Below are 246,973 nucleotides of genomic sequence, written 5' to 3'. Positions count from 1 at the left end.
TTAGTTTTATGGATCATGTGTTTCCTACAACCTTTGGAAATACCTGGGTTGAGAAAGGTCTTGTGGTGTGTAATGTCAGTGAGAAATGTTGTGAGACCCCAGAGAATAAATGTGGTCCTACTTAAAGCTAAACACTGCTCCCTGGTGTCTCCTTCCAATACAACAGCATCTTATTCTATATGGAACGAAACAGAGACTGGATCGTTGTATCCAGTTTGTGTTGGCACATATTCCATTTGAGTTAATATGTACAGTAAAATATATTTATTTTGTTAAATATGGACAAAGAAGTAACTAATGCACATTGATTGCATATTGAGGCACTTAACCCTAATATGGTTCAGGGGCGCTGTACTATTTGGGCTGACCCTGTAAAACAACACATTTCACTGCACCTATCCTGTGAATGTGACAATAAAAAATAAAACAATTGTGTGTGTGTGTGTGGGGGGGGGGTCCCCAACTTTGAACATTTCACTTGAAACTACAGGTAACTGTCAAAATAAAGGAAACACTAACATAAAGTGTCTTAATAGGACGTTGGACCACCACGAGCTGTTAAAGCCGCCAGAACAGCTTCAATGTGCCTAGGCATAGGTTCTACAAGTGTCTGAAACTCTGCTGGAGGGATGCCACACCATTCTTCCACAAGAAATTCCGTCATTTGGTGTTTTGTTCATGGTGGTGGAAAACGCTTTCTCAGGCGCTGCTCCAGAATCTCCATAAGTGTTCAATTGGATTGAGATCTGGTGACTGAGACACACACACACGCACACACACACGCACACACACACACACACACACACACACACACACACACACACACACACACACACACACACACACACACACACACACACACACACACACACACACACACACACACACACACACACACACACTTTAAACCCCCATATGCACTTTGAGACCCCTCTTTCAAAGTCATTGTGATCTCTTTGTCTAGCCAGGGTAGCCAAAATACTGGGCAACTGAACATTTTTATACATGACCCTAAGCATGATGGGATGTTTTAATTACTTACCTAACTCAGGAACCACCTGTGTGGAAGCACCTGCTTTCAATATGTTGTATCCCTCATTTACTCAAGTGTTTCCTTTATTTTGTCAGTTACCTATACATGCCATGATGAATGTGTTCCACACTGTTAGATATATATGTGAGTATCATTTCACAGTTGGGTTGCAGGATTTCATATGCTCTCTCCAGAAACATTGTCACGCGAACTATGAATTCTGGATAATCACATTTGTATGTTTCAATATCATTTTCCATTGACTGGGAGAGACAGAGCATTAGAAAGAAAGAGCGTTAGAAAGAAAAAAGAGAGAGCGATAGAAAGAGAGAGAGAAAGAGAGAGAGATAAGAGCAAATAAACATTTTGAGGAAACTGTCATGATGACGTCTTAGTGCGTGGAAATAAGAAGCAGAGGCAACACGGACTGCATCCGTACTGAAACGCACACAAAACACTCTCTCTCTTGTGTGGACTTGCCCATACCTCCTGTCTTTAACCTCACATCTGGCAGTGGAAAGTCATCACATTAAGAAACGTGGTCTAGGCTTCTTCATGAAACCTCTCCAAGGAGTGGGTGGACGCTAGTCTCTGATCTCTGTTTAAGTGGGACAGCATTCTGGATAAACTCAGAGTGTAATCGGAATCTGTGGTTTTAACAGCTAATGTTACAATGATTAGAAAGATGTGAGGTTATTATTGAAATGGAGAAAAAAAATGTAAAAAATAAAACCCCAATGACTGGAAAAAATGTGTGTTGTGTCTGGGTTGTGATGAGTCATGCTGTGCTACACAACACTTTCTCTCCCTCCTGCAAGGATAGAAGTAGATAATATCACTGATTTGATGTGTGATACCTCTGTGACAGTTTACAATATAAGATCTTCTTTACTTAGCTCTCAGCCTCTAGAGGGTCTGTTCCTCGACAGCATAGTTAAAGGGAGGACCCTTGAATGTATTATTCAACCAATGTGTGGGGGACACACTGTAAGGACCTCCTACTTTCACTTGATCTCTGGGGTCTCATGGTTCAGTAAGTCACACAACTATACAGATGTAGGATCTTAATTTTAGCCAGTTAGTTACAGCAGGAAAATAATCCCTTAGCACCAGGAAATGTGAATTATTATGTGTATTATAATTAATGGACATTTTTGTAGGGGTACAGTGCATTCGGAAAGTATTCAGACCACTTGACTTTTTTCACATTTTGTTACGTTACAACCTTATTCTAAAATTGATTAAATCAAATGTTTTTCTCATCAATCTACACACAATACCCCATAATGACAAAGCGAAAACAGGTTTTTAGAAATTTCAGCAAATGTATTAATAATATAGAAATACCTTATTTACATAAATATTCAGACCCTTTGCTATGAGACTCTCATCATTCTTCAATGGAAGAAGATTGGAACCACCAAGCCTCTTCCTAGAGCTAGCCACCCGACCATACTGAGCAATCGGGGGAGAAGGGCCTTCTTCAGGGAGGTGACCAAGAACCCGATGGTCACCCTGACAGAGCTCCAGAGTTCCACTGTGGAGATGGTGAGAACCTTCCAGAAGGACAACCATCTCTGCAGCACTCCACCAATCAGGCCTTTAAGGTAGAGTGGCCAGACGGAAGCCAATCCTCAGTAAAAGGCTCATGACAGCCCACTTGGAGTTTGCCAAAAGGCACCTAAAGACTCTTAGACCATGAGAAACAAGAGTGTCTGGTCTGATGAAACCAAGATTGAACTATTTGGCCTGAATGCCAAGCGTTACGTCTGGAGGAAACCTGGCACCATCCCTACGGTGAAGCATGGTGGTGGCAGCATCATGCTGTGGGGATGTTTTTCAGCGGCAGGCACTGGGAAACTAGTCAGGATCGAGGGAAAGATGAACAGAGCAAAGTACAGAGAGATTCCTGATGAAAACCTGCTCAGGACCTCAGACTGGGACGAAGGTTCACCTTCCAACAGGACAATGACCCTAAGCACACAGCCAAGACAACGCAGGAGTGGCTTCGGACAAGTCTCTGAATGTCCTTGAGTCTGAATACTTTCTGAATGCACTGTAGATACATTTTTCTTAATGGAAATCAAGTCTGAAATTTCAGTGTAGAAATTACAAACTTTAGAAGCCTTTTTAAACCTCAAATACACTACAAGTTATTCTGCAACAGGGGGATCAAATGATGATCCTACATCTGTAGTTCGATATGACCCTTATTTCACTGTGTTGGTAATGATTCACATCTGGTGGTTTCACATCTGTTTATAATAGCTCTCACCCCCTACAGCGTTGGTATGACACCATTAGACTTAAATCTATTTGTGCTTTATTTTCATATAATTTCACAACATGTCTGAATTGGTCCTAATTTCTGTAATTATGGCTTCAACAAACAATATTTGAAGGTGAAATAAAAGCCATATACAAGTCAAATACTGTACTTCATTTATTTGTTTGGAGAAGAAAAAAAATCCAGTGCTTTCTTAATATAGTAGATTACATTCATGTTTCCCAGCGGGAACTTCAGTTGTGGAATTCGTAACAACGTACATTTTATCCTAGTTTATTTGGCGCTATAAAGTCGGTTTCCATCCAATTTGCGATAGATTTTCATGCTAATATTCTAAAATCTGCTAAAATGATATGTGCATTCCCCCGCCAGGGATGTTTCCATCAAACATACTTTGTATGGGTAAAAGGCTGTGCTTGAGGACGTAGTGCAGATAAAAATAACTTCTGCCGTTAAATTCCCATGTAGCCTACCGAATGAAAAATGGGTTTCCATCGCATTTTCAGCTCTACTGATGGAGTAGGAAGTGTGTACTCTGATCTTGGAACATGCGCTCTAGCCAACAGCTCGCAGATACAGTGCGGTAGGCTACCAACATTATGCGATTATTGGATAAGAGCAATATTATTTGTATTTGTCAAAAGGCAGCCAATAATCGATCATCATCACCAGAAGAAGACCCTCGATATGTATTGGAAAGGAGCATCACCTTGCACATTCACCCCTCTGTGAAGTTCATCATAATGTATTTAATCTGTAGCCTGTCGTAGTGGGAGAACCACACAATTTATCATGGCGTGACTCCAAGTTTACTTCGATATGATGGTTATTACATCAATATTTGCGCATAAAGGTATTTCCACTGCCATTTCTCGCATAACTAATTTTACCGACACAAAAAGATCCCACCTTATATAGCGTATTTTACTTTGTCTACATTTGGAAGGTTTACCGAAACATAAAACGATTGAATGGAAACCTGGTTAGTGACATACATTCATTGATTATCTCTACATCTCATCCTACAACATACTCAACATGTCCTTCAAAATAGATATAGAAAATAAATAAGAAGAAAATAATAATAAGATAATATTGTAATAAGACATAAATAGGTTAAAAAACGAAAATTTTAAATACAAAGCAATATGCAAATATTAAAGTAAACATTAAAGATAAGTTGATACTGTGCATTCTCTCAACAACCCTGTGCACATGACTTGATAAGACAATCCCCTCATTTATAGCTTAAAAAACAATATCTACTGGAAAAACATACTAACTATAATCCTGAGCGATAAAAACAGTGCTATTTCATCCAAGAGAGAAAAATGCTAAAGTAACAGTACAACCCATAACCCATGATGACCAATACTTTTAAACATATTTTTCCAACATTACAAGACACATTATTATTTTACATTTTTAATCCCCCTTCCCTGCAGGAGGCCTTTTGCATTTTGGTAGGCCCTCATTGTAAATAAGAATTTGTTCTTAACTGAGTATAAAGGAGTGGAATAATCTTCTGTGATGAGCAGGGAGTCGGACTGAATCAGTTTCAGTCAAATATACGGTGTCTCCCACATGGTCTTCCCCACTACTCCATCTCTCTGACACGTGGTGGGATGATGGGTTGGTCCCAGTTAACTCCAGATCCCCAGGATCTATTCAATCAACCCCTAGCAAATGACTCCCAGATCTAGCCCCCAGCATGTGTCTATGAAGACAGGAGTGTCTATATCCAATAGAATCTACAGGTATAATTTTGGACCTATGATGCCCAGGTATGTGGCAGTGTAGGTGGTGTTGATCCTGGCAATAGGGGAGACAGTGACTGTGAGGTTGTCAGAGGCTGCTAGATCCACAGCCCTGCCAAGGAACCCTGTGCTGAGGGAGGTGTTGGTCATCCTTACTTCCAGCAGGACTCTGTTGGTCTTGTTCACTCTCACTATATGCTGTCCAGACACCTCTGGTGTCTCCAGAGTCACCTGAAGATACAGGAAGTAACAACCATCCTGGTTGATGGTCAGGGATCCGTCCTTTAGGGAGACAAAATGATTCGCCTTGGACTGCGTCTTCCACTTGATCACACTTCTCACCACCGAGACATCATTATCTGTGGATGATAAATTGAAAACTGGCATCAGTAATGTGGCTAGAATTGGAATATTAATTAATTGTGACTATATCTAAAAATTCAAAGAGACTGAACTTTCTAAGAACTCTCACCGCCTATACTTGTGGGTTCAAAGGTGAGCATTTGCCATGGCACTCTTTGTGGCTCCAGGGGTATGCTCTGCGGAGACAGAGATAACTCATCATTAGTCACTGATCTCTCTACTCATTGAAGTAATGGTGGGCATCCAAGCAACACAACTCAAATCCTAACAGTAAAACAAAGAAGGGTTGTGGTCAATTCCATTTCAATTCCAGTCAATTCAAAAAGTAATTTTCCTCATTGAAAAGCACTGAACATAATTGGAACTGGAATTTGAATTTCAGTGTACTTCCTGAATTGACTGGAATTGAAATATAATGATCCCCAACCCTGGAACAAAGTATGATCTTCAAACTATCCTTTTTATCTGTGACAGGGTACAAACTACAGCTGTTGTCTGTTTCCTTGGGGACCCTATTTAGGGAAGCACAGGCAGGAAGGTATAAAAGCACCCCTCAGTATCTGCAGAGACGGAAGAGGAAGTGAAACACCCAACTTGTTAGGGGAGGGGGGGTCAATAGTAAATGGCTTGAGTGGAGGGCATGGCGACTGTGCTTGAATCTGTAAATATGGCAAGTGAAGTGCGTGACAATGAATGGTGGGGATCATTCTCCGGACTTCCTTGAGTGCCCTGTTAGGGTGAAAGAGGTCGAGGTGTCAAGAATCAGGGCTGGCAGCAGATCTCTTATGTGGAGGCGGTGAAGAGAGTTGAAGGAGCAAGAGGCAACTGTGTTGAAGATATGGCGGTGGATGCATTCCAACCAGTTGCTAGTGTTTTAAGTCAATTGAGTGATCTGGATACACTCATTGTGTAGAAAGTTGATTTTGTGGCATTTATAGCCACAGTGACTAAGTGTCTAAGAAGTCCAAGAAGCTGGACATCATTATATCTGCAGCCGAGAAGTTTTTGGGGCTCCAAGACATCATGGCAGAAGCACTGCAAGGACTATGGTCGCTAGTAAATGTCCCGCCCTCACAGGACTCTTTATAGCCTGTGTAGGGACCTGATTAGAATTGAGTTTTTTACAAAAAAGCAGGTTGATTTTGTTTAGTTAATTTCTTTTTTGATAGACTGTAAGATATTTGATTTATTTTTACCCACATTATTTCCTTTTTGGGGATCCTTATTATTCACCTGCACAGTAGCTGGCGGAATGCACATCACATCAAATTGTTGCGATCGCCATTATACCATAAGAAGAAGAAGAAGAAGAAGAAGAATGGCCTGAGTGAACAATCTTAATTTATCCACCATTTTTGGTATTTGTTCAAGAGAGCTTTTTGTCCCTGAAGAGAATTTGGAGATGTTGTACTGTATTGGTTCTGAGCAAGATTAAGGTTTGAGGGCAACCATTTTGAGAACCATGCTGACTTTTTGAAGAAGAGTTTGGGGTGAGGTCAAATGTGCTCTGAAGGTATGTTTGTTACATTATCTGTATCAATGCTGATATACAGTACCAGTCAAAAGTTTGGACACACCTACTCATTCAAGGGTTGACTATTTTCTACATAGTAGAATAATTGTGAAGACATCAACACTATAATATATGGAATATGTGGAATCATGTAGTAATCAAAAAAGTGTTAAACATATCAACATATATTTTAGATTTGAGATTCTTCAAAGTAGCCACCCTTTGCCTTGATGACAGCTTTGCACACTCTTGGCATTCTCTCAACCAGCTTCACCTGGAATGCTTTTCCAAGGAGTTCCCACATATGCTGAGCACTGCTTTTCCTTCACTCTGTGGTCCAACTCATCCCAAACCATCTCAATTGGGTTGAGGTCGGGTGATTGTGGAGGCCAGGTCATCTGATGCAGCACTCCATCACTCTCCTTCTTGGTCAAATGGTTCTTACACAGCCTGGAGGTGTGCTGGGTCATTGTCCTGTTGAAAAACAAATGATAGTCCCACTAAGCGCAAACCAGATGCGATGGCGTATTGCTGCAGAATGATGTGGTAGCCATGCAGGTTAAGTGTGCCTTGAATTCAAAATAAATCACTGACAGTGTCACCAGCAAAGCACCCCAACACCATCACATGCTGAGATCATCCTTTCACCTTCTCTGCATCTCACAAATACACGGCAGTTGGAACCAAAAATCTAAAATTTGGAGTCATCAGACCGAAGGGCAGATTTCCACCGGTCTAATGTCCATTGCTCGTGTTTCTTGGCCCAAGCAAGTCTCTTCTTATTATTGGTGTCTTTTAGTAGTGGTTTCTTTGCAGCAATTAGAAAAATGAAGGCATGATTCACACAATCTCCTCTGAAGAGTTGATTTGTCTGTTATTTGTACTCTGTGAAGCATTTATTTGGGCTGCAATTTCTGAGGCCGGTAACTCTAATGAACTTATCCTCTGCAGCAGAGGTAACTCTGGGTGTTCCTTTCCTATGGCGGTCCTCATGAGAGCCAGTTTCATCATAGCGCTTGATGGTTTTTGCAACTGCACTTTAAGAAACGCTTAAAGTTCTTGAAATGTTCCACATTGACTGACCTTTATGTCCTAAAGTAATGATGGACTGTCATTTCTCTTTGCTTATTTGAAATGTTCTTGCCATAATATGGACTTGGTCTTTTACCAAATAGCACTATCTTCTGTATATCTTCTATACCTTGTCACAACACAACTGATTGGCTCAAATGCATCAAGAAGGAAAGAAATTCCACAAATTCACATTTAACAAGGCACACCTGTTAATTGAATTGCATTCCAGGTGACTACCTTATGAAGCTGGTTGAGAGAATGCCAAGAGTGTGCAAAGCTGTCGACAAGGCAAAGGGTGGCTACTTTGAAGAATCTAAAATCTTTGTTTAACACTTTTCTGGTTACTACATGATTCCATATGTGTTATTTCATAGTTTTGATGTCTTCACTATTATTCTACAATGTAGAAAATAGGCAAAATAAACAAAAACCCTGGAATGAGTAGATGTGTCCAAACCTTTGACTGGTACTGTATGTGTGACAATATAAAACATGTTCTATTGTTCTGTGCTGCCACTGCAATAGTGGATTTATTTTTTAGTTGGCTGCAGACTATTTTGTGTTTGGAGAGGCATTGGTAGTGGAACCAGTAGTGACTCAGACCTCCATTAAGGTGATTGTTTATTATGTTGTGCGTTTTATATTTCAGTGAAATATTTACTCTTTATTTATAGTGTCCAACAAGCAAACCTAAACCTCTAAGCTTAATAACTTAAAAAAAAAATGATATCTGCCTTTCTACTGTTTCCCTTCAATGGGCATAGTAGAACCTGTCATTATTATATTACTTATGTCTAGATGTTACATATCCCTACAAAGTTTGCTGTCACTTATACAGATATAACAGTAGGTACAGTTATTCTAACAGTAATGTTCCATATAGGGCAGGGATGTGCAACTTTGATGGGGAAGGGGGCCACACACTTTCTGAACTCATCATGAGGGGCTACAATCACTTGCAGGTCTGCATACCCACATCCATATCCACACATGCAGTCAGAGCTGGCCCTACCCCTTTGGGGGCCTTAAGTTAAATTTTATTGTCTGATTGCTGACATTCTGTTTACCTGTCTAGAAGCGAGAGTGTGCCATGTGAGTGCTCAGTTGGGGAATCCATCTTTTAATTAAATTGGAGGGGATGGGGTTAGCATCAAACGATTGGATTTAATACTTTCTTGTGCACTGCTCAGCGACGCAAACAATAACGTTTCCATCAGAAACGATTACGGATACCATCCAACACGGGACACATGCTGCTAAAACATGTACAACAACGGGTAGGGCATTTCTCGCAAGCTCTATGGAATGCCCTTAGATCCGGCTTATTGATAAATTAAATCATAATAAAGGTGTCTAGATATGGGCTAGATGTTGCATGCCTATCACATTTAGGAATGAATTTGAACTAGTTGCCTCATTTAACACTTACTGATGGAGTATGCCACACTTTCATGATCGTAAAACAGAGATTGAAATCTGATTTCAGAGAAGGAGAATCTGCACAGTGGCATTTCCCTGCATGTGGATATGATGTTATGACATATCACCTTTCCCAGCAGTGCGGTGAGGCTGGTGGTTGAGCCCTCTACTGTCTGAGAGCCTGGAGGATGATACGTCAGACAGAGAAAGCGGGACTGGCGAGGTATGGCCTAGCCTAGGCTCAGGTCCCTTCCAAGATACATTCAAGTGTTTGGATTCTATTCAAAATGATCTATTGCCGGGTTTCCCAAAACTCAGTCCTGGGGTCTCCCTGGGGTACACGTTTTGGTTTTTGCCCTATCACCACAGCGTATCAAAATAATCAAGCCTTGATTATTTGAATCAGCTGTGTAGTACTAGGGCAAAAACCAAAACGTGTACCCCAGGGAGACCCCAGGACTGAGTTTTGGAAAACCCTGGTCTATTGTATATCCTATTGGCAGGCCATGTATATCATGATGATGATGATGTTATGACTACTCTCTGTCTTGGAGGGGGCAAAAATGAACAAAACGTTTGCATGGGACATGTTAAAACATGTTTTGAGGTTGGAAACATGTTTAAACCCGTCTTGTGGTTAGCTTACCGGAGATGTGTCTGCTGTGGGTTTTGGAGCTGAAACTATTTCTGGCAGAGGCTGGGGGAGGGAGATAGGACAATCGTCATGATATTTCCGCTCAGTAACTATGTTGTAAGTAACAACATTTGCCTGAGAAAAACATTTGTATTCTACTCTTGGCTATATGAAACAGTATTAATATGATACACACAGTGATCATTCAGTAGCACACACCCAGCCCTTTCATATTGGAGAACAGGGTTCTGCTGTCACCAGTACTAAACCACACATAGTGATGCGTTTCCCCCACCAGCTGTGATGCTACTGAAACCACTTCAGAGGCTTGTACTCAACAGGTGCAACAGGCAGGTGTTACCACAGCTACAATACACCGCTCTATTGACACACATTGATCCAACTTCAAGATCTCATCTTATTTTTACACAAAGTGAGCTACAATACATATGTCAGATTTAATTCAACTTGATTTCACTAACTATGTCCCTCCCTAAGTCGTGATGGTCAGGGGCTCTTTTTCAATAAAAAACTAGCAACAGCATTGCATAGTTAACACACCAGAGAGTGTGTAAGTGTGTGTCTATGCAGGTTAGCAGTCTTACCAGTGCGTGTGGCCTGGTGATGACGAGGAGGGTGATGGAGACCACGTGGCTGACGGTGAGGAGACCGACCCAGAGAAGGAGTCCACTGACCAGGCGCCGCTGGCTCCCCTGGGCCCCCGGGCTAAGATGGTGGCAGTTCTCTGAAACCTCACAGCGATCCATCGACTGCTGCGGCATCATCAATCTGCAGCGTCCGGCCGTGGGGGGGAGAGAGGCTCGGGTAGAGCAACCTCAGTCCCCTGAGATGCAGCAGAGGGAGTGCAGGAAGAGAGAGAGATGGAGCCGCTGTGTGTGTTTGTCCTCTTGGCTTCCTCTGCCGTGAAACCTCAGAACACTGCTGTGTGTGTTGCGTTTGTATCCGACGAGGACGTCTTTATGTCTGTGTTCTGCTCTGTGTTCCTCTGTAGCTGTCCAGGACAGGAGGCGGGTCGGGCTGGTACTTTCCTGAGTGACTGAAGGAAAACAAAGAGACTAGATAACTCTTCACGTACGGGACTGGCCCTCCTACTATTCACACTACTCTCATAGAGAAAGAGGAACACCACTCACAACCAATGAGAAAACGAGGGCGTGATAAACATTGACCTTTAAGTGAGAATGAGTCATTCACATCCTTCCCCTAAATAGATTTTACAATGTGATTTGTCAGCTACTACTATAAATCGAACCAATAGATTTTGATAGTGTTTTGGCACTGTTCAATGTGAGTCCATTCACTTTTCTGATGTGTCAGTACGTAATTTGTTTTCTTTTTCTATTCTCTTCCTCTTTCTCTTTCTATGCAAAAGTACTGTAGTAAAATACAGGTCAAGTCAACATATTCAAACCCCACTCTACAGCACATTAATATGATAACATGTCACAAGGTTGTGTTTCAAATGTTTGCATCTCTAAAATCTCCCAGTCTCAGCTGCATGCCAGGCTGTGCTGTGCACCTCTTATGGTTTCACTTTGGTTACTTGTGGCTGACCTGGGGAAAGTCTCCGGACCGCACAACAGGGTTAAGGTGTCAATCTTGGTATTTGAGTATACTGACCTGGTTAGTGATGACAAAGGCCAAAACAACACCTACACATATGATGATTAGATGGACATTATGGAACAAAACACTTCCCTAAGTGAAAGTTGGATACTACTATCAGTTTCTAATGTTGTTTAGGTTGTAATGGAAATAACTGACCTTTCCTTTCTTATGGCATTTGAGCAATAGGCTTTGTAATATACTAGTACACAGGAATGCGGGTAAAATAACCATGTTCATCTGATGTAATGGGTCAAGTGTAAAGTACAGATGACGACATGTAGTAATTAGTAATTAGATGCGCCCTCAGGCACTACAGGTAAGTATGTGCATGTCATCTCCCTTTCTTTGGATCATTTGTTTCTCAAAACAATGTTCTTTCAACTCAGTGTTTCACATTGCAAACAATATGCAAACAAACGTTGCTTTTTTTCTTGGTAATATAGACATCACAATAGTGATTGTCACATTGTTATTATTAATGTCTTGTCAATGTCTTTATTTTTTCTTCTATTTTTCGTTTTTGTTTGTTTTTCAACAGTCTCTGTTTGAACTATAAACACTGACAGAATTGGCATTCTGATAGGTCTTCCATAACGAGTTGAATTCACTGGTGTGTCAGTGTTTACATTGTTGCTTTACATTGTTTGCTTTGGTGTTGTTGGTGCTGGAGAACACACAGGTGAGTCATTTTCTTCCAGGCTGACACTTGTTTCAGGTTCTCTTTCTACTGGATAAGGTAAGTCCATTATGGTTTCTGAGTGTTTCTCTGGGTGTGTTGTTTCATGTGTTTTTTAACAGGTGTCTCCGGTTCCTTCAGTTGATTCTCTCATTTTGTGTTTGTACTATGTATGACCTTGGCTGGTCATGTTTTCCAATTAAAATTGCTGGTTGCCATTTGTTGTCTTGTCTGTTCCTGACTCGTTCTCCTTCCTTCATGACCAAAAGCTTACCTGTGCTTTGGTCAATGTAGTGTTTTGTCTCTGTTGTCTGCTTGTGAGCCTGCTCCTGATATGCTGATAGAGTCCTGGATTGAACAATCTCTCTGACTTCAAAATCTTTGTCTGCAGCCTCCTTCCCATCAGTAGGTGTGCAGGTGAGAGACATACTCCATCCAGGGGTGTTTCTTTACTCAATGAGAGCTAAGTATTCACTATGTAACAGCCTTATTCTAAAATTGATTAAATAGTTTTTCCTCATCAATCTACACACAATACCCCATAATGACAAAGAAAATCAAATCAAATCTTTTTGGAAATCAAATGAAAAACTGAAATCACATTTACTTAAGTATTCAGACCATTTACTCAGTACTTTGTTGAAGCACCTTTGGCAGCGATTACAGCCTTGAGTCTTCTTGGGTATGATGCTACAAGCTTGGCACACCTGTATTTTGGGAGTTTCACCCATTCTTCTCTGCAGAACATCTCAAGCTCTGTCAGGTTGGATCGGGAGCGTCGCTGCACAGCTATTTTCAGGTCTCTGCAGAGACGTTCAATCGGATTCAAGTACAGGCTCTGGCTGGGCCACTCAAGGACATTCCGAGACTTTTCCCGAAGCCACTCCTGCGTTGTCTTGGCTGTGTGCTTAGTGTATTTGTCCTTTTGGAAGGTGAACCTTCGCCCCAGTCTGAGGTCCTGAGCGCTCCGGAGCAGGTTTTCATCAAGGATCTCTCTCTACTTTGCTCCGTTCATCTTTTCCTCAACCTTGACTAGTCTCCCAGTCCCTGCTGCTGAAAATCATCCCCACAGCATGATGCTGCCACCACCATGCTTCACCGTAGAGATGGTGGCAGGTTTCCTCCAGTGAGGAGGATACCTTCGCTCCGTGACACTTGGCATTCAGGCCAAAGAGTTCCATCTTGGTTTCATCAGACCAGAGAATCTTGTTTCTCATGGTCTGAGTCATTTAGTTGCCTTTTGGCAAACACCAAGTGGGCTGTCGTGTGCCTTTTACTGAGGAGTGGCTTCCGTCTGGCCACTCTACCATAAATGCCTGATTAGTGGAGTGCTGAAGAGATGGTTGTCCTTCTGGAAGGTTCTCCCATCTCCAGAGAGGAACTCTGGAGCTCATTCAGAGTGACCATCAGGTTCTTTGTCACCTCCCTGACCAAGGCCCTCCTCCCCCGATTGCTCAGTCTGGCCAGGCGGCCAGGTCTAGGAAGAGTCTTGGTGGTTCCAAACTTCTTCCATTTAAGAATGGAGGCTACTGTGTTCTTGAGGACCTTCGATGCTGCAGAATTGTTTTGGTACCCTTCCCCAGACCTGTGCCTCGACACAATCCTGTCTCTGAGTTCTACAGAAAATTCCTTCGACCTCATTGCTTGGTTTTTGCTTTGACATGCACTGTCAACCTTGAGACCATATATAGGCAGGTGTGCCATTTCCAAATCATGTCCAATCAATTGAATTTACCACAGGTGGACTTGAATCCAGTTGTAGAAACATCTCAAGGATGATCAATGGAAACAGGATGCACCTGAGATCAATTTCGTTTGTTATGTAAATAAGGTATTTCTGTTTTAGTTTTTTTATACATTTGCAAGAATTTCTAAAAACATGTTTTCGATTTGTCATTATGGGGTATTGTGTCTAGATAAAACTAATACAATTTAGAATAAGGCTGTAACGTAACAAAATGTGGAAAATGTCAAGGGGTCTGAATATTTTCCAAATGCACTGTATGTGGGGCGGCAGGTAGCCTAGTGGTTAGAGCGTTGGGCCAGTAACGAAAGGTTGCTAGATCGAATCCCCGAGCTGACAAGGTAAAAATGTGTTGTTCTGCCCCTGAACAAGGCAGTTAACCCACTGTTCCTAGGCTGTCATTGTAAATAAGAATTTGTTCTTAACTGACTTGCCTAGTTAAAGGTTGTTTTTTTTTGTTGCTTTTTATAACAGGTTCTTCAGTCTGAACTACTCTCTCAGCTTGGCCGTTTGACTGTGGAAATCTAGGGCTCGACATGACATGTCTGAACTCTCAGCTGGTAGAAAACTCTTGACTCACAAGACATTTCTTGACTCGCAAGCTGTCTTCCATTGTTGGGGCACAAAATGTTGAGCACCCCATGCCTTGCAAAGATCGACTGTAGTGCTGTAATTGTGTGTTTACTTGCTGTGCCCCTAAACTTGGAGATTTCTGGGTATTTTGTAGTAATTCACACATAGTAGAAATTCTGTGTCATTGTAATGGAAGAGGTCCACTCTAACTTTGGCCCAAGCTCTCTCTTATATTGGATGGGACATGAGCGGCTGTTTGGTTGTTGTTTTTGTGTTTGTTGCAGACTGCACATTTTGTTACATCTTCAATCTGTTTTGCCATGCCTGGCCAGAACAGAACTTCCCTTCCTCTTTCCTTACATTTTACAATTGCCATGTGTGCTTCATGGATTTTTCAGATTTCTTCTCATTTTCTGTGGGACAACACATTTTAACTTTTGAACAGCAGTCCATCTGAGTATTTCAAGTCCTCTCTGAAAGTGCAGTGGTGCTGTATTTTCTTTGCAACTTTCCCTCTTGTGTCTGGCCATCATTTTTTAACTGTTTCTGTGACCAGTTTTTACTCTCCATCTTCTGCTGTTGCTGTTTTGAATTGCTGCAGTTTCTCCTCTGAAACAGGAGGTTTTTGATCGATGTAGTTTACATCCAGCTCACCATCGAGCAATTTCTCTCTCTAATCCTTCAGGTATGCTCGGCTCAGTGCATCAGCGACGTGTATCTCCTTTCCTGGTTTGTCTGTCACATGTAGACTGTATCTCTGTAGTCTCATCAGCATTCTCTGCAGTCTGGCTGGTACTTTCTGGAGCGACTTCTTTGAAGATTGTTTCCAAGGGTTTGTGGTCTGACTCCACCTGGATCTGATTTTCATACAGGTGTCATGACGTTGCCCTCTTTGGACACTGCGAGCACCATCCCCCGACCTCTATACTTCTGACACCAGGCTCTGTAAGAGCGGTCGTAAATTCCTACGAGGAGACCCTCTCCTCATGGCCCCAGTATAGAGAGAACAAAGGAGTTCTTCCACCTCACAGAACTGGAGAACCGAACGACATTTATGTTCTGGAGAAGGTATAAAAGATCGGCAAAGAATCCAGCAAACGAACTGGTCCGTTTGGTACAATTTTGTGAAACTCATGAGAGCCAATACGGCCACATTACCATAATCATGTTTATAGAAGAGTCTCAGGTATGAGACTTACATCTAAATGGTTGTATAAAATGAATGAATAAGGATGGAACTGTTTGTGAAATTGTGAAATGTGATTTTGGACTGTTTAATGAAGGAAACTCCAATTCCCTTTGGAGTCTTAACTAAATCAGAGGACTGCCCATGAGCACAGTTATGGTCTGGCGTCATGGGACAGGCCCTTTTCTGCTCTTCTGAATAAAACCCCCACCGAGGTTTTCTATCACCAGACCGAGCTTACCTCAATTACGAGGTGGCTAAAGGTTGGAGACCATGCATTTCTCTTGATGAACTTTTAACCATACCACGTGGTTAAACTCTTAGACTATCGATACCGACAGAATAAGAACAAGTCTTTGATATTAATTACTAGTCTGCAGCTAGGAATTCGGTATCATTGAACGCGAAGACCGACAACCGCCGAAACATCTCTCCTATAATGACATTAATGAATGTCACTCTGAACTACCCATTCTAACCACGACAGAGAGCGAGAGAGGGCGGACAAACTCCAACAGAAACAAACTTTTCAACAGAGATCCCGACGACACACTGAGCGTAAATATGTATATATTTTGATTGCAATTGTTCCCGAATGAGCGAGCGTTCATGTGCAAAGGATTAGTATTTCAATTGTTATAATTATCAACTCTGTAGTGCCTTCTCAGCTGACCCCACTCCCCTTTTGTCTAACAAGCCGTCATGTCGGTTTAGCCCACTAGGGCACATTCTCCTATCATTTCCTTATAAACATATCTACTGTTTGTTATGCATTTCTGTGAATGACTTAGTTAGTAAATAAATTATTTTAAGACAATTGATGTATGGATGACTCATAGTGAAGACTGGGTTCGTGCAGATAACCAACAATTTATGACATTTGGAATGAGACTGGCGTGAGGTAAATAATAATTCATTAATTCGAAGACTAATAGATGAGATATTAAAATATCTGAAAGTTATATTAGGAAAATTATAACTTTGTAATCTGAATATTTTCCTTGGTGCCTCGACTTCGTAGTTAATTACAGTTACATGATTAATCAGGTTAATCGCGTAATAATAATAACAGAGTTATTTGATAAATATGTCTTCAGTTTTAATGATGCCAACGACACGACACAGGTTTTGTTGAAATTTCTTGCAGCCATACACTATCGCCGTTAGCTCTTTTTCAATTTGAGTGTATCTCTTTTGACAGTCTGTGAGTGATCTTGACCTGTATGCGATTGGCTGACCATCTTGCAGGATCACAGCTCCCAAGCCTTCTGAGCTTGCATCCACAGATAGTCCGTTTTTTTTACATCATAGTACTTTAACACTGGCGCATTGCTGACAAGCTAATCAAATGGCTATTTGCATTGGCCCCCCCCCCCCCCCATTTACGCTGCTGCTACTCTGTTTATTATATATGCATAGTCACTTTAACTCTACCTACATGTACATATTACCTCGACTAACTGGTGCCCCCGCACAGTGACTCTGTACCGGTACCCTCTGAATATAGCCTCGCTACTGGTGCATCTTGTTCTATCACTTGAAATTCCAGTTCAAACACTTTCTCTTTGTACTTGAATTTATTAGGGATCCCCATAAGCTGCTGTCAAGGGAGCAGCTACTCTTCCTGGGGTCCAAACACATTAAGGTACTTAAATCACACATAAAACAAAAGATAAAACAGTACATCATATAACATTATTACACCACTACATATCTACAATACAAAATGTATAAAACCACCGTACAACAACATTACAATGTACGTGTGTGTATTGTGCATGCGTCTTCACAGTCCCCGCTGTTCCATAAGATGATTTTTATCTTTTTTTGTTATCTTATTCTACTGCTTGCATCAGTTACCTGACGTGGAATAGAGTTCCATGTACTTTAGTCATGGCTCTATGTAGTACTATGCGCCTCCCATAGTTTGGGCTTGACTAGGGGATTGGGAAGAAACTTGTGGGGTATGCATGGATGTCCGAGCTGTGTGTAAGTAATTTAAACAGACACCTCGGTGCATTCAGCATGTCAACACTTCCAAAAACAAGTAGTGATAAAAAATCTGTTCTCCACTTTTGAGCCATGGGAGATTTACATGCACATTATTAATGTTAGCGCTCCGCGTACATGTAATGGCCACCCATGCTGCCCTGTTCTGAGCCATTTGTAATTTTCCAAGGTCCCTCTTTGTGGCACCTGACTACATGACTGAACTGTAGTCCAGGTGTAACAAAACTAGAACCTTCCTTGTTGATAGTGAATGCAGAGTAGCGCTCTATTATTGACAGACGTCTCCCCATCTTAGCTACTGTTGTTTTGACCATGACCGTTTACAATCCAGGGTTACTCCAAGAAGTTTAGTCACCAACTTTGTTCAATTTCCACATTATTTATTACGAGATTTTGTGAATTATTTGTCCCAAATATAATGCTTTTAGTTTTTGAAATATGAGTAAGAGTAAGAAGGGTAAGGGGCCTAGACAGCTGCCCAGGGGAATTCCTGATTTTACCTGGATTATGTTGGAGAGGCTTCCATTAAAGAACACCCTCTGTGTTCTGTTAGACAGGTAACTCTTTATCCACAATATAGCAGGGGGAGTAAAGCCATAATACAAGTTTTTCCAGCAGCAGACTGTCAACAGCCGCAGTGAAATCTAACAAAATAGCTCCTACAATCTTTTTATTATCAATTTCTCTGAGCCAATCATCAGTCATCTGTGTAAGTGCTGTGCTTGTTGAATGCCTTCCTTATAGGCATGTTGAAAGTCTGTTAGTTTGTTTACAGTAAAAAGCATCGTATCTGGTCAAACAGGCTGATTGGTCGGCTATTTGAGCCATTAAAGGGGGCTTTACTATTCTTGGGTAGACCACAATTTCTTCACCTCTTCCACACTAACTTTATGGATTTCAAAATTACAATGCTTGTCTTTCATAATTTGATCAGTTATACTTGGATGTATAGTATCAGTGTTTGTTTCTGGCATGTCATGCCTAAATTTGCTAATCTTGCCAATGAAAAAGATCATTAAAGTAATTGGCAATATCACTGGGTTTTGTGATGAATGAGCCATCTGATTCAATGAATGATGGAGCTGAGTTTGCCTTTTTCACCAAAATGTAATTTAAGATGCTCCAAAGTGTTTTGTCATTGTTTATATAATTAATCTTTGTTTAATAGTATAGTTTCTTCAATCCAAGCGCGGCCCACGCTTGGATTGCGTCCTACCTGACAGGTCGCTCCTACCAGGTGGCGTGGCGAGAATCTGTCTCCGCACCACGTGCTCTCACCACTGGTGTCCCCCAGGGCTCTGTTCTAGGCCCTCTCCTCTTCTCGCTATACACCAAGTCACTTGGCTCTGTCATATCCTCACATGGCCTCTCCTATCATTGCTATGCAGACGAGACACAATTAATCTTCTCCTTTCCCCCTTCTGATAACCAGGTGGCGAATCGCATCTCTGCATGTCTGGCAGACATATCAGTGTGGATGACGGATCACCACCTCAAGCTGAACCTCGGCAAGACGGAGCTGCTCTTCCTCCCGGGGAAGGACTGCCCTTTCCATGATCTCGCCATCACGGTTGACAACTCCATTGTGTCCTCCTCCCAGAGTGCTAAGAACCTTGGCGTGACCCTGGACAACACCCTGTCGTTCTCCACTAACATCAAGGCGGTGACCCGATCCTGTAGGTCCATGCTCTACAACATTCGCAGAGTACGACCCTGCCTCACACAGGAAGCGGCACAGGTCCTAATCCAGGCACTTGTCATCTCCCGTCTGGATTACTGCAACTCGCTGTTGGCTGGGCTCCCTGCCTGTGCCATTAAACCCCTACAACTCATCCAGAACGCCGCAGCCCGTCTGGTGTTCAACCTTCCCAAGTTCTCTCACGTCACCCCGCTCCTCCGCTCTCTCCACTGGCTTCCAGTTGAAGCTCGCTTCCGCTACAAGACCATGGTGCTTGCCTACGGAGCTGTGAGGGGAACATTGTAGAATAATAGTGAAGACATCAAAACTATGAAATAACACATATGGAATCATGTAGTAACCAAAAATGTGTTATAAAATACCCTTTGCCTTGATGACAGTTTGCGCGCTGTTGGAATTCTCTCAACCAGCTTCACCTGGAATAGTTTTCCAACAGTCTTGAAGGAGTTCCCACATATGCTGAGCACTTGTTGGCTGCTTTTCCTTCACACTGCGGTCCGACTCATCCCAAACCATCTCAATTGGGTTGAGGTCAGGTGATTATGGAGGCCAGGTCATCTGATGCAGCACTCCATCATCCGTTCACCTACTCTGCATCTCACAAAGACACAGCGGTTGGAACCAAAAATCAAACATTTGAACTCATCAGACCAAAGGGCAGATTTCCACCGGTCTAATGTCCACTGCCAGTGTTTCTTGGCCAAAACAAGTCTCTTCGTCTTATTGGTATCCTTCAGTAGTGGTTTCTTTGCAGCAATTCGACTATGAAGGCCTGATTCACTCAGTCTCCTCTGAACAGTTGATGTTGAAATGTGTCTGTTACTTGAACTCTGTGAAGCATTTATTTGGGCTGCATTTTCTGAGGCTGGTAACTGTAATTAACTTATCCTCTGCAGCAGAGGTAACTAGGTCTTCCTTTCCTGTGGCGGTCCTCAAGAGAGCCAGTTTCATCATAGCGCTTGATGATTTGTGCGACTGCAATTTTCCGTATTGACTGACCTTCATGTCTTAAAGTAATGATGGACTGTCATTACTCTTTGCTTATTTGAGCTGTTCTTGCCATACTATGGACATGGTATTTTTTTACCAAATAGGGCTATCTTCTGTATACCACCCCTACCTTGTCACAACACAACTGATTGGCTCAAACGCATTATGAAGAAAATAAATTCCACAAATTAACTTTTAACAATGAACACCTGTTAATTGAAATGCATTCCAGGTGACTACCTCATGAAGCTGGTTGATTGAATGCCAAGAGTGTGCAAAGCTATCAAGGCAAAGGGTGACTACTTTGAAGAATCTCAAATGTTAAACAAATTCAAATATATTTAACACTTTTTTTGGTTACTACATGATTCCATATGTGTTATTTCATAGTTTTGATGTCTTCATTATTATTCTACAATATAGAAAATAGTAAAAAGTAGTAGGTGTAGATGTATCCAAACTTTTGACTTGTACTGTATGTTTTTGCAAACATCTTTTATGTATTTAAAGGTAATCCAAGTAGCAATCATCTCTAGTTCTTCAAAAGTATCTGTAATCTGATCACAATATTTTTGCTGCTAATGTAACTGATTCAATTTTTTTGTAATCAGATTACATGTAATAAGTTACTCCCTAACTCTGGCTGTACTGAGTAGCCTACAATAGATAGGTGTTAGGTGTGTAGTGGTTATCACTAGGGAGTGTCACTGGATGCAATTACAAAACTTTTCGGGGGGGGGGAAACTAATTTCCCCCGCACATTGTGTAGGCTATATCTTTAGTTTTGTTCTCAAACATGTAAGCCTGGTTAGTGAGCTTAACTTTAATCACTGCTAAAGCAGTGGAGGCTGGTGGGAGGAGCTGTAGGAGGACAGGCTCATTGTAATGTCTGGAATGGAATAAATGGAATGGTATCAAACACATCTAACATATGGAAACCACAAATTTGACTCTGTTCCATGTATTCCATTCCAGCCATTCGAATGAGCCTGTCCTCCTATAGCTCCTCACACCAGCCTCCACTGTGTTGCAGGCTTCTCATCGCTCCTGGCCCACCTATCACACAGTAAATTACTTTCTACAGCCATCTAGTGGCCATCAAAATTACTGCTAACTGCTTTAGGCTCTTCTATTGAAGACAGACCGTGGATTTATAACCTTTCTATCTAGTCCACTTGCTGGGGTCCGGAATCATCCCATGACCTTTGAGTCTGACATTTGAACAGAAAAAGTGAAGTAAAGGTAGACCTGCAGGGGCGGATTAACCATCTGGCATTTTGGGCAAATGCCAGATGAGCTGGTAATCTTTTTTGCCTATTGGTCCTGTCTAACATAACTTTTTTTCTTCACCTCTACAGATCAATGGTTGAGGGTTTGAAGCTCTATTCAATAAGACAAGGAGGTAATGACACAGACCTGTCAGCCTAAATAATTTGCTGTTAGTTCCTTATTTTATTTTCATTTCTTTTCTCACTTTTGTTTGATCATCTTTTCCTCTCTCATAATACATGATTGGTCTACAACTGCTTGCACAGGAAACATCAAACTAGGCAGCTATGTTCATGAATCAAACACATTTACTCACATGTAGGCCAATATGTTTCTCAAGTCCCTCACCAGTTGTGGGAAAGGAGTCTGGCGTGCAAGGTCACTTCTTCTCACGTAACATTCACAGCAATGCTACAGTCAGCCGTGGCTAGGAGCCTGATAGCACGCAAGGGTACTTCCTCTCACATAACAGAGAATGTTACGTGATAGGAAGTACCCTTGCACGCCAGGCTCCTTTCCCACAACTGGTGAGGGACTTGAGAAACATATTGGCCTACATGTGAGTAAATGTGTTTGATTCATGAACATAGCTGCCTAGTTTGATGTTTCCTGTGCAAGCAGTTGTAGACCAATCATGTAAAACTACTGCACGAATTTGCAGTTATTTTAACTTGTGTAGTCTGTCTCTAATAAACCTTAATATACAGTTCTGAAAAGAAAGAGGTGACAATTTCTGTACTTCTCACCAGGTGGTGGCACTCTCCTACCTCTTGTACCTGCAACTCCATACTGTGTAAGTAAAAATCTGAGACTGATCAGAGAGTATACATTTGAAGGAATTCTCATCTACAAGACAGTCATAAGATATATGCTAATAACTGTGTTGGGCCTATACAAACCATTTTAGCAGAGACATTCAGGGTTGGAGATGTCCATTGAATAGACGGGTAGGCATAGGGTCTACTGCATGGTCTCCCATTAGGTCTTCACTGACCAGGAAAGTAACTGATGCTAGAGATAAATCCATTTATTTGATCAAAGGAAGGATTAGATATTGTTGGGCAAACGATGACATTTGAAGTGTAAGGCAAAGGGCAACATTTTCTCTCGTTTTAAATTTTTCTAATTTAAGTAGGCCTGGGAAACATAATGGAATCTCTCATTACACACATCTACTCACACATATTTACACTGACACCACAACACAAACTGCATACATCCACACCCACATAGCATGCACCTGCATACTGACACTATACACACAGACGCGCACACACACACACTGCTGCTACTGTCTAATCTAGCTTGTTGTCCAGTCACTTTACCCCTACCTTTATGTACAGTACATACAGTAGCTACATCAATTACCTCGTACCCCCTGCATATATATATATATGTATGTATGTGTGTTCTACTCCCTAAATATAGCCATGCTATTTTTATTTGTTATTCACTGTGTATTTATTCCTCGTGTCACTGTTTCTATTTTCTTTTCTTTAACTCCGCATTGTTGGAAAAGGACCCTTAAGTAAACCCTGGGGCGGCAGGGTAGCCTAGTGGTTAGAGCGTTGGGCTAGTAACCGAAAGGTTGCAAATTCGAATCCCCGAGCTGACAAGGTACAAATCTGTCGTTCTGCCCCTGAACAAGGCAGTTAACCCACTGTTCCTAGGCCGTCATTGAAAATAAGAATTTGTTCTAAACTGAATTGCCTAGTTAAATAAAGTTTTTTAAAAAAAAAAGAAGATAATAATTCACTGTCAGTCTATACCCGTTGTCTAAGAAGCATGTGCCAAATACAATTAATTAATTGTATTGTATTAATTAACTAACCTAATTTAATACACATACCACAGTTCATCAAAGCACACTGAAATAAAAATGTATGCAATTAAATAAACATTTATATATTTCTCTATATTCTTAATTCTCTCTCAATTCTCTCTCAAATATAGTATTGATTCTAGCATAACATAGCTGTTAACAAATAAAACAAACAAACAAAGCTATTAGTGTAAAACAAACAAAAAAGTAAGATAATCAAATCAAATTTTATTCGTCACATGCTTCGTAAACAACAGGTGAGAAGTAACAGTGAAATGCTTATTTACGGACCCTTCCCAACAATGCAGAGAGAAAGAAAATAGTGAAATAATAGAAAAGTAAAACACATAATAACAGATACGCAATGAGTAACGATAATTTGGCAATATACAGTACCGAGTCGATGTGCAGGGTACTCGTGCGAGGTAATTGAGGAAGATATGTACTGTACATACAGTGACAGATAGTAAACAGTAGCAGCAGTGTATGAGTTGAGTCAAAGTTAGTGCAAAAAGGGTCAATACAGATAGTCCGGGTAGCTATTTGGTTAACTACTGTATTTAACTAACAAGTGGGGGTGGGTTGTCAGAACTGGAGCAAAGGAGATATAAACATTTTGCAAAACAAACTCCTGGGGGTCTGCCTAGTTTTGGGGAGGGACAAAATGCGAGGGAACAGGAGGACTGAACAGAAAAGAGTCCAACACATGGAGAGGGCATTTGGAATAGTTGAATGAATGACATATGGGCAAGTTTGAAAGTTGAGAGACGTATTGAGCAATGCGTGTTTTGTAAGTTATTCTTTTAAAATATTGATTTAGTTGGTTTTAGGGTAACGTATCATGATGTAACGTGGCTAGCCAGCTACAGTAGTTGAAGACTTTGAACGGAGAACACGATACAGTGGGACAGTGAGCGCTTTAGCTCGCAACACCTCAGTGAACTGAAGCAAGAACACTTCTCTTTCAGTTTATCTTTACTCTTCTTTACGCTGTCGTCGAACTTGTCTTACATTTCACAGATAAGCTTGTTGCTAACGGTTTGATACCTGTCAAGTTTAACTTTTGTGGTCATTGGACATGGTTTTCAATAACAGTTAGCTAGCTAAAGTTAGTCAGCCATCATTAATTTGTATTTTTCAACGTTGGACGGACTGAATGTTCACCTTTGGGATACTTAACGTTACTGTCAGTAAACAGCAACAAGACAACATCAACGTTGTATTTTAAACAAGAGACAATATGCAAAAGTTCAACTCGACACACACGAGTACTCTTCCTCGGGACGATGAGCTTCAGCAGCGTTTAGCCGACAACGGGGGGAGCCGGGGAGGCGATGAAGGAAAACGGCGCTGGGAAGAAACACATCCTTGCAGAACCTGCAGACAGTTCACTCTGTACCAAGAGAAAGATGCTGGTCGGCTTGGATGTTTTCTGTCTGTTTGTAGGTAAGAATTATGGTGAACACCCTTTGCACATTATTTCACCCTTTTACCCTTTTTTATTTGACTGAATCTCAACGTAGCAGCATGACATGATTGTCTGCTTTGCATTAATTTAATTCTTAGCCTGTCTCAGTATTTCCATCTTATTTCCGAGGAAATATGCAGAGGTCAATATTATTAACATGAATATAATTAATAGTATGTATGCCACAGGATGGGCAATTATTGCACATAAATCTAGGACGGCTCTCTCACATGTTGTCCAAGTGATGATAGACGACCATTTAATTAAACCCATTACATTTATTAACACAAGTAGTTAAGGAGAAGAACCAACGGCAAAGTGCAACAGGTCTAGCAGTTCAACAGGTCACAATACAAGAATAAGTCCTTTCAAAAGCCAATTCAGCACTTAACCAAAAGGGCAAAAAGGAGTCTGTCTGTATTCCAAGCTAAGCACTGAAGAAAAGCTGGCAGGAGAGTTGTCCCGGGAATTTTTGAGTTCCCATGACAACCATCCATGAGGTTCTCGAGAAAATAATATTAGAATAAAACATGTTGCTACCCCTTCCCTGCTTGTGTTCTAATGCCAAAATTACATTTGTTCATTGTTTGCCTTGCTTCACTACAGCATTATCCCTTGCCAAGTACTGAGTTGAGCACATTCTAGAGCTTTTGAATTGAACCTCCAACTCCTAGTCGCTATACCTCGATACTTACCTTGTAGGCCTACCTATGTTTGTCCTTTGTTGCGTGCATTTCTTTGCTGAAATCCATACCTTTTTTATAAAACGTTAATCAAATACAACCCCAGATGTTTTCCTTGTTGAGATTCAATTGGCATTCGCGGCTGAGTTGCCATCTTAGAGCACCAGCAATGAGGAAACAGTCAGTGGTTGTATTTGATTAACGTTTAATAAAAAAAAAAACGGATTTCAGCAAACAAAGAAAGGCACGGAACAACAGAGGACAAACATAGGTACATGATAAGGGTTTAAGAATGTTTTTTTTTTTAAGTATCGACATATCGCGAGTCAGAGGTTCATTTAAGGAACTCTAGTCTGCACTCAGTTGAGGTACTTGGCAACAATATCTGTAATGTGTGCAGCAAAGTTATTCTGCCAAATTAGGAGGCTATTATATAATTCAATAAAGCATTGGATAATGGCCCTACAGTTTGAATGCTGATAGGGTTAGCAGTGTTAAGCCATAATGTGGAACATGAGGCAATCTGACAATCACACACAAACACAGAGGGACTATTGGGTTGCTACTTTGTGGTAGTTATCATTGGTTACTCCTCAACTAACATGAGTGAAACACAATTGTGTGCCTAACTACACCCCTGAACTGAAATGGGGTGTCGATCAGCCTCTCTGGTGCTGGCACTATGTGAAAGCAGGGAAGAGTGGTTTGTTTTGAAGTCGTTAACATGACACAAACAGGACTATAAGGCGGAACCCGTCCAGGCAGACAGACAGGTCTGCCAGGCGCACCGTTGGCGGTTACGAGCTGCCTGTTGCTTCCCAGACAAACACTGACAGACAGGTTCACTCTCACCGTACAGCCTGTTATTCCTCCTTGCCTGCAGGTATGCTATTGCCTCCTCCTCTGCTAGGTAGCATGCTTGACACTCACCTAAGTGTTTAGGAAGTGGCTGGAAAGTGCCAGACAGAGACTGACTGGCCCAGAGTCAGAAGATGGGAAGGAAATATACTTCTTCAGTTCTTCTTAGCTCCGCCTAATGAGAACACGTGGGCTGGTGTTGACTTTCCTTATCCCTGACTGCTGGTTGCATTTCAACACTAGGATTGACTCAATCACCGGGTTGCATGCTTGAAAGAACATGAGTGAGAGGAAGTGAGAGATTTAGAAAGTGTCTTTTTAAAGTCTCTCAAGACAAAGGGCAGCATGGCATGCTTGCCATTATCTTCCACAATTCACTACCATCATCTCTGGTATCATCCTCTTCCCCCATTCACCACCATCACCTCTGGTATCATCCTCTTCCCCCATTCACCACCATCACCTCTATCGTCATCTTCCCCCATTCAACACCATCATCTCTGGTATCGTCATCTTCCCCCATTCACCACCATCATCTCTGGTATCGTCATCTTCCCCCATTCACCACCATCATCTCTGGTATCGTCATCTTCCCCCATTCACCACCATCATCTCTGGTATCATCCTCTTCCCCCATTCACCACCATCACCTCTGGTATCATCCTCTTCCCCCATTCACCACCATCACCTCTGGTATCATCCTCTTCCCCCATTCACCACCATCACCTCTGGTATCATCCTCTTCCCCATTCACCACCATCACCTCTGGTATCATCCCCTTCCCCCATTCACCACCATCACCTCTGGTATCATCATCTTCCCCCATTCACCACCATCACCTCTGGTATCATCATCTTCCCCATTCACCACCATCACCTCTGGTATCATCATCTTCCCCCATTCACCACCATCACCTCTGGTATCACCCTCTTCTGGCATCAGCCTTGTTAATTTAGTAGGAAGTAGGCAGTAGGAAGTTCTCTCATCCATTTATATGCAGATAATACAGTCTTATACTCAGCTGGCCCCTCCCCGGATTTTGTGTTAAATGCTCTACAACAAAGCTTTCTTAGTGTCCAACAAGCTTTCTCTACCCTTACCTTGTTCTGAACACCTCCAAAACAAAGGTAATGTGGTTGGGGAAGAGGAATGCCCCTCTTCCCACAGGGGTTATGACTACCTCTGAGGGTTTAGAGCTTGAGGTAGTCACCTCATACAAGTACTTGGGAGTATGGCTAGACAGTACACTGTCCTTCTCTCAGCACATATCAAATCTGCAGGTTAAAGTTAAGTCTAGACTTGGTTTCCTCTATCGTAATCGCTCCTCTTTCACCCCAGCTGCCAAACTAACCCTGATTCAAATGACCACTACCCATACTAGATTACGGATACATAGTTTATAGATCAGCAGGTAAGGGTGCTCTCGAGCGGCTAGATGTTCTTTACCATTCGGCTTTGCCACCAATGCTCCTTATAGGACACATCACTGCCACTCTATACTCTAAACTGTTCATCTATGTATACCCGATGCAAGACCCACTGGTTGATGCTTATTTATAAAACCCTCTGAGGCCTCACTCCCCCCTATCTGAGATATCTACAGCAGCCCTCATCCTCCACATACAACACCCGTTCTGCCAGTCACATTCTGTTAAAGGTCCCCAAAGCACACACATCCCTGGGTCGCTCCTCTTTTGAGTTCGCTGCAGCTAGCGGCTGGAACGAGCTGCAACAAACACTCAAACTGGACCGTTTTATCTCAATCTCTTCATTCAAAGACTCAATCATGGACAATCTTACTGACAGTTGTGACTGCTTTGTGTGATGTATTGTTGTTTCTACCTTCTTTCCCTTTGTGCTGTTGTCTGTGCCCAATAATGTTTGTACCATGTTTTGTGCTGCTACCATGTTGTGTTGCTACCATGCTGTGTTGTCATGTGTTGCTGCCTTGCTATGTTGTTGTCTTAGGTCTCTCTTTATGTAGTTTTGTGTTGTCTCTCTTGTCGTAATGTTTGTCTTATATTCATATGTTATTTATTTTTATTTCTTTATTTAAAAAATCCCAGCCCCCGTCCCTGTAGGAGGTGTTTTGCCTTTTCGTAGGCCGTCATTGTAAATAAGAATTTGTTCTTAAATGACTTGCCTAGTTAAATAAAGGTTAAATTAAATAAATGAAAATTATAATGTACTTTTGGTTCTTTCCTGATAGATATGATTGGCATCACTATCATCAGCTATATTGTGAATTAACAGTATGCCTTGTGTCTAGTTGTCTCTGTCTCAACTCCAACAGTATGTCGTGTCTCTAGTTGTCTCTGTCTCAACTCCAACAGTATGTCGTGTCTCTAGTTGTCTCTGTCTCAACTCCAACAGTATGTCGTGTCTCTAGTTGTCTCTGTCTCAACTCCAACAGTATGCCTTGTCTCTAGTTGTCTCTGTCTCAACTCCAACAGTATGCCGTGTCTCTAGTTGTCTCTGTCTCAACTCCAACAGTATGTCGTGTCTCTAGTTGTCTCTGTCTCAACTCCAACAGTATGTCGTGTCTCTAGTTGTCTCTGTCTCAACTCCAACAGTATTCCTTGTCTCTAGTTGTCTCTGTCTCAACTCCAACAGTATGCCTTGTCTCTAGTTGTCTCTGTCTCAACTCCAACAGTATGTCGTGTCTCTAGTTGTCTCCTCTCCAACAGTATGCCTTGTCTCTAGTTGTCTCTGTCTCAACTCCAACAGTATGTCGTGTCTCTAGTTGTCTCCTCTCCAACAGTATGGCTTGTCTCTAGTTGTCTCTGTCTCAACTCCAACAGTATGTCGTGTCTCTAGTTGTCTCCTCTCCAACAGTATGCCTTGTCTCTAGTTGTCTCTGTCTCAACTCCAACAGTATGTCGTGTCTCTAGTTGTCTCCTCTCCAACAGTATGCCTTGTCTCTAGTTGTCTCCTCTCCAACAGTATGCCTTGTCTCTAGTTGTCTCTGTCTCAACTCCAACAGTATGTCGTGTCTCTAGTTGTCTCCTCTCCAACAGTATGCCTTGTCTCTAGTTGTCTCCTCTCCAACAGTATGCCTTGTCTCTAGTTGTCTCCTCTCCAACAGTATGTCGTGTCTCTAGTTGTCTCCTCTCCAACAGTATGTCGTGTCTCTAGTTGTCTCCTCTCCAACAGTATGCCTTGTCTCTAGTTGTCTCAACTCCAACAGTATGCCTTGTCTCTAGTTGTCTCCTCTCCAACAGTATGTCGTGTCTCTAGTTGTCTCCTCTCCAACAGTATGTCGTGTCTCTAGTTGTCTCCTCTCCAACAGTATGCCTTGTCTCTAGTTGTCTCAACTCCAACAGTATGCCTTGTCTCTAGTTGTCTCCTCTCCAACAGTATGTCGTGTCTCTAGTTGTCTCCTCTCCAACAGTATGCCTTGTCTCTAGTTGTCTCCTCTCCAACAGTATGCCTTGTCTCTAGTTGTCTCCTCTCCAACAGTATGTCGTGTCTCTAGTTGTCTCCTCTCCAACAGTATGCCTTGTCTCTAGTTGTCTCCTCTCCAACAGTATGTCGTGTCTCTAGTTGTCTCCTCTCCAACAGTATGCCTTGTCTCTAGTTGTCTCCTCTCCAACAGTATGCCTTGTCTCTAGTTGTCTCCTTTCCAACAGTATGCCGTGTCTCTAGTTGTCTCCTCTCCAACAGTATGCCTTGTCTCTAGTTGTCTCCTCTCCAACAGTATGCCTTGTCTCTAGTTGTCTCCTCTCCAACAGTATGTCGTGTCTCTAGTTGTCTCCTCTCCAACAGTATGCCTTGTCTCTAGTTGTCTCCTCTCCAACAGTATGCCTTGTCTCTAGTTGTCTCCTCTCCAACAGTATGTCGTATCTCTAGTTGTCTCCTCTCCAACAGTATGCCTTGTCTCAGGGAGTTCCATCCTAATTTTCCCTAAATGTCAGCAGCAGATTCCTCAGGCTGTTGACCCCTCGTTATCTGCCCCGTCAAGGGACTCATTTATTACTGTCACTCTGGAATTCCCCCAAGGCATCGCATTCTAATGGCCTTATAAGTTAGGAGTGAATCCACTTCTTTGCTCAGTGTGGTCCCTTCTGTCTCAGACAGTACTTTCCTTCTAAGTGTTTACTGCAGTGAAGTAAACACGTTAACACTGTGGTATGGCATTATGAATGACTGTTATTAACACAGTGGTATGGCATTATGAATGACTGTTATTAACACGGTGGTATGGCATTATGAATGACTGTTATTAACACGGTGGTATGGCATTATGAATGACTGTTATTAACACGGTGGTATGGCATTATGAATGACTGTTATTAACACGGTGGTATGGCATTATGAATGACTGTTATTAACACGGTGGTATGGCATTATGAATGACTATTATAAACACGGTGGTATGGCATTATGAATGACTGTTATAAACACGGTGGTATGGTGTTATGAATGACTGTTATTAACAGGGTGGTATGGCATTATGAATGACTGTTATTAACACGGTGGTATGGCATTATGAATGACTGTTATTAACACGGTGGTATGACATTATGAATGACTGTTATTAACACGGTGGTATGGCGTTATGAATGACTGTTATTAACACGGTGGTATGGCATTATGAATGACTGTTATTAACATGGTGGTATGGCATTATGAATGACTGTTATTAACACGGTGGTATGGTGTTATGAATGACTGTTATTAACATGGTGGTTGGCATTATGAATGACTGTTATTAACATGGTGGTATGGCATTATGAATGACTGTTATTAACACGGTGGTATGGTGTTATGAATGACTGTTATTAACACGGTGGTTGGCATTATGAATGACTGTTATTAACACGGTGGTATGGTGTTATGAATGACTGTTAATCAGAGCCTAAAACCAGGATCACTTCATAATTTGACTTAAATACGTGTGTGTGTGTGTGTGTGTGTGTGTGTGTGTGTGTGTGTGTGTGTGTGTGTGTGTGTGTGTGTGTGTGTGTGTGTGTGTGTGTGTGTGTGTGTGTGTGTGTGTGTGTGTGTGTGTGTGTGTGTGTGTGTGTGTGAGTGAGACCAGGTAATACTGTCCCCAGATCAAAAATAAGTCTAAGTGGGATGATTGATGTTTCACAGAGAGATCATTTTTCTACTGTGTCAGTATGTCTCTCAAGCATACGGATGTCTCAATCTGTGTGTGTGCATTCCTCCTGCACACATTATTGAGATTTCAAAAGAAGAGCTCAGGTCTGAACAGAATCCATGTCCTGAGGCCATGCTATGCTAGAGACACGGCGTCCAGCAGCATAGGCAGGGTCAGAGGTGAGGGGTCAGTCATTGACCTACCTGTGGGCAGGCTGAGACCAGCTTGCCTGCCTCCTATACAGCTGAGACCAGCTTGCCTGGCTGCCTGTCTCTCTCTCCAGCACAGGTGGTCCTCACTCTGTCATCACAGTTATTTGGGCCCTTAAAAGTAATTGGAAGGTGATCTGAAGTCTTGAGTAGTTTGTGAAAACCATCAATTACAGTGACCACACAGTCATTCATATTTGCTCAGGATAAAGATTCATAGATGAAATTAGACCCAAATCAATAGCAAAATTAGAGCATGGATTTGGCTGCCTCGAGTAAGCTGGGTCAAATGTTTTTGAATAGCACTTAAAACTTCTTACGGATCATTGGGACGCTAGCGTCTCACCTCGACAACATCCGGTGAAATTGCAGAGCGCGAAATTCAAATTACAAAAATCGTAATATTAAACATTCTTGAAAATACAAGTGTCATACATCATTTAAAAGCTTAACTTCTTGTTAATCCAGCCGCTTCATCAGATTTCAAAAAGGCTTTACGGCGAAAGCACACCATGCGATTATCTGAGGACAGCACACAAAAGCATTACTTACATTTCCAACCAAGCAGAGGCGTCACGAAAGTCAGAAAAAGCGATAAAATAAATCACTTACCTTTGAAGATTTCATCTGGTTGCAATCAGAAGGGTCCCAGCTACATAACAAATGGTCTTTTTGTTCAATAAAGTCCTTCTTTATATCCCAAAAGAGTCAGTTTCATTGGTGTGCTTGACTCAGTAATCCACCGGTTTCCCTCGTTCAAAATGCATACAAATGAATCCCGTAAATTACCAATAAACTTCTTCCAAACATATCAAACAACATTCCTAATCAATCCTCAGGTACCCTAATATGTAAATAAACGATCAAATTTAAGACGGGGAATACCGGAGACCATTACCGGAGATAAATAACGAAGTACGCGCCCTCACCGGAACGCGCAACAAACACTACAGCCAAAATGGGAGCCACTTACTAAAACTACAAATTCTAGCTCATTTTTCAAAAAACAAGCCTGAAACTCTTTCTAAAGACTGTTGACATCTAGTGGAAGCCCTAGGAACTGCAATCTGGAAGGTATTCCTTTTATATTCCCATTGACAGCCATAGTAATCAGGGGTGAGCTGAAAAAAAGAAAATTCTGGATGGATTGTCCTTGGGTTTTCGCCTGCCATATCAGTTCTGTTATACTCACAGACATTATTTTAACCTCTATGGGCTATGTGGGACGCAAGCGTCCCACCCCTGGTACACCCTATCAACAACAGGTGAAATATCAAGAGCGCCAAATTTGAAAACAATTAAATGTCATAATTCAAATTTCTCAAACATACAACTATCTTACACCCTTTGAAAGATTAACATCTCCTTAATCTAACCACGTTGTCCGATTTCAAAAAGGCTTTACGGCGAAAGCATAAAGTTAGATTATGTTAGGAGAGTACATTGACAATAGCTGTGTGTAATGTTTTGTCAATTCAAAGACAGGCGTCACCAAAAGCAGAAAACCAGCTAAAATTATGCACTAACCTTTGACAATCTCCATCAGATGACACTCCTAGGACATTATGTTAGACAATACATGCATTTTTTGTTCTATCAAGTTCATATTTATATCCAAAAACAGCGTTTTACTATGGCGTTGATGTTGAGGAAATCGTTTCCCTCCAATAACCGCCAGTCAATCAACACAACAAATTAAATAATTACTATTCGAAAACATTGGTAAAATATTATATTGTCATTCAAAGAATTATAGATTTACATCTCTTGAACGCAACCGAATTGCCAGATTTAAAAATAACCTTACTGGGAAATCACACTTTGCAATAATCTGAGCACTGCGCCCAGAAAAACGAACTAACCGCCATGTTGGAGAGATCTAAAATCGAAAATACTATGTAAATAATCCATTACCTTTGATTCTCTTCATCAGATGTCACTTCCAGGAATCCCAGGTCCATAACAAATGTAGTTTTGTTCGAAAAAGCTCATAATTTATGTCCAAAAAGCTCTGTGTTGTTAGCACATGATCTATGCCCCCCGGACTTCTCTTCATGAACGAGGGGGGAAAAAATATTTACGTTCGTTCAAACATGTCAAACGTTGTATAGCATAAATCATTAGTGCCTTTTTTAACCAGAACATGAATAATATTCAAGGCGGACGATTGCATTCTCTTTTAAAACGTATTGGAACGAGAGTACCCAACATGAACTCGCGCGCCAGAGTCTAATCGGCCACCACCGTTCCAAGGCTCTTGTTCGGTCAGATCTCACAGTATAAGACTCAAAACACTTTGTAAAGACTGGTGACATCTAGTGGAAGCCATAGGAAGTGCTCAACAATTAATAAGCCCCTGTGTGTTTCAATGGCATAGGCTTAAAGGTAATTCAACACATCAGGTATCCACTTCCTGTCAGAATTTGTCTCAGGGTTTTGACTGCCATATGAGTTCTGTTATACTTACAGACACCATTCAAACAGTTTTAGAAAATTCAGAGTGTTTTCTATCCAAACCTGAACAATAATATGTATATTCTAGCTTCTGAGTTGGTGTAGGAGGCAGTTAAAAATGGGCACATATTCTTTTCAAAATTCTCAATACTGCTCCCTAGACCCAACAGGTTAACAGTTTTGGAAACTTTAGAGTGTTTTCTATCCAATACTACACATATGCATATCCTAACTTCTGGGCTTGAGTAACAGGCAGTTTACTTTGGCCACCTCACTCATCCAAACTTCCGAATACTGCCCCCTAGCCCAAATAAGTTTTTAAGCTCTCTCTGAGAGACAGTGACCGGTAGAGACCACAGAGACGATTGATTACTAGTTGTGTGTTGGACTGAGTGTGTGTGTGTGTAGGACTGAGTGAGTGTGTGTGTGTGTGTGTGTGTGTGTGTGTGTGTGTGTGTGTGTGTGTGTGTGTTTGTGTGTGTGTGTGTGTGTGTGTGTGTGTGTGTGTGTGTGTGCGACTGAGTGTGTGTGTGTGTGTCTGTTTGTAGGAGGGTAAGAAGACGTGAGGTAGCTCGCCAGAGAGGAAGGCCTATTTCTCCCGGAGTGATCAGAGAAATGGTCCTTGCTATCTGGGATCCTTGGGACGTCCCTACCCCATTGACGTTTACATTTAAAAGGGTTAGGGTTAGGTAAGGGTTATGGTTAGGGTTAGATTAAGGATAGGGGATAGGGTTTAGGGTAGGGATAGCATTAACCTCAGAGTGAGTTCAAAGGTCCACTTCCTTCCTGCTTATCTCCGCTCGCTTTCCCGCTGTTTCTTCTCCTTGCTTCAACCATTTTGGGATGGAAGGTGTCCCAGAAGAGGGCAGGACGCGTGGTGAAGTGTGCATCTGTGTGCGTGTGTGTGTGTTTTCTTGGGCATACAGTATGTTTGTGTAAATGGGCTTGTGTTTCTGTTCAGCTGGCAGGGAAAGCTGTCAAGTGAGACAGTGAGAGGGCCAGCATGCTGCAGCATGCCACTGCGTCAGGAATATTTTAAGCAGTCCTCTCGCTCTGGGCCTGTGTTTGTAACCGTGCGTGTGAGTTTGTCTCTGTGTTTTTAGTGCTCTTGCATGGTCATGTTGAACAGTATGCGCTTGCGTGCATGTGCCTCTGTTTACAAATTCACTGATGCATTTTCACTCAATGTTTTTAGCCCTAATGGAATACATGATGAAGTCATTACATGGGAACATGGCAATATTCTGACGTTGACAGATGCAGCTTCCAATAAAATAAACCTGATCAAACGATTAGCTGAAGGAAAAAGTGATACTGCTCTTTACCCAGTTGCTGTAGGGCATTTCCATCTAAAAGGAGCCATGAGCACCAACATGTTAAGTTCATAGGAGCATGTCAAATCAAAACTAAGAGTCTATATTTTTGAGAAATTAAGCCATATATACATTTTCCAATTATTTTCCATCCTAAAAATTGATTTGTGGTCAAACAGATGGAGAAAGGATCTTAGACAACATCTAGCAGGAAAAATCTGACAAGGTATTAGAAATGCATCAGTATTGAAGTAAAGACCCCTGCCAACTAATATCAGCACTTATAATTCGTTTTGGAGAAATTATTTGCCTCCAGTAAGTTTAAGAAACATTGCCTTGTGCCTTGTAATTCCGTTATAAAAAACACACATTATCTTTCAGATATTTTCAAATTTCTCTCCCTAATGAGGAGTGAGGATAATGAAAGTTCACAGAAGTAATAGGTAAAGGTAGACCTACCAGTTAGTTATAGTGTTTTTACTAGAGGTCGACTGATTAATCGGAATGGCCGATTAATTAGGGCCGATTTCATGTTTTCATAACAATTGGTAATCGGTATTTTTGGACACCGATTTGCCGATTTATTTTTTAGAATTATTTTAGTTATTTATTTTTTAATTTTTAAATTTTTTTAAATTAACTATTTTTTTGTATTTAATTTTTGTATTTTTATTTAACTAGGCAAGTCAGTTAAGAACACATTCTTATTTTCAATGACGGCCTAGGAACGGTGGGTTAACTGCCTTGTTCAGGGGCAGAACGACAGATTTTTACCTTGTCAGCTCGGGGATTCGTTTTTGCAACCTTTCGGTTACTAGTCCAACGCTCTAACCACCTGCCTTACATTGCACTCCACGAGGAGCCTGCATGGCAGGCTGACTACCTGTTACGCGAGGGCAGCAAGAAGCCAAGGTAAGTTGCTAGCTAGCATTAAACTTATCTTATAAAAAACAATCAATCTTAACATAATCACTAGTTAACTACACATGGTTGATGATATTACTAGTTTATCTACCGTGTCCTGCGTTGCATATAATCGATGCGGTGCCTGTTAATTACTCATTGAATCACAGCCTACTTCGACAAATGGGTGATGATTTAACATGCGCATTTGCGAAAAAAAGCACTGTCGTTGCACCAATGTACCTAACCATAAACATCAATGCCTTTCTTTAAAATCAATACACAAGTATATATTTTTAAACCTGCATATTTAGTTAATATTGCCTGCTAACATGAATTTCTTATAACTAGGGAAATTGTGTCACTTCTCTTGCGTTCCGTGCAAGCAGTCAAGGTATATGCAGCAGTTTGGGCCGCCTGGCTCATTGCGAACTGTGTGAAGTCCATTTATTCCTAACAAAGGCCGTAATTAATTTGCCAGAATTGTGCATATTTATGACATAACATTGAAGGTTGTACAATGTAACAGCAATATTTAGACTTAGGGATGCCATCCGTTAGATAAAATACGGAACGGTTCCGTATTTCACTGAAAGAATAAACGTTTTGTTTTCGAAATGATAGTTTCCGGATTCGACCATTTTAACGACCAAAGGCTCGTATTTCTGTGTGTTATTATGTTATAATTAAGTCTATGATTTGATAGAGCAGTCTGACTGAGCGATGGTAGGCACCAGCAGGCTCGTAAGCATTCATTCAAACAGCACTTTCGTGTGTTTTCCAGCAGCTCTTCGCAATGCTTCAAGCATTGTGCTGTTTATGACTTCAAGCCTATCAACTCCCGAGATTAGTCTGGTGTAACCGATGTGAAATGGCTAGCTAGTTAGCGGGGTGCGCGCTAATAGCGTTTCAGTCGGTGACATCACTCGCTCTGAGACTTGGAGTAGTTGTTCCCCTTGCTCTGCAATGGCCGCGGCTTTTATGGAGCGATGGGTAACGATGCTTCGAGGATGGCTGTTGATGATGTGTTCCTGGTTCAAGCCCAGGTAGGAGCAAGGAGAGGGACGGAAGCTATACTGTTACACTGGCAATACTAAAGTGCCTATAAGAATATCCAATAGTCAAAGGTATATGAAATACAAATGGTATAGAGAGAAATAGTCCTATAATTCCTGTAATAACTACAACCTAAAACTTCTTACCTGGGAATATTGAAGACTCATGTTAAAAGGAACCACCAGCTTTCACATGTTCTCATGTTCTGAGCAAGGAACTTAAATGTTAGCTTTTTTACATGGCACATATTGCACTTTTACTTTCTTCTCCAACACTTTGTTTTTGCATTATTTAAACCAAATTGAACATGTTTCATTATTTATTTGAGGCTAAATTGATTTTATTGATGTATTATATTAAGTTAAAATAAGTGTTCATTCAGTATTATTGTAATTGTCATTATTACAAAAAAAAAAAAATTGGCCGATTAATCGGTAGCGGCTTTTTTTGGTCCTCCAATAATCGTTATCGGCATCGGCGTTGACAAATCATAATCGGTCGACCTCTAGTTTGTACTGATAAAGTTTATTAATTATTAAGTGATTAAAACTCATAATTCTGTTACCAAATTGGAATTACTGGAAAATCGGTACTAAAATTTCTGCAATTGAATTGACTACAATGGGAAATCATAGTCGTCACAAACCACAGATGGGTCACCTACTACAGATGGGTCCCTTCAACTGACATACTGTTATGTTCAGCTCATAACTGTTCTTTTCCTCTTTCTCTCGTCTGGGGGGGCCGCATAAGTGCTTTTTCGGTCCAAATAGTGTAAATAAAAAATAATAATTATCTGGTTGGAAAAACCCTTTCAGTGTAAACTTAAATGACTAAAGCCACATATAAAGTAGAAAAGACAATGGATGTATATATTTTTAAATACCGTAAAACGTATTAGAGAGAGGCTTCTATTTGAGTCAGGTGTCTATTTCTGTAATTGCACACAGCTTTTGCTATTTTGCATAGTTAATTGTTTAATTCCAGTATTTACTTCCAGAATTGTAATCATTTTCTTAATTTCCGACACAAATATGTTATCAGTTACACACTGTCACATTTCTTTTATCATAGTATGCCTCTCTCTCTCTCTCTCTCTCACTCTCTCTCTCTCTCTCAAAACGTGGCTATTTGAGACTGCTTTTAATTGAAGTTTTACGGTACTGTAATTTTTGAGAACTAACAATCACCAAAATGAAAGGTAGACAGTCATGGAGAATAGAAAATTCCCAAAACATGAATATGTCAGTATTGGTTTTGCTATTATGTTTAAGCAAAAGAACACGGAATTAGCTATGGCAAAATGCCTAGAATTGCAGGAAATTACATTTAAAACTACAAACAATTCTCTACACCGCCTAGATAGGAGCCTCTAAATAAAATTCAGAAATTCAGCCTCACTGATGGGTTGATCACGCCCATTGGCCTGAAACAGCCCCCGGCTGGGTGAGGCAGGGTGGGGAGTGGGAGCAGTGGCTTTCTCCTCTGTAGGTAAGGATCCACTGTAGGGGTCAGAGGTCAGCTTGGGGTATCTCCCACACCCAAATTGCTACAAATTCCTTTGGTGAAGTGAGTTTTTCCATATAATCGGTGTTAAGAGTGAAGGGTAAAGCCTAGTCCCATTGTGTGTTGGTCTGCAGTCTCTGGTTCCCCCCCAACCCCCCATTCCCTGTCTGTCAAAACAAATGAGTCCTCCTTCTACCCCCTGCTCCTCCATGTTGGCTTTCAGACAGCCCCCCTCCTAGTGCCCTCCCAGCATGGCCCCCTATCTACCCCATCATCCTATCCTCCTGACACATCTTACCTGCCAGATCCCCCTTTATCCACCTCAGCCCCAACCCTCTTCTGTCTGGCTGTCTGAAGCTCTTCCAACCACAGACAAACCACTAAACCAAACAGTCTGACAGCCCAGTCCTCACTGCACATATCATATACCACAGACAAGCAGACAGAGCACTCCCCCCACCCTTACTGTCACACTGCAGACTGACAGCCGCCTCTCCAGCCACCCAGCCTGAACCACACACACCCTTACCTTCACGCTAAGCCACAGACCACCAAACCCCTTTACATACATACCACCGAGACCGGCAGGCAGGCCCCTTTATGTTCCCCTACTCTCAGTCAGCCATCCCTCGCCACACATACCCTTAGCTCCAGAGCACGGCTGCAGTGCTGCAGGAAGAAGTCAGTGGAGTGTGGTTAGAACAGAGAGGCTAGGGGGGAAGCGTGTCTGGACCTGACGACAGCTACAGTGACAGTTACACAGCCTGGAAACTAGAGACAGCACTACCGATAGTGGGTGGGAGGGAGGGGGGTTCAGAGGCTTGGAAATTAGCTGCAGTCTTTCATCTCTTCCTCCTGACTTGTTTTTTGAGTTAGCTCTGTTGTTTCGTGGGAACTATGGACAGATAGTGTTGCTGCCTATGGACAGATAGACCGTGTATGGAGTGATTATGTTAGTGATTATGTGTACAGTAAATAACATTCTGGTTGTGTGTGTATGTGAGTCCAGCTGCAGCAGATGCTGCTGATATCAGATAGTCAGTGAGATGCCATGGGCTGTTTTTTTTCCCCAGGCTTTGTCCCTTGATGATCAGTCTTTTTGTGTAGGCATCATGGCAGACAAAACAGTGAGCAGTGCACCCAGTTAGAACAATCCAGACAATTTAGGAGAGGGGACAGCAACGTCCCCCCCCCCCCATCCTGTACCACCTGGATCAGCCCAACAAGTAAAAGCTGGGAGAAAGGACACCGTAGTGCTCATCCACACACACACACACACACACACACACACACACACACACACACACACACACACACACACACACACACACACACACACACACACACACACACACACACACAGTCGCTCTAATCAGGAGGATGGTGGTTTACTAGTCATAATCACAGCCCAGGTGCCAATGACTTCAGCTCCTGTCTTGAGACTTACCTGGCTCACCCCTGTATAGTGGGTGTGTGTCCGTGTGTGTGTCCGTGTGTGTTGCACACCCAACTACTATTTTATACAAAGACTCTTTGTCCTTAAATGTCAGGTGAAACACAAAAGACGTCTGGTCCTGCTCTGTGACTCTCACTGACACAACCCAGATAGAGATCACATACACACTATGCTGTGGCCAGGACACATTGTCTAAGATCAGTCTTCAGGGAATAGAAGTCCAGCTCTGTGTAGTAGACACATCTACCAGTTACAGTGCTATTATTAGGGATTACAGCAGGGTTTACTAAAGTTAGAGTAACAGCACCTCTGTATGTAATGATTCACTACACCAGTAGCAGTAGATTGACTTCTGGATAAACGAGCAGCTTAGACCTGAAGTTGAGGACCAGAGGCCCTGGCACTGGCCCTAGAGGCCTGCCTGGCTGAAGAGAGACGGACCACCCCTGGAGGGTAGTAGGGGAGCGTTCTCCTCTCCGCCCCAGTGACTGTCCCCTCCCCTGCCCAGGACAGCAGGCCAAGTGGGTGGTTGGTTGGGGTCACCCCTCAAGAGATCCAGTGGTCACTGGTCACTCAGCACCCATGGTATCCTATATAGTGACTGTCACCTAAAATGTTGGTTGATGCCTTGTTGAGTAGTAGGCTATGTTACAGTCTAGTATTGATATTCATGTGTTAATAATATACTAGTACTGTTTAGTGAAGCTGTTAGTTTGGGTCTGTCTGTGTGTTTGTTCAGTGCCTGTCTATGGGTTGTTTAGTTTGCTGTGGTTTCTTTTGTTACCCAGGGTGGTTTATTTGGTTAGCTATGGTTGGTTGAGGTTTTTGTGGGTAGTTTGAGTTTTTATGTGGCTTGTTTGGTTGCGTGTTAGTCCATGTGGTGTTTTGTGGGTTGTTTGTGTGTGTTCTGGGGGTATTCTGCTGGACGAGGCGAGGTCCTGTTTACAGAGCAGGTCCCAACAGAGCCCAGTTCTCTGACCCTCACATTCCAGAACCACCGCTAATCGTCTCCGTCTGTGAAACACTTCACCACATCTCTCAATTCTCAATCTCTCTCTCCCTCTCTAGAGCCCCCCAACCCCTTATCCATCCCCCTCTCTCTCCCTTTCTCTGTTTGTCCATTTTCCGTACCCCCTCTAACCATGTTTTCCAGTCTTTTGAGTTTGACACTGTTTTATTGACTGGTACACATTATGAGCACTATGCCCTCAAAGCATCCCCATAAATAACACACATAATAACTAACATGTAACATCTGCCCCCTCCTCCACCCTCCTGCTCTCTCTCTCTCTCTCTCTCTCTCTTTCTGTCTTTATTCTCTTTCTCCATGGCTGTTCTGTTTTTCCTCTGTGTTGTTGTTCTCTCCTCACAGTGAGCTCATTCTGGGCTGTGGTCATAGAAGTGTAAATTAGAACCAGAAGAGTTTCTTAAGAGTGAGGCACATATCCCCTCTCCTCTCATTCCCTCGCCCTCTCTCTCTTCCTGTTTCTCCTCCCTCTCTCGGTCTCTCCCTTTGACTATTTGAAAGCATTCCCACTTTGAGAACTCTGTCCAACAGCACATTTGGCCCGTGTGTGTGTGGGTCTATGTTTGTGTTTTTCTCTCTCCTCTCTGTTTCTCTCTCTCCCTCCCTCTCTCTCTGCTCCACTCTGCTCTGCTGCTGTGTCCTCTGAGGCTGCTCTTGGCCAGGTGCAGCGGTTTGCTCACAGCTGCCTGACAGATGAGGTGAGGGGCTCTGGAGTGTCTTTTGCGTCTTCTTGTGAAAGCGTTTAGAGCCGGTGTATTCCCCAGTGTAAAGACTGGAACTGTACTGGGACTGGCTGAGACCTCTCAGACCTCTGTTGTATAGGCTAGGTGCCGGCTCGGTTGACAGTGTGTGTTCTGCTGCAAAACATATCACATATGTGTTCTGTGTGTTCTCCATGGTTTCACAGTGGTGTGTGTTTGGGAAGTTTGTATAAGATGTGTTTTGTGGATTGAGGTTGGTATGTGGCAAACTGGCGGCCTCTTTTTGTGTGGACTGTGTTGTTTGAGAGTAGCATTTTGAGGAGCTCTGTAAGCGAGCGTTGTTGGGTCCCGGCCATGTGAGCCCAGGCTGTCAAATCAAATCAAATTTTATTGGTCACATACACGTGTTTAGTAGATGTTATTGTGGGTGTAGCGAAATGCTTGTATTTCTAGCTCTGACAGTGCAGTAATATCTAACAAGTAATATCTACTGATTTCAATACACACATCTATGTAAAGGAATGGAATTAAGAATATATAAATATATGGATGAGCAATGTCAGAGCGGCATAGACTAAGATACAGTAGATAGAATGCAGTATATATCAATGAGATGAGTAATGCAACATATATAAACATTATTAAAGTGACTAGTGTTCCATTTATTAAAGTGGCTGGTGATTTCAAGTCTATGTATATAGGCAGCAGCTCTAATGTGCTGCTTATGGACTTTAACACACAAATGTGGAAATGACAACACACATATTTATGGAGCGGTCAATACATCATTGACAGGGTCGCGGTCATAGTTTGCCTACTGAGTGGTTGATGGCTCCCATTACTGTGAGAAACACACTAGAGGATCCAGCGGTAACGGCTCAACCAGCCAGCCCCACACTTTTATTATGGCAGTAATGGAGACACTGTCCATTAGCAGACTGACAAACCAGAATAACATTGATTATAACCGTAACTCTGGCCCAGATACAGAGAGAGAGAGAAAGAGAGAGAGAGAGAGAGAGAGAGATAATTGTGGTAAAAAAGTAGCCTATTGTGGTGGATGGCCCAAGCGTAGACACCACCATGACATGTGTTTTCAGAGTAAAGCTATAAAACCTACACCGGGTTTCAGACCCTGACCTTGTCAGTGTGTGCTTGAGTCAAGAGAACCACAGCTTTCTTCTGGGCCGGTCCATATGATTTCAGTCCCTTTCTGGCTGCTCCCCTTTTGATTTGAACCAAACCTTTCATACATGTTTGCCCATGTTGGAAGTGGTCAGAAAGGGACTTTTTTGGACCTGAATGCCAAAACATTCAGGAGATGGAGGTTCTCAAAGTTGACCCATTTTTCATACCCCACACTACCATGAGACATTCATGTCTTCATCACTGAAAAATATAACGGTTGTGTTTATCATTTCAAAGCTTACAAACAGGGTTGTCAAACTGTTTTATAATTTATATATTTGTTTTTGTTGTTAATTATCTAAAATCGTGTCAACTCAGATTTTTTTCATGTTCATATATGTTGTAGCTTAGACCCTATTTTACATCATCTTGTGCCTGCCATTGGTTGACACACAGCATAGTCTTAAATGCAGGGTGGGTGTCATGTTTTGGCTGATAAATGTACTAAAATGTGAATAAAGTTGAGTTTTCAGCTTTGAAACGGTGCCACAAAGATTGTGGGAGGTCCACACGTCAAAGAATGTTGACTTGAGTGGGATTGTCCATTGTTATAAATTAAACTGTCAATCTTCCATAGGAAACCTATTGAAATCATAGAAATATAGATAATAGAATATACATTCCAATTCAAGTTGACATTTAATGGTGGGTGGACTGGCGGCCTTCTTTCTGGTAGTAATTAAAGTTTCAATTCAGTTTAAATGTCAATAGTGTACCAGCTAAATTGCAGGGGTCTGAAGGGATAGGTCCATTCTATGAATTATATTTCTGTGATTGAAATGACACCCAGCCTGTATTCAAGAGTATGCTGTCAACCAATGATGGGCACAACACAAAAACATCAGATGTAAAATAGGGTCAAAGCTACAACATTTGTGAGATTATTATATTTTTGATAATCAATGTTAATGCTTAGAAAATTACCGTTTTTAAATTAAAAACTTGTTTTCAAGAAAGCATAGAATAGTTTGAGCTTTAAAATTATATCAAACTCAACTGTTTCTATTTTTCAGTGATGAAGACATGAATGTCTCATGGTAGTGTGGGGTATGAAAAATGGGTCAACTTTGAGAACCTCCATCTCCTGAATGTTTTGGCATTCAGGTCCAAATAAGTCCCCTTTTGACCACTTCCAACATGGGCAAACATGTATGAAAGGTTTGGTTCAAATCAAAAGGGGAGCAGCCAGAAAGGGACTGAAATCATATGGACCGACCCTTCTGTGAGAAGTCTGTGTTAAACGAATAAAATGAAAACCACATCTTTCTCTTTAAGTGGACTGTATTGAAATATATTAGCTCCGGTCACTAGTCCTTGACCTGCTTGACCCAGACGATTTGGTTTTAAGGAGCGTGGTACAGTACGTGCCTGTGTAAGTACCATGGGTGGGTTGGTTGGCCCTGCCAGACTGTCACATTGACAGAAGGCAGCTGCTGCACACTAATATTAACATCTGGGTCAAAGGTGACTTCCTGTCACAGTGTGGGTCAATGGGCCATTGGATCAGACCACCCTGTTTGGGCACAGTCATTTGGTTAATTCTGGATCTTAACAGGTGTGATGGGTTCATTCTTCAGCCAGGGTTAAGATGAGCTTAGGCAGAGAGGAAGCGGTGAAGTGAGAGACATAACTGGGCCCAAAATGTGTCTTCTGCAGCAGGTGGCTTTTTGAAATGGCCCTTTAAATTAAAACCAAAAATCCAATTTTTGTTTTCATGAATTTTTACGACATAGACCATTTTGACTTTGTGGCTGTGGTAGCTAGTGGAAACCGTTGTGCCTGATGTTCACATGCATATCTGGCCTCTCATTAGCTACATTTACATTTACAGCTAGAATGGTCCCACCTGATCTTGCCCCCATTCCGACTCTTTTCCATCTTTTAAGAAATGTCTTTTCATTGTTAGAGCGGCCACTGGAGTATTTTGTCAAGTATTTGTATTTATTTATTTAACTAGGCAAGTCAGTTAAGAACACATTCTTATTTATGATGGCCTACCCCGGCCAAACCCTAACCTGGATGACGCTGGGCCAATTGTGCGCCGCCTTATGGGACTCCCAATCACGGCCAATTGTGATACAGCCTGGAATCAAAGCACGGTCTGTAGTGACGCCTCTAGCACTAACTTGCAGTGCCATGGTTTAGGGCATATCTCACTCTTGAGTCTCTTCACTCTATTTCCCAGCTCAGGCATAAATACACACCTAGATTGTTAAGAGGATTAAGGTTAGAGAGAGATTCTGATTGAAATGGGTTTGGGACCAGCAACCCCTCATCCTGCGTGTACAGGGTGTTCACCAGGGGGTATGTCTGGGGAACTGAATACCACAGTGATGCTCCGTGCTGATTTCTACAGGACTAACCCAAAGCAGGGGGTTCATGTTCCAAATGTTTTTGTGTTGTGAATGATCTAGGGTACCTCACACTTTTGGAGTTTTCTCATGACCCAGAACTAGAGGTTGACCGATTAATCGGAATGGCCGATTTAATTAGGGCCGATTTCAAGTTTTCATAACAATCGGAAATCGGTATTTTTGGACACCGATTTGGCCGATTTAAAAATATATATATATTTTTACACCTTTATTTAACTAGGCAAGTCAGTTAAGAACACATTCTTATTTTCAATGACGACCTAGGAACGGTGGTTAACTGCCTTGTTCAGGGGCAGAACGACAGATTTTTACCTTGTCAGCTCGGGGACAGATGGTTGATGATATTACTAGTTTATCTTGCGTGTCCTGCGTTGCATATAATCGATGCAGTGCCTGTTAATTTCGCATCGAATCACAGCCTACTTCGCCAAACGGGTGATGATTTAGCACTGTCGTTGCACCAAACCTTACCATAAACATCAATGCCTTTCTTTAAAATCAATACACAAGTATATATTTTTAAACCTGCATATTTAGTTAATATTGCCTGCTAACATTAATTTCTTATAATTAGGGAAATTGTGTCACTTCTCTTGCGTTCCGTGCAAGCAGTCAAGGTATATGCAGCAGTTTAGGCCGCCTGGCTCATTGCGAACTGTGTGAAGTCCATTTATTCCTAGCAAAGACCATAATTAATTTGCCAGAATTATACATAATTATGACATAACATTGAAGGTTGTACAATGTAACAGCAATATTTAGACTTAGGGATGCCACCCGTTAGATAAAATACGGAACGGTTCCGTATTTCACTGAAAGAATAAACGTTTTGTTTTCTAAATGATACTTTCCGGATTCGACCATATTAATGACCAACAGCTCGTATTTCTGTGTGTTATTATGTTATAATTAAGTCTATGATTTGATATTTGATAGAGCAGTCTGACTGAACGGTGGTAGGCAGCAGCATGCTCGTAAGCATTCATTCAAACAGCACTTTTGTGCGTTTTCCAGCAGCTCTTCGCAATGCTTCAAGCATTGTGCTGTTTATGACTTCAAGCCTATCAACTCCTGAGATTTGGCTGGTGTAACCGATGTGAAATGGCTAGCTAGTTAGCGGGGTGCGCGCTAATAGCGTTTCAGTCGGTGATGTCACTCGCTCTGAGACTTGGAGTAGTTGTTCCCCTTGCTCTGCAATGGCCGCGGCTTTTATGGAGCGATGGGTAACGATGCTTCGAGGATGGCTGTTGATGATGTGTTCCTGGTTCGAGCCCAGGTAGGGGCGAGGAGAGGGACGGAAGCTATACTGTTACACTGGCAATACTAAAGTGCCTATAAGAACATCCAATAGTCAAAGGTATATGAAATACAAATGGTATAGAGAGAAATAGTCCTATAATTCCTATAATAACTACAACCTAAAACTTCTTACCTGGGAATATTGAAGACTCATGTTAAAAGGAACCACCAGCTTTCATATGTTCTCATGTTCTGAGCAAGGAACTTAAACGTTAGCTTTTTTACATGGCACATATTGCACTTTTACTTTCTTCTCCAACACTTTGTTTTTGCATTATTTAAACCAAATTGAACATGTTTCATTATTTATTTGAGGCTAAATTGATTGTATTGATGTATTATATTAAGTTAAAATAAGTGTTCATTCAGTATTGTTGTAATTGTCATTATTACAAATACATGGGGGAAAAAAATCGTCCGATTAATCGGTAGCGGGGTTTTTGGGCCCCAATAATCGGTATCGGCGATGAAAAATCACAATCGCTCAACCTCTACCCAGAACCACCAAGTAAACAAAATCAGGGTTTCTAGCCAGGCCAACCCATATCATCAACCCATATCATCTGTGACCCACAGTCTATTCAGTAAACACATTTCTTAGACGATTCTCCTCCTCCAGAATATTTAACCTGATTAGACCTCAGTAATCATGTCTTTATTATATTCACCTGACTGAACCCAGCGGGGGGGGGGGGGGGGGGTCAGTTCATCAAAGGAAGCTGGAAGGCCTTCAAAGACACTTAAAGGGATAGAGGCCCGTTATCTACTTCCCCAGAGTGGAAGGAACTTGTGGATTGCATTTGTATGTATCTGTGTCCAGTATGAAGGAACTTAGAGGTAGTTTCACAAGCTGCTAATGCCATTTAACAACTTTCTTCAAACTGCATGCAGATACACATAAACTATATCCACAAGTTCATCTGTCTCTGGGAAAGTAGATAAAGGGCCTCATTGCCAAAATCCTTGTCTACCCCTTTAAGTACCTAAGTAAGGCCTCCTGATGCATATACAACATATTTACCTTCATCTCTGTCTTTGTACTGAGTCATGGTATTGGGTCCTTACCAACTCAAGACAGCCACTCTCTCTCACTTCTCTGGGAGAGATCTGGCTTTTCTACGGTGGTCTGGAGTTAGGCCCTTGCGTGATGTCAGAGGCTCTGTAGAGGGCTGCAGCTTGGAGTCGCACGCCATGCTGTGTTTATGTACGTGCCGTGTGTGTATCTCGTGTGTGTGTGTGTGTGTGTGTGTGTGTGTGTGTGTGTGTGTGTGTGTGTGTGTGTGTGTGTGTGTGTGTGTGTGGTCTAAATGCGTCTGAAATGAGGAGCATGTGATTCTGGCAGGAGAAGTAGATCAGGCAGAGATCAGGGTCAGGTGAGATGTTTGCACTATCTCTCTCGCTCTCTCCCCTCCGTCTAGCTTTTTTCTCGCTCTCCCTGCGTCTATCTCTTCTCTCTCTCTGCTGTCGTCAGAGCCTCTGCTATCTGCCTGCAACGTGTTTCTCTCCTCTCCTCTCCTCTCCTCTCCTCTCCTCTCCTCTCCTCTCCTCTCCTCTCCTCTCCTCTCCTCTCCTCTCCTCTCCTCTCCTCTCCTCTCCTCTCCTCTCCTCTCCTCTCCTCTTCTGTCTTTCTGGCCCTCCCGTGCCTTCTCTTAACCAGAGGATATGTCGTTATCTGTGTTTGGTCTTTCTCTCTGACAAACACATACTTCCAGTATTAGCAAAGGTCACAAGCAGACATTTGCTGTATACTACAGTAACTTTACCCTGCTTATAAGCCAATGACGCTACACTACTTCCTCGTTTTTTCATTCCTAAATTGTATTGGCCCTTAGGTACATTGATATGTGTGTAGGTTCTTAACTGTATGTCTTGGGGTGAAAGGGTGGCTGTATGGATCTGTTTTTGTAGTATTTATGATTGACTGACTGGTACTGTGGGTGAGATATATCTGCAGAGTATTCGTGGTTATATAGTGCAGGTAGACTGAAACCTGTTGAACTCTGTAGAGCCACAGAAAGTCACACTGAAGGTCAGTGAGCCATGTCCTATTCCCGTCTGCTACTGTTGATCTACAGTCTCTAATGGCCTGTGAGTTGTCCTATCCTCCTGTCACGTAGTCTCTCTGAGATTTCCTGGCTGCAGCAGTGTTTGCCTGGGCCCGTTCCAGTTCCAGGCTCTATAGTGAGGGAGAGGTTAATTATTAGTCCCATGCTCTCCCTGTTCCATGGGGGAGAGGGCTATGGGGGCATGGGATAGGGGACTACATGATGGGCTAGAGGGGCTGTGGGGAGCAGAGAGAGGAACTACAAGGGTAGTTTGGAAGTTCAGAGTGAGTATAGTGGTGTAGATTTAATTTCAGATCTAGCCTTGAATTTGATTTCATGCTCCCTGCTGTGTGACTGGTGCCAGTATCATAACGAGGTTGCACAATCTTTACCCAATGAACTTTCACCAGCGGCAGGGCAGGCTGCAGCGAGGTTTGTTTGCTTAAGAAAGCAAGACCTTGACCACCCTCCTTTACGCCTTCCTTACACACAAACTTTTAATTGGTTAGCCAACCAGGAAATTAACTTGATACAGTATTAACAAACCTTAAAATAAGAAGGTAATGTGTTACTGCATTGATTTAATAAATATTCTGCCAATACAGTGGTAGTTAATGGTTAATGTTGTACGCTCCTTGTGCGTCTCTGTGCCACACTACACTATTTCTATGCCCTTATTATTGGACACAAAAGACTACTCTATTCCCTCGCTATTGGAAGTCTCTACTGTCACGGTGTAGTCTATACTGTAGCCTGGCTATTAGTTTACTGTAAAACCCTTTGGCTTTCACCACTTTGTCATTTTCTGTGTAATAGACTCTCTGTCTCCTCTGTTCTCCTTTCCTCCTGAATAATCCTTCATTCTGCACTGTCATCTCTGTCTCTCTCTCTTGTCTCCCCCTCCTCCAGCCTCTCTGGTGGAGCTCCAGTATGTAAGGAATGCCAGATACTTTTGGAGATCTTGAATCCAGTCAGTGGATGACTAACAGGCCTAAGACCTGCCCCCTCCTCAGATTGCACACAGGCCAACAGTGGGCTCCATAATTACTGGCACCCCTGACTGGCAATGCACAAACAATACTTAAAAAAATATAATCAATATAATTAGAGAGATAAACTCAAAATACCAACATGTGAGAAATACTGTACTTTATTAATGTTTCAATGGAACCAACCAAAATCATACAATTATTTAATGCAAAATAAATGTAACCAAAATCAAGGTTTCATAATTATTGACACTCCTCATTTGGTACTTAGTGCAACCACCTCTGGCAAGGATAACAGCATGGAGTCTTTTCCTGTAATGTATGACAAGGTTATGGAACACATTTGGAGGGATTTTGGACCATTCCTCTATGCAGATCCTTTCAAGATCCTTCACATTCTTGGGTTTGCGCTTATCAACTGCCCTCTTCAACTCAGCCCACAGGTTTTCGATTGGATTGAGGTCCGGAGACTGAGATGGCCATGGCAGAACATTGATTTTGTTGTCACAGAACCATTTCTGTGTGGATCTGAGGTATGTTTCAGGTCATTGTCTTGTTGGAAAGTCCACCTATGGCCAAGTCCCAGACTTCTAGCAGAGGCAACCAGATTGTCAGCCAAAATTGCCTGATACATGGTGGAATTCATTATGCCATCAATCTTAACCAGTGCCCCTGGACCTCTGGAATTAAAACAGCCCCAAAACATCACTGACCCCCCTCCATATTTCACCGTGGGTATGAGGTGCCTTTCCTTGTATGCATCTGTTTCGACGTCAAACATGCCAATGCTGTATCTGACCAAAACGTTCCATTTTGGTCTCATCTGACCAGAGCACCTTCTTCCAGTCGTAATTTAAATGACGTTTGGCAAACTCCAAGCGCTTGTGTCTGTGTCTTGGGGTCAGAAAGGGCTTTCTTCTGGAAACCCTTCCTTCCAAAGAGCCTGTGGTTGTGGAGGTGGCATCTGATGGAGATTTTTTAAACCTGGTGACCCTAAGACGCCACCAAGGCCTGCAATTCTTTCACAGTGATTCTTGGGGATTCTGTTGCTTCTCTCACCATCCTCTTTCCTATCCTGGGGGGCAAAATGCATTTGCGTCCTCTACCCGTGAGGTTTTCAACTGTTCCATATCTTTTTATTTTTTAATAATTGCCCTGACAGTGCTCAGTGGTATATTCAATCGTTTGTGGATCTTCTTGTAGCCATTACCAGATTAATGAAGGTCTACGACCATCTGTCTCTTTTCAACTGCCAGTTCTTTTGATTTCTTCATGGTGTTGGATGACAGTGGGATATTGCATGTGTGTTACCTCATTTTTATACCCTAGTGAAACAGGAAATGATGTAATGGCTCAATATAGTTCCTTAAGACTTAGATAAACTTAAATAAGTGGAATTTAATTTGTGGTTTAATTTTGGTAAATGTTATTCACAATAATCTTTAAGGGTGCCATTAATTGTGAAACCTTGATTTGGAGGACACTGCTTTTTAATTAAATCAATAAATAATTTTGGTTGGTTCCATTGAAACATTAATAAAGTACAGTATTTCTCACAGGTTGGTATTTTGAGTTTATCTCTATAATTATATTGTTTATATTTGTTTAAGCATTGTTTGTGCATTGCCAGTCAGGGGTGCCAGTAATTTTGGAGCCCACTGTATATCCTGTCTCCTAAACCCTTCTCATATAAAACAGGATCAAGGATCAATGACACCTCTTTGTCTTGGCTCGCTGTGCGATGTGTCACTCTTACTCTTTTCTCATATAACACACACACACACACACACACACACACACACACACACACACACACACACACACACACACACACACACACACACACATCTCATATCTTTTCCTCTCTTTACCTCTTCCTATTCTGTTTCTTCATCTCCCTCATAACTGTGTCTAAACCCCCCTCTCTCTCTCTGTCTCTCCAGCCTCCATCCCATTCTTTGCGTGTGAGTTGAAGGCGGTGACTCCGTACCAGAGGGGTTTCTTCTGTGGGGACCAGAGCATCACCTACCCCTACCTGGAGAGAGAGGCCATCCCTGACGCACTGCTCATCGCTGGGGGCATCGTCATCACTGGCCTCACGGTGAGGCACACAACACACCACTTACACACTGTAGGATCTTACTGAGTATATACACATGACATAGTATCACCTCTTACACACTCACTGTTAGTAGACAACAGGTTCACCTGGAAGTAGATGTATTTATGAGCCATTCAATATTTACCCTTTATTTAGTCAGGCCATTGAGAAAACCTTCTCTTTTACAATACGCCGTGAAAGTGTTGCGTCGTTTCTCTACCTGAATCTAGCTCAGCTTTTTTACGAAGAGGACTGATTCTAACTCTTGCTCCTCCTCTTCTTCCCCGGCCAGATTGCGCTGGGCGAGTGTTACCGGGTTCGATTCCGTGAGGTGCAATCTCGCGCCTTCGTGCGCAACCACTACGTGTCCTGCCTCTATAAGGAGCTGGGCAGCTTCCTGTTCGGCTGCTGCGTGGGCCAATCATTGACCAACATGGCCAAGCTGAGCGTGGGGCGCCTGCGACCTAACTTCCTGTCGGTGTGCAACGTGACATACGCCTCGCTCAACTGCGTCCCCGGCTCCTACGTGGCCCAGGTCACCTGCAGGCAGCCCAAACACAAGATGGTGGAGGAGGCCAGGTCAGTACCGAGAGAGACGTCTTCCCTATTCACACTATAGGGCCAAGCCAGGCCTGGCCAAACTGAGCTGGCCTGGTTACACACCCACCATAGTGGCTGGAACCGTGCTGGAAAGGACAATGTGAAAATACATATCAGAACTAGCACAGTGCAGTTGTGGTTGGTCCTGTAATGTGAATCAAGCTTCAGTGTATCAGAGTTGGGCTCAATTCGAGCTCAGTTCCTGTCAGTTGGATTGGATATGAGATTTTTCTATTGTTATGCAATCCTGAAAAGTCATGCACAGACTGAAATTGAGATAGAATAGACCCAAACGCCGTTAGTCTTGTCAAAGTGAAAGTCTGTCTTTGTGAGAAACTATTTGTATGAATGTTAGTTACCATAGATTGAGATGGAGCAATATTGACACTAGATAACTGGGTTAATGATTGACATCCCTGTTATCCCTTTATCTTTCAGGAAGTCCTTTTTCTCTGGCCATTCCTCTTTTGCCATGTACACCATGCTCTACCTGGCGGTAAGTGTCACTGGCAAATGGACACACACACACACACACACACACACACACACACACACACACACACACACACACTTGCACGTGCCTGTGGCGACAAAGAACAGCACACCTGCCAAGTAACGTTTATACACTTGAAGTCACCTGCTTTAGCTGGGATTACTACAGATTAGTTGAAGGAAGGAAAGAATGATCTTTGACAGTTTTAACTTTCACTGTAATTATGAAAGAAAATATTGGACGCTTTGTCCCTGTAGAGATGGAGTGCACACTCACACACACACTCACAAACACTCAGACATTCAAACACACTCAGATATACACATTGTACATGCAAACTCTGAGAAAAGCAAGTTTTCAAAAGCCGTCCTGCCTGAAATGAAAAGGGAGAGGGAGGAAGTTTTCCACAGGGAACCTGAATAGAGGGAGAGATGGAGAGCAGACAGAGCACTCCTTGTTTGGGGTTTGGGGGGGGGGGGCCTGCTGAGAGATCGACAGGCTTCTTTCAACAAGAGAACCCCACTCCCCTCCTCCCTCTCTCTCTCTCTCTCTCTCTCTCTCTCTCTACTGGACCATTGGTGAGGAACACATTGTGGGGTGAGAAATGACAGAGGAAGACAAAAGCCCATCATGGCTCAAGCATTTGTTCCCATAATGTATTCATTCACATTCTAAATGGAATTCCTCCACTTCATTAAGTCTCCAATGGTCCGGAATATGACTGGAATAATCACAAAACTATTTATGGGAAATATATATGAAACTCATTAAATTTCAATCGGGATAAAAGGAGAGGATTCACCATTCAAAAACATTGTTCATAGATTTCTCAGGTCCTCCCCTCCTCACCCCTCCCCTCCTCACCCCCACTTATCAGAAAGGGACAGAGAGAAAGAGGGAGAGAGAGTGAGGCATTGAGAGCAGTTGAGTGGCCTGAGAAAAACAGGGGGCCTCATTCTTCATTCTGTCTCCTCTTCTCCCTCTCTCTTCTCCCTCTATCTTCCCTCCATCCCATCTGTGGCTTCCTGGCGTATAGCTAGTACTACTACTTCAGACTGACTGTATCCTTTAGAATCCATGGGACCTGCAGCGATATGCAGCCAGGGCCCTGGGCCAGCTGCTGGGGTTGGAGGGCAAGAAGACTGACACCTGCTTCCAGTCAGAGTGAGCCAACCCCCCTAACCAGCTTCCCTCCCCTCCGGAGGAATACCTCCGAAACAGCGCCATGCATCTCTACAGTTAACCCCTGACCCCCCTGTCAGTCTCTGTCTGGTCCCTGACTGACACTCCTCCTCTACTGTAGTAATGATGGGGCCTGGAGGGCAAGATGAGATGGAGGACAGGTTTATTAGGGTGCTGAGCCCAGTGTGGATGGACTAATGCCAGGTCCTCTTCCTTACTCTCTGGACGTGTGTGTGTTAACTGTGTTTAATGTACCATGTGACCAGATCACTGTGGAAAGAACGAACTACATTGCAGTTTATGCACACACACAGACGCATGCAAAAATGCATGAGAGTGCCTGCACACACACACACACACACACACTTCTCATATTTGAAGGCTCTGATCATGTGACGCTGCTCTCCTTCTCCAGTTCTACCTGCAGGCGCGGTTGTCATGGCGAGGGGCTCGTCTGCTGCGCCCGCTGCTGCAGTTCCTGCTGGTGATGATAGCCGTGTACACCGGGCTGAGCCGCATCTCCGACTACCGCCACCACCCCACCGACGTGATCACCGGCTTCATCCAGGGAGGCCTCACCGCCTACTGGGTGGTAAGTGTCTGTCTCTCCCCTCCCTCTGGCTCTATGGAGCTGTGGGATTGGGAACAAATGTGTTGATATATGATCTCCTATGTCAGTCAGGCTTACAGGATGAAATAATGTCAACCATGCCTGCCTAAACAATGACAGGGCATCACATGTCTTTATTTGTCTCATTCAGTCCCTATATGGTGGGATCTCATCTGGGTCAGGCTGAGCAGTATAACCCGTCTCTCTGGCGGTTGGGATATCTGTCTTATGTTTGACGGATTCTCTTAGTTGTCTTTGTGTGTTTGACGGATAGTGTTCCATCTTAATGTATCTGTGTTTGACAGACAGTGTTCCATCTCCATGTATCTGTGTTTGACGGACAGTGTTCCATCTCCATGTATCTGTGTTTGACGGACAGTGTTCCATCTCTATGTATCTGTGTTTGACGGACAGTGTTCCATCTCTATGTATCTGTGTTTGACGGACAGTGTTCCATCTCCATGTATCTGTGTTTGACGGACAGTGTTCCATCTCCATGTATCTGTGTTTGACGGACAGTGTTCCATCTCCATGTATCTGTGTTTGACGGACAGTGTTCCATCTCTATGTATCTGTGTTTGACGGGCAGTGTTCCATCTCCATGTATCTGTGTTTGACGGACAGTGTTCCATCTCTATGTATCTGTGTTTGACGGACAGTGTTATATCTGTGTCTCTCTCCAGGCCTTCTATATTTCCTCCATGTTTAAGAACAACCGTCCAGACCTGTCTCCCACCAGCATGTCTCTGGAGAGTCCCCTGTCCAGCCAACAGACCGTCTGCTAGCACCACCTGCCCCAACACACCCCTCCTCACCTACCTGGACAGATGGGGGATGGGAGAAAAGACAGAAAGAGAGAGGGAGAGAGAGACAGTCAGATAGCAGAGGTGAGCAGCACATGGAGGGACAGGGAGGGAGAGAAGGTGTGTGAAAGGGAAGGGGGATGAGATAAGAGGTAGAGCAGGTAAAGAGCGTTCTAGCAAGTACACACATGCTCTGATGAATACGTCAAGACACGCACGCACACGCAGTGCCACCTCTCTCTCTCTCTCACTAACACCCACTACCATTTAACACACACACACACAAACACACACACCAAATCACTGTAGAGTACAACCCGTCCACATGGAGATATGCATAGTAATTTTACAGATATTTTTGTATATGAAAAACGACAAATGTTTCTATTTTTCAAATGAGAGTCGTAGATGAAGCTGCTAATGATAATGATTTTTTCCTGTTCTAAGTAGAATATGTTTTATATGTGATGGTGGTTAGTGGGCAGTGCATTAGGTTAGCTCTCACAAACACACGGTCAGTCAGTGTCTCTAAATTATCTTCATTGGTCGTCACTTCGTTGGTCATCCTCTGACCAGCCTGGATGATGACATCATCAGCTGGACTCCACTTCTTCAGCTTGACGTCCCCTGACTATAATTCTGTGGATGTCTCGTTGACGTCCCCTGACTATAATTCTGTGGATGTCTCATTGACGTCCCCTGACTATAATTCTGTGGATGTCTCATTGACGTCCCCTGACTATAATTCTGTGGATGTCTCATTGACGTCCCCTGACTATAATTCTGTGGATGTCTCATTGACGTCCCCTGACTATAATTCTGTGGATGTCTCATTGACGTCCCCTGACTATAATTCTGTGGATGTCTCATTGACGTCCCCTGACTATAATTCTGTGGATGTCTCATTGACGTCCCCGGACTATAATTCTGTGGATGTCTCATTGACGTCCCCTGACTATAATTCTGTGGATGTCTCATTGACGTCCCCTGACTATAATTCTGTGGATGTCTCATTGACGTCCCCTGACTATAATTCTGTGGATGTCTCATTGACGTCCCCTGACTATAATTCTGTGGATGTCTCATTGACGTCCCCTGACTATAATTCTGTGGATGTCTCATTGACGTCCCCTGACTATAATTCTGTGGATGTCTCATTGACGTCCCCTGACTATAATTCTGTGGATGTCTCATTGACGTCCCCTGACTATAATTCTGTGGATGTCTCATTGACGTCCCCTGACTATAATTCTGTGGATGTCTCATTGACGTCCCCTGACTATAATTCTGTGGATGTCTCGTTGACGTCCCCTGACTATAATTCTGTGGCTGTCTCATTGACGTCCCCTGACTATAATTCTGTGGATGTCTCGTTGACGTCCCCTGACTATAATTCTGTGGATGTCTCATTGACGTCCCCTGACTATAATTCTGTGGATGTCTCGTTGACGTCCCCTGACTATAATTCTGTTGATGTCTCATTGTGTGAAAGGAGACAGTCAGAACTGAACTGTTATTTCAGACCTCTACATGGAACAACAGCGCTGCATGGAGTGACAAAACCTGGCAACCAATAAGGAACAAGCACTGGCCTCGTGTGCCCTCTTTACCAGTACCCTCTCCATCCTTCACCCTCTAACTACACAGCAACTAGTAGAGGATGTCATGGACAAAGACAAAAGAGAACACTTTGTATTAAACCAAGTATCTTATCTTAACTTAAGTTACCCAGGAGTGATAGGGTGGAATTCTGCTTTGCCCAGGTTACGTCCCCTCCCCTTCACTCCCACGCTTTTCCATGTCTGTACTCTCTACTAACCACTTATTACTGTGTCTCAGAGGCGGAGCTATGACTGAACCCTGTAACCTTTGACCTATTACCCTGACCTCTGAGCTGCACCTTGAGTTATGCCACTCTCACAGGGGAGCCAAAATGACTGCCTCGTGTTGCCTATGGCAGAGGTCCCCTGTATATTCCTATTAATAGCACTTGAACTACATAATGGAACCTACTCTGATAGTATAATTGATATTATATATATTTTATCTCAAGTTTGAATAATCAGTGTTTTATTTCTCTTAATATGTCACTCTCATACGGTATATGTTTTAGTTTTTTTCCAAATGATAATTATTCAAATTGAATGTAAATAGATATGTCCTTTTATAAACCACACAGAATTTCAAAAGTATTATTAGTGCCATTTTTGGACAGTTTTTTTTCACGTTTATGTGTTATGTGTCTGTGTTGTTGATCAGGTACACAGAGTTGTTGTTATTGTCATAACGACTAGACTGAGCCAGAGCTATTATCAGAAAGCTATTTCTTGTTTCCAGTTTTGTGTTTTTTGTATTCTCTGTGAATGCCAGAATGGCTGAAAATAACCACTGTACTCAAAAAACCAAACCAATAAAATGAATGTTGAATCTTTTGACCTCCTATTGTCCACTGATATTCTTTAAAATGTCTCACACACTTTTTTTTCTTTCTACACAGAGACAATGTTTGTCATCTGACTGTTTATATGCTCAACAGAGTAAAGAATCAGTTGTTTGTCACACACACATGGCCAGTAATTAAGTTCAAGCTTAGTTCAGGAGAAGTTAGAGGTGAAACCGAGAGCAACAAAAAATATTGAATTCTAAAGTCACAAGTGACTTCACCTCTAGTTTCTGACTGGGAAAGAACACACCTACTTTCTCCCTCCACCACCCCTCTCTCCTTTCTCCCTCCCTCTCTCTTTCAATCCTTTTGGAGTGCAGCAGAGCGTGCTGGGCTTTTTGGGGATCATGCTGCCATGGCGATGCCTGGCTAGATAGTGGGCTGGGGAGGTGGAGGCCTTTTTTATTTATTCTCTTTCTTTTCCAATCCACTTCCTGGCTGAGTGAGGAGAATAAAAGGCAGCTGAGATCAGAGTGAGAGAAAGGGAAGGCTGCAGTAATGGGTGTGTATGGAGGTGAGGAAAGGGGAGGGCTGGCATGCAGCAGGAGAACGGGATGAAGGGAGAAGCTGGGGTTCAGTAATGAAGGGAAGGAGTAATGGAGCAGTTGGCAGTGGGGAAGGGGTGACGGGGGAGAGAGGGAGGAGGGATTTGGGTGTGGGGCTTCGGGCTGGGAAGGAATGTGACGGTGGTTGTCAGGCCTGTTTTGTGTCAATACTGTTGCTAAGAGACACATTTAATTCCTTAGCACTGTAAATGCCTGCGCTTGTGAAGATGTTGTTGTCTATCTGTTTTTATCTAGGTCATCATTGTGTGTGTGTGTTTTCTTTTTGGGTGAGCAGGAGAGAAGAGTAGGTGCTCTACTAAGCTTACAACACAGCCTCTCAAACATGACATCTTGATTGCTCCGTGGATGTCTTCCTTGGTGACCCTTTGACCTTGTTCAAATTTTTGTACATTTTTTACATTTTAGTCATTAAGCAGACACTCTTATCCAGAGTGACTTACAGTAGTGAACGGATACATTTCATACCATTTCATGCATTTTAAATGTTTTTTTGTACTGGCCCCCCGTGGGAATCGAACCCACAACCCTGGCGTTGCACACACCCTGCAGGTGTTGCAAACACCATGCTCTACCAACTGAGCCACAGGGAAGACTAACAAATGAATGGGATTGACAAGAGGAGGCCGATTCTCCCTCCAGTCCATAGAGCAGAGAGGCCAGACTAACTGAGGTGTGTGTCCTGTCTATCTGAAAGGTCTCACTAGTTCCAGCCCTCTCCACTGTGTGAGTTGTGGCTGTAGTTTAGTATACACATACATCAGTAGCCCCAGCCGGCCTGTGGTCATTTAGATGAGGCTGATTGAGCCCTAATCTCAGCCTGTAAAACACATTACCGTCTCCACGCTCCATTCTGAAAGAAAATAAAGCACACTTTCTCCCTCTTCCACATACTTAGGGCTGGGGAATTCATTTGATAAGACATTTGTTTTTCAGATAAAATACAGGTCTAAAAACAGAATAGTTCCATGGGCGGATGTTACGGCGGGCGATCAGAATCAATGGTGTGGCGGTAGGGAACCCTGTGATGGGTTGTTACTGCAGGCAGGCTGGCAGGCAGACAGACGGGCACGTAGCTCACCTGCATACCTGTCTAGTGGAGGTGGAGAGGACACCTGTATCATACCTGCTGTCTGCCTATCATACTATCAGATGGGATAACATCACCCAGGCATTTAAAACTCCCCCACCAGGCTTCCTTTGAGGTCTTCTTTCTGGTAATGTAATGACCAAGAAACTTCTATAGTCCGCCAAATACTACTCATAATAAGGCACAGTTTCAAGCAGCTTAATGTTGTACAGTGGAGAAAGAGGAGTTATTTCTTCTTTGCATATAATCTTTTCTCCCAGGGTCGGTCTCCATGGCATTACAGACAGTCTCTGGATTGGAACTTAGTGGGGTTCTTATCCCTCTGCAGCTCAATTCTTGATAGAATTAGAAGGGATTAATGGGCTCTTTAGTATGCTTGAGTTGAGACCTGCTGCTGCTCAGCTCCATTAGACTGCATATTCCTCCATATACTCCATCTATCCCAGTAATGACAGTTTGGGAATGCATTGGCTGCAGCAATTAAGACCTGAGACTTGAGAGCAGAGCAGAGCGGGCACATTGTGTCCTGACTCCTGATACAGGCCTGTGAAAGGCATTAGTCTCTCTCTATGCTCCAGCAACGCAGTGCTAGATAAATCTGCCTTCATCATGCTGCACCGAGGGGATTAGACCAGGCCAGATCATTTGGTATGCAGAAAGAGAAGAGAACACCCCAAACGGTGCCAGAAATAGCTTTTTGAGCCTTGCGGGTGGACGTACGTCAGGTCTGCGATGGCAATTAGTGTGACGTGGAAACTCTGCAGATGGTGTGTGTGTAGTCTCAGACACGTAGCATCACACACCCCACCTGCGTACTCAACCCACTGGACGACCACGTGCCTCAGAGTCCACACCTGTATAACTAGGATATATCTGATGGGGATAGTATCATAGCGTGGGCATTTGGGCACGGCCACACCGCCTCCAGGATAGCCGTTTTGGCAAGGATGGACCCAAGGCGGGGTGGAGGGGGAGCTTTTGTAATCGTTGAATATTGATGAGTGAAGTTGCAGGTTTTTTGCATATTTGGATCCCACCGTTGAATGTTTCATTTGTGCGTGAGACAGACTGGTAAAAAATATCCAATCTCAAAATAATCAATTTAGCAGCTTCTCAAAACAGATTTTTGGACATGGCTGCTGTGTCAGTCCAAACAATACTAAAGTATGCAGCAGGAAAGATGGACTATATTATTGCCTTTCCTGTTCGCTGCCAAGACTTTAAACTTAAGAAGGATTGTAACCTTTATCTAGCATTTCAGTATTTGAAATGTAAATCATCTCTATTTCAAATGTTGTTGCATGGCAGCAGTTGTGGCTGTAGCAGCAGTTGTGGCCCTTGGGGCCTGGGATGTCTAATAAACACAGCCTAACACTGAGGATGGTGAATAACACCACAGGCCCCTATTTACCTACCTGGAAGTCATTCTGTCGGATGTATATGGCTGCTCAATGTGTGGATGTTATTTTACAGTGTCTGACGGTGTGAAACAGAACGTTGCCGGATACATTACCCTGAGGGTGGTATGCTATCAAGTGCTACCACTATCTATGTCAAGGTTATCGGGGCCACTTTGACCCCTCAGTACGCACATGAACATAAACAGCTAGATTAGTCCAACAGGTAAGGTCTAAAGGTTCCTAAGGAATGTGTTGGACTATGACAAAACATGGAGCTAAAAAACAATGTTATCTGTAGGACAGAGACAAGACACCATGTTGATAGAGATATCAAGCAACATGTTTATACTGTACGGTCTGAAGGATGAGAGACTACATGCCTGGTGTGTGTGTGTGTGTGTGTGTGTGTGTGTGTGTGTGTGTGTGTGTGTGTGTGTGTGTGTGTGTGTGTGTGTGTGTGTGTGTGTGTGTGTGTGTGTGTGTGTGTGTGTGTGTGTGTGTGTGTGTGTGTGTGTTTGTGTGTGTATGTGTCTGCATGCTTGTGGGTGTGTGTTTGTGTTTACATACTCAAGTGCATGCATGCTTGTGTGTATATACTATACGCCAGACATTGTGGGTCGTTAAGGACAGATTGGAATGTGAAAACAAGGGCTGGAGAGTGAAAGCATGGTAAGGAATAGTGAGGTGTCAGGGACGAGGGAGGAGAGACAAACCAACCATCTGGGTCCCAGGGTCAGGGTCAGTCCACAGAGCCTCACACTCCCTCACACTCTGACATGTTATCATGACATGACACTCAGTGCCTGTATCTCAAATGGCACCCCATTCCCCAAGGCCCAGGCCAAAAGTAGTGCACTAGGTAGGGAATAGGGTGCATTTGAGACACATCCAGGGTCTGTTTATAGAGGCTGAAGAGCCATGTAGAATAACACGTATCTGCTCTGCAGTTCTCCATTTCTCTGCATTTATTCATCTGCAGTCTGCCAGCGATGAGCTGACACTAAACCAGTCCATTTTAGAGAATGTTGCGGTCTGCAAACAATTATGTAGTTGACATTGACATAGTGGCTTACCGGTATTGCTGTTGTTGCGTGGTGCTGTGAGATGTTTTTTTGGGTCATACAGTATGTCAACTATTACAAAGAATTGTAGTACAATGTGTGTGTGGTGTGTTTGAGAGTGCGCGTGTGTACAGTATGTGTGTGGTGTCAGTGATGGGGAGGAAGGTGGTATCAGTGCAGTGGTAGTACCAGTAATTCCTCTCCCGTGTTCACAGCTGAAACAACAAGGAGGACTGGACAACCTAGTGGGGTTGAGGCCACAGGGACCAATGTGTGTATGTGTGTGCGTGTGTATGTGAGAGAGTGTGCATGTGTGGCGTGTGTGTGTGTGTGTCTTGGCAATGAGTTAAGCCAAGATGTAGGATTGGCTTTGAAATCACAAGGTGTTGTCATGCTGAGTGCTGATCCTCTGGCCATAGATACAAGACAAAGACAGTAATCGGTGTTAAAATGGGGTGACATCCACACGTATGAACCACTTATATTATCCCTGTCCTTATTAGATCAGTGGCAAACATGTCGCTCAACCACTTAGTTTCTATACTTCTCTCAAACTGTACAGCCTGCTTATAACACCCTATTATAAAGTAGGTGTACAGGCACACTAGGCCAACGGTCATAAGACGAGGGGAGTTTTAACAGCTATTGTAGTAATTGGCCCAATGACAGAATGACACGGTTTCACAGCGATCCGTCTGCCTGCTGTTACCATGGTTATTAGTGTGACCCGAGGGTGTTGAGTTGTAATTACTGTTCCTCTTCCCTTTGGTGGCCAGTGATGGATGGGAATCCTCTGGAGCCCTCCGCAATCACCGGAAATGATGAGGAATGATGAGGAATGATGAGGAATGATGACAGCCGTATGGAAGCATTCCAGGCACCAGTAGGAGCCTGCCTGTCTGTACAGCACCACCAGCCACCCTCGCTCCCGCTCTTGGCCTAGTGTTCCAACTTCCATCCGTGACATGTGCTGACCTGTCCCCCCTCCATTCAGGTGAGTACCTGAGCACCTCACTGATCCCACGGGACAATATAGGATAGACAATGGTTTATCCCAACAAAGCCCTTGTTTATTTAACAGCATGGCTCACCCAAATGTGGACAGCTTAAGAGCTGGGTTCCTTCCATACATAAACAAGGAAGTGACAGAGAAGAAGGACATTCCCATTCCAGGTCATTTATACCACTGTTACTTCTGCTCCCCTTTCCCAATCTCTGGTGTCCGTCAGTCATCGGTGGTGAGGTAGCTAGCTGGCTTTAATGGGGGAAAGAGAGGAAGCAGTGCACACCAGGGTAAGGCAATTATACAAAGGAAGGAAAACAACCTGTAGAGAGAGTTTGTAACCTGATGTTGAGTTTTGTCCTGACATTTACTTCCACCACAGGAGTGCAGTGCACAGTAATAATACACTCTCTGACTTGGAGTGTTGTGTGTTTGAGCGATTGTACGCTACGTATGTTTGGCTGTATGGGAGTGTGTGTGTGAATGTTCTTGGTGTGTTAATATTTGTGTTTAGGGACTGCAGAAATACACACGGTGCTGTCTGTGTGAAATCCTGATTGTTTCTGAGGATTATCCTTCACAATACTGGGCTTTATCAGAAGGGCCAGTACTGGTGTAACAAGACACTCTTTACCCTGGGTTCACTGAGCGAAGGAACAGAACTAGAGCCCACGCCAACAAGGCTCAACAAGGGAAGAGGGAGAAAGGAGAAGGGAGAGGAAGAAGAGGGGTAGCGAGAGGGAGAAGAGAGTGGTAGAGAGAGAGTAAAAGGGAGAAAAGAGAGGAGAAGAGAATGATAGAGAGAGGGGAGAATAAAGATAAGAACAGAGAGAAAGGGAGAGAGAGAAGTGTAGATGAGATGAGAGAGAAAGAAGAGGTGGAGAGAGAGGGAGAGAGTGTAAAAGGGAGACAATAGAGGAGGAGAATGGGAGAGGAACGATGAGAACAGAGAGAAAGAGAAGGGGAGAAGAGAGAGGGGGAAAACAACACAAAAAGAGAGAGTTTAACAAGTTTACCACAAGGCAGCAGTTCAGAAAGAGAGTGATTTGTTTGTTTGACAGAGATCCCTCTCAGGAGATTCTTCTCTGGATAACAGATTCATAGGGGCTGTCCAAGTGACTTGCTACGGTTGTGCAATACGTGACCTAACTGTACGTGAGTAAGCAGTGCATCACTGTGACATAGTACAGGAAATGACGGTGACATGAGTAGCCTATACTACATTCAGTTCCTGTAATCTATGCACGTGAGGATAGGCCCCTGGGCACAGAAAGCATGCACAAACACACACACACACACACACACACACACACACACACACACACACACACACACACACACACACACACACACACACACACACACACACACACACACACACACACACACACACACACACACAGGTTGTCTTAGATGTCTCAGATCAGGGTGTGAGGGAGAGGTGGTCAATGTGCTTGATGTGATTGTTTTATTCCCTCCCTTTTATAAGACTTTCTCAGAGAGCTCAGGTTGCTCTGCTTCATCGCTGCAGAGAGAGAGAGAGAGAGAGAGAGATGTGGTTTTTGGACGAGGAGGGGGTTTGGCTCGGTCTACAAGAGGCTGAGATATGGGAAGGGGGGATGAGGTATGGGGATTTGTGGGTTAGCATATTCCCATGCCACCGCTACTCGTAGTACCCTTAAATAACTCTCTATGACTATGTAATGAACTTTATTTTGTGAGTCTTACATTAATCTAGACATGTAAGCTACATACTAACTACATGGTGTGTGTATGAAAGTACATTTAGCGTGTTTATGTGTATTACAGTGTGATTACTGTTGGCCACAGCACAGACAAGGTTAGAGCTCTACAACACAGACCTGGTTAGAGCTCCACAGCACAGACCTGGTTAGAGCTCCACAACACAGACCTGGTTAGATCTCCACAGCACAGACCTGGTTAGATCTCCACAGCACAGACCTGGTTAGAGCTCCACAACACAGACAAGGTTAGAGCTCCAATGCACAGACCCGGTTAGAGCTCTACAACACAGACCCGGTTAGAGCTCCAAAGTACAGACCTGGTTAGAGCTCTACAACACAGACCTGGTTAGAGGTCTACAACACAGACCTGGTTAGAGCTCCAAAGTACAGACCTGGTTAGAGCTCTACAACACAGACCTGGTTAGAGCTCCACAACACAGACCTGGTTAGAGGTCCACAACACAGACCTGGTTAGAGCTCTACAACACAGACCTGGTTAGAGCTCTACAACACAGACCTGGTTAGAGCTCTACAACACAGACCTGGTTAGAGGTCTACAACACAGACCCGGTTAGAGCTCCAAAGCACAGACCTGATTAGAGGTCTACAACACAGACCTGGTTAGATCTCCACAGCACAGACCTGGTTAGAGCTCTACAACACAGACCTGGTTAGAGCTCTACAGCACAGACCTGGTTAGAGCTCCACAGCACAGACCTGGTTAGAGCTCTACAACACAGACCTGGTTAGAGCTCCACAGCACAGACCTGGTTAGAGCTCTACAACACAGACCTGGTTAGAGCTCCACAACACAGACCTGGTTAGAGGTCCACAACACAGACCTGGTTAGAGCTCTACAACACAGACCTGGTTAGAGCTCTACAACACAGACCTGGTTAGAGTTCTACAACACAGACCTGGTTAGAGTTCTACCACACAGACCTGGTTAGAGCTCTACAACACAGACCTGGTTAGAGCTCTATAACACAGACCTGGTTAGAGCTCTACAACAAAGGAACTCCATTGTGTGGAGATGGCCTTTCAGATGTCCTAGCCGTGGTCACACACACACCGACACACACAGACAAACGAACGCGGGCACGCACACACTACAGATCCCTGGATATTCCACCCCTGGTCGACCCTAGGACCAAAGCACATCAGAGGGCCGTGGTGTGTCTGCAGCCGGCCTGCCCTTCCTCTGGAGATGGTGCTCATCTTTGATCCCACACCATGAGAATAGGGATTATGCTGAAGACTGTTTTAGTTGAATGGAGTCCTATAACACTTTTAGGATTTTCTTAGCCTGAGTTCACAGTCTTCACACAGATCTAGGATGGTACTTTGGGGACTGTGACATCTACAGACCTATGTATCAGCTGATGTACGAAGGGCTATATAAATACATTTGATTTGATTTGATTTGATGTTATGTTCCTCATTCTCTGTATCTGTCTTTCAGTCTCTGTCTTTCTGTCTCTCTGTCTTTCTGTCTTTCTGTCTCTCTGTCTCTCTGTCTGTCAGGCGCTGACCAACTGGCAAGTGTCTTCACTGACATTTTCAACTTCTCCCTGTCCGAGTCTGTAATACCAACATGTTTCAAGCAGACCACCATAGTCCCTGTGCCCAAGAACACTAAGGTAACCTGCCTAAACGACTACCGAGCCTTAGCACTCACGCCTGTAGCCACGAAGTGCCTTGAAAGGCTGGTCATGGCTCACATCAACACCATCATCCCAGAAACCCTAGACCCACTCCAATTTGCATACCACCCTAACAGATCCACAGATTATGTAATCTCTATTGCACTCCACACTGCCCTTTCCCACCTGGACAAAAGGAACACCTATGTGAGAATGCTGTTCATTGACTACAGCTCAGCGTTCAACACGATAGTGCCCTCAAAGCTCATCACTAAGCTAAGGACCCTGGGACTAAACACCTCCCTCTGCAACTGGATCCTGGACTTCCTAACGGGCTGCTCCCAGGTGGTAAGGGTAGGTAACAACACATCCGCCACGCTGATCCTCAACACAGAGGACCCTCAGAGGTGCGTGCTTAGTCCCCTCCTGTACTCCCTGTTCACTCATGGCTGCATGGCCAAACACGACTCCAACACCATCATTAAGTTTGCCGACGACACAACAGTGGTAGGCCTGATCACCGACAACAACGAGACAGCCTATAGGGAGGAAGTCAGAGACAACCTCTCCCTCAACACGATCAAGACGAAGGAGATGATTGTGGACTACAGGAAAAAGTGGACCAAGCACACCCCATTCTCATCGACGGGTCTGTAGTGGAGCAGGTTGAGAGCTTCAAGTTCCTTGGTGTCCACATCACCAACAAACTAACAGACAGTCGTGAAGAGGGCACGACAAAACCTATTCCCCCTCAGGAGACTGAAATGATTTGGCTTGGGTCCTCAGATCCTCAAAAGGTTCTACAGCTGCACCATTGAGAGCCTCCTGACTGGTTGCATCACTGCTTGGTATGGCAACTGCTCGGCCTCCGACCGCAAGGTACTACAGAGGGTGGTGCGTACGGCCCAGTACATCACTGGGGCCAAACTTCCTGCCATCCAGGACCTCTATACCAGGCGGTGTCAGAGGAAGGCGCTAAAAATGGTCAAAGACTTCAGCCACCTTAGTCATAGACAGTTCTCTCTGCTACCGCATGGCAAGCGGTACCGGAGCGCCAAGTCTAGGTCCAAGAGGCTTCTAAACAGCTTCTACCCCCAAGCCATAAGACTCCTGAAAATCGAATCAAATGGCTACCCAGACTATTTGCATTGCCCCCCTCTTTTACATCGCTGCTACTCTCTGTTGTTATCGATAACTCTAGCTACATGTACATATTACCTTGACTAACCTTGACTAATTACCTTGACTAACCGGTGCCCCCGCACATTGACTCTGTACCAGTACCCCCCTGTATATAGTCTCGCTATTGTTATTTCACTGCTGCTCTTTAATTACTTGTTACTTTTATTTTTTATTCTTATTTGTATATATTTTTTTTAACTGCAATGTTGGTTAGGTGCTAGTAAGTAAGCATTTCTCTCTCTCTCTCTCTGCCCTAGAGGCTGACAGTCAGTGGGGTTCAAGCTGTGTCCATTCACAGCTGCCTCTCTGGAAGTACATAATACCTTATTGGGCTGTTAACGTGATATTGTTTTCAGAAATGGAACCCATCCAGGCCTGCTGTGTGTTTTCATTGTGGTTGTTTTTCCACACGGTGTATTTTAAAACTGTGCTTCTGAGCCATGTAAACACTGGCCAAGTAGGGCTCCTACTCCCAGTGTAGGGTAATGCTATTGTTATCACTAAGTATTCAGGCAGGGTAAGGCAATACTGCCTCAGCACTAGTCAACTCTCACTCCCAGGTGGGATTGGTGTTATTTTAATTGAACCTTTAGTCAACCAGGAAGTGGTCAGAGTATCTCTCCCTAGGGATACCTGAATAGAGGTACAAGGCTTTATATTAGTTAGACTGTGGAAGATAAGAGGACAGGGTTAACCTGTTAGCCAAGTATAATGTAGTGTAGCTTAATCATGAACACAGAAAGGTGTGGGGCAGCAGAACTATCCACACAGACCCCCCATACACCCCTCCATCCCTCCCACTCCTCTCCACCAACCCCCATTATTCAAAATCCTTCTGAATTCCAGAAGTGAAACCTGTGACCCTCTGGGGAGGAAAACTATGTATCTCTCATCACTACCCTGATGGTAGGAGGGAAGAGGGAGGGAGAGAGGTGGCAGGATGAAATAGAGGAAGAGAAACAGAGTGGTTTTGGTCGACAGATATTTATTGACATCCCTTCACCTGGCCTGTATTAGTATGTTTATTGCAATGGAGCATTCAGCTGGGTGGAGCCCCATAGAGCCAAAGCCAGGGCTGTTCTAGGCTGGTTGTTAGCCTGGGCCTGGAGAGAGAGAGACATGCAGCTAGCAGCTCCTTGATGTGTGTTTATAGGCAGACCTGCTTCACTCTCCTCTATGTTCCTCTCCGCTCTCTGTTTATAATGCCGGTCCTGTCCCCCAGCAGAGGGGCTCTGTCTCTATCTCCATCTGTCTGTCCCTCTCTCTCGCTCTCTCTGTTTATGCTGCCTGTCCCCAGCAGAGGGGCTCTGTCTCTCTCTCTCTGTCTCTCTTTCTCGGTCTGTCTCTCTCTGTCCCTCTCTCTCTCTCTCTCTCTCTCTGTTTATGCTGCCTGTCACCCAGCAGAGGGGCTCTGTCTCTCTCTCTGTCTCTCTCTCTCTTTCTGGAACACAGCCTGGGCAGGATGTGAATACCTCCTACTGTCATATGATATCTATGGAAAATTGATTAAATGATTGTATGGAGCACCTTCCTCTCTCCCCCCTCTCTTCCCCCCAGTCCCTTCACCTCTGGTAACTCAGGCCAACTCAATCAGGTAGTAGGTCTCTAGTATGTTTCGGAACTGAGAACATGTCATGTTCACTTGGAGTGTAATTCAACATTACTTAGCTTTTATTTTCCTCCAACTCTATGGATGGGCCTTTGGTATGGACATGCCTGAAATAGAGTGAGGGCAAGAGAGAGAGAGGGAGTTTGGGAGAGAGAGAGAGAGACAGAGGGAGGAAGGGAAAGAGACAGAAAGAGAGAGAAAGCGATCGGCCCAGATTGAGTGGCACAGACTCCTGTCTGTGTTTTCTCGCTGGACCAGTGAATCTGTAAATTAAGCATGCTGCTTCTGGCAGCCCCTGCTTTATCTGTTGGTGTGCGTGTGTGTGAGAGAGAAAGAGAGAGTGAGTGTGAAGGGGCAGATGACAGAGGGCCCTTTGAGCGCCTGCTCTCCTGCTCTCACGGACACAATCTGATGGGAGGGTTGTCACACATGGACCAGCTCCCAAAGACAACAGGAGGATGCCCTGTGCTATCACACACACGCAAACACATTATCTCTCTCTCACACACACACACACACACACACACACACACACACACACACACACACACACACACACACACACACACACACACACACACACACACACACACACACACACACACACACACACACGTGTACACACACACACAGTGACCTATGTGCCACGCATTAATGCTCCTGGTTTCTACAGTAGCTACTGTAGACCCTCACAGATGTGATCATGTACACAGACAGTACTGAGTCTAAAGCACTGTATGTCTGTCTTTGTGGGATGTCTGATGTGTGTTCACCCTATAGACAGTAATGGAATGAATGGATGATGAGGTTATTGATGTTTTCCCATGTCTTCCCACTCTGAAATAAACCACAAGTGATCACAATAATTATATTATTTTCAATATCCACAATAGCCACACACCCTCCCCTCACTGAGGGTCAATTGTCACAGTCAACCTGGAGTGTTCATCATCTTTATAAACATGTTATGCACCACTTGTGATCATTTTACCTATTGCATCATTCAAACAGTTATATACCTTGAGGTAAAGTTCAACATGACTCGAATCAGACGAAGGCTTCTGTTTCATTTATTCAACAAGAGCCCCTTCTAGTGGTCAGAATGATGTAGCCCTGAGTGTTTACTGGCCATGTCACTTAACTAGGTACAACTCTGAACTCTGGTTCTCTGAGTTTGTCCTGGTCCTACAGAAACCACCTACAGTGCACTGAATCATGACACTATTATCAGACTGCTCCACTAGTAGGAATCAGGTCCATGGAAATTGTGAAGGACCAGTGTTTATACTACACAATTACTTGCAGGTTTTTAATATCAGTGCTAGAGCTGAAACTGATTTGCATAATAGTGATGCAAGACTTCCCCAATGAGTCAGACGTCACTGTTAACTCTAACTCTTCCATGTATCATAACTTTCACTATGAGTTACACCTATCTCTTCCGCGTTTGCACCTCACGGCGGCAGGCACACAGTTGTTTGCAATACTACCATGTCTGTTGGATATCTTTTAACTTTTTTGCTGATCCTCTTGTCAAGTCAAGGTAAGTAGATAGTGTTAGCATTTTAGTCTGTGTTGCTGATGTTTGAATAGCCAGAGGCCATGCTTTGGGTTAAAGCCGTCTCTGCCAGAGTTCTGTAGACAAACATTAAGTCTAGTCGTATTGCTTTTTCGATAATATGAGCATTTGTTTATCTATTTTCTATTTGCCATTATGTTGAGGAAGTTACATATTATTTATGGAAAGCGATAGCATTGCAAAATAAAAACTGCGCCATGTGTTTGCAGAATTCTTCAAAATGGCGGCGACTCATTCATTGTGGGGCACGTACAGTTCCAGCAGAATATTAGTTGTTGTGAAATGTCTCTCCTGTACTCCCACTTCCTTTTTATCAGTATCAAGATCTGAAATCTTGAACTGTTATTTTTCATTCAAAGCATTGTTTGTGACCTTGTAAGTTTAAAATTCCCCGTGAAAGAAAAAACGTACAGTGGGGGAAAAAAGTATTTGATCCCCTGCTGATTTTGTACATTTGCCCACTTACAAAGAAATGATCAGTCTATAATTTTAACGGTAGGTTTATATGAACAGTGAGAGACAGAATAACAACAAATAAATCCAGAAAAACGCATGTCAAAAATGTTATAAAATGATTAGCATTTTAATGAGGGAAATAAGTATTTGACCCCTCTGCAAAACATGACTTAGTACTTGGTGGCAAAACCCTTGTTGGCAATCACAGAGGTCAGACGTTTCTTGTAGTTGGCCACCAGGTTTGCACACATCTCAGGAGGGATTTTGTCCCACTCCTCTTTGCAGATCTTCTCCAAGTCATTAAGGTTTGGAGGCTGACGTTTGGCAACTTGAACCTTCAGCTCCCTCCACAGATTTTCTATGGGATTAAGGTCTGGAGACTGGCTAGGCCACTCCAGGACCTTAATGTGCTTCTTCTTGAGCCACTCCTTTGTTGCCTTGGCCGTGTGTTTTGGGTCATTGTCATGCTGGAATACTCATCCACGACCCATTTTCAATGCCCTGGCTGAGGGAAAGAGGTTCTCACCCAAGATTTGACGGTACATGGCCCCGTCCATCGTCCCTTTGATGCGGTGAAGTTGTCTTGTCCCCTTAGCAGAAAAACACCCCCAAAGCATAATGTTTCCACCTCCATGTTTGACGGTGGAGATGGTGTTCTTGGGGTCATAGGCAGCATTCCTCCTCCTCCAAACACGGCGAGTTGAGTTGATGCCAAAGAGCTCCATTTTGGTCTCATCTGACCACAACACTTTCACCAGTTGTCCTCTTAGTCATTCAGATGTTAATTGGCAAGCTTCAGATGGGCATGTATATGTATTCTTGAGCAGGGGGACCTTGCGGGCACTGCAGGATTTCAGTCCTTCACGGCGTAGTGTGTTACCAATTGTTTTCTTGGTGACTATGGTCCCAGCTGCCATGAGATCATTGACAAGATCCTCCCGTGTAGTTCTGGGCTGATTCCTCACCGTTCTTATGATCATTGCAACTCCACGAGGTGAGATCTTGCATGGAGCCCCAGGCCCCAGGCCGAGGGATATTGTATTGACAGTTCTTTTGTGTTTCTTCCATTTGCGAATAATCGCACCAAATGTCGTCACCTTCTCACCAAGCTGCTTGGCGATGGTCTTGTAGCCCATTCCAGCCTTGTGTAGGTCTACAATCTTGTCCCTGACATCCTTGGAGAGCTCTTTGGTCTTGGCCATGGTGGAGAGTTTGGAATCTGATTGATTGATTGCTTCTGTGGACAGGTGTCTCTTTTACAGGTAACAAGCTGCGGTTAAGAACACTCCCTTTAAGAGTGTGCTCCTAATCTCAGCTCGTTACCTGTATAAAAGACACCTGGGAGCCAGAAATCTTTCTGATTGAGAGGGGGTCAAATACTTATTTCCCTCATTAAAATGCAAATCAATTTATAACATTTTTCACATGTGTTTTTCTGGATATTTTTGTTGTTATTCTGTCTCTCACTGTTCAAATAAACCTACCATTAAAATTACAGACGGATCCTTTCTTTGCCAGTGGGCAGACGTACAAAATCAGCAGGGGATCAAATACTTTTTTCCTCCACTGTACCTACCGAGATTGTTTCCTACATCTAGTGATGCAGACTATATCAATCTTGTTGATATGCTATTGTGCTTACTAGCAGTTCCTTCCGGACATTCTAATCTCTTCAACATCAGTAAAGATTTGCACTGTAGACGACTGTGGTAATTGTCTTCCTCCTTCCTCTACAGCCTGTTGGGGCGGAGAGAAAACCAAGAATATTGCTTGTGCAAACCTCAGAACAGGATATGCTTACAGATACTGTGTAGATGTGAAAGAGGAATCTACAAGGATCTTATGCGTGGAGTGGACATCCATGATCCCCAATGGGGTGACTTCAACCACAGATGATGTATGACTTGATGATACAAATGGGGGGTTCCATATCCTTCACCCAGAATGTATCTACTGTAGAATCAGAAATATGACTGTCTTTCACACTTCAATATAGACAGTAGATACAGTTTAATGACAAATGATTTCAAACATGTAGAATATTGTTTTTGAGTGGTAGATGTCTAATTTTTTGTATTTTGTATTTTTTCTTCCACAGACGTCTATGTGGCTTGCTGAACTTTGCCAACACAAAAACACTACACATGCACCCAATGTGATTGATGTCAGCTACTCCTGCATCACCCTCCTGGAGTGTGTCAACGTAGACCACACTGCCATAAGCAATGTGACTGTGAGTATGGCTATTTATCACTGCAGTTTAGGCAATGTACCTTGCAAACTACAACACCAGACCAAACATTCCAAATGTAAACTATTTTATTATAAATATATTGATGTTATCATATTTCTGAATCAGGAGCATTGGACCCGTATCATTGTCTCTGGTGCATCAGGTGAGATGTGTATATTGCTTTTCAAGTTTGAGGACACTTGTCTTCTTGTTAATGAATTTTTTCTTCACATATACAGTGCCTTCGGAAAGTATTCAGACTCCTTGACTTTTTCCACATTTTGTTATGTTTCATCCTTATTCTAAAATGTATTAAATAGTTTTTTTTCGCTCATCAGCCTACACACAATACCCCATAATGACAAAGCAAAAACAGCTGTTTAGATATTTTTGCAAATGTATTAAAAATCTTAAACTGAAAAATCACATTTACATAATCAAATCAAATCAAATGTATTTATATAACCCTTCTTACATCAGCTGATATATCAAAGTGCTGTACAGAAACCCAGCCTAAAACCCCAAACAGCAAGCAATGCAGGTGTAGAAGCATGGTGGCTAAGAAAAACTCCCTATAAAGGCAAAAACCTAGGAAGAAACCTAGAGTGGAACCAGGCTATGAGGGGTGGCCAGTCCTCTTCTGGCTGTGCCGGGTGGAGATTATAACAGAACATGGCCAAGATGTTCAAATGTTCATAAATGACCAGCATGGTCAAATAATAGTAATCACAGTGAACAGGTCAGGGTTCCATAGCCGCAGGCAGAACAGTTGAAACTGGAGCAGCAGCACGGCCAGGTGGACTGGGGACAACAAGGAGTCATCATGCTAGGTAGTCCTGAGGCATGGTCCTAGGGCTCAGGTCCTCCGAGAGAGAGAAAGAAAGAGAGAAAGAGAGAATTATAGAGAGCATACTTAAATTCACACAGGACACCGGATAAGACAGGAGAAATACTCCAGATATAACAGACTGACCCTAGCCCCCTGACACATAAACTACTGCAGCATAAATACTGGAGGCTGAGACAGGAGGGGTCAGGAGACACTGTGGCCCCATCCAATGATACCCCCAGACAGGGCCAAACAGGCAGGATATACCCCCACCCACTTTGCCAAAGCACAGCCCCCACACCACTAGAGGGATATCTTCAACCACCAACTTACCATCCTGAGACAAGGCCGAGTATAGCCCACAAAGATCTCCGGCACGGCACAACCAAGGGGGGGCTCCAACCCAGACAGGAAGACCACGTCAGTGACTCAACCCACTCAAGTGACACACCCCTCCTAGGGACGGCATTGAAGAGCACCAGTAAGCCAGTGACTCAGCCCCTGTAATAGGGTTAGAGGCAGAGAATCCCAGTGGAGAGAGGGGAACCGGCCAGGCAGAGACAGCAAGGGCGGTTCGTTGCTCCAGTGCCTTTCCGTTCACCTTCACACTCCTGGGCCAGACTACATTCAATCATAGGACCTACTGAAGAGATGAGTCTTCAATAAAGACTTAAAGGTTGAGACCGAGTCTGCGTCTCTCACATGGGTAGGCAGACCATTCCATAAAAATGGAGCTCTATAGGAGAAAGCCCTGTCTCCAGCTGTTTGCTTAGAAATTCTAGGGACAATTAGGAGGCCTGCGTCTTGTGACCGTAGAGTACGTGTAGGTAGGTACGGCAGGACCAAATCGGAAAGAAAGGTAGGAGCAAGCCCATGTAATGCTTTGTAGGTTAGCAGTAAAACCTTGAAATCAGCCCTTGCCTTAACAGGAAGCCAGTGTAGGGAGGCTAGCACTGGAGTAATATGATCAAATTTTGGGGTTCTAGTCAGGATTCTAGCAGCCGTATTTAGTACTAACTGAAGTTTATTTAGTGCTTTATCCGGGTAGCCAGAAAGTAGAGCATTGCAGTTGTCTAACCTATAAGTAACAAAAGCATAGATTAATGTTTCTGCATCATTTTTGGACAGAAAGTTTCTGATTTTTGCAATGTTACGTAGATGGAAAAAAGCTGTCCTTGAAACAGTCTTGATATGTTTGTCAAAAGAGAGATCAGGGTCCAGAGTAACGCCGAGGTCCTTCACAGTTTTATTTGAGATGACTGTACAACCATCAAGATGAATTGTCAGATTCAACAGAAGATCTCTTTGTTTCTTGGGACCTAGAACAAGCATCTCTGTTTTGTCCACTTCCTTATGTCTGAAACACAGGCTTCCAGCGAGGGCAATTTTGGGGTTTCACCATGTTTCATTGAAATGTACAGCTGTGTGTCATCCGCATAGCAGTGTAAGTTAACATTATGTTTTCGAATGACATCCCCAAGAGGTCAAATATATAGTGAAAACAATAGTGGTCCTAAAACGGAACCTTGAGGAACACCGAAATTTACAGTTGATTTGTCAGAGGACAAACCATTCACAGAGACAAACTGATATCTTTCCGACAGATAAGATCTAAACCAGGCCAGAACTTGTCCATGTAGACCAATTTGGGTTTCCAATCTCTCCAAAAGAATGTGGTGATCGATGGTATCAAAAGCAGCACTAAGGTCTAGGAGCACGAGGACAGATGCAGAGCCTCGGTCTGATGCCATTAAAAGGTAATTTACCACCTTCACAAGTGCAGTCTCAGTGCTATGATGGGGTCTAAAATCAGACTGAAGCATTTCGTATACATTGTTTGTCTTCAGGAAGGCAGTGAGTTGCTGTGCAACAGCTTTTTCAAAACATTTGAGAGGAATGGAAGATTCGATATAGGCTGATAGTTTTTGATATTTTCTGGGTCAAGGTTTGGCTTTTTCAAGAGAGGCTTTATTACTGCCACTTTTAGTGAGTTTGGTACACATCCGGTGGATAGAGAGCCGTTTATTATGTTCAACATAGGAGGGCCAAGCACAGGAAGCAGCTTTTTCAGTAGTTTAGTTGGAATAGGGTCCAGTATGCAGCTTGAAGGTTTAGAGGCCATGATTATTTTCATCATTGTGTCAAGAGATATAGTACTAAACACTTGAGTGTCTCCCTTGATCCTAGGTCCTGGCAGAGTTGTGCAGACTCAGGACAACTGAGCTTTGGAGGAATACGCAGATTTAAAGAGGAGTCCGTAATTTGCTTTCTAATGATCATGATCTTTTCCTCAAAGAATTTCATAAATGTATTACTGCTGAAGTGAAAGGGAATGCTCTTGGGGAATGCTCTTGGGGAATGCTGCTTTTTAGTTCGCTTTGCGACAGCATCAAAAAGAAATTTCGGATTGTTCTTATTTTCCTCAATTAAGTTGGAAAAATAGGATGATCGAGCAGCAGTGAGGGCTCTGCGATACTGCACGGTACTGTCTTTCCAAGCTTGTCGGAAGACTTCCAGTTTGGTGTGGCACCATTTCCGTTCCAATTTTCTGGAAGCTTGCTTCAGAGCTCGGGTATTTTCTGTATACCAGGGAGCTAGTTTCTTATGACAAATGTTTTTAGTTTTTAGGGGTGCAACTGCATCTAGGGTATTGCGCAAGTTTAAATTGAGTTCCTCAGTTAGGGGGTGAACTGATTTTTGTCCTCTGACGTCCTTGGGTAGGCACAGGGAGTCTGGAAGGGCATCAAGGAATCTTTCGGTTGTCTGAGAATTTATAGCACGACTTTTGATGCTCCTTGGTTGGGGTCTGAGCAGATTATTTGTTTCGATTGCAAACATAATAAAATGGTGGTCCGATAGTCCAGGATTATGAGGAAAAACATTAAGATCCACAACATTTATTCCATGGGACAAAACTAGGTCCAGAGTATGACTGTGGCAGTCAGTAGGTCCGGAGACATGTTGGACAAAACCCACTGAGTCGATGATGGCTCCGAAAGCCTTTTGGAGTGGGTCTGTGAACTTTTCCATGTGAATATTAAAGTCACCAAAAATGTGAATATTATCTGCTATGACTACAAGGTCTGATAGGAAATCAGGGAACTCAGTGAGGAACGCTGTACATGGCCCAGGAGGCCTGTAAACAGTAGCTATAAAAAGTGATTGAGTAGGCTGCATAGATTTCATGACTAGAAGCTCAAAAGACGAAATGTATTTTTTTTTTTTTTTTTTATTGAAATTTGCTATCGTAAATGTTAGCAACACCTCCGCCTTTGTGGGATGCGCGGGGGATATGGTCACTAGTGTAACCAGGAGGTGAGGCCTCATTTAACACAGTAAATTCATCAGGCTTAAGCCATGTTTCAGTCAGGCCAATCACATAAAGATTATAATCAGTGATTAGTTCATTGACTATAACTGCCTTTGAAGTGAGGGATCTAACATTAAGTAGCCCTATTTTGAGATGTGAGGTATCACGATCTCTTTCAATAATGGCAGGAATGGAGGAGGTCTTTATTCTAGTGCGATTGCCGCATAAATACTGGAGGCTGAGACAGGAGGGGTCGGGAAACACTGTGGCCCCATCCGACGATACCCCAGACAGGGCCAACCAGGCAGGATTTAACCCCACACACTTTGCCAAAGCACAGCCCCCACACCACTAGAGGGATATCTTCAAACCACCAACTTACTACCCTGAGACAAGGCTGAGTATTGTCCATGAAGATCTCCTCCACGGCACGAACCCGAGGGGGCGCCAACCAGGACAGGAAGATCACGTCAGTGACTCAACCCACTCAAGTGACGCACCCCTCCTAGGGATGGCATGGAAGAGTACTAGTAAGCCAGTGACTCAGCCCCTGTAATAGGGTCAGATGCAGAGAATCCCAGTGGAGAGAGGGGAACTGGCCAGGCAGAGACAGCAATCGGAACCAAATAAAACAAAACGGAGGATAATAAGGGTCCCTGAAGACAGTGCAACTCTCTGGGGAATACAAAAGAAGGCAGCCAAACATCAATGTTGGCCTTCATTAAAACAATCCGGAACCAACAAACACCCAAGTGGCCCAGAGTACCAAGCTGCAGAAAAGAAGGCTGATATGGAGGATGTAATTCAGGGAGAAGTGGAGAAAAGTCCCCCTAATGAGCCATACAGACAAAAATCATTGATGAAAGGTGAAACATGAATGAATGAAATCATCTAGGTGTGAGTAGTTTATATTACCGGTTTCAGAGAAGGACATTCTGTGTATGTGAGTATAACCTCTGTCACTGACATGGCTTTTCAAGAGAATGTGCAATCTGCAGATAATCTCACCTTAGTTCAAACTCTTGATACATGTCACAAACAAAACCCGCCTTCAAGACAGAAACTCAGTTCCCTTAACCCAGTGATTAGAAAACATCGTACCGTGAACCTTTGTCGAACCGTTAATCAATGTTTTTGGACCCTCGTGCCAAGCCTACAGAAAGACAATATTAAGTCATCTAAATATTCCTAGCATTATTTCTAAGAGGGAAAAGATGGAATATTTATTGACTGACTCTAATCTTGATTTAATATTTTTCTCTGAGACATGGCTAAAGAAATGTTCTCCTATTTCTGCCTTTAATCTCCCTGGATACCCCATAGTCAGGAGATACAGGTGAGAGGGCAGACGGGGTGTGTATTTACATGAAAGATAACATTAAATGTAATCGTATTGAATGGAAACATGCCAATGACAAGCGCCTTGAGAGACCAATGTCAATCCCTTGAGAATTTGTTTTTTTATGTTTTATTTTCTGAACGCCTGCCTGGAAATTAAACTAAGGAAAAGACTGCATAACACATTATTCTGTGTTGCACAGTATTTCGATTGATTATGTCATGGAAATGACTTTATTCTCTCTAATCATCCATTATAGATGGAGACAATCCTGATTCAAACCGTGGTGACACTGATTTGATCTGGAAAATCATTGGTGAGTGTTTAAGCAAATCTATCACCACAGCTTCCTCTGTATGAGAAAATAACAATTAAATCTGACCTCAAAATGGTGCTACCAAGATCAACTACTGTTAGAAGGTTATTTTAAAACCTTTTCTTTTGTGTGAATATGTCATCATCTGATGACTACATTCTGTTTTTCAGTTGGTATTGTAGCTGTTGTGGTGGTCATTGCTGCTCTGCTCTGTGTGTTTAAACCTTGGAGAGACAAACAGTGGTGAGTATCCTATATAATTGTTTTTGTGTTTGTGAAGGGAGCTCTTTAAGTCAATTAGAATTGTTGCAGAGGGTGTATGTTAGTTATGAGACTAGTTCTCTCTGTCTTACTACTAGGGTTTAAAGTCAGACCAATGGGGTCCTAGCAGGTCACAAACAGGATGAGGACAGCCTGGAACTTGCAGGCCACTTACAAACTATAGACTTGTTGGCCATTTTGTCAAGTTACTGTTGTTTATCAAACATTATCCTTAATTTCTTATTAATGTAATAATCTCATCTTTAGCCACCAAGGCCACAGAGATGTGGAAGAGGGTCAGGGCAATCCAGAACCAAACCCCTTTCCTCTGATGCAGAATGAGCAACGTGATTCCAGGTAAACTTTTCCACATCACTTTATTGATCTGTAATCAACCACTGAATGATAGTCTCTCTTATCTTCAGCTGTTGCTATTTGTCATATTAGTTTATGTTTCTATATAACAGGGCTCTCCAACCCTGTTCCTGGAGAGCTACTGTCCTGTAGGATTCCCTTCAACATGAATCTACTGTAGCACATCTGATTCTAATAATTAGCTCAGGGATGGGCAACTGGCGGTCCGCGGACCCCTTTTTTACTGGTGAGATCTAGAATAGTGGAATACACAAGGTGCAATTTTGAAATTTGGTTGTATATTAGCAGTTTTCCTCTTGTCATGTTAGTCACTGACAATCACTCAATTACCCTATGTCAGCTAACCATTTTTCAGATTGGTACATTTATTTAACCAGCTACCTAAGCTTGTAGTAATCATCGTCACTGCAGACCCTGATAATGAGTTCATATTTTTGTGGCCCCCATCAAAGTTGCCCATCCCTGAAAGCTGCATCAGTTTAGTTACAACTGGGATTGGAGATAGAACCTACAGGAAGGTAGCTCTCCAGGAACAGGGTTGGAGACAACCTACAGGAGGGTAGCTCTCCAGGAACAGGGTTGGAAAGCCCTGCTATAGAAGGTGAAGGAAGAATTACTCAATAGATCCGCATGGCATTTCTAAATACCAGTAATGTCTATTGGCAAGCAACAACTTTCAGCAAAGACCCTGCCTTTTGAGCCCTGCCCAGGCAAGACATAACATATTCAAGCCAGAAGGGCAACTGGTGTATTTTTGACTGTGGTGTAATGTACCGTAGATGATTCCAGTTGTACCTGTGGGTATCTGACTGAACCTTTGGTACATGTTTTATCACAGAGACATCAGAAAGCCTGATGACGGTGAGACTGTTGAGGCTGTGGTTGTTCCCAGGTTAGTTAAAATACCTCTATTACATCTTTATACTCTACTCTGTCCTGGATCAGTTTGCCTTGCTTATCCTTACAGTCATGGTCATCATGATCTCACTTTTAGTGACCAAGGAGGTGAGCCAGGAGAGGAGAACAGGCAGCCCATGGACAATGAAGAGACAGGCGCTGACACCCCTCTGCTGAATGGAGATGCCAGGTAAACTGTACCACATGACTAATCACCTGTCAGTCCTCTGTAATGTAGGCTATGGATATGGAGAACATTTGTATCCTTCCCAATCGAGATCCTTAAATCCTTACCAATTTAATAATCTCCCCTTTAGCGACCAAGGAGAGGAAGGGGTTCTAGGAATGGAGGATGGAAAACCGTCAGACAATGACAGAGCAGACACTGAAACCTGTCAGAAGACACATGCTGATTCCCCTCCACTGAATGTACCCAAGGTTGTCAGGTAAATTCTCCACATGAGGACTCCTTAAGTAAATCTACATTATCTGTTGAATGAAATCTCATTTATCTCTTCAGAGTTGATCCCATGTATCATGTTAGTCTCTGCCTCTTGTGCTGGATCAAGAGTTTTAATCCTGATGATAGCCCTGTTATTGCTCCCACAGGGTTAACAGCCAGACTGATGACCCACAGCTTCTGGGTCAACCTCAGAGCAATGGACGCGTGCCCTATAGAAGGTGAGAATGTGTGTTTGTGTCACGGCTGTCAAAAGGAGCAGACCAAAGTGCAGCGTGGTTGTAGTTCCACATTTTATTAAATCCGTGAAACTTTGCAAAACATAAATAACTGAATTTACAAAACAACAAACTGTGACACAGAGAGAAACAAACACTACTCAAAATATAATAACCCACAAAAATCCAGGAAGAAAAACCCCTACTTAAATATGATCTCCAATCAGAGGTAACGAGGACCAGCTGCCTCCAATTGGAGATCAACCAAACAACCCCAACATAGAAATAGAAAAACTAGAACTTAAACGTAGAAATAGAAAACATAGAAAAACACAAAACACCCCCTGACCTACTCCACTATAGAAAATGACATCTTACTAGGGTCAGGACGTGACAATTTGTCTGTGTGTAAAGTTGTATGGGATGGTTGAGGAGGTTAAGTAACTGGTTGAGGTCATGTTTCCTGATCCAGTCTGTATCTTACTCCACAGGGAATCACACCTGACTGATGGGGCTCCAGGTCAGGGTGCTGGTGAGACTTCACCCCTCCTCTGCAGGTGAGTCACTCCTCTGTCATTTAGGTCATGAACATGTCGACCATGTGTACCCCTCTCCAACAGATCCTTCAATTCTTACCCATGTAATAATCACCCTTAGAAGCCCAGGAGAGGAAGGCGTGCTAGAAGGGCAGGACAGGAAGTCAGCAGACAGTGGGGGAACAGACCCTGAATCCTGTCAGAAGACACATGCTGAACCCCCTCTAGTGAATGGACACCCTGATGTCAGGTAAACTTGATTACATATTGATACATCCACAACTCATTGGGTAATAATGTCACCAACCCCATTTTCCCAGGGTTCATTTTAGCCTCTGTCTCTTTAGGGGACAGTATTATGGTGGATCATGAATGTGAATGTTGATGTCTTATTTCTGCAACAGGGTTAATGATGAGACTAAGGAACCAACTCCTGGTGCACAGAGTCCAGGACCTCCTCAGATGAATGGAGGACCTCCCATGTCTAACAGAGCTGCAGAGGAGACAAATGCTCTATTGGACCAACAGGCCTTGGACAAGGACCAAGTCACCAAACCTCCTGAGTTAATAGTAAGTACTGTTTATGTCCTCTGACAACTGGTGAACTGTTTGGCTTGGTATCTAAAATGATGGGACTGGTTGACTTTTAGCTCCAGCATATTTGTAACTCTTGTGTTTTTCCCAAGGACAAAGGACCTAATGACATGGAGTCAAGAGGAGAACTGTAACAAGCGGTGGACGTTTGAATAACAAAAGAGAACCTAACGCCATATAATAAGATACAGTAATACTGTATATAATATACATATTATAAGATACACATTTGTGACTTGCTTCATCATAATCAGTCATGTCAACCCCAAAACACATTCTGAAAAGTCTTTCAATGATTTTCTAAAATCTAAGCAGTTTATTAAGTTAATTCTCTATGCGACAGCTGTAAATTGGATAAGTTAGGAAATGTGTTCTAGTGAAATCAGTTGAAATTACAAAACAGCCCAAAACCTTTAGATAACTTATCTAAATTATTATTATCTAGATGTTTAATTACTATTATCTGAAAATGAGTGTGCGACATGACTGATTATGATACAACACGTCACATATTAGCTATACAACATTATATATGAAATTATATGAAAGTATGATAAGATCATACACTAGTATTGTATACTAAACATACAAGCAATTATATATATAACACACACGTGAAAAGATGCTTAAAACATGAACCTCTCTAGTATTGACATATCCAAGATCATGAGGTCTCAATGTCTTGTGGACATGTCAAATAGCTAAACAGTGACTAGGCGTTATTTAGAGTAAGCCTCATTATCACAGGGCCCAGTCTAAGAAGCTCTATTTTACTGAAGCAATTATTCATTATTTCTGAATTGAGAGTTAGCATGTCAGTTAAAATAACTTGCATAATTTGTCCCATTTAAAACACACCTGTAATCCTACTTTCAGTAAAGAAAGTTCATGTTCCATTTTAGACTCTAGATGATATTACATCAGACTTTATTTAAACCACTGTTTTCATAGGAAATCATGATTGGTCAGTTAAAACAGGTAACACTTCATATGGATGTTGTCTTTATAATGCAATATAGGAGCGTTAATAACACCTTCTATGCATAATGCATCAGGATGCACAACATAGGTGCTAATAACTGCTCATGGACATCTATAACTGCATGAAGCATTATCACCAGGATGTGTAATGCCTTATGAAGCAAAGTATTACTATGCCAGATGCCATATTTGAAAAGCACATTAGGATCGTTATATTATACATTATGTGCTCATTAAGTGATTGGCCATATTGTAATTTCACTGCACACCCTCTTACACCTATGTAACTCCACCCAAGTTGCAAAATGACACAGTTGTTCTTACCCTGTAAGCAGTCTATGGACAAGATAAGAAAGTAATCCATGCTTTGGTTTTGTTTACTGTACTTGGTCACAGAAATGCTAATGTTTTAGCATTTGTGGCACATATCCAAGTCAATAACCCTGATATAAGCATTTTTGCATTTCATATCCAAATCATCCTAAAGCAGGGATCCTCAACTAGATTCAGCCGCAGGCCGTTTTTTCTTTTTTTCTTTGAGTGGATGGTCAGGGTGCTGGAACCTAATTACAAATCATTTGTAGACTGCACATTAACTGCAAGAAGCCCAAACATATATAATATTTCACCAAAACATGATCATTTCAAACCCTGCTTATATTTGTTTATGATCACATATATCTATCAATTATGCGTGGGATTTCTTTCCAAAATGAAAATCATTTGGAGCCGATTTGCTGGTGTTTTATTTTTATTTTTTTAAATCTCCCCTCCAACCTGGACTCATGGGTAGTAACATAGTAAAAATACATCCGGGACTCTCCAGTTAGTATGATACTGTATTAATTAGTGGATGTCTATCCATTTCGGATGATATGTTACGAATTGCAATTTTTATATGTTACGAATTTGCAAAATGTATGATATGTTACAAATTCAAATATCTTGTGGTTAACGTTAGCTAAGTGGCTAGGTGGCTAACGCTAGCTAGGTGGCTAGCGTTAGATAGGCTAGGGCTTAGGGTTACGGTTACATTTAAGGTTAGGTTAGGTTGAAGGATTAAGGTTAGGGGAAGGGTTTGCTAACATGCAAAGTAGCTAAAAAGTAGTAAGTAATTGCAAAATTGCTAATTAGCGAAAATGCTAAAGTATCTCGTGATGATATTCAAACACGCAACCTTTGGGTTGTTAGACGTTCGCGTTATAAGTCCACCCATCCGAAACCAAAGCATGGATTGCTGTCTGTCTGAGCTTGTCCATAGACTGCTTACAGCTTAAAGAAAGCAAATAATATTTTGTAATTTGGGTGAACTATCCCTTTAACAGGAGTGCGGAACTCCTACGTGAAGTCGTTACAGTATAGCCCTCTGACACAATTTCCTAAAGAGTATTTCGTGTAGGTCATACCACTTAGCTTCATAACCCATTGAGGCACACACTGGTTGAAGTAACATTGTTTCCACATAATTTCAATGAAATTACGTTAAACCAATGTGGAGTAGACATTGAATTGACGTCTGTGCCCAGTCGGAAGGCATTATGCTGCCAACTTATAATTACATTTATTAGCAGCCATTAGAGCCTATGTCGTGCATTATAATGCATATTGCGCAGATAAGGTGTTATAAATGCACTTATAACACATTATGAAGAGGTTATTCATAGGAAGTGTTACCTGCAGTTCTTGCGGAAGGAACTGTACCCAAGTCCCCAGCTACTAGTGACATTGTGAAAAATATCACACCTTTAGACAGGAATTGTGTAGCTATGTTAACATTTGTGTTCACCGTTTCATTAAAATGTTTAGCACATTGAGAGTATCTGTCAGGTCAAATGACTTAGGCGAATGACATACCCACCTACTTTGAGACCTTATAACCTTCGTGTCAGAAAAGGTTCATTTTCTTCCTCTTTTGATTATGTTAATTTGACTTACTTGTAATGTATTTGATGTCATGTATGTTGGTTGGTCCCATACTTTCATGAATGGTTTTCGCCTATTGCTTTTATGGTTAGTTACCTTCCACATGTATTTTGAATTATTTCCTTATTACATTTTTATGACCAATTTACACTGAGTGTACAAAACATTAAGAACATGACAGACTGACCAGGTGAATTCAGGTGAAAGCTATTATCTCTAATTGATGTCACTTGTTAAATCCACTTCAATCAGTGCAGATGAAGGGAAGGAGACAGGTTAAAGAAGTTTTTTTAAGCCTTGAGACATGGATTGTGTGTGGGTGCCATTCAGAGGGTGAATGGGCAAGACAAAAGCTTTAAGTGCCTTTGAACGGGCTGTGGTAGTATGTGCCAGGCTCACTGGTTTTAGTGTGTCAAGAACTGCAACGCTGCTGGACTTATCACTGACAAACAGTTTCCCGTGTGTATCAAGAATGGTCCACCACCCAAAGGACATCCAGCCAACTTGACATAACTCTGGAAAGCATTGGAGTCAACATGGGCCAGCATCCCTGTGGAAAGCTTTCGACACCTTGTAGAGTCCATCCCTTGATGACTTGAGGCTGTCCTGAGGGCAAAAGTGGGTGTAACTCAATATTAGGAAGGTGTTCCTAATGTTTGTACACTCAGTGTATAGCACTATGCATTTTGACTGTTGGATTGATATGATCTGCTCATACATTGCCAATACAAGTGAGTGAGTTAAGACTATTGTTTAATGAACAACTCAGGTCTGATGGATACAATTGTCCCTCATACTCTCATGTATTATTTTTTAACAAACGTTTTGCATGTATTTGTATGAACAAACCTCCACATTATTGTCATATCTACTTTTTATGAAGGCTATTCTGTAGAGTTTTGTGTATGGTCACAACTTGTTTCATATAATACGTTAACATTTTAGTAATTTAGCAGATGTTCTTATGCAGAGTGATTTACAGGAGCAATTCAAGTTTAGTGCCTTGCTCAAAGGTACCTCGACAGACCTAGTCGGCTCGGGGATTCAAACCAGTGACTTTTCAGACTTTTCAGAGTTGCTTTCCTTTTAACATTAAAACATTCCTTTCCAGCTTGTGGTCGTGTTTTCTTCAAATGAGACACTGGTGGAGAGGGAAAGATCAAACTGATTTATTTAGTCTTCTGTCACTCGTTTTCAGTTTTTCAAGTTTATGCAGACACACACACACGTGCCACGCTAATGCTACTGGTTTCTACAGTAGCTACTCATGTGATCATGTACACAGACTGTATGTCTGTCTTTGTGGGATGTCTGATGTGTTCACCAGTAACATACAGGAGCCAATTATGGTATGGTACGGTATGTATGGTACAGTATGGTATGGATGATGAGTTTCTGATGTTTTCCTATTTCCTCCCACTCTGAAATGTACCAGGTGATTGTAATAATGATATTCCCTTCACACCCTCCACTCACTGAGGGTCAGATGTCACAGTCAACCTAGAGTGTTCACCATCTTTATAAACATTTTAAAAACGCTAACTACTAGTGATCACTTTACCCGCTGAATCATTTGAACAGTTATCTACCATGAGGTAAAGTGATCTAACATGCGGTAAAGTGATCTAACATGAGGTAAAGTTATCTACCATGAGGTAAAGTTATCTAACATGAGGTAAATGGGGCAGCAGGTAGCCTAGTGGAGCGTTGGGCCAGTAACCGAAAGGTTGCTGGATCAAATCCCCGAGCTGACAAGGTAAAAATCTGTCATTCTGCCCCTGAGCAAGGCAGTTAACCCACTGTTCCCCGGGCGCGGAAGATGTGGATGTCGATTAAGGCAGCCCCCCCCCACCTCTCTGATTCAGAGGGGTTGGGTTAAATGCGGAATACACATTTCAGTTGAAGGCATCAGTTGTACAACTGACGAGGTATCCCCTGGAACTGGAACTCAACACGCAGCACACAGTTGTTTGTAATAAGGGCCCACCATGTCTATTTCTTATCTGTTTGGTTTATTATTGACAATCCTGTTAATTCAAGGTAAGAAGATTGTGTTTTAAATTTGTATTTTTTCTGGGTGAAGCTGACATTTCATGTCTTAGTCTCCCCAATTCCTGACACATATTTACAGTAGTGTAGTTGGTTTAGCTTTTTCGATGTCTTGAGTGTTTGCTTATCTCTCAGCTATTTGCCGTTCTCTTGAAAAAGTTACAATTCTCAGGAAAGAGAGATTGCAAAATATAAATTCTCCCTCAACTAGTTTTTCTCCAAAATGGCGTTGACAGTAAAGCAAGTTTTGGGCGTTGGCTACAGTACCAGCACTGTTACAGTATTTCTTTGGTTGTGAGATGTCTCTCCTGCACTCCTATAAACTATATCACTACATGTTAATGTTATCAGGGTCTGTCAATTTAAACTGTTTTTATCTATTCAAAACACATCTGGTGTGTGTCATACGTTTCAGATCTACTCCTAGCCCCCCCCCCATACACAGCAGGTGATACCTACAACCAGAGTCATATCTTAATATATGGCTACAAATAGTGATGCAAACATGATCATATGCTATTGTCTTTATAAAGCAGGCTGCTTCTTCTGGACATTTGTATCTCTTCAACAGCAGTAAATAAAGATATGTGCTGTAGAAGGCTGTGGTAATTGTTTTTCAACATACATTACCTCTTCCTCCTTTTTTCTGCAGGCTGTTGGGGTGGAGAAGAAACCAAGAATGTTAGTTGTGCAAGCCTCCGAACTGGAAATGCTTACAAATACTGTGTAAAGGACAAGGAAAAACCTAAATGTGTGGAGTGGCAATCAGTGGATTCCAATAAGGTAAGATATCTGTTTATTGTATCTCACAAAACTCTCGTGACTACAACTACAGATGATGTACTACTTTCAAACTGGGGATTCAATATGATTCACAGGCTTCACTATCAGACTACTGTAGAATCAGAAATATGACTGTCTTTCACACTTCAGGGGAGGCAGGTAGCCTAGTGGTTAGTGCGTTGTGCCAGTAACCTAAAGGTTGCTGGATTGAATCCCCAAGCTGACAAGATAAAAATCTGTTGTTCTGCCCCTGAACAAGGCAGTTAACCACTGTTCCCCGGTAGGCTGTCATTGTAAAAAAGAATGTGTTCTTAACTGACTTGCATTGTTAAATAAATAAAAAATATAGACAGTAGATACAGTTTAATGACAAATGTATTCAAACATGTAGCATATTGTTTTTGAGTGGTAGATGTCTAACTTTTTTGTATTTTGTATTTTTTCTTCCACAGACGTCTATGTGGCTTGCTGAACTTTGCCAACACAAAAACACTACACATGCACCCAATGTGATTGATGTCAGCTACTCCTGTATCAGCCTCCTGGAGTGTGTCAACGTAGACCACACTGCCATAAGCAATGTGACTGTGAGTATGGCTATTTATCACTGCAGTTTAGGCAATGTACAGATAGTTACCTTGTAAAGTACAATACCAGACCAAACATTCCAGTTGCATGTTAATAATTTGATATTGATGTTATCATATTTCAGGAGCATTTGACCCATTTCGTTGTGTTTGGTGCATCAGGTGAGATGTGTATATTGCTTTTCAAGTTTGAGGAGCCTCCTTGTTTAATAGTTTTTTTCTCGTATGTTTGGGGTCACTTAGAAATGTCCTTGTTTTTGAAAGAAAAGCAATTTTTTTTCTCCATTAAAAAAACATCAAATTGATCAGAAATACAGTATAGACATTGTTAATGTTGTAAATTACAATTGTAGCTGGAAACAGCTGGCCTTCTAGGCAGAGTTGCAAAGAAAAAGCCATATCTCAGACTGGCCAATAAAAATAAAGATCAAGATGGGCAAAAGAACACAGATACTGGACAGAGGAACCCTGTCTAGAAGGCCAGCATCCCGGAGTCGCCTCTTCACTGTTGACGTTGGGACTGGTGTTTTGCGGGTACTATTTAATGAAGCTGCCAGTTGAGGACTTGTGAGGCATCTGTTTCTCAAACTAGACACTAATGTACTTGTCCTCTTGCTCAGCACCGGGGCCTCCCACTCCTCTTTGTATTCTGTTTAGAGCCAGTTTGCGCTGTTCTGTGAAGGGAGTAGTACACAGCGTTGTACGAGATCTTCAGTTTCTTGGCAATTTCTCACATGGAATAGCCTTCATTTCTCAGATCAAGAATAGACTGACAAGTTTCAGAAGAAAGTTATTTGTTTCTGGCCATTTTGAGCCTGTAATCGTGCTGATGCTCCAGATACTCAACTAGACTAAAGAATGCCAGTTTTATTACTACCGTAATTTCCGGACTATTCAGCGCACCTGAATATAAGCCACACCCACTAAATTAAAAAATATATATATTTTGAACATAAATAAGCCGCACACGTCTATAAGCCGCAGGTGCCTACCGGTACATTGAAACAAATTAACTTTACACAGGCTTTAACGAAACACAGCTTGTAACAAAAATAAATAGGCTTTAACGAAACACGGCTTGTAACAAAAAATAAATAGGCTTTAACGAAACACGGCTTGTAACAAAAATAAATAGGCTTTAACGAAACACGGCTTGTAACAAAAAATAAAACATTTGCAGTAAGCTTTAGTTGTCTTTTTGCACTGAGTCAATTCCTCACGCTGCTGTTTCCAACGTCTTATCATCGACTCATTAAGACCAAGCTCCCGTGCAGCAGCTCTATTTCCTTTTCCAACAGCCAGATCAATCGCCTTCAACTTGAAAGCTGCATCATATGCATTTCTCCGTGTCTTTGCCATGATGAGGGTGACAAAATGACTACCGTAATCAGAATGATGGGAAGTTTGAGCGCTCGATTTAATCTAAACAGTAAACAAAAAAGTTGTTTGACCTTAACCCGTTCGGCAATTTCATTGGTCTAATGAAAGCTTCATGCCGCCAAAAAACTGAGCACGTCACAGAATGTGTTTTTTTGGGAAAAAAATCCATATATTAGCTGCGTCATTGTTTAAGCCGCGATGTTCAAAGCGTGGGAAAAAAGTTGCGGCTTATAGTCCGGAAATTACGGTACTATAAAAAAATTGCAAAAGGGTTTTCTAATGATCAAATAGCTTTTCAAAATGATAAACTTGGATTAGCTAACCCAACGTGCCATTGGAACACAGGAGTGATGGTTGCTGATAATGGGCCTCTGTATATGCCTATGTAGATATTCCATAAAAATGTGTCACTTCCAGCTACAATAGTCATTTACAACATTAGCAATGTCTACACTGTATTTCTGATCAATTTGATGTTATTTTAAATGGACAAAAAAATGTGCTTTTCTTTCAAAAACAAGGACATATCTAAGTGACCCCAACATTTTGAAAGAATACAACTGCAGGTGAGTGTTCCTCTGTAACAACAGAGCAGAGCATATTGAAGGAGAGCTGTTGTTTCCACTGGCACTCTGTTGGGTTGTCATCAAATGATTCTCTGTTATAAATGTCATTAACTAGGTCTTTCATTTTATTTTCTCTTTCTCTTCCCAGGTGAGTGAGTCCACGTGATCATTGTGTGGTACAGTAACACTCTCTTATTAAGCTTAAAAACATGAAACAATATCATAGTCATTGTCAATGGGCAAAACTGTGTTCAACCATTTAAAATATTATTGCATCTCTGACAAGTGATTGTTGCAGTCAAATTCCACTTGACTGTAGATTCACGGTAACTGGACTTCTCCAAAACTGCCCTCTGATGCCGCTGATGGTCATTAGTAGCCTACCAAACTTACTAACGGACAGTTGCTAATGGTGTGTTCCCTCTAATCACTCTGACAGAACCCTGGCATTCAGAGTTTGAGTGGAATAGGATCACCTGTTGCGCAGTGAGAGCCAGCTCCTCATAACTGGTTGATGCAGCATCAACTCATAACTGGTTGATACATGGAATAAAACATGTGTTCCTATAAGCCCATGTTGCACAACATTTTTCTATAGGCTATGCTATGTATTTGCATGAGAAAACAGTTTTGATGGCCTATATTAAAAAGAGGAGGATCCCATCAGCTTTCTACAGGCTAGGCCTACTATATTTATTTCTCAACTTTGCTCATATTAAGCACATTGCTTCGCTTTACAACCGGAGTAACCTACCTGGCTGGGCTGAAAATGAACCGCTGGAAAGGTGTCCTCCATTTGCTATTCAAGTGCATAGTCTTTTTTCCCCCTGCCCCTGTTCCGACAGAGGCAAGATAATGGCCTATTCTAAATTAAAACTAATTTAACACATATATTATTTAGTATATGTAAAGACAAGATTAAATTGAGAATAGTCTGATGGGTGAGAACATTATCCCTTGTGAATGATGCTCAGCGTGTGCAGTCTATAAGGAAAGAAACAGCGCATGCATTCTTTTGTGACTTTTTAACATGGTAGTCACATGCATCATTTAGCCTATAGCCCATAGGCCTGTATGTTTTGCTAAGATTTTATTTTCTGGATTTCTTTTATTTTCTGGATTTATGGGCCTGTATGGTCCGGAAAGATATATCCATTTGTTTTGTTATGTTTTGACAACTCTTTTTGTCTAGAATTCAGCCCAACTAAAAATATTAAACTTCCGGAGAACACAGAATCCAGCAAATACAGTATATATACAAAAGTATGTGGACACCCCTTCAAATTACTGGATTGGGCTATTTCAGTCACACCCGTTTCTGACAGGTGTGTAAAATTGAGCACACAGCCATCCAATCTCCATAGACAAACATTGTCAGTACAATGGCCTTACTGAAGAGCTCAGTGAATTTCAATGCAGCACAGTCATAGGATGCCACCTTTCCAACAAGTCAGTTCATCACATTTCTGCCCTGCTAGAGCTACCTCGGTCAACTGTGTCAGGAACCGGCTCAAAGCCCGTAACAAAAAGAGAAACAACATGGAGATAAGGAATAACAAAAATAGATTTATTAACTGAGGTAACCTATATACAATTAATAATGGTGTATGTGTAGTCAGTAGTGTAAGTGAGTGGTTGTGTGTATAGATGTGTTGAAAGATGCCAAAGCAAACAAACTGGCCACAAAAATGGCACAACCAAACTCAAACAATGTGTCTGCATGGAGAGAGTCTCCTCAATGAATGGGGAAAGGGTGTATATATCCCGGGACACACCCGGGTCCAGGTGTGTCCCATTTCACTGACGACCCTCCCGGCTCTGCCCACCGACATCCTAATTAGGAAAAAGAATTTGGCAGACAGAGTGGGAGGGTCGTCACAAGTGTAAGTGCTGTTATTGTGAAGCTCACAGAACGGGACGGCCGAGTGCTGAAGCGCAAAGCGCCTAAAAATCGTCTGTCCTCGGTTGCAACACTCACTATTGAGCAGTGTAAAGCACTTAAGTAAAGATACTTTAACGTTTTTGGGGAATCTGTACTTTACTTCACTATTTATATTTTTGCCAACTTTTACTTCACTACATTCCTAAAGAAATTAATGTACTTTTTACTCCATACATTTTCCCTGACACCCAAAAGTACTTGTTACATTTTGACAGGAAAATGGTCCAATTCACACACTTATCAAGAGAACATCCCTGGTCATCCCTACTGCCTCTGATCTTGGGGACTCATTAAACACAAATACTTCATTTGTGAATTATGTCTGAGTGTTGGAGTGTGGCCATGGCTATCCGTACATTTTTTTAAAAATAATAATTGTACCATCTGGTTTGCTTAATATAAGGAATTTGAAATGGTTTATTCTTGTACTTATACTTTTGATACTTAAGGACGTTTCAGCAATTCCATTTACTTTTGATACTTTTTAAACCAAATATATCTATTTAAAACCAAATACTTTTAGACTTTTACTCAAGTAGTATTTTACTGGGTGACTGTCACTTTTACTTGAGTCATTTTCTAGTAAGGTATCTTTTACTTTTAATCAAGTATGACAATTGAGTACTTTTTCCACCACTGCTACTGAGTTCCAAACTTCCTCTGGAAGCAACGTCAGCACAAGAACTCTTCGTCGGGAGCTTCATGAAATTGGTTTCCAATGGCCGAGCCAAAGATCACCATGCACAATGTCAAGCGTTGGCTGGAATGGTGTAAAGTTCGCCGCCATTGGACTCTGAGGCAGTGGAAATGTGCTCTCTGGAGTGAAGAATCATGCTTCACCATCTTGCAGTCTGACGGATAAAACTGGGTTTGGCGAATGCCAGGAGAACGGCAGGAGAACGGCAGGAGAATGCCCCTGTAATAGGGTCAGATGCAGAGAATCTCAGTGTAGAGAGGGGAACTGGCCAGGCAGAAACAGCAATCGGAACCAAATAAAACAAAACGGAGGATAATAAGGGTCCCTGAAGACAGTGCAACTCTCTGGGGAATACAAAAGAAGGCAGCCAAACATCAATGTTGGCCTTCATTAAAACAATCCGGAACCAACAAACACCCAAGTGGCCCAGAGTACCAAGCTCCTCATCAGACTGGAGGTAGGACACCTGCAGAAAAGAAGGCTGATATGGAGGATGTAATTCAGGGAGAAGTGGAGAAAAGTCCCCGTAATGAGCCATCCAGACAAAAATCATTGATGAAAGGTGAAACATGAATGAATGAAATCATCTAGGTGTGAGTAGTTTATATTACCGGTTTCAGAGAAGGACATTCTGTGTATGTGAGTATAACCTCTGTCACTGACATGGCTTTTCAAGAGAATGTGCAATCTGCAGATAATCTCACCTTAGTTCAAACTCTTGATACATGTCACAAACAAAACCCGCCTTCAAGACAGAAACTCAGTTCCCTTAACCCAGGGATTAGAAAACATCGTACCGTGAACCTTTTTTGAACCGTTAATCAATGTTTTGGGACCCTCGTGCCAAGCCTACAGAAAGACAATATTAAGTCATCTAAATATTCCTAGCATTATTTCTAAGAGGGAATAGATGGAACATTTATTGACTGACTCTAATCTTAATTTAATATTTTTCTCTGAGACATGGCTAAAGAAATGTTCTCCTATTTCTGCCTTTAATCTCCCTGGATACCCCATAGTCAGGAGATACAGGTGAGAGGGCAGACGGGGTGTGTATTTACGTGAAAGATAACATTAAATGCAATCGTATTGAATGGAAACATGCCAATGACAAGCGCCTTGAGAGACCAATGTCAATCCCTTGAGAATTTGTTTTTTTATGTTTTATTTTCTGAACGCCTGCCTGGAAATTAAACTAAGGAAAAGACTGCATAACACATTATTCTGTGTTGCACAGTATTTCGATTGATTATGTCATGGAAATGACTTTATTCTCTCTAATCGTCCATTATAGATGGAGACAATCCGGATTCAAACCGTGGTGACACTGATTTGATCTGGAAAATCATTGGTGAGTGTTTAAGCAAATCTATCACCACAGCTTCCTCTGTATGAGAAAATAACAATTAAATCTGACCTCAAAATGGTGCTACCAAGATCAACTACTGTTAGAAGGTTATTTTAAAACCTTTTCTTTTGTGTGAACATGTCATCATCTGATGACTACATTCTGTTTTTCAGTTGGTATTGTTGTTGCTGTAGTGCCAGTCATTGCTGTTCTGCTCTGTGTGTTTAAACCTTGGAGAGACAAACAGTGGTGAGTATCCTATATAATTGTTTTTGTGTTTGTGAAGGGAGCTCTTTAAGTCAATTAGAATTGTTGCAGAGGGTGTATGTTAGTTATGAGACTAGTTCTCTCTGTCTTACTACTAGGGTGTAAAGTCAGACCAATGGGGTCCTAGCAGGTCACAAACAGGATGAGAACAACCTGGAACTTGCAGGCCACTTACAAACTATAGACTTGTTGGCCATTTTGTCAAGTTACTGTTGTTTATCAAACATTATCCTTAATTTGTTATTAATGTAATAATCTCATCTTTAGCCACCAAGGCCACAGAGATGTGGAAGAGGGTCAGGGCAATCCAGAACCAAACCCCTTTCCTCTGATGCAGAATGAGCAACGTGATTCCAGGTAAACTTTTCCACATCACTTTATTGATCTGTAATCAACCACAGAATGATAGTCTCTCTTATCTTCAGCTGTTGCTATGGGTCATATTAGTTTCTGTCTCTATATAACAGGGCTCTCCAACCCTGTTCCCGGAGAGCTACTGTCCTGTAGGATTTCCCTTCAACATGAATCTACTGTAGCACATCTGATTCTAATAATTAGCTCAGGGATGGGCAACTGGCGGTCCACAGACCCCTTTTTTACTGGTGAGATCTAGAATAGTGGAATACACAAGGTGCAATTTTGAAATTTGGTTGTATATTAGCAGTTTTCCTCTTGTCATGTTAGTCACTGACAATCACTCAATTACCCTATGTCAGCTAACCATTTTTCAGATTGGTAAATTTATTTAACCAGCTACCTAAGCTTGTAGTAATCATCGTCACTGCAGACCCTGATAATGAGTTCGGATTTTTGTGGCCCCCATCAAAGTTGCCCATCCCTGAAAGCTGCATCAGGTTAGTTACAACTGGGATTGGAGATAGAACCTACAGGAGGGTAGCTCTCCAGGAACAGGGTTGGAGACAGAACCTACAGGAGGGTAGCTCTCCAGGAACAGGGTTGGAAAGCCCTGCTATAGAAGGTGAAGGAAGAATTACTCAATAGATCCGCATGGCATTTCTAAATACCAGTAATGTCTATTGGCAAGCAACAACTTTCAGCAAAGACCCTGCCTTTTGAGCCCTGCCCAGGCAAGACATAACATATTCAAGCCAGAAGGGCAACTGGTGTATTTTTGACTGTGGTGTAATGTACCGTAGATGATTCCAGTTGTACCTGTGGGTATCTGACTGAACCTTTGGTACATGTTTTATCACAGAGACATCAGAAAGCCTGATGACGGTGAGACTGTTGAGGCTGTGGTTGTTCCCAGGTTAGTTAAAATACCTCTATTACATCTTTATACTCTACTCTGTCCTGGATCAGTTTGCCTTGCTTATCCTTTCAGTCATGGTCATCATGATCTCACTTTTAGTGACCAAGGAGGTGAGCCAGGAGAGGAGAACAGGCAGCCCATGGACAATGAAGAGACAGGCACTGACACCCCTCTGCTGAATGGAGATGCCAGGTAAACTGTACCACATGACTAATCACCTGTCAGTCCTCTGTAATGTAGGCTATGGATATGGAGAACATTTGTATCCTTCCCAATCGAGATCCTTAAATCCTTATCAATGTAATAATCTCCCCTTTAGCGACCAAGGAGAGGAAGGCGTTCTAGGAATGGAGGATGGAAAACCGTCAGACAATGACAGAGCAGACACTGAAACCTGTCAGAAGACACATGCTGATTCCCCTCCACTGAATGTACCCAAGGTTGTCAGGTAAATTCTCCACATGAGGACTCCTTAAGTAAATCTTCATTATCTGTTGAATGAAATCTCATTTATCTCTTCAGAATTGATCCCATGTATCATGTTAGTCTCTGCCTCTATGGAGGACAGTGTTGTTTGTGCTGGATCAAGAGTTTTAATCCTGATGATAGCCCTGTTATTGCTCCCACAGGGTTAACAGCCAGACTGATGACCCACAGCTTCTGGGTCAACCTCAGAGCAATGGACGCGTGCCCTATAGAAGGTGAGAATGTGTGTTTGTGTCACGGCTGTCAAAAGGAGCAGACCAAAGTGCAGCGTGGTTGTAGTTCCACATTTTATTAAATCCGTGAAACTTTGCAAAACATAAATAACTGAATTTACAAAACAACAAACTGTGACGCAGAGAGAAACAAACACTACTCAAAATATAATAACCCACAAAAACCCAGGAAGAAAAACCCCTACTTAAATATGATCTCCAATCAGAGGTAACGAGGACCAGCTGCCTCCAATTGGAGATCAACCAAACAACCCCAACATAGAAATAGAAAAACTAGAACTTAAACGTAGAAATAGAAAACATAGAAAAACACAAAACACCCCCTGACCTACTCCACTATAGAAAATGACATCTTACTAGGATCAGGACGTGACAATTTGTCTGTGTGTAAAGTTGTATGGGATGGTAGAGGAGGTTAAATAACTGATTGAGGTCATGTTTCCTGATCCAGTCTGTATCTTACTCCACAGCGAATCACACCTGACTGATGGGGCTCCAGGTCAGGGTGCTGGTGAGACTTCACCCCTCCTCTGCAGGTGACTTACTCCTTTGTCATTTAGGTCATGAACATGTCGACCATGTGTACCCCTCTCCAACAGATCCTTCAATTCTTACCCATGTAATAATCACCCTTAGAAGCCCAGGAGAGGAAGGCGTTCTAGAAGTGCAGGACAGGAAGTCAGCAGACAGTGGGGGAACAGACCCTGAATCCTGTCAGAAGACACATGCTGAACCCCCTCTAGTGAATGGACACCCTGATGTCAGGTAAACTTGATTACATATTGATACATCCACAACTCATTGGGTAATAATGTCACCAACCCCATCTTCCCAGGGTTCATGTTAGCCCAGTGTTTCCCAAACTCGGTCCTGGGGGCCCCAAGTTTTGTTTTTTGCCCTAGCACTACACAGCTGTTTCAAATAATCAAAGCTTAATTATGAGTTGATTATTTCAATCAGCTGTTGATTATTTCAATCTCTATAGGTGGCAGTATTATGGTGAATCATGAATGTTGATGTTTTATTTCTCCCACAGGGTTAACAATGAGACTAAGGAAGTGACTCCTGGTGCACAGAGTCCAGGACCTCCTCAGATGAATGGAGGACCTCCCATGTCTAACAGAGCTGCAGAGGAGACCACTGCTCTATTGGACCAACAGGCCTTTGACAAGGACCAAGTCACCAAACCTCCTGAGTTAATAGTAAGTACTGTTTATGTCCTCTGACAACTGGTGAACTGTTTGGCTTGGTATGTAAAATGATGGGACTGGTTGACTTTTAGCTCCAGCATATTAGTAACTCTTGTGTTTTTCCCAAGGACAAAGGACATAATGACATGGAGTCAAGAAGAGGAGAACTGTAACAAGCGGTGGACGTTTGTATAACAAAAGAAAATCTAATAAGATATTATAAGATACAGTAATATATGATATCCAGTACTTATTATAAGATACACATATGTGACTAGCTTCATCATAATCAGTCATGTCAACCCCAAGACACATTCTGAGCAGTGTGTTTTACTGCACAATGCTTTTCAGAAAGCTCAACAGTTTATTAATTTCATTCTCTATGTGACAGGTGTAATCTGGATAGGTTAGGAAACGTGTTTAAGTGAAATCAGTTGAAATTCCAAAACAGCCCATTACTTGTAGATAACTAAAATTACAAAATTATTGTTATCTGAAAATGAGTGTGACTTATGACTGATTATGATACAGCATGTCACATATTAGCTATACAACATTATAATGATATGAAAGGATAGCAAGATCATACTTACGCTAGTATTGTATACTATACATACAAGCAAATATAAATTACATACACATGAGAAGATGCATAAAACATAAACCTCTTTAGTATAGACATTTCCAAGATCATGAGGTCTCAATGTCTTGTGGACATGTCAAATAGCTAAACTAGGCGTTATTTACACTATGTATACACAAAAGTATGTGGACACCCCTTCAAATGAATGGTTTCGGCTATTTCAGCCACACCCGCAGCTGACAGGTGTATAAAAAAGAGTACACCGCCATGCAATCTCAATAGACAAACATTGGCAGTACAATGGCCTTACTGAAGAGCTCAGTGACTTTCAATGTGGTACCGTCATAGGATGCTACCTTTCCAACAAGTCAGTTCATAGAATTTCTGCCCTGCTAGAGCTGCCAAGGGTCAACTGTAAGTGCTGTTATTGTGGAGCAACAATGGCTCAGCCGCGATGTGGTAGGCCACACAAGCTCACAGAACAGGGCCGCCCATGTGCTGAAAATTGTCTGTCCTCTAGGTTTGGCGGATGCCAGAAAAATGGTACCTGCCCCAATGCATAGTGCCAACTGTAAAGTTTTTGGGAGAAGCAATAATGGTATGGGGCTGTTTTTCATGGTTCTGGCTAGGCCCCTTAGTTCCAGTGAAGGGAAATCTTAACGCTACAGCATACAATGATATTCTAGATTATTCTGTGCTTCCAACTTTGTGGCAACAGTTTGGGGAGGCCCTTTCCTGTTTCAGCATGACAATGCCCCTGTGCACAAAGCGAGGTCCATACAGAAATGATTTGTCGAGATCGGTGTGGAAGAACTTGACTGGCCTGCACAGAGCCCTGACCTCAACCCCATCAAATACCTTTGGAACGCTGACTGCGAGCCAGGCCTAATCACCCAACATCAGTGCCCGACCTCTCTAATGCTCTTGTGGCTGAATGGAAGCAAGTCCCCGCAGCAATGTTCCAACATTTAGTGGAAAGCCTTCCCAGAAGAGTGGAGGCTGTTATAGCAGCAAAGGGGGGACCAACTCCATAATAATGCCCATGATTTTGGATTGAGACGTTCAACGAGCAGGTGTCCACATACTTTTGGTCATGTAGTGTAGAAGAGACATCATTATCACAGGGCCCGGTCTAAAAAGCTCTATTTTACTGAAGAAATTATTCATTATTTCTGAATTGAGAGTTACAGCATGTTAGTGTTAAAATAACTTGCATAATTTGTCCCAACTTCAGCAAAAATGTTCACAGACATTTAACTTAAACCGACACCTGTAATCCTACTTTCAGTAAAGAAAGTTCATGTTCCATTTTCCTTTAGAGACTAGAGCCCTCAAACTCAACTCTGGACCTCAAAACAAGTTCCACTGCATTTTGTCATTCTTCCCCTCTAATCAGGGACTGATTTAGACCTGTGACACCAGGTGTGTGCAATTAATTATGAGGTATTACAGAAAACCAGCAGGCTCCAGACCTCGTAGGGTAAGAGTTGAGTACCCCTGCTCTAGAAGATACTACATCAGACTTTATTTAAGCCACCGTTTTCATAGGAAATCATGATTGGTCAGTTTAACCTGTTGGGGCTACAGGTTAGCAATGAACCCCGAGCCGGGATTGCTAACAAGGCTGGAAATTCAAAACATCAAAAATCTAATAATTTCAATTTCTCAAACAATCAACTATTTTACACAATTTAAATGATAAACATCTCCTTAATCTAACCACATTGTTTGATTTTCAAAGAGGCTTTACGGCAAAAGCATAAAGTTAGATTATGTTAGGACAGTACATAGCCACAAAAGTACAAACATCCATTTTCAATTCAAGGTCAGGCGTCACCAAAAGCAGAAACCAGCTTGAATTATGCACTAACTTTTGTCAATCTCCATCAGATGACACTCCTAGGACATTATGTTATACAATACATGCATTTTTTGTTCCATCAAGTTCATATTTATATCCAAAAACAGCATTTTACAGTAGCGTGAAATTCAGATTTTTTTCTTCTCTGAAATGCTTCCGGTGAACATAACAAAATTACTATTCGAAAACATTGGTAAATTATAATATTGTCATTCAAAGAATAATATATTATCATCTCGTAATTGCTACCGAATGGCCAGATCTCAAAATAACTTTACTGGGAAATCACATTTTGCAATAAACGGGGTGCTATGCTAAGAACAACAGGCTATGCTATACAGTTAGCATCATCTAAAATCGATAATAACATTGTAAATACCCCCTTACCTTTGATTATCTCCATCAGAAGGCAGGATCCCAGGTCCGGAAGGCATTCCAGGTCCGGAACAAATGTGGTTTCTTTTGACAAAGTTCATAATTTATGTCCAAATAACACCAAGTACTTAGCGTTCATTATGCTCCCACAAAACGTGGTGTGGGGCTGGTAAAATCACGCCGAAAAGCTAAAAAAAACTAGTAAATAATCTATTTATGTTCGTTCAAACATGTCAAATGTTGTTTAGCATTAATCTTTTGGTCCATTTTTAACGTTAAACATCAGTAATATTTTCACACAACCTATCCTATGTCTAGATAAAAAATGATGACAAACTCACGTTTCTCAGATTTATGCGCAGGCGCAAAAAAATGAAGTGATGACATGTCAACTTCCTTGGATTCTAATTTGCTCTCTGTTTATCATAGACGCTTCAAACAACTTTATAAAGATCGTTGACATCTAGTGGAAGCCGTAGGTGTTGCGAAATGAATCCTTTCTCACTATGGTATCTATAAAACAATGACACTAAATAGTACAGTCACAAAATTCACATTTTTTGGGATCTATTTTTCACAGGTTTTTGCCTGCAATATGAGTTTTGTTATACTTACAGACACCATTCAAACTGTTTTAGAAAATTCAGAGTGTTTTCTATCCGAATGTGTTAATAATATGCATATCCTAGCTTCTGAGTTGGTGTAGGAGGCAGTTAAAAATGGGCACATATTTTTTTCAAAATGTCTCAATACTGCCCCCGAGCCCCAACAGGTTTTAAACAGGTAACACTTCATATGGATGTTCTCTTTATAATGCGTTATAGGAGCATTAATAACACCTTCTATTCATAATGCATCAGGATGCACAACATAGGTGCTAATAACTGCTCATGGACATCTATAACTGCATAAAGCATTATCACCAGATGCCATATTTGAAAAGCACATTAGGATCGTTATATTATACATTCTGTGCTCATTAAATGATTGGCCATATTCTAATTTCACTGCACACCCTCTTACACCTATGTAACTCTGTCTTGCGCGCATAAAGGGATAGTTCACCCAAATTACAAAACTACATGTTGTTGTTGTTACCCTGTAAGCAATCTATGGACAAGATAAGAAAGCAAACCATGCTTTGGTTTTGTGTTATGTACTTGGTTAGGGAAATGCATTTTAGCATTTGTGGCACAAATCCAACTCAATAACCCTGTTAAAAGCATTTTTCACAAATCATCCTAAAGTGTCAACATTTGATTGTGTACCACAACTCAGTTATTTTAAGAGATTTGGACATGAAGCATGAAAACAATGCAAGAAAGGGGATATTGGCTTCACATTACCTGACATTGGATTTGATCTAAAAAGTTAGCATTTGAAGACAGTGGTCAGGTAAACAAAACCAAAGCATGGATTGCTGTCTGAGCTTGTCCATAGACTGCTTACAGGGTAAGGAAACCAAATGTAATTTAGTAATTTGGGTGAAGTCGTTACAGCATAGCCCTCTGACGCAATTTCCTAAAGAGCATTTCATGTAGGTCATACCACTTAGCTTCATAATCAAAGGCATTATGCTGCCTGCTTAAAATGCTGTAGGAATATATAGACATGTATTAGCAGCCATTAGTGCCTATGTCATGCAATATGATGTATAATGCATAGATTATAAGGTGTCATAAATACACTTATAACACGTTATGAAGAGGGTATTCATAGGAAGTGTTACCCGCAGTTCTTGCGGAAGGAACTGTACCCAAGTCCCCACCTACTAGTGACATTGTGAAAAATATCACACCTTTAGACAGGAATTGTGTAGCTATGTTGATATTTGTGTTCACCGTTTCATTAGAATGTTTATTTCAATCAGAGTGTCTGTCAGGTCAAATGACATACCCACATACATTGAGACCTTATAACCTTAGTGTCAGAAAATGTTTATTGTTTTCATATTTTGATGTTGGTAATATGACTTAGAATAATGTATTTGATATGTCATGTCTGTGGGTTGGTCCCATACATGTATGAATGGCTTTTGCTTGATGCTTTTTATAGTTAGTTACCTTACACATATATTTTGTTTGATTTCCTTATTACATTTTCATTACCATTTTATAGTACTATGCATTTTGACTGTTGGATTGATATGATCTACTCATACATTGCCAATACAAGTGAGTGAGTTAAGACTATTGTTTAATGAACGACTCAGGCCTGATGGATACAATTGTCCCTCATACTCTCATGTATTATTTATTACAATCTTTCCGCATGTATCTGTATGAGGAAAACTCCATTATTGTCATTGTCATATCTATTTTTTAGCCTGCAAGTTTAGGAAGGCTATTCTGCAGAGTTTTGTGTATGGTCACAACTTGTTTTATTTAATACATTAACATTTTAGTAATTTAGCTGATTATCCAGAGCGACTTACAGGAGCAATTACGGGTATGTGCCTTGCTCAAGTGTACATCGCCATATTTTTCACCTAGTCGACTCAGGGATTCGAACCAGAGACATTTCAGTTACTGGTCCAACGCTTCTTAGTATTTGTAATATGCGTTTAATTCCTTTCTGTCACGTCCTGACCAGTATAGCGGATTATTTGTATTATTTGGTCAGGGCGTGGCAGAGGTATGTTTGTTTTGTATGGTGTTTTTTTTTGTGTATAGCTTAGAGGGGTGTGTTATTTATGTGTTCCAGGGTTTTGTGGTGTATGTTTTTGTATGAGTAGGTTCTAGGTTAAGTTTTCTATGTGCAGGTTTGGTTGCTAGACTCTCAATTGGAGGCAGGTGTTTCTAGTTGCCTCTGATTGGGAGTCCTATAAGTAGGTATGTGTTTTGTTTGTCACTTGTGGGTAGTTGTATGTTAGCACTGCTTTTGTTTAGCCTGCTACACTGTTCCTGTCGTGAGTTTTTGTTTATTGTTTTTTCCTCGTGGTCACATTTAAAATAAATGATGATGATGAGCACGCAATCCACCGCATATTGGTCCACTTTGTCCGCCAGCGATTTCAACATATCTTCTGACGAAGAGGAATGTGACAGAACTACCCACCACAACAGGACCAAGCAGCGGAGAAAGGAGCGGCACGAGGAATATATGGACTATACTGAGAGATGGACTTGGGAACAGATTCTGGCCGGAGAGGGCCCGTGGAAGAAGGCCGGGGTGGACCAGGAACGCTACCGAGGGACACGTCTGGCGAGGAAGCCGGATAGGCACCCCTAAGGATTTTTTTTGGGGGGGCACACGGGTAGTTTGGCAAGGCCTAGGAAGAGCCATAAGCCAGCTACCCGTGAGAGTATGGAGGAGCGTATGAGGTAGAGAGTGCCGTGTTTCGCTGAGGTGCGAACTATCTCGCCCATACGCACGCACAGTCTGGTGCGCGCCATTCCAGCCCCTCGCAGATGCCGTGCTAGAGTGGGCATCCAGCCTGGTAGGAGGATGCCTGCGCAGCGCGTCTGGTCGCCGGTACGCCTCCTAGGACCAGGCTACCCTACACCCGCTCTACGTACGGCAACCATCAGGCCCCTGCACAGCCCAGTTCGCCCTGTACCAGCACCCCGCTCGTGCAGGGCTGCTAGTTCCATCCAGCCAGGACGGGTTGTGCAGGTGGTGCGGTCAAGGCCACCTGTGCGCCTCCATTGCCCAGTCTTTCCGGTTCCCACCTCTCATGCTAACCCGGAAGTGGGTACCTCCAGTCCGGCACGACCAGTACCAGCAACCCGGACCAAGCTTCCCATGAGCCCGCCTAGTCCTATTCGGCCTGTTCCCGCTCCCCGCACTAGCCCTGAGGTGCGTATCTCCAGACTGGCACATCCAGTACCAGTACCACGCATCAGGCTTCCAGTGCTTCCAGCCTCAAGAGCCCGTCACCAGCGTGCAGTCCGGAGTATCCGGCACCAGCGTGCAGTCCAGAGTATCCGGCACCAGCGTGCAGTCCAGAGTATCCGGCACCAGTGTGCAGTCTAGAGTATCCGGCACCAGCGTGCAGTCCAGAGTATCCGGCACCAGTGTGCAGTCTAGCCTCTCCAGCGTCTCATCCCGTCAGCGGGATCAAAATCCAGCGAAAAATCATATCGCCAATTAGCATTAAAAAAAAATCATAATTAAAAATACAAAAATAAAATATATATATATTTTTTTTAGAGATACACCTCTCCTGAATCGACCCACGTCGTCCGATTTCAAAAAGGTTTTACAGGAAAAGCAAATCATTAGATTATGTTAGATGAGTCCATCGTAAAAAGCAGCTTCATAGCCATTTTCCGACCAACCACTTGCATCACATATAATCAAAAAACAGCTAAATGCAGCACTAACCTTTTACAAACTTCATCAGATGGCACCCCTAGGACATCATGTTATACAATGCATGCATTCTTTTGTTCAATAAAGGTCATATTTATATATAAAAACAGCATTTTACATCGGCGTCTGACGTTGACTAAATAATTTCCCCTCAAATGCGTCCCGGTAAACAATGCTACAATTCCCTAAATTACTATCCGATAACGATTTTTTAAATTTATATTGTCAATCTAACATTTATAGATGAATATCTCGAGAACACCTGTCATACCAGATTTTAAATTAACTTTACTGGGTAATCACACTTTGCGATAAAAGGAGATGCGATACTCAGAAAATGAGCTAATATACAGAGCTCGGCGCCATCTTGGAAACAATCGCATGTCACATCTCATCTTGTATAATATTGTCAATAATCGCCTACCTTTAGTTGTCTTCATCAGAAAGCATCCCAGGTCCACAACAGATGTATTTTCGGTCGAAAAAGTCCATACTTCACGTTCCATTAGCCTGCTGTTGGTAGCGCGTCCTAGGGCTCTCTCCAAGCGCAGGGCTGAAGTTCCGGATAAAATGAGATTCTCCCGCCTGTAGGTTCGTTCAAACATGTCAAACGTTGTAAAACATTAATCTTCAGGGCCTGGAACACCAAGAGAGCCAATAAGATTCGAGGGGGATGATTTCATTGCCTTTAAAACCGTTTCCAAAGGTGGGGGTAGACATGGCCGCCGGCGTCATAATGGTGATGGCCCATCCCCTGTGACCAATTTCCAACGCGTCTCATTCACTGAGTTTCGACTGTATAAGGCTCAAACCACTGTGAAAAGACTGGCGACATCTAGTGGAAGCAATAGGAAGTGCTCACTGAACCATGGTTAACGGTGTGATTTATAGGGAAAGATGAGAAGTCGAGTCCACAATTCTGAATTCCACTTCCTGTTTCAATCGGTCTCGGGGTTTTGACTGCCATTTGAGTTCTGTTATACTCACAGACACCATTCAAACAGTTTTAGAAACTTTAGGGTGTTTTCTATCCATATATAATAAGTATATGCATGCCCTAGCTTCTGAGTTTGATTAGTAGGCCGTTGAAAATGGGAACGATTTTCTTTCAAAATGCGCTGTGGCGCCCCCTATCCTAGGGTATCCTCAAGAGGCTAGAGTATCCGGCAACAGTGTCTAGTCCGGAACCGAGGGAGACTGCCTGCGACCCGGAACCGAGGGACACTGCCTGCGACCCGGAACCGAGGGAGACTGCCTGCGACCCGGAACCAAAGGGGTCTGCACTTTGTCCGACAGCGATTTCAACATATCTTCTGACGACGAGGAATGTGACACTTTCATCATTAAAATATTCCTTTCCAGTTTGTGGTTGTGTTTTCTTCAAATGAGACACTGGAGGAGAGGCAAAGATCAAACTCTGATTTATTTAGTCTTCTGTCACTCTTGTTTTCAGCTTTTCAAGTTTATGCAGACACACACACACACACACACACATACACACATTCAGGCACTCACACATACACATACACATGCACACACAAGTCCAGGCTCATGATCATTCAAGTAAAATGTGTAGGATTTGTGTGATGTCTGTAACTCAACATGAATGTATTCTCTGAACTGCCTAAGTGTTCTATTGTCATGAAGCTTCAGGTAACATTTGATATAGATGTCTTGTCTGTACATCCCAGTCACATGGCAAGGATGTCCTCTGAGACATATTACATTACAGTACATAAGTGACAGAGGCTGGGGGTTGTTCTAATTGCTCCTCCCAGATGAAATGCCTGTAATCCACGTTAGTGACCGAGAGGTGGCCGAGAGGTGATCCAGGGAAAATAAATGAACCATGTTTGAAACCCTGTTTCCTGATCCAGCCTATATCTTACTCCCTAGGTATCCAAGCCAGAACAATGGGGCTTCAGGTTATATTGCTATTGATATAGAAACTCCACCATTCTTCGACAGGCGAGTCAGTCATCTGCAAGATATGAAGATGGAGAACATTTGTACCCAACACAAACAACATCCTTTCATTCTTATCCATGTAATAATTTCACTTTAAGCGGCCAAGGAGGGAAAGGCTTGCTAAAAGAGAGGAACAAGAAGCCAATAGTCCATGGGGGAACAGAGACTGAATCCTGGCAGAAAAGACTTGCTGAACCCCCTCTGGTGAATGGCACCATGATGCCAGGTCAACTTTACCAGATGATGAAGCCCTTGACAGATCCTCTTTATTTTTGGGGTGATAATCTAACTAACTTCATAACTGATATCTTAGGTCGGGTTAGCCTCTGTCTCGAATCTGTAGGTCAGTGGTTTCCAACCTTTTTCGGTTACTGTACCACCAAATGAATTTTGATCTTTCTTTTCTCAAATACAGTACACCCTGTGGATAGGCCAGGTACCTCCAGCGTTCCTAGTACCAATGGTTGGGAACCACAGCTGTAGGTGACAGTGCTGGGGTAGGGGAGGGTGTTGTGAATCTGAACCCTGATGATATCTGTCATTGCTCCCACAGCACTAATGGCCATAATGATGACCTGAGTCCCAATACTGTGATTCAGAATAAACCTCAAGAGTAATGGCCTGTCTGACAGGTGAGATTGTGTCTGTTTCTCCGTCTATTGCTAACTGTGTGCTCTTTACAGTGAAATGGGAAAGATTGTAGGAGAGCCTTATGGAAAATAATAGGCATACCATGTTTGAGGTCATGTTTACTGATCCAGTCTGTGTCCTCTTGCTAGAAGCATTCATCACCTTGGGTCAGCAGAAGAGACCACTGCTCTGGTGGATAAGCAGGCCTTGGACAAGGACCAAGTCACCAAATGCCTTTAGTTAATAGGTAGTACTGTGAGTGGTCATTCAGTTTTCCATTATTTGCTGGTGAACTGGTAACTTGCTAACTGAATTATGGGTTTGGTTGTTTTCATGCTCAGCATTTTTTTTCACCAAAAGACAAAGGACCTAATGACATGGAGTCAAGGAGATGCAAACTTATAAAACGTGATAAGATATTATTAAGTATAAGATATCTTGTTAAAGAATATTACATGAGTGCCTCCCGAGTGGTGCAGCGGTCTAAGGCACTAAGGGTTCAATCCCGGACTGTGTCGCAGCCGGCCGCGACCGGGAGTCCCATGAGGCGGCGCACAATTGGCCCAGCGTCGTCCGGGTTAGGGGAGCGTTTGGTCGGCTGGGATGCCCTTGTCCCATGTCCTTGTCCCAATGAACGCTTGGCAGGACGTGTTTCAGAGAACGTATGGCTCTCGACCTTCGCCTCTCCTGAGTCTGTACGGGAGTTGCAGCGATGGGACAAGACTGTAACTACCAATTGGTATCCCGAAAATTGGGGAGAAAAAGGGGTAATTAAAAAAAATATATATATATTACATGAAACAATGTTATAATACTGTATAATATGATAAGACATGACAGGAAATATATGATATGATATAATGTATATAATATATTTTTATAAATATAAAAGTACAATTGTGACTAGCTCCATCATAATGAGTCAAATCAACTTCAAGACACATTTTGAGCTTTAGTAACTGTTGAACAGAGGACCTCCTGCTTACTATACCAACTTTATTTCTCAACTCCCAATATCGAGTGATTAGCAGTCATACAATTGGAGTATCACTTCACAGTGATGATTTTGGGGAAAAATCACAGAAAGTCTGCCTTATGTTTTCAAAGTTCAAACCTCAAGATACGACTTCTGTATTCCGACACACGGACATGGCACGATTGCTACTGGTCAGCATTTTCTTGTTTCTTATGTAGCAAATTAGTACATTGATACATGGAAGAAAGAAGTTGATGTGTAACACTTGCGTCATAACATCTGTTTACAGTTTCATACCAACAACTAGCAGCATGCTTGGTTACAGTTGATGTTTTAGGGAAGTAGACCTCTTACTCATCATGACTGATTATGATAAAGGACACTCATTTAAAGAGGGCCCTGTGAAAACAGATGTTATAATTGTGGTAACATATGTTATAATTGATTGTTAATTAGATTGTGAAAGTATGTGCAGTCCCACCTTGATGATGTCATAGGTATGTGGTCAATCATTTCTCAGAGCGCGAGTTATATATTATGTGAAATATCAAACTGCTTATTTTGTTTTCTGTCACTCTTATTTTCAGTTTGTTTTCAGCAGCTTTTCAAGTTCATGCAGGCAGCACACACACACACACACACACACACACACACACACACACACACACACACACACACACACACACACACACACACACACACACACACACACACACACACACACACACACACACACACAAGTCCAGGCTCATAATCGTTCAGGTAAAATGTGTATGATTTGCGTGATGTCTGTAACTCAACATGAATGTATTCTCTGAACTGCCTAAGTGTTCTATTGTCATGAAGCTTCAGGTAACATTTGATATAGATGTCTTGTCTATACATCCCAGTCACATGGCAAGGATGTCCTCTGGTTTTAGACTTACAGTATTATATTACAGTACATAAGAGACAGGGGTTGGAGGTCGTTCTAATACCACACTGGTTGGAGTTCAAGCAGTTCATTAGGCTGTTGTTGCTTGTGGATGTGTAAAGTCAACCGTCAACATTTGAATGATATGACACAACTTCTAACCAAGTCATTTCAAACCTTTTCTATGTTTCCATTGCCAACTGAACAGAATGCATGTTCCTTGCTGTTAAACAGTGTTCATCTAGCTCCCCATCTTTATAAATTACAACTTTGAAGAATCAAAGGCCCCAAATAATACACATAATGTTTATTCTGTGCGTCATATTGTACGTACCATAGCTCCTCCTCTGCTTATATAAACAACCAGGAAATCAGGAAATGGCAATCCATTTCACTGAGCGTGGAGGTGGATGTGTCATCTCAGAACTGAAAATGTTTTTGTTTGAAGTGGGTTTTTTGGTTGCTGTTTTGCAAGTCTATCCAACCTACGCTGTCGAGAATCAAGGTAAAATACCACATTATTGTAGAATTAATTTAAAAGTTTCCCTATTTCTCCCTAAAGACGGATACTTCTGCTAAATAAACTGCTTCAGGGCTGGGCCCTCAGAGAAGTCAGACCTGTTTGAGCGCTAGTCCTCTTCTTACACAAACTTTATCTATTCTTCTTATTTATTGTATTGCGATCTCAAACCTAGTCTCTTTCTATATTCCATTTTGTTTTTGTCTAAAGGAATTTGGAAGTGATTTTAGTAATAATACACAGAAATGTGTCCTAAATTAAACTTCCTTGACATCCTTAGCATGTACTTCGGTGGAAATTGATTGTGGAAATTTGAAGACCAGGGATGGTAGATACATGTATCTATACGACATTCCAGGTGTATCTGAGATTGCGGGGCTCAACATGAACGGGGTAAGTTCAAATCTGTGTTTTAGTTAAGCTATACAGGAAGTAACAACTGCAGGAGAGCAGTGGATGCAATCCACACAGAATTACTTGAATTAAAATAATACCACTACATACAGTGCATTCAGAAAGTATTCAGACCCCTTGACTTTTTCCACATTTTGATACGTTACAGCCTCATTCTAAAATTAATTACATTGTTTTTTAGCCCTCATCAATCTACACACAATACCCCATAGTGACAAAGCAAAAAATCGTTTTTAGAAATAGAAAATGGAAATATCACATTTACATAAGTATTCAGACCCCTTGACTTTTTAATTGTGTGTAGATTGATGAGGGGGGAAAAAAACAATTTAATCCATTTTAGAATAAGGCTGTAATGTAACAAAATGTGGAAAAAGTGAAGGGGTCTGAATACTTTCCGAACGCACTGTACATTCCGTACTGATCATTTGACTTGCCTTTTTCCAACTTGAAATAGTTTTTTGTCTTTCTTTCCCACAGACTGCCATTGCTAACAGTGGAGGGGACAAGCCAATGGAATTTGATAAGAATGAGGTGGTAACAATGAACAACAGTTCAATCACCCTCTATAAATGCCAAAATCTGACAATGAACTTCATTTACAGTGATGCTACACAGGTGAGCCCAGTAATTTCACATTTTTTAGAGGTTGATTATAACAACTTACACATTTGTCTTTTTATTTCTGGGTTTAATCCCGTATTATTAGGATGCAACTGATGAAACAATATCCCTCCTCATTCCCTCTTAGCAGAAGGCTGGAACTGAGTCTAATGGTAAACAACCCCCAGTTAAGGAGAGATGTTCCCATTACATTGTCACAGGTAGACAGTTGACATTCCTCTTTTCCATCAATTTCAAGTATCTTTCAAGGACACGTAGAGAAAAGCACTAAATCATATTCATTCATTTTGAATACTGTACACCTTTTAACCTCTGTCTGGCCTTTGTAGAGATGAGGAATGAGGTTGTGACAACTGCACCTTTGAATTCAACTATCATCAAAGGTGAGTACTGAGATGGCTAATATTCATGATGAACATTGAGAGACCAATGTAAATCCCTTGAGAATTAGTTTTTATGTTTTCTTTTCTGAAAGCCTGCCTGAAAATTAAACTAAGGAAAATACTGCATAGCACATTATTCTGTGTTGTTCAGTATTTTGATTGATTATGTCATGGAAATGACTTTATTCTCTCTAATCATCCATTATAGATGGAGACAATCCTGATTCAAACCGTGGTGACACTGATTTGATCTGGAAAATCATTGGTGAGTGTTTAAGCAAATCTATCACCACAGCTTCCTCTGTATGAGAAAATAACAAGTAAATCTGACCTCAAAATGGTGCTACCAAGATCAACTACTGTTAGGTTATTTTAAAACCTTTTCATTTGTGTGAATATGTCATCATCTGATGACTACATTTTGTTTTTCAGTTGGTATTGTAGCTGTTGTGGTGGTCATTGCTGCTCTGCTCTGTGTGTTTAAACCTTGGAGAGACAAACAGTGGTGAGTATCCTATATAATTGTTTTTGTGTTTGTGAAGGGAGCTCTTTAAGTCAATTAGAATTGTTGCAGAGGGTGTATGTTAGTTATGAGACTAGTTCTCTCTGTCTTACTACTAGGGTTTAAAGTCAGACCAATGGGGTCCTAGCAGGTCACAAACAGGATGAGAACAGCCTGGAACTTGCAGGCCACTTACAAACTATAGACTTGTTGGCCATTTTGTCAAGTTACTGTTGTTTATCAAACATTATCCTTAATTTCTTATTAATGTAATAATCTAATCTTTAGCCACCAAGGCCACAGAGACGTGGAAGAGGGTCAGGGCAATCCAGAACCAAACTCCATTCCTCTGATGCAGAATGAGCGACGTGATGCCAGGTAAACCTTTCCACATCCCTTTATTGATCTGTAATCAACCACAGAATGATAGTCTCTCTTATCTTCAGCTGTTGCTATGGGTCATATTAGTTTCTGTCTCTATAGAACAGTAGCTCTCCAACCCTGTTTCTGGAGAACTACTGTCCTGTAGGTTTTCAGTCCAAACCTAATCTAGCACACCTGATTCTAATAATTAGCTCAGGGATGGGAAACTGGCAGCCTGCAGACCCCCGTTGTACTGTTGACAGCTAGAATAGTAGAATACACAAGGTGCAATTTCGAAATTTGGTTGTTCATCAGCAATTGTCCTCTTGTTATGTCAGTCACTGACAGTCGCTCAATTAGTCCATGTCAGCTAACAATTTTTTAGATTGGTAAATTAATCTAGCCAGCTATCGAAACTTGTGGTAATCATCGTCAAATTGCTAACTGGGGGGGACCCATTGACTTTGTAAGTCACTCTCTTTTAGATATCATATTGACATGCTAGCATTTCTCTCCACCCTATGGCAAAATGTGTAGAATTGCAGTAAATTAGCTGTAAAACTGCTGTTTATTGATTCCACGAATGGCAAAATGAATAGAATAGCATGAAATGACGGCTTTGGGCCGGCACCGACTGCATGTGTGGGTATGAATGTGGGTACACAGACCCACTAGCCACTACAACCCCTCATAATGAGTTCGGATTTTTGTGGCCCCCATCAAAGTTGCCCATCCCCGAAAGCTGCATCAGGTTAGTTACAACTGGGATTGGAGACAGAACCTACAGGATGGTAGCTCTCCAGGAACAGGGTTGGAGACAGAACCTACAGGAGGGTAGCTCTCCAGGAACAGGGTTGGAGAGCCCTGCTATAGAAGGTAAAGGAAGAAATACTCAATAGATCCGCATGGCATTTCTAAATACCAGTAATGTCTATTGGCAAGCAACAACTTTCAGCAAAGACCCTGCCTTTTGAGCCCTGCCCAGGCAAGACATAACATATTCAAGCCAGAAGGGCAACTGGTGTATTTTTGACTGTGGTGTAATGTACCGTAGATGATTCCAGTTGTACCTGTGGGTATCTGACTGAACCTTTGGTACATGTTTTATCACAGAGACATCAGAAAGCCTGATGACGGTGAGACTGTTGAGGCTGTGGTTGTTCCCAGGTTAGTTAAAATACCTCTATTACATCTTTATACTCTACTCTGTCCTGGATCAGTTTGCCTTGCTTATCCTTACAGTCATGGTCATCATGATCTCAATTTTAGTGACCAAGGAGGTGAGCCAGGAGAGGAGAACAGGCAGCCCATGGACAATGAAGAGACAGGCGCTGACACCCCTCTGCTGAATGGAGATGCCAGGTAAACTGTACCACATGACTAATCACCTGTCAGTCCTCTGTAATGTAGGCTATGGATATGGAGAACATTTGTATCCTTCCCAATCGAGATCCTTAAATCCTTATCAATGTAATAATCTCCCCTTTAGCGACCAAGGAGAGGAAGGCGTTCTAGGAATGGAGGATGGAAAACCGTCAGACAATGACAGAGCAGACACTGAAACCTGTCAGAAGACACATGCTGAACCCCCTCTAGTGAATGGACACCATGATGTCAGGTAAACTTGATTACATATTGATACATCCACAACTCATTGGGTATAATGTCACCAACCCCATTTTCCCAGGGTTCATTTTAGCCTCTGTCTCTTTAGGGGACAGTATTATGGTGGATCATGAATGTGAATGTTGATGTCTTATTTCTCCCACAGGGTTAACAATGAGACTAAGGAAGTGACTCCTGGTGCACAGAGTCCAGGACCTCCTCAGATGAATGGAGGACCTCCCATGTTTAACAGAGCTGCAGAGGAGACCACTGCTCTATTGGACAAACAGGCCTTGGACAAGGACCAAGTCACCAAACCTCCTGAGTTAATAGTAAGTACTGTTTATGTCCTCTGACAACTGGTGAACTGTTTGGCTTGGTATCTAAAATGATGGGACTGGTTGACTTTTAGCTCCAGCATATTAGTAAGTCTTGTGTTTTTCCCAAGGACAAAGGACATAATGACATGGAGTCAAGAAGAGGAGAACTGTAACAAGCGGTGGACGTTTGTATAACAAAAGAGAACCTAACGCCATATAATAAGATACAGTAATACTGTATATAATATACATATTATAAGATACACATTTGTGACTTGCTTCATCATAATCAGTCATGTCAACCCAAAACACATTCTGAAAAGTCTTTCAATGATTTTCTAAAATCTAAGCAGTTTATTAAGTTAATTCTCTATGAGACAGCTGTAACTTGGATAAGTTAGGAAATGTGTTCTAGTATATCAGTTGAAATTACAAAACGGCCCAAAACTTTTAGATAACTTATCTAAATTATTATTATCTACATGTTTAATTACTATTATCTGAAAATGAGTGTGCGACATGACTGATTATGATACAACACGTCACATATTAGCTATACAACATTATATATCAAATTATATGAAAGTATGATAAGATCATACACTAGTATTGTATAGTATACATACAAGCAATTATATATATAACACACACGTGAAAAGATGCTTAAAACATGAACCTCTCTAGTATTGACATATCCAAGATCATGAGGTCTCAATGTCTTGTGGACATGTCAAATAGCTAAACATTGACTAGGCGTTATTTAGAGTAGGCCTCATTATCACAGGGCCCAGTCTAAGAAGCTCTGTTTTACTGAAGCAATTATTCATTACTTCTGAAATGAGAGTTAGCATGTCAGTTAAAATAACTTGCATAATTTGTCCCATTTAACACACACCTGTAATCCTACTTTCAGTAAAGAAAGTTCATGTTCCATTTTAGACTCTAGATGATATTACACCAGACTTTATTTAAACCACTGTTTTCATAGGAAATCATGATTGGTCAGTTAAAACAGGTAACACTTCATATGGATGTTGTCTTTATAATGCAATATAGGAGCGTTAATAACACCTTCTATGCATAATGCATCAGGATGCACAACATAGGTGCTAATAACTGCTCATGGACATCTATAACTGAATGAAGCATTATCACCAGGATGTGTAATGCCTTATGAAGCAAAGTATTACTATGCCAGATGCCATATTTGAAAAGCACATTAGGATCGTTATATTATACATTATGTGCTCGATAAGTGATTGGCCATATTGTAATTTCACTGCACACCCTCTTACACCTATGTAACTCCACCCAAGTTGCAAAATGACACAGTTGTTCTTACCCTGTAAGCAGTCTATGGACAAGATAAGAAAGCAATCCATGCTTTGGTTTTGTTTACTGTACTTGGTCACAGAAATGCTCATGTTTTAGCATTTGTGGCACATATCCAAGTCAATAACCCTGATATAAGCATTTTTGCATTTCATATCCAAATCATCCTAAAGCAGGGATCCTCAACTAGATTCAGCCGCAGGCCGTTTTTTCTTTTTTTCTTTGAGTGGATGGTCAGGGTGCTGGAACCTAATTACAAATCATTTGTAGACTGCACATTAACTGCAAGAAGCCCAAACATATATAATATTTCACCAAAACATGATCATTTCAAACCCTGCTTACATTTGTTTATAATCACATATATCTATCTATTAAGCGTGGGATTTCTTTCCAAAATTACAATCACTTGGAGCTGATTTGCTGGTGTTTAAAAAAAAAAAATTCAGGGGAGATTAAAAAAATGTAAAAAAAATTGCCAACCTGGACTCAGGGGTAGTAACATAGTAAAAATACATCCGGGACTCTCCAGTTAGTATGATACTGTATTAATTAGTGGATGTCCATCCATTTCGGATGATATGTTACGAATTGCAATTTTTATATGTTACGAATTTGCAAAATGTATGATATGTTACAAATTCAAATATCTTGTGGTTAACGTTAGCTAAGTGGCTAGGTGGCTAACGCTAGCTAGGTGGCTAGCGTTAGATAGGCTAGGGCTTAGGGTTACGGTTACATTTAAGGTTAGGTTAGGTTGAAGGATTAAGGTTAGGGGAAGGGTTTGCTAACATGCAAAGTAGCTAAAAAGTAGTAAGTAATTGCAAAATTGCTAATTAGCGAAAATGCTAAAGTATCTCGTGATGATATTCAAACACGCAACCTTTGGGTTGTTAGACGTTCGCGTTATAAGTCCACCCATCCGAAACCAAAGCATGGATTGCTGTCTGTCTGAGCTTGTCCATAGACTGCTTACAGCTTAAAGAAAGCAAATAATATTTTGTAATTTGGGTGAACTATCCCTGTAACAGGAGTGCGGAACTCCTACGTGAAGTCGTTACAGTATAGCCCTCTGACACAATTTCCTAAAGAGTATTTCGTGTAGGTCATACCACTTAGCTTCATAATCCATTGAGGCACACACTGGTTGAAGTAACATTGTATCCACATAATTTCAATGAAATTACGTTAAACCAATGTGGAGTAGACATTGAATTGACGTCTGTGCCCAGTCGGAAGGCATTATGCTGCCAACTTATAATTACATTTATTAGCAGCCATTAGAGCCTATGTCGTGCATTATAATGCATATTGCGCAGATAAGGTGTTATAAATGCACTTATAACACATTATGAAGAGGGTATTCATAGGAAGTGTTACCCGCAGCTCTTGCGGAAGGAACTGTACCCAAGTCCCCAGCTACTAGTGACATTGTGAAAAATATCACACCTTTAGACAGGAATTGTGTAGCTATGTTAACATTTGTGTTCACCGTTTCATAAAAATGTTTAACACATTGAGAGTATCTGTCAGGTCAAATGACTTAGGCGAATGACATACCCACCTACTTTGAGACCTTATAACCTTAGTGTCAGAAAAGGTTCATTTTCTTCCTCTTTTGATTATGTTAATTTGACTTACTTGTAATGTATTTGATGTCATGTATGTTGGTTGGTCCCATACTTTCATGAATGGTTTTCGCCTATTGCTTTTATGGTTAGTTACCTTCCACATGTATTTTGAATTATTTCCTTATTACATTTTTATGACCAATTTACACTGAGTGTACAAAACATTAAGAACATGACAGACTGACCAGGTGAATTCAGGTGAAAGCTATTATCTCTAATTGATGTCACTTGTTAAATCCACTTCAATCAGTGCAGATGAAGGGAAGGAGACAGGTTAAAGAAGTTTTTTTAAGCCTTGAGACATGGATTGTGTGTGGGTGCCATTCAGAGGGTGAATGGGCAAGACAAAAGCTTTAAGTGCCTTTGAACGGGCTGTGGTAGTATGTGCCAGGCTCACTGGTTTGAGTGTGTCAAGAACTGCAACGCTGCTGGACTTATCACTGACAAACAGTTTCCCGTGTGTATCAAGAATGGTCCACCACCCAAAGGACATCCAGCCAACTTGACACAACTCTGGAAAGCATTGGAGTCAACATGGGCCAGCATCCCTGTGGAAAGCTTTCGACACCTTGTAGAGTCCATCCCTTGATGAATTGAGGCTGTCCTGAGGGCAAAAGCGGGTGTAACTCAATATTAGGAAGGTGTTCCTAATGTTTGTACACTCAGTGTATAGCACTATGCATTTTGACTGTTGGATTGATATGATCTGCTCATACATTGCCAATACAAGTGAGTGAGTTAAGACTATTGTTTAATGAACGACTCAGGTCTGATGGATACAATTGTCCCTCATACTCTCATGTATTATTTGTAACAAACTTTTTGCATGTATTTGTATGAACAAACCTCCACATTATTGTCATATCTACTTTTTAGGAAGGCTATTCTGTAGAGTTTTGTGTATGGTCACAACTTGTTTCATTTAATACGTTAACATTTTAGTAATTTAGCAGATGTTCTCATGCAGAGTGATTTACAGGAGCAATTCAAGTATAGTGCCTTGCTCAAAGGTACCTCGACAGACCTAATCGGCTCGGGGATTCAAACCAGTGACTTTTCAGACTTTTCAGAGTTGCTTTCCTTTTAACATTAAAACATTCCTTTCCAGTTTGTGGTCGTGTTTTCTTCAAATTAGACACTGGTGGAGAGGGAAAGATCAAACTCGTTTTCAGTTTTTCAAGTTTATGCAGACACACACACACACACACACACACACACACACACACACACACACACAATCACACACACACACACATACACGTGCCACGCTAATGCTCCGGGTTTCTACAGTAGCTGCTCATGTGATCATGTACACAGACTGTATGTCTGTCTTTGTGGGATGTCTGATGTGTTCACCAGTAACATACAGGAGCCAATGATGGTATGGCATGGTATGTATGGTACAGTATGGTATGGATGATGAGTTTCTGATGTTTTCCTATTTCCTCCCACTCTGAAATGTACCATGTGATTGTAATAATGATATTCCCTTCACACCCTCCACTCACTGAGGGTCAGATGTCACAGTCAACCTAGAGTGTTCACCATCTTTATAAACATGTTAAAAACGCTAACTACTAGTGATCACTTTACCCGCTGAATCATTCGAACAGTTATCTACCATGAGGTAAAGTGATCTAACATGCGGTAAAGTGATCTAACATGAGGTAAATGGGGCAGCAGGTAGCCTAGTGGAGCGTTGGGCCAGTAACCGAAAGGTTGCTGGATCAAATCCCCAAGCTGACAAGGTAAAAATCTGTCGTTCTGCCCCTGAGCAAGGCAGTTAACCCACTGTTCCCCGGGCGCGGAAGATGTGGATGTCGATTAAGGCAGCCCCCCCCGCACCTCTCTGATTCAGAGGGGTTGGGTTAAATGCGGAATACACATTTCAGTTGAAGGCATCAGTTGTACAACTGACAAGGTATCCCCCTTTTCCCTTCAGTTCAACAAAACCATGTTCTTCATTCCTACAGTACAACAACAGCCCCTTCTAGTGGTCAGAAGTGTTGTGTGCAGGACCCTGAGTTTTTACTGATCTTGTGACCTTCTAGACAGGTCATGTGGGCAGGAGACAGGTAATATGGACCTAGTAATTAGTTCTGCACTTCAGACACATTGCAGTGCACCACCTACAGTGCAATAAAGCATAACACTATTATCAGACTGCCCCACCAGTAGGAATCAGGTCAAGTTGTCATCCTACTGGAGGCTTTACATGGCGGAAAGGAACACTTATTGAAAATATTATAACTTTAATATCAATGCATTAAGTTGTATACAAAATAATCTAGTTTAATTGTCACAAAACGTTAATATATTTATTCAAAAACCAGATGTGTTTATTGTTGCTCCTCCTTATGATGTAACTTCCGCTCAATAAGAGAAAGTGTGTCTTTACCGCCTTGATTTGCTTTGCACCGACAGACTGGAACTCAACACGCAGCACACAGTTGTTTGTAATAAGGGCCCACCATGTCTATTTCTTATCTGTTTGGTTTATTATTGACAATCCTGTTAATTCAAGGTAAGAAGATTGTGTTTTAAATTTGTATTTTTTCTGGGTGAAGCTGACATTTCATGTCTTAGTCTCCCCAATTCCTGACACATATTTACAGTAGTGTAGTTGGTTTAGCTTTTTCGACGTCTTGAGTGTTTGCTTATCTCTCAGATATTTGCCGTTCTCTTGAAAAAGTTACAATTCTCAGGAAAGAGAGATTGCAAAATATAAATTCTCCCTCAACGAGTTTTTCTCCAAAATGGCGTTGACAGTAGAGCAAGTTTTGGGCGTTGGCTACAGTACCAGCACTGTTACAGTATTTCTTTGGTTGTGAGATGTCTCTCCTGCACTCCTATAAACTATATCACTACATGTTAATGTTATCAGGGTCTGTCAGTTTAAACTGTTTTTATCAAACATGATCATATGCTATTGTCTTTATAAAGCAGGCTGCTTCTTCTGGACATTTGTATCTCTTCAACAGCAGTAAATAAAGATATGTGCTGTAGAAGGCTGTGGTAATTGTTTTTCAACATACATTACCTCTTCCTCCTTTTTTCTGCAGGCTGTTGGGGTGGAGAAGAAACCAAGAATGTTAGTTGTGCAAGCCTCCGAACTGGAAATGCTTACAAATACTGTGTAAAGGACAAGGAAAAACCTAAATGTGTGGAGTGGCAATCAGTGGATTCCAATAAGGTAAGATATCTGTTTATTGTATCTCACAAAAACTCTCGTGACTACAACTACAGATGATGTACAACTTTCAAACTGGGGATTCAATATGATTCACAGGCTTCACTATCAGACTACTGTAGAATCAGAAATATGACTGTCTTTCACACTTCAGGGGAGGCAGGTAGCCTAGTGGTTAGTGCGTTGTGCCAGTAACCTAAAGGTTGCTGGATTGAATCCCCAAGCTGACAAGATAAAAATCTGTTGTTCTGCCCCTGAACAAGGCAGTTAACCACTGTTCCCCGGTAGGCTGTCATTGTAAAAAAAAAATTGTTCTTAACTGACTTGCATTGTTAAATAAATAAAAAATATAGACAGTAGATACAGTTTAATGACAAATGTATTCAAACATGTAGCATATTGTTTTTGAGTGGTAGATGTCTAACTTTTTTGTATTTTGTATTTTTTCTTCCACAGACGTCTATGTGGCTTGCTGAACTTTGCCAACACAAAAACACTACACATGCACCCAATGTGATTGATGTCAGCTACTCCTGTATCAGCCTCCTGGAGTGTGTCAACGTAGACCACACTGCCATAAGCAATGTGACTGTGAGTATGGCTATTTATCACTGCAGTTTAGGCAATGTACAGATAGTTACCTTGTAAACTACAATACCAGACCAAACATTCCAGTTGCATGTTAATAATTTGATATTGATGTTATCATATTTCAGGAGCATTTGACCCATTTCGTTGTGTTTGGTGCATCAGGTGAGATGTGTATATTGCTTTTCAAGTTTGAGGAGCCTCCTTGTTTAATAGTTTTTTTCTCGTATGTTTGGGGTCACTTAGAAATGTCCTTGTTTTTGAAAGAAAAGCCAAAAATGTGTCCATTAAAAAAACATCAAATTGATCAGAAATACAGTATAGACATTGTTAATGTTGTAAATTACAATTGTAGCTGGAAACAGCTGGCCTTCTAGGCAGAGTTGCAAAGAAAAAGCCATATCTCAGACTGGCCAATAAAAATAAAGATCAAGATGGGCAAAAGAACACAGATACTGGACAGAGGAACCCTGTAGAAGGCCAGCATCCCGGAGTCGCCTCTTCACTGTTGACGTTGGGACTGGTGTTTTTGCGGGTACTATTTAATGAAGCTGCCAGTTGAGTGAGGCAACTGTTTCTCAAACTAGACACTAATGTACTTGTCCTCTTGCTCAGCACCGGGGCCTCCCACTCCTCTTTGTATTCTGTTTAGAGCCAGTTTGCGCTGTTCTGTGAAGGGAGTAGTACACAGCGTTGTACGAGATCTTCAGTTTCTTGGCAATTTCTCACATGGAATAGCCTTCATTTCTCAGATCAAGAATAGACTGACAAGTTTCAGAAGAAAGTTATTTGTTTCTGGCCATTTTGAGCCTGTAATCTTGCTGATGCTCCAGATACTCAACTAGACTAAAGAATGCCAGTTTTATTACTACCGTAATTTCCGGACTATTGAGCGCACCTGAATATAAGCCGCACCCACTGAATTAAAAAATATATATATTTTGAACATAAATAAGCCGCACATGTCTATAAGCCGCAGCTGCCTACCGGTACATTGAAACAAATTAACTTTACACAGGCTTTAACGAAACACAGCTTGTAACAAAAAAATAAATAGGCTTTAACGAAACACGGCTTGTAACAAAAAAATAAATAGGCTTTAACGAAACACGGCTTGTAACAAAAAAATAAAAAATTTGCAGTAAGCTTTAGTTGTCTTTTTGCACTGAGTCAATTCCTCACGCTGCTGTTTCCAACGTCTTATCATCGACTCATTAAGACCAAACTCCCGTGCAGCAGCTCTATTTCCTTTTCCAACAGCCAGATCAGTCGCCTTCAACTTGAAAGCTGCATCATATGCATTTCTCCGTGTCTTTGCCATGATGAGGGTGACAAAATGACTACCGTAATCAGAATGATGGGAAGTTTGAGCGCTCGATTTAATCTAAACAGTAAACAAAAAAGTTGTTTGACCTTAACCCGTTCGGCAATTTCATTGGTCTAATGAAAGCTTCATGCCGCCAAAAAACTGAGCACGTCACAGAATGTGTTTTTTTGGGATAAATCCATATATTAGCTGCGTCATTGTTTAAGCCGCGATGTTCAAAGCGTGGGAAAAAAGTTGCGGCTTATAGTCCGGAAATTACGGTACTATAAAAAAATTGCAAAAGGTTTTTCTAATGATCAATTAGCTTTTCAAAATGATAAACTTGGATTAGCTAACCCAACGTGCCATTGGAACACAGGAGTGATGGTTGCTGATAATGGGCCTCTGTATATGCCTATGTAGATATTCCATAAAAATGTGTCACTTCCAGCTACAATAGTCATTTACAACATTAGCAATGTCTACACTGTATTTCTGATCAATTTGATGTTATTTTAAATGGACAAAAAATGTGCTTTTCTTTCAAAAACAAGGACATTTCTAAGTGACCCCAACATTTTGAAAGAATACAACTGCAGGTGAGTGTTCCTCTGTAACAACAGAGCAGAGCATATTGAAGGACAACTGTTGTTTCCACTGGCACTCTGTTGGGTTGTCATCAAATGATTCTCTGTTATAAATGTCATTAACTAGGTCTTTCATTTTATTTTCTCTTTCACTTCCCAGGTGAGTGAGTCCACGTGATCATTGTGTGGTACAGTAACACTCTCTTATTAAGCTTAAAAACATGAAACAATATCATAGTCATTGTCAATGGGCAAAACTGTGTTCAACCATTTAAAATATTATTGCATCTCTGACAAGTGATTGTTGCAGTCAAATTCCACTTGACTGTAGATTCACGGTAACTGGACTTCTCCAAAACTGCCCTCTGATGCCGCTGATGGTCATTAGTAGCCTACCAAACTTACTAACGGACAGTTGCTAATGGTGTGTTCCCTCTAATCACTCTGACAGAACCCTGGCATTCAGAGTTTGAGTGGAATAGGATCACCTGTTGCGCAGTGAGAGCCAGCTCCTCATAACTGGTTGATGCAGCATCAACTCATAACTGGTTGATACATGGAATAAAACATGTGTTCCTATAAGCCCATGTTGCACAACATTTTTCTATAGGCTATGCTATGTATTTGCATGAGAAAACAGTTTTGATGGCCTATATTAAAAAGAGGAGGATCCCATCAGCTTTCTACAGGCTAGGCCTACTATATTTATTTCTCAACTTTGCTCATATTAAGCACATTGCTTCGCTTTACAACCGGAGTAACCTACCTGGCTGGGCTGAAAATGAACCGCTGGAAAGGTGTCCTCCATTTGCTATTCAAGTGCATAGTCTTTTTTTCCCCCCTGCCCCTGTTCCGACAGAGGCAAGATAATGGCCTATTCTAAATTAAAACTAATTTAACACATATATTATTTAGTATATGTAAAGACAAGATTAAATTGAGAATAGTCTGATGGGTGAGAACATTATCCCTTGTGAATGATGCTCAGCGTGTGCAGTCTATAAGGAAAGAAACAGCGCATGCATTCATTTGTGACTTTTTAACATGGTAGTCACATGCATCATTTAGCCTATAGCCCATAGGCCTGTATGTTTTGCTAAGATTTTATTTTCTGGATTTCTTTTATTTTCTGGATTTATGGGCCTGTATGGTCCGGAAAGATATATCCATTTGTTTTGTTATGTTTTGACAACTCTTTTTGTCTAGAATTCAGCCCAAATAAAAATATTAAACTTCTGGAGAACACAGAATCCAGCAAATACAGTATATATACAAAAGTATGTGGACACCCCTTCAAATTACTGGATTGGGCTATTTCAGTCACACTCGTTTCTGACAGGTGTGTAAAATTGAGCACACAGCCATCCAATCTCCATAGACAAACATTGTCAGTACAATGGCCTTACTGAAGAGCTCAGTGAATTTCAATGCAGCACAGTCATAGGATGCCACCTTTCCAACAAGTCAGTTCATCACATTTCTGCCCTGCTAGAGCTACCTCGGTCAACTGTGTCAGGAACCGGCTCAAAGCCCGTAACAAAAAGAGAAACAACATGGAGATAAGGAATAACAAAAATAGATTTATTAACTGAGGTAACCTATATACAATTAATAATGGTGTATGTGTAGTCAGTAGTGTAAGTGAGTGGTTGTGTGTATAGATGTGTTGAGAAAAAAAATGGCACAACCAAACTCAAACAGTGTGTCTGCATGGAGAGAGTCTCCTCAATGAATGGGGAAAGGGTGTATTTATCCCGGGACACACCCGGGTCCAGGTGTGTCCCATTTCACTGACGACCCTCCCGGCTCTGCCCACCGACATCCTAATTAGGAAAAAGAATTTGGCAGACAGAGTGGGAGGGTCGTCACAAGTGTAAGTGCTGTTATTGTGAAGCTCACAGAACGGGACGGCCGAGTGCTGAAGCGCAAAGCGCCTAAAAATCGTCTGTCCTCGGTTGCAACACTCACTATTGAGCAGTGTAAAGCACTTAAGTAAAGATACTTTAACGTTTTTGGGGAATCTGTACTTTACTTCACTATTTATATTTTTGCCAACTTTTACTTCACTACATTCCTAAAGAAATTAATGTACTTTTTTACTCCATACATTTTCCCTGACACCCAAAAGTACTTGTTACATTTTGACAGGAAAATGGTCCAATTCACACACTTATCAAGAGAACATCCCTGGTCATCCCTACTGCCTCTGATCTTGGGGACTCATTAAACACAAATACTTCATTTGTGAATTATGTCTGAGTGTTGGAGTGTGGCCATGGCTATCAGTACATTTTTTTAAAATAATAATTGTACCATCTGTTTCGCTTAATATAAGGAATTTGAAATGGTTTATACTTGTACTTATACTTTTGATACTTAAGGACGTTTCAGCAATTCCATTTACTTTTGATACTTTTTAAACCAAATATATCTATTTAAAACCAAATACTTTTAGACTTTTACTCAAGTAGTATTTTACTGGGTGACTGTCACTTTTACTTGAGTCGTTTTCTAGTAAGGTATCCTTTTACTCAAGTATGACAATTGAGTACTTTTTCCACCACTGCTACTGAGTTCCAAACTTCCTCTGGAAGCAACGTCAGCACAAGAACTCTTCGTCGGGAGCTTCATGAAATTGGTTTCCAATGGCCGAGCCAAAGATCACCATGCACAATGTCAAGCGTTGGCTGGAATGGTGTAAAGTTCGCCGCCATTGGACTCTGAGGCAGTGGAAATGTGCTCTCTGGAGTGAAGAATCATGCTTCACCATCTTGCAGTCTGACGGATAAAACTGGGTTTGGCGAATGCCAGGAGAACGGCAGGAGAACGGCAGGAGAATGCCCCTGTAATAGGGTCAGATGCAGAGAATCCCAGTGTAGAGAGGGGAACTGGCCAGGCAGAAACAGCAATCGGAACCAAATAAAACAAAACGGAGGATAATAAGGGTCCCTGAAGACAGTGCAACTCTCTGGGGAATACAAAAGAAGGCAGCCAAACATCAATGTTGGCCTTCATTAAAACAATCCGGAACCAACAAACACCCAAGTGGCCCAGAGTACCAAGCTCCTCATCAGACTGGAGGTAGGACACCTGCAGAAAAGAAGGCTGATATGGAGGATGTAATTCAGGGAGAAGTGGAGAAAAGTCCCCTAATGAGCCATCCAGACAAAAATCATTGATGAAAGGTGAAACATGAATGAATGAAATCATCTAGGTGTGAGTAGTTTATATTACCGGTTTCAGAGAAGGACATTCTGTGTATGTGAGTATAACCTCTGTCACTGACATGGCTTTTCAAGAGAATGTGCAATCTGCAGATAATCTCACCTTAGTTCAAACTCTTGATACATGTCACAAACAAAACTCGCCTTCAAGACAGAAACTCAGTTCCCTTAACCCAGTGATTAGAAAACATCGTACCGTGAACCTTTTTTGAACCGTTAATCAATGTTTTGGGAACCTCGTGCCAAGCCTACAGAAAGACAGTATTAAGTCACTGATTATTCCTAGCATTATTTCTAAGAGGGAATAGATGGAACATTTATTGACTGACTCTAATCTTAATTTAATATTTTTCTCTGAGACATGGCTAAAGAAATGTTCTCCTATTTCTGCCTTTAATCTCCCTGGATACCCCATAGTCAGGAGATACAGGTGAGAGGGCAGACGGGGTGTGTATTTACATGAAAGATAACATTAAATGCAATCGTATTGAATGGAAACATGCCAATGACAAGCGCCTTGAGAGACCAATGTCAATCCCTTGAGAATTTGTTTTTTTATGTTTTATTTTCTGAACGCCTGCCTGGAAATTAAACTAAGGAAAAGACTGCATAACACATTATTCTGTGTTGCACAGTATTTCGATTGATTATGTCATGGAAATGACTTTATTCTCTCTAATCGTCCATTATAGATGGAGACAATCCTGATTCAAACCGTGGTGACACTGATTTGATCTGGAAAATCATTGGTGAGTGTTTAAGCAAATCTATCACCACAGCTTCCTCTGTATGAGAAAATAACAATTAAATCTGACCTCAAAATGGTGCTACCAAGATCAACTACTGTTAGAAGGTTATTTTAAAACTTTTTCTTTTGTGTGAATATGTCATCATCTGATGACTACATTTTGTTTTTCAGTTGGTATTGTTGTTGCTGTAGTGCCAGTCATTGCTGCTCTGCTCTGTGTGTTTAAACCTTGGAGAGACAAACAGTGGTGAGTATCCTATATAATTGTTTTTGTGTTTGTGAAGGGAGCTCTTTAAGTCAATTAGAATTGTTGCAGAGGGTGTATGTTAGTTATGAGACTAGTTCTCTCTGTCTTACTACTAGGGTTTAAAGTCAGACCAATGGGGTCCTAGCAGGTCACAAACAGGATGAGAACAGCCTGGAACTTGCAGGCCACTTACAAACTATAGACTTGTTGGCCATTTTGTCAAGTTACTGTTGTTTATCAAACATTATCCTTAATTTCTTATTAATGTAATAATCTCATATTTAGCCACCAAGGCCACAGAGATGTGGAAGAGGGTCAGGGCAATCCAGAACCAAACTCCATTCCTCTGATGCAGAATGAGCAACGTGATTCCAGGTAAACTTTTCCACATCACTTTATTGATCTGTAATCAACCACTGAATGATAGTCTCTCTTATCTTCAGCTGTTGCTATGGGTCATATTAGTTTCTGTCTCTATATAACAGGGCTCTCCAACCCTGTTCCTGGAGAGCTACTGTCCTGTAGGATTTCCCTTCAACATGAATCTACTGTAGCACATCTGATTCTAATAATTAGCTCAGGGATGGGCAACTGGCGGTCCACAGACCCCTTTTTTACTGGTGAGATCTAGAATAGTGGAATACACAAGGTGCAATTTTGAAATTTGGTTGTATATTAGCAGTTTTCCTCTTGTCATGTTAGTCACTGACAATCACTCAATTACCCTATGTCAGCTAACCATTTTTCAGATTGGTAAATTTATTTAACCAGCTACCTAAGCTTGTAGTAATCATCGTCACTGCAGACCCTGATAATGAGTTCGGATTTTTGTGGCCCCCATCAAAGTTGCCCATCCCTGAAAGCTGCATCAGGTTAGTTACAACTGGGATTGGAGATAGAACCTACAGGAGGGTAGCTCTCCAGGAACAGGGTTGGAGACAGAACCTACAGGAGGGTAGCTCTCCAGGAACAGGGTTGGAGAGCCCTGCTATAGAAGGTGAAGGAAGAATTACTCAATAGATCCGCATGGCATTTCTAAATACCAGTAATGTCTATTGGCAAGCAACAACTTTCAGCAAAGACCCTGCCTTTTGAGCCCTGCCCAGGCAAGACATAACATATTCAAGCCAGAAGGGCAACTGGTGTATTTTTGACTGTGGTGTAATGTACCGTAGATGATTCCAGTTGTACCTGTGGGTATCTGACTGAACCTTTGGTACATGTTTTATCACAGAGACATCAGAAAGCCTGATGACGGTGAGACTGTTGAGGCTGTGGTTGTTCCCAGGTTAGTTAAAATACCTCTATTACATCTTTATACTCTACTCTGTCCTGGATCAGTTTGCCTTGCTTATCCTTTCAGTCATGGTCATCATGATCTCACTTTTAGTGACCAAGGAGGTGAGCCAGGAGAGGAGAACAGGCAGCCCATGGACAATGAAGAGACAGGCGCTGACACCCCTCTGCTGAATGGAGATGCCAGGTAAACTGTACCACATGACTAATCACCTGTCAGTCCTCTGTAATGTAGGCTATGGATATGGAGAACATTTGTATCCTTCCCAATCGAGATCCTTAAATCCTTATCAATGTAATAATCTCCCCTTTAGCGACCAAGGAGAGGAAGGCGTTCTAGGAATGGAGGATGGAAAACCGTCAGACAATGACAGAGCAGACACTGAAACCTGTCAGAAGACACATGCTGATTCCCCTCCACTGAATGTACCCAAGGTTGTCAGGTAAATTCTCCACATGAGGACTCCTTAAGTAAATCTTCATTATCTGTTGAATGAAATCTCATTTATCTCTTCAGAATTGATCCCATGTATCATGTTAGTCTCTGCCTCTATGGAGGACAGTGTTGTTTGTGCTGGATCAAGAGTTTTAATCCTGATGATAGCCCTGTTATTGCTCCCACAGGGTTAACAGCCAGACTGATGACCCACAGCTTCTGGGTCAACCTCAGAGCAATGGACGCGTGCCCTATAGAAGGTGAGAATGTGTGTTTGTGTCACGGCTGTCAAAAGGAGCAGACCAAAGTGCAGCGTGGTTGTAGTTCCACATTTTATTAAATCCGTGATACTTTGCATAACATAAATAACTGAATTTACAAAACAACAAACTGTGACGCAGAGAGAAACAAACACTACTCAAAATATAATAACCCACAAAAACCCAGGAAGAAAAACCCCTACTTAAATATGATCTCCAATCAGAGGTAACGAGGACCAGCTGCCTCAAATTGGAGATCAACCAAACAACCCCAACATAGAAATAGAAAAACTAGAACTTAAACGTAGAAATAGAAAACATAGAAAAACACAAAACACCCCTTGACCTACTCCACTATAGAAAAGGACATCTTACTAGGATCAGGACGTGACAATTTGTCTGTGTGTAAAGTTGTATGGGATGGTAGAGGAGGTTAAATAACTGGTTGAGGTCATGTTTCCTGATCCAGTCTGTATCTTACTCCACAGCGAATCACACCTGACTGATGGGGCTCCAGGTCAGGGTGCTGGTGAGACTTCACCCCTCCTCTGCAGGTGACTTACTCCTTTGTCACTTAGGTCATGAACATGTAGACCATGTGTACCCCTCTCCAACAGATCCTTCAATTCTTACCCATGTAATAATCACCCTTAGAAGCCCAGGAGAGGAAGGCGTGCTAGAAGGGCAGGACAGGAAGTCAGCAGACAGTGGGGGAACAGACCCTGAATCCTGTCAGAAGACACATGCTGAACCCCCTCTAGTGAATGGACACCCTGATGTCAGGTAAACTTGATTACATATTGATACATCCACAACTCATTGGGTAATAATGTCACCAACCCCATTTTCCCAGGGTTCATGTTAGCCCAGTGTTTCCCAAACTCGGTCCTGGGGGCCCCAAGTTTTGTTTTTTGCCCTAGCACTACACAGCTGATTCAAATAATCAAAGCTTATTTATGAGTTGATTATTTCAATCAGCTGTTGATTATTTCAATCTCTATAGGTGGCAGTATTATGGTGAATCATGAATGTTGATGTTTTATTTCTCCCACAGGGTTAACAATGAGACTAAGGAAGTGACTCCTGGTGCACAGAGTCCAGGACCTCCTCAGATGAATGGAGGACCTCCCATGTCTAACAGAGCTGCAGAGGAGACCACTGCTCTATTGGACCAACAGGCCTTTGACAAGGACCAAGTCACCAAACCTCCTGAGTTAATAGTAAGTACTGTTTATGTCCTCTGACAACTGGTGAACTGTTTGGCTTGGTATGTAAAATGATGGGACTGGTTGACTTTTAGCTCCAGCATATTAGTAACTCTTGTGTTTTTCCCAAGGACAAAGGACATAATGACATGGAGTCAAGAAGAGGAGAACTGTAACAAGCGGTGGACGTTTGTATAACAAAAGAAAATCTAATAAGATATTATAAGATACAGTAATATATGATATACAGTACTTATTATAAGATACACATATGTGACTAGCTTCATCATAATCAGTCATGTCAACCCCAAGACACATTCTGAGCAGTGTGTATTACTGCACAATGCTTTTCAGAAAGCTCAACAGTTTATTAATTTCATTCTCTATGTGACAGGTGTAATCTGGATAGGTTAGGAAACGTGTTTAAGTGAAATCAGTTGAAATTCCAAAACAGCCCATTACTTGTAGATAACTAAAATTACAAAATTATTGTTATCTGAAAATGAGTGTGACTTATGACTGATTATGATACAGCATGTCACATATTAGCTATACAACATTATAATGATATGAAAGGACAGCAAGATCATACTTACGCTAGTATTGTATACTTTACATACAAGCAAATATAAATTACATACACATGAGAAGATGCATAAAACATAAACCTCTTTAGTATAGACATTTCCAAGATCATGAGGTCTCAATTTCTTGTGGACATGTCAAATAGCTAAACTAGGCGTTATTTACACTATGTATACACAAAAGTATGTGGACACCCCTTCAAATGAATGGTTTCGGCTATTTCAGCCACACCCGCAGCTGACAGGTGTATAAAAAAAGAGTACACCGCCATGCAATCTCAATAGACAAACATTGGCAGTACAATGGCCTTACTGAAGAGCTCAGTGACTTTCAATGTGGTACCGTCATAGGATGCTACATTTCCAACAAGTCAGTTCATAGAATTTCTGCCCTGCTAGAGCTGCCAAGGGTCAACTGTAAGTGCTGTTATTGTGGAGCAACAATGGCTCAGCCGCGATGTGGTAGGCCACACAAGCTCACAGAACAGGGCCGCCCATGTGCTGAAAATTGTCTGTCCTCTAGGTTTGGCGGATGCCAGAAAAATGGTACCTGCCCCAATGCATAGTGCCAACTGTAAAGTTTTTTGGAGAAGCAATAATGGTATGGGGCTGTTTTTCATGGTTCTGGCTAGGCCCCTTAGTTCCAGTGAAGGGAAATCTTAACGCTACAGCATACAATGATATTCTAGATTATTCTGTGCTTCCAACTTTGTGGCAACAGTTTGGGGAGGCCCTTTCCTGTTTCAGCATGACAATGTCCCCATGCACAAAGCGAGGTCCATACAGAAATGATTTGTCGAGATCGGTGTGGAAGAACTTGACTGGCCTGCACAGAGCCCTGACCTCAACCCCATCAAATACCTTTGGAACGCTGACTGCGAGCCAGGCCTAATCACCCAACATCAGTGCCCGACCTCTCTAATGCTCTTGTGGCTGAATGGAAGCAAGTCCCCGCAGCAATGTTCCAACATTTAGTGGAAAGCCTTCCCAGAAGAGTGGAGGCTGTTATAGCAGCAAAGGGGGGACCAACTCCATAATAATGCCCATGATTTTGGATTGAGACGTTCAACGAGCAGGTGTCCACATACTTTTGGTCATGTAGTGTAGAAGAGACATCATTATCACAGGGCCCGGTCTAAAAAGCTCTATTTTACTGAAGAAATGATTAATTATTTCTGAATTGAGAGTTACAGCATGTTAGTGTTAAAATAACTTGCATAATTTGTCCCAACTTCAGCAAAAATGTTCACAGACATTTAACTTAAACCGACACCTGTAATCCTACTTTCAGTAAAGAAAGTTCATGTTCCATTTTCCTTTAGAGACTAGAGCCCTCAAACTCAACTCTGGACCTCAAAACAAGTTCCACTGCATTTTGTCATTCTTCTCCTCTAATCAGGGACTGATTTAGACCTGTGACACCAGGTGTGTGCAATTAATTATGAGGTATTACAGAAAACCAGCAGGCTCCGGACCTCGTAGGGTAAGAGTTGAGTACCCCTGCTCTAGAAGATACTACATCAGACTTTATTTAAGCCACCGTTTTCATAGGAAATCATGATTGGTCAGTTTAAACAGGTAACACTTCATATGGATGTTCTCTTTATAATGCGTTATAGGAGCATTAATAACACCTTCTATTCATAATGCATCAGGATGCACAACATAGGTGCTAATAACTGCTCATGGACATCTATAACTGCATAAAGCATTATCACCAGATGCCATATTTGAAAAGCACATTAGGATCGTTATATTATACATTCTGTGCTCATTAAATGATTGGCCATATTCTAATTTCACTGCACACCCTCTTACACCTATGTAACTCTGTCTTGCGGGCATAAAGGGATAGTTCACCCAAATTACAAAACTACATGTTGTTGTTGTTACCCTGTAAGCAATCTATGGACAAGATAAGAAAGCAAACCATGCTTTGGTTTTGTTTACTGTACTTGGTTAGGGAAATGCATTTTAGCATTTGTGGCACAAATCCAACTCAATAACCCTGTTAAAAGCATTTTTCACAAATCATCCTAAAGTGTCAACATTTGATTGTGTACCACAACTCAGTTATTTTAAGAGATTTGGACATGAAGCATGAAAACAATGCAAGAAAGGGGATATTGGCTTCACATTACCTGACATTGGATTTGATCTAAAAAGTTAGCATTTGAAGACAGTGGTCAGGTAAACAAAACCAAAGCATGGATTGCTGTCTGAGCTTGTCCATAGACTGCTTACAGGGTAAGGAAACCAAATGTAATTTAGTAATTTGGGTGAAGTCGTTACAGTATAGCCCTCTGACGCAATTTCCTAAAGAGCATTTCATGTAGGTCATACCACTTAGCTTCATAATCAAAGGCATTATGCTGCCTGCTTAAAATGCTGTAGGAATATATAGACATGTATTAGCAGCCATTAGTGCCTATGTCATGCAATATGATGTATAATGCATAGATTATAAGGTGTCATAAATACACTTATAACACGTTATGAAGAGGGTATTCATAGGAAGTGTTACCCGCAGTTCTTGCGGAAGGAACTGTACCCAAGTCCCCACCTACTAGTGACATTGTGAAAAATATCACACCTTTAGACAGGAATTGTGTAGCTATGTTGATATTTGTGTTCACCGTTTCATTAGAATGTTTATTTCAATCAGAGTGTCTGTCAGGTCAAATGACATACCCACATACATTGAGACCTTATAACCTTAGTGTCAGAAAATGTTTATTGTTTTCATATTTTGATGTTGGTAATATGACTTAGAATAATGTATTTGATATGTCATGTCTGTGGGTTGGTCCCATACATGTATGAATGGCTTTTGCTTGATGCTTTTTATAGTTAGTTACCTTACACATATATTTTGTTTGATTTCCTTATTACATTTTCATTACCATTTTATAGTACTATGCATTTTGACTGTTGGATTGATATGATCTACTCATACATTGCCAATACAAGTGAGTGAGTTAAGACTATTGTTTAATGAACGACTCAGGTCTGATGGATACAATTGTCCCTCATACTCTCATGTATTATTTATTACAATCTTTCCGCATGTATCTGTATGAGGAAAACTCCATTATTGTCATATCTATTTTTTAGCCTGCAAGTTTAGGAAGGCTATTCTGCAGAGTTTTGTGTATGGTCACAACTTGTTTTATTTAATACATTAACATTTTAGTAATTTAGCTGATTATCCAGAGCGACTTACAGGAGCAATTACGGGTATGTGCCTTGCTCAAGTGTACATCGCCATATTTTTCACCTAGTCGACTCAGGGATTCGAACCAGAGACATTTCAGTTACTGGTCCAACGCTTCTTAGTATTTGTAATATGGGTTTAATTCCTTTCTGTCACGTCCTGACCAGTATAGAGGATTATTTGTATTATTTGGTCAGGGCGTGGCAGAGGTATGTTTGTTTTGTATGGTGTTTTTTTTTGTGTATAGCTTAGAGGGGTGTGTTATTTATGTGTTCCAGGGTTTTGTGGTGTATGTTTTTGTATGAGTAGGTTCTAGGTTAAGTTTTCTATGTGCAGGTTTGGTTGCTAGACTCTCAATTGGAGGCAGGTGTTTCTAGTTGCCTCTGATTGGGAGTCCTATAAGTAGGTATGTGTTTTGTTTGTCACTTGTGGGTAGTTGTATGTTAGCACTGCTTTTGTTTAGCCTGCTACACTGTTCCTGTCGTGAGTTTTTGTTTATTGTTTTTTCCTCGTGGTCACATTTAAAATAAATGATGATGATGAGCACGCAATCCACCACATATTGGTCCACTTTGTCCGACAGCGATTTCAACATATCTTCTGACGAAGAGGAATGTGACAGAACTACCCACCACAACAGGACCAAGCAGCGGAGAAAGGAGCGGCACGAGGAATATATGGACTATACTGAGAGATGGACTTGGGAACAGATTCTGGCCGGAGAGGGCCCGTGGAAGAAGGCCGGGGTGGACCAGGAACGCTACCGAGGGACACGTCTAGCGAGGAAGCCGGATAGGCACCCCTAAGGATTTTTTTGGGGGGGGCACACGGGTAGTTTGGCAAGGCCTAGGAAGAGCCATAAGCCAGCTACCCGTGAGAGTATGGAGGAGCGTATGAGGTAGAGAGTGCCGTGTTTCGCTGAGGTGCGAACTATCTCGCCCATACGCACGCACAGTCTGGTGCGCGCCATTCCAGCCCCTCGCAGATGCCGTGCTAGAGTGGGCATCCAGCCTGGTAGGAGGATGCCTGCACAGCGTGTCTGGTCGCCGGTACGCCTCCTAGGACCAGGCTACCCTACACCCGCTCTACGTACGGCAACCATCAGGCCCCTGCACAGCCCAGTTCGCCCTGTACCAGCACCCCGCTCGTGCAGGGCTGCTAGTTCCATCCAGCCAGGACGGGTTGTGCAGGTGGTGCGGTCAAGGCCACCTGTGCGCCTCCATTGCCCAGTCTTTCCGGTTCCCACCTCTCATGCTAACCCGGAAGTGGGTACCTCCAGTCCGGCACGACCAGTACCAGCAACCCGGACCAAGCTTCCCATGAGCCCGCCTAGTCCTATTCGGCCTGTGCCCGCTCCCCGCACTAGCCCTGAGGTGCGTATCTCCAGACTGGCACATCCAGTACCAGTACCACGCATCAGGCTTCCAGTGCGTCAGCCCAGCCTCAAGAGCCCGTCACCAGCGTGCAGTCCAGAGTATCCGGCACCAGCGTGCAGTCCAGAGTATCCGGCACCAGCGTGCAGTCCGGAGTATCCGCCACCAGTGTGCAGTCTAGAGTATCCGGCACCAGCGTGCAGTCCAGAGTATCCGGCACCAGTGTGCAGTCTAGCCTCTCCAGCGTCTCATCCCGTCAGCGGGATCAAAATCCAGCGAAAAATCATATTGTCTGTCAAATTAGCATTACAAAAAAATCATAATTAAAAATAAATAATTTTTTTTTTTTTTTTTGAGATACACCTCTCCTGAATCGACCCACGTCGTCCGATTTCAAAAAGGTTTCACAGGAAAAGCAAATCATTAGATTATGTTAGATGAGTCCATCGTAAAAAGCAGCTTCATAGCCATTTTCCGACCAACCACTTGCATCACATATAATCAAAAAACAGCTAAATGCAGCACTAACCTTTTACAAACTTCATCAGATGGCACCCCTAGGACATCATGTTATACAATGCATGCATTCTTTTGTTCAATAAAGGTCATATTTATATATAAAAACAGCATTTTACATCGGCGTCTGACGTTGACTAAATAATTTCCCCTCAAATGCGTCCCGGTAAACAATGCTACAATTCCCTAAATTACTATCCGATAACGATTTTTTAAATTTATATTGTCAATCTAACATGTATAGATGAATATCTCTTGAGAACACCTGTCATACCAGATTTTAAATTAACTTTACTGGGTAATCACACTTTGCGATAAAAGGAGATGCGATACTCAGAAAATGAGCTAATATACAGAGCTCGGCGCCATCTTGGAAACAATCGCATGTCACATCTCATCTTGTATAATATTGTCAATAATCGCCTACCTTTAGTTGTCTTCATCAGAAAGCATCCCAGGTCCACAACAGATGTATTTTCGGTCGAAAAAGTCCATACTTCACGTTCCATTAGCCTGCTGTTGGTAGCGCGTCCTAGGGCTCTCTCCAAGCGCAGGGCTGAAGTTCCGGATAAAATGAGATTCTCCCGCCTGTAGGTTCGTTCAAACATGTCAAACGTTGTAAAACATTAATCTTCAGGGCCTGGAACACCAAGAGAGCCAATAAGATTCGAGGGGGATGATTTCATTGCCTTTAAAACCGTTTCCAAAGGTGGGGGTAGACATGGCCGCCGGCGTCATAATGGTGATGGCCCATCCCCTGTGACCAATTTCCAACGCGTCTCATTCACTGAGTTTCGACTGTATAAGGCTCAAACCACTGTGAAAAGACTGGCGACATCTAGTGGAAGCAATAGGAAGTGCTCACTGAACCATGGTTAACGGTGTGATTTATAGGGAAAGATGAGAAGTCGAGTCCACAATTCTGAATTCCACTTCCTGTTTCAATCGGTCTCGGGGTTTTGACTGCCATTTGAGTTCTGTTATACTCACAGACACCATTCAAACAGTTTTAGAAACTTTAGGGTGTTTTCTATCCATATATAATAAGTATATGCATGCCCTAGCTTCTGAGTTTGATTAGTAGGCCGTTGAAAATGGGAACGATTTTCTTTCAAAATGCGCTGTGGCGCCCCCCTATCCTAGGGTATCCTCAAGAGGCTAGAGTATCCGGCAACAGTGTCTAGTCCGGGACCGAGGGAGACTGCCTGCGACCCGGAACCGAGGGACACTGCCTGCGACCCGGAACCGAGGGAGACTGCCTGCGACCCGGAACCAAAGGGGTCTGCACTTTGTCCGACAGCGATTTCAACATATCTTCTGACGACGAGGAATGTGACACTTTCATCATTAAAATATTCCTTTCCAGTTTGTGGTTGTGTTTTCTTCAAATGAGACACTGGAGGAGAGGCAAAGATCAAACTCTGATTTATTTAGTCTTCTGTCACTCTTGTTTTCAGCTTTTCAAGTTTATGCAGACACACACACACACACACACACATACACACATTCAGGCACTCACACATACACATACACATGCACACACGCACACAAGTCCAGGCTCATGATCATTCAAGTAAAATGTGTATGATTTGTGTGATGTCTGTAACTCAACATGAATGTATTCTCTGAACTGCCTAAGTGTTCTATTGTCATGAAGCTTCAGGTAACATTTGATATAGATGTCTTGTCTGTACATCCCAGTCACATGGCAAGGATGTCCTCTGAGACATATTACATTACAGTACATAAGTGACAGAGGCTGGGGGTTGTTCTAATTGCTCCTCCCAGATGAAATGCCTGTAATCCACGTTAGTGACCGAGAGGTGGCCGAGAGGTGATCCAGGGAAAATAAATGAACCATGTTTGAAACCCTGTTTCCTGATCCAGCCTATATCTTACTCCCTAGGTATCCAAGCCAGAACAATGGGGCTTCAGGTTATATTGCTATTGATATAGAAACTCCACCATTCTTCGACAGGCGAGTCAGTCATCTGCAAGATATGAAGATGGAGAACATTTGTACCCAACACAAACAACATCCTTTCATTCTTATCCATGTAATAATTTCACTTTAAGCGGCCAAGGAGGGAAAGGCTTGCTAAAAGAGAGGAACAAGAAGCCAATAGTCCATGGGGGAACAGAGACTGAATCCTGGCAGAAAAGACTTGCTGAACCCCCTCTGGTGAATGGCACCATGATGCCAGGTCAACTTTACCAGATGATGAAGCCCTTGACAGATCCTCTTTATTTTTGGGGTGATAATCTAACTAACTTCATAACTGATATCTTAGGTCGGGTTAGCCTCTGTCTCGAATCTGTAGGTCAGTGGTTTCCAACCTTTTTCGGTTACTGTACCACCAAATGAATTTTGATCTTTCTTTTCTCAAATACAGTACACCCTGTGGATAGGCCAGGTACCTCCAGCGTTCCTAGTACCAATGGTTGGGAACCACAGCTGTAGGTGACAGTGCTGGGGTAGGGGAGGGTGTTGTGAATCTGAACCCTGATGATATCTGTCATTGCTCCCACAGCACTAATGGCCATAATGATGACCTGAGTCCCAATACTGTGATTCAGAATAAACCTCAAGAGTAATGGCCTGTCTGACAGGTGAGATTGTGTCTGTTTCTCCGTCTATTGCTAACTGTGTGCTCTTTACAGTGAAATGGGAAAGATTGTAGGAGAGCCTTATGGAAAATAATAGGCATACCATGTTTGAGGTCATGTTTACTGATCCAGTCTGTGTCATCTTGCTAGAAGCATTCATCACCTTGGGTCAGCAGAAGAGACCACTGCTCTGGTGGATAAGCAGGCCTTGGACAAGGACCAAGTCACCAAATGCCTTTAGTTAATAGGTAGTACTGTGAGTGGTCATTCAGTTTTCCATTATTTGCTGGTGAACTGGTAACTTGCTAACTGAATTATGGGTTTGGTTGTTTTCATGCTCAGCATTTTTTTTCACCAAAAGACAAAGGACCTAATGACATGGAGTCAAGGAGATGCAAACTTATAAAACGTGATAAGATATTATTAAGTATAAGATATCTTGTTAAAGAATATTACATGAGTGCCTCCCGAGTGGTGCAGCGGTCTAAGGCACTAAGGGTTCAATCCCGGACTGTGTCGCAGCCGGCCGCGACCGGGAGTCCCATGAGGCGGCGCACAATTGGCCCAGCGTCGTCCGGGTTAGGGGAGGGTTTGGTCGGCTGGGATGCCCTTGTCCCATGTCCTTGTCCCAATGAACGCTTGGCAGGACGTGTTTCAGAGAACGTATGGCTCTCGACCTTCGCCTCTCCTGAGTCTGTACGGGAGTTGCAGCGATGGGACAAGACTGTAACTACCAATTGGTATCCCGAAAATTGGGGAGAAAAAGGGGTAATTTTAAAATATATATATATATATTACATGAAACAATGTTATAATACTGTATAATATGATAAAACATGACATGACAGGACAGGAAATATATGATATGATATAATGTATATAATATATTTTTATAAATATAAAAGTACAATTGTGACTAGCTCCATCATAATGAGTCAAATCAACTTCAAGACACATTTTGAGCTTTAGTAACTGTTGAACAGAGGACCTCCTGCTTACTATACCAACTTTATTTCTCAACTCCCAATATCGAGTGATTAGCAGTCATACAATTGGAGTATCACTTCACAGTGATGATTTTGGGGAAAAATCACAGAAAGTCTGCCTTATGTTTTCAAAGTTCAAACCTCAAGATACGACTTCTGTATTCCGACACACAGACATGGCACGATTGCTACTGGTCAGCATTTTCTTGTTTCTTATGTAGCAAATTAGTACATTGATACATGGAAGAAAGAAGTTGATGTGTAACACTTGCGTCATAACATCTGTTTACAGTTTCATACCAACAACTAGCAGCATGCTTGGTTACAGTTGATGTTTTAGGGAAGTAGACCTCTTACTCATCATGACTGATTATGATAAAGGACACTCATTTAAAGAGGGCCCTGTGAAAACAGATGTTATAATTGTGGTAACATATGTTATAATTGATTGTTAATTAGATTGTGAAAGTATGTGCAGTCCCACCTTGATGATGTCATAGGTATGTGGTCAATCATTTCTCAGAGCGCAAGTTATATATTATGTGAAATATCAAACTGCTTATTTTGTTTTCTGTCACTCTTATTTTCAGTTTGTTTTCAGCAGCTTTTCAAGTTCATGCAGGCAGACACACACACACACACACACACACACACACACACACACACACAAGTCCAGGCTCATAATCGTTCAGGTAAAATGTGTATGATTTGCGTGATGTCTGTAACTCAACATGAATGTATTCTCTGAACTGCCTAAGTGTTCTATTGTCATGAAGCTTCAGGTAACATTTGATATAGATGTCTTGTCTATACATCCCAGTCACATGGCAAGGATGTCCTCTGGTTTTAGACTTACAGTATTATATTACAGTACATAAGAGACAGGGGTTGGAGGTCGTTCTAATACCACACTGGTTGGAGTTCAAGCAGTTCATTAGGCTGTTGTTGCTTGTGGATGTGTAAAGTCAACCGTCAACATTTGAATGATATGACACAACTTCTAACCAAGTCATTTCAAACCTTTTCTATGTTTCCATTGCCAACTGAACAGAATGCATGTTCCTTGCTGTTAAACAGTGTTCATCTAGCTCCCCATCTTTATAAATTACAACTTTGAAGAATCAAAGGCCCCAAATAATACACATAATGTTTATTCTGTGCGTCATATTGTACGTACCATAGCTCCTCCTCTGCTTATATAAACAACCAGGAAATCAGGAAATGGCAATCCATTTCACTGAGCGTGGAGGTGGATGTGTCATCTCAGAACTGAAAATGTTTTTGTTTGAAGTGGGTTTTTGGTTGCTGTTTTGCAAGTCTATCCAACCTACGCTGTCGAGAATCAAGGTAAAATACCACATTATTGTAGAATTAATTTAAAAGTTTCCCTATTTCTCCCTAAAGACGGATACTTCTGCTAAATAAACTGCTTCAGGGCTGGGCCCTCAGAGAAGTCAGACCTGTTTGAGCGCTAGTCCTCTTCTTACACAAACTTTATCTATTCTTCTTATTTATTGTATTGCGATCTCAAACCTAGTCTCTTTCTATATTCCATTTTGTTTTTGTCTAAAGGAATTTGGAAGTGATTTTAGTAATAATACACAGAAATGTGTCCTAAATTAAACTTCCTTGACATCCTTAGCATGTACTTCGGTGGAAATTGATTGTGGAAATTTGAAGACCAGGGATGGTAGATACATGTATCTATACGACATTCCAGGTGTATCTGAGATTGCGGGGCTCAACATGAACGGGGTAAGTTCAAATCTGTGTTTTAGTTAAGCTATACAGGAAGTAACAACTGCAGGAGAGCAGTGGATGCAATCCACACAGAATTACTTGAATTAAAATAATACCACTACATACAGTGCATTCAGAAACATTGTTTTTTAGCCCTCATCAATCTACACACAATACCCCATAGTGACAAAGCAAAAAATCGTTTTTAGAAATAGAAAATGGAAATATCACATTTACATAAGTATTCAGACCCCTTGACTTTTTAATTGTGTGTAGATTGATGAGGGGGGAAAAAAACAATTTAATCCATTTTAGAATAAGGCTGTAATGTAACAAAATGTGGAAAAAGTGAAGGGGTCTGAATACTTTCCGAACGCACTGTACATTCCGTACTGATCATTTGACTTGCCTTTTTCCAACTTGAAATAGTTTTTTGTCTTTCTTTCCCACAGACTGCCATTGCTAACAGTGGAGGGGACAAGCCAATGGAATTTGATAAGAATGAGGTGGTAACAATGAACAACAGTTCAATCACCCTCTATAAATGCCAAAATCTGACAATGAACTTCATTTACAGTGATGCTACACAGGTGAGCCCAGTAATTTCACATTTTTTAGAGGTTGATTATAACAACTTACACATTTGTCTTTTTATTTCTGGGTTTAATCCCGTATTATTAGGATGCAACTGATGAAACAATATCCCTCCTCATTCCCTCTTAGCAGAAGGCTGGAACTGAGTCTAATGGTAAACAACCCCCAGTTAAGGAGAGATGTTCCCATTACATTGTCACAGGTAGACAGTTGACATTCCTCTTTTCCATCAATTTCAAGTATCTTTCAAGGACACGTAGAGAAAAGCACTAAATCATATTCATTCATTTTGAATACTGTACACCTTTTAACCTCTGTCTGGCCTTTGTAGAGATGAGGAATGAGGTTGTGACAACTGCACCTTTGAATTCAACTATCATCAAAGGTGAGTACTGAGATGGCTAATATTCATGATGAACATTGAGAGACCAATGTAAATCCCTTGAGAATTAGTTTTTATGTTTTCTTTTCTGAAAGCCTGCCTGAAAATTAAACTAAGGAAAATACTGCATAGCACATTATTCTGTGTTGTTCAGTATTTTGATTGATTATGTCATGGAAATGACTTTATTCTCTCTAATCATCCATTATAGATGGAGACAATCCTGATTCAAACCGTGGTGACACTGATTTGATCTGGAAAATCATTGGTGAGTGTTTAAGCAAATCTATCACCACAGCTTCCTCTGTATGAGAAAATAACAAGTAAATCTGACCTCAAAATGGTGCTACCAAGATCAACTACTGTTAGGTTATTTTAAAACCTTTTCATTTGTGTGAATATGTCATCATCTGATGACTACATTTTGTTTTTCAGTTGGTATTGTAGCTGTTGTGGTGGTCATTGCTGCTCTGCTCTGTGTGTTTAAACCTTGGAGAGACAAACAGTGGTGAGTATCCTATATAATTGTTTTTGTGTTTGTGAAGGGAGCTCTTTAAGTCAATTAGAATTGTTGCAGAGGGTGTATGTTAGTTATGAGACTAGTTCTCTCTGTCTTACTACTAGGGTTTAAAGTCAGACCAATGGGGTCCTAGCAGGTCACAAACAGGATGAGAACAGCCTGGAACTTGCAGGCCACTTACAAACTATAGACTTGTTGGCCATTTTGTCAAGTTACTGTTGTTTATCAAACATTATCCTTAATTTCTTATTAATGTAATAATCTAATCTTTAGCCACCAAGGCCACAGAGACGTGGAAGAGGGTCAGGGCAATCCAGAACCAAACTCCATTCCTCTGATGCAGAATGAGCGACGTGATGCCAGGTAAACCTTTCCACATCCCTTTATTGATCTGTAATCAACCACAGAATGATAGTCTCTCTTATCTTCAGCTGTTGCTATGGGTCATATTAGTTTCTGTCTCTATAGAACAGTAGCTCTCCAACCCTGTTTCTGGAGAACTACTGTCCTGTAGGTTTTCAGTCCAAACCTAATCTAGCACACCTGATTCTAATAATTAGCTCAGGGATGGGAAACTGGCAGCCTGCAGACCCCCGTTGTACTGTTGACAGCTAGAATAGTAGAATACACAAGGTGCAATTTCGAAATTTGGTTGTTCATCAGCAATTGTCCTCTTGTTATGTCAGTCACTGACAGTCGCTCAATTAGTCCATGTCAGCTAACAATTTTTTAGATTGGTAAATTAATCTAGCCAGCTATCGAAACTTGTGGTAATCATCGTCAAATTGCTAACTGGGGGGACCCATTGACTTTGTAAGTCACTCTCTTTTAGATATCATATTGACATGCTAGCATTTCTCTCCACCCTATGGCAAAATGTGTAGAATTGCAGTAAATTAGCTGTAAAACTGCTGTTTATTGATTCCACGAATGGCAAAATGAATAGAATAGCATGAAATGACGGCTTTGGGCCGGCACCGACTGCATGTGTGGGTATGAATGTGGGTACACAGACCCACTAGCCACTACAACCCCTCATAATGAGTTCGGATTTTTGTGGCCCCCATCAAAGTTGCCCATCCCCGAAAGCTGCATCAGGTTAGTTACAACTGGGATTGGAGACAGAACCTACAGGATGGTAGCTCTCCAGGAACAGGGTTGGAGACAGAACCTACAGGAGGGTAGCTCTCCAGGAACAGGGTTGGAGAGCCCTGCTATAGAAGGTAAAGGAAGAAATACTCAATAGATCCGCATGGCATTTCTAAATACCAGTAATGTCTATTGGCAAGCAACAACTTTCAGCAAAGACCCTGCCTTTTGAGCCCTGCCCAGGCAAGACATAACATATTCAAGCCAGAAGGGCAACTGGTGTATTTTTGACTGTGGTGTAATGTACCGTAGATGATTCCAGTTGTACCTGTGGGTATCTGACTGAACCTTTGGTACATGTTTTATCACAGAGACATCAGAAAGCCTGATGACGGTGAGACTGTTGAGGCTGTGGTTGTTCCCAGGTTAGTTAAAATACCTCTATTACATCTTTATACTCTACTCTGTCCTGGATCAGTTTGCCTTGCTTATCCTTACAGTCATGGTCATCATGATCTCAATTTTAGTGACCAAGGAGGTGAGCCAGGAGAGGAGAACAGGCAGCCCATGGACAATGAAGAGACAGGCGCTGACACCCCTCTGCTGAATGGAGATGCCAGGTAAACTGTACCACATGACTAATCACCTGTCAGTCCTCTGTAATGTAGGCTATGGATATGGAGAACATTTGTATCCTTCCCAATCGAGATCCTTAAATCCTTATCAATGTAATAATCTCCCCTTTAGCGACCAAGGAGAGGAAGGCGTTCTAGGAATGGAGGATGGAAAACCGTCAGACAATGACAGAGCAGACACTGAAACCTGTCAGAAGACACATGCTGAACCCCCTCTAGTGAATGGACACCATGATGTCAGGTAAACTTGATTACATATTGATACATCCACAACTCATTGGGTATAATGTCACCAACCCCATTTTCCCAGGGTTCATTTTAGCCTCTGTCTCTTTAGGGGACAGTATTATGGTGGATCATGAATGTGAATGTTGATGTCTTATTTCTCCCACAGGGTTAACAATGAGACTAAGGAAGTGACTCCTGGTGCACAGAGTCCAGGACCTCCTCAGATGAATGGAGGACCTCCCATGTTTAACAGAGCTGCAGAGGAGACCACTGCTCTATTGGACAAACAGGCCTTGGACAAGGACCAAGTCACCAAACCTCCTGAGTTAATAGTAAGTACTGTTTATGTCCTCTGACAACTGGTGAACTGTTTGGCTTGGTATCTAAAATGATGGGACTGGTTGACTTTTAGCTCCAGCATATTAGTAAGTCTTGTGTTTTTCCCAAGGACAAAGGACATAATGACATGGAGTCAAGAAGAGGAGAACTGTAACAAGCGGTGGACGTTTGTATAACAAAAGAGAACCTAACGCCATATAATAAGATACAGTAATACTGTATATAATATACATATTATAAGATACACATTTGTGACTTGCTTCATCATAATCAGTCATGTCAACCCAAAACACATTCTGAAAAGTCTTTCAATGATTTTCTAAAATCTAAGCAGTTTATTAAGTTAATTCTCTATGAGACAGCTGTAACTTGGATAAGTTAGGAAATGTGTTCTAGTATATCAGTTGAAATTACAAAACGGCCCAAAACTTTTAGATAACTTATCTAAATTATTATTATCTACATGTTTAATTACTATTATCTGAAAATGAGTGTGCGACATGACTGATTATGATACAACACGTCACATATTAGCTATACAACATTATATATCAAATTATATGAAAGTATGATAAGATCATACACTAGTATTGTATAGTATACATACAAGCAATTATATATATAACACACACGTGAAAAGATGCTTAAAACATGAACCTCTCTAGTATTGACATATCCAAGATCATGAGGTCTCAATGTCTTGTGGACATGTCAAATAGCTAAACATTGACTAGGCGTTATTTAGAGTAGGCCTCATTATCACAGGGCCCAGTCTAAGAAGCTCTGTTTTACTGAAGCAATTATTCATTACTTCTGAAATGAGAGTTAGCATGTCAGTTAAAATAACTTGCATAATTTGTCCCATTTAACACACACCTGTAATCCTACTTTCAGTAAAGAAAGTTCATGTTCCATTTTAGACTCTAGATGATATTACACCAGACTTTATTTAAACCACTGTTTTCATAGGAAATCATGATTGGTCAGTTAAAACAGGTAACACTTCATATGGATGTTGTCTTTATAATGCAATATAGGAGCGTTAATAACACCTTCTATGCATAATGCATCAGGATGCACAACATAGGTGCTAATAACTGCTCATGGACATCTATAACTGAATGAAGCATTATCACCAGGATGTGTAATGCCTTATGAAGCAAAGTATTACTATGCCAGATGCCATATTTGAAAAGCACATTAGGATCGTTATATTATACATTATGTGCTCGATAAGTGATTGGCCATATTGTAATTTCACTGCACACCCTCTTACACCTATGTAACTCCACCCAAGTTGCAAAATGACACAGTTGTTCTTACCCTGTAAGCAGTCTATGGACAAGATAAGAAAGCAATCCATGCTTTGGTTTTGTTTACTGTACTTGGTCACAGAAATGCTCATGTTTTAGCATTTGTGGCACATATCCAAGTCAATAACCCTGATATAAGCATTTTTGCATTTCATATCCAAATCATCCTAAAGCAGGGATCCTCAACTAGATTCAGCCGCAGGCCGTTTTTTCTTTTTTTTCTTTGAGTGGATGGTCAGGGTGCTGGAACCTAATTACAAATCATTTGTAGACTGCACATTAACTGCAAGAAGCCCAAACATATATAATATTTCACCAAAACATGATCATTTCAAACCCTGCTTACATTTGTTTATAATCACATATATCTATCTATTAAGCGTGGGATTTCTTTCCAAAATTACAATCACTTGGAGCTGATTTGCTGGTGTTTAAAAAAAAAAAATTTCAGGGGAGATTAAAAAAATGTAAAAAAAATTGCCAACCTGGACTCAGGGGTAGTAACATAGTAAAAATACATCCGGGACTCTCCAGTTAGTATGATACTGTATTAATTAGTGGATGTCCATCCATTTCGGATGATATGTTACGAATTGCAATTTTTATATGTTACGAATTTGCAAAATGTATGATATGTTACAAATTCAAATATCTTGTGGTTAACGTTAGCTAAGTGGCTAGGTGGCTAACGCTAGCTAGGTGGCTAGCGTTAGATAGGCTAGGGCTTAGGGTTACGGTTACATTTAAGGTTAGGTTAGGTTGAAGGATTAAGGTTAGGGGAAGGGTTTGCTAACATGCAAAGTAGCTAAAAAGTAGTAAGTAATTGCAAAATTGCTAATTAGCGAAAATGCTAAAGTATCTCGTGATGATATTCAAACACGCAACCTTTGGGTTGTTAGACGTTCGCGTTATAAGTCCACCCATCCGAAACCAAAGCATGGATTGCTGTCTGTCTGAGCTTGTCCATAGACTGCTTACAGCTTAAAGAAAGCAAATAATATTTTGTAATTTGGGTGAACTATCCCTGTAACAGGAGTGCGGAACTCCTACGTGAAGTCGTTACAGTATAGCCCTCTGACACAATTTCCTAAAGAGTATTTCGTGTAGGTCATACCACTTAGCTTCATAATCCATTGAGGCACACACTGGTTGAAGTAACATTGTATCCACATAATTTCAATGAAATTACGTTAAACCAATGTGGAGTAGACATTGAATTGACGTCTGTGCCCAGTCGGAAGGCATTATGCTGCCAACTTATAATTACATTTATTAGCAGCCATTAGAGCCTATGTCGTGCATTATAATGCATATTGCGCAGATAAGGTGTTATAAATACACTTATAACACATTATGAAGAGGGTATTCATAGGAAGTGTTACCCGCAGCTCTTGCGGAAGGAACTGTACCCAAGTCCCCACCTACTAGTGACATTGTGAAAAATATCACACCTTTAGACAGGAATTGTGTAGCTATGTTAACATTTGTGTTCACCGTTTCATAAAAATGTTTAGCACATTGAGAGTATCTGTCAGGTCAAATGACTTAGGCGAATGACATACCCACCTACTTTGAGACCTTATAACCTTAGTGTCAGAAAAGGTTCATTTTCTTCCTCTTTTGATTATGTTAATTTGACTTACTTGTAATGTATTTGATGTCATGTATGTTGGTTGGTCCCATACTTTCATGAATGGTTTTCGCCTATTGCTTTTATGGTTAGTTACCTTCCACATGTATTTTGAATTATTTCCTTATTACATTTTTATGACCAATTTACACTGAGTGTACAAAACATTAAGAACATGACAGACTGACCAGGTGAATTCAGGTGAAAGCTATTATCTCTAATTGATGTCACTTGTTAAATCCACTTCAATCAGTGCAGATGAAGGGAAGGAGACAGGTTAAAGAAGTTTTTTTAAGCCTTGAGACATGGATTGTGTGTGGGTGCCATTCAGAGGGTGAATGGGCAAGACAAAAGCTATAAGTGCCTTTGAACGGGCTGTGGTAGTATGTGCCAGGCTCACTGGTTTGAGTGTGTCAAGAACTGCAACGCTGCTGGACTTATCACTGACAAACAGTTTCCCGTGTGTATCAAGAATGGTCCAACACCCAAAGGACATCCAGCCAACTTGACACAACTCTGGAAAGCATTGGAGTCAACATGGGCCAGCATCCCTGTGGAAAGCTTTCGACACCTTGTAGAGTCCATCCCTTGATGAATTGAGGCTGTCCTGAGGGCAAAAGCGGGTGTAACTCAATATTAGGAAGGTGTTCCTAATGTTTGTACACTCAGTGTATAGCACTATGCATTTTGACTGTTGGATTGATATGATCTGCTCGTACATTGCCAATACAAGTGAGTGAGTTAAGACTATTGTTTAATGAACGACTCAGGTCTGATGGATACAATTGTCCCTCATACTCTCATGTATTATTTGTAACAAACTTTTTGCATGTATTTGTATGAACAAACCTCCACATTATTGTCATATCTACTTTTTAGGAAGGCTATTCTGTAGAGTTTTGTGTATGGTCACAACTTGTTTCATTTAATACGTTAACATTTTAGTAATTTAGCAGATGTTCTCATGCAGAGTGATTTACAGGAGCAATTCAAGTATAGTGCCTTGCTCAAAGGTACCTCGACAGACCTAATCGGCTCGGGGATTCAAACCAGTGACTTTTCAGACTTTTCAGAGTTGCTTTCCTTTTAACATTAAAACATTCCTTTCCAGTTTGTGGTCGTGTTTTCTTCAAATTAGACACTGGTGGAGAGGGAAAGATCAAACTCGTTTTCAGTTTTTCAAGTTTATGCAGACACACACACACACACACACACACACACACACACACACACACACACATCACACACACACACACATACACGTGCCACGCTAATGCTCCGGGTTTCTACAGTAGCTGCTCATGTGATCATGTACACAGACTGTATGTCTGTCTTTGTGGGATGTCTGATGTGTTCACCAGTAACATACAGGAGCCAATGATGGTATGGCATGGTATGTATGGTACAGTATGGTATGGATGATGAGTTTCTGATGTTTTCCTATTTCCTCCCACTCTGAAATGTACCATGTGATTGTAATAATGATATTCCCTTCACACCCTCCACTCACTGAGGGTCAGATGTCACAGTCAACCTAGAGTGTTCACCATCTTTATAAACATGTTAAAAACGCTAACTACTAGTGATCACTTTACCCGCTGAATCATTCGAACAGTTATCTACCATGAGGTAAAGTGATCTAACATGCGGTAAAGTGATCTAACATGAGGTAAATGGGGCAGCAGGTAGCCTAGTGGAGCGTTGGGCCAGTAACCGAAAGGTTGCTGGATCAAATCCCCAAGCTGACAAGGTAAAAATCTGTCGTTCTGCCCCTGAGCAAGGCAGTTAACCCACTGTTCCCCGGGCGCGGAAGATGTGGATGTCGATTAAGGCAGCCCCCCCCCCCCGCACCTCTCTGATTCAGAGGGGTTGGGTTAAATGCGGAATACACATTTCAGTTGAAGGCATCAGTTGTACAACTGACAAGGTATCCCCCTTTTCCCTTCAGTTCAACAAAACCATGTTCTTCATTCCTACAGTACAACAACAGCCCCTTCTAGTGGTCAGAAGTGTTGTGTGCAGGACCCTGAGTTTTTACTGATCTTGTGACCTTCTAGACAGGTCATGTGGGCAGGAGACAGGTAATATGGACCTAGTAATTAGTTCTGCACTTCAGACACATTGCAGTGCACCACCTACAGTGCAATAAAGCATAACACTATTATCAGACTGCCCCACCAGTAGGAATCAGGTCAAGTTGTCATCCTACTGGAGGCTTTACATGGCGGAAAGGAACACTTATTGAAAATATTATAACTTTAATATCAATGCATTAAGTTGTATACAAAATAATCTAGTTTAATTGTCACAAAACGTTAATATATTTATTCAAAAACCAGATGTGTTTATTGTTGCTCCTCCTTATGATGTAACTTCCGCTCAATAAGAGAAAGTGTGTCTTTACCGCCTTGATTTGCTTTGCACCGACAGACTGGAACTCAACACGCAGCACACAGTTGTTTGTAATAAGGGCCCACCATGTCTATTTCTTATCTGTTTGGTTTATTATTGACAATCCTGTTAATTCAAGGTAAGAAGATTGTGTTTTAAATTTGTATTTTTTCTGGGTGAAGCTGACATTTCATGTCTTAGTCTCCCCAATTCCTGACACATATTTACAGTAGTGTAGTTGGTTTAGCTTTTTCGACGTCTTGAGTGTTTGCTTATCTCTCAGATATTTGCCGTTCTCTTGAAAAAGTTACAATTCTCAGGAAAGAGAGATTGCAAAATATAAATTCTCCCTCAACGAGTTTTTCTCCAAAATGGCGTTGACAGTAGAGCAAGTTTTGGGCGTTGGCTACAGTACCAGCACTGTTACAGTATTTCTTTGGTTGTGAGATGTCTCTCCTGCACTCCTATAAACTATATCACTACATGTTAATGTTATCAGGGTCTGTCAGTTTAAACTGTTTTTATCAAACATGATCATATGCTATTGTCTTTATAAAGCAGGCTGCTTCTTCTGGACATTTGTATCTCTTCAACAGCAGTAAATAAAGATATGTGCTGTAGAAGGCTGTGGTAATTGTTTTTCAACATACATTACCTCTTCCTCCTTTTTTCTGCAGGCTGTTGGGGTGGAGAAGAAACCAAGAATGTTAGTTGTGCAAGCCTCCGAACTGGAAATGCTTACAAATACTGTGTAAAGGACAAGGAAAAACCTAAATGTGTGGAGTGGCAATCAGTGGATTCCAATAAGGTAAGATATCTGTTTATTGTATCTCACAAAAACTCTCGTGACTACAACTACAGATGATGTACAACTTTCAAACTGGGGATTCAATATGATTCACAGGCTTCACTATCAGACTACTGTAGAATCAGAAATATGACTGTCTTTCACACTTCAGGGGAGGCAGGTAGCCTAGTGGTTAGTGCGTTGTGCCAGTAACCTAAAGGTTGCTGGATTGAATCCCCAAGCTGACAAGATAAAAATCTGTTGTTCTGCCCCTGAACAAGGCAGTTAACCACTGTTCCCCGGTAGGCTGTCATTGTAAAAAAGAATTTGTTCTTAACTGACTTGCATTGTTAAATAAATAAAAAATATAGACAGTAGATACAGTTTAATGACAAATGTATTCAAACATGTAGCATATTGTTTTTGAGTGGTAGATGTCTAACTTTTTTGTATTTTGTATTTTATCTTCCACAGACGTCTATGTGGCTTGCTGAACTTTGCCAACACAAAAACACTACACATGCACCCAATGTGATTGATGTCAGCTACTCCTGTATCAGCCTCCTGGAGTGTGTCAACGTAGACCACACTGCCATAAGCAATGTGACTGTGAGTATGGCTATTTATCACTGCAGTTTAGGCAATGTACAGATAGTTACCTTGTAAACTACAATACCAGACCAAACATTCCAGTTGCATGTTAATAATTTGATATTGATGTTATCATATTTCAGGAGCATTTGACCCATTTCGTTGTGTTTGGTGCATCAGGTGAGATGTGTATATTGCTTTTCAAGTTTGAGGAGCCTCCTTGTTTAATAGTTTTTTTCTCGTATGTTTGGGGTCACTTAGAAATGTCCTTGTTTTTGAAAGAAAAGCCAAAAAATGTGTCCATTAAAAAAACATCAAATTGATCAGAAATACAGTATAGACATTGTTAATGTTGTAAATTACAATTGTAGCTGGAAACAGCTGGCCTTCTAGGCAGAGTTGCAAAGAAAAAGCCATATCTCAGACTGGCCAATAAAAATAAAGATCAAGATGGGCAAAAGAACACAGATACTGGACAGAGGAACCGGAGTCGCCTCTTCACTGTTGACGTTGGGACTGGTGTTTTGCGGGTACTATTTAATGAAGCTGCCAGTGAGGCAACTGTTTCTCAAACTAGACACTAATGTACTTGTCCTCTTGCTCAGCACCGGGGCCTCCCACTCCTCTTTTTATTCTGTTTAGAGCCAGTTTGCGCTGTTCTGTGAAGGGAGTAGTACACAGCGTTGTACGAGATCTTCAGTTTCTTGGCAATTTCTCACATGGAATAGCCTTCATTTCTCAGATCAAGAATAGACTGACAAGTTTCAGAAGAAAGTTATTTGTTTCTGGCCATTTTGAGCCTGTAATCTTGCTGATGCTCCAGATACTCAACTAGACTAAAGAATGCCAATTTTATTACTACCGTAATTTCCGGACTATTGAGCGCACCTGAATATAAGCCGCACCCACTGAATTAAAAAATATATATATTTTGAACATAAATAAGCCGCACATGTCTATAAGCCGCAGCTGCCTCCCGGTACATTGAAACAAATTAACTTTACACAGGCTTTAACGAAACACAGCTTGTAACAAAAATAAATAGGCTTTAACGAAACACGGCTTGTAACAAAAATAAATAGGCTTTAACGAAACACGGCTTGTAACAAAAATAAATAGGCTTTAACGAAACACGGCTTGTAACAAAAATAAATAGGCTTTAACGAAACACGGCTTGTAACAAAAAATAAAAAATTTGCAGTAAGCTTTAGTTGTCTTTTTGCACTGAGTCAATTCCTCACGCTGCTGTTTCCAACGTCTTATCATCGACTCATTAAGACCAAACTCCCGTGCAGCAGCTCTATTTCCTTTTCCAACAGCCAGATCAGTCGCCTTCAACTTGAAAGCTGCATCATATGCATTTCTCCGTGTCTTTGCCATGATGAGGGTGACAAAATGACTACCGTAATCAGAATGATGGGAAGTTTGAGCGCTCGATTTAATCTAAACTGTAAACAAAAAAGTTGTTTGACCTTAACCCGTTCGGCAATTTCATTGGTCTAATGAAAGCTTCATGCCGCCAAAAAACTGAGCACGTCACAGAATGTGTTTTTTGGGGAAAAAAATCCATATATTAGCTGCGTCATTGTTTAAGCCGCGATGTTCAAAGCGTGGGAAAAAGTTGCGGCTTATAGTCCGGAAATTACGGTACTATAAAAAAATTGCAAAAGGGTTTTCTAATGATCAATTAGCTTTTCAAAATGATAAACTTGGATTAGCTAACACAACGTGCCATTGGAACACAGGAGTGATGGTTGCTGATAATGGGCCTCTGTATATGCCTATGTAGATATTCCATAAAAATGTGTCACTTCCAGCTACAATAGTCATTTACAACATTAGCAATGTCTACACTGTATTTCTGATCAATTTGATGTTATTTTAAATGGACAAAAAAATGTGCTTTTCTTTCAAAAACAAGGACATTTCTAAGTGACCCCAACATTTTGAAAGAATACAACTGCAGGTGAGTGTTCCTCTGTAACAACAGAGCAGAGCATATTGAAGGAGAGCTGTTGTTTCCACTGGCACTCTGTTGGGTTGTCATCAATTGATTCTCTGTTATAAATGTCATTAACTAGGTCTTTCATTTTATTTTCTCTTTCTCTTCCCAGGTGAGTGAGTCCACGTGATCATTGTGTGGTACAGTAACACTCTCTTATTAAGCTTAAAAACATGAAACAATATCATAGTCATTGTCAATGGGCAAAACTGTGTTCAACCATTTAAAATATTATTGCATCTCTGACAAGTGATTGTTGCAGTCAAATTCCACTTGACTGTAGATTCACGGTAACTGGACTTCTCCAAAACTGCCCTCTGATGCCGCTGATGGTCATTAGTAGCCTACCAAACTTACTAACGGACAGTTGCTAATGGTGTGTTCCCTCTAATCACTCTGACAGAACCCTGGCATTCAGAGTTTGAGTGGAATAGGATCACCTGTTGCGCAGTGAGAGCCAGCTCCTCATAACTGGTTGATGCAGCATCAACTCATAACTGGTTGATACATGGAATAAAACATGTGTTCCTATAAGCCCATGTTGCACAACATTTTTCTATAGGCTATGCTATGTATTTGCATGAGAAAACAGTTTTGATGGCCTATATTAAAAAGAGGAGGATCCCATCAGCTTTCTACAGGCTAGGCCTACTATATTTATTTCTCAACTTTGCTCATATTAAGCACATTGCTTCGCTTTACAACCGGAGTAACCTACCTGGCTGGGCTGAAAATGAACCGCTGGAAAGGTGTCCTCCATTTGCTATTCAAGTGCATAGTCTTTTTTCCCCCTGCCCCTGTTCCGACAGAGGCAAGATAATGGCCTATTCTAAATTAAAACTAATTTAACACATATATTATTTAGTATATGTAAAGACAAGATTAAATTGAGAATAGTCTGATGGGTGAGAACATTATCCCTTGTGAATGATGCTCAGCGTGTGCAGTCTATAAGGCAAGAAACAGCGCATGCATTCATTTGTGACTTTTTAACATGGTAGTCACATGCATCATTTAGCCTATAGCCCATAGGCCTGTATGTTTTGCTAAGATTTTATTTTCTGGATTTCTTTTATTTTCTGGATTTATGGGCCTGTATGGTCCGGAAAGATATATCCATTTGTTTTGTTATGTTTTGACAACTCTTTTTGTCTAGCATTCAGCCCAAATAAAAATATTAAACTTCTGGAGAACACAGAATCCAGCAAATACAGTATATATACAAAAGTATGTGGACACCCCTTCAAATTACTGGATTGGGCTATTTCAGTCACACTCGTTTCTGACAGGTGTGTAAAATTGAGCACACAGCCATCCAATCTCCATAGACAAACATTGTCAGTACAATGGCCTTACTGAAGAGCTCAGTGAATTTCAATGCAGCACAGTCATAGGATGCCACCTTTCCAACAAGTCAGTTCATCACATTTCTGCCCTGCTAGAGCTACCTCGGTCAACTGTGTCAGGAACCGGCTCAAAGCCCGTAACAAAAAGAGAAACAACATGGAGATAAGGAATAACAAAAATAGATTTATTAACTGAGGTAACCTATATACAATTAATAATGGTGTATGTGTAGTCAGTAGTGTAAGTGAGTGGTTGTGTGTATAGATGTGTTGAAAAAATGGCACAACCAAACTCAAACAGTGTGTCTGCATGGAGAGAGTCTCCTCAATGAATGGGGAAAGGGTGTATTTATCCCGGGACACACCCGGGTCCAGGTGTGTCCCATTTCACTGACGACCCTCCCGGCTCTGCCCACCGACATCCTAATTAGGAAAAAGAATTTGGCAGACAGAGTGGGAGGGTCGTCACAAGTGTAAGTGCTGTTATTGTGAAGCTCACAGAACGGGACGGCCGAGTGCTGAAGCGCAAAGCGCCTAAAAATCGTCTGTCCTCGGTTGCAACACTCACTATTGAGCAGTGTAAAGCACTTAAGTAAAGATACTTTAACGTTTTTGGGGAATCTGTACTTTACTTCACTATTTATATTTTTGCCAACTTTTACTTCACTACATTCCTAAAGAAATTAATGTACTTTTTACTCCATACATTTTCCCTGACACCCAAAAGTACTTGTTACATTTTGACAGGAAAATGGTCCAATTCACACACTTATCAAGAGAACATCCCTGGTCATCCCTACTGCCTCTGATCTTGGGGACTCATTAAACACAAATACTTCATTTGTGAATTATGTCTGAGTGTTGGAGTGTGGCCATGGCTATCAGTACATTTTTTTAAAATAATAATTGTACCATCTGTTTCGCTTAATATAAGGAATTTGAAATGGTTTATACTTGTACTTATACTTTTGATACTTAAGGACGTTTCAGCAATTCCATTTACTTTTGATACTTTTTAAACCAAATATATCTAATTAAAACCAAATACTTTTAGACTTTTACTCAAGTAGTATTTTACTGGGTGACTGTCACTTTTACTTGAGTCGTTTTCTAGTAAGGTATCTTTTACTCAAGTATGACAATTGAGTACTTTTTCCACCACTGCTACTGAGTTCCAAACTTCCTCTGGAAGCAACGTCAGCACAAGAACTCTTCGTCGGGAGCTTCATGAAATTGGTTTCCAATGGCCGAGCCAAAGATCACCATGCACAATGTCAAGCGTTGGCTGGAATGGTGTAAAGTTCGCCGCCATTGGACTCTGAGGCAGTGGAAATGTGCTCTCTGGAGTGAAGAATCATGCTTCACCATCTTGCAGTCTGACGGATAAAACTGGGTTTGGCGAATGCCAGGAGAACGCCAGGAGAACGGCAGGAGAATGCCCCTGTAATAGGGTCAGATGCAGAGAATCCCAGTGTAGAGAGGGGAACTGGCCAGGCAGAAACAGCAATCGGAACCAAATAAAACAAAACGGAGGATAATAAGGGTCCCTGAAGACAGTGCAACTCTCTGGGGAATACAAAAGAAGGCAGCCAAACATCAATGTTGGCCTTCATTAAAACAATCCGGAACCAACAAACACCCAAGTGGCCCAGAGTACCAAGCTCCTCATCAGACTGGAGGTAGGACACCTGCAGAAAAGAAGGCTGATATGGAGGATGTAATTCAGGGAGAAGTGGAGAAAAGTCCCCTAATGAGCCATCCAGACAAAAATCATTGATGAAAGGTGAAACATGAATGAATGAAATCATCTAGGTGTGAGTAGTTTATATTACCGGTTTCAGAGAAGGACATTCTGTGTATGTGAGTATAACCTCTGTCACTGACATGGCTTTTCAAGAGAATGTGCAATCTGCAGATAATCTCACTTTAGTTCAAACTCTTGATACATGTCACAAACAAAACCCGCCTTCAAGACAGAAACTCAGTTCCCTTAACCCAGTGATTAGAAAACATCGTACCGTGAACCTTTGTCGAACCGTTAATCAATGTTTTGGGACCCTCATGCCAAGCCTACAGAAAGACAATATTAAGTCATCTGAATATTCCTAGCATTATTTCTAAGAGGGAATAGATGGAACATTTATTGACTGACTCTAATCTTAATTTAATATTTTTCTCTGAGACATGGCTAAAGAAATGTTCTCCTATTTCTGCCTTTAATCTCCCTGGATACCCCATAGTCAGGAGATACAGGGGAGAGGGCAGACGGGGTGTGTATTTACATGAAAGATAACATTAAATGTAATCGTATTGAATGGAAACATGCCAATGACAAGCGCCTTGAGAGACCAATGTCAATCCCTTGAGAATTAGTTTTTTTTTGTTTTATTTTCTGAAAGCCTGCCCGGAAATTAAATTAAGGGAAAGACTGCATAACACATTATTCTGTGTTGCACAGTATTTCGATTGATTATGTCATGGAAATGACTTTATTCTCTCTAATCATCCATTATAGATGGAGACAATCCTGATTCAAACCGTGGTGACACTGATTTGATCTGGAAAATCATTGGTGAGTGTTTAAGCAAATCTATCACCACAGCTTCCTCTGTATGAGAAAATAACAAGTAAATATGACCTCAAAATGATGCTACCAAGATCAGCTACTGTTAGAAGGTTATTTTAAAACATTTTCTTTTGTGTGAACATGTCATCATCTGATGACTACGTTTTGTTTTTCAGTTGGTATTGTTGTTGCTGTCGTGCTGGTCATTGCTGTTCTGCTCTGTGTGTTTAAGCCTTGGAGAGACAAACAGTGGTTAGTATCCTATATAACTGTTTTTGTGTTTGTGAAGGGAGCTCTTTAAGTCAATTAGAATTGTTTCAGAGGGTATATGTTGGTTATGAGACTAGTTCTCTCTGTCTTACAACTAGGGTTTAAAGTCAGACCAATGGGGTCCTAGCAGGTCACAAACAGGATGAAAACAGCCTGGAACTTGCAGGCCACTTACAAACTATAGACTTGTCGGCCATTTTGTCAAGTTACTGTTGTTTATCAAACATTATCCTTAATTTCTTATTAATGTAATAATCTCATCTTTAGCCACCAAGGCCACAGAGATGTGGAAGAGGGTCAGGGCAATCCAGAACCAAACTCCATTCCTCTGATGCAGAATGAGCAACGTGATTCAAGGTAAACTTTTCCACATCACTTTATTGATCTGTAATCAACCACTGAATGATAGTCTCTCTTATCTTCAGCTGTTGCTATGGGTCATATTAGTTTCTGTCTCTATATAACAGGGCTCTTCAACCCTGTTCCTGGAGAGCTACTGTCCTGTAGGATTTCCCTTCAACATGAATCTACTGTAGCACATCTGATTCTAATAATTAGCTCAGGGATGGGCAACTGGCGGTCCACGGACCCCTTTTTTACTGGTGAGATCTAGAATAGTGGAATACACAAGGTGCAATTTTGAAATTTGGTTGTATATTAGCAGTTTTCCTCTTGTCATGTTAGTCACTCAATTAGCCTATGTCAGCTAACCATTTTTCAGATTGGTAAATTTATTTAACCAGCTACCTAAACTTGTAGTAATCATCGTTACTGAAAGGGGGGCCCACACCACACTGCAGACCCTGATAATGAGTTCATATTTTTGTGGCCCCCATCAAAGTTGCCCATCCCTGAAAGCTGCATCAGGTTAGTTACAACTGGGATTGGAGACAGAACCTACAGGAGGGTAGCTCTCCAGGAACAGGGTTGGAGACAGAACCTACAGGAGGGTAGCTCTCCAGGAACAGGGTTGGAAAGCCCTGCTATAGAAGGCGAAGGAAGAATTACTCAATAGATCCGCATGGCATTTCTAAATACCAGTAATGTCTATTGGCAAGCAACAACTTTCAGCAAAGACCCTGCCTTTTGAGCCCTGCCCAGGCAAGACATAACATATTCAAGCCAGAAGGGCAACTGGTGTATTTTTGACTGTGGTGTAATGTACCGTAGATGATTCCAGTTGTACCTGTGGGTATCTGACTGAACCTTTGGTACATGTTTTATCACAGAGACATCAGAAAGCCTGATGACGGTGAGACTGTTGAGGCTGTGGTTGTTCCCAGGTTAGTTAAAATACCTCTATTACATCTTTATACTCTACTCTGTCCTGGATCAGTTTGCCTTGCTTATCCTTACAGTCATGGTCATCATGATCTCACTTTTAGTGACCAAGGAGGTGAGCCAGGAGAGGAGAACAGGCAGCCCATGGACAATGAAGAGACAGGCGCTGACACCCCTCTGCTGAATGGAGATGCCAGGTAAACTGTACCACATGACTAATCACCTGTCAGTCCTCTGATATGTAGGCTATGGATATGGAGAACATTTGTATCCTTCCCAATCGAGATCCTTAAATCCTTATCAATGTAATAATCTCCCCTTTAGCGACCAAGGAGAGGAAGGCGTTCTAGGAATGGAGGATGGAAAACCGTCAGACAATGACAGAGCAGACACTGAAACCTGTCAGAAGACACATGCTGATCCCCCTCCACTGAATGTACCCAAAGTTGTCAGGTAAATTCTACACATGACGACTCCTTTGGTAAATCTTCATTATCTGTTGAATGACAATGTCATTTCTCCATTCAGAATTGATCCCATGTATCATGTTAGTCTCTGCGTCTCTGGAGGACAGTGTTGTTTGTGCTGTATCAAGAGTTTTAATCCTTATGATAGCCCTGTTATTGCTCCCACAGGGTTAACAGCCAGACTGATGACCCACAGCTTCTGGGTCAACCTCAGAGCAATGGACGCGTGCCCTATAGAAGGTGAGAATGTGTGTTTGTGTCACGGCTGTCAAAAGGAGCAGACCAAAGTGCAGCGTGGTTGTAGTTCCACATTTTACTAAATCCGTGAAACTTTGCAAAACATAAATAACTGAATTTACAAAACAACAAACTGTGACGCAGAGAGAAACAAACACTACTCAAAATATAATAACCCACAAAAACCCAGGAAGAAAAACCCCTACTTAAATATGATCTCCAATCAGAGGTAACGAGGACCAGCTGCCTCCAATTGGAGGTCAACCAAACAACCCCAACATAGAAATAGAAAAACTAGAACTTAAACGTAGAAATAGAAAACATAGAAAAACACAAAACACCCCCTGTCCTACTCCACTATAGAAAATGACATCTTACTAGGGTCAGGACGTGACAATTTGTCTGTGTGTAAAGTTGTATGGGATGGTAGAGGAGGTTAAGTAACTGGTTGAGGTCATGTTTCCTGATCCAGTCTGTATCTTACTCCACAGGGAATCACAGCTGACTGATGGGGCTCCAGGTCAGGGTGCTGGTGAGACTTCACCCCTCCTCTGCAGGTGAGTCACTCCTCTGTCATTTAGGTCATGAACATGTCGACCATGTGTACCCCTCTCCAACAGATCCTTCAATTCTTACCCATGTAATAATCACCCTTAGAAGCCCAGGAGAGGAAGGCGTGCTAGAAGGGCAGGACAGGAAGTCAGCAGACAGTGGGGGAACAGACCCTGAATCCTGTCAGAAGACACATGCTGAACCCCCTCTAGCGAATGGACACCATGATGTCAGGTAAAGTTGACTACATATTGATACATTGGATAATCATCTCACCAACCCCATTATCCCACAGTTCATGTTAGCCCAGTGTTTCCCAAACTCTGACCTGGGGACCCCAAGTTTTGGTTTTTGCCCTAGCACTACACAGCTGATTCAAATAAGCAAAGCTTAATTATGAGTGGATTATTTGAATCAGCTGTTTAGCGCTAGGGCAAAAACCATAACGTGCACCCCCAGGGGGGGCCTCAGGACCGGGTTTGGGACCACGTTATCTCTATAGGGGACATTATTATGGTGGATTGTGAATGTTGATGTCTTATTACTCCAACAGGGTTAACGATGAGACTAAGGAAGTGACTCCTGGTGCACAGAGTCCAGGACCTCCTCAGATGAATGGAGGACCTCCCATGTCTAACAGAGCTGCAGAGGAGACCACTGCTCTATTGGACAAACAGGCCTTGGACAAGGACCAAGTCACCAAACCTCCTGAGTTAATAGTAAGTACTGTTTATGTCCTCTGACAACTGGTGAACTGTTTGGCTTGTTATCTAAAATGACGGGGCTCGTTTTCTTTTTCGTCCAGCATATTAGTAACTCTTGTGTTTTCCCCAAGGACAAAGGACCTAATGACATGGAGTCAGGAGAACTGTAACAAGCGGTGGACGTTTGTATAACAAAAGAAAACCTAATATGTTATTATAAAATACAGTAATAATTATAAGATACACATATGTGACTAGCTTCATCATAATCCGTCATGTCAACCCCAAGACACATTTTGAGCAGTGTGTTTTACTGCACAATGATTTTCAGAAAGCTCAACTGTTTATTAAGTTCATTCTCTATGTGACGGGTGTAATCTGGATAGGTTAGGAAACGTGTTTAAGTGAAATCAGTTGAAATTCCAAAACAGCACATTACTTGTAGATAACAATAATTTTAGTTATCTGAAAATGAGTGTGACTTATGACTAATTATGATACAGCATGTCACATATTAGCTATACAACATTATAATGATATGAAAGGATGGCAAGATCATACTTACACTGGTATTGTATACTATACATACAAGCAAATATAAATCACATACACATGAGAAGATGCATAAAACATAAACCTCTTTAGTATAGACATTTCCAAGATCATGAGGTCTCAATGTCTTGTGGACATGTCAAATAGCTAAACATTGACCGGGCGTTATTTACACTATGTATACTCAAATGTATGTGGACACGCCTTCAAATTAGTGGATATGTCTATTTCAGCACCACCCGTTGCTGACAGGTGTATAAAAATCGAGCACACAGCTATGCAATCTCCATCGACAAACATTGGCAGTAGAATGGCCCGTACTGAAGAGCTCAGTGACTTTCAATGTGCTACCTTTCCAACAAGTCAGTTCATCAAATTTCTGCCCTGCTAGAGCTGCCCTGGCCACCTGTAAGGGCTATTATTGTGGCGCATCCTTGGCTCAGCCATGAAGTGGTAGGCCACACAAGCTCACAGAACGTGACCGCCGTGTGGTCAAGCGTGTAAGTCGCAATCGTCCGTCCTCAGTTGCAACACACACACTACAGAGTTCCAAACTGCCTCTGGAAGCATCGTCAGCACAACTGTTTGTCAGGAGCTTTATGAATTGGGTTTCCATGACCGAGCAGCCACACACAAGCCTAAGATCACCATGCGCAATGCCAAGCGTCGGCTGGAGTCGTGTAAAGCTTGCCGCCATTGGACTCTGGAGCAGTGGAAACGCGTTCTTGCTTCACCATCTGTTAGTCCATCAAACGAATCTGGGTTTGGCGGATGCCAGGAGAACGCTACCTGCCCCAATGCATAGTGCCAACTGTAAAGTTGGGTGGAGGAGCAATAATGGTCTAGGGCTGTTTTTCATGGTTCGGGCTAGGCCCCTTAGTTCCAGTGAAGGGAAATCTTAACTCTACAGCATAAAATTACATTATAGATAATTCTGTGCTTCCAACTATGTGGCAACAGTTTGGGGAAGACCCTTTCCTGTTTCAGCATGACAATGCCCCCATGCACAAAGCGAGGTCCATGCAGAAATTATTTGTTGAGATCTGTGTGGAAGAACTTGACTGGCCAGGACAGAGCCCTGACCTCAACCCCATCAAACACCTTTGAGATGAATTGGAACGCCGACTGCGAGCCAGGCCTAATTGCCCAACATCAGTGCCCGACCTCACTAATGCTCTTGTGTCTGAATGGAAGCAAGTCCCCGCAGCAATGTTCCAACATCTAGAGGAAAGCGTTCCCAGAAGAGTGGAGGCAATTATAGCAGCAAAGGGGGGACCAACTCCATATTAAAACCCATGATTTTGGAATGAGACGTTTGACGAGCAGGTGTCCACATACTTTGGTTATGTAGTGTAGTAGAGACATCATTCTCACAGGGCCCAGTCTAAGAAGTTCTATTTTACTACAGAAATTACTCATTATTTGAGAGTTACAGCATGTTAGTTTTAAAATAACTTGCATAATTTGTCCCAACTTCAGCAAAACATTTCACTGACATTTAATACACACCTGTAATCCTACTTTCAGCAAAGAAAGTTCATGTTCCATTTTCCTTTAGAGACTAGAGCCCTCAAACTCAACTTTGGACGTCAAAACAAGTTCCACTGCATTTTGTCATTCTTCCCCTCTAATCAGGGACTGATTTAGACCTGTGACCACAGTTTAGTGCAATTCATTATCAGGTATTACAGAAAACCAGCAGGTTCCGGACCTCGTAGGGTAAGAGTTGAGTACCCCTGCTCTAGAAGATACTACATCAGACTTTATTTAAACCACCGTTTTCATAGGAAAGCATGATTGGTCATTAATAACACCTTCTATTCATAATGCATCAGGATGCACAACATAGCTAACAACTGCTCATGAACGTCTATAACTGCATGAAGCATTATCACCAGGATGTGTAATGCCTTATGAAGCAAAGTATTACTATGCCAGATGCCATATTTGAAAAGCACATTATTATCGTTATATTATACATTATGTGCACATGAATTGGCCATATTCTAATTTCACTGCACACCCTCTTACACCTATGTAACTCTGTCTTGCGCGCATAAAGGGATAGTTCACCCAAATTACAAAACTACATGTTGTTGTTGTTACCCTGTAAGCAATCTATGGACAAGATAAGAAAGCAATCCATGCTTTGGTTTTGTTTACTGTACTTGGTTAGGGAAATGCATTTTAGCATTTGTGGCACAAATCCAACTCAATAACCCTGTTAAAAGCATTTTTCACAAATCATCCTAAAGTGTCAACATTTGATTGTGTACCACAACTCAGTTATTTTAAGAGATTTGGACATGAAGCATGAAAACAATGCAAGAAAGGGGATATTGTCTTCCATTACCTGACATTGGATTTGATCTAAAAAGTTAGCATTTGAAGACAGTGGTCAGGTAAACAAAACCAAAGCATGGATTGCTGTCTGAGCTTGTCCATAGACTGCTTACAGCTTAAAGAAAGCAAATTATATTTTGTAATTTGGGGGAACTATCCCTTTAACAGGAGTGCGGAACTCCTACGTGAAGTCGTTACAGTATAGCCCTCTGACGTAATTTCCTAAAGAACATTTCATGTAGGTCATACCACTTAGCTTCATAATCAAAGGCGTTATGCTGCCTGCTTAAAATGCTGTAGGAATATATAGACATGTCATACAATATGATGTATAATGCATAGATTAGAAGGTGTTCTGAAGGCACTTATAACACGTTATGAAGAGGGTATTCATAGGAAGTGTTACCCACAGGTCTTGCGGAAGGAACTGTACCCCACATCCCCACCTACTAGTGACATTGTGAAAAATACCACACCTTTAGACAGTAATTGTGTAGCTATGATGACGTTTGTGTTCACTGTTTCATTAGAACGTTTAACACATTGAGAGTATCTTTCAGGTCAAATGACTTAGGCGAATGACATATCCACATACATTGAGACCTTATAACCTTAGTGTCAGAAAAGGTTCATTTTCTTCACATTTGAATTATGGTTGTTTACTTACTTGTAATGTATTTGATATGTCATGTCTGTGGGTTGGTCCCATACATGTATGAATGGTGTCACACTTATCTTCGTCTTCTGACGATATTGCGAAATCGTCGTCTGAAAAGGTAGACCAAAACGCAGCAGGCATGCGGTTGTTCATTTTGAACATTTATTACCTCCAAAATGAACACAAAATAACAAAAGAGAACGAACGATAACTGACAGTCCTGTAAGGTTGACACACACTAAACACGGAACAATCTCCCACCAATAACAAACACACCCTAATATATGGGACTCTCAATCAAAGGCAGATAGACAACACCTGCCTTCAACTGAGAGTCCCAACCCCAATTAACCAAACATAGAAACAGACACACTAGACTAAACATAGAATACATGAAAACCAAACAGTGCCCAAAAACCCCGGAATACTTAAATCAAATGCCCCTTCAACAAACACACCACCCCGAACCACATAAAACGAATACCCTCTGCCACGTCCTGACCAAACTACAATACCAACCAACCTCACACTGGCCAGGACGTGACAAATGGCTTTCGCGTGATGCTTTTTATAGTTAGTTACCTTACACATGTATTTAGTTTCATTTCCTTATTACATTTTCATTACCATTTCATAGTACTATGCATTTTGACTGTTGGATTGATATGATCTACTCATACATTGCCATACAAGTGAGTGAGTTAAGACTATTGTTTAATGAACGACTCAGGTCTGATGGATACAATTGTCCCTCATACTCTCATGTATTATTTGTAACAAACTTTCTGCATGCATTTGAATGAGGAAACCTCCATTATTGTCATATCTACTTTTTTGCCTGCAAGTTTAGGAAGACTATTCTGCAGGGTTTTGTGTTTTATATAATAGAAATGTAGAGCCTAAGATGACTTCTTAATATTAAAATATGTGCTTCATTCATTTCATAACCTTAAAAGCATTCTTTCACAAATCATCCTAAAGTGTCAACATTTGATTGTGTACCACAACTCAGTTATTTTAAGAGATTTGGACATGAAGCATGAAAACAATGCAAGAAAGGGGATATTGTCTTCCATTACCTGACATTGGATTTGATCTAAAAAGTTAGCATTTGAAGACAGTGGTCAGGTAAACAAAACCAAAGCATGGATTGCTGTCTGAGCTTGTCCATAGACTGCTTACAGCTTAAAGAAAGCAAATTATATTTTGTAATTTGGGGGAACTATCCCTTTAACAGGAGTGCGGAACTCCTACGTGAAGTCGTTACAGTATAGCCCTCTGACGTAATTTCCTAAAGAACATTTCATGTAGGTCATACCACTTAGCTTCATAATCAAAGGCGTTATGCTGCCTGCTTAAAATGCTGTAGGAATATATAGACATGTCATACAATATGATGTATAATGCATAGATTAGAAGGTGTTCTGAAGGCACTTATAACACATTATGAAGAGGGTATTCATAGGAAGTGTTACCCACAGGTCTTGCGGAAGGAACTGTACCCCACATCCCCACCTACTAGTGACATTGTGAAAAATACCACACCTTTAGACAGTAATTGTGTAGCTATGATGACGTTTGTGTTCACTGTTTCATTAGAACGTTTAACACATTGAGAGTATCTTTCAGGTCAAATGACTTAGGCGAATGACATATCCACATACATTGAGACCTTATAACCTTAGTGTCAGAAAAGGTTCATTTTCTTCACATTTGAATTATGGTTGTTTACTTACTTGTAATGTATTTGATATGTCATGTCTGTGGGTTGGTCCCATACATGTATGAATGGTGTCACACTTATCTTCGTCTTCTGACGATATTGCGAAATCGTCGTCTGAAAAGGTAGACCAAAACGCAGCAGGCATGCGGTTGTTCATTTTGAACATTTATTACCTCCAAAATGAACACAAAATAACAAAAGAGAACGAACGATAACTGACAGTCCTGTAAGGTTGACACACACTAAACACGGAACAATCTCCCACCAATAACAAACACACCCTAATATATGGGACTCTCAATCAAAGGCAGATAGACAACACCTGCCTTCAACTGAGAGTCCCAACCCCAATTAACCAAACATAGAAACAGACACACTAGACTAAACATAGAATACATGAAAACCAAACAGTGCCCAAAAACCCCGGAATACTTAAATCAAATGCCCCTTCAACAAACACACCACCCCGAACCACATAAAACGAATACCCTCTGCCACGTCCTGACCAAACTACAATACCAACCAACCTCACACTGGCCAGGACGTGACAAATGGCTTTCGCGTGATGCTTTTTATAGTTAGTTACCTTACACATGTATTTAGTTTCATTTCCTTATTACATTTTCATTACCATTTCATAGTACTATGCATTTTGACTGTTGGATTGATATGATCTACTCATACATTGCCATACAAGTGAGTGAGTTAAGACTATTGTTTAATGAACGACTCAGGTCTGATGGATACAATTGTCCCTCATACTCTCATGTATTATTTGTAACAAACTTTCTGCATGCATTTGAATGAGGAAACCTCCATTATTGTCATATCTACTTTTTTGCCTGCAAGTTTAGGAAGACTATTCTGCAGGGTTTTGTGTTTTATATAATAGAAATGTAGAGCCTAAGATGACTTCTTAATATTAAAATATGTGCTTCATTCATTTCATCATTAAAACATTCCTTTCTAGCTTGTGGTCATGTTTTCTTCAAATGAGACACTGGAGGAGAGTGTCAGCGGTCGTGAAATGGAGACCAAGGCGCAGCGTGTATGGTGCTCATAATTACTTTTAATGAAGACACTTACAGAAACCAACAAAACGACCGAGAACAGTTCCGTCAGGTGCAATACACTAAACAATAAATAACTACCCACAACCCCAAAGGAAAAAACAGGCTGCCTAAGTATGGCTTCCAATCAGAGACAACGAAAGACACCTGCCTCTGATTGGAAACCATACCTGACCAAACATGAAAACCAACACATAGAAATAGACAACTAGAACAAACCCACATAGAAACAGAAAACCCCAAATACATACAAAACAAACCCCCCTGCCACGCCCTGACCATTCTACTATGGCAAATTACCTCTGGTCAGGACGTGACAGAGAGGGAAAGATCAAACTCTGATTTATCTAGTCTCCTGTCACTCTTGTTTTTAGTTTTTCAAGTTCATGCAGAAACACATACAGTGAGGGAAAAAAGTATTTGATCCCCTGCTGATTTTGTACGTTTGCCCACTGACAAAGAAATGATCAGTCTATAATTTTAATGGTAGGTTTATTTGATCAAAAAAATCCAGAAAAACGCATGTCAAAAATGTTATAAATTGATTTGCATTTTAATGAGGGAAATAAGTATTTGACCCCCTCTCAATCAGAAAGAGTTCTGGCTCCCAGGTGTCTTTTATACAGTTAACGAGCTGAGATTAGGAGCACACTCTTAAAGGGAGTGCTCCTAATCTCAGTTTGTTACCTGTATAAAAGACACCTGTCCACAGAAGCAATCAATCAATCAGATTCCAAACTCTCCACCATGGCCAAGACCAAAGAGCTCTCCAAGGATGTCAGGGACAAGATTGTAGACCTACACAAGGCTGGAATGGGCTACAAGACCATCGCCAAGCAGCTTTTCAGAAATGGAAGAAACACAAAAGAACTGTCAATCTCCCTCGGCCTGGGGCTCCATGCAAGATCTCACCTCGTGGAGTTGCAATGATCATGAGAACGGTGAGGAATCAGCCCTGAACTACACGGGAGGATCTTGTCAATGATCTCAAGGCAGCTGGGACCATAGTCACCAAGAAAACAATAGGTAACATACTATGCCGTGAAGGACTGAAATCCTGCAGCGCCCGCAAGGTCCCCCTGCTCAAGAAAGCACATATACAGTGGGGAGAACATGTCACGGCTGTCGTAGTGATGAGACCAAGGCGCAGCGGATTGCGTGTTCATCAATATATTTATTTAATTAGTGAACACGAAAAAAACAAGAAAACAAAAAAGAACGACAGTTTTACAGGCTATACGCAGCAGTGCAAAATACAACTACCCACAACTAAACAGGTGAAAACAAGCACTTTAAATATGACTCCCAATCAGGAACAACGATGAACAGCTGTTCCTGATCGAGAGCCACACAGACCAAAAAGAAATGTACAAACCAGAAACCTAGAACACAAAAACCCTGAACATACACCAAAACCCCGGAACACATAAATATAACACCCCTCTACATACACATAACCCCCCGAACCACATAAAACAAATACCCTCTGCCACGTCCTGACCAAACTACAATAACACATACTCCCTCTACTGGTCAGGACGTGTATTTGATACACTGCTGATTTTGCAGGTTTTCCTACTTACAAGGCATGTAGAGGTCTGTAATTTTTATCATAGGTACACTTCAACTGTGAGAGACGGAATCAAAAATCCAGAAAATCACATTGTATGATTTTTAAGTAATTAATTTGCATTTTATTGCATGACATAAGTATTTGATCACCTACCAACCAGTAAGAATTCCGGCTCTCACAGACCTGTTAGTTTTTCTTTAAGAAGCCCTCCTGTTCTCCACTCATTACCTGTATTAACTGCACCTGTTTGAACTCGTTACCTGTATAAAAGACACCTGTCCACACACTCAATCAAACAGACTCCAACCTCTCCACAATGGCCAAGACCAGAGAGCTGTATAAGGACATCAGGGATAAAATTGTAGACCTGCACAAGGCTGGGATGGGCTACAGGACAATAGGCAAGCAGCTTGGTGAGAAGGCAACAACTGTTGGCGCAATTATTAGAAAATGGAAGAAGTTCAAGATGACGGTCAATCACCCTCAGTCTGGGGCTCCATGCAAGATCTCACCTCGTGGGGCATCAATGATCATGAGGAAGGTGAGGGATCAGCCCAGAACTACACGGCAGGACCTGGTCAATGACCTGAAGAGAGCTGGGACCACAGTCTCAAAGAAAACCATTAGTATCACACTACGCCGTCATGGATTAAAATCCTGCAGCACACGCAAGGTCCCCCTGCTCAAGCCAACGCATGTCCAGGCCCGTCTGAAGTTTGCGAATGACCATCTGGATGATCCAGAGGAGGAATGGGAGAAGGTCATGTGGTCTGATGAGACAAAAATAGAGCTTTTGGTCTAAACTCCCCTCACCGTGTTTGGAGGAAGAAGAAGGATGAGTACAACCCCAAGAACACCATCTCAACCGTGAAGCATGGAGGTGGAAACATCATTCTTTGGGGATGCTTTTCTGCAAAGGGGACAGGACAACTGCACCGTATTGAGGGAAGGATGGATGGGGCCATGTATCGCGAGATCTTGGCCAACAACCTCCTTCCCTCAGTAAGAGCATTGAAGATGGGTCGTGGCTGGGTCTTCCAGCATGTCAACGACCTGAAGTGTACCTATGATTTGAAGTGTACCTATCATAAAAATTACAGACCTCTACATGCTTTGTAAGTAGGAAAACATGCAAATTCAGCAGTGTATCAAATACTTGTTCTCCCCACTGTACATGCCTGTCTGAAGTTTGCCAATGAACATCTGAATGATTCAGAGGACTACTGGGTGAAAGTGTTGTGGTCAGATGAGACCAAAATGGAGCTCTTTGGCATCAACTCAACTCGCCGTGTTTGGAGGAGGAGGAATGCTGCCTATGACCCCAAGAACACCATCCCCACCGTCAAACATGGAGGTGGAAACATTATGCTTTGGGGGTGTTTTTCTGCTAAAGGGACGGGACAACTTCACCGCATCAAAGGGACGATGGACGGGGCTATGTACCGTCAAATCTTGGGTGAGAACCTCCTTCCCTCAGCCAGGGCATTGAAAATGGGTCTTGGATGGGTATTCCAGCATAACAATGACCCAAAACACACGGCCAAGGCAACAAAGGAGTGGCTCAAGAAGAAGCACATTAAGGTCCTGGAGTGGCCTAGCCAGTCTCCAGACCTTAATCCCATAGAAAATCTGTGGAGGGAGCTGAAGGTTCGAGTTGCCAAACGTCAGCCTCGAAACCTTAATGACTTGGAGAAGATCTGCAAAGAGGAGTGGGACAAAATCCCTCCTGAGATGTGTGCAAACCTGGTGGCCAACTACAAGAAACATCTGACCTCTGTGATTGCCAACAAGGATTTTGCCACCAAGTACTAAGTCAAGTTTTGCAGAGGGGTGAAATACTTATTTCCCTCATTAAAATGCTAATCATTTTATAACATTTTTGACATGGGTTTTTCTGGATTCTTTTGTTGTTATTCTGTCTCTCACTGTTCAAATAAACCTACCATTAAAATTATAGACTGATTATTTCTTTGTCAGTGGGCAAACGTACAAAATCAGCAGGGGATCAAATACTTTTTTCCCTCACTGTACACACACGCACACGCACACACACACACACACACACACACGTGTCACACTAAGGCGCCTGGTTTCTACAGTAGCTACTGTAGACCCTCACAGATGTGATCAAGTACACAACTGTACTGAGTCCAAAGTACTGTACAGTATGTCTGTCTTTATTGGATGTCTGATGTGTTCACCAGTAACACACAGTAGACAATGATGGTATGGTACAGTATCTGGAGGATAATGAGTTTACTGATATGGACATTTCCCATACCTTTTGTCTGTGGTAGTGATACATATTATGTACTCCTCTTCTTCATACAGATGGACGGAAGGACAGACAGACAGGTGGGCTGAGTTTACCTGTGCAGACGGTTGATAGATTGGTACATGATGTCTCTCCCCCAGTAGTTTGCCTGTGTAGACGGTTGATAGATTGGTACATGATGCCTCTCCCTCAGTAGTTTGCCTGTGTAGACGGTTGATAGATTGGTACATGATGCCTCTCCCTCAGTAGTTTGCCTGTGTAGACGGTTGATAGATTGGTAAATGATGCCTCTCCCTCAGTAGTTTGCCTGTGTAGACGGTTGATAGATTGGTAAATGATGCCTCTCACTCAGTAGTTTCCCTGTGTAGACAGTTGATAGATTGGTACATGATGCCTCTCCCTCAGTAGTTTGCCTGTGTAGACGGTTGATAGATTGGTACATGATGCCTCTCACTCAGTAGTTTCCCTGTGTAGACGGATACCCCAAAAAACTACTTAAGTAGTATTTTTTTATATATTTTTAAATGATGCCTCTCCCTCAGTAGTTTCCCTGTGTAGACGGTTGATAGATTGTTACATGATGCCTCTCCCTCAGTAGTTTGCCTGTGTAGACGGTTGATAGATTGGTAAATGATGCCTCTCCCTCAGTAGTTTGCCTGTGTAGACGGTTGATAGATTGGTACATGATGCCTCTCCCTCAGTAGTTTGCCTGTGTAGACGGTTGATAGATTGGTACATGATGCCTCTCACTCAGTAGTTTCCCTGTGTAGACGGATACCCCAAAAAACTACTTAAGTAGTATTTTTTTATATATTTTTTTAAGTACTTTACACCACTTTTAAACAGCATGATCATTACACAGGTGCACCTTGTGCTGGGGACAATAAAAGGCCACTCTAAAATGTGCAGGTCTGTAACACAACACAATGCCACAGATGTTTCAAGTTTTGAGGGAGCGTGCAATTGGCATGCTGACTGCAGGATTGTCCACCAGAGCTGTTGCCAGATAATTTAATGTTAATTTCTCTATCCATAAGCCGACTCCAACATCATTTTAGAGAATTTGGCAGTACATCCAACCGGCCTCACAACCGCAGACCATGTGTATGGCGTCATGTGGGCGAACAGTTTTCTGATGTCAATGTTGTGAACAGAGTGCCCCATGGTGGCGGTGGGGTTATGGTATGGGCAGGCATAAGCTACGGACAATGAACACAATTGCATTTTATCGATGGCAATTTGAATGCACAGAGATACTGTGATGAGATCCTGAGGCCCATTGTTGTGCCATTCATCCGCTGCCATCACCTAATTTTTCAGCATAATAATGCACAGCCCCACGTCGCAAGAATCTGTACACAAATCCTGGAAGCTGAAAATGTGCATACTCACCAGACATGTCACCCATTGAGCATGTTTGGGATGCCATGGATCAACGTGTACAACAGTGTGTTCCAGTTCTAACTCCATGTCTTTATAAATCACAACTTTGAACACTTTGAGCAACGAGGCACAATAAAAGGTACAGCCCATATCAGTTACCTATTGAGAAAGTTAAACCAAAGACAGTACAGTATGAAGATAGGCTAAAATTGCTTCTTCAACAGAAATCCCTGATCACACTTGAAGGTGATGTCATAGCAATGTTGGCTAGCTAAGCTCATGCACAGACACACGTCATCGGGTCTAACAGTCGTCTCGAGTCAATTTGCCATGTGCAGGCCGCCAAATCAAAGGCACTCTTTCGATATAAAGTAATTTTTTATGAAAATAGTTGGAGTAATAACATGTTCAAATACTTAAGATATTGGCTCAAATCTAGGTTGTGCCTTTGAATTTAGAGAAAATGAACAGCTAAGGAAGAATTAGTCTGCTTAGCAAGCGTTCCCACAATGTTGCGTATCAAGGTTTAGAAACTGTGGTGATACAGTCACTTATAACTCCTCCTGTTTTCTAAATTTAACTTCCTGAAGCAGGAAGAAGAAAAGTGAAACATTTTCTACAGAACCAGCAAGCAAGATGGCAGCTCTAAACAGACCACAGACTAAAATGTATCCATTCAGCCTGTTGTTTGTTTTTTTGGTGCTCCCGTATCAAGGTAAAGACTAAGTTGTAACAGTATTTGCACTTTAACATTGCTACATTGCTATAAAACTCCCTGAAGGCAGAAAGTTATCTTACTGTATTGTGTCATCTGGGCGAGGTCGGCTAGCAACCCGTTAGCCTCATGCACAACCTGTTTGTACCTGTGATTTGTTTAACTGTATTAGGAGCTCAAACATTGGTAGCTGCAGTCTATCTCTATTTCATTGTGTTTGTGTTTAAGGAAGTTTGTTAGTAACATTAAAGTAATGTTACATAGAAAGTTGTAATAACTGAATGTCTTCTTCCGTAGCTTGGTTAGCATGCTCTCCCATCAAGAAAATGGTCAGGTGTGAAGATTTGAGGACAGCAAATGGATATGTGTACCTATATGAAACTCTGGCTGGATCTGGAATTGAGGTGTACTCAAACAATGTTAGTGGAGATCTTATGGTTTTATGCAGGATATGTACTACAGACTTTGTCTTGATTCTCCACCCTTCCCCCAAGTGCACACTTCCCAACATGGATTTCACAATGTTGGAAAGTCCCTGCAGCTAATGTTTACAGCAATCCAATGCTTTTAACCATGGCGGGAAGTGTGCAAGTGTACACTTTGGGGAAAAGGGTGTAGAATCAGGACACAGACTGTATATGTTGGTATTGTTTTAAGACAATAAGTACTATGTTGTATGACAAATCAGGGCTCTTTGATTCAAACCTGAATTCAATTCTTTCTTTTCTTATGTGCTTTCCCCACAGACTCCAATAGCCTACCGTGGCATGAACAAGCCTTTTGATGCAAATGTTTCTGATAAGGTGATAAGTGTCAACAACAGTGCTGTCATCCTCTCTGAATGCCTGAATCTGACATTGACATTCTTTCATGTTCTCCAAGTGAGTCCTGTTATTATTTCACACAATTGACATTATTTGATGGTGAAAATTATTTTAGAGATACTTACTTCCCCTGTGTCTTCTCTTAAGGGCGTGGTTGAGGAGTGCCATTTGCATTACATTGTTGCAGGTAAAGAATGATTTTCCTAATTTCTTTCATTTTAAACTTCTTGCACTTTCATATTGGTACACATATCCAAGGCAGTTAACGCTAATTTCTCTGGATAAGAGCGTCTTTAAAATGTAAAAAATGTAGACTGACAATTCAACTGACATTTTAATTTACAATCCGACTGACACCCCGGGTGAGTACTCGAATATTAGCAAACTAATATCACCTCTTTGTCTGATCTTTGTCTGTAGAGAGGGAGCATGAGGCTGTGACAACTATCACTCTGACTGACAATCTGACTGACACCTCGGACGACATGTCAGGTAAGTACTCGTAACTAACATAAAGACAGCTCATTACTGTCTATAGCATCTCCATCTGTAATAAAGTATATATTCATTTGAAATTACTTTACTCTCTGATTAAACTCAGGAAATGGAGACAAAGCCAAAGCCACTACCCACACAAAGGAAATCACTGGTGAGTGTTTCCATATTGTTTCTTTTGTTTGACATTCTACTGTCACCACAGCTTCTTCTTCTGAACCCAATTATGGACAAATGCGATAAGACAAACAAACCCCTAACTAAATCAGCAAGAGTTTTGAACACTTTGGGTTCAGAATGTGGACTAGTTGATGTCTGGCGTGAGATCAAACTTCAAGCCAAAGATTATACTTTTCTAATGTACCCAACTCATATTCCAGAATAGACTACTTATTTTTTCCCAAAAGCTATCTGCTGTGAACAGTTGCTCTATTGGTACGTTTGATTTATCCAATCATGTCAAAATATATTTATCTGTGAACCTGAGCAGCTTTGTTCCTCTATCCAGAAATTAGAAACTTAATACATCTCTAATGGCAGATTAAAATTTCAGAGCAGAAATGCATTGTGGGATTGTGAATTACATACAAGATAATAGTGACCCTACTGTACATTTGATGCTTCCACTGTATGGGAGGCGGCAAAACCCACCCGAAGTGGTAAAATTATTTCATATACATAATTTAAGAAAAAGAACAGTGAGAAGTTGTGGGACATTAAAACCTCTTACATCTAGATGTTCCGCTAGCGGAACACCGCTCCAATATCCAATGATAGGGCGTGGCGCGAATTACAAACTCCTCAAAAATTCCAAAACTTCAATTTTTCAAACATATGACTATTTTACACCATTTTAAAGACAAGACTCTCCTTTATCTAACCACATTGTCCGATTTTCAAAAAGGCTTTACAACGAAAGCAAAACATTAGATTATGTCAGGAGAGTACCCAGCCAGAAATAATCAGACACCCATTTTTCAAGCTAGCATATAATGTCACAAAAACCAAAACCACAGCTAAATGCAGAACTAACCTTTGATCTTCATCAGATGACACTCCTAGAACATTATGTTATACAATACATGCATGTTTTGTTCAATCAAGTTCATATTTATATCAAAAACCAGCTTTTTACATTAGCATGTGACGTTCAGAACTAGCGTACCCACCGAAACTTCCAGTGAATTTACTAAATTACTCACGATAAACGTTCACAAAAAACATAACAATTATTTTAAGAATTATAGATACAGAACTCTTTTATGCAATCGCTATGTCCGATTTTAAAATAGCTTTTCGGTGAAAGCACATTTTGCAATATTCTGAGTAGATAGCCCGGCCATCATGGCTAGCTATTTTGACACCCACCAAGTTTGGCACTCACCAAACTCAGATTTACTATAAGAAAAATGTGATTACCTTTGCTGTTCTTCGTCAGAATGCACTCCCAGGACTTCTACTTCAACAACAAATGTTGGTTTGGTTCCAAATAATCCATAGTTATATCCAAATAGCTGCGTTTGTTCTTGCGTTCAAGACACTATCCGAAGGGTGACGCGCCGGTGCGTATCGTGACAAAAAAATTCAAAATATTCCATTACCGTACTTTGAAGCATGTCAAACGCTGTTTAAAATAAATTTTTATGCGATTTTTCTCGTAAAATAGCGATAATATTCCGACCGGGCGACGTTGTTTTCGTTCAAAGACTGAAAATGTAAAATGGACTCTTCACGTGCACGCGCGCACCCGTTTCATTGTTCTCAGATCGACCACTATCCAAATGCGCTACTGTTTTTCAGCCAGGGACTGCAGAGTCATCATTCAACGTTCTGGCGCCTTCTGAGAGCCTATGGGAGTCTTAGAAAATATCACGTTACAGCAGAGATCCTCTGTTTTCGATAAAGAGGCTATAGAAGGCCAAGAAATGGTCAGAGAGGGCACTTCCTGTTTAGAATCTTCTCAGGTTTTGGCCTGCCATATGAGTTCTGTTATACTCACAGACACCATTCAAACAGTTTTAGAAACTTTAGGGTATTTTCTATCCAAATCAAACAATTATATGCATATTCTAGTTTCTGGGCAGGAGTAATAACCAGATTAAATCGGGTACGTTTTTTATCCGGCCGTGAAAATACTGCCCCCTATCCTAAACAGGTTAAGAAAGATGCGAACAATTGCACAAAAGGTTTTCTACTGAGAATTGGAGGCACGTAAATCTTGAAGCAAACTAAATCTTTAACAAACTCGCCATATCAATGATAACATGTTCCATGTTGACAAAAACATATGAATATGATAACCAAGTTAGCTCCTTGCCTATCAATTAAAAAAGGAGCAACCAGAATGCACGTTACACTCCCCTCTTTAGCAAAATGAAAGACCTCATCCGTTGGTCCACTCTCCCATAACAATGATTGGAGGATAAACATAATACTGGTAAAACCTGAGTCTATGGGGTCTGACTCTGCCCAATTTCCAACTTTACTATTGGTCAGCCCAAACTCGTAAATTGTTGTCTGGGACTTTGGGCAGATATGACTCCCTATGGGTTCAGATTGAATATCAATCTAGCCATCCTTTACCTCTGAATCAGTTTCATCATATTTGTGATAACAGTAAGTACACATTAATGGCATGGGCAGACTGTAGAATGCACTTGGGTATTTCAAACATGTTTTTTTATATGCTCCTATTTCTTGTTGCCCAATGTGTTCTTAAAAGTCGGCCTTCATAATTGGTGCCCGCTGGGTCGTAGGAGGATCGCAGACTTGTTCCATAGTGGATTAAATACAATGAAGGGATTTATCCAAATCCATACTGAATATAACATCCCTGGTACACATTTGTTTTAAGTGCCTTCAAATCAGAAATGTTATCTTTATATTTATCAAAGAATTAAAGGTGAGATCTCAGTTATCAGAAGTTAAGAATGAATAACCACATCTATATTAGCAAGCAATACTTGCTAAGATGTATTGTACATTATCCAAACATTATGAATCCTCCTTTGTTTCACTTCAAAGGATGTGGGAAAATGACTTAGGCACGGAATTTGATGAGGAGGTATGACTTGAGATCTGTAATAAGATCCACTTCCCATTTACTAGTCCCAATATTAAGGAGACTAACTACAAATTAATGTTCAAGTTTTAGCTTACCCCTGTTGAATTAATGTTCAAGTTTTAGCTTACCCCTGTTGAATTAAACTATGTTCCCAGACACCAAATTGCCTGAAGTGTAAGACAGAGAAAGTACCTTTTTTTAATCTATTCTGGCATTGCAATAAGCTAATGGATTTCTGGCACTCTATTCATACAGCCTCTCAGATCATTTAGATATGGTATTGGTACAATCCAGCGGCGGTTGGTGCTGTTTATGATGAGGGAGGACGATAAACATTTTTATGGGCCTTATTTCTATTACAGCATATTGGATGACTGTCATTCATATTCCATTCACCCAGCTCAATGTAACATTGATAGACTTAGGGTCTTACATGATACTCTAATTTTGCCTATAGCCTTTATGAATTTGCTACAAGGTCGAGATACATTTTAGTAATCAAGATGACAGACAGTCACACATTCAATACCGCCTTGCACACTCTGGCCTGCATCTAGCTGATCTAGGGTGTAATCATTAGTCCAACAGTTGCAAACAAGAGTTACTATTGGACAAATTCAGGTATGTTTATCCCAGTTTCGTTCCATTTGCTTCCGTTTAAGAAATATTTTTCAACAGAATCGGCTGAATGAATACACCCCGATCAAACGCAAAAACAGTTCACTTTCATAGGAGCCAGATCGTTGTATAATTCCTTCTCGTATCTATGCCCTCTCCTCCTCTCACCTTTTCTTTCTCTCTCTTTGAGTCAACTACTCACCACATTTTATGCACTGCAGTGCTAGCTAGCTGTAGCTTTTTTTCAGTACTAGATTAATTTGCTGATCCTTTGATTGGGTGGGCAACATGTCAGTTCATGCTGCAAGAGCTCTAATAGGTTGGAGGATGTCTTCCGGAAGTTGTCATAGTTTCTGTGTATGTCTATGGAAGTGGATGAGAACCACGAGCGTTCTAGGTTTTGTATTGAAGTCAGTGTTCCCAGAGGAGGAAGGAAACTAGCTGTCCTCTGGCTACAGCATGGTGCTACCCTACAGAGTGCTGTTGAGGCTACTGTAGACCTTCATTGCAAAACAGTGAATATATTTAGTATAATTTTATCTAAAAACGATCACTTTTTGAATGTTATAATATTTTTATTAATATGAAATTATATGAGGAGGATGGTTCTACCCTTCCTCCTCTGAGGAGCTTCCACTAGTACAGTACCCAAGCCTTTACCTCCTTAATCAAATGCTGAATACTGCACTTGATTCAGACAAGATAAGGTTGCTGACAACTTACTTTGCAAATAAATGTATTTTTGTGCGTTGGAAAAATGACAACCAACCCACTTTTCATCTGTGGCTAAAACAAGTTGAAAACTTCTTGCCATTAGAAAAATGAATAATGGACTTACAGAACTGCAGATCCACATTCTTGAAGGTATAGTTTTTATTGAAAAAAGCTCTTAAAATAGTACTTCTATTTCTTATTTTATCTACATTTATTGCACTAGTTGTTTGAAAATCTCTGAAAATGTGTCTGCATTAACACTAACAGTATTGTGATATAACAGTATATCTGCTGCTATCAATAGCTAAGTTGTAATACTAACTGCTTTATTTAGTTTTGTATGGAATGTATTTTCTGTTAGTCTTTATAATTGTTTATTTATTATACAGTTTTAGTCGGAAGTTTACATACACCATAGCCAAATATATTTAAACTCAGTTTTTCCACAATTCCTGACATTTAATCCTAGTAAAAAATTCCCTGTCTTTAAGAATGTGAAATGTCAGAATAATAGTAGAGAGAATTATTTATTTCAGCTTTTATTTATTTCATCACATTCTCAGTGGGTCAGAAGTTTACATACACTCAATTAGTATTTGGTAGCATTGCCTTTAAATTGTTTAGCTTGGGTCAAACGTTTCGGGTAGTCTTCCATAAGCTTCCCACAATAAGTTGGGTGAATTTTGGCCCATTCCTCCTGACAGAGCTGGTGTAACTGAGTCAGGTTTGTAGGCTTCCTTGCTCGCACACACTTTTTCAGTCTGCCCACAAATATTCTATAGGATTGAAGTCAGGGCTTTGTGATGGCCACTCCAATACCTTGACTTTGTTGTCCTTAAGCCATTTTGCCTCAACTTGTGAAGTATGCTTGGGGTCATTGTCCATTTGGAAGACCCATTTGCGACCAAGCTTTAACTTCCTGACAGATGTCTTGAGATGTTGCTTCAATATATCCACATCATTTTCCTACCTCATGATGCCATCTATTTAGTGAAGTGCACCAGTCCCTCCTGCAGCAAAGCACCCCCACAACATGATGCTGCCACCCCCGTGCTTCACGGTTGGGATGGTGTTCTTCAGCTTGCAAGCATCCCCCTTTTTCCTCCAAACATAAGGATGGTCATTATGGCCAAACAGTTATATTTTTGTTTCATCAGACCAGAGGACATTTCTCCAAAAAGTACCACATTTGTTTCCATGTGCAGTTGCAAACCATAGTCTGGCTTTTTTATGGCGGTTTTGGAGCAGTTGCTTCTTCCTTGCTGAGCGGCCATTCAGGTTATGTCGATATAGGACTCGTTTTACTGTGGATATAGATACTTTTGTACCTGTTTTCTCCAGCATCTTCACAAGGTCCTTTGCTGCTGTTCTGGGATTGATTTGCACTTTTCGTACCAAAGTACGTTCATCTCTAGGAGACAGAACGCGTCTCCTTCCTGAGCGGTATGACGGCTGCGTGGTCCCATGGTGTTCATACTTCGGTACTATTGTTTGTACAGATGAACGTGGTACCTTCAGGTGTTTGGAAATTGCTCCCAAGGATGAACCAGACTTGTGGAGGTCTACAATTTGTTTTCTGAGGTCTTGACTGATTTCTTTTGATTTTCCCATGATGTCAAGCAAAGAGGCACTAAGTTTGAAGGTAGGCCTTGACATACATCCACAGGTACACCTCCAATTGACTCAAATGATGTCAATTAGCCTATCAGAAGCTTCTAAAGCCATGACATCAACTTAGTGTATGTAAACTTCTGACCCACTGGAATTGTGATACAATGAATTATAAGTGAAATAATCTGTCTGTAAACAATTGTTGGAAAAATTACTTGTGTCATGCACAAAGTAGATGTCCTAACCGACTTGCCAAAACTATAGTTTGCTAACAAGAAATTTGGGGAGTGGTTGAAAAACGAGTTTTATTGACTCCAACCTAAGTGTATGTAAACTTCCGACTTCAACTGTAAATATTATATACACAGTATGTGTCATGTTTTGTTCCTTTACATGATACTTCTATAGCACAGTTTAACAGGATCTCAACAACTGACGTAGACAGCTTTTTGTTTTTCAGCTGGTGTTCTGGTTATCTTGGTTCTGCTGCTGGGAATTGCTGGTTTCTTAGCGTACAGATATGCTGGTTTCTTAGCGTACAGATATGGCTGCATTCCTTGGAGAGACAAACATCGGTGAGTACCTTTTATGTTCTGCAGCAACAATAGTGCTCAGAGTGTACAGCCAGTCAGCTTAGCTGTCCAAAATGAATTCAGAGAGGATAAACTTAGGACTTAGGACTGAACGCAACCTTTCCTTTGTTCATCACACACCACAACAGATTTGCTCTTGCACAGCCAGCTTGGCTGGGTCGGGACTACCTTAACACCAACAGGGAAAACCAGAGGTGAGTCAGACTCAGTCAACCTGAGGACATTTTTAGTAGCTACGTGGTTTAATGTGCTTCATGATAAATTACTAAATATCAGTAATCATGCCAGACAACAGCTTAGAGCAGCAAGAAGTAACACGTGTTGTTGTTTTAACTTCTCTAAGGGACAACGGAGATCCTGATGATCCAGCTGCTGAGGACGCTGAATCTCTCCGATCTGTGCTTGTCGTTGGCAGGTTAGACAGCCTATCTGTTGAATGTAATATTTATGCTCCTACTATACTTCATGTCTTCCTCAATCTATAACTGCATTTGTCCCTTTGAACCATCAGGGACCAGGGGGATGGGGTGGAAGAGGAGAGGGAGCCACCACACAGTCAGGAGACACATGTTGAGTCCTCTCTGCTGAATGGACATCTTGTGAACAGGTTAACCTTTCTCTGAGAAAGACCCTCATTACTTCATTACCGGTTGGGTCTCACTATCCTCAGTCAGAGCTGATCCCATGAGTCATTGATCCCACAGGTTTAATAGAAAGACCCGTTTGTTTAACACATGATCCTTATATTGTAATACCTGTAATACCTAATAAGCATGTTAAATGCTCATGCGTGTTAAAAAAATGTTTAGCAGTCAAGGAGAGAGCGGTGAGCCAAGCGAGAGGTTCGTTCAGCCAATGGGCAGTGAGGGAACAGATACTGAATTCTCTCAGAAGAGACATGCTGGATTTCCTCTGGTGAATGGAAACCATAAGGCCAGGTGAACTTTACCACATGATGAATACCTTGATAGATCTTCATTGAATGATACAGATGTAGGATCTTAATTTGAGACGGTTTGCTACAGCAGGAAAATAATCCTGCAGCAACAGGAAATGTGAATTGTTGTGTGTTGATACATTTTTCATTAGGGCAAATCAAATCGGTCATTTTAAAGTGGAAATTACCAACTTTAGAAGCCTTTTTAAACTTTGAATACCCTACAAGTTTGCATTTCCTGCTGTGCAGGAAAATGCTCAGCAACAAAAGAATGATCAAATTAAGATCGTACCTCTGTAATCTCACAATGGGTCATGTAATAACGTTTGTCTTGTGGTGGATCAATGATGATGTCAGGTAAACTTGACTACATAATGATACATCCACAACTCATTGGGTATAATGTCACCAACCACATTTTCCCAGGGTTCATTTTAGCCTCTGTCTCTTTAGGGAACAGCATTATGGTGGATGATGAATGTGAATGTTGATGTCTTACTTTTCCAACAGGGTTAATGATCAGACTAAGGAACCGACTACTGGTGCACAGAGTCCAGGACCTCCTCAGATGAATGGAGGACCTCCCATGTCTGACAGGTGATATTGTAACTATTGCTAAAGTAACACTGTTCTGAGCTTTTTCTCCACTGTATTTTAATTGTAGGTACAGGATTGTACAATAACCATGTTTTTTCCATGTTTCCTGATCCAGCCTGTCTTACTCTGTTCTGTGTCTAAGGTTGGAGAACAACCCTGTTGGTCAGCGGATGAAGAAAACTGCTCTGGTGAACAAGCAGGACCAGGACTGGTCAACAATGGCATGAAGCCAGTTGAAAATATATAGCATATAAGATGAAACTAAGTGTAAATATAATAATATATAACATGATATACACTGTAATATAAAACAGTATAATATAATATAATATAATATGATATAATATCGTAACACTTACTTGAAGCTGCTTCTTCTATAGTGTTATATATTCTAATGAATGCATTCTTAACAACATGAATGATGCATTAATGCATTCATAGGACATAACTGTATAGTAAAATGCTAGTATACTGTGCTGGTAAGCTGCTAGCTGTGGGGTTGCCCCCAGCTGTGGTTTCTATTATTCAGAGTATCTACGCTCAACTGTGGTTCAAATCCAAAGTTTTTAGCTTAGTTGTTACCGTAAACTGGCCCTTCTTAGAGACAAAGTTATGGAAAATGCTGTATAACTACTTACCATTCTGAAGTGTAACAGTCAGGTTTTTATGTAACAACTGTTAATCCCTTTTTTAAATGTTTATTTATATATTTGTTTGCTTTGATTTGATTGAATTAGTATGACTAATGCTTCAATGACCATGCATTATTTTACCCTCCTGTATAGAGGGATATTATTTTACCCTCCCGTATAGAGGGATATTATTTTACCCTCCCGTATAGAGGGATATTATTTTACCCTCCCGTATAGAGGGATATTATTTTACCCTCCCGTATAGAGGGATATTATTTTACCCTCCCGTATAGAGGGATATTATTTTACCCTCCCGTATAGAGGGATATTATTTTACCCTCCCGTATAGAGGGATATTATTTTACCCTCCCATATAGAAGGATATTCTTTTAGTGACTAAAACATTTTCCATTATTTGTATCCAAAATATGTTTAATTAAAACATATATATTTCTTCTCATACCACATGCTGTATTTTCTTCAAATATAATTGGAGCACAGAGACACCCTTTAGGAGCGGAAGACAATCTGCTCATCTAATATCCTACTTGGCTTAGATGAGAAAGGGAATGCAGAGAGGTGTGAAAGAGAGGACACTACTCTGTAGCAAACACTAACAGAGAGAAGGAGAGAACACTGTGGTGCATAGATAGAGGGGGGGGGGGAATAAAGGAGAATCATAGCCTACTATCACTACCTTGACACATACTGTATAATAGAGGAACATAGCTAATTCCAAACACTTGAGGGCAGTAAAGAACCAGGAAGAACCCAGTGACATCACCAGTGCTGGTTCAGTCTTAGTTTAATAGCTGACTGTCTATTATTACAGCGATGTTAGGTTCTGTGAGTGATGTGTACTACTCATGCCATCTCAGAGTGCCCAAAATGGCCACTAACCTTGGCAAGGGCTATTTCGACCTTTCTGCTGAGATGGCCTCACCTCTGTGGCTGTGTGAGTGCTGGGGAGTGGAGGAGTGTATCTGGGGTGACAGGGAGGCCGTGTGAATGATGCAGATTGCCCCTCTATCTGTCTGCCTAGTAGGCCCTAGGCGTGTGTTCACGTGTGTCTTTTATTGTAACAGTGCTGAAGTGTGGGGTGACTGGGTGGTCAAGGCTGGAGAGCTCCCCCACAGGGACTACCACTGAGGAGGCACAGTAGGGGCCAGGAGAGGGAGGAGTGTGTGTATCATACATGTACTACAATGTACGAAACACACACATTATATTTTGTATGAAACACACACACACACACACACCAAGCAGACAGAGCAAAGGAGCAGAGGGACAGGATTGATGATGATGGTAGTAGGAAGCCATATAATTATGAATTAAGACGCTCTGATGCACATAATAATTAGCTAAGAGCTAATTAGCTAACGATCAGATTCTACAATGGCCAGGATTATGAGCCATCAAGGAAACGAACCCCTCCAGGAGAAACTTATCAAACACTGATGACACACTATCAGTAACAAGGAGCTTTCAAGGGAGGCTGGATACTGTACTACAAACCCCTTCACTTCAATGTAGGGCCCTCACATCACAAACTATAAGTTAAGGGGAAGTGAACACTACAGAAACATTCATGCTTGTAGTTTGTTGTTGCCATGGCAAACTCACTAATGTAGTTTCACTTCCTGTGAATGGCCGGCTTTCTGCTATGAAACATCCAAAATGGTGGTTGTACAGTACTGCACCATACTGCTATCCATGTTTGCATTATCATACGGCTCACTAAGTCTACTGTATACCCAAGCAACTCTTCACATTTTTTAAGTAATCTGCCCAGCCCTGACTGAAACCACCCACCTCTGTTCTCAATGTCTGCCACTGGTGCTCAGGACCATTTGTTATGAACAACCGTTGATTTCTCAGCATGAACTAACCCTCCTCACCCTCCTCAACATAGAATAACCTTGTTGGTCGTCTTCCAATCATGGTGGGCGTACAGGACCAGTCGCTAACCAACCAACCCTGAGTGGGAGTGAGAACATGACTCGTATTGAAACAACGTCTCCTTTCTCTCGCCTTTCTTTAGCTTTTCTTTGATTGTTTTGTTTGTTTGAAGGCCTTGGATAGAAGACAAGAAAAATAATCAACCCACCCACAGTTACATCTGCATGTGGTTGAGAAGAGAGCTTACTCAGAGCAAGGCAGAGGCAGGGAGTGTTGAGTCTTGTACTCCTGTTGGTACGAGGCTGAGGTTTAATACACCACCATACTCAGATCCCATCACCCTGCAGGCCAAACCATGAATAAATCATTAGCACTTAAAGACACCTTTTCATTTTCAGCTTGAAAGACACCCACACAGCATTAGAATGAATGCACATGGAAAGATTGTAGGGAAACTCTAGTCCATTATTGACACAAGGTAGTTCGATTTTAAATAGTTTTTTATTAATATGTGCTGATACAGGGTCGCGCTGACCTGCGATGACGCAAACGCTCACAGAAAACCACCACCCCCTTTGACCCAGATAGACAGACAGCTGTCAAAGCAATGACGTGAGAAAAGAATCACACATCAGTCCTCAAATAAAAAAATAACAAAACTGAATCAAGGTTTTACATCAACCTCTCTTTAGAAAGGATTCAGCAGTACAGAATAAATGAATGGCGAAAAACCCATCATAGTAAAATCTAAGAGAAGTACTCTAAATGGAGATGTACACATTATCATCACCCCAATGGCACACGATCAGTACTCAGTCCTAAAAGTTCCTACTGATGATGAACCTCCCAAACTGAGCCCTTCCGTCCATACGCCCAGCAACAGTTCTACCAGTTGTCACTCATCTCTTACCAACACTTCTCTGCCTTAGACTGTCTACCTGTCTGGTCATTCCTAATGTCTAATACTGTCTGGCTGGGTCTGACCAATGAACATACTGACCTGCTACTAACAGCATCACAGCCCCTCCTACAGTATAGAGCCCAGAACACCTCATGCATATTTCCCAGACCCTGCCCATGTACACTTACAGCCATGCAGAACACTCACCAATAGACCTTGATAGGTGGCTGGCCACTTAGACCAGCATCTCTAGCCTACAGTGACCAGTCAGCCTCGTGGGGAGTATGTGTGTCCCATGGAGCTGCTCACTATAGAGATGGTTCATCAGTGTCCCATAGCATTAGTCATCCACACATGCAGAGTTTCAGACACAGTTCAGATCAGAGTCACACAGTCAGAGGAGCCAGAGTACTGGGATGTGTGTTCAGAAATAGAAAAACATGCCTACAAAAATGAATAGGTCAACGTCAGCCTGCTCCTAGCTCCTACAGTTACGTGGATCGACTTTGAACATGTAAACGGTAAATCCCTTATGATCTTTTATGATCTCTAGCGCCACTTCACTGTACACAGTAGTTTAAACTACCTAACCTGACTGGACATGTATGTGTGTTACTATGCGTATAGTATGTGTGTGTGTGTGTGTGTGTGTGTGTGTGTGTGTGTGTGTGTGTGTGTGTGTGTGTGTGTGTGTGTGTGTGTGTGTGTGTGTGTGTGTGTGTGTGTGTGTGTGTGTGTGTGTGTGTGTGTGTGTGTGTGTGTGTGTGTTGTCTTTTGATTTTGGACCAGAGGTTCTGGGTGTAGAGTACCCAACCTAGCCTACCCAGAAATCCATCTGTTAGTCCCACCCTGTGTATAAAAGATGGCCGCCGCTTTGAGCCATAACTCAGCTCCATGGACGGACAGTTACCCAACACAAAAATAAACAGCACAATCCTTGTCACTGCATTTGTGTAATCATACTCCTACATATTCTTAAAACTATGATATAGGTACTGTATATAGTCATGTGGACACGTAACAAGAGACCAATAACAAAATAGTACTAATTTATTATTCTCTATAGGAAAGCCTGTTGCATTCCTTATCACTCTGAAAATCTCCCTTGTCCAGTTGATGTGGCAGTTGATTCCTATTATATCTCAATAATTTCACTACACCGACAGAGACCTCTGTGTTACTGTTACAATGGGTTTGTTAGGCCAGTGGAGTTGATCTAATGCGCCTGGTTAGTTGAACAATTGGAACAATTGATCAACTGGAACTTCCTGACTTCTCACCACGGCAACAGTAAGGCATCTAGAACAATAAATCACATCCTTATCTCTGCTTCCTGTATAACCTTGCACGAACACACAGGCACACTGACACTCATCCCCCCACACACACTCTGTCCCTGGCCAACTGTGACATCACATGTCCTGACACCGCTCCCTTTATGGCAGTTCCCTGGGGATAGACTACATGACCCAGTGCTCCTCCTCTCCTCTCCTCCGCTCCGCTGCAGAGGAACCACTGACATGTTTTCACACTAACGCAGAGGTCACAGGATATGGGCATCACAAATCTGGGAGAGAAACAGTCCATCTGAGAAGGTCAGCAGCAGGGCAACGTTACTGTCAGATCACAGGGTCCTCCGCTGTCTATTGGTACACTAAGAGATGACTGTTCTACTGGGGTAGAGCTGCAGGGGCCGCAGACTGAAGGGACAGACTGACTCCAACTCTATCCTATAAGAACCTTCAATCCACCTGCCTGCACACATGGAGGTAGGGGCTAGAAGCACGTGCAGGGAGTAGTGGGCTGGAAGTGGGTGAGAGAGTGAGGGGGAGGGAGAGAGAGAGAGAGAGAGTGTTTGTGTGTGTATAGAGGTCTCTCCCTCTGTGGTCTCAGCCCAGTAAATGATTAGCCAGTGTTATTATCCTAATCAGAGGTAACATAGGGATTTAGATGGGGGTGAAACTCCCATTGAGCAGGACTCTGGGTCCTACAGTGCTTTCTGCTGTATAATCACTAGCATTATCACAATACAGTACGGCTCCACTGTTTATTGAGATATCAATCTGGTGTAAACAAAGCTTTAGACAAACAAATTAACTCCAAACAAAACTCTGGGATTAATGCTTGGCTAAAAGAGAGCCCATTGGTGGAATAAGATGGGATGGAGTGAGAGAGAGAGAGAGAGAGAGAGAGAGAGAGAGAGAGAGAGCGAGAGAGCGAGAGAGCGAGAGAGAGGGAGAGTGAGAGAGTGAGAGAGTGAGAGAGCGAGAGAGGGAGAGAGAGAGAGAGAGAGAGAGCGAGAGAGCGAGAGAGAGGGAGAGTGAGAGAGTGAGAGAGAGAGAGAGAGAGAGAGAGAGAGAGAGAGAGAGAGAGAGAGAGAGAGAGAGAGAGAGAGAGAGAGAGAGACTACACAGGAGATGGTGATGCAGGTTGTTCCCCTCCTGGTGAGTCTGTCCGTACACAGTGTCTGTCCCTGTGAGGTCACCAGCTAAAGGTAAACTTTGTAGATCACATCAATAAAGGTGTAGGAGGTGATGATAATAATGATGGCGGTCAGTGTAGGGCATTAATTCACTTTTAGTTATTCCTTCTAATCAAAATACATTCAATTGTCCATTGCTGACCGGTCAATGCTCCTATTGAATTAACTATGAGCTGCAAGGCCAATGTTTAATTAATATTTCCAGTAACAAGCAAAAGAAAATGTGCATAATTATCGAATCCTTCTGTAAACACAGACATACACAGCGGTCCAGTGGTAGGCAAATAGTAACACTACCCAACCTGGCCGTTTCCAATGTTAAACCAAGTCAGACACACCAGCCCAGTATTGCACACATGCCTCCTGTAGAATACCTGGGATGCTGATGACAGGGCCTCCTATCTGAGTCTGAACTAAGAGAGATTCCTCAACCTAGAAGAAATAGAGGAAAAAATGAATATATTCTTAATTCTATCCTGGCTCTCAATCCTTCTCTTTCTCCCCCAAGAGCCACAACTAAACTCAATGTGCCCTTTAGGAAGAAGTGGGACACCCAGGCCCTAACCAAATGTCACCCTGAAGTGGACGCTGGAGAATCCATCTACTTGCCTAAATGTACTGCACATTTAAATGGGCTTACTTCAGCATTCGCATTGCACAGCTCAGCTATGTACAGACAGAGATCTTGAAAAATAAAAAATAAAGCACGAATAAATGAACATAGAAATAAATATTCCAAATACATAAATAAATATAGAGATAAATAAAGCATTAGAAAAATACATAAATAAAGAGAATGGCAAAACCTCTCAGCTTTTTAAGGTTGGGACAGACTTTAGGAGGAAGGAACCTCATGAATACGTCTCTGGTTAGATGGATGGTTTCTCTCTGGAATCGCTTTCATACAGCAACGCAACATTCTGACAGACTTTAGGGGGAAGGAACCTCATGAATACATCTCTGGTTGGATGGATGGTTTCTCTCTGGAATCGCTTTCATACGGCAACGCAACATTCTGACATTCTGGTCCCATCGGTCAACTCTGCCTGTCATTCTGACTGGATGGTCCCATCGGTCAACTCTGCCCGTCATTCTGACTGGATGGTCCCATCGGTCAAGTCTGCCTGTCATTCTGACTGGATGGTCCCATCGGTCAAGTCTCCCTGTCATTCTGACTGGATGGTCCCATCGGTCAAGTCTGCCTGTCATTCTGACTGGATGGTCCCATCGGTCAAGTCTGCCTGTCATTCTGACTGGATGGTCCCATCGGTCAAGTCTCCCTGTCATTCTGACTGGATGGTCCCATCGGTCAAGTCTGCCTGTCATTCTGACTGGATGGTCCCATCGGTCAAGTCTCCCTGTCATTCTGACTGGATGGTCCCATCGGTCAACTCTGCCTGTCATTCTGACTGTACTGTCTGTGTCTGAAATGGTACCCTATTCCCTACATAGTGGACAACTTTTGCCCTGGTGAAAAGTTGTGCACTATGGTTCCATTTTGAACACAGCATGCGTCTTTGTTCCAAGTTCTGTCTTTGTTCGCATAGGGCTCTGGTCAATAATAGTTCACTACATAGGGCTCTGGTCAATAGTAGTTCACTACATAGGGCTCTGGTCAATAATAGTTCACTACATAGGGAGGCCCTGATCAGTACTGCACTACATATGAAATAGGGTGCCATTTCGGACAAACCCTGTCATTGTTCCTTGCTCAAGGTCCTGTGAGGCAGCCTGAAGTGTCCCAGTTTTACGTTGGTACCTGAACCCTCAGGAACAGCCACACAGAAGCAGCTGGCTACCCGCGTCTTTGAGATGGAAGCTAATAGAATAAAAGGCTTTCTCCTAGATATAGAATTACTGTCCCCTTCCTCTGATGTGCATTCAATTCACCCAACAAAAATAGCTTTTTGAATGTACACACTTACAAAATCCCCATGAATATGGTACATATGCTTGAGCATATCACACACCCACATGTACACACACACTCTCTTGCACATGTACACACACACACACACACACACACACAAACTCTCTCGCACACACACGCTCTCTCTCTCTCTCTCACACACACACACACACACACACACACACACACACACACACACACACACACACACACACACACACACACACACACACACACACACACACACACACACACACACACACACACAGGGAATTCATTGTCACATTAGACTCTGGAATAATACTAAAACTATCTGTTAGAAACAGCAAAATGAAAGACGTTTTGATAGAAAACAAATGCTATCTGACATGCTAAAACCCATCATATTAAAATGATATAATTTAGTTATATCTAGGATATAACCTTTCAAACAATACATTACTGACCAAAATCACATTATGGCTGCTGTCCTTGAACCACAATGCATTGGAACGCCCGTGATGAGGCACAGTATGACATGTTATTATGACATCTATCCCCCCTCCCTCCGCCCACACTGAGCACTTCCTGTCTGGGAATGTCAAAGGTCAAACATTAACAACATGTAATGGATTATATTACATAAAATTGTGCCAGGACTTTTTAAAAAAACGTTTTTATTTGTACGCAAAATCTACCACCCATCATACTCTTTCTCTCTCTCTGTTTTTCTGTTCGAGAGATTTTCACTGAATGGCACAGCACTAGTTATGACTCAAGAGAACGACAGTGAGAGAGCAAGATAAAGAATGACAGGCAGAGAGATAGAGTGCATCATTCAGGTCACAAACTCCAAAACATTTTCTTTTTTTCTTTTGTTGTTTTGTTGCAGTACAAGAAGTCAGTTTTTAGTATTTCTTACTTTTTTGTTGCTTTTCTTCATCTGGTTTCTCTATTTACACGGTAGGAGTAGAGTAAGTACTGTAGTTTGTGTGGTTCATATGTACAGGGTTAGACTTGCGTAACGGCTGAAGTGGTTCCAACATTTAGAGTCCATTCTGTCACAACCACACACAGGTGACGTGTACACATCCATTGAAGAGGGCATCCATTCTTAAAGGGTGCACAATCTGTCCCTTAATAACCCTCCGGGTGATGCAACAGAATGTCACCAAGATAACATATTCTTCTCCAAAGTTAGTAAAGCAGTCTTTTACTTTTCAAATGTCTGAAGAAAATAACAAAAAAGCCCAAATAAAAAAAAAGTCCTTGTCCATTCCTCGAGTCCTAAAGATCTACCTCTTGATCCCTGACCCTTGACCCCTCAAACAGCCTTCCTGTCCTGTGGTGTACTTCCTACTTCCTCAGTCTCTCCTCTAGTTCTGTACATAAGAGTCAGTTCATAGCAAGATAAAATAAAGGCAACTACTCTTAGGCAGCTCCAACTGCCTTGTCTGAATAATTGTTCTGGCTTCTTTTTACTCAGATGGAGGGTTGTGTCTGATGTTCAGAAACAAGCACTTCTGTGAGTGAGTGAGCGTGTGTGTGTGTCTGTGTGTATGTCTGTGTGTGTGCGAATGCTCCAGTTTCTGTTCTAGCTGGGAAAATGTATTTTTGGCAACACTGAAGTAGCTTTCAGAGATTTTTTTCCTATGGTATAATAGGCTACTACAGTATATCCCCTGTCTCCACAGCTAACTACGCCGAGACAATGATGAGTAAACAAAAAGAGAGATGGAACATGAAAAAGGGAAAGAGAAAAGGGAACTAGAAAATGAGAACCATTTCTCTAGAGGAATGTTTGTAGAAATTCAGTGAAATTAAATAAATTGACTTTGAACAAAGTTAAGTTGAGAAATATCTGTAGCTCTGTATGCGTAAGGTATAAGGGGTTTGTTGGATTGGTACATTCAGAGTGCTGGACTTGGCATCTGTCTGCTGCGTGCCAAGAGAAAGGGGGATGTTGAAGAGACAGAAGGAGAGAGCAGGTGAATGTTCCAGAGAAGAACAACTCAGCCATCATTCATCTCCACCAGACAGCGGAGGTTCTCTAGGATAAGACTGTTGCCGTGGAGACAGCTAAAACTCTCCTTAAAAGTAAATTTGTTCGCTCATCTTTCAATACAAATAAAGAGGGGAAAAAAGGCAACCAATCAAGCAGGAAGTGGAGAGGAGCGAGAGAAAGAGAGAGAGAGGCGGGTTCTGAGGAGGCAACCAGCCAGCCTTCATCCTCATGCTCATCATCTTGGTCCCCGTCCGCATCCTCCCGGTTCCAGTCACAGGCTGGTGACCAGCTGCATCTGTCCGTCTCCCTCGCTGTGGGTGGGCTCCTGGACGGGGTGCCCCTCCCCCTCCCTACTGGGCCTCCTGGGGGGCGGGGCCTGGTAGAAGGTCTGCATGGGTGCTCCTCGAGACCCCAGGGCCGGCCTTCCAGAGCTGTAATAGAGCTCCTCAGGGGGCTGGGCCGAGCGGGGCACCACCTCCAGGGGCTCAGGGCTACTGTCCGGGTAGGGCGAGTCTCGCAGGTTGGTGATGCTGGTGTACAGAGAGTCCCTGGCGGGAGAGTCAGGCCCCTGTCCCCCAGACCCCTGGCCTCCGGCGCTGTGCCCACTGTGGCCGCTGTGGCCCAGGCTCTCTGTGAGGTCGGCCGTGTAGCTCTCTGACTCCTCGGGGTCAGACTGGTAAAGGACAGACTGGGCTCTCTGCAGCAGCAGCGGCTCCTCCAGAGCTTTGTAGAGCAGCTCGACGTCCTGCGGCGTCCTCTGGCGCCCGCCTTCTCTGGACAGGAAGTCCTCGTCGTCGTCCAGGCTGATGCTCGGCTCTGGCACAGCTACTCCCGTGCCTCGGCCTACTCCGCCGTGAGGAGGGCCCCTCGCCAGACTACCACAGACCCTATCCCCGCCCCCAGCTCCTCCCCCACGCAGGTTGTTGTGCACCAGCTCAGAGATGATCATCTTCTCGAAGGCAGCTGCGTCAGACAGGTTGCGCCGTATTCCGTCCCCGCCCAGGGTCTCAGACCCGCGGGGGTTGAGGAGGGGAGGGGGGGTGTCTGCACACCCCATGCCCCCGCCCAGGAAGTCACAGCTGCCCCCGCCGCCGCCCACCGGCCCCACGCTGCGGAGGGAGTAGCTGTTGTTGAAGTTACCATTGAGGGGCAGGGTGTCCATACCACATGGTTCACGGGCCTTACACAGAGTGTTCTCTGCACAAACACACAGCACACACAACACATAGGGGTTATTCAATAGAATTATGACTTAAACATGATTATTTTGAGAAAATATAATATTTGTGTAAACACTATAATACACACTGATAGTAACATAAAGGTTTATAGACGTGGACATACTTGGGTCACGGAAGGTTCCTGTAGATCCATGGAGAAGCCACAAAGAAAGGAATGAAAAATACTGTTGAGTGAGTCACTTTTACTCCTCCTCTCTCTCTTTCATCACTCTCTCTCTGTCGCTCTATTTTGCTCTCCCTCTCTCACCCCCGCTCTCTACAATCAATAGCTTTTATTGCTATGATAAAGACTAACAAGAGAACACATCAGCCAATAATACCCACAACAAAAGTCAAACCACTCAAACAAATATACAAGCCAATGTATTAGCCAGTAAGAGGCTTTGAAGCCAACGGTCAGCCATTTTGGCACTCCTCAGAAGAAGCAGTCCTTCATAGGAATTAATGGAATTATACAGTATGTTAATTCAATGTTTCAAGGACACAATGACATGTATTTTTAAGTATTTTGATGTTGTAGTGGGGACAGTAATGTTAGAACCAAAAATGATATGTATTTTGTATTTTATGTTTAGCTCTATAATATAATAAACGTGGCAAAAACAAATGTAGACATTAATAAATGCTTTTCCATAGCTTCCCCCCCAAAAATGTACAACGGTGAGGGTGTGCCAAGATGGAGAAGTGGTGGCTTCAAAACAGAGCCTCCTGTTAGTCATCTAGTGTAAATCATCTATAAATCATTGATAAAACACAGGCACACAAACACACACGGCCTCATAAACAAACACACTTGTAGTTTTGACATGATAATCCACCATCATTTACACCACACACACACACACACACACACACACACACACACACACACACACACACACACACACACACACACACACACACACACACACACACACACACACACACACACACACACACACACACACACACACACACACACACACACACAGAAACCACTAGGGTATATTCTGCTGTCTGCGAGCCTGTGATTCAGTGCATCCATAATGCATGCACCACCATCTCATAAAGTAGCAGTAATGCTTATTCTACGACGCGCCTTCAACACACCAAAATATGTTGTGATTTTCCTCCCAAATTGCCATCACAGAGTGATCGTATCGAAATGAGAGGCATGGCGAGGCATGGCTTCCCTAAGCAAATCCGCGTTAGACTGCGGTTCGGTGTGGATTTAATTTTTAATGCGTGGTATGATTTTAATCAAGACTCGTCGGCGGTTGCTATGGTGGTGGTGGAAGGGCTAATTAGACATTCTAATGAAGTACACTTCCTACTTCCTCTCCTCTCAGGGTTCTAAAAATGTCCCTGCCGCTGCTGAGCCGGACCCCGTGGCCGTCAGGCTGCCTGACGCAATGTGCAGAGAGTGTTTAAAATATTAAACAGAGATGCTGTCTACAATTTCAGGCCTCTACGACGACACAACGGGCTGCTACTATAGTAACTCCCTACTGGCTGGCACACTCCCTCTCAGTCAGGCAGGGAGCACACAGATAGAGAAGAGATAGAGAGGAGGGAGCACCGAGCAAGTACTCTGGATAGCGCCTCTACTTAAGACCTACAGTACTATGAGAATACTATGGATAGCTTTACTGTAAGAATAGGGAATACAAAGTAGGACTACTACCCAAGGGCTACTGCCAGAGGATCTATCTAGTATACTATAATTGAAGTCGGAAGTTTACATACACCTTAGCCAAATACATTTAAACTCAGTTTTTCACAATTCCTGACATTTAATCATAGTAAAAATTCCCTGTATTAGGTCAGTTAGGATCACCACATTATTTTAAGAATGTGAAATGTCAGAATAATAGTAGAGAGAATGATTTATTTCAGGTTCTATTTCTTTCATCACATTCCCAGTGGGTCAGAAGTTTACATACACTCAATTAGTATTTGGTAGAATTGCCTTTAAATTGTTTAACTTGGGTGAAACGTTTCGGGTAGCCTTCCACAACCTTCCCACAATAAGTTGGGTGAATTTTGCTGGTGTAACTGAGTCAGGTTTGTAGGCTTCCTTGCTCGCACATGCTTTTTCAGGTCTGCCCACACATTTTCTATAGGATTGAGGCCAGGGCTTTGTGATGGCCACTCCAATACCTTGACTTTGCTGTCCTTAAGCCATTTAGCCACAACTTTGGAAGTATGCTTGAGGTCATTGTCCATTTGGAAGACCCATTTGCGACCAAGCTTTAACTTCCTGACTGATGTCTTGAGATGTTGCTTCAATATATCCACATCATTTTCCTACCTCATGATGCCATCTATTTTGTGAAGTGCACCAGTCCCTCCTGCAGCAAAGCACCCCCACAACATGATGCTGCCACCCCCGTGCTTCACGGTTGAGATGGTGTTCTGTGGCTTGCAAGCCTCCCCCTTTTTCCTCCAAACATAACGATGGTGATTATGACCAAACAGTTCTATTTTTGTTTCATTAGACCAGAGGACATTTCTCCAAAAAGTACAATCTTTGTCCCCATGTGCAGTTGCAAACCGTAGTCTGGCTTTTTTATGGCGGTTTTGGAGCAGTGGCTTCTTTCTTGCTGAGCGGCCTTTCAGGTTATGTTGATAGAGGACTCGTTTTACTGTGGATATAGATACTTTTGTACATGTTTCCTCCAACATCTTCACAAGGTCCTTTGCTGTTGTTCTGGGATTGCGTACATGGTGTTTATACTTCCGTACTATTGTTTGTACAGATGGACGTGGTACCTTCAGGCATTTGGAAATGGCTCCCAAGGATGAACCAGACTTGTGGAGGTCTACAATTTATTTTTTGAGGTCTTGGCTGATTTCTTTTGATTTTCCCATGATGTCAAGTAAAGAGGCACTGAGTTTGAAGGTAAGCCTTGAAATACATCCACAGGTACACCTCCAATTGACTCAAATGATGTCAATTAGCCTACCAGAAGCTTCTAAAGCCATTACATCATTTTCTGGAATTTTCCAAGCTGTTTAAAGGCACAGTCAACTTAGTGTATGTAAACTTCTGACCCACTGGAATTGTGATACAGTGAGTTATAAGTGAAATAATCTGTCTGTAAACAATTGTTGGAAAAATGACTTGTGCACATTTCCAAAACTATAGTTTGTTAAGAAGTTAAGAAGAAATGTGTGGAGTGGTTGAAAAATGAGTTTTTATGACTCCAACCTAAGTGTATGTAGACTTCCGACTTCAACAGTATATACACCGAGTGTACAAAACATTAAGGACACATTCCTAATATTGAGTTCCAAACCGATACGCCTGGCACCTACTACCATACCCTGTTCAAAGGCACTTAAATAATTTGTCTTGTCCATTCACCCTCTGAATGACACACATACACAATCCATGTCTCAATTGTCTCCTTCTTTAACCTGTCTCCTCCCCTTCATCTACACTGATTGAAGTGGATTTAACAGGTGACATCAATAAGGGATCATAGCTTTCACCTGGATTCACCTGGTCAGTCTATGTCATGGAAAGAGCAGGTTCTTAATGTTTTGTATACTCAGTGTATTTATAGTATCTAAATCCTACAATCAAAATGCTCCTTAAACCCGAACAAATCAGATACATGAATCTGAATGGAGTCCACTGTCCCAATCACTCTAGCCACCGCTGTCTGCTGCTGTTCTCAGTGAATTATCACAGCATTACAACTGGATGTGACACATTTACTCTGGGGAGAGTCTGAGAAGGGAAGCTGTCCCCAAGATTTCTCCTTCAGTCACAGATGAAGCTTTACTTCTAATCAATTTCTGCTTCTTCATATCAACAAGGCAGGATTAGAGACCTGGCCAGATGGCTAGGCAGTTGGCACGGCTCTCTCTCTCTCTACTGCTGAATCCGTCTGACAGATACATACACTCACCACCAGTGAAACACACACACACACACACTTTTTTCATCCTCCATACACAATGAGGCATAAAAAGACTAACAGACAGAAAAATATTTAGACACAAAAAAACAAGAAAATATATTTGCATAATATGCAGAAGCACACGCACTATGGACGTACACACACACACACACACACACACACACACACACACACACACACACACACACACACACACACACACACACACACACACACACACACACACACACACACACACACACACACACACACACACATACATACTAAGGTTTACTTACCGGTGGAGTTGAAGACCCCAGGAGAAGGGGGAGTGAAGCTCTCAGCCAGTAGGGTGTTGTAGGGAGAGGTGCCGGTACGAGTCTGTAACACTGGGTTGGTCAGGAGGTGGTTTCCCATGGTGGCTAAGAGAAAGAGACATATCATAAAACATAAACATCTACTTTACCATAAACATCTACTTTACCATAAACATCTACTTTACCATAAACATCTACTTTACCATAAATATCGACTTTACCATAACATCTACTTTACCATAAACATCTACTTTACCATAAACATCTATTTTACCCTAAACATCTACTTTACCATAAACATCTACTTTACCATAAACATCTACTTTACCATAAACATCAACTTTACCATAAACATCTACTTTAGCATAAACATCTACTTTACCATAAACATCTACTTTACCATAACATCTACTTTACCATAAACATCTACTTTACCATAAACATCTACTTTACCATAAACATCTATTTTACCATAAACATCTACTTTACCATAAGCATCTATTTTACCCTAAACATCTACTTTACCATAAACATCTACTTTACCATAAACATCTACTTTACCATAAACATCAACTTTACCATAAACATCTACTTTACCATAAACATCTACTTTACCATAAACATCTACTTTACCATAAACATCTTTTTAGGTTTGTTTTGGTATATTAACAACATTTGATATGATAATACAAAAATATAACAGACAATATAATTAGAGGCACTGTATAAATGTGATAACAATGCCTCAAAATATAATACATCATGAATATTATACATAATACATAATTAACATTATACATAGTAATACAGGCCATTGACAGGTTATTAAAAAATATGTTATATTTATATTCAAATAGATAGGAATATATATGTCACAGTAATGTTCTACAGGGTAATGCATTTAACAGTACACCCCTGAATGTTTTTACCTTGCTATTGTAACCTTTGAGTAAAATACATTTCCAGCGGAAAGGTTCTGTTTGCAGGCAGTGTTGCCATTTGGAATATTGTTCTGTATCTTACAACGTAGTCGAAGGGGGAATACTAATGCATATCATTACGTAGTCAGAGAGTGCAGTCATTGAAACACAGTTCATTTCACAGTGAAATGCGAATGCCACCTTTAGACAAATATAATTCAAAGAAATGGAACATTGAGAATGTTCTGTAATGCCCATGTATGGCTTCAGCCCCAGGCGGTCGAATAGAAATGCCATGAAATTAAAAATAGGACAGCATGACGGAGAGTGGTCTAAGGCGAAGTACAACCATCAGGTCTCAACCAAACCATTCATCACAGAGACAATGAGAAAGACAGAAATTCACAGAGAGAATTTAACACTAAAACACTCACATTCTTTCATTTCTTTGTTAGTTCGTTCACCCATCAACTCCCTCATTCACTCACTCTCCAATTCTTTCTCTTGCTTTCTACCTCACGCACACAGTCACTCTTTTATCCCCTCTCTCATTCTCTCTCTCTCTCTCGCTCTCTCGTCCCTGTCTCTCTCCACACCAGAAACACCTCGGAAGAATATCCTGTCGACAATTTAAAAACAATAACTTTTAAGTGTTGGAGAGAGAAAGTAGGCCAGGCACTGGGAAGCTGGGGAGCTTCATTCAGAGAGGAGGAAGCCTCATCACGCCTTGTCTCCTGGACAGATCACTATTGTCTGAAGAGAAACAAGTTGATAAAGAAGTTAAGTGGGGAAATCAAAGAGATAAGAGATGCCAGCGATAACAACGAAGACAGCGGCTCTCGTCGAGATTCGTCCCATTTAATTATTCTCCATGATAGCGTCTCTCCTTCTCTTTATTTCTCGCTCTCTCGTTCTTTCTCTCTGTCTTTCGAATGGAGCGGCCATCTTTCGCTTTCTGCCAACAATGACAAACTTTTTCAAACGCTCGGGAAAAGAAAGGACTTCGCACTTGGCAGCACCTTTGTTTAGCGTTTCTCCCTCTAGCTCTATCCCTCCTCTATCCGTCCTTCACCTATCCCTCTTCTCTTTATCCCAGCTCCCTCTATCCCTCAATTCCTCCTCCCTCTTTCCCTATAAACTGAGTATACAAAACATTAAGAACACCTGCTCTTTCCATGACAGACTGACCAGGTGAATCCAGGTGAAAGCTTATTGATGTCACTTGTTAAATCCACTTCAATCAGTGTAGATGAAGGAGAGGAGACAGGTTAAAGAAGGAATTTTAAGCCTTGAGACATGGATTGTGTATGGGGTACGGTAGCATGTGCCAGGCGCACCGGTTTGTGTCAAGAACTGCAACTGCTGGGTTTTTCACGCTCAACAGTTTGCTGTGTTTATCAAGAATGGTCCACCACCCAATGGACATCCAGCCAACTTGACACAACGGTGGGAAGCATTGGAGTCAACATGGGCCATCATCCCTGTGGAACCCTTTCAACACCTTGTAGAGTGGATATTAGGAAGGTGTTTCTAATGTTTGGTATACTCAGTGTATACTTTTTCCTCCATGATGTTAGTTCCAGGAAAGCGAATCTCCTTCCCCTCCCCTCCTCTCTTCTTACTCTCTCCTCCTCTCCTCGCTCCTCTCCTCCTCCCTCACTTGTTCCTGTCACTCTCTTCAATAAGACTAATTACCCCCAGCCAGCTCGTACGCTAATCAGTTCATTAAAAAGAAAATGGATGAAATTAACATAAAGAGTGACGGTTGATTTAGCGACTACCTCTTTGTCATCATCAACTCTTCCCTCCCTCCCAGATAATTCTGATCCCCATGACGATGGCTGCCACGGCGATGGTATGCCACCGGCTGCTCAGGCTATTGCTCGTGTCAATGTACACTGGCTCCTCTTCCACGCTCTCTGTCTCTGACAGTAGACTCAGCAGTGCTCCTACTTCGTTGTGCCTGTCTGTCTGTCAGTTCTGATGAGCCTGCCATAGAGGTGTGCGTGATTGGAGAGGGGGACAGCAGGGGGGTTAGAGGGGGGTTAAGGGGGTGGGGAGTCTCACCACGGTTGAGTGAAGGAGTACTGTTGATGTCTCCCGCCATGAAGGAAGATTCCGTCTGCTTCCGAACCGTGTCGTTCCACATCCTGCGGATCCGGCTCTGGAACGCCGGAGAAGAAAAGCACACAGTGAAGCAAAACAAGACAGACAGACAGGAATTAAAAAGACAGACAGACAGATAGATAGACAGACAGACAGGAATAAACAATATGATATGATATTGTAACTATGTGAGGCTGTAACATTGCCAAGCTTGCATGGATCTGTCTAAAACTACTAAGCAAATACATACATGCTACCAGAGATACATGAAGTAAATAAGCTCACGCAACAGGCATACTAACATAAACAAGTTAATGCACGCAGATAAACAACATCAGATTGAGACGTGGTAGATCCAAATAGAGATGAAGGTTTCTGATTAGATTTGTGAAGCGTGTGATAGCCGGTATGTCAACTGTAGACTGAGAGTGTATTGTGTGTGTGTGTGTGTGTTTGGAGTGTTGTCAAAGATAATTAGGTATGGGACAGGCCTACACTTTGTAGATTGGTGCATGTACCCGTAATCTGTGGGTTTGTGTATGGCATGATGTGGCCTGTGTGTGCACCCATGTAGTCCCTTAGAGTCTGTGTGTGTATGCATGCATGCGTGCACGTGTGTGTGTGTGTGTGTGTGTGTATGTGTTTGTGGTGTGTGTGCGGTTGTGTCTGTGCGTGTGTGTATGTCCGTTCACTGACCTGTCTGTGTGCGGCAGCGTGGCGGGCCTGGTTGCCAGTGTAGTAGCGGTTGTTGGCACGCAGGGCAGAGTTCTTCAGGGAGCCGTGGGAGCTGGTGGTGGAGGTACGGCTGCAGCAGTACGAGTGACGCAGACACTTACTGTACTCCTTATGGACCTGTATGGAGAGAGGGCAAACATAGCTTAGACACACGCATGTAAGCAGTAGACTCGCATACATACACACTAGTGGTGCGCGAGTCAGCTGTTTATTCACCTGCCAATAATTGCTAATAACCCATCCTCAACCGCCCAACTATATGTGATAAAGTGAAAATCTGCACCGGACCCTAACCCGTTAATATAGAAAATATGCTGTAGGCTACAGTCAAAGATGGCGGAACGATTTTTTGACAGGGGGTGCAAGACTTTTTGTTGTTGCGTGATTTAGATATGTTTCTGCTTATAATTTTTGACATTTTGGTAGGCTATTAGTTAGTCATCTTGTCTACAACTAGATACATGCACCTTCTCTTCTGTCATTATATGTTGACTTAGAAGACTAAATAAACCATTGCTCACCAGAATAAGATCATAAATTGATAGAATGAATCCTTCAATCTAGTTAATATCGGTAGGCTAAAGTTTTCTCTGTCATCGCTGCTTCTTTCATGGAGGAAAGATGTTTAGGGACCGGGGAGAAAATGCAATAACAAAAAAAATAAAGTACATTTCCAAATTACATCAGTTTGACCGGTTGTAAGCTGTGAAAACGACCCAACATATTTCTGTTAAGATTTCAGTTCGGCTTGGATGCATATTTTATGTGGTTGAAATACTATCAGCTTTTATGATGTTGATAAAGAGAGCACCTTTACAGACAGTGTCTAACTGCTCATTCGCATTCTCTCAAGATGCTGAAAGAAATCATATTTCTCCACTCCTGTTCCAGAATCAAAATGTAGCCTACATTTGTTGTATCATTTTACTACAAGAAATGCTTAATTCTGCAGGAGTTAATATTAAGACTATGTGAGAGGTTATAGACCTAGAGTCAGTGTCCAGATTTCCGTTTCCATTTAACCCATCTGAACAGTAGGCTACAGTTCCCTTGACGTGCCATAGGCCTATTTGAAGTCCTCGTCTTGTGACTGTCGAATTTGTATAGTGCCTCACAATCATCACACATAACATAGCCAGCACTGCTATCATCCTCTTTTACCACTTCAAATCTTTCACAAACATAACTTTTCTGGCCCTCCCTTCTTTTTATTTTCAACTCTCCATTTTGCAGCTTTTCTCTTGAATTAAACTCTGACATTGCTATTTTTGCCTCCGTGGGTCAAAGTTAACTTTTTCTACCCGTTCCCAAAATAATCTTCCGATTGTCATGTACGCTATTGGTGCATGTACAGTTAGGCCCTAAGGCTAATGCCAGATAGCCTAAAACAGCTAAAGAAAAACCTCAATGTAGCCTTGAAATATAAATTACACAAGAATTATACATTTATGGATTTTTCATTCTGAACATATGGACTCAGACCTTTTAGGGCAAGATTTTCATCACGCAAAGACATACATGCTTTGAGCAAATTAACATTTCAAATAGACAGAGCTCTGAATAGTGCACCTAGTGATGTACCGTGCATAATTACCCTGTTTAATTAAAATTTGGTTAAATAATCACCTCCTTCTCACAGGAATTATTAAGGGAAAGTAACAACATAAATCAGGCTGCAGATTGTAATTATATTCCATCATGTCTATTTAAAAGGTTATGCTTAGTTTACTCAATAGAAAAGGTCACTTTTAGATATGTGAGTGTTTGAGTTACCTTTTTCTGCAGGGCGCAGTGGAAGATGAAGATGAACATGCCCTGGAAGGCGTTGAAGGTGGTGAAGAGGTAGGCCATGATGACCGTGTTCTCGTTGATGAAGAGGAGGCCGAAGGACCAGGTCAGACCTAGCAGGAACAGCAGGGCGATGGCCCCAATAGCCCATGACCTGGGGAGGAGAGGGCATGCTAACGTTAGCTTAGCATCACAACGAAACCACTCACACAGACCAAAGTCAACCCGCTATCCAGCATGGCTATTTTGCCTTAAGATGCATGTATCTCAACTGTACCGGCTTTGAACCTACTATCTTAAATATCTGCTTTGAAAATGACTCATTGTTATGACAATACAACGTGGTCTCAGAGCATTTCGTATTATACTGTATGTAAATCTGAGATACTAAATTTAGTATGATATGTTACGTCTCGTATGGTATGTTTTCATTTGTGGATCTCCATCATTTCAAAACATATGATATGTTATGAATTCCAATTTGTTGTTGCTAACGTTAGCTAGGAGGCTAATGCTAACATTAGCTAGCTCTTGAAGTTAGCATTTAAGGTTAAGGATTTAGGGTTAAGGATAGGAGTTAGGTTAACGGGTTAAGGTTAGGGTTAGTTAAAAGGGTTAAGGTTAGGGTTAGCTAAAAGGGTTAAGGTTAGAGTTAGATGAAGGGTTAACTAAAAGGGTTAAGGTTAGGGGAAGGGGAAGGGGAAGGGTTAGCTAACATGCTAAGTAGTTGCAATGCAGCTAAAAAGTAGTAACTAGTTGTAAAGTTGTTAATTAGCTAAAGTTGTCCGTGATGAGATTCAAACACTCAACCTTTGGGTTGCTAGACGTTTATGTTATTTGTCCACCCATCAACCCCGACCAACCACCCTACTTTTGTTTTTGCCTTAAGTAACCTTCTGTCTTATGTAACCATACCAAACATACCATATTATACTAATTTAAGTGTCCTGGATTTACATTTACTATGTAACCAGTCTGGACAATATGACAAACATTATTCTGCTTTTCCCATTTTTTCAGATTTCCAACCCATGTCTCATTGATACAGCCAATGCCCTGATCACATGACCTGGGAGGCTTCACTGACCCCTAACCTCTGCTGAGAGGGACTCACTTGATGTTGTCGAGGCGACTGGAGTCAGGTTTTAGGGCGGAGGAGTTGCGGGTCATCTTGTGCACGGTGATCATGAGGAACACCAGGTTCAGCTATCGGAAAGGTCAAAGGTTACACACCTCTACAACACATTAGGTGGAATCCTAGAACACACTCTGGTCTTAAATTGTTGTAATATTTGTGAAGTTAGCCTTTAGTACAGGCCCTATGTTCCTCCAGGAACTAAGAGGATTAAGTAAATAAGTAAGTAGCCTGAATGAACAACAATTTGAATACAGTGGGTCATAATAGCATCATAGTGAATGACTGTACCATAATAACAAAAGAAACAGGGCCAATGAAGCTCCAGATGAAGTAGTTATCCACCCGCAACCAGCACCTAGACATGGGACATAGGAAAATATTCAAATATCACAGTCACACTCGCACACATGCACCCATGCGCGCACACACACACACACACACACACACACACACACACACACACACACACACACACACACACACACACACACACACACACACACACACACACACACACACACACACACACACACACACACACACACAAATCACACATCACACATCACACAGACACACTCATCCCCTGTCTCGGAGGATATCTTATAGAAGCTAATCAGCAGGCTTCGGCTAACTCTGTTCAAAACCCATGTCCATGGGGGGAAGACAAAGAAAGAGAACAATCCTCTTCACACTACACTCCATATTACATTCCCTGTTAGGGGAATAGTCTAGGCACTCTAAACTAGCATAATCCTGTCTCTCAATCTACAGGTGAAAAGGGACTGCTTCACACGTACGCTTTCTTGGTCCCATAGCTCCGGTAGTCTATGGCTGCCGAGATGCCCACCACCAGAGCTGGGAAGCAGTAGCCACACAGGTAGTAGTACTTCTTGCGGGAGTACTCGCTCTCAAACACCTCCACCAGCAACAGATAGAGCTGCACCCCCTCCAGACACATCCAGGAGAATGCAGCCAGGAAGAAGAAGTGAAGCAGCCCAGCAAAGATAGGACAGGCAATCTGAGAGACAGAGAGAGAAGGAGAAAGAGACAGAGGGAGACAGAGGGAGGTCAGGGAGTGAGAGAGAGAAAGAATGAGAAGGAGAGTAAAATAAAATAAAATAAAAAGAGAGATTTAAAAAACAGAGGGGTGAAAAGGAGTGAAAGAGAAAGGGAAAATAGCAAAGGAAGGTGAGTAAGATCCAGAAATGGACAGCATAGGGTCATTCAAGCCCTACAATGGAGGACCTTTTCATTCTCATGGTCCATAATGAAAAGCACTTCCCCTTTAGTCTCTCTGATGGTGTTCCAAGTGCGAGGCAGACGTCTCTCTGTCCTGTATTAGGTGTTCCATGTACGAGGCACTTGTCCCCTAGCCTGGCCCCAGATCAGTTATTTCACATGCCACATGATAATGTCTTTATGACTTAACAAGAGAGCATAAACAGATCTGGAACCAGGCTACATGTCCCTCTCTCCCTCTCCCCTCCCCTACTCACGTGGTATTGGGTCTTGTCGATGCCGATAAGGAAGAGGAGCTCTGCGATGAAGAGATTGATGCAGAGGTTCTTGTGGATGGTGTTGCGGTCGGTCTGCAGGCCCCGCAGGAAGCAAAAGGTAGAGATGCAGATAGCCAGGCACACCAGGCTGATCACTATACCCACCCAGGTGATCACAAACAGGATCAACTCGTGCATCCTCCCAGGGTACTGTGGAGAGAGGGATGGTGGGGATGGAGAGGGAGGAATAGGGGTGGGGGAGAGAAATGGGGGAGAAGAGGAAGAAGAAAGGTGAGTTGAGGGGAGACAGATATAGGGACGAAAGGGATGGGAGGTAGTAATGATGGGAGACAAGGAGAAAGACAAGAAGGGACAGGGTGAGAGTGAGAGAGAGAGTTTATATTTGTAAATGTATTCACATTCAGCTAAAATGTAGAGACAAGGAGACGAGACATCCTGAAAAAATACATGACATTCACATTCAAGTGAATGTCAGTCAGAGTTGCAGGACATGAATTTGTAAGTGTGAGTGCGTGGGAGGGAGAAATAAAGAGAGAGAGAGAGAGAGAGATTGAAGGAGAAAGAGAGAGTAGTTTGAGTAAGTGTGTGTGTGTGTGTTTACATGCATGTGTGTGTTTGTGTGTACGTGTGTTTGCATGTATGTGTGTGTGTGTGTGCCAAGGTTATTGTAGTTTAGTGTTTTATATTTGTTTTTATATCTATTAGTTTGAAGAATATTGTTTCAAATTCAGTTTAGTTTCAGTTAGTTTCACATTCATTTTACTAGTTTTTATTTAGTTTAAAGGGGCAATCAGCAGTTGCTACATACATTTTTTGCCTTGAAAATGAATGACATGCACCCATTGATTCTTGAAGACTATAACTTATAAATTAGCTTAGTTCAACTGTCGTGGCCCATCAAGACTTCAAAAACAAGCTTGTTTATTCTGTTTGTAAACAAAGTAAATGTAAACAAACAATGTATAGCATAAAAAACATGGTTAAAACTATAATTTGGATATCATGCATGGTCAGTCCTTGCATGCACAGCTATGTCTATGAATTTACTTCCTGCTTTTACTTCCTGTTTTGAGAAGTTGTAGAAATGGGTGGGGATATTGTAGGAATGGGTGGAGTTTAGTCATAATTATGACTGTGGGTGTGTTATCTAGTAGATGCCATCAATATGTGCTATGTCATAGAGATCCTGTTAAATTACTAGAGGGGCTATTTAATAAACCCTCAACGTTCCATCAGCAACTAATTTCAGCAAGTTTATGGATGTGGATTGACTGCATTGTTTGAATAGAATGTTGGAATATTGGCAGTTACTTTGAAACATTAATGGAATAATTCCTCTACAATTGGATGGCTAGCTGGCTAACAAACATACAGTGCAGATAAATTCTTAAAATTCATTATTTTACACAATATCTTATCGCACTTGACCAACTCCCTTACCAAAATGGCTGATCTTTATCCAATCATAACAAGGTTCATGTCCATTCTAGTATTCAAATTCCTAATTATATGTGCTGTGATTTGTTGATTCAGCTCTAATGAGATTACGTAAACATATATTCCATTGTATTAGCCACATCAGTTAACATAATTTGATTGAACATTCTACATTACCACGGAAATTATTGCGTCACAATACCAGGCAGCCATTGCGAGTGTACCCATGAGTTTACCAGTCAAATTGCCAGGGTGAGCGGTTCAAAGCCGATTTTATTCATCGTTTGCTACAACACCTTGCTTGATTCAGTAATGTGTAATAATATTTTATCATGTTGTCAAGAGTGCAAGAGTTATCGCAGAAACAGGGCACATTTGATCACTTTTGTCAAGTCGTTGACCATTTTTGGTCACAGCCTTCCAAAGTGTGTTGCATTATGGGGATAAAAACTGTCTGACTTGTGCCTATATGACAACTGCATGAACTTTACAAAAACCATGTGGTCAAAGATCATGAAGTTTTGACTGCAGTCAACTTCAAGTTTCTGCATTTGCTCTTCATCAACTTCATCCTGTAGCCATTGCCTGCATTGTAGGAGGCTCTATTGTCAACCAATCATTATGGTGTTTTTGTTTGACCCACGGGAAGTGACCAAAGACATGACTGACACAGGAACACACTTTGCCGTGATTCACATACTGTATATGTAAATTCAGCCCCAAAAAATAAACATCCTCTCACTGTCAACTGCGTTTATTTTCCGCAAACTTAAGATGTGTAAATATTTTTATGAACATAACAAGATTCAACAACTGAGACATAAACTGAACAAGTTCCACAGACATGTGACTAACAGAAATTGAATAATGTGTCCCTGAACAAAGGGGGGGGGTCAAAATCAAAAGTAACAATCAGCATCTGGTGTGGCCACCAGCTGCAATAAGTACTGCAGTGCATCTTCTCCTCATGGACTGCACCATATTTGCCAGTTCTTGCTGTGAGATGTTACCCCACTCTTCCACCAAGGCACCTTCAAGTTCCTGGACATTTCTGGGGGGAATGTCCCTAGCCCTCACCCTCCGATCCAACAGGTCCCAGACTTGCTCAATGGGATTGAGATCCGGGCTCTTCGCTGGCCATGGCAGAACACATCCTTTTCCCTCATGTAGTACCCTTCCTGCAGGCTCATCCTGACATGACCCTCCAGCATGACAATGCCACCAGCCATACTGCTCGTTCTGTGCGTGATTTCCTGCAAAACAGGAATGTCAGTCTTCCCTGTAACGCATAGCGTTGAGATTGCCTGCAATGACAACAAGCTCAGTCCGATGATGCTGTGACACACCGCCCCAGACCATGACGGACCCTCCACCTCCAAATCGGTCCCTCTCCAGAGTACAGGCCTCGGTGTAACGCTCATTCCTTCGATGATAAACGCGATTCCGACCATCACCCCTGGTGAGACAAAACCGCGACTCATCAGTGAAGAGCACTTTTTGCCAGTCCTGTCTGGTCCAGCGACAGTGGGTTTGTGCCCATAGGCAACGTTGTTGCCGGTGATGTCTGGTAAGGACCTGCCTTACAACAGGCCTACAAGCCCTCAGTCCAGCCTCTTTCAGCCTATTGCGGACAGTCTAAGCACTGATGGAGGTATTGTGTGTTCCTGGTGGAACTCGGGCAGTTGGTGTTGCCATCCTGTACCTGTCCAGCAGATATGATGTTTGGATGTACCAATCCTGTCCAGGTGTTGTTACACGTGGTCTGCCACTGTGAGGACGATCAGCTGTCCGTCCTGTCCCCCTGTAGCGCTGTCTCACAGTATGGACATTGCAATTTGTTGCCCTGGCCACGTCTGCAATCCTCATGCCTCCTTGCAGCATGCCTAAGTCACGTTCACGCAGTTGGGCATCTTTCTTTTGGTATTTTTCAGTCAGTAGAAAGGCCTCTTTAGTGTCCTACGTTTTCATAACTGTGACCCTAATTGCCTACCATCTGTAAGCTGTTAGTGTCTTAACGACCGTTCCACATGTGCATGTTCAAGCATGGGAAACAGTGTTTAAACCCTTTACAATGAAGATACGTGAAGTTATTTGGATTTTTACAAATTATCTTTGAAAGACAGGGTCCTTGAAAAAGGGATGTTTCTTTTTTTGCTGAGTTTATATATAATGTGATATTTGAGGCTCTCTCACCAGTTGATAGTCCAATGTACACGCACATACAGTGGCTTGCGAAAGTATTCACCACCCTTGCCGTTTTCCCTATTTTCTCGCCTTACATCCTGGAATTAAAATAGATTTTTGGGGGATTTGTGTCATTTGATTTACACAACATGCCTACCACTTTGAAGATACAAAATATTTTTTATTGTGAAACAAACAAGAAATAAGAAAAAAAAAGAAAACTTGAGAGTGCATAACTATTCATCCCCCCAAAGTCAATACTTTGTAGAGCCACCTTTTGCAGCAATTACAGCTGCAAGTGTCTTGGGGTATGTCTCGATAAGCTTGGCACATCTAGCCACTGGGATTTTTGCCCATTCTTCAAAGCAAAACTGCTCCAGCTCCTTCAAGCTGGATGGGTTCCACTGGTGTACAGCAATCTTTAAGTCATACCACAGAATCTCAATTGGATTGAGGTCTGGGCTTTGACTAGGCCATTCCAAGACATTTAAATGTTTCCCCTTAAACCAATCGAGTGTTGCTTTAGCAGTATGCTTAGAGTCATTGTCCTGCTGGAAGGTGAACCTCTGTCCCAGTCTCAAATCTCTGGAAGACTGAAACAGGTTTCCCACAAGAATTTCCCTGTATTTAGCGCCAGCCATCATTCATTCAATTCTAACCAGTTTCCCAATCCCTGCCGATGAAAAACATCGCCACAGTATGATGCTGCCACCACCATGCTTCACTGTGGGGATGGGGTTCTCGAGGTGATGAGAGGTGTTGGGTTTGAGCCAGACATAGCGTTTTCCTGGATGGCCAAAAAGCTACATTTTAGTCTCATCTGACCAGAGTACCTTCTTCCATATGTTTGGGAAGTCTCCCACATGCCTTTTGGCGAACACCAAAAAGCAATGGCTTTTTTTCTGGCCACTCTTCCGTAAAGCCCAGCTCTGTGGAGTGTAGGGCTTAAAGTGGTCCTATGGACAGATACTCCAATCTCTGCTGTGGAGCTTTAGCTCCTTCAAGGTTATCTTTGGTCTTTTTGTTGCCTCTCTGATTAATGCCCTCCTTGCCTGGTCCGTGAGTTTTGGTGGGCGGCCCTCTCTTGGCAGGTTTGTTGTGGTGCCATATTCTTTCAATTTTTTAATAACGGATTTAATGGTGCTCTGTGGGATGTTCAAAGTTTCTGATATTTTTTATAACCCAACCCTGATCTGTACTTCTCCACAACTTTGTCCCTGACCTGTTTGGAGAGCTTCTTAGTCTTCATGGTGCCATTTGCTTGGTGGTGCCCCTTGCTTACTGGAGTTGCAGACAGTGGGGACTTTCAGAACAGGTGTATATATTCTTAGATCATGTGACACTTAGATTGCACACAGGTGGACTTTATTTAACTAATTATGTGACTTCTGAAGGTAATTGGTTGCACCAGATCTTATTTAGGGACTTCATAGCAAAGTGGGTGAATACATATACACGCACCACTTTTCCGTTTTACATTTTTTGAATTTTTTGAAACAAGTTATATTTTTCATTTCACTTCACCAATTTGGACTATTTTGTGTATGTCCATTAAATGAAATCCAAATAAAAATCCATTTAAATTACAGGTTGTAATGCAACAAAATAGGAAAAACGCCAAGGGGGATGAATACTTTTGCAAGGCACTGTATATTTAGCCTTACCACTCAAACGCGCCCAATATATGTGGTGCTGCTCATGGCAACGTCATCTCGCTGGGTCTACCTTTAAATTATAAAGTCAATCTCAACGTGACTCGCCAGATTCCGAAGCTTGAAAACGTTATAAAAAAAGCTTTAAAACACCATTCTATCCCCCGCCTCCAAATTACTAAAACTGAACATAATTCTTGATGGTTTTTATTATTGTAGTTAGATTTGGAGTCAAAGATAACAGTTTCAGTATAGCCGGATGTGGAGGTCCTGGGCTGGCGTGATAACACCTGGTCTGCGGTTGTGAGGCCCGTAGGACGTACTGCCAAATTCTCTAAAACAACATTGAGGCGGCTGATGGTTTTCGGGTTTTCATTTACTATAATAATAACCTTGGTGTGTGCCTGTGTGTCTGTGTCTGTGTCTGTCTGTCTGTGTGTGTGTGTGTGTGTGTAATATCCACTGGACCTACATCAGGCTGGTGGTGGGCCATGAGCACAGCAAAGTTGGTGAGGTGGGAACAGGAGCAGGTGGTGTGTGTGCTGTTGGTGTCCAGCAGTCTACAGCCCTGAGACGACCACTGGCCTGTCATCGACCGCTCAGAGTAATTCCAGAACGAACAGTTGGGACTGTAGTGGTTCTCCAACTGGAGGGAGAGAGTGAGAGAGAGAGGGGGGGTAATTTCAAGTGAAAATTAATTAACTTTATTGATACCCAAGGTAAATGGTTCTGTCGCAGGCTATATAACAACACACAAACATAAATAACAAACATAAAGTGCTGCAATCCATTTAAACATGTTTATATACAGTACAAGCAGATGACAGGGAAAGAAAATACAGCCTATTTAAACAGTTGGCAAATATGTGGGAGAGAGAGAGAAAGGGTGAGAGGTGAAATATATTGTAATGCATGTGTACAGTAACAGAACAGGGTGTACAGTGTGGAGGACGTAGTGTTTGTCTTCTTAGTGGTCTGTCTTCCCTGTGGCTCAGTTGGTAGAGCATGGTGTTTGCAACGCCAGCATGGTGTGTGCAACGCCAGGGTTGTGGGTTTGATTCCCACGGGGGGCCAGTACAAAAAAAGAAATGCATGAAATGAAATGTATGCATTCACTACTGTAAGTCGCTCTGGATAAGAGTGTCTGCTAAACGACTAAAATGTAATGTAAATGTGTTTGATGCTCTGTATACAGTATGTGTATGGGCTTGTTTGTCTATTACAGTATGTGTATGGGCTTGTTTGTCTACTACAGTATGTGTATGGGCTTGTTTGTCTACTACAGTATTGTATGGGCTTGTTTGTCTACTACAGTATGTGGTGTAGTGTTTAACCTCCAGTATGTGTAAATGTATGTTTATTTATTTTACCTTAATTTAACTAGGCAAGTCAGTTAAGAAGAAATTCTTATTTTCAATGATGGCCTAGGAACAGTGGGTTAACTGCCTTGTTCAGGGGCAGAACGGCAGATTTTGAAATTGTCAGCTCGGGGATTCGATCTTGCAACCTTTCGGTTTATGCAAGTGTATGTGAGTGTAATTTTTATGTGAGTGTAGTGTGTATATTGGAGTGTATTGTGCGTATGTGAGTGAAGTGTGTATACTGGAGTGTATTGTGTGTATGGGAGTGTATTGTGTGTATGAGAGTGTATTGTGTATGGGAATGTATTGTGTGCATGGGAGTGTATTGTGTATGGGAATGTGTTGCGTATGGGTGTGTATTGTGTGCATAGGAGTGTATTGTATGTATGGGAGTGTATTGCGTGTATGGGAGTGTATTGTGTGTATGGGAGTGTATTGTATGTATGGGAGTGTATTGTGTCCATGGGAGTGTATTGTGTCCATGGGAGTGTATTGTGTATGGGAATGTACTGTATGTATGGGAGTGTATTGTGTGTATGGGAGTGTATTGTGTGTATTGTGTGTATGGGAGTGTATTGTGTGTATGGGAGTGTATTGTGTGCATGGGAGTGTATTGTGTGCATGGGAGTGTATTGTGTATGGGAATGTACTGTGTATGAGTGTGTATTGTGTGTATGGGTGTGTATTGTGTGTATGGGAGTGTATTGTGTGTATGGGAGTGTATTATGTGTATGGGAGTGTATTGTATGTATGGGTGTGTATTGTGTATATGGGAGTGTATTGTGTGTATAGGTGTGTGTTGTGTGTATGGGTGTGTGTTGTGTGTATGGGTGTGTGCTGTGTGTATGGGAGTGTATTGTGAGTATGGGTGTGTATTGTGTATATGGGAGTGTGTGCTGTGTGTATGGGAGTGTATTGTGAGTATGGGTGTGTATTGTGTATATGGGAGTGTATTGTGTGTATGGGTGTGTGTTGTGTGTGTATTGTGTGTATGGGAGTGTATTGTGTGTATGGGAGTGCATTGTGTATATGGGAGTGTATTGTGTGTATGGGAGAGTTTGTGGAGTGAGTCACAGGAGGTTGTTGGCCACTTAATTGGGGAGGATGGGCTCATGGTAATGTCTGGAGCGTAATGAGTGGAATGGTATCAAATACATCAAACACATGGTTTTCATGTGTTTGATGCCATTTCATTTGCTATGTTCCGGCCATTATTATGAGCCGTTCTGTAAGTATGTAAGCGTATAACATTACATGTAAGTGTATGTATACCTGTAAGTGTTTGAGTGTGAACACCACCGGCTCAGTGAGGAACACTCTGCTGGACTCTTTATTGATGGAGGCGGCGATGACGTGGGAGTTGACCGCCAAGCCCCGCTCCCCCGGTGCCGCCTCCAGCTCCATCTTCACCGTGGCGTTCTCCGTAGACAGGAAGGAGCCCAAGTTCTTATAAAGAACAAACACTACCTTGACTTGGCCTGGAGGGGGAGAGAGAGATGAGAGACGGGGAGAGACAGGGAGAGACGGGGAGAGACGGGTAGAAAGCAAAAGGCTCAGAGAGACCGGGAGAGGTAGATAGAAGAAGAGAGAGAGATAGAGAGGGGAAATGAGAGTGGGAAAGGAAAAAGAGAAAATAGAAACAGAAATAGTGTGTGAAGGGAGCATAACAAGGAGAGAGAGTCAGACAGAGAGGGAGAAAAGAAAGAGGTAAAGGAGAGGGAAGGGGGAAGGAGAGGGTATCAGAGAGAGAGAGAGAGAAAATAAAGAGGTAAAGTAGAGGGAAGGGGGGAAGGAGAGGGAGTCAGAGAGAGAGAGAGAGAGAAAATAAAGAAGTAAAGTAGAGGGAAGGGGGGAAGGAGAGGGAGTCAGAGAGAGAGAGAGAAAATAAAGAAGTAAAGGAGAGGGAAGGGGGGAAGAAGAGGGTGTCAGAGAGAGAGAGAGAAAATAAAGAAGTAAAGGAGAGGGAAGGGGGGAAGAAGAGGGAGTCAGAGAGAGAGATAGAACATGAAGAGGTAAAGGAGAAGGAAGGGGGGAAGGAGAGAGAGAGAGAAAAGAGAAAGAGGTAAAGGAGAGGAAAAGGAGGAATAGTAAAAAGAGCAGAAGACAGAAATAGTGAGAGAGAGGACAGGGGGAATAATAAGGGGGAAAGGAGGAAAGGGAGAGAGGCAGAGTGACAGAGGGAGAGAGAGAGTTAGTGAAGGTTAGAATGATGGTAAGAACCGTTTCATTTTGACTGGTGGGAAAGAGGGGAGATTTAATGTGGAGGGCAATGGAACATTCATCCCTCAAGCATTCACAGATCTCCTATTATTCCATATGAATTTTTCATGTGCGTTTGTTTCAATCATTCTAATCTGGTTCCCACTGCAGAGCCGAGCGCTGACAGAAAACAGAGAAGGGGGAGAGGGAGGGATGGGTGGAGGATTGGAGGGAGGGAGAGGAGGAATGGAGGGAGGGAGAGGGGGAGGAGGAGGGGGGCTTGAAGCGGGAGAAGAGATGAGAGAGGGGTATACGATGGTGGAGAGACGGAGCAAGGGAGAGAGAGAGAGAGCGAGAGCTGAGATTGCTCTGTCAGGCTGTGGGTGATAGTCATCTACACGCCTCTCCAGCTATTCTATTAGGAGTGCTGTTATGAAACCATCAAGGAAGAAATGGTCTCAGCGCTTTTATTAATCTGATTGGCCTGTTATTATGAAACAATAACTTGGTCAACTGCATGCAGATTACTTTAGACTCGCATGAAAATGCAAATGGAAACATTGACCGAGAGACCCCGAGCCCATATCTCAGGTCATGAAGTGACCGGGAAATCCCCGAGCCCATATCTCAGGTCATGAAGTGACCGGGAAATCCCCGAGCCCATATCTCAGGTCATGAAGTGACCGGGAAATCCCCGAGCCCAAATCTCAGGTCATGAAGTGACCGGGAAATCCCCGAGCCCAAATCTCAGGTCATGAAGTGACCGGGAAATCCCCGAGCCCATATCTCAGGTCATGAAGTGACCGGGAAATCCCCGAGCCCATATCTCAGGTTATGAAGTGACCGGGAAATCCCCGAGCCCAAATCTCAGGTCATGAAGTGACCGGGAAATCCCCGAGCCCAAATCTCAGGTTATGAAGTGACCGGGAAATCCCTGAGCCCAAATCTCAGGTTATGAAGTGACCGGGAAATCCCCGAGCCCATATCTCAGGTCATGAAGTGACCGGGAGCGCTGTAGGGTTTGACTGTGATGTGATGACCGTGATAAGGTTACTGACCATTGCGGCTGTACTGTTTGATGGTAGAGGCGGAGAGCTGGATGGTGCTGTCGCTCACGTAGTTCTGAGGAAAGGACAGGTCCTGAAGGTCCATCTCTGTGTTCAACACGTTTACCTCCAGATCTAAGATACACACACAGGCACATGGGAACAAAGAGTTAGAGTTGTTCTGCTTTGCCAGGATATTGAGCATGCCCTGCTCTACACCTATCCACCTACTGGAATTACTATTGCTATTAATTACAATTACTAATCACACACATGCATGCATCCCACTGCTTCCCTTTCCCCCTATTTCTTACCGATATTGGGGGCCCGGTCGGTGAAGCGGTTGCCATACATGTTGTTGGCCAATAGGAAGGCTCCTTTCTCCAGGACGTCCAATAGCATGGTGGCGGTGTGGGCCTGCTCCGTAGTGTTCATGTCCTGCCACGACTCCAGAGCCTCTGTACGCAGCAGGTTGTCCACTGTCTGCACTACCGCCTGGCAACACAGAGGGGGCGCTAAGGTTCACACTGCTGTATTACACTGCATTACATTACACATGCTACTGCTATACATTACATTTTCTGCTGCTCTACTCTTATAGTAGACGTTTGACCTGTTATCCAATTTATAACAGAGGCCTGTATGTTTGATTCACCATGTAATTCTCTAATAATATACAGGCCTGTATGTTTGATTCATCGTGTGATTCTCTTGTACTATACAGGCCTGTATGTTTGATTTATTGTGTGATTCTCTTGTACTATACAGGCCTGTATGTTTGATTCATTGTGTGATTCTCTTGTACTATACAGGCCTGTATGATTGATTCATTGTGTGATTCTCTTGTACTATACAGGCCTGTATGTTTGATTCATTGTGTGATTCTCTTGTACTATACAGGCCTGTATGTTTGATTCATTGTGTGATTCTCTTGTACTATGCAGGCCTGTATGACACACACAGGGTCAATAGATTATTCTTCATTGTACAGTGGAAGGGAGAGAATTACAGCTGCACTTCTATGCTCTTCACACAATCACCATACATTTCCCCTTACACTAAACCTATTAAAACCATTCTAATTATGTATATTTACCATATACTGTATTACATCTATGTTACTTCATAAGCTACAGTACAACCAATGCTAAACAAGGGTGCTCTAGTGACACACCACAACACAGCACACTTTGCATAGATCGTACACCACTGCAGATTTCTATGTATTTTGTTCCAATGCACAACAGACAGGTTAAGGAACACATATGCTGCAGAATGACAGAAATCATTCATATGTAGAAATACATCATACATACTACGATATCACACACAGGATCATTTCATACTATCAAATGACCCCTTCCACATAGCCAGAGATATCATACTGTACTGAACTGTACACAGCCAAGGCTCATATAGCAACGTATATCACTATAGTAACATTACAGTGAAACCTAGCCGAGATATGTCACAGAAACATTACTACCGCTTCTATTACTCCGCCCCACATTTCAGAGAGATACTATGAACATGAGGGAAAACTACAAAGCAACTAGCAGCCTGAGGAAATATTACAGAAACATTTCACTGAGCCATCCAGAGAGATATCAGCCATACAGCGCACACACACACGCACGCACGCTCGCAGCATGCAGACACATGTACACGCACACACACAGCACGCTTACACACACACACACACACACACACACACACACACACACACACACACACACACACACACACACACACACACACACACACACACACACACACACACCGCTGCACCGTGCTCCACCTGCAACTAGAATGATTCTGAACACATTACATGATATATCTCAGCCTAAAGAAATCCTATACAGTACACACATACGTCTACTACAGGCTAGGGGTTATCTTTCCCACATTATTCTCAGTAGTCAGTACACTGGTAGGCTAGAAGATATTCTCCATTTAAAGTGTGGGGATTAAAGGGGAAAGTTACCTGGATGTAAGCCCGACAGGTCCGCTCTCTCTTCTGGAGCTGAGAGGAGGGAGGACAATAGAATTACAGTACACTTCTATAGGGTACTGTAATACCAAAACAATGGCAAACTGCAAGTCTAGAGGGATGTTATACACTATGGGTCTGTTAGCATGCATTTTTAAACACCCAGTTCAGTTTGTCTGTGAGTGTGTGTGAATGTGTCTATGTGTGAGTGTGTGTGTTTGTACAACTTTGTGTGTGTGTGTACATCTATCTGTGTGTGTGTGTGTGTGTGTGTGTGTGTGTGGTGTGTGTTTGCACATGTGTGTCTTCTACCTTGTTGTAGTTGCGTGCGGCTGACTCCTTGTTGCCGGGCCGTAGGGCCTGAAGCTGGGCATCCAGTATGTCCAGCAGCTGTTCCATCAGACGCACTGACGAGCTGACATCCCCAGCGTGGATCCGCCCCCGTGTGTGGTTCACCAACTCCCCAGCTATGTTGGCAGCATTCTCACCACTCTTTATCTACACACAGAGACACACATTTCCACCACTGGGTACTACACAGAGGAGTGTGTGTTGGGGGTTGCTGATGGTTGAGAGTGGTAAGTTGAGGATGCAGAGTAGACTCACGTTTTTCATAAAAATACACTTTAAATATACTCAATAAAATAGTTGTAACTCAATTATCTTGAAATATACTTAAAATATACTCAATAAAATAGTTGTAACTCAATTATCTTTAAATATACTTTAAATATACTCAATGAAAATAGTTGTAATTCAATTATCTTTAAATATACTTTAAATATACTCAATAAAAATAGTTGTAATTCAATTATCTTTAAATATACTTTAAAACCTCTTGACGTTACCCTTAGGATAGGGGGCGCCACAGCGCATTTTGGAAAAAAATCGTGCCCATTTTCAACGGACTACTAATCAAACTCAGAAGCTAGGATATGCATAGAATTAATACCTGTGGATAGAAAACACCCTAAAGTTTCTAAAACTGTTTGAATGGTGTCTGTGAGTATAACAGAACTCATATGGCAGTCAAAACCCCAAGACCGATTGAAACAGGAAGTGGAATTCTGAATTGTGGACTCAACTTCACGTCGTTGCCTATTATGCACACCGTGAGCTATCGTTCATTGAGCACTTCCTATTGCTTCCACAAGATGTCCCCAGTCTTTACAAAGTGTTTTGAGCCTTCTACTGTCGAAACTCAGTGAATGAGACGCGTTGGAAATTGGTCACAGGGGGAGGGCCATCACCATTATGACGCCGGCGGCCCTGTCTACCCCCACCTTTCGAAACGTTTTGAAACACAATGCAATCGTCCCCCTCGAATCTTATTGGCTCTCTTGTTGAAACAGGCCCTGAAGATTTATGTTATACAACGTTTGACATGTTTGAACGAACCTAAATGGGAAAAAAATGTTTTATTTCGAAACGGCTGTCCCGCGCCCGGCAGAGCATTTGGATACAGCATTCAGACGCGCTAACAACAGCAAGCTAATGGAACATAAAGGATGGACTTTTTCGACCGAAAATACATCTGTTGTGGACCTGGGATTCCTGGAAGTGCTTTCTGATGAAGACAACTAAAGGTAAGCGATTATTGACAATATTATACAAGATTAGATGTGATATGCGATTGTTCCAAGATGGCGCCGAGCTGGAATTACTAGCTCATTTTCTGAGTATCGCATCCCCTTTTATCGCTAAGTGTGATTACCCAGTAAAGTTATTTTTAAATCTGGTATGACAGGTGCTTTCAAGAGATATTCATCTATAAATCTTAGAATGACAATATTACATTTTAAAAATGTTTTCGAATAGTAATTCAGTAAATTGTAGCACTGTTTCCCGGGATGCATTTGACGGGAAAATAGTTAGTCAACGTCAGACGCCGATGTAAAATGCTGTTTTCATATATAAATATGAACTTTATTGAACAAAAGAATGCATGCATTGTGTAACATGATGTCCTAGGTGTGTCATCTGATGAAGTTTGTAAAAGGTTAGTGCTGCATTTAGCTGTTTTTTGGTTATTTGTGATGCATGTGGTTGGTCGGAAAATGGCTATGTTGCTGCTTTTACGATGGACTCCTCTAACATAATCTAATGATTTGCTTTTCCTGTAAAACCTTTTTGAAATCGGACGACGTGGGTCGATTCAGGAGAGGTGTATCTATAAAACGATATGAGACAGTCCTATATTTGAAAAAAAAAACATTTAAATTTCGTTATGCTAATGTCGCTAGGAGTTTTCGCTGGATTTTGATCCCGCATACAGGACGAGACGTTGGAGAGGTTAAATATACTCAATAAAAATAGTATTTCCATTATCTTGACCTTAATGGCCTTCCATAGGGTGAATGACTAACTATAGAAAGTGGAGGATGAAGAGTGGATACATTTGAATATGGGTCAGTTGAAATTAGTCATTCTAATGAGTGAAAACCTTAGTGATATGGTGGTGATGGGTTTTAATCAGGAGAGCCTTGGAGACATGCTAATGGCAGTGTGCATATGGACACAGACACCCAGGGCCAGAGGCAGGGCCAGAGGCAGGGCCAGAGGCCCCCAACAGAGGGACTAGTAGAGGTGGAGGTCTTACCTTCTGGGCTACCTGGTTAACCCAGGGAGAGGTGCAGTTACTGAGGTCAGGGCCCCGAGGGTTCCACATGACCGGAGCCGCCAAGCACTGGAACGAGGCGATGCCTGGGAGGGCCAGGGAGGATGGGAGAAAGGGATGGAGGGAGGAAGGGAGGGATGGAGAGATAATTAGCATTAGGTATTGGGCAATTATAGAGAAATGGATTTTAAAGAGAAAAGGAACAGGGCAAAGAGTACGACAGATAAAAAAAGAGTAAATGAAATGAACTTTAAATATGCAATACTTTGAGTGGTTCGGCGGAGGAGAGAGAAGAGAGGGAGGAGGGAGGAGGAAGTGTGTGAGAGAAAATGGGGCAGAAGTGGAAAGGTTAAATAATGGAGTGTAAGACAGAAAGAGAAAGAACGAGAAGGGAGGGGTAGGCTTACAAATGAGTTGGCTATAAGAACATGGCTTTAAAGGAACACAAATTCACACAAACGTGCGCTACACTCACACTCACACACAAAGCCCCCCCCCCCACACACACACACACCGCTCCACTCACACACACACACCAAAGACGGCACGATCAGGCATCGTCTCTCATCTGCAAGAATAACACCTCAAGGGAGGGACCTCCCGCCACCCCTCGTTTTCAGCTAAGTTTTCTGTTTAGTTAGGAGAGTTCAGAGAGAGGACAACACACTGGGATCAAGCAAGGAAGGGTCTTTCCACTGCCGCTACGCAAACAGCTCCATACAGGGAACAACAGAAGAGAGGGGAGAAGTGAAGGAGAGAGGGAGAAGAGAGAGAGGAGAGAAGAGAGAGGGAGAGAGGGGAGAAGAGAGAGGGGAGAAGAGAGGGGGAGAGAGGGAGAAGAGAGGGAGCGAGGGAGAAGAGAGGGAGAAAGGGAGAGAGGGAGACAGAAGAAGGGAGAAGACAGAGAGACAACACAGCAGCAGAGGAATCAGAGCAGAAGTACCCTCCTTTTCCTCCCCCCCTCCGCTCCCTCCTCTCCTCCATCTAGTGCAGATTGGGTTTGAAATCTCTGCCAAGACATGGCAATTAAGCCAGCTGCTAATTTAGCGTTACTGTTGTTGTCAGAGATGAGAGAGAGAGAGAGAGAGAGAGAGAGAGAGAGAGAGAGAGAGAGAGAGAGCGAGAACACAGAAAAGCAAGAAGAGATGGAGGGGGGAGTGGTGGTAAAATATATTCTATTCTTTTCTGGAACTCGAGAGGGATATTTGATGCTTGCATGTTTGGAGTTATAGAAGCTAGCATGAAGGGAGGTGTATCCTGTTTTGTTCAGTCTTTCATTTTATTATTCCACACTTTCACTTGGCTATCCCTGTTTTGCTGTGAGACGACTCTTTCATTTGGAGAGGAGAGAAGGACGGGCTTTCATGTAGAGGGAGTCCTCTGGGACCCAGCCTGCTGCTGAGACCAATAGTGGGACAGGAGAGGAGAGGGGGAGACAACACAGCCAGCCAGGGGAAAAACAAGAGCTGCAGCACAAACACACTAAAACAGTGACACACTGGAAAACACACACACACACACACACACACACACACACACACACACACACACACACACACACACACACACACACACACACACACACACACACACACACACACACACACACACACACACTGAAACAGAGACACACTGGAAAACACACACACAGACAAACAGAGACACACTGGGAAACATACACGTGCACGCACACACACAAAAATACACACAAACGAAGAAAAAAACACACGCACATGTATGTAAATTCACACGTGTACTTGAGCGCCTACAAAAAACTAACAAAAGCCACAGATACACATGCACGCACAACCACACACCCCAACTGAAATAACCACACACTCATACATACAGGAAACACGGTAATAGTCTGTCCCCACCTAGTGATCCTTTAGGACAGGGGCGGTCCACAGTCTCTCCTCTCTGGGTGGAGGGCCACTGCACCCCTCTGACCACACTGGACTCACACACCTGGGGCTCCGGGCCCTGGACGGGCGGGCGGGGAGGCCGCCTGGTGACTGGTACGGTGGCTGTGATTGGCCGCAGGTCAGGGCCCTTGTTGATAGCGCCAATGGGGTGAGAGGTGGGGGCCAGGGGGCGGGTGGTAGCAGGGCTAGAACTGGAGGTGAAAGGTCGGGCTGGAGTGGTGCCGGTCACCTGAGTGGTCGTCAGAGGGCCTGAAGAGAGAGGGATGGGGGGGGATTTAGTTTAGTTTTAAAACACATAATAAAGCACATGTATAAATAAAATAATTGAGGATGACAAAATAAAGTAAAAATAAAGTCAAAGATATAAATAGGGAAAGCGAAAGTGAGAGACAAAAAAGGGAAATAAAACAAAAAAGATGAAATGGAAGTCGTGAAACCAGAGCATGAATAAAAGAGAGAAAGGCACGTAAATGTTACATCTCTCAGAAGTTTAGTTCAAAAGTTCTCCGGATAATAATTACGGCACAAACTACTTTTGAGCATATCAAAGCTTTATATATATATATATATATATATATATATATATATATATATATATATATTACTCTTTCAGTGTTCCTATCACTACCCCTGGAGAGGGGGAGGGAGCGTGCACGGCAAGAAAGGAAGAAGAAAGGAGGACGTCAATTATTGATCAAATGTATATGACAGAAGTCACTACCGACATTAACAACCAACTTTAATGCATCCATAAAAGTAACACATCCCAACTACAAAATCTCAACTGATCAAACACCCACTCTCCTCTAACAACACTGGGACAAGACTGTCTGTCTGCCTCTGTCTTTCTCTCCATCTTTCTCTCTCTCTCCCTCTCCCTCTCTCTCAGGGCCAAATACTAACTCCAGATAGGCCTGCATCGCTAAAATATTCACCCAAAACACAATGGATAATTAATCGGAAAAAGCAAGGTACGTACAAGAGGGCGAACAGGTGGTGATTTGCATTTGTGCAAATATCCCACTACAACTGACATCAATGGAGAAATGATACCAGAAATAAAGGTTCACTGTACACACACATCTCAGGACTCTGCGTTGACTCACCAGTGGTGGGGTCCGGTGGTCCGAACTCCAGCGGGTATCTCAGAACATTATAGTTGTTCCAGATGTAGAGCTGGTTGTCTCTGGGGTTATAGTCCACAGAGGAGACGTACTGGTAGGGGTTAGGGAAGGGGATGTGGACGGGCTCCTCCCGGGCACGGTTCGTGTTGTAGGCGTAAAGGATCAGGTCCCCACCGGCCTCGCTGTCGTCGTCCTGGTAGACGCTGCGCACGGCGTAGAGCACGCCGCACGCCATGAAGGCGTTGGACGCCAGCCGCTTGTCGAAGCTGGTCTCCCAGGTGCCCTCGAAGCGCAGGGTGTACGGGTTCACCTGGGAGGAGAGGGGGTGATGGTAACCATAAATATATCTCAAACTACAGAAGAAACTGTAGAATATCACCCATTCTTAAACGCTCAATCTTGGTGGTATGGTGATAAACACAAGAAAATGTATTTATGAAATAAATAAAAAAACAATTAGGCCTACTTTAGTTGAGCTTAGAAATGTCCAGTCCAACTCCATCACCCTGTTACACTCCTCCCTCTTCTATTCCCTCCATCACCCTGTTACACTCCTCCCTCTTCTATTCCCTCCATCACCCTGTTACACTCCTGCCTCTTCTATTCCCTCCATCACCCTGTTACACTCCTCCCTCTTCTATTCCCTCCATCACCCTGTTACACTCCTCCCTCTTCTATTCCCTCCATCCCCCTGTTACACTCCTCCCTCTTCTATTCCCTCCATCCCCCTGTTACACTCCTCCCTCTTCTATTCCCTCCATCACCCTGTTACACTCCTCCCTCTTCTATTCCCTCTATCCCCCTGTTACACTCCTCCCTCTTCTATTCCCTCCATCACCCTGTTACACTCCTCCTTCTTCTATTCCCTCCATCCTCCTCTCCTCCACCCACCTGGCTGACCACCAGTCGTCCGTTGTTGGACTCTGTGGCGTAGATGACCCACAGCCCGTTCTCGTCCACCGCCAGGTCGATGTCGCTCTTCCCACCCCAGCGGTAGGGCGATGTGTCGTGGTAGTTGGCGTTGGCGATAATGGCCTCGCCGCTCTTGATGCGTGTGCGCAGGTCATACTTGACCATGTTGCGTGTGCGCTCCTTATTGTAGAACACGGCGCCGTCGTATACCACGAAGCCTGTGCCATCAACACGGTTCGGCAACCTATAGGAGGGGAAGAAGTGGGTGGTCAGAATATGACAGGAGAATCAATAACCCATGAGCTTTTGGGCTATGACCGGCTCAACCCATAAGCACATGTCCAAAGATACCAACTGTATGATCACATACATTTGAACAGTGGTTCTCATACTTCACAATCCCATGGAGCACAAGAAAAAACATGTATTTTACTAAATTAATTGGACTACACACCGACCCCTGAGGTGACCCACCAGTGGTCCACAGATCACCACAGGACCCCATGGAACCCACACTGCCATTCACCATCCATCTACAGCAGTATTCAAATAAATCAATCCAGAGGCAGAGGGATTATTTGATGTGAACTGGCAGGGGGGCAGAGGCGGTGCTCACTTGTAGGTGGTGGTGGCACGGTTCTGTCTGAAGTCGTCCCAGGAGGCGTACTCATACAGCATGTCGGTGCGGTAGGGAGTCCAAGGCATGACATAGAGCCGGTCACCTGACTGCAGGGGGTCCTTACACCACGCCCCCGACTGATGCTCCGCCTCCTGCAGCGAGCTGGCCGCCTGTACCCGCAGCAGTGTGCCCGGACACACAAAGACTATAGGAGAGTGGAAAGAAAGAGAGAGGGAGAAATCGAGAGAGATAGGGAGAGAGAGGGTGAGAGAGTGAGAGAGAGAGAGAAAGGGAGAGAGGGAAAAAGAAAGAGAGAGAGAGAGCGAGCGATAGAGAGAGTGCGCAAGAGAGAAAGGGAGGGAGAAAGAGAGAGAGATGGAGAGTGTGAGAGATGGAGTGAAGGGATATAAAAGGAGCAATGTAAGATAAAGGAGTATATTAAGGGGATGATGAGGGGGAAACGGAAAGAGAGAGGAGATGAGGAAGAGGAGTGGGGACAAAGAAAGGGGTAGAAGATGGGATGAGAGTATTGTGGGGAAAGAGACGGGGAGAGATGTTCAAGATAACAAGTTTGAGATTTGAGAAAAGGGAGACAAAGAAAACAAAAGAAGAATGGGAGAGAGAGAGAGAGAGAGAGAGAGAAAGACAGAGAGCGAGAGAGAGAGCAAGGGGAATGAGGTGAGATACATTATCAGATCAAAAATGAAGGAATACAAAAAGCTCATTTATTAAATATCAGCAATGAGGCCTAAGAGCTGCTGGTAGTGTTCTGATAAATGGTAGATTCCTAGCTGCTGCTGCCCAGATAGGGTATTTTATCTGATTCTTGGCCTACTTAAGGTTTTATTGTGCATGTATATTGTAAGAAGCTCAGTATTCCTGCTCTGTGGTAGGAAATAACAGTATGAGTTTTAGAGTGTTGTATCAGTACAGGTGGTTGGATCTCAGTCAAGAGTAATGCCATGAAGTCTGGGGTAGAAAATAAGAGCCTGGCCAGGGTCCCCTTCTTCTGTTGTTGCAATCCATACTTCACACACACACACACACACACACACACACACACACACACACACACACACACACACACACACACACAAAAAGCGCACACACACACACACACACACACACACACACACACACACACACACACACACACACACACACATAAACACACGCACGCACGCACACACACACACACACACTCCCCCCTCCCCCGACACACATGCACACACACACACACACACACACACACACACACACACACACACACACACACACACACACACACACACACACACACACACACACACACACACACACACACATTCTGCCTCCTACCCTCCTTCCTGTGTCATAGCTCTCTCCTGGAGGTCACCCACTGGGGACTGCTGTAAATTGGCTGGCTGACGCACTTTCTCTCTCAGCCAGATAGTGTCTGACCTGGGACCAGAGGACTGTCAGGTGGGGCGGGAGGGGAACTGGGCGGAGGAGGGTGGGGAGGAGAGGTATCTATGGAAAAAAGCTGCTGGCATCAACAGCACGGTCACACGGTGACATCACAGGAGACTCTGTGAGGACGTGAGAGCGACGGAGACACTACAGGGACACTACAGAGATACTACAGGGACACTACAGGGACACTACAGAGATACTACAGGGACACTACAGGGACACTGCAGGGACAGTACAGGGACACTACAGGGACACTGCAGTGACAGTACAGGGACACTACAGGGACAGTATAGGGACAGTACAGGTACAGAATGAAAGAGGGCTCCCCATCTTCTCTGGATACTCAGTTATGTATGTGTCCTGGCCCCAGCAGCCCAGCCAGTCAGTGTGTTGAGAACAGAGGACAGGAAACTCAAACTGGTCACGTTATGACTGAACGGATCCGTGGTCTAACTGGTCCCTGCAGGGGCGTTTAGACACAGTCAACACACACACACATGCACATACACAAACATTGTTGCCAGATTTACTAGGATGGAACTAAGCCTAGGATGCTACATCCTTGGAAATGCTGCATAGATGGCATTTCTGAGAAAAGAACGTTTAGGGAAAATGTATTTTATTCCTTTATGTGCCTCGCTTTTTATGGTTTGAGGAAATGTTTGCTGGTCACAATAGTAGTATCAATATGTTATGCCTCTCTCTCTCCCCACTGGGCACACACTGGTTGAATCAACGTTGTTTCCAGGTCATATCAATGAAATTACGTTGAACCAACGTAGAATAGATGCTGAATTGGCGTCTGTGCCCAGTGGGAAGTTTTAGTCTCTCAGAAGTGTGTGGCTGTGTGCTGTGCCTCAGTGATGATACTGTTGTTGTGTCTGAGGGGACTCAGCAGGGATGAATATCTTACGTCAAAACATGACTCAAATCAAGCCTGGGCGTAAACAAGCACACGTTGAATAGAGGGGCTTCACAAAGGGACTGTCATGCTCCATTGTTAAAACAAGCAGCCGAGGAGCTGCAGTGGTTGATCTAAGAATGGTTTCCAGCAGCAGGGGTGTTCTAGCGTGCTGGGGAGCCCCATAGCTATTAGAGTTATTAACGTAGGCAGTGGCACCCCCGTAGAGTTGAAAATATTTACATTGGTACAGCCCACTGGTTTTGGGGAACCCTCAAGGGTCAATGTGTAATTTGAATGTAGTTCTCATGTACTGTGACTTTGTCAGGTATTCTTCCTTCATCTCTATTTTACACTTCCAGCAATCATATAAAATATCCAAGAAAACTTAGCTCAGGGAGAAATGGCTGAATTCTATTAACAAAGCTGTGATGAGGATGAAAAAAACAAACAACAGCATCAAAGTAAAGAGGAGTAGAGAAATAAAGAGCATGCAGAACAAGCTGCTGCATGTAGCTGACCCATAAACAAAGACAGAACATCCTCCTGCCTCAAGGTAGGATAAAGGACAGACCAACACAGGCGTGCTACTGTCCTGTCTCTAGTCACGCACACAACAACACAGGACACACAGACGGACAAGCAGACAAATGGACGACCTGCATTTACAACCAAAACAACCAAAAAGTGTATGGTGGGAGTCTATATCTGAAAAGAGTCCATGACTACTGTACAGACCAGCCTTGGATTACAGAGTCCTAGGTAATAAAAAACAAATGGCTGGTGCAGTGCATTGTCAAGGGCTACCTTTAATCCACAATGCTGACTTGTATTCATATTGGGAAAGGAAAGGGGGATACCTAGTCAGTTGTACAACTGAATGCCTTCAACTGAATTGTGTCTTGCACATTTAACCCAACCCCTCTGAATCAGAGAGGTGCGGGGGGCTGCCTTGCTCAGCGGCAGAACAATAGAGTTTTACCTTGTCAGCTCGGGGATTCGATCCAGCAACCTTTCGGTTCCTGGCCCAATTGGGTTCTCTATGTACGGTCAATCACAAGAGGTTTAACAGGTATTTATGGGACAAATCATTGATCCCAGTAATATATTAACAGCACCACTACCCTGAATCGGCTTCACGCTATTCAGTAGCATAGTCAGCATTACTGTATAACAGGGTATTGCAGTAAAGAGTAAGGGCTAATCATCCTATGTGTTTTGTCCTGTTATTCTCTCTGTCCCTTTACAGTCTGCAGATAGTAACTCTAACATGGCTCTCTGGCTCTGCTTATTGTAATTAGCTGGGTGTTGGGTGGGCTGGCAGGGCTGGGTGTCAGTGGGGCTCATCACTGGACTGGCCTCCCAGGCGGTCACACTGAGCTGGCACTGACACACACAGACCAGAGAAAAGAAAGAGAGAGGTTCACTCGCACGCACGCACACACGCACACACACACACACACACACACACACACACACACACACACACACACACACACACACACACACACACACACACACAAAGACAAACAGAGGGAGCCGCTCCACTACACACCCTGCCTGGGAGGCTTCATTAACTCTGACCTGTTCTTTCAGCCAGCATGCCCTCTTCCTGTTTATTCTCTCTCTGTATGGACAGCCTGACCTCCCAGGCAGCCACACCCTGCTACCACACACTACCACACAGCCTAGTATTATTAGGAACAGCACTATATGAATTAGGTATTAGGTATTAGAGATGGATATGAGGTATTAGGGATGGGATATTAAAGATCGGACTAGGTATTATCCTAGTCTGGCCTAGAACAGGTTAGCCTGAGTCATATTGAGCTTCTGGGATTAGTTGAGATTGTTAGATTAGATGAAATACATTTTTAGGAGCCGTGGAAATCTGGTCTGGCACGATCAGAGCAGTCACGGTCCAATGGGGCCACACCACTAGGCAGTATAACCAAACCTACTGTACTGTAATACAACTTACCTTATCAAGGATTAACAACCAACCTTCATGCTTTTATCTGCTGTGTACAGGTGTGCATCCCAAATGGCACACTATTCCCTATAATGTGCACTAAAGTAGTGCACTATATAGGGAATAGGGTGTAAGTTGGAACGGGCACTATATCTTCTATTAAATACACTTTACAGTAAAATACTGCCATGAAAGAATTATAGGAAATGTATTTATCAGCTGTCCCCTCACAATACAATAGGTCAACAGTGACTGTTTCTCATCAATATGAAGCTGTGGCATGAATATGATGAAAGGAACAGAATCTCCTTTGAAATGACAGATACTGTACCTTACTACCTTGTTGGGAATAATAATGACCGTTTTGACTGGTGATATAGAATTACATCTAAGCAATGACAGCTTGCTGAGATCATACTGTGTGCCGTTGTGGGCAAATCATTTTAATCCAGGGACTGCTGGGGAATATATTTCTAATGGTTATCTTCCTGTAAAATCTGTCATTCCATACTGTATTATAATAAAGCAATCATATCATTCTACTGTGATCATAACGGGGTATAGAGTAATGAGATATAGAGATATCTCAATGGAGACTGTATGTGTTTCTAAAATGGCTGTGGTCTTGTTGTTGATGTAATGTGAGGCCATGGATTGATATGATTGTTATGTAAGACACAGCCTGGCATAGCCCAGACCTGACCACGTCTCTCCTACAGTAGTTTCTGGAGACATCCTCTAGAGTCTAGACCTTGGGTTATCTATGTACGTTAGAGTGTCTGGAGAAATGCATCCTAGAGTATCCCACAGACTGGTTATGGGGAGGTGATGTATAGCCTGCCTATCCCAGGGTAATGGTCATTAGGACACACATAGTTTTAAAAAGTGTTGCAACGGAAACCAAAAATGAGTGTTTCTCATTGGACAAGTCCAGGTAGTCCCTCCCTGTTTCAGTCTGTTTTCTTCCGTTTGGTGCCTAATGAACAGGACCCAGTAGCCCCTTGACAGACCTGGCCTGGGCACGGAGAGCCTGCTGTTCTAATTGAATCCCACACCTGTTCCTGGCAGGTAACTGCAGCCAGCAACCAGCAGGGGGCTCAATGGAGCGCCATGAAACCCCTCCATCAGCATGGACACTTAATCGTCTGGAAGTAAGAGTACATCTGTGAGTGTGTGTGTGTGTGTGTGTGTGTGTGTGTGTGTGTGTGTGTGTGTGTGTGTGTGTGTGTGTGTAGGGTGCAGGTGCGTGTGTGTGTGTTGTTACCCATGAGCATGTTGGTGTGTGCGCGTGCGTGCGTGTAGGTGTGCTTGAGAGATAGCAAGCGACAGAGAGAGAGAGAAGGAGAAAGAAGGAGAAAGAGTAAAGGATAGAGTGAGAGTGTATTTTGTGGGTGTAAAAAAGAAGAGAGAGAGAAACGGAGAAACGGAGAAACGGAGAGAGTCAGAGGAGTCAATAGGTTATTTCCTGTGAAATGAGAATAAGAGAGGGAGTGAGTTAATTCTGTGGAGGAGTGAGAGAAAGAGAGAGAGAGAGCGAGGTGGGAGTCCCAGATTGTGTCCTGTTCCTTTTGGACAGCAAGGGGGTCAAGGCAAGGTAGTCAAAACAGAATACTAACTCACACATACACACACACACACCTACACTGACACACACAAACCTACACACACAGACACTCATACACATATCCACACACCACACGCACACTGTAGACAGAAGGAAGGGGCTGGCACTTTTATCAACCGTCATGTTCACTTCAAGACAAACCCCTTCACTGAGACCAATAGCAGGGCAGCAGGGCCTGGGTAGAGAGAGAAAGTGTCCATTGAAACGTCTTACGAGAGAGGTGCACTGACACACTCAGTGGCAGCACAGGTGGTCCTACTGACAGAGCTTCACAGATACAGTACAGAGGACACCGCCTGCAGGTACGGGTACAGCACTGGAGTGACACTATGACAGGCCACAATTCCATTTCAATTCAGTCAATTTAGGTAGTCAATGGAAAATTCTATGTCCAATTTTCCTAATTGCTTTTCATTGTAAGGAAAAGTGAAATTGGATTTTCAGTTTACTTCCTGAATTGACTAAATTGAAACAGAATTGACCCCAACCCTGCTGAGCTACTGTAGCAGTAGCCAGCACCCAGCCAGTTTCTTACTCTCTTCATCCCTCTACTCTCTCTTTCTCCATCCCTTCCTTCCCCAGTGAGGGCTGTCCATATATCTACCTCTGGCGGTGTGTTCTATCTGTCCATAAAGGTCCTGACTTATTTCTATTCATGGCCACCTGCCTGTGCCAGAGCTCTTTAGCTTTAACAATGTAATGACTTCTCAATGTACAGTCAGTCAGTTCCCTATCTCTCTCCTCTCCCTCTCTCTCCCTCCCCATCTCACCCTCTCGCCTCCACTCTCCTCGACTGCCTGCTGAATAGACTGTCTGAGTGCAGTGGGTCACGTGACCAGACGTGTGTGTGGTGGGTCATTCCTAATGAGGAGCTACTGCCTGTCTCTATAGCGACGGCTCCTCTCTCCCTCTCTCTCCCTCTCTCTCTCTCCCTTCCTCCCTCCCTCTATCCTCATTCGCCCACAGAGACACTATTTCAATGGTAAATAAATGTGTCTCTACACTCTCAGAAATAATTGTTTGTCTGTCCCCATAGGAGAACCCTTTTTGGTTCCAGGTAGAACCCTCTGTGGGAAGGGCTTAAGACGGAACTCAAAATGGATCTACCTGGAACCAAAATAGTTCTACCTGGAACCATAAAGGGTTCTTCAAAGTGTTATCCTATGGGGACAGCCAAACAACCCTTTTAGGTTCTAGATAGAACCTGTTTTTAAGAGTGTAGGTGTGAGGGATACTCCCCCCTCCTTTAGTCCCAATAAAAACCAATATTAAGGCTGTGTACCAGGTCTTACATACTGTAGATTCATTTCCTTGTCTCCTTTCCTTCATGATCACTGATTAAAAATGACTTGATAGGTGACAGATAGATGGCTGACACCTATTCAGTCAATTCACGTGTCAATAGTAATAAAGGAACGGTGACAAGGAAATGAATATGTAAGTCTTTGAACACACAGACTACAGACAGTCTGTCTATCTGTCTCTCTAGCTAGCTACTGATGACGGACAGACTGTCCATCAGTCCGACTGACATTCACAGACCAGCTCCTGAACACAACAGCAGAGCAGCCATTACCATAATCTGTCAATCAACCAATCAGTGAATCAATCAATTAGGATTAATGAATTAACAAAGGGACAACGGGTAACACAATCTAAGTGTTGTTAATTCATAAAAAATGTGGATATAGAGGTAATCATAATTAGCAGTAGAGTTAAAGCGAGGATAGAGGGAGGAAGAGGAGGGGTCTTTAGGTCACATGGTCACTGGGAGGAACGATAGTAAATGTGGGTAAAAAAACAACAACAACAACAAGGTGGATCAAGGGGGGGAGGAGGAGGAGGAAGAGGAAGAGGAGGAGGGTTTGCTATAGCTACCAGGCAGGGAGTAACAAAATGGTGGTCGGTCGGTTGAGGGAAAAACAAGACATACAGGAGCAATGAATGTCAGTGAAAAGCCACATCCAGGCAGATGGATATGGGGCCATAAAGGACTTAATGGCATTGCTACAGAGGTTAATCCCTTCAATCTATAATAACCTACTGTACATATCTATCTATCCATGGAAACAGACAGTAAAGGGTACTGGTCAAGACTGATGTGTAACGGTGTTGTGGGCGGGGGCATCTAAAAGGTCATGGGTAAGATTAGGACAGTCTGAAATTCCCTATATAGTGCACTACTTTTGACCAGAGCCCTGTAGTGCACTACGTGGGGAATAGGGTGCCATTTCAGACACAACCTGGGAGATTAAATGACCCTTTTGAGGCGGCCCTAATGGTGCCTGTTCCCAGTGGCGGCAATACTCTTCCTTCCTCTAACCTTGGATTGAGCCCTGCATCCCTTGCAGCATTCTTTGTAAGCTCTGTGATTGGGAGACCAGTGACTGATTGGCTCTTTAGAGAGTACCATCCCCCTAGTGAACAGAGCAGCCACTACACATAGATGCTAACTGGGACTGTACCACCTACTGTGGCACCCCTCTGAATCCATACAGACATGCTGTACTAAGGGAGGACTAGCTGACTTCTATTGATAAGGAGGGGTGACTGACGGCCAAATCAGGACACACAGGGGGTTGCAGTGCAACGAAAGCAAGAGAAGGAAGAAAAAGCAGTGATAAGAGCAAATGGATAAAGAGGGGAAGAGAAAAGAAGAGGAGGAGGTGGCGAAGAAGGAGATGAAACCTGAGGAGGCCTCAGAGAACCAGCGGCTACTTGTGATGAACAGATGAAAGATCTGAGAGGTAGAAACAGAGCCAAAAGAAAGAGAGAAGAGAGGAGGAGAGAAGGGCACTGAATTTAAAGCTGTTTGAGTGATAGAGAGAAAGAGAGTGGACACTGAAGCACCTGGAAATGGGAGAAAGTGCTTAACGAGGGACAGACTCATGTCACATGATCAAGGAGAAACTTTGGCCAGTGGGATTCTGAATACTATTGTCTTTTTGAGTTGAAAATGAAAACAAATAAATGTAAGATTCGCCCTGAAGTAAGGAAAAATGAAAGGGGGAAGGAAGAAACAAAGAAAGAGTAAGGGAGGCAGAGAGAAGAATATAAAACAATGTGGAGAAGAGAGGAGAGGAAGACGAGTCACTTGGATCTGGAGGGAACCAATTAGAGATAGGGACAAATTACTAATTGCAAACAATAGAGAAATGGTTAAATCATACTCAATGAGGTCGAGTGAGGACTGCAGGGCCAGATGGAGAACTATGTCAGCATGAGGAGTTGTCAGGTGGCTGTGGCCCAACATGTGGACACGTTGAGGGGAGGAGAGATAGGTTTACAGTGAATGGGAGAAGAGAAGAAAAGGTTTACCGACCATGAAGTGGTAACAATGTACACAATGTTATCTGTCTTTTAGTTTGTGAATGGCCACTGGTATGTAGTTTGTATAGTGGTAAAACCATGACATAAGAATGCTCTCTCTTTTTCTCTCTCAGAAATAGTTCATGGACCTCCAGAGTGGTCAGCTGGTTTGTGTGTGTGTGTGTGTGTGCGTGTGCGTGTGCGTGTGCGTGTGTGTGTGTGTGTGTGTGTGTGTGTGTGTGTGTGTGTGTGTGTGTGTGTGTGGTGCGTGCGTGTAGGTCAGGCTGGTGTCATCAGAGGCAAGGAGGAAATCTGGAAGGATCTTAGAGTCTTGGTTATAATCCAGAAAGAGAGAGAGGGAGAGAAAGAGAGAAAGAAAGGGGAGGGATATCAACATCAAACATGACCACTACACAAGGTGCTGGGTTAGGAAGGTGTATGAGGGGAGGAGAGGAGGGAGGAGGAGGAGGAGGAGGAGGGAGGGGCGAGCTGTGGTTTTTATGTTCATTGTGGTCTTTACCTTTTTGATCCACTTCTATTCAAGCATCGGAAAAAAGAGAAAGAGAGAGGAAGACAGGGAGAGAGAGAGAGACAGAGTAAGAGAGACAGAGAGAAAAAGAGAGAGAGCAAAGAGAATGAAAGAAAAACAGGTGCAGGAAAAAAGACAAAATTGAGATTAAATAAAACGCTATCCTTTCTCTCTTTCTTTAAGCATGTTATTTGTTCTGTGTTACGGTTGGCTACTCAGAGAAAGGATGGCGACTCAAATGAAAAATGAGGAGGGAAAATGGCCTGACCTCGGATTTACTCCATTTCCATTCCATTAACCCAACAATCCCCAACCATCCACACATACATGTACTCAACCCGACCTCCTGTTTTACGTCTTAGGATCCCACCCCTCCCTCCCCCCTCTTTCTTTCTTTCTTTCTTTCTTTCTTTCTTTCTTTCTTTCTTTCTTTCTTTCTTTCTTTCTTTCTTTCTTTCTTTCTTTCTTTCTTTCTTTCTCTCCTTCCGAACTCCAGCTCCTGGGTCCTGTCAGGGAGAGAAAAACACATATATGTTCCTGAAGAATCTTCTTTGGAAGCAGCTGTGGGAGAAATAGAGCTAGATAGAGGGATGGAGAGATGAGAGGGTGATGAGGAAAGTGGCCCAGTGTGTGGGGTGTCACTGTGCCTCTCGTCTAGCCCCTCTCCAGGGTTACAGGGTCTACATTGAACCTGTCTCTTAATCCCAGGAAAGTGGTGCTGCATCTGACTGCGCTCTGTAAGCCAAATCACGGCGCTCAGCTACAGAACCCCGCCATTCGCTCAATCCATCGACCAGCCAATCAATGGGGAGCAGCTTGCTCGCGGGCTCAGATGCACTCATCAAAAGAGAAGGAAGGAAAAAAGAGAGAGAACAAAGAAACAGAGAGATTGAGAGACGGAAGGAGGAGACAGAAGAAAGTAAAGTGTACGAGAGAGAGAGAGAGAGAGAGAGAGAGAGAGAGAGAGAGAGCACAGAGTCTGAGACACAGCCCTGTCTTTTGGTCTACACCAGGCTCATCAAACACTAATCACTAGTCTGTGTGTTGAGCCTCTATGAGGCTTTGGCTGACATAAGCAGTTATGGCAGTTTGTAAGGCAGCTTTCCATAGACATCACTCTTGTGGCGGACAAATGAGTGGTGTGTGTGTTTGTGTGTGTGAGAGAGAAGTGTGTCTGTGTTTGTGTGTATATATGTGTGTGTGTATTTGTTCCCTGCCACGTGGAAGGAGACGTGTCATGGACATGTGTCCTGCATGTTGCTACCGCTGAACGTGTGAATGCTGTGTGAAGCCTTTTGGTCCCTGGAGAGCCATGTCATGTGAAGTCATCACCTCTCTCATCAACAGTACAGCATGAGAGGTGTCTGTACTGGACACATTCCAGGAAAGAGGAGAAGAGGAGGAAGAAGAGGAGGAGGAAGAGAGAGAGAGGGAGAGAGAGAGAGAGAGAGAGAGAGAGAGAGAGAGAGAGAGAGAGAGAGAGAGAGAGAGGGGCCTTTCTGCATCAGAGCAACAGAGCACCACCATCTCTAAAGCTTTTATCATCAGACAGCTAGATCAGACGCTGGGAGAAACCCTGTGAAGAGAGTAGGAGTGGCAGCCATTTCATCCTTCAGGGGAGCATCTATGGGCTCATGTATGGGTCCCACGTGGCCAGGGCAGGGGGGCACCAGGAGGGCAGGAGGAGGGAGCTAACTCCCACTGCTAGAGCAGCCATTAGAGCATCAGAGCAAGAGGAGAGAGCGGAAGGAGGAGGAGGAGACTGAGGCGGGAGGAGGGGAGAGGGCGGCAGAAGGAAACGAGAGGGTGGAAGGAGGAGGGGGAGAATGAGGCAGGATGAGGCTCACAGTGTCAGAACAGCATGGTGGACGGAGAAAGCGAGAGAGAGAGAGGCGAGAGCAAGATGCTCATGGCTGTAAACAGACACACTGTGGGCTGATGTGTAAAGTGGGGCCCTGCATGGTGCAGTGTGGAGGTTTGATGTGGTGTCTCTTTATGACAGTTATGTGTCAGACAGGGTCCAAGGGGGAGCAGGGGGCCCTTTATATCATGTTTCTGTGTGACCTGTTTTCTAAACACACACTACCATCAGGGAGATAACAAAATTGTGTGTGTTGGTGTGGAGGGTGATGGAGTGGAGGAGAGGAGCTAGAATAAAGGAAAGGTAGAGAGAATGAGAGAGTGAAGCAGAGAAATGAGAATGAATGAGAGAGGTAGAGAGAACGAGAGAGTGAAGCAGAGAAATGAGAATGAAGGAGAGAGGTAGAGAGAACGAGAGAGTGAAGCAGAGAAATGAGAATGAAGGAGAGAGGTAGAGAGAACGAGAGAGTGAAGCAGAGAAATGAGAATGAAGGAGAGAGGTAGAGAGAACGAGAGAGCCCTAATAAAAGAGGGATGAACTGCTTTGGTGAGGAAGAGGAGAGAAGGAGAAGAAAAGAGGAAGATTTGATTTGTTGACGTCCTCTGGTCCTTGTCTGCTGCTCTGTAAAGTAGCGCACACACACACACACACACACACACACACACACACACACACACACACACACACACACACACACACACACACACACACACACACACACACACACACACACACTGTGCATTGCGGGGTGTTAGTGTACAGTAGAGCCACCTGGGTCTCTGTGTGTTTGATTCATTCAGGCTCCATCGTAGGTCCCCTGGTGAGAATGAAAACCCAGGCACCTCCTCTGCTCAGCACTGCTCTCCAGAACCCTATCAATTACCCCCACTGCTAACGAGGCACAGCACGCTAACACAGAGCTACATATACACGGATACCTGAGGAGCACTGCAGGGCAACCTTTCTTCTCCTCTCTCCTTCAACACACCGCTGAGAAATAGCATGCCCTATGTCCTCTCCTGCTGTCTCTTCATCCTTCATTCATTTCTTCCAGGCTCAACCCAATCCTCCCATTTGTCGCTCACCAAACATGAGTCCCTAACGGTACACATATTTATAGAATCTCCCTTTCTGACATCATTGAATTGCATTTCTCTCTCTTTCTCGCTGAAACGTGTCAAACTACAACACAATTACCCCTTCTCCTGACAAACCCATCCAGACAAGTAAACTATAAGTTACAGAAGCTTTGTGTCCGGAAAGGCACTTATATGAATACACGCCCCAGAATACATTTCTGTGATTGAAATGTCCCGATCCGCAGTACACAGACCCAGTGGTGACTTCTAGAAACGTATAGAAGGACATTATAAAGAAGTTAAAGCTACTAAACAGCATAGAGTAGCACAGTACATGACGGGTGATTTAACAATTCACTTATTCAGTTAGCTGCACAGTTATTATTAACAAGATAAGTTGGCCAATTGATGCAATAGCAGAAGGCCTGACTCTCCACTCAGTGTAAAAGTCCTGGTCGTGTAGCATGGATCTCCCCACTGGAAAGAGCAGTAGGGATCAATAATGATGTAGTGCTACATTTAATTGGAGCAGGGACAGCTAGAGTTCCACTCTCCTCTCTACATTTACTGGGAGCAGGGACAGGCAGAGTTCCACTCTCCTCTCTACACTCTGCTCTCTACATTTCCTGGGAGCAGGGACAGGTAGAGTTCCACTCTCCTCTCTACATTTACTGGGAGCAGGGACAGGCAGAGTTCCACTCTCCTCTCTACACTCTGCTCTCTACATTTACTGGGAGCAGGGACAGGCAGAGTTCCACTCTCCTCTCTACACTCTGCTCTCTACATTTCCTGGGAGCAGGGACAGGTAGAGTTCCACTCTGCTCTCTACATTTACTGGGAGCAGGGAGAGGTAGAGTTCAACTCTCCTCTCTACACTCAGCTCTCTACATTTACTGGGAGCAGGGACAGGGAGAGTTCCACTCTGCTCTCTACACTCTGCTCTCTACATTTACTGGGAGCAGGGACAGGTAGAGTTCCACTCTGCTCTCTACGTTTACTGGAAGCAGGGACAGGTAGAGTTACACTGTCCTCTCTACATTTACTGGAAGCAGGGACAGGTAGAGTTACACTCTCCTCTCTACACTCTGCTCTCTACATTTACTGGGAGCAGGGACAGGTAGAGTTCCACTCTGCTGTCTACACTCCGCTCTCTACATTTACTGGGAGCAGGGACAGGTAGAGTTCCACTCTGCTCTCTACATTTACTGGGAGCAGGGATAGGTAGAGTTCCACTCTGCTCTCTACACTCCGCTCTCTACATTTACTGGGAGTAGGGACAGGTAGAGTTCCACTCTGCTCTCTACATTTACTGGGAGCAGGAACAGGCAGAGTTCCACTCCCCTCTCTACACTCTGCTCTCTACATTTCCTGGGAGCAGGGACAGGTAGAGTTCCACTCTGCTCTCTATATTTACTGGGAGCAGGGAGAGGTAGAGTTCCACTCTCCTCTCTACACTCAGCTCTCTACATTTACTGGGAGCAGGGACAGGGAGAGTTCCACTCTGCTCTCTACACTCTGCTCTCTACATTTACTGGGAGCAGGGACAGGTAGAGTTCCACTCTGCTCTCTACATTTACTGGAAGCAGGGACAGGTAGAGTTACACTCTCCTCTCTACATTTACTGGAAGCAGGTACAGGTAGAGTTACACTCTCCTCTCTACACTCTGCTCTCTACATTTACTGGGAGCAGGGACAGGTAGAGTTCCACTCTGCTGTCTACACTCCGCTCTCTACATTTACTGGGAGCAGGGACAGGTAGAGTTCCACTCTGCTCTCTACATTTACTGGGAGCAGGGATAGGTAGAGTTCCACTCTGCTCTCTACACTCCGCTCTCTACATTTACTGGGAGTAGGGACAGGTAGAGTTCCACTCTGCTCTCTACATTTACTGGGAGCAGGAACAGGCAGAGTTCCACTCTCCTCTCTACACTCTACATTTACTGGGAGCAGGGACAGGTAGAGTTCCACTCTCCTTTCTACACTCTGCTCTCTATATTTACTGGGAGCAGGGACAGGTAGAGCTCCACTCTGCTCTCTTCATTTACTGGGAGCAGGGACAGGTATAGTTCCACTCTCCTCTCTACACTCTGCTCTCTACATTTACTGAGAGCAGGGACAGGTAGAGCTCCACTCTGCTCTCTTCATTTACTGGGAGCAGGGACAGGTATAGTTCCACTCTCCTCTCTACACTCTGCTCTCTACATTTACTGGGAGCAGGGACAGGTAGAGTTCCACTCTGCTCTCTACATTTACTGGGAGCTGGGACAGGTAGAGTTCCACTCTGCTCTCTACATTGACTGGGAGTAGGGACATGTAGAGTTCCACTCTGCTCTCTAAATTTACTGGGAGCAGGGACAGGTAGAGTTCCACTCTGCTCTCTACACTCTGCACTGTACATTTACTGGGAGCAGGGACAGGTAGAGTTCCACTCTGCTCTCTATACTCTGCTCTCTACATTTACTGGGAGCAGGGACAGGTAGAGTTCCACTATCCTCTCTACACTCTACATTTACTGGGAGCAGGGACAGGTGGAGTTCCACGCTGCTCTCTAGACTCTGCTCTCTATATTTACTGGGAGCAGTGACAGGTAGAGTTCCACTCTGCTCTCTACATTTACTGGGAGCAGGGACAGGTAGAATTCCACTCCGCTCTCTACATTTACTGGGAGCAGGGACAGGTAGAGTTCCACTCTGCTCTCTACATTTACTGGGAGCAGGGACAGGTAGAGTTCCACTCTGCTCTCTACATTTACTGGGAGCAGGGACAGGTAGAGTTCCACGCTGCTCTCTACATTTACTGGGAGCAGGGACAGGTAGAGTTCCATTCTCCTCTCTACACTCTGCTCTCTACATTTACTGGGAGCAGGGACAGGTAGAGCTACACTCTCCTCTCTACATCTACTGGGAGCAGGGACAGGTAGAGTTCCACTGTGCCCTCTACATTTACTGGGAGCAGGGACAGGTAGAGTTCCACTCTGCTCTCTACATTTACGGGGAGCAGGGACAGGTTGAGTTCCACTCTGCTCTCTACATTTACTGGGAGCAGGGACAGGTAGAGTTCCACGCTGCTCTCTACATTTACTGGGAGCAGGGACAGCTCGAGTTCCACTCTCCACTCTGCACTCTGCTCTCTACATTTACTGGGAGCAGGGACAGGTAGAGTACCACTCTCCTCTCTATACTTTGCTCTCTACATTTACTGAAAGCAGGGACAGGTATAGTTCCACTCTCCTCTCTGTACTCTGCTCTCTACATTTACTGGGAGCAGGGACAGGTAGAGTTCCACTCTGCTCTCTACATTTACTGGGAGCAGGGACAGGCAGAGTTCCACTCTCCTCTCTGCACTCTGCTCTCTACATTTACTGGGAGCAGGGACAGGTAGAGTTCCACTCTCCTCTCTACACTCTCCTCTCTACATTTACTGGGAGCAGGGACAGGTAGAGTTCCACTCTCCTCTCTACACTCTGCTCTCTACATTTACTGGGAGCAGGGACAGGTAGAGTTCCACTCTCCTCTCTACACTCTCCTCTCTACATTTACTGGGAGCAGGGACAGGTAGAGTTCCACTCTCCTCTCTACACTCTGCTCTCTACATTTACTGGGAGCAGGGACAGGTAGAGTTCCACTCTCCTCTCTACACTCTGCTCTCTACATTTACTGGGAGCGGGAACAGGTAGAGTTCCACTCTCCTCTCTGCACTCTGCTCTCTACATTTACTGGGAGCAGGGACAGGTAGAGTTCCACTCTGCTCTCTACATTTACTGGGAGCAGGGACAGGTAGAGTTCCACTCTCCTCTCTACACTCTGCTCTCTACATTTACTGGGAGCAGGGACATGTAGAGTTCCACTCTCCTCTCTACACTCTGCTCTCTACATTTACTGGGAGCAAGGACAGGTAGAGTTCCACTCTCCTCTCTACACTCTGCTCTATACATTTACTGGGAGCAGGGACAGGTAGGGTTCCACTCTCCTCTCTGCACTCTGCTCTCTACATTTACTGGGAGCAGGGACAGGTAAAGTTCCACTCTGCTCTCTGCACTAGGCTTTCTACATTGACTGGGAGCAGGGACAGGTAAAGTTCCACTCTGCTCTCTACACTCTGCTCTCTACATTTACTGGGAGCAGGGACAGGTAGAGTTCCACTCTGCTCTCTACACTCTGCTCTCTACATTTACTGGGAGCAGGGTCGTGTAGAGTTCCACTCTGCTCTCTACATTTACTGGGACCAGGGACAGGTAGAGTTCCACTCTCCTCTCTGCACTCTGCTCTCTACATTTACTGGATGCAGGGACAGGTAGAGTTCCACTATCCTCTCTGCACTCTGCTCTCTACATTTACTGGGAGCAGGGACATGTACAGTTCCACTCTGCTCTCTACATTTACTGGGAGCAGGGACAGGTAGAGTTCCACGCTGCTCTCTACATTTACTGGGAGCAAGGACAGGTAGAGTTCCACTCTGCTCTCTATATTTACTGGGAGCAGGGACAGGTAGAGTTCCACTCTGCTCTCTACATTTACAGGGAGCAGGGACAGGTCGAGTTCCACTCTGCTCTCTACATTTACTGGGAGCAGGGACAGGTAGAGTTCCACGCTGCTCTCTACATTTACTGGGAGCAGGGACAGGTAGAGTTCCACTCTCCTCTCTACACTCTGCTCTCTACATTTACTGGGAGCGGGAACACGTAGATTTCCACTCTCCTCTCTGCACTCTGCTCTCTACATTTACTGGGAGCAGGGACATGTAGAGTTCCACTCTCCTCTCTGCACTCTGCTCTCTACATTTACTGGGAGCTGGGACAGGTAGAGTTCCACTCTCCTCTCTACACTCTGCTCTCTACATTTACTGGGAGCAGGGACATGTAGAGTTCCACTCTGCTCTCCACATTTACTGGGAGCAGGGACAGGTAGAGTTCCACTCTGCTCTCTACGTTGACTGGGAGTAGGGACATGTAGAGTTCCACTCTGCTCTCTACATTTACTGGGAGCAGGGACAGGTAGAGCTCCACTCTGCTCTCTTCATTTACTGGGAGCAGGGACATGTAGAGTTCCACTCTCCTCTCTACATTTATAGGGAGCAGGGACAGGTCGAGCTCCACTCTGCTCTCTTCATTTACTGGGAGCAGGGACAGGTATAGTTACACTCTCCTATCTACACTCTGCTCTCTACATTTACTGGGAGAAGGGACAGGTATAGTTCCACTCTCCTCTCTACACTCTGCTCTCTACATTTACTGGGAGCAGGGATAGGTATAGCTCCACTCTGCTCTCTACATTGACTGGGAGTAGAGACATGTAGAGTTCTACTCTGCTCTCTACATTTACTGGGTGCAGGGACAGGTAGAGTTCCACTCTGCTCTCTACATTTACTGGGAGATGGGACAGGTAGAGTTCAACTCTGCTCTCTACATTTACTGGGAGCAGGGACAGGTAGAATTCCACTCTGCTCTCTACATTTACTGGGAGCAGGGACAGGTAGAGTTCCACTCTCCTCTTTACACTCTGCTCTCTACATTTACTGGGAGCAGGGAGAGGTAGAGTTCCACTCTACTCTCTACACTCTGCTTTCTACATTTACTGGGAGCTGGGACAGGTCGAGTTCCACTCTGCTCTCTACACTCTGCTCTCTACATTTATTGGGAGCAGGGACATGTAGAGTTCCAATCTGCTCTCTACATTTACTGGGAGCAGGGACAGGTAGAGTTCCACTCTCCTCTCTACACTCTGCTCTCTACATTTACTGGGAGCTGGGACAGGTAGAGTTACACTCTCCTCTCTGCACTCTGCTCTCTACATTTACTGGGAGCAGGGACAGGTAGAGTTCCACTCTCCTCTCTACACTCTGCTCTCTACATTTACTGGGAGCTGGGACAGGTAGAGTTCCACTCTCCTCTCTACATTTACTGGGAGCAGGGACATGTAGAGTTCCACTCTGCTCTCCACATTTACTGGGAGCAGGGACATGTAGAGTTCCACACTGCTCTCTATATTTACTGGGAGCAGGGACATGTAGAGTTCCACTCTGCTCTCCACATTTACTGGGAGCAGGGACATGTAGAGTTCCACTCTGCTCTCTATATTTACTGGGAGCAGGGACAGGTAGAGTTCCACTCTGCTCTCTACATTTACTGGGAGCAGGGACAGGTAGAGCTCCACTCTGCTCTCTTCATTTACTGGGAGCAGGGACAGGTATAGTTACACTCTCCTCTCTACACTCTGCTCTCTAAATTTACTGGGAGAAGGGACAGGTATAGTTCCACTCTCCTCTCTACACTCTGCTCTCTAAATTTACTGGGAGCAGGGACAGGTAGAGTTCCACTCTGCTCTCTACACTCTGCTCTCTAGATTTACTGGGAGCAGGGACAGGTATAGCTCCACTCTGCTCTCTACATTTACTGGGAGCAGGGACATGTAGAGTTCCACTCTGATCTCTACATTTACTGGGAGCAGGGACATGTTGAGTTCCACTCTGCTCTCCACATTTACTGGGAGCAGGGACATGTAGTGTTCCACTCTGCTCTCTATATTTACTGGGAGCAGGGACAGGTAGAGTTCCACTCTGCTCTCTACATTTACGGGGAGCAGGGACAGGTCTAGTTCCACTCTGCTCTCTACATTTACTGGGAGCAGGGACAGCTCGAGTTCCACTCTCCTCTCTGCACTCTGCTCTCTACATTTACTGGGAGCAGGGACAGGTAGAGTTCCACTCTCCTCTCTACACTCTGCTCTCTACATTTACTGGGAGCAGGGACACGTAGAGTTCCACGCTGCTCTCTACATTTACTGGGAGCAGGGACAGGTAGAGTTCCATTCTCCTCTCTACACTCTGCTCTCTACATTTACTGGGAGCTGGGACAGGTAGAGTTCCACTCTCCTCTCTACACTCTGCTCTCTACATTTACTGGGAGCAGGGACATGTAGAGTTCCACTCTGCTCTCCACATTTACTGGGAGCAGGGACATGTAGAGTTCCACACTGCTCTCTATATTTACTGGGAGCAGGGACATGTAGAGTTCCACTCTGCTCTCCACATTTACTGGAAGCAGGGACATGTAGAGTTCCACTCTGCTCTCTATATTTACTGGGAGCAGGGACAGGTAGAGTTCCACTCTGCTCTCTACATTTACTGGGAGCAGGGACAGGTAGAGCTCAACTCTGCTCTCTTCATTTACTGGGAGCAGGGACAGGTATAGCTACAATCTCCTCTCTACACTCTGCTCTCTACATTTACTGGGAGAAGGGACAGGTATAGTTCCACTCTCCTCTCTACACTCTGCTCTCTAAATTTACTTGGAGCAGGGACAGGTATAGCTCCACTCTGCTCTCTACATTTACTGGGATCAGGGACATGTAGAGTTCCACTCTGATCTCTACATTTACTGGGAGCAGGGACATGTAGAGTTCCACTCTCCTCTCTGCACTCTGCTCTCTACATTTACTGGGAGCAGGGACATGTAGAGTTCCACTCTGCGCTCTATATTTACTGGGAGCAGGGACAGGTAGAGTTCCACTCTGCTCTCTACATTTACTGGGAGCAGGGACATGTAGAGTTCCACTCTGATCTCTACATTTACTGGGAGCAGGGACATGTTGAGTTCCACATTGCTCTCTATATTTACTGGGAGCAGGGACAGGTAGAGTTCCACTCTGCTCTCTACATTTACTGGGAGCAGGGACAGGTAGAGCTCAA

General features: G+C 42.5%; 8 protein-coding genes and 1 pseudogene across 22 annotated transcripts; 7 read left to right on the top strand and 2 right to left on the bottom strand.

Moving 5' to 3' along the window:
• Nucleotides 1-3,463: 3,463 nt before the first annotated feature.
• tnfsf18 (TNF superfamily member 18) lies at nt 3,464-26,030 on the bottom strand. The gene is made up of 5 exons (XM_014203236.2): nt 25,842-26,030; nt 10,686-11,137; nt 10,093-10,143; nt 5,550-5,616; nt 3,464-5,436 (listed from the first exon to the last, which is right to left on the bottom strand). Exons 2-5 carry the CDS (start codon nt 10,863-10,865, stop codon nt 5,072-5,074), a joined length of 663 nt encoding a protein of 220 aa, XP_014058711.1. The 5' UTR covers nt 10,866-11,137; nt 25,842-26,030; the 3' UTR covers nt 3,464-5,071.
• LOC106606828 (phospholipid phosphatase 3-like) lies at nt 24,205-58,533 on the top strand (annotated as a pseudogene). Its single transcript, XR_006770185.1, has 6 exons — nt 24,205-25,124; nt 52,256-52,413; nt 52,706-52,992; nt 53,452-53,509; nt 55,104-55,280; nt 55,982-58,533. The product of XR_006770185.1 is annotated as a phospholipid phosphatase 3-like (transcript).
• LOC106606843 (DNA-directed RNA polymerase II subunit RPB1-like) lies at nt 56,683-58,533 on the top strand. Its single transcript, XM_014203226.2, has 2 exons — nt 56,683-57,484; nt 57,557-58,533. The coding sequence occupies exons 1-2, from the start codon at nt 56,683-56,685 to the stop codon at nt 57,676-57,678; spliced, it is 924 nt and encodes a 307-aa protein (XP_014058701.1). The 3' UTR covers nt 57,679-58,533.
• Nucleotides 58,534-71,060: 12,527 nt separating this feature from the next.
• Nucleotides 71,061-87,257, top strand: LOC106606827 (uncharacterized). Of its 2 annotated transcripts, none has more exons than XM_045720071.1 (15): nt 71,061-71,383; nt 73,612-73,772; nt 73,974-74,108; nt 74,235-74,271; nt 79,846-79,902; nt 80,073-80,145; nt 80,431-80,520; nt 81,377-81,430; nt 81,533-81,625; nt 81,753-81,881; nt 82,045-82,116; nt 82,605-82,670; nt 82,774-82,899; nt 83,054-83,219; nt 83,336-87,257. In XM_045720071.1, the coding sequence occupies exons 1-15, from the start codon at nt 71,332-71,334 to the stop codon at nt 83,375-83,377; spliced, it is 1,353 nt and encodes a 450-aa protein (XP_045576027.1). In that variant the 5' UTR covers nt 71,061-71,331; the 3' UTR covers nt 83,378-87,257. The 2 variants fall into 2 exon arrangements, with proteins under 2 accessions (XP_045576027.1, XP_045576026.1); XM_045720070.1 differs by having other exon boundaries at nt 71,075-71,383; nt 82,771-82,899.
• A 779-nt stretch (nt 87,258-88,036) lies between these two features.
• LOC106606852 (uncharacterized) lies at nt 88,037-107,442 on the top strand. The gene is made up of 16 exons (XM_045720072.1): nt 88,037-88,187; nt 88,849-88,979; nt 89,432-89,566; nt 89,692-89,728; nt 95,446-95,502; nt 95,673-95,748; nt 96,034-96,123; nt 96,983-97,036; nt 97,139-97,231; nt 97,359-97,487; nt 97,669-97,740; nt 98,229-98,294; nt 98,395-98,523; nt 98,795-98,960; nt 99,077-99,177; nt 107,221-107,442. The coding sequence occupies exons 1-15, from the start codon at nt 88,136-88,138 to the stop codon at nt 99,119-99,121; spliced, it is 1,332 nt and encodes a 443-aa protein (XP_045576028.1). The 5' UTR covers nt 88,037-88,135; the 3' UTR covers nt 99,122-99,177; nt 107,221-107,442.
• Nucleotides 107,443-107,632: 190 nt separating this feature from the next.
• On the top strand, nt 107,633-131,852 carry LOC106594453 (uncharacterized). Of its 6 annotated transcripts, XM_045720067.1 has the most exons (17): nt 107,633-108,681; nt 108,829-108,934; nt 111,369-111,481; nt 111,983-112,120; nt 112,254-112,326; nt 112,456-112,509; nt 112,718-112,774; nt 112,942-113,014; nt 128,438-128,527; nt 129,387-129,440; nt 129,543-129,635; nt 129,763-129,891; nt 130,073-130,144; nt 130,633-130,698; nt 130,799-130,927; nt 131,199-131,364; nt 131,481-131,852. In XM_045720067.1, the coding sequence occupies exons 3-17, from the start codon at nt 111,425-111,427 to the stop codon at nt 131,523-131,525; spliced, it is 1,296 nt and encodes a 431-aa protein (XP_045576023.1). In that variant the 5' UTR covers nt 107,633-108,681; nt 108,829-108,934; nt 111,369-111,424; the 3' UTR covers nt 131,526-131,852. The 6 variants fall into 6 exon arrangements, with proteins under 6 accessions (XP_045576023.1, XP_045576021.1, XP_045576020.1 ...); XM_045720065.1 differs by lacking the exons at nt 107,633-108,681; nt 108,829-108,934 and adding an exon at nt 110,922-111,073 and having other exon boundaries at nt 130,802-130,927; XM_045720064.1 differs by lacking the exons at nt 107,633-108,681; nt 108,829-108,934 and adding an exon at nt 110,922-111,073.
• Nucleotides 131,853-138,237: 6,385 nt separating this feature from the next.
• On the top strand, nt 138,238-163,746 carry LOC106606832 (uncharacterized). Of its 7 annotated transcripts, none has more exons than XM_045720062.1 (17): nt 138,238-139,646; nt 139,794-139,899; nt 142,272-142,384; nt 142,822-142,959; nt 143,096-143,165; nt 143,295-143,348; nt 143,557-143,613; nt 143,781-143,853; nt 159,320-159,409; nt 160,282-160,335; nt 160,438-160,530; nt 160,658-160,786; nt 160,969-161,040; nt 161,529-161,594; nt 161,695-161,823; nt 162,143-162,308; nt 162,425-163,746. In XM_045720062.1, the coding sequence occupies exons 3-17, from the start codon at nt 142,328-142,330 to the stop codon at nt 162,461-162,463; spliced, it is 1,287 nt and encodes a 428-aa protein (XP_045576018.1). In that variant the 5' UTR covers nt 138,238-139,646; nt 139,794-139,899; nt 142,272-142,327; the 3' UTR covers nt 162,464-163,746. The 7 variants fall into 7 exon arrangements, with proteins under 7 accessions (XP_045576018.1, XP_045576016.1, XP_045576017.1 ...); XM_045720060.1 differs by having other exon boundaries at nt 143,093-143,165; XM_045720061.1 differs by lacking the exons at nt 138,238-139,646; nt 139,794-139,899 and adding an exon at nt 141,878-141,976 and having other exon boundaries at nt 143,093-143,165.
• Nucleotides 163,747-174,566: 10,820 nt separating this feature from the next.
• On the top strand, nt 174,567-185,132 carry LOC106606831 (uncharacterized). Its single transcript, XM_014203207.2, has 13 exons — nt 174,567-174,585; nt 174,883-175,004; nt 175,332-175,466; nt 175,557-175,596; nt 175,830-175,901; nt 176,011-176,058; nt 182,372-182,486; nt 182,633-182,698; nt 182,848-182,919; nt 183,016-183,111; nt 183,317-183,442; nt 183,952-184,038; nt 184,181-185,132. The coding sequence occupies exons 2-13, from the start codon at nt 174,912-174,914 to the stop codon at nt 184,263-184,265; spliced, it is 1,035 nt and encodes a 344-aa protein (XP_014058682.2). The 5' UTR covers nt 174,567-174,585; nt 174,883-174,911; the 3' UTR covers nt 184,266-185,132.
• Nucleotides 185,133-192,097: 6,965 nt separating this feature from the next.
• Nucleotides 192,098-236,774, bottom strand: LOC106593982 (adhesion G protein-coupled receptor L1-like). 2 transcript variants are annotated; one of them, XM_045720054.1, is made up of 22 exons: nt 236,339-236,774; nt 226,558-226,765; nt 225,921-226,185; nt 225,012-225,339; nt 223,858-224,154; nt 221,963-222,066; nt 219,676-219,861; nt 219,358-219,396; nt 217,688-217,868; nt 217,386-217,508; nt 215,401-215,606; nt 213,240-213,413; nt 207,474-207,683; nt 206,775-206,995; nt 206,266-206,332; nt 205,954-206,045; nt 204,825-204,993; nt 203,013-203,168; nt 202,278-202,374; nt 199,273-199,395; nt 195,190-195,207; nt 192,098-195,042 (listed from the first exon to the last, which is right to left on the bottom strand). In XM_045720054.1, the coding sequence occupies exons 2-22, from the start codon at nt 226,644-226,646 to the stop codon at nt 194,117-194,119; spliced, it is 4,071 nt and encodes a 1,356-aa protein (XP_045576010.1). In that variant the 5' UTR covers nt 226,647-226,765; nt 236,339-236,774; the 3' UTR covers nt 192,098-194,116. The 2 variants fall into 2 exon arrangements, with proteins under 2 accessions (XP_045576010.1, XP_045576011.1); XM_045720055.1 differs by lacking the exon at nt 236,339-236,774 and having other exon boundaries at nt 226,558-226,852.
• Nucleotides 236,775-246,973: the final 10,199 nt, after the last annotated feature.

Source organism: Salmo salar, chromosome ssa06 (genome assembly GCF_905237065.1).
Source record: "Salmo salar chromosome ssa06, Ssal_v3.1, whole genome shotgun sequence".
In the NCBI taxonomy this organism is placed as follows: Eukaryota; Metazoa; Chordata; class Actinopteri; order Salmoniformes; family Salmonidae; genus Salmo; species Salmo salar.
This window is presented reverse-complemented; position numbering and strand designations above follow the sequence as displayed.

Bases quoted from the DNA above. Each gene is read 5' to 3' on its own strand.
- tnfsf18 (XM_014203236.2), bottom strand. From the start codon at position 10,865: ATGATGCCGCAGCAGTCGATGGATCGCTGTGAGGTTTCAGAGAACTGC. The intron at 10,144-10,685 runs GTAAGACTGCTA...TCCCTCCCCCAG, and splicing joins TCACCAGGCCACACGCACTG to CCTCTGCCAGAAATAGTTTC. The intron at 5,437-5,549 runs GTGAGAGTTCTT...TATCATCCACAG, and splicing joins TGAACCCACAAGTATAGGCG to ATAATGATGTCTCGGTGGTG.
- LOC106606843 (XM_014203226.2), top strand. From the start codon at position 56,683: ATGATGACATCATCAGCTGGACTCCACTTCTTCAGCTTGACGTCCCCT. The intron at 57,485-57,556 runs CTGACTATAATT...CGTTGACGTCCC, and splicing joins GGATGTCTCGTTGACGTCCC to CTGACTATAATTCTGTTGAT.
- LOC106606827 (XM_045720070.1), top strand. From the start codon at position 71,332: ATGTCTGTTGGATATCTTTTAACTTTTTTGCTGATCCTCTTGTCAAGT. The intron at 74,272-79,845 runs GTGAGATGTGTA...CATCCATTATAG, and splicing joins CATTGTCTCTGGTGCATCAG to ATGGAGACAATCCTGATTCA. The intron at 82,117-82,604 runs GTGAGAATGTGT...CTTACTCCACAG, and splicing joins GGACGCGTGCCCTATAGAAG to GGAATCACACCTGACTGATG.
- LOC106606852 (XM_045720072.1), top strand. From the start codon at position 88,136: ATGTCTATTTCTTATCTGTTTGGTTTATTATTGACAATCCTGTTAATT. The intron at 97,741-98,228 runs GTGAGAATGTGT...CTTACTCCACAG, and splicing joins GGACGCGTGCCCTATAGAAG to CGAATCACACCTGACTGATG. The intron at 98,961-99,076 runs GTAAGTACTGTT...GTTTTTCCCAAG, and splicing joins CCAAACCTCCTGAGTTAATA to GACAAAGGACATAATGACAT.
- LOC106594453 (XM_045720064.1), top strand. From the start codon at position 110,947: ATGGCAATCCATTTCACTGAGCGTGGAGGTGGATGTGTCATCTCAGAA. The intron at 130,928-131,198 runs GTAAACTTGATT...TTTCTCCCACAG, and splicing joins AATGGACACCCTGATGTCAG to GGTTAACAATGAGACTAAGG. The intron at 131,365-131,480 runs GTAAGTACTGTT...GTTTTTCCCAAG, and splicing joins CCAAACCTCCTGAGTTAATA to GACAAAGGACATAATGACAT.
- LOC106606832 (XM_045720057.1), top strand. From the start codon at position 151,578: ATGTCTATTTCTTATCTGTTTGGTTTATTATTGACAATCCTGTTAATT. The intron at 153,049-158,731 runs GTGAGATGTGTA...CATCCATTATAG, and splicing joins CGTTGTGTTTGGTGCATCAG to ATGGAGACAATCCTGATTCA. The intron at 160,336-160,437 runs GTTAGTTAAAAT...TCTCACTTTTAG, and splicing joins GAGGCTGTGGTTGTTCCCAG to TGACCAAGGAGGTGAGCCAG.
- LOC106606831 (XM_014203207.2), top strand. From the start codon at position 174,912: ATGGTCAGGTGTGAAGATTTGAGGACAGCAAATGGATATGTGTACCTA. The intron at 182,487-182,632 runs GTGAGTACCTTT...ACACCACAACAG, and splicing joins CCTTGGAGAGACAAACATCG to ATTTGCTCTTGCACAGCCAG. The intron at 182,920-183,015 runs GTTAGACAGCCT...TTGAACCATCAG, and splicing joins TCTGTGCTTGTCGTTGGCAG to GGACCAGGGGGATGGGGTGG.
- LOC106593982 (XM_045720054.1), bottom strand. From the start codon at position 226,646: ATGCCTTGGACTCCCTACCGCACCGACATGCTGTATGAGTACGCCTCC. The intron at 217,869-219,357 runs GTAACTTTCCCC...CTGTGTTGCCAG, and splicing joins CCTGTCGGGCTTACATCCAG to GCGGTAGTGCAGACAGTGGA. The intron at 217,509-217,687 runs GTAAGAAATAGG...TGTGTATCTTAG, and splicing joins CGACCGGGCCCCCAATATCG to ATCTGGAGGTAAACGTGTTG.